Source organism: Castor canadensis, chromosome 16, assembly GCF_047511655.1.
Source record: "Castor canadensis chromosome 16, mCasCan1.hap1v2, whole genome shotgun sequence".
In the NCBI taxonomy this organism is placed as follows: domain Eukaryota; kingdom Metazoa; phylum Chordata; class Mammalia; order Rodentia; family Castoridae; genus Castor; species Castor canadensis.
In genome coordinates, this window is record NC_133401.1 from 1,238,803 (window position 1) to 1,524,492 (window position 285,690).

At 50.7% G+C, this 285,690-nt stretch overlaps 3 protein-coding genes and 1 long non-coding RNA gene across 8 annotated transcripts in view; 2 read left to right on the forward strand and 2 right to left on the reverse strand.

Annotated features, from left to right (window-relative positions):
* Positions 1-13,960: 13,960 nt before the first annotated feature.
* Chst8 (carbohydrate sulfotransferase 8) lies at positions 13,961-133,027 on the reverse strand. Of its 3 annotated transcripts, none has more exons than XM_020181472.2 (4): positions 132,647-133,027; positions 82,423-82,617; positions 16,006-16,043; positions 13,961-15,511 (listed from the first exon to the last, which is right to left on the reverse strand). In XM_020181472.2, the coding sequence occupies exons 2-4, from the start codon at positions 82,550-82,552 to the stop codon at positions 14,417-14,419; spliced, it is 1,263 nt and encodes a 420-aa protein (XP_020037061.1). In that variant the 5' UTR covers positions 82,553-82,617; positions 132,647-133,027; the 3' UTR covers positions 13,961-14,416. The 3 variants fall into 3 exon arrangements, with proteins under 3 accessions (XP_020037061.1, XP_073913373.1, XP_073913374.1); XM_074057272.1 differs by lacking the exon at positions 132,647-133,027 and adding an exon at positions 86,640-87,348; XM_074057273.1 differs by lacking the exons at positions 82,423-82,617; positions 132,647-133,027 and adding an exon at positions 18,035-21,981.
* Positions 133,028-133,271: 244 nt separating this feature from the next.
* Positions 133,272-146,633, forward strand: LOC141418026 (uncharacterized). 2 transcript variants are annotated; one of them, XR_012442663.1, is made up of 4 exons: positions 133,272-134,177; positions 135,786-135,959; positions 136,928-137,134; positions 146,310-146,633. It is a non-coding gene; the product is annotated as an uncharacterized lncRNA (long non-coding RNA). The 2 variants fall into 2 exon arrangements; XR_012442662.1 differs by having other exon boundaries at positions 133,272-135,959; positions 146,310-146,631.
* Positions 146,634-212,352: 65,719 nt separating this feature from the next.
* Positions 212,353-285,690, forward strand: part of Pepd (peptidase D) — a 124,849-nt gene continuing 51,511 nt past the window's right edge. The window contains exons 1-10 of one of the 2 annotated variants that reach the window (XM_074056974.1): positions 212,353-212,451; positions 220,336-220,519; positions 222,118-222,245; positions 230,175-230,238; positions 236,277-236,324; positions 237,283-237,344; positions 259,834-259,878; positions 272,708-272,783; positions 273,808-273,854; positions 280,476-280,548. In XM_074056974.1, the coding sequence (XP_073913075.1) occupies positions 212,435-212,451; positions 220,336-220,519; positions 222,118-222,245; positions 230,175-230,238; positions 236,277-236,324; positions 237,283-237,344; positions 259,834-259,878; positions 272,708-272,783; positions 273,808-273,854; positions 280,476-280,533 (729 nt within the window). In that variant the 5' untranslated portion in view covers positions 212,353-212,434 and the 3' untranslated portion in view covers positions 280,534-280,548. Of the gene's footprint in view, positions 212,452-220,335; positions 220,520-222,117; positions 222,246-230,174; positions 230,239-236,276; positions 236,325-237,282; positions 237,345-259,833; positions 259,879-272,707; positions 272,784-273,807; positions 273,855-280,475; positions 280,549-285,690 lie in introns of those variants that run through there. The other variant, XM_020181468.2, reaches the window with a different exon arrangement.
* On the reverse strand, positions 247,080-249,354 carry LOC141417817 (uncharacterized). The gene is made up of 2 exons (XM_074056975.1): positions 247,956-249,354; positions 247,080-247,206 (listed from the first exon to the last, which is right to left on the reverse strand). The coding sequence occupies exons 1-2, from the start codon at positions 249,352-249,354 to the stop codon at positions 247,202-247,204; spliced, it is 1,404 nt and encodes a 467-aa protein (XP_073913076.1). The 3' UTR covers positions 247,080-247,201.

Here is a 285,690-nt window from a genome sequence, read left to right on the forward strand (position 1 = left end):
CAGGCACTGTAAGCCTCTGGCAGAGTCTGGAAGATCACCCAAGGTAGTCCAAAATCTGAGGCATCCCAGTACATTTCAAAACAGTATCAACCCACCAATCTTTACTGCCCTGCTTTCATGTAGTAGAGCCCGTCCCCTGTTAGAAATAAGTTTTGCATCTGGTTTGCGATCAACAAGGAAGGATTTGGGTAGGAATTAGGGAGAATCGAAGACTTCTTATTTTTGCTTTATTACAGAAGGAATGCATAAGACTACAAATAAGTTGTAAAAAATTGAAACGTCGATTCTTTTAGTAATTAGAACTAATTACAAATTAATCCCCCCACACCCTGGCAATCTCATTTTCCTCTTCCTAGGGAACCCCGGGTTGGCACGTGTGAGAGGTTAAATTATTGATTCCGGTTTCTTGTCCCTGGAGACATCTACACCCTTGCCGTGCCTTTATGGCCGGCAGAAAGAACTCCTGAGAGCAGGCTTCAAATAATGACCCCAACCGAAGTGAGCTCCTGCCACTGGGCTGAGCTGTCCCTGCAGCCTCTGCTGCCACCGGTAGAAAATGCTGCAGGCCCTGATGCCCAAGCCCCGGAATAAGATGGTTGGTGGGTGGGATGGGGCTGAGAAGCCACCTGCACACCCTTTGTGGATGATACTGAAATGTTGTGTTTGTCACACAGCAAGCGCTGACAATGAATCGTTCTCTGTGTGTATGTGGACGCACACAGATTCCACTGGGACGTTGTACATGCTATTCCATGATTTATAACTATATAATACTGTAACATATAGTCATAATATTTTATAAAGGTTATAATATCACAATATATTATGATGATTAATGTTATACAAGTATTTTCACAAAACAATATTTTTGGTGCTTACTGGGGTTTGAACTCAGGACCTTGTGGTTTCTAGGCAGATGCTACCACTTGAACCACACCTCCAGCCCCATACTATATGTATTTATTATTTTATTTTTGCCGTACTGGGGTTTGAACTCACCTTGAGTGCTCCACCAGCCCTTTTTTGTGATGGTTTTTTTCGAGATAGGGACTTGTGAACTATTTGTCCGGGCTGGCTTTGAACCTTGATCCTCCTGATCTCTGCCTCCTGAGTAGCTGGGATTACAGGTGTGAGCCCCAGCCTCCTGACTCAGACTACAGTCTTGATACTGGATGGGTGATCCTGAGTTTGTGTCCTGGAGCAGTCGATGAATGACCACACTGGACCAGGAGTGGGGGTAAAGCAGGAAGGCAGAGCTCCCGCACGGGGTGGGGTGCTTGGGACGCTCGGGTGCAGCACAGCTGGAGTCTAGGAGTGCCACAGGGCTCTGCCTGGCTTGGGGCCAGCTGTTACACCTTGACACTTCCCACATTTGTGACTGGCTGGCGTCTAGTCACCTTGCCACTGAACCTGGCCGCTTGCCGCCCCCATCCTTATTGAACTGAACATTCTGAGAAGGTCTGGTCAGCTCGTCCTGGCCGTGGGGCCCACCGCCCATCTTGGTGAGAGGCCTGCTGTGTCCCACACCCCTTCAGATGTCTGCTCCTAAAATCTCTCCCTCATCCAAAGTGGAGTCACCTCTGTCATTGCTCCCTTTACAGTCCCACCCCATCTTGCCTTGATCCCAACCTGGCCTCCGCACAGAGTCCCCACCTCAGCCACCCCTCAGCTGTGCAGGCTGGAGACTGGCTCCAGCCCATGGCCAGCTGGTCCAGGGCCCTCGCCTCCATCTGGTTGATCTGCCTGCCCTCATGGCTTCCAGCCTCATCCCTACCGTCTACCTCCCTCTTTCCTTTGACCCCTTCTTGCTCCCTGCCAGTCCCTAGTTCAATAACACTGTCCCAAATTGGGTGGGGCCGCAGGCCACCCACCTCCCTAGCCTGACGTCTGTCTTCCTTCATGCTCTTCTGAGCAGGGCACAAACCTCAGGGGAACACAGGAGGTTTGCGGCGTCCAGCACCCTGCGTCCCATGCATTCGCGGGATCCACTTCTTCAGATCTAGTCACCCCTTGGTGTCTGTCTTTAGGGGATTGGTTCAAGGACCCCCCGGAGTACCAAAATTCACAGAGGCTCAAGTCACTTGTATAAAATGGACCAGTATTTACATATCTCCTGTACACATCCTCCTGTATACATTAAATAATCTCTAGATTAGTCCTAATACACAATGCAATGTGTCGTGTGCAGAGTTGCCACACTGTATTGTTTAGGGGATCATGACAAGAAAAAAAGTCTATCCATGTTCAATACGGATGCAATTTTTATAAATATTTTTGATCCACCGTTGGCTGAATCTCTCTCTCTTTCTCCCCGCCCTCTTTTCCCCTCCTCTTCCTCCCCCCACTCCTCCTCCTCTGTCTCTCTTCCCCTCCTTCTCCCCTGGAAATACTGGGGTTTGAACTCAGGACCTCACACTTGCTAGACAGGCGCTCTACCACCTGAGCCACTCTGCCAGCCCTTTTTGCTTTTGGTTATTTTTCAAGGAAGGTCTTGCATTTGCCCAGGTCAGCGTGGACCATGAGCCTCCTACCTTCGATGGTGACAGACACAGGACACTACACCCGGCTTTTTGAGATGGGTTCCAACTAACTTTTTGCCCAGGCTGGCCGGGAACCATGAGCCTCCCAATTCCCACCTTCTGAGTAGCTGGGATTATAATGTGATCCAATATTCCTAGCAGGAACCAGGGTCTCTAATCCCCTGAGTTCTGCGGATGGGAAGGTAGGTGGGGGTGATGGTGAGCAGGACACTGCTTTGCTCCCAGATGACACAGTGTGCCACTCCCCCCGTTGCTTCTGTAACAAACTACTGCAGACTTGGTGAATTAAAACCCCACGATCTTATAATTCAAGACGTCAGAAGTCCGAAGTGGATCTCACTGGGCTAAAATTAGGTGGGGCTGAATTCCTTCTAGAAGCTCTGAAGGGAATCCATTTTCTTGCCTTTCCAGTTTTTATTTATTTATTTATTTTGAACCCAGAGCCTCACACTTGCTAGGCAGGTGCTCTACCACTTGAACCACTCTCCTCCCAGCTCTCTGGCCTCCTGGCCAAGCCATTAGGCGCTGCCATGAGTTTCTGTATGTTCTGCCCTTTGGCCACTTCTCTTTCCCACAGGGCGGATGACCACCACCACTATCAGGAGGATTTGATCACCGAAGGTGCTCTCAGGACAACTGCAGGAAGGACAGACACCATCTGTATTTTACCAGCGTCTACACTAACCCCACCCCTGCATGAACCAAGCTCTGGTTTTTCCCGGTTTTTTGCCAGCTACTTATATCCTGCCATCCAGCCGAGTCGAGGGAGCGCCTTGAGGCAACGGTGATGGGTAACAAGGAGTCCTGGCTCACAGCTCATTCCTGGTACTCCAGCCTTACCACGGACGGACACCGCAAGGTGCCCTGACCTTTGGACTCTGTAGGTCTGTGGGGTCCAGGTCACAATGGGTAGTCAGGGCTGTTTTTGCTTAGAATCTCGTGTGCCAAAGTTGCTATTCAAAAGTGTTTATAATTTTCCACACTGAACGGCCTGTGACAAAACTGGAAGTCTGTGCTAGGCTTGCCCAAACACTTGTGATGTCTTCTTATTTATTTTTTATTTACGGCACTGGGGTTTGAACTCAGGGCCTCGTGCTTGCTAGGCAGGCGCTCTACCACCTGTGTCACTCTACCAACCAACCCTTTTTTGTGTGCATTGATTATTACCTTTTTTTTTTTTTTTTGTGGTCCTGGGGCTTGAACTCAGGGCCTACACCTTGAGCCACTCCACCAGCCCTTTTTTTTTGGTGATGGAGTTTTTCAAGATAGGGTTACTGGAACTATTTGCCTGGACTGGCTTCGAACCTCCATCCTCATGATCTCTGCCTCCTGAGTAGCTGGGATTACAGGGGTTAGCCACGGGGCTCATGAAGTCTTTTCCCAATGCTGACACCTCTAACAGCATAAGTCTAAGGTCTACACTGTACTGGCCAGTCCTTGCCTACCCATTCTGATCGGCAGGTGGTCACTGATACAGCAGGTTAATGAACTGTTTTGCAGAATGGCCAGCCAATCCAGGTCTTTTTACACCATAACTGGACAGAGGGCCGTCAAGGCTGTTGTCCCTTCCAACAGAATGCAAACTGATCTCTGGTAGGGACAGACAAACACCATGCTTGGAGGTCTTGACACGAAACTGTTCTTTTGAGCCCTTCACTGAGTTGGCAGTAGCTCCCTGCCGTTCTCCAGGTCTGTCTGGTTTGTTCAGGGGTCAAACTCGTCAATCCATGAAGATGTAGCAAGGATAAGCAGTCATGTCTTACTTCTTCTGAGACAGGGTCTCCCTATGCAGCCCAGGCTGGCCTTAAACTTGAGCTCCTCCTGCCTCAGCCTCCCCAGTGCTGGGGTTACAGGTGTGAAGCATCACACCCAACTACAATAATATGTCTTATTTACTATCTTGGAAGGGGTCAAAGGGGAGTTCCAGTCTTCTCCTTTGCCTGGCCTACTAAAAATATTATCCTTCAGGTCCGGGAGTCAATGCAGGGTCACAGCCACCACTGGTGTCTGTCCCATCACACATTTCAGCACTGGGGAGTGACCTTGGTGAATGCATGGCTCTAGAAGGCAGACCTGTCCCTCTATGCTCCTCTCTAATGGACAGCCACTGTGACACAGCGGGTCTCACGGCAGCTGTGACAACTCAGATCTGGCCTGACAGTCCCAGCTTTGTTTGGGTGTCCCTTTCTTTCTTTCTTTCTTTCTTCTTTCTCTTTCTTTCTTTATTTCCTTCCTTCCTTCCTTCCTTTCTTTCTTTTCTCTCTCTGTCCCTTCCTTCCTTCCTTCCTTTCTTTTCTGTTACTAGAGCTTGAACTCAGGGCCTACACCTTGAGCCACTCCACCAGCCCTTTTTTGTGAAGGTTTTTTTTTGAGATAGGGTCTCTGGAACTATCTACCCTGGGCTGGCTTCGAACCACGATCCTCCCGATCTCTGCCTCCTGAGTAGCTGGGATTACAGATGTGAGCACCAGCACCCGGCTTGGGTGCTGCTTTCCCTGGGGAATCCTCGGGAGAAGGGTGAACAGCGTGGTTACTACGCACACTTGCTTTGGTGTTGCAGGAATCCTGGGGCCTGAACTTTCTCTCAGTCACTGGGTTCCACTGTGACAACTGGCCCAAGTCTAGGATCTGGACAAGAGGTCCTGTGTTTTTATCTTTAATTGGGATGACTGCTCTTCTTGATTTTTTTTTTTTGGTCAGTCCTGGAGTTTGAACTTGGCCTCACACTTTCTAGGCAGACACTCTACTACTTGAGCCTCTGCTTTGTGATGGGTTTTTTCAAGGTAGGGTTTTGTGAACTATTTGCCCAGGCTGGCTTTGAACCATGATCCTCCTGATCTCTGCCTCTGGAGTCACCAACGACGTCCAGCCCGTTCTTGATTTCTTTTGATTGTGCAGATTAAGTAGGGCAGTCATAAACTGCCCATCTCTTTTGTACCTGGGAATACCTTGCTCTTTTTTTTGTTTGTTTGTTTGAACTCAGGGCCTCACACTTGATAGGCAATGGCTCAACCACGTGAGTCACACCCCTAGTCCTTTTCCTTTTAGTTTGTTTTTCAGATAGGGTCTCACACTCTATGTTCACCCAAGTCGATTTTGATTTGTGATTCTCCAACCTCTGCTTCCAGAGTGGCTGGGATTACAGGCCTGAGCCACCATGCTTGGCTCCAAGACCTTGTTCTAAGAACCATCACCATACATCTCTGTAGGCCAGGTCACCTTGGCTGACCCTGACCCTTATTACAGTAATGGTATCTACCACCCTCTTGCGGGTTACATGTCACCTCTGGACTTGTATTGTTTTGGGGTTTCTCCTTCCCTCATTTCTCTAGCGATCCAAGCCCCATGACAGCGTCTCCACCAGCAGCCCTGGCCTCCACCTGACCGCGGAGTGATTGGCAGTGATGCACGCTCCCGGTTGCTTTGCTTAGTGGCGAGTCTGCTGGGCCCCTGGCACACCACAGTGGACTCTGGTTTACTTCTGGGCCACTTTGTAGACCCTGTAATTGCCTGGCCGCCATCTAACCCCAGGCTTCCAGCACTTGCCCTCGAGATTGGTTGTGGACCATTCTTCTTCCATGCTTCTGGGGCCCATCCCAGCACCGTCTCTGCATCGCCGCTGGGGCCCCTGCCGGACATCGAATCCGTGTCCCCAGGAAGGGCTTCCCATGTGGCTCTCCAACAAATTCCACCCTACGCCCCTCCCCGATGCCACCATGGGCCAGGCACCTCCAGAATCCAGTCCCCATGGCTCTCCTGGCTCCTGCCATACGTGGAGGGAATCTGTCAGCCTCGCTGTGGTCCTGGACGCTGGGCTGTCGTTCCAGGCCGCGAGGACGTGAACACTCTCCCCGGGAGTGCAATGCTTGGCTCAGTGCCTGACACAAGTGACCCCTCTCTGTGTCAGATGGATGCATGTGGCTGGCCTCTGTTGTGGACCAAACATTTGTGACCCCCACGCACTGCTATATGCTGAAATCCTAGCTCCCGAGATGACAGTACAGCCGGTGGGGACTTTGGGAGGGTTAGGTCGCAAGGGTGGAGCCCATCTGAGTAGAATTAAATGACCTCATAAAAGAAGAAGTTCTCTCACTCCTCACCCCTGAGGACACAGCTATGAGCTGGCTCCATATGAACCAGGAAAGGGGCCGTCACCAGACACCCAATCTGCCAGCACCTTGAACTTGGACTCCAGATCTTTAAGAAATAATTTGCTCCTTAAGCCACTTAGTCTATGGCATTTTTGTCATAGCAGATGGACGGGTGTTATGGCGGGCAACCTCCCAGGCTCATTTTTAATCCTTTTGTTTTGGCAGCACTGGGGTTTGAACTCAGGGCCTCACGCTTGCTAAGCTGGCGCTCTACCGCTTGAGCCACTCTGCCAGCCCCGTGTTTGATCCTGTCCAGATGTGGACTCGCCATCACATTTCTCGCCTTGTCAAGGTTCTTCCATGACATTGGTTTGGGCACAGAATCCACCCTCCTGATCCTGCCTGCCCTCGCGAGCTCCTCCCTCTGTCCCTGCAGGTGCTGTGTCAGCATCCAGGTGAGCAGGCTGACCTGCTGCCCGGGACCCAGGCCCATCCAGCGCACACACGGCCTGGTTCCTCACACCCAGAGCTACGACCTCACACATCTTGTCAGTTTTGGGTACCCAGTTTGGGTCCAGGGGCTCAGCCACTGCACTCTGCAGGTCAGGGTCCTCAGCCCCACCTGAACCTCACTGGCTCCTCGCTGACACCCTCAGGCCAGCAGCCTGGTCACAATTCATGGGAAGCCGACCTCTGAAAAATGATGGTGAGCCCTTGTCATTGTGTCATTAATTCTCTTGTGACCGAGGCCTTCCCCCCCCCCGCCCCCCGGGGTGGGCTCTGGGCCAGGGTGACTGATTGTACCTGTTCAGCCTCTTGAGGACTCTGGCCAGTGGCAGGCGTCACCTGGGAAATGTTGCATGGAGATTAATGACCCCTGAGCTGTGACTCTAGGTGCTCAAGACCCAAAAGCAGCCTGGACCTCCTCCCAGGACCTCAGGGTCCCTCAGATCTCCCTCCACCAGGCACCACATGATGCCTTCCAGGACTAGAGCTCCACGCGGCCCAGGATCTCCCAGAAATGGTTGTCTTAGTTTCATGCCTGAAACCTCAAACACAAATAATTTTCAATTTGCCTGGGAGTTTCAATCGCACAACCCGATGTTAAATAATAGATTAGACGCCTCCGGGAGAGAAACAGGGTTTAAGACGAAATAAATAAAAGGCAAAGTAAAATTCAGCACACGGAACGAAGAATAAGCTTCCAGCTTCCCCTTCCTGGTCCCCATTGGCCGGCTGGTACCTTCCCGCCAGGGCGAGACGGCAGGTCTCTGGGGCTGAGCAGATGCCACCCACACACCTCTCTGTACAACAGGCTCTGGTGTCAGCAGCCCTGGGCCTGGCTCCAGCTGGTGCTGGCTGGATTTTCTCACCTTGAAGGACACCCCAAAAAGAGGCTGGACTTGTAGTCTTGGCAACCGTCACCTGTCCAGGCAGACAGCTTGGCCAGATGCTGGGGCAGACATACAGAATGTCCCAGACGGGGAGTTACAAACTGGCCCAGGTGACGGGCACAGAGGCAGGTGGGCAGCAGGCTGGATCCCACAGATCTAATGGAGCCGAGGGTGGACATGATGTAGGCTGAGGTGGCTCTGGGTGATCCCAAAGGAGAATAAAGAGGGTGTGCCACTGGGAGCTGGTGGCTATGCCTGTAATCCCAGCCACTCAGGAGGCAGAGGTCAGGAGGATCATGGTTCAAAGCCAGCACAGGCAAATAGTTCTTGTGACCCTATCTTGAAAAAAAAGTTCACAAAAAGGGCTGGTGGAGAGGCTCAAGGTGTAGGCCCTGAGTTCAAATCCCATACCAGAGAAAAAAGAAAAGGGTGTATTTACAGAAGGTGACCTATCCACCATGCACGGGACTGAGGTCATCTCTGCCCACCCTGGCCACAGTCTGCCCCACGCCACAAGAGACAGTGCCATGTGCACATCACAGATTTCCACGGTCCTCCACTCCTTCTCTCTGCCCCTCAGCCCTCCTGGCCCTCCCTGTCTGGACCATTCATTTTGGGCTATGGTCCTCTGTCCCCTTTCCTCCTCTGTCTCACACTCCTAAGAGGAGCCCAGTTTGACCTTGGCCATGCTACACGTGAGCAGTGGATGGGTGCACCGTGGGGACCCTGGACACCCATCATAACACAACCCCAGGGGTGCTCAGAAACCTCCCTGTTTCTTTCCCTTGCTCCAGGGATCACTTTTTTTTTTTTCTTTCTTTCTTTGGAGGGACTGGGGTTTGAACTCAGGGCTTCGCACTTGCAAAGCAGGTGCTCTACACTTAACCCACACCTTCAGTCCATTTTGCTCTGGTTACTTTGCAGATGGGGGTCTCATGAATTATTTTCCCTGTCTCATACTTTGACCCTCCCAATCTCAAGTAGCTAGGATTACAGGCTTTGATCACTGAATTTAGAAGAACTGTCGCAGACATTCCCCTCCCCCGACTGGAGCATCAAAGAGAAGCAAGCAAACCAATGAGTAAGAACCTGAGCACCAGGCCAAACTGCGGGGCTGGGAATTCGGGATCTGTACCCTAATAGCTCTGTGGCCTTGTGCAAATCGCTTAACCTCTCTGTGTCTCAATTTCCTATCTCCAAAAAAAAAAAAAAAAGAGAGGATATAATTGTGCTGTCTCCTGTACAGTGTGGTAACGAGCTCGCATACGTGTGCAGTGCTTGCAGTGGTACGGGGTGGGGAGCCAGTAAATACCAGAGTTATTTCTGATGGCTTCAGGAACCAAGACAGTGGCTCGTGTGCAGATGACAGTGCTGGAGAGGTAGAGAGAGCGCCAGTTGGGCACGTTGGAACACATCTGTGATTCCAGTGCTTGGGAGGCAGAAGCAGGATTGAGAATTCGAGGCCAGCCTGGGTTACATGAGAGACCTTAACTCAAAAAACATAACAACAAGCTGGGAGCCTGTGGTTCACGCCTGTAATCCTAGCTACTCAGGAGGCAGAGATCAGGAGGATCACAGTTCAGAGCCAGCACTGGGCAAATAGTTTGCAAGACCCTATCTTGAAAAAACCCATCACAAAAAAGAGCTGGTGGAGTGGTTTGAGGCGTAGGCCTAAGTTCAAGCCCCAGTACTGCACACACACACACACACACACACACACACACACACACACACACACACACACACGAAAACAGGTGGGGAGGGTAGGGAGGGGGAGAAAAGGACGACCCTGGATTCAAGGTTCCCCTAGAAGGCAGGGTGAAAGGAGGAATGTGGTTGGCGCTGGGTTGAGCTCGGGAGCCTGGGAGGATTGAGGCTGCAGGTGTAGTGAGCCGCCCAGGAGTGACAGGGCAGTCGAGGTGCCCTTAGGCCTGCTGATGGAGCCGTGGGGTGGGCAGCTGGCTGGGGGCTAGAGACGGGGTGGAGGTCCACGCTGAGGAGTCCAGCTTGGCAGGGAGGGCGCTGGTGGAGCAGCACCCGTTGGGTGCAGGCGCTGGGCGCTGAAGACATCTGGTGGGCCGTTTCTGGGGATGGCGGAGTGCAGGGGGCTCCAGAGTGAAAGGAGGTGGAGGATGGAGGCAGCGGGATTTGCTGGGCAGGCAGAACAGAAAAAGGACAAGCACTAGGACAGGAACAGGGGACAGAGGCCTTTTTGTTTTTAAGATGGGGCAATTCCAGTTTGCTTCTGTTGATGGGAGAAGGCTGGGTGGTGTCTTTCAGAAGACAAAGGGATTGGGGTTCAGTGTGTACGGGGTGTGGGGGTGAGAGAGAGAGAGAGAGAGACAGAGAGAGAGACAGACAGACAGAGAGAGCTCTGACGGGTGCAGGGAGAAGGGATGAAGAAAACCAGGACCCACAGCAGAAAGTGCCGACATTTGGCAGGGGACAGCAAGGGGCTTCTGATCCTTCTTGTTTATATCAATGCAGTAAGGGTGACATCCTCAGTTATGTGCGTGTCTGTGTGTCCGTGTATCTGTCTCTGGGTGTTTGTAAGGACGCGTGCGTGACGTCCCTGACCCAGGCCCAAGTGAAGGCTGGGTGGTTGTTGGGGAGGTTGGTGTTGGGACAGGTGGGTCCCCTGGAGGCTGGTGGATTTTCCAGGAACCTCTGGGGTCTGCCCAGAGCCACTAGAGAGGACGGGCCACGTGTCCCATGGTGGTTGTTGCTGGCTCCTTCAGGCCTGGGGACCCTTGACCTGGAGCAGGACACAGTCTGAGTGTTGCTGCCACCTGGTGGCCCAGCCAGGGATAACAAGGCCGCTGCTCAGGAGCAAGGACGTAGCCCCACCTGGTGGTCAAGGGTGGTCCTTGCACCTGTTAGGACCACACACCCGCTGAAGCTGGCGCGATGGCCGCGAGTGAAATCCCAGCTCCAGCTCCTGAGAGGGCACAGCTCTGGTCAAGCCCTGTGGGCCTCAGTCTCCTCATCTGCAGATTAGAGCCAGGCAGGCAAGGACAGGGCCGCTGGAGAGGTGAATTAGGCAATGCCCCTCCATGTCACTCATGGTGGCACGCCAGCTGACATGGCAGGACCACCCAAGCCCCTAGAAGCGCACGGAGGTGCTCCACTTCTGACCTCTGCCCCTGTCCCCCCGATCTAGGTTTTAAGACTCATGGCCTACTCCCCACCCCTCTCTTCCTGAAGCCTCCAGGGGTCAGGAGAATCTGTTCTGGAGTGGCCTCTGCCAGCCCAGCTCCCTGGTGTCCCTCTGCTGCCACCGCCCAGCAAAGGACTCCTGTGCAAAGGGTCCTTTCAGGCAGAGGGAAGAGTCAGGAAGCAACAGCACCTCCTGGAGCGGGGCAGGTGCATCAGAGGTCCAGCAGCACAGCCTAGGCTCTGTGCCCTCCCCATGCCAGGGGGCTCCCCAGGGCACCTGCCCATTCCTCATCCAGGAGTCACGGTACCCACCAGTGCGGGTCCTCAGAGGTGGGTCCGTGTTATTTCACCCCCAACCGGTCCACCTCCAGCTCTGCCTCTGACCCAGTCCTGGGCCCTGTGGGCCAACACTGAGCCTCCTGTGCCCAGCTCTGCCCCACACGTGCAGCAGGAATGGGAGACGTTCCCTTGGTCCCTTGGAGAGGCATGGTGAGGGGCAGGGAGGGAGAGGGGAGGCAGCATCAAGCCTCAGGGCCACGGGCTCTCCATGTGCTCCTGTCTCCAAAGAGATAGCTCAGCCCTGGAGATAAAACTGGCAAATGGGCCCTGCTTGAGAGAGGGGGGAGGGAGCTGGGGACCAGGAGCTATTCTTAACTTTTTGGCCTCATTATGGCCTGCACCTCTGGGAGGCACCTATGGCCCCCTTCTAGACAATACCCGCAGCATAGGGAGCAAACTGGATGAGGGCCAAGCAGGGACGTGTACACATCAAGACAGTCACAGAGAGGAGGGGAGATTGTCCAGACACACAGACAGGTCCGTATAGGTACACACACCCCTCACCCAGACACGGATACCCATGGAGACAGCTGCACATGTACACACATGCACAGGGCTTGTTTGTTTTTTTTTTTTTAGTAATGGGGTTTGAACTCAGGGCTTACACTTTGAGCCACTCCACCAGCCCTGTTTTGTGATGGTTTTTTTTGAGATAGGGTCTCCAGAACTATTTGCCCTGGCTGGCTTCAAACTGAGATCCTCCTGGTTTCTGCCTCCTGAGTAGCTGGGATTGCAGGCGTGAGCCACTGGTGCCTGCCTTGTGGGTTGCTGTTGAGCCCTCCCTCCCAAAGTCCTATGAGGTCAGTGCTGGACCTGGATCTGGTGTCACCTTGGTGAATTCCAGGTGGAGCTTCAGGGCTGGGCCTCTGGCCTTCAGTTGGAGGATATGCTAGGGCCATCAGGTGGTGATTGCTGTCATTATCTCCTGTCATTGCTGTGTCTTCTGTCACACCACCCAGAAAGAAAGCCCCTGTGAAGGATGAGTAGGTCTGCCCAGCAATGGCACAGTGAAAATGTCTTATCCTGCCTCGAATGAACACACACACACACACACACACACACACACACACACACACACATTGTGGGGGTGGCCCAGGGCAATTCTGATTGTTTCTGAGCAGAAGCCTGGGGTAAAGCTGCCCTGCAGGCTGCTCTAGCTAGGCCTCCAGGTGTCCCTTTGCTAAGCAGATGACATGTGACACTGCCTCAGGCTCACCGAATGCAGGAACACTTTTTCTGCCTCATGAATTTCATCTCGTTCTGTGAGTGCCGAAGCTGAGGGGTGGCTATTTCTGGGTCATGGTCAGCCAGGTCCATGCACACAGGCCTCCTTGCACACAGGCCTGAACTTGACCCAGCTGTGGGTCAGCTTCCCTGGCTTTCTGAGCTTCTGGGCCTCTGTCTTCCTAGCTTCCAGGAGTCCCCTGAGGCCCTCAGGACCTGACTGCTCTCTGCTCCTCTGTCTCAGGCCACTTCCAGCTTGACCCAGAGGGGAGACCTTACTGCTGCTCAGGCATCCCAGATGGAGGCCTGAGGGGGTAGGCTTCAGCCTCAGCTCTTTGTCCTACCTGCACAAGGCTCCAGAGCCCACTGTGGAGGCAGAAAGGGGGACAGAGTGACTCAGGCCAGCATGAGTCTGGCTGAATTCCAGCAGCGCCTCCCCCAGGGGACCTGGCTTCTGTGTCATCTCCTAGGGGTCCAGCAGCATCTCCCCAGCTAGGGGCAACAGAAAGAGAGCAGTCTCCTGGGAGGACCCACAGAGAGACTCAGGGGGACAGGCAGAGGCTCCTGGCAGAGTCAGCTGACAGACAAGCACAGGACACCCGACTCGCCGCCCCCATCACTTCCTTCCCGTTCCAAACAGAACCCAATACAGCCACAGTCGCACCCACACTCTAACCTCCAACAAACACCTCCTCCAAGACCATCCCAGCATCACCCTGGCTTTTGACACTTTCAGAATCATTGCTGGCGTGCAACTGGATTCTTCTGGAGGAGACGTTTCCTTTATGACTATTTCCCCTTCCTGGGTAGTCCTTGCTGCCCTGAGGTGCTTTTGCCAGATGAATGGAGCCACATCGGGGACAAAGGTCTGCAGATGACAGCTGTAGGCCCTGCTTAGACCAGAGCTCCAGGAAACCAGGGACAACATCACTCTCTAGCAGGATAGCCGTGTCCGTGAGACTTGTGTGCAGGACACCATGGACTCGCAGTGACAGTTTCAGTTAGCAGCTTGTGCCGACAGCCACTGCTCTAGAGTCCTCGGAGAGCCCTCTGCAAGATATGCATCGAGAAGGGACTCCAATGCGCCCCTGCCCTGGGCTTCCCTGTAGCAGGACCTGCAGGTGCCTGGCTCACTGTCCTGGGAGACAGAAAGAACTGGAGAAAAGATGGGGGAAGGTCCCTGTGTTCCCACAGCAGCACAAAGGGGACACTGATGCTCTGAAAACCATGTGCTTTATTTGGAATCTCCCCCGGGGGTCATAGAAAAGCTGCAAACCATGAGGTTTGGTACAAGGCCATGATTAAGGGACCATACATCATCCCTAAGTGCTGGGGCCCTCTCCTCTGGGCCTCAGACTTCCCTGGTCATCTTAGCTCTTGACTGAGCTCCTGGGGCATCCAGTCACAACCTTAGCGTCTCCCTCAGCTGGGGAGTGAGGACATGGATATGGGACAAGAGCCAGGTCCCCATCCAAGGTCTGGGGCCTCTGTCTCCCACCTAGGACCTGGACAGCTGATAACCCAGGCCTCAAGGATCCTCTGAGCCCTCCGAGCCTCCGAGCCCTGTGGCTCTGGATCCAACTCAGCTCTCGGCTGTGCAGGGTGGGAGGCCCCGCGCATGCGCGCAGGTGAGCGCGCAGGGACCCCCCCCCACGACAGCTGGCCACGCCCCTCAGTGCAGGTCCGCGAAGGGCCTGGAGTAGTTGAACATCAGGTAGTCCATGTAATAGAAGTCGTAGGCGCGCTGGCGCTGCAGGGCAGAGAGCTGGGCGAAGTACCGGTGCGTGATCCGCGCGGTGGTGCGCGCCTCCTGCGAGTGCCTGTCCTTGAAGCGCGGGAAGGTCAGGTTCCGCGGCGCGTGGATGAGGCGCAGGAAGAAGTTCGCATCAACCTCCATGCTCTCAAACTTGCCCACGAAGTCATAGTCGATGAGGCAGGGGCTGCACAGCCGGCTCACGTGATCCCAGTGGATGTCCATTCCCACGGGCCGGTGCACGTCCAGCAGGTACTGGACGAACTCAGGGAACCGCACGCCAGAGCCCGTCCGCAGCGCCTCCCGCGAGGCGTTGGCCCGGTACCGGGCTAGGATGGCTTTGCCAAAGACAGGGTGATAGTAGCTATTGGGGTGCTCGAACTTGTCGCGGAAAGCAGAGACCAGCCTCTCGAAGGGCTCGCGGACGAAGAGCATCTTGGTGTAGGTGCTGAGGCGGTGCAGGATGCCCTGGCGATCGAAGGTGTCCAGACGCCTGAGGGCACTGCCATAGTGGACCGTGTTGTGCTGGATGTCCGCGGTGGATGAGGCCAGCCCGGCTAGCACCATCAGCACCCGCTTCCAGTTGGAGCAGCCCGCCTTGGGCACCTCGCAGTAGAGGACACGGTGGCGGTCCTCCACGAAGATGCGGGACACGTGGCGGGGCGTGATGGCCCTGCGGCTGCTGCTCGCCCGGTACTTGGCACAGGCCTCCCGCATCACCCGCTTGCGCTCCTGCTGGCTGCGGTGTAGACTGACCCAGTGACTGTCCAGAGCGCGGGGACCCGGCCTGAGAAAGGTCTCAGATGAGCCATTGGTCCCGATGGCCACCGCAGCTGGCATCTTTTTGATAAGCAGCCTCCGGCGGCGCTGCCGGAGTCTCTTTGGGTGGGGTCGAGGCTGGTCAGGCACCTGCAGGTGGAGGCTCCTGGGGACCCGGGTGGACAAGTCTCGGGTGACCCTGTCGGATGATGGTACTTTTAAGTCGCCATCCTGGGAAGTGCCTGGTTGGAGGTCCTGGGACAAAAAGAGAGATAGTTACCAGGGTGGACAGGACACTGGGCACAGAAGGTCTGGCAGGTGTTTCTTCCCTCTCTCTGGCTTGGGCTTTTCCTCTGACTGACGGAGAGAGACAGGCCGATCTTGCAGGAGTGACCTTCCTGTTGGAGTCTTTGTCCAGCATTCTGGACCACAAATATGGGTCTGAGGTGCAGGTGTCATTCCTACCACGAGATGGTGCACTATTCACAGGAAACCCTGCCTGGCCAGGGTGGGCAGAAGAAGCTGGTGGCTGTGACCATCAGCACAGCCCAAAGGAGTCATCTAACAGGGAAGGGAAACTCATGGATCCAAAGACCTGGGCTTTGTTCCCAAGGCCCCTGGAAAGGAGCAAGCACGTTTTTCTTTCTAAGAATAGATTCCCCGCCAAGCTGCAAATCTTCTTCCCCCCTTCCCCTCCCCTCCAGCCCGCCCAGCTGTGTGCTGGGATTTAGCTGACTCTCTGAACTTACAGTGTGAGGCTGCTGTGCTCTGATGTTGAGTTTCATTCCTGAAAAGCAAACAGAGGACAGTATTAGCAGGAGAAGTGCCACCTGGCTCCCAGGGACCTGCTCAGACTTAGTCTCCCAGGTGGGAGGGAGCATGGGGTGAGCTTTGGGAAAAGGCAGTTTGGGGAGAGGGCAGAAGGGGGGGATCTGGTTCAGTGTTGGAGCCCTTCCATCTCCTACACACATGGAGCAAAGGTGTTTCTCTCTACCTGGCCTCCCAATAGACACCTGCCCAGGTGTACCCACACACCTGCACAGTGGTACAGCCAGGGCTCCCACAGACCATCCTCTGCCTCACCTCACCCTGCCATTTAAGTCACAAGGAAAAGGTCTTTCAGAGAGCTCTCCATCCCTTCTCCTGGTTCCAGTTCCTGTGGATGCTCTGCACTTGGAATGTGACTCATGGCGCCCAGCATGGCTGAGGACAGAGCACTGCTTCCCTCATACTCCGGGAAGTTCTCTGGCCTGGGCCTTCTCTTTGTAACTTTGGCCTTTTCAGCTGTGTCTGGCATTCTGGCAGGGGGTCCTGGCCATATCTGGCTACACTGGTTCCCCCCCACCCCACCCCCCGGCCCCCACCTGGCTGAGCAGAACTCAGGCATAGAGAAACTGCCCAGGAAGCACTTCCTGGTGACTTGGGGGAAGATGGAGAAGATTCACTCACTGGGCCAAGCTCCAGAATGTCCCCTTTGACCATCAAAGTGTCCTTTCCCTATGACTGGGTTGGGGTCACCCAAGACAAGAAGCTCTTGTGAGGTGAACTGTCAGCCAGGGGAGAGAATTCTACTTCATACTCTGATCTGTTTTGGGGGAAGTTCTGGGAAGGACAGATTTCAGTCTGGAGGAGCCCACTCAGCAGTCTAGGCTTCCTCTCTGGAGCTCCACCTGGGCTGTTTCTGCTCCTCGGTCATATGGTGGACATTTGTGCTTTGAGGTCTTGTAGGAAGCCACAGTCCCAGACAAAAGCAGCCACCCCTAAACAAGCAGCAGGCCAGAACTTTGAGCCAGCACAGTGGGCACTGCCCCAGCGACACCTGACAGGGTCCTGACCACTGCTGGGGACAGGAAGGGGATGGTTCTGATGGGCCAGCACTTCCCCTGTTGTCTCTGTACTGGGAAGAGAGATGCCCAGTGACTGATGCCCACTAGTGTACTGGTGGAGGGACACTCAGGTCCTCCCTGACCTGGAGACTCTGTGAATTTTCCCATGGGGGTCAAGATTTGCAGAATCAGCCAGTGCCGGGGCCTTGACCACCTGCTGGCCAGTCTAAGGCCATGCCCACACATCTTCATTTATTAGCAAGTGATAAGGGTGGACAAAGGTCACCTCCGGGCTGGAAAGCCCACATTCCCTGAGATTTCTGGAACTTTCAAGTCCTAAGAGAGGCAGAAACAAAGGCAGAACATGGGGACCCAGTTCTTTCTTTTGCTGACCTTCTGGGACAAAGAGAAAGGTGTCCACCTTCTTGGGCAGTGTGTGTGTGTGTGTGCGTGTGTATGTCCGCTTACATGTGGCAAAGCTATGATAAAGTCTTCTAGTCTCTTCCATGGAGACGGAGGGGGAGCTCCCTGTGGAACTGGGGTGAGCAGCAGGTGCCTGATCTTAGAATGAAGCTCTCACCAGTGTCCTCAGCCCTGGAGAACCTGTGTCCCTCCTCCCCATCCACTCCCTTTCCTCTTCCCATCCCATGTTCTCTGCCTCATCTCCAGTGTGAGCCTCCAGAGCTCATTTCTCTCTGGCGGGTGGGGCCTCTCTCCTGCAGCCAACAATGACAGATCTCACCAGAAAGGACCCACTGCAGCCGCTCCGTCTTTTTCTATACCACCGGGTTTCCTTAATTATTTTCTTCTGGTGATGGCAGGTGGCTTTGCTAAATCACCTCTCCATCTCAGAGTCTCAGAGATGGGAATTTACTCTGCTTGTCACTCCTGTCAACTTGTCAAGGTGTGATGGTGTTTATTTATATTCCTTTTTCTGGAGCAAATGACTCACGCTAGTTGTGACCAGGAGTGGGGTTGAGGAGCCTCTTCCAAAGGCCAGCCAGTGAAGTTGGAGAAGGATGTGCTCATTAGGGTTGTGGCCCCTGTTCCCTTTCATCTGTGCAGAGTGGACAGGAGGTGCTGTCTTCTACATGTCCAGGCTCTGAGCTTGAGGGAGCTGGCCCACTTTGAGGCTGGCTAGGCTGAAGCCCTTGGCACAGGCTGGAAGGTAACTTCTCCTTGAGTCTGGGTGAGGCTTCTTATGTCTTGGCCACATTTACTCACAGGGCCAATCTGGCTGCAATTGCCCCCCGTGAAAAGAAAAAGTGCCATTGGACAGTAGCAGGTAATAAGCCCATGAGTGTGCCTTAAGCTGTATGTTCCCAACCCTTAAACTCGGGGTAGCTCACTGGTAAAGATGAACCCTATTCCCACACTGCCCTGGGTAAGCCAACGCCAGGAAGCCTGGGCTGAACCTGGGGTGTGTGCCCCAGCCGGCTACACTTCAGCACCACGGACAGCTCTGCAGAGAGCCCAGGCAAGGGCTGCTAGGGGCTGCACCCCTGAGAACTGGTACTGGTGCCATGGGATACTTCAAAAGTGTGTGTGTGTGTGTGTGTTGGGGGTGGGGTCTTTGGTCTTAATGCAACTACCCTACACCCTCCCAGGTAAATAGATGATCTAGATAAGAATAGTGACCTTGCTGAGCACCTCCCCCGTCTCCCACCCCACCTGGGCACAGGATTTCTCCAGATCTCAGCTGGGTTTCCTGCCCACTGCTCTCAATATAGCATTAAAAATCTGTAAGGAAGCTATGTCCCCGTGTGCAGCAAAGAAATAAACAACCGCTTTCTCCTCTGGACAGATGACATCGTCGAGTGGCTGAAAAACATGCAGGACGAGAAGAGTGAGCATCGGCGAGAATAAACAAGGCATGAGTTATGGGGACTGCCGAATGCGTTCCACACACTGAACTCTTCATTGGTGGAAATTTTTCTTCTTGATGCTGGGCTGAGCAGCTTCCTAGTTACCTGCTAAGGGGAGGTGAAGGCTGACAGGGATGTGACGACAGGCCAGTCTTCTTCTGCCAGGCTGGGGATGGAACCCAGAGCCTCATGCATGCTAGGCAAGTGCTCTACCAGAGACCCACACTCCTATCTCTCAGGCCTGGCTTTTTTCTTTTTTTGCAGTACTGGGTCTTACACTTGCTAGACAAGTGCTCTGCCTCCTGAGCTCCATTCCCAGCCCTGTTTCTTTTGTTGTGGTTGAGTTAGGATCTTGCTATATAGCCCAGGCTATCCTCTTGCATCTCCAGAATGCTGAGACTACAGGTGTGCATCACTACACCCAGCTTGGGGCCAGTTTCTTGACAACCAGGTTGTGCAGTTGGGTCTGGGGACATCGCTGGAGAGGGGGATTCACCAGCATGGGGGCTGTGGTGGAAGGGCTCATAGGAAGTCCTGCTGGGTACCACACCACAGCTCCACTCCTGATGCCCTGGGCCCACTAGGGGTGACAGTTGGGATCCAGCCTTCTGCTCAGGTTACGTAACACCAATGGGTGGATAGAAAAAGCACACAAGTGCCTAGAAAGAGCTGGAAGTACCTTCAGTGCCTGTGACCTTCCCCAGCCCCAGGTGGATCACACTTGAGGGTAGCAGCTGCTTGGGCTTCTACAATCCCAGCTCCCAGCCCTGGTAGGCTGTGTTGAGAGGGTCTTGCTATTCTGGACCCTGTGGCCCAAAGAGACAACACCATCGTGAAGGAGGCAAACCCACAGAGGGACAGGCTTGTGAAAACTGTGGGGGCCAGGGGAGGCCAAGGGTGGGCATTAGTGTCCAGATCCTGCTGTGTGGAATCTGACTCATGGTCCTTGGGTCCTCTCCTCCCCTCATCAACCTGTTTCCCTGGTCACTTTTCTGTGTCCTGGATCTTCTGGCGGCCAAGCCTGTGTAGCAAGCTGCCCCTGCCTCCATTCAAACTGTTGGTTCACGTGTCCACTGGGTTGCCCAACAGATTCGGGCACTCCCAGGGCTCAGAGATGCCCTCCTTGGCTCAGGCTGGCCCAGTGTTGGGGAGACACTGGAGCAAAGCCCCAGATGTAGCTTGGTTCCCTGCATGTGCACCACCCTGAGCCTCAGCCCTGGTCCCACCCAGATTCCCAGCAGGCATGGGGGTGAGCTGGAACACTGGGGCAGTGCTCCCATTTCTACTTCCAAAGGAGAAGTCTCCTTCACCTGACATATGCTCCAGGAAGGCCTCTGGGATGTGAGGTGGCCCTGAATGACAGCACATGAGGCCTGGGGCAGGGGTGCTGGCAGCAGAAAAGGCGGCCAGGTGGGCGCAATGCCCACTGGGCTCAAGGAGAAAGCTGAAGTGAGCTGCTGGGCCCCATTCCACAGGAAATATAGACGCTTCTGAATGAGGGGGTGTATTCCTTCAGATTCTGCCAAAAAAAAAAACCCAAAAACCAGACCTGAGAGGATCTGATGGAGAGAGAAAAGGGGGGGAAAGGGAGAGGGGAAGGGAGAGAGTTTAAGAAGTTGGCAGACTGGAATCTGCAGGCTGGAGATCCAGGGAAGAAGCTGATACTGTAGGTCAAGTTCAAAGGCAGTTTGGAGGCAGAATTTCTTCTTGTTCTGAGAACCTTAATCTTTTCTCTTAAGGCCTTCGACTGTTTGGGTGAGGGTTATCTGCTATTCTTATTGTCTGATTTAAATGTTAATCACATCTTTAAAAACTGCCTTTACAACAACATCCAGACTGGCGTTTGATCAAAACACTGGGTCCCTCCTACAGCCGAAATTGGATTGGATTGGATTCCTGTGACTTCTGTTAACAAGATAGCACAAATTGATACAAAATAACAAAAAAGTATTCTGTCACATTCTAGCGTAAAGTCTGGAAGTCTGAAGGGAAGGTGTTGACAGGGCCACACTCGCTCCAAGCCTCTGAGAGAGGAGTCTTTCTGCCTCTCCTGCTCTGGCATCCCCAGGAGGTCCCTGCCTGTGTCAACCTATGACCAATTTCTGCCTGTGCCTTTACCTGACTGCGTCTTTACCTAACTGCTCCTCTCTTCTCTTTCCACAAGCACACCAGGCACACCAAAATAGTTTCTTGATGTTCTCTTCCCAGCCAAGTTACAGATGCAAACACCCTGCAAGGTCATCGTTGTAGATACTGGGGGAGACGCTGGGACTTTGGCATTACTGGGTGGGCACAGTTCAGCCCAGGAGAGGCGGTGGTGTGGCCTCAGACTGTAGAGTTCTGAAGGCAAGGCAGTAACAGCCTGGAGGAGGGGAAGACACAGATGTCTTGCTGGATCAGTGTGAAGGTTTGTGATAGTGCTAAAAGTCCTCAGAGAGATGCAGACTGGAGCCGAGGGATCCATCTACCTCTCCTTGACCTTGGACGTCCTGCTGCCTGCTCTTGAGGTGGTGAGTCCACCATGGACCCTCCTTCTCTGACTCTGGCTCTTCCCTCACAGCTCTGGGCCCTGCCATTTTGAGGTCTGCACTGACCCCAGGGGCCTGTGACTACCTCAGGTGTACTGTTACCTTCACCTGGGCAGATTGCTTATGTATGCAAATTAGATGCAAAACCGAAGAGCGACACACTGAGCAATTAGAGAGCAGCCTGAACTCCAGGCTCTGAATTTCGATGGAAGAAGTCCCACTAAAGAGCCTGAAATGTTCACTTGTGTGAAGGAAAAGTCAGCTTATTAAATCCTCCGCTAGGATTTAATAATCCAGCCTGGAGACTGATCTCTCACGGTCATGCCTGCCTGGGCACAGGTGTCTTGGCAAATGGTGTTCCGGCATGCCAGACACAAATGTTGGCTGCTCCTGGGCCCTGAAGATGGCTGTGGGGAAGGTGAGATTCAGGCCAGACATGTCCAGCTAATGAGGTCTGCCCTGAGCCTTGAGCCTTGAGCCTTGGCCTTTGCTCTGACTCTAACCAAATTCAGTCATGGTGGTCTTTCTTAGTCCCTTAATTCTTTTTTTTTTTTTTTTTTTTTTGCAGTACTGGGGCTTGAACTCATGGCCTTCACCTTGAGCCACTCCACCAGCCCTATTTTTGTGATGGGTTTTTTGAGATAGGATCTCAGGAACTATTTGCTAGGGCTGGCTTTGAACCTCAAACCTCCTGATCTCTGCCTCCTGAGTAGCTGGGATTACAGGCGTGAGCCCCCAGTGCTTGGCAACCCTTAACTCTTGCTGTAACTACACACCCAAGACTGGGTAATACAATCAAAACCAGAAGTTTATTTGGTTTACAGTTTTAGAGGCTGGGAAGCCTGAGAACACGGTGCTAGCATTTGGTGAGGGCTGCTCTGCTGTGTCAAAACATGGTGGCAGGCGACACATACAAAAGGGCAAGGGCTTGCAAAGTCAGGTCTTGTGTTTTATTTGGGAGGGAGTATGGAGAACCAACTGTGGACCTGGTGCATGACAGGTAAGTGCTCCACCACTGAGCTACAGGCCCCGATCCACCCTTCCTCTCCCTATAAATACACTAATCCCATCAAGGGGCCTCCCTCCTGCATCATCTAACCCAAATCACCTCCAAATACCATTGTGAATTTTGGGATTAAGTTTCTAACACAAGCTTTTGGGGAAACATTGAAACCACAGCAGGAACACACAGTGACCCTCCCACAGCAAGGCTTTCTCCCTACCTTCTTTTTTTTTTTGGTGGGACTGGGGTTTGAACTCAGGGTCTCAAACTTCCAAGGCAGGTACTCAACCACTGGAGCCACTCCCCAGCCCAGATTCTTCTCCCTTTATCTGGAGAGTCCATTGTGAGTCATGGCTTTAATGAACAAAAAGGAGGGAGAGGGACAGGGGAGACGGAGAGGGAGAAGGAGGGAGAGAGGAAGAAACTCTCCAGGGGGAACTCGGAATCATTACTGAACCTCTCTGATTTTGTCTCATCTGTAAAACAGGCTAGAAATACTCGCTCCGCAAGCCCACAAATGTGCAAATGACACGAGGCCCATGGTTGGGCCAGCTAGAAGCTGCCAGTTCCCGGTGTTCTGCCCACCTGGCTCCCTTCCCAGCAGCTGAGTTTCCCTGAGCCCAGCTCCTGGGACAGGTCAGGCAGCGAAGCAGGACTCTTCCTGTCTCAGGATGACGGCTCTGGCCTCGACTTGTTTTGTTTAGCAATTCCATTCCCTCGCTTCTGTGATTAGGATCCTCGGTTCAACCTGGTAGTTCCCTGCCAGCTCAGCCTTGGCTGTGAATTCCCTTGGAGCTGTCAAAGAGCCGAGCCATCAGAGCTGCCTGTCAGTCAACCAGCCAGTCGATGAACCACTCTGCAAACCCAACAGCTGTCCTCCCAGCCCCACACCCACCCACCTGCCCATCATTTGATGGGGGGAGGGGAGTCCTGAGTATGGCCCCCTCCAGGAGCCCCACCTGACTACAGGGAGGGTCCTTAATTCCTGCTTCGAGCCTGTGCATGACCCACTGTGTTCGGGGTGTGTGTGTGTGGCACCAGCACGCAGGTAACACGTGTGGTACTATGACTTGCATGTGTGTGTGTTCCTGTCCTCGGGTGGTCTCTGAGTGACCAGGGCACCTGGCTTAAGGCAGGTGGTGCCTTTTCTGCCCTTATGTATGTTTCGACACCCATGGGTCCAGAAGGACAAGCTGGAGCTAGTGAGGGCACTGCAGGTGAGCAGGAACTCGCTTCACCACCTCATCCAGCAACACCTAATTGGTGCTCTGTCTCTGCCTCCCATGCAGTGCATGGGTAGCACCCGGAGTCAGCTGGCCCACCACCCTGGAACCCACCATAGTGGAACAGTCACGCCACCTGTCTACTCACTGGACAGCACGCAGCACTGCAGCACTGGTGAGTGTCTGGGCCATGGCCCCTACCCCCATGAAGCTTAGAGTCTGGTCAGAAGTGAGACCCTGACCAGCAATTCCAAGTGTGCCTGCAGTACAGCCATGCCAGCCAGCCCAGGGCATCCCGAAGGTGGTGACGATAATTGGCACCTAAGGGAAATGAAGGAGGGCACTCCCGGAGAGCTGGTGACCTTGCACAGTGAGATCATGGCTCACAGGGTGAAGGGATGGGAGCAGAGATGGAAGGGTGTCAGGAAAAGACAAGGCCATGGAGACTGGAAGTGTCCAGAGAGCAGGGGGCCCCATGGTCCTGGCAGAGGCATTGGATCACATATCCCAAGGTCCAGAGGCGGCCGAGGAGGATGCGAGCTGTGCAGTTATTTCGAACTTCAGGGCCATTGTGGGATGAAGAGACGATGGCAGAGCAGCAAGAAGAGACCAGCAATGTTACTATCATGCAGGCAGGAGACCCCGGGGCCGACAGAAAGTTGGAGACATGAGGGTAGTTTAAGGCCATCGGCACAGTGGTAAGCTGGCAAATTTTCTACAACAGCCTCCCTAGGCGGCAGCGTGAGGACGAATCCAACCTGCATATGGGGGTGGCTGATTCCCAGGTATAAATGTAAAGGTCCCCACCAGGGGTGGCCTCCAAATTGCTGCTATGAACGTGGAGTTGAGCTCACCTTGACACTAGCTGGACCCAGAGGTGGCAGGAAGTTGAGGAAGGAAGATTGTGGCTTCTTTTCTTCCTCCTGTCCTTCTTTCCTTCCCTTCCTTCCTTCTTTCTTTCTTTCTTTTTGGTGCAGGAGTTTAAACTCAGGGTCTACACCTTGAGTCACTCCACCAGCCCCATTTTTGTGTGTGTGATTGGTTTTCCAAGATAGGGTCTCTTGAACTATTTGCCCAGGCTGGCTTTGAACTGCGATCCTCCTGATCTCTGCCTCCTGAGTAGCTGGGATTGCAGGCGTGAGCCACCAGTGCCTGGCTACGGTTGTGGTTTCTGGCTTGAGCAGGGACTGGACGCCAGTGCCACCCACAGATTCAGTTGAGTTTGGCATACATATGGGTCCCCCAGGGCAGAAATCCAGAGGACAGCAGGAAGAGCGGAAAGGAGGAGAGATGAGCCAGAGCTGTTGGACGTGTGCACGTGCACAGGAGCACCTTGGCTGCCTGTGGCTCTTCAGGGACCAGGGAGGGCTTGAGACCAGCACTTCCTAGAGGGACAGCAAGGTAAGAAAGCAGGACCCAGGCATCAGGTCTGAGTTCTGCCTTTCCTTGGGGAACCACAGCCTCTCAGCTCTGTGCCCAGGGGGTAAAACGTGACGGATATAATGATTCTTCCAGTTTGGGAGGGACATGGGACCTGGGACCGCTCTCCAACCAGCTCTTCAGGAAAGAGCCTATTTTGGTGGAAATAATGAGGAATTCTTGCCACAGGCTTACCAGGAAATAAACACAAATGAGTCACGCTGCAGCCTGGGGCTGAGGGGGCCCCATGCCTGACACTCCAGCGACAGATGCGAGCATTGTGTCTCTCACTAGACCAGAGTCAGGCCACCGGAGGCAGCCAGTGGGGCAACCTCGTTACCGCGTGGCCTGACCGAAAGACAATTATCTGTCCAGCTACAGCCTCAGGATGCGTTGTTCCGGCCACGGCGTCAATTACTAAGCTGGCCTGTGGCTGTCAGACCTGTCACAGCTGTTGCCTGTGATACTCAGAAGAGCCACAGAAGTAAATCCGTCTTAGCAGATGCTTCTTTGAAGTGGCCCCCTTGGGACAGAATGGCCTGCACAGAGAGAGAGGCCAAGCTCCAGGCGAGACTGAAAAGAGGTCCACAGCTCAGAGACAGATACTCTGCTCCTTGGCAGTGCCCCCCACCCCAGGGGAGCCGGGCACTGGTGGCCAATGCTGTCTATTGCTGAAACCCAGAGGGATCCCTGAGTCTGGGTGGGCACCAGCCCCTGCCCCCTAGTCCTAGCTCAAGAACTGTGGGTGGACAGTCACACCTCCCTGTCACCAGTGTCCTCTCCTGCATTCGAAGAACACTGGTGGGGGGGGCCTGCATTCCGCAGGCCATGCTGGTATTTTCTGAGCAGAACGGAGTCTCTGGCAACCAAAGATTGCAAAGGGAAGGCTAGAAGCTGCCTGGAACACTCTGGGGGCTGAGAGAGGGCAGGGACAGTCCAGCTGTTCTCTTCCAAGGGTACGAATTGCTTCCAAGGGCAGAGTTGTGTCCAGCCAAGGCCTGAAGCAAGAATAGATCAGGAGACCTTAGGGTCAGAATCTGGCAGGCTTCCCTGAGGGAGAGACCTCAAACCCAAAGCCGTGCACTGGTGGCTCACGCCTGTAATCCTAGCTACTTAGGAGGCAGAGATCAGGAGGTTCGAGGTTTGGAACCAGCCCAGGCAAATAGTTTGCAAGACCCTATCTCGAAAAACCCTTTCCAAAAAAGGACTGGTGGAGTGGCTCAAGGTGTAGGCCCTGAGTTCAAACCCCAGTACCCAGAGTGGGGAAAAAAACCCTCAAAGGCAAACATCAACCATGGTCTTGCCCGTGGATCACTATGGGCACAGCACTTCCCTTGGCCTCCTGATTGGCCACCCCTCGCTCTGCCCAAGCCCAGCTTCCTGTAAACAGCTGGTAGCAACAAACCCAGCTTGGCCAAGTGGGCTGAGCACAGGCTGGAAACCCCGGGGAGCACAGACAGCCGCCCTCCCAATGGGGCTGGGATCCACACCCACATCACACCTCACACCACACCTGGCCCAGGAGAGGGGACCCATCCCGAGGCCCTGACCACAAGGCGCTGAGAGCGAGGAGGGCCAAGACTACAGGTTTGTAGGTGATTCCCGAGGTGCTTCAGAAACACCCTAACCCGAGAGGCCCAAAGGAGGCAGAAAAGTGGATTAAGATTGAAGTCTTGATACGGTGAGGAATGGTGGGGCCTGAGCTTAGGATGGGAGGAGCAGCAGGGAGGGCAGATCTTGTAGAATGACCAAGCAGGAGGAAGAGGAACAAGGCAGAAACGGCATGGAGAAACAGTGTCTGTTAGTCAGTTCTGCACACCTTGGCTTAGGCCCTACCACCTACAATTCCTCATTAGCTCTGAGAACACTGAGTAGAGCTAGACACTGGAATTGTCACCCTTGTCTGGAATTTCACACTTGTCATGGATACTTAGAATTTGCCATTCAGCCAAGACTCTCCCTCCTCCAGTCTTCTCCCCTCTCCAGGATTTTGGGGTTGCTTCTTCCATCTGGGAGATGGACAGTTTGCAGGGAGCTTAGTGTCAGTGTTTGCTTGGGGTGGGGAGTAGGGGGCTGCTGGGCCCCAGGAAGACATCCCCCAATATTTCTTCCAAGGTGTGTGTGGCAGGTCTTTTCTTAACCTCTGCATACACTTAGCCTACAAAGCCTTGGAAATTCGACTCTGTAATAGAATACACTCCTGGGTAATGGCTGCTTCTAGGGTGGCAGGGGGTCACCATGAAAGAGATGTTTCTAGGAAGCTGTTTTCCTGCTTCCTTTGAAATTCAAAGGAATTTCAGAGCGGCTGCTCTGAGGGGGAAGGAGGCTGATCACAAGGCTCAAAGCTGGCCCCTCTGGCTGCCTGCATTTCCAGAGGAATAAAGACCCCAGCGCAGGTCACCGAGCGGGTGTGCTGTGGTCTTTGGCCTTCCATGCCTGTGTGCAGCAGAGGTGCTGCCCACACAGGGGCGGGTGGGGCCCTCCCTTCTAGAATGAATGATTGCAGAGTCAGGTGTCTTCTGTAGGATTAAATGTCATTCTTTCTAATGACTTGATTTATGTCCAGAGGTTTACAGCTCCAAACAAAATACTGGGATGACGGCAATAAATCATGTCCGGGATGCTTACAGTGGCGACCGGCATGTTTTCGGTTTGTTTGGGAGTTGATTACAGAACGGTGGGTTGCTGGGGAATAGCATGTGTTGGGGGCAGGGAGAGCATAAGACTCAGGTGACATCGGGTGGCTGGCGGGGAGCTTCCATGGGGCAGCAGAAGGCTTTGCATGCCTGAGGTTTCTGTGAGCATCTGTGACTGGAGATGGCAGGATTTTGGAGAGGTCAGAAATCCCCAGGAAGACACTGTGCTATGCTGAGGGCAGCGTGTGGATTACTAAGAACGTCCTTTCCAGCTCCCAGCCCCACACCCTGCTGCATCACCAAGAGGGAGGCACAGAAGAATAAGCACAGGCAGCAGACAGGTGGCCCCCGGGCTGGCATCTTTCTCAGATAATCGGCAGAAAGTTCTCCTTGGAAACCAGGACCCTGCCCTGCAGAGCAAGAGCTCAGAGGGACTGAAACCAACTTCAAGGTTCACCTCCGTGACAGATTTGGAGAGAGGCCAGTTGGTTCTGGCCAGCACTCTGCAAGTGTGAATCTCCTGGGAGGTAAAACCAATTCTGTGTCTGGCATTAAAACAGGGAAAGAGGATGGGAGGAGGAGGGACAGGGGTCAAGTTTCAGGCCAAGGTCTACTCATCCCAGCAGAACCCAGCTGCCATTAGAGCAATGTGTCCCTGGCAAGCCCCGCAGCCTAGAAGGCAGACACTGAGACGGTGCGCCCATAAGGAGGTCATGGTCCAATGGCGCACAGGAGCGCTAGGCACTGGGGGATTGGGAAGTCACGACCAGGTGTGTGTGTCCCAGCCCTGGCTCAGGGTGACTTTAACTGGGAATCACGTATGGTGCACAGGGGTCCGTCATGTCAGATGTGATGGAGTGAAGCATGCAAGTGACGCTTTAATGGAGGTGGGGATGCCAGGGGCTGGTGCATATAGAAGAGTGGGTGTGATGGATGGTGCATGGTCCACTCACGGGTGATGTGTGGGTCGGAGTGATGGTAGGTAGATGACACGTAGACGGATGATGGAGGGATGGCGATGGATGGTGCATGGTATTTGAAGTCTTGAGGCAGGATTAAAGATGGAGGCCTCACAAAGACTGGGTCTGGACAGGTGGATAGCAGGAAGGCAGAGAGAACCTAGACCAAGGATGTGGAAAGAAGACAGTCACGGGCAGGTTCCAGCCCAGTCCCACTGGCTGAAGGTGCAACCCATGGTTGTGCAGAGTGAAGGAAGCTCGGATCCCCTGACCTTTGGCCTCTCTGATGCTTGGAGAGGCAGCAGTGACAATGACAGCTCCAAATCAAAGGAAAGCCAGGGTCCCCACCAAGCCCCATGAGTCCTTAGCATATGTCTCTGGCTGCTGGAAAGGCCTTTGCTTCCTTCTCCACCAAATGCCAGAAGTAACCTCCAATGTCAGCAGACAAAGCTTCTATCCATCTTGGATTAAAACGGCAAAAAAAAAAAAGAGTGCTGTTTGTTTTATAAAGTCTGGCAAATTTTGATAATGAAACCTTTGGAAGGTGGAATTTGGAAACCTTTGTAATTCCAGGCAGATAAGGAATAATGGTAACGTAATTCAAGTTCAAAAGCAAAAATAACCTTTTATCACTTAATTTAACAGTGTTGCTGGTGAAATATGTTAGGGGAATGTAAAATGCTACTTAAATAAAATATGCTGTCTCGACTGGCACAGACCTTAATTGCCACAATCAGAGTCTAAACGCACTTCCTTGCCAATCCTGACAGACGTGGCTAATGACAGGTTCCGTAATGAGCAGCAGTGGTGGCAGGGGTCAGCCTTGACTTCTGCCAACTCCCCCGGGGACAGTCCAGACCCGACAGCTGTCTGGGCTCAGCGGCGCTCATCAACACTGTCGCCTTGTGAAGTATGAATTGGCTCAGGTATTAATATTAATCGGCCAACACATTAATATTAACCAGCTAATGTATACTTCCCATGACAAGAAGAGATAAAGGAGTCTTATGTGGCGGATCAGGGAACACGGAATACGTAAGTGGATTTTCTTGGGACGCGTGGCATAAAGAGTTCTAAGCCTCTTAGGCGTGTCGTGGCCACAGAGAATGAAGCTGGGAGTCCTCCTGGGGCACAATAAGCAGGAAATTCCCCACAGGAGTGTACTCTTCTCAGCGATGGGGCTGTTTCACCCCCCACACCCCCATCCCAGAAGGCACGAAGGTCGGTGGCACTGTGTTTGACTCGGGCGGCCCCCATGGAAAACCTCACCCCAAACTCTAAGGGGGCAGGGATAGCGGGGTAGATTTTATAGCCCCTGTTTGGCAGAAGGGCACTGAGTCTCAGACAGGTTCACACAGCTTGATCAAGACCACACCTGACTCCATGTTTTATTTTATTTTGGCAGCACTGGGGTTTGGGCAGGCACTTGAGCCACTGTGCCAGTCCTTTTGTGTGATTTTTTTTTTTTCTTTTTGAGATATGGTCTAGTGAACTATTTGCCTGGGGCTGGCTTCTAACTGTGATCCTCCTGATCTCTGCCTCCCCAGTAGCTAGTATTACAGGCTTGAGTCACCGGGTTCCTGGTTCATGCCTTGGTTCTAACCACTAGCCGACACTGCCTGTCAGTGCCTGGCCAGGCTGAGGGAGAGCAGAGGTCAAGGGCAGGAGGCTTTCCGCTAGTACCCCAGTGTCATATAGTCAGGACGGGCACAGGGTCTTGGCCTTGGACAGTCCACACTGGGGGCTTCAGGGGAGGCCAGCCTGCTTGGCAAGGCTGAGTGTGGAGGCGGGGGAGTTACCTCCATGAGTGCTGGCTTGCAGACTACCTCCACAGGCAAACGCGCATCTGAGCACAATTAACGTTTTAAGCTCTAATTATTTTACTTGGGTGTTGAAGTCTGAGGATCCTTCAATTTCAGTTTAATTGAAGAAAAATGGTCACCAGTTATTGAACAGCAGGAGGGTGGCTCTACGCTTCCCCAACACGGAGCAGAGCTTAGTCAGCTGCACAGATGGGCCCCGCTGCAGCAACTCGGTGGCTGGGACCAGCGAGGGTATGGTGGGTGCAGCTGCATGGGGAAGGCTTGGGCACCCTGCCCTGCAGTCCCTGGCATCGGCTGAGAAGCCTTTCTGGCCAAGTTAATTACTTGCCTTTTTGTCTTTTCAATGTTGTTGCATTGTCTACAACAGCATCTGTTTCAAGACAACAGAGTGTGCAAGGAAATGGGCTTCTTACCGAAGAGAGCTGGGACTTCCCTGTCACTTCCCCTTGCAGTTGATAATAATCTGAGCTTATAATGAAAACCTTAAGTCCTCCTCGGCTGGGAGGCAGGGCAACCACGGATGCTGAGGGCACAGGCTCTGCTCTGGAGGAGGGCCCTGTCTGAGGGGCCCACCACTGCCTCTCCCCCTGCCCTGACCCCTGGGACTCCTGGGAGAACCCTGAGGCTTTGGTGCTCACACTTTGGAAAACTAAAAAGAGTGTTTGATTTTGCTTTTACCTATTTTCCCCTATCGGCACTCTATTAAGAGAATCAAGTCTGAGCCAGTGGCTCACGCCTGTAATCCTAGCTACTCAGGAGGCAGAGATCAGGAGGATCACAGCTCGAAGCCAGCCCAGGCAAACAGCTCTCCAAGATCCTATCTCAAAAAAACCTTTCACAAAAAAAGGCTCAAGGTGTAGGTCCTGAGTTCAAACCCCAGTCCCACAAAGAAAGAAAAAAGACAAAAGACAGAGAGAATCAAGTCTAGACCCCTGGTAGGAAGGGGCCCCAGGGGTCTGGCTGGTGTAAGGTGTTACTGTCTTCCCTAGCAGCCTTGGCAGATGACCTGGCCAGCAGTCTGAGGGTGCGTGGGCAGATGGAGGTGGCCCAGGACACATGGCTCCTCCTGGGGTTTAGCCTGGGGTCACCATGGAGGAGAATGAGCAAGAAATCACTGCTATCTGCCCCCAGGGCAGGCCTCTGCTGGTGACTGGAGCTCCTAAAGCAAGGCAAGTAGTGGTGAGCTCTGCAAACACTGCACTCAGTGAGGACGCTCCCTACATGAGTGGCAGGTCCTGCCTGAGAGCACTTCCTCCCTAGCCAGGCCTTTGGTGACCCCATAACCCCATGCCCCCACCACCTTCCAGACCTCCTTGCCTCTCCTCCTTTGTGTGGGTTCTTGCCTTCTCAGAGTCCTCTCAGGCCTAAGCCCTCTGACCTGTCTTTGGGCATTTTGGTCCCCCTCAGTCATCACAACTTCCTGTCTCATCTTTCCAGAGGACCTCAGGTTCTCAGAACTTAGGACATGCACTTTAGGAGCAGGAGCCATTCAGAGATCCAGATCTCCCACCCGACGCTGACTTCCTTCCACAGCCTCCAGACGGTGCCAGTGAAACAACCTCAAGGCCTAAAAGACTTCCTTGGAATTGTTTTTGCCATGAAACATTTCATGCATGCAAACGAAGATATGTCACGTGCAATAGTTACGCTATGAAGAGTGGAAACAGCTGGGGAGCAGTTCAGTGGTACAGCATTTACCCAGCATGCATGAGGCTAGGTTCCATCCCCAGCACCACAAATATAATAACAATGATACAACCAGGCACCAGTCTCACACCTGTAATCCTAGCTTCTTGGGAGGCTGAGATCAGGAGGATCATGGTTAGAGGCCAGCAAGTAGTTTGCAAGACTCCATCTTCCACTAAGCACAGCAAAATGGACTGGAGGTGTGGCTCAAGTGGTAGAGCACCTGCTTTGCAAGAGGAAAGCCCTGAGTTCAAACCCCAGTCCCACCACAAAAAAGAACCAAGCCTGTGTCTCTCTAAGACACTGTCTTCTGGGCCTGCCAGGGGTAACCACTACCCAGAATTCTGTGGCTATCATGCCTTCCTTTGTTAGCTTTTTTATTTATTTTTTTGCTTTTGTGGTACTAGGGCTTGAACTCAGGGGCTTGAACTCAGGGCCTATGCCTTGAGTCACTCCACCAGTTCCCGCCCCCCCACCCCCACCCCCACCCTCGCTTTCTTTTTAAATGAGTTTTTTTTTCTTTTATTATTCATATGTGCATACAAGGCTTAAACGAGTTTTTTTCAAGATAGGGTTTTGGGAACTATTTTCCCAGGCTGGCTTTGAACTGCGATCCTCCTGATCTCTGCTTCCTGAGTAGCTAGGATTACAGGTCCTGATCTCTGCTTCCTGAGTAGCTAGGATTACAGGTGTGAGCCACAGGCACCTGGCTCTTAGCTTATATTTTTCTCCTATATTTATACTTCTAAGCAACTTACTGTTTCCTTTTCAAACATGGCAACTTAAAATTGGTTGCTGTAGAGATATTTACACCACAGAAGTTGGCAAAGGCTCAAAACAAAGACTTTCTTTTCTCCCCATTACCCCACTTCCACCTCCTGCTTGTGAATGGTGGCAGGTCACCTCCAGAGTAACAGTCACCTTCCAGGAGAAAGGGCAGCTGCCAGTGGCAGTCAGTCCGTCCACACTCCCAGCAGTGAGGGACGGACACAGTCAACTGCTGAAGTTGTGTGCGGGCACCTACAGCTTCTACTACAATACGGTATAGCAAGGTCTGCGCCGGAACCAACCCCTCAAATCTGCGTCATCATTTTTTATTCTCTGGCTCATATTATTTACCAACCATCCCCTGGAGTCAAACGCATGCTTTCCAGAGCTCTTCCCAACCTGAAGTTATTTATGAGTTGACACTCATGGAGGAAAAGCAATTTCCTCCAAATGCCTGATGTCATGGTCTGTAGGTCTGCCCCTCAATTACTATTGCCCTGAATTAAAAAAGGAGAATTAATATTGCTTGACAGGATCGCACCCAAAGAAAATGCCTAGAACACCTTACGGAAGAAATAACAAAACGTATCAGTTACTTGGCCACTCTGTTGTTTCCTGGGGGTCTTTTGCTAGTGACACTGGAGTGAAGTCAGGTCCGGGCCCCTGGGCCATGGAGCCCACCTGCTAGCTAACTTCTGGATGCATGGCTGCATGGGTCCTCACATCTCCCGTCTGAACTCCACCAGGGTTGACGCTGCTTGGGTTCAGGTGTCAACAAACTGGAAAAATGCCTGTCAATAGGTGAATGAATAAGTGAACGATGACCCATTCTTATAATCGAATAAGATTGACCGTAAAAATGAGCAAATCGCCAACACACAAACCTTATGCTAAACGAAATAAGCCACAGGTAAAAGGCTACTTTCTGAAGAATGTCACTTTTATAAACCTCTAGCACAGGTGACGGAATAAGACCTCCCCCGGGTGGGGGCGGGGAGGGAATGGGGTGAGCAGGCGTTGGGTGGGGGTGCGGGTGTTCTGCAGTGCTGTTTATCCCCATCTGGGCGCTGGTATACATTTGTCAAAACTCAGTTACAAGGCATGTGTTTTCTTGTTTATAAATTATACCTCAATTAAATTGACAGAAAATTGTGGGAACATATTTTATAACTCTAAAGTGCCATCTTTTTTTTTTTTTAAATGCTATTCTAGGTTTTCAGAGTTCTTGCTTGTGTCTCAGAAATGAAATGGCAGCATTTTGGAAGGAAAAGGCTTTTAAAAACTGAAAAAGAAACAGATCCAGTGACGCCAGCAACAGTTAATTTTCAGTGATCCTTGAATATATAATTTGGAAAATCTGCCTTTCCCCCACCTCATGTAAGTCTAGGGAAGTCCTTGTCCCAAGTGGGTGACTGGACAGAGTGGGGTGCACCGGGAAGGGGAGGTAAAGGGTTCTGTGGCCCAGCTCACAGTTGAGCCTCCCTCCAGAAGTCACTCTTGGCTACAAAGCCACCTCACCCAAGGTCACACCTGTCTCCCCGGGACTGCCCGCACCCAGTGACTGCTTGACTTGGAGCACACAGACCCAGTCCCCCTGCCACCTCTCCATCCCTGTGCACACTTCCCACCCATCCTCAGCCTCAGTGGTGCAAGAGGACAGGTGCCAAGAGGGACAGTTAAAGTTGAATCACCTGCCACCCAGCCAGCAAGGAGGACCCCAGAACAGGAAGTAGATGGAGCACAGCCAGCCTTGGCACACAGCAATCACTAAATAAAGCAATCACCGAAACGCTCAGCAGTGGCGATCGGGGCTGGCACGCCATGGAAGCCCATGCTCCGGGTGGTCTGAAGGCTGAGGAATATGGGCAGATGGTGACTTGAGGACAATGGGTTGGCTGACAACCACCTATCTGGCAGCCTGTAAAGAGGCTCTTGTCTCCACAGCAAGAGATCCAGGACTGAATGACAAGAGTAGCCCACTTCAGAAGGGGGAGTCTCTCTTCCTTCCTTCCTTCCCTTCTTCTTTCTCTCTCTTTTCTTTCTCTCCCTCCCTCCCTCCCTCCCTCCCTTTCTTACTTTTTCTTTCTTTCTCCTCCCTTCCTTCCCTCCCTCTCCTCCCTCTTTCCTTCCCTTTCCTCTCTCCCTTCCTTTTCATTCCTCTCTCTCCTGCCTCCCTTCCTTCCTTCCTTCCCTTCTCCTTATTTCCTTCCTCCCCTCCCTCTTTCCTTCCTTTTCATCCCTCTCGTCCCTTCCCTTCTTCTTCCTCTTTTTTTTTTTTTGGTAGTATTGGAATTTGAAACCCAGGCCTCAAACTTCCTAGGCAGGCACTCTACCTCTTGAGCCTTGCCCCTAGCCGTTTTTGCTTTAGTTGTTTTTCAGGTGGGTCTTACTTTTTGCTCCAGCTGGCCTGGGACAGTGATTTTCCTACACATGCCTCCTGCGCAGCTGGGATCACAGGCCCACACCATCAGCTTCTTTGTTGAGATGGGGTCTTGCTAACTTTTTGCCTGGGCTGGTCTGGAGCTGTGATCCTCGTAGCTGGGATTATAGATGTGCCCCACCATGTCTGGCCAAAGATGAATTCTTAACAGTGTCTGGCATGTATCGAGAGGGATGGTACTTGACAAATGGGATGGGGACATCTGGATTGACACACATGCAAGTCTAGAGTTCTCAGATTGCCCTGAATCCTCTGGGCTGCAGAAGCACTCCCTTCCCCCACAATACACCCTTTAATTGAAGACATGGCACAGGTGCAAGACAGCACACACCTCAGGATTCACCCCCACCTCCTCTCCACTACACCAGTAGCTACCATTAAATCGCGGCTTGTGGAAGAGCACTGGATTTACTAAGGAAACAAGGGAGCAGTGCCCTGAGAGGGAAGAACCCAGAACACAGGCAGTGCAGGAGCTGCACCTGAAGGTCCAGGTAGGGGAGCAGAACACCATGTTGGATGCAGAGCCTTCTCCTGGGTTGCAGGATTTGACCATGTGGCAAGGACCCCAGAGGATAACGCAGATGTGTTGCTGGGATAGTCGTTAGGAAAACAACAACCCACGCTGAATGGAACAGAAATGATGGATTGGTGTGGCAGAGAGTGGAGGAAGAGCGAGAGGTCCCCAAAGGTGACTATGCCACAGTGGACACTATGTACTATGAAAGGCTGGAACCCTGTCACTGACTCTGCTTTGTGGGGTGCCTCATGTACCCTGTTTTGTAAAGCAACACAGAAGGCTCTGGTGAGAGGGGCATCTCGTCCAAGAGAAGTCCAGTGATGCCTTTCCCCTGGTACATGTCAAAAACGCCATTACAGCCCCGGTTAATGGAGGAACACGACTTCCCTGAGGGAAAGAGAGATGAGCAGACAACATGTACAAAAAGAGGGACGAGGTCCCCAAGAGGTGGAGTGCCAGGGCAGCACAGCACACGCACTTAGCCACACTTCCCCAGTCCTCAGAGTGACCTGATGGCTGTACCTTGGGGAAAGAGAAACACTCCAGCATTTCCAGAGTTTGCTCCAAGTTGACATTTATACCTGAGGACCTGGAGCCTGGGAACCCCTGGAAGAGTGAGGAAATATGGTGGAAGGAAATAAATGGCCAAGTCTGGCCAGGGTCACAGACTCCCACCCGGTACTCATTTCTCCCGTCCCTGGATATTTGTGATGATTGGCAGAACCCTCATGCCCTTGACCTGTGAGATAAAAGCTATCATAGTAGGAAGTGCCCAGTGAAGTCTTTGAAAGCGACCCTTTCCCTTGAACCCGAATATTAAATCTCTTGGGGGCCTGGGAGAGATTTGTTCCCCTTTAAGGGACACAAGACTAGTCACAATCTTCAAACCCCCATGTAATTCACTCATCTAGTCCTTACAAAGTAAGTCCCAGGAGAGCACCACAAACTCTATAAAGATGTGGTCATAACTGCACCCATGGTGTCATGTGTGGTATTTTGCTAGGCGAGATTTACCTGGCCTTGGGTACATGGTGTGTGACCACTGGTGAGACAAATAGGTTCTTTCCCATTCCTGCCCCAAAGGAGGATCAGGTAGACATTTATGTACTCCTCCAGAGTTATTTTAACTCTCCTGTCCCCTGCCACAATATGGTCCCAAGAACCTTCTTGCACATACATGTCTGCTTCAGAATCTGGTTTCCTAATATGTGACAAATGGAATGAGATATATGTTTTCCATTCACATTCATTCAGAGGCCAGCCCGGTTCAGGCAGAACTGAGGTTACAAACGAGTTGGTCACGTAAGGTCATGACTGACAGAGGATGGCAAGATCTTCACGGGGTCTAGGTTGGAACGAGAAGCAGAGCAACTGACAGGTGACCGAAAGCAGGCAGAAATCTGACATCACAGATGCCTCTGACCTTGTGGTCACAGTTCAGTCAACTGGAAGAAGGGCCGTGGATTTCAGAACCATGGACAGCTTTCCACATTATTTATGTCCAGGTTCCAGTCTCAGGTCCTGTTCGCTGGGCTGGGAGAGCCCCAGAAATGCCATGTGTGAAGTCGGCCGACACCCTGGATAACCCATGGAGGTCTAGGCCGTGTGATTTGCTGACAGGACCGCCACTGGCCTGAGCACCATGGACAGTCCCTCTGTTTAGAAGCCAAGACGTGTATATGCCATCCTACAACCCAGTTCTGGGAGCAGAAGATATTCTACTGCTAGAGAGGTTCAGTGTCTAGTAAGGGAGGCAGGTGGGTGAACATATAATGGCTTTAAGGGTTGAGGAAGAGAGAGAAGAAGAAGAAGAAGAAGAAGAAGAAGAAGAAGAAGAAGAAGAAGAAGAAGAAGAAATAAGGGAGAAGGAAGGAAGCAATGGAGAAGAAGGAAGAGGAGGAGGAAGAGAGGAGGAAGAACAGGCAGAGGAGGAGGAGGAGAAGGAGGAGGAGGTATTCTACAAACAGATACCTGTGGCCTTAAGAAAAGCTCCTGGGGTCACTGGAGAGGCCCCTTACCCTTAGGGACCGGGAATTCCCACTGAGGAACCCCTCAGCTCCCAATTTGAGTTGCTCTACTCAAGCACTGCAGGCTTCCAGCATGGTTCCAGCACAGGTTCATGTTCACATCTAATGCCAGGACAAGGTATATGCACCTATTACAAGCTGAAAAATTTTTTTCTAAGTCATTTTTAAACAAAGACTTTTGTTTCTTTGTGGTGCTAGGGATGGAACCCAGGGCCTCATGCATGCTAGGCAAGTGCTCTAGAAATATTTTCTTTTAAAAGGTAACACCCAAAGCCTCATTGGGAAAATGACAGTAATCCTGTCCTTCTCCTGTCTGGGTTGCCCTCCTCAACCACAGCAGTCTGGAGGATCACAGGCCTCAGTGTGGCTCACTTGGTTCTCCATGGCGCTCTTATTTGTCACTAAGACCTCATCAGATCCTTTGGCCACTCTCTTTTGTGTTTTGTTTTTTGGCGGTACTGGGGTTTAAAATCAAGGCCTTGTGCCTAGCAGTTGCTCTGCCACTTGAGCCCCTGACCACTTCTTTTTTGAGAGATGTCCAGAGAGTAGGTGTCACGGAAGGGAGACCTCATTTTCAACTCTTAGAAGAGATCAAAGGTGTTTTTGTAAACTTTGGTGGACTCTTGGACATGATGTTTAGATGGGGTGAGTTGTGAATCCAGAAGCAGATACACAGTGACACACCCGGGCATGCACAAATGTGAGTTCCACTTGACTCTCTCGCTGCGATTTGAAGCAAAAAGTAAATGAATGAGTTAACGTCTAATTGTTTACTAACTCCACGCACACAGAGTAAAACACCGTGCAGTGTGAGATGCTGTACTGCAAACACCTAAGGACATGTGCCCCTGGAGGTCAAGGACACCTAAGGACATGTGCCCCTGGAGGTCAAGGACACCTAAGGACATGTGCCACTGGAGGTCAAGGACATCTAAGGACACGTGCCCCTGGAGGTCAAGGACACCTAAGGACACGTGCCCCTGGAGGTCAAGGACACCTAAGGACACGTGCCCCTGGAGGACAAGGACACCTAAGGACATGTGCCCCTGGAGGTCAAGGACACCTAAGGACATGTGCCCCTGGAGGTCAAGGACACCTAAGGACATGTGCCCCTGGAGGTCAAGGACACCTAAGGACATGTGCCCTGGAGGTCAAGGACATCTAAGGACATGTGCCCCTGGAGGTCAAGGACACCTAAGGACATGTGCCCCTGGAGGTCAAGGACACCTAAGGACATGTGCCCCTGGAGGTCAAGGACACCTAAGGACATGTGCCCCTGGAGGTCAAGGACACCTCAGCCAAGATGGAAGGGAAGCGGGGAGAGATGGTCTCCTGCTTTCCCTGACTGCTGGGGAATGGGTGAAGCTGGCGGGGGCGGGGGGGATTCACCTTTCTCTCTTTATCACTCCTTCTTGTAGGAGTAGGAAGAGTCAGCTCGGGGTGGTAACAGTCACGGTTGGGAGTAGGAATGGGGGGAGATTAGTGATTGGAACTGGTAGCTAAATTGAGACTAGATCTCCAGGATTGTGCATTCTCCTTGCTCTCTCTCTCTCTCTCTCTCCAGATGGAACTGAGTGAGACGTCAAGGTGAACCCTATAACTTCCCAAGGACAGTGAGATGGGGGAAATGCTGCCTGATCTCTACAGACACAGCCCATACCAGGGAGCCCTGCTAGAAGACAGAGGAGACAGAGATCTCACAGCCTTAATTAATCCTGGCAATTTCTTCACCTCCCACGATCTCCCCTCTAGCCTGGAAACAGTCTGTGCACTTGTTAAAAAAAAAAAAAGAAAAACTTGTGCTCTGTCTCTGCAGATGTCAGAAAAGAACTAATATTTATGATAGAATACTAAATAGCACAAGGGATCCTTCCTGGCTTTCTGCTTCATTTAGAGTCAATTACTCTTTGCTTCTGAGAGGACTCAAGCTTTGAAGCAATATGGGAATGCCTTTAATTAATCCTGATCTACCTATGGCTATCTGGTTGGTGGCATTTTGCCAAAAGCCCAGGGACAGAGGCACTCTGAATGACTGCAGATTCGTGAGTCCTCCTGCTTCTGCAATGGTGCCATCTTCCCAGTGAATGACTCAGGGAAGGGCAGGGATCGAATGCTGCAAAAACTTTCCAGGCAAACATTTTTGGGGGACTTTTAACTTGGCCAATCTACGACCTTATGCGCTCACACAAGTTGATGGTGAACAGGATATGTGGGGAAATCAAAGAATCCCTCCAATCAACCCTGGAAGTTTTGAGCAGTCAGCAGTCAGAGATGTGATATATTTATCTGGCAGAACATTCTAGTTGCATGTCAGAGCCTCATCAAGAATGGGGAAAGGGTAATTGGATTTAAATGTCAAGATGTTCCCAGTGTACGGTGGAAGGCACATATCTATTTTCTCAGCTACGTTTTTTTTCTTGGTCTTATGATAATGAACACAGAAGCTTGTTGCCGAAGAGAAAGGAGAAAATTCTCCAGGATTTATGGATGCTGAGTCACAGCCCATCAAATGCAGAGGGTGCGCAACAAAGGGTCAGGGGAGGAATGAGAAACCCTCAGCCCAGCAAAGGGACAAGGGCCAGGAGAGCTCTAGGAAAGAGTTTGCTGGAATTCCCATCCTGGGAAGAAGGCCACACTTCAGAGGACAGTGTGACAGTTCCTGGGAACAGTTCCCTGCTGGCAGATCTGTCTTGTGGCCTTTTTCTGGATTTTGGAAAAGCTGAGTAGGATCTAACAGCTAGGGAAGTGAGCTGTCTGTCCCCTCCTTTGTCTCAGTTCTAATCCTGGTCACCAGGGTAGCCAATGCATTTGGGACAGCTCCAAATGCATGACCCAATAGCCTTGCACCTGGTTGTAGAGTGACAATGACATACCACAATTCCTTCACGTATGTTAGGGACAGGGCTGTGGGCTGAATCCTACAAGGTCATAGACTCCTAGCTTCCACAGTAGGGGGCCGGGGTGGCGGCCAGGGCGTCTGCTGGTGCTATACAGTTTTTTCAAAAAGAGGATGGGAATCTGTACAGGTCACTTCCCAGCTGCCCCAAGGACATGAGATCCCCCTCAGTGCCCCATATCCTCAAAGCTGCTCGCACACATCCTTCTGCCAAGTGAGCAACACCTTAGTTGCCCTGGAAGGTACAGAGCTACGGATCCAGACTGAGCTAAGCTGATACCCAGTGTGCCTTAGAGGAATGTCCTCTCTGTAAAGCGAGGTCACCGTGTCATAGGGAGGGCAGTGCTGGACTAAGGAAACAGGGAGGTACAAATCACATGGAGGGAAGCCCGCTATTAGTGCAGAACTTCCAGGAGACTTTCCAAGTACCCACAGGAAGTACCCCCCTCCATTCTGATGGGAAGGCTCTGAGGAATTGTAAGAAGCGCTCAAGTTGCTTTTGCTGAGCAGCACTGACCCCTTACTTGGGCCCACAAATTAACTAAAGGCAAGAGAAGCTTGGCATCCCTGCCTCCATTTTGTATCTGCCATTCTCTTTACAGTCACTTTGCAAACACCTTGGATTCCAGAAAGGACAGAACTGATAACATCTTTAGGACAAGGAACCAGAGCCACCTGGAGCTGCCACCCTCCCAGTGAGCACAATTCACATCCCAAGCCAGATTAATCCTGTCAAACAGGAACCAGATTACTCCCTCCAGGTGATAACTTCCCAGAACTGGACCAGACCACCAGACCACCTTCCTGACCAACCAGACCTCACCTGTGACTGGGACTGTTTAACTGTGCATCCCTGTCCCCAGTTCTTTGTCACTTAAACCTATAGCTCATGTCTGTACCCTGAAGATGGCTGAAGATGGCTGAGTGCTCGCTCTGCCTCTTCCCGCGGCACGTCCCGAGCTGTGTAATAACCTCCTTTCTCTGCTTCACCGTGTCTCTTGATTTGGTGTGGAGGGGCAGGTGGCATATGGAATCTCAGGAGTTTGGTCCTGGGGCCCAAAACTGTGGTTTCAGGATCTTGATGGGTGTCCATGGTTGACTGTGGTTACATAAGACCCTCTACCACTCTTCATTGTTCACAGGTGATGAGGAGAGTTGGGGCTCTTGGGAATTGGGGTGAAGTGGGAGCCAGACAGAACTTCAGGTGGGCCTCAGGTCCAGCGTGACCGCTTCCCAACTGGTTCTCCACTGCTGACCCGAGAAACACACCTTGACTTTGAAGCCCTCTCCAGTCTATCTCCAGCCCCTCATTTGCCCCTGGCCTCCTGCCCAAGTCTCAGGTCAGTGAGCACAAGTGACAGGGACAAGAATGAGGACAAATTGTTCATCCTGGTGGCAGATTTGGGGGGAAGGCAGGTTCCCCAACCTCAGTGGACCATGGGCCTAGGTAGGGCTGCAGCGGATACCTCCAACCGTGTGGTCTCTGAGGACAGAGGGGCTGTCCAAGGCAAATGAAGCAAGAGGCTGCTGGGGCTGGACTCCAGTGCTCCCCCTGGTGTCTGTCGCGGTCACCTCAGACTCTTGGCTTTGTTGGGCTGAGAACAAGGATGGCCTCTCAGCAGGGAGCAGTCCTCTCCCGAGGTGGTGGGATGGCAGCACCTTGGCAAACCAGCACCTTAATTAGAGGTGCGTGGAAGAGGTCGGCCGCCCCACTTACAGGTGTGAGCCACCCCTAACAGAAAGCAGGAATCTGCGTTCATAACTGCTGTGAGATTGGGGAGAGAGAGAGAGAGAGACAGAGAGAGACAGAGAAAGAGAGAGCAGGAGAAAGAGCGAGAGAGAGCGCGTGTGTATATGTGTGTGTGAGATAGAGACAGAGGGAGAGAAAAAGAGAGGAGAGAGTGAGAATGACAGACACACATAGAGAGCATGTGTGAAAGAGAGAGACAGGGAGTGTGTGAGAGACAGAGAGAGGAAGAGAGAGTGAGAATGAGAGTGAGAGAGGGAGAATGTATGAGAGAGACAGAGGGATACAAAGAGAGACAGAGAGAGAGAGAGACAGAGAGAGAGAGAGAGAGAGAGAGAGGGGTTGGAGGTCAGGAGCCCCTCCCTTGTGCTGACTGCAGGTAGGCACCCTCCCTCTGCCCCCTACTCTCCTGCTGCAGTGGGGAGTGGGGGTGCATTTGACACCAGTCCCCCTCAGTCTGCAAGCTCTCTCCTCCAGCTCGATTGCTTCCTCTGCCTGTGAGGTGTTTTAAGCCAGTCTCCGTGCCCCTTCCTCCCCACTGTGAGTGAGGCAGAGCCTCTGTGGGAGGAGGGCTGTGAGCTGGGGGGATATGGGGGGAGTTGTAGCTCTCCCACCTCTCCCCAGCCAGGTTGTTTGCAGGGATGGTTCTTGGCTCTGCTGGAGACTGGGATTTTCTGGCAGAAAGCTAGGCCTGGCACTGCTGCCTGCCAGCAAGCACGTGTCTTTAAAAGGATGCCTGTCCTCCCCGGGCCGGGGACATCCCTGCCTGACATCTGCTGTGCTCTCTGGGTTTACACAGCCACAGAGTGAAGGACCCTCAGACAGAGACCCTGCTTGACCTCTGCTCGGATTGATGCTGGGGGCAGAGGATGTTTCAGGGACCGAGGCATGGATGCCAACAGGACCTCACCCCCACTCCCCTTGCAGGTCGTCACCCACTCCACCACCCCCTACACCAGGGGGGAGCTTGAGGTGAGTCGGAGCTGGGTTGGGGGTGCTGGCCACAGGGGGTGGGAAGACTCTGGGAACGGGACCGTGAATCCCCACCTCCAGACCCAGCTGCGGGTGTCTGGCCTAGGCACTCATCAAGTACTCTCCCATCTTCTCCGGTCTCCCCGCCGCACCCAAGCCCCTGGAGTTGGGGTTACACGCATGGGCCTGGCTGCCACCATCCCCTTCCTTTCATCTCCAACTCCCTGAGGGATAACAGCCCTGTCATGCCTTGAGGGTCCCTGCCCAGGCTTCTCACAGAGAAAGGAACCTGGCCTTGGGAGTCTGTAAGACCAGCCTCCCCAGGTTCACAGATCTCTCCCTCTTGAGGGCCGCAGGTGTGCACAGGCAGCGCTCCCAGACGCTAGGTATGGTGACACACACAGGACGTACCTGTTCTTTTGGATCTGAAGCTAGAACCAGAAATAACTGATCACCATCGTGTGCAGACAGGATTTAGGATGGCATACAAGAAACCAGTGCATGAATTTAATTGGGACTGAAAGAAGAAAGAAAAACAAGTAAGGAGACAAGAAAACAGGTCTGGGAGTAAGTTGAAAGCTGTCTTTCACAACCATGTGTTCACTTGGTGCTGTGGTTTGGATGTGTCCCCAAAATGCCCATGTGTCCCCAAAACACCCAGGTGTCCCCAAAACGCCCATGTGTTAGAGGTTTAGTTTCCAGCCTGTGGTGCTGTTGGGAGATGGTGGAACCTTTAAGATGTGGGGTCTTGCCAGGCATCCATGGTTTATACCTGTAATCCTAGCTACTCAGGAGGCAGAGACCAGCAGGATTGAGATCAGGAGGTTCGAAACCAGCCCAGGCAAATAGTTCACGAGACCCTATCTTGAAAAAAACCCATCACAAAAAAAGGGCTGGTGGAGTGGCTCAAGGTGAAGGCCCTGAGTTCAAGCCCCAGTACTGCAAAAAAACAAAAACAAGACCAAAACAAACCTCTGGACAAGAAGGCTCAGGGGAGTTTTAGTTGAAAACACTCACGTGTTCAGAACCCTTACAAACCTCACCCTATGGGTATCCTTTCTAAGAGACTCTATTTGTCAGTCTAGCACTTTCCTGACCTTTTAAAAAAAAAAACATCTTGAAGCTGAGGGATGCTATGAATCTTTCCATTCATAGCCAGTTGGTCAGCGGTGTGAGTGGCCTGGGGACCTCACTTGTGGCTGGTGTCTGAAGTAAGGTCAGTCTTACGCTGGGCTCTGTGGCGTCTGATGCTAACTCCAGGCGGTCGGTGTCAGAACTGAGTGGCGGTTCAGCCCAGCCGGGGGTGGCACGGAACGCAGACTCATGCATTACACATGAACTTGTCACGAGCCGATGTAGAACAATGATACCCGGAGTGAGGACAGAGAAGAGGATCTTCTCTGGAAGATTGCTACGGACAAACGCACTTGACCTCATCCTTAAAGTAAGGGCCGTGGTGAGCCACACGGAGCTGGCTTTGAGACCGTCAAAAGAGGCAGCAGCACCGTGGAGCCCAGTGGAACTCTGAACTGAACTCACAGGCCATGGTCCTCCAGCCGTGGCAGCCCTGGCTGGGTGAAGAGGAGATGCAGGTGTGGATTAAAGGGGGCGTGTGGTGGAGAGCGCTCCTGCACCCTAGGCTTTGTCACTGGCACAGGCTCTCCTGTGTCCCCGAGGCTGTGGGCAGCTGCAGGTGCAAGCAGGATCTTAGACATCTCGCACCCCCTTCTCAAAGCAAACTGGAGAATCTAGACACCCGCACAGGGCCTGGAGGTCCTTGCGAAGAACTTGAACCTTGTCTCCAGCCCTGGCTGACACTTATGTAGACACTACAAGAGCAAGTCCAGTGAAGCCGTGTACACCAGACCCCAAAGGGCAGCAGTGGAGCACCTAGAGGGAAAAGATCAGGTCTTCCTGACAGCATGGTGAGCACAGCCTCTGTGCTATCTCGTTTAATCCCCCCAGTGTCCTCTCTGAAGTGGGTTCTATTGCAAAGGTTTCCAATTTATGGGACTGGCAGAGTGGCTCAAGTGGTAGAGCGCCTGCTTAGCAAGCGTGAAGACCTGAGTTCAAACCCCAGACCAAAAAAAAAAAAAGTCCCCAATTTACAAAGTTTTGACTTAGGATTTTCCAACTCTATGATGGACAGAAAGTAATATGGCACACAGGAGCAAGAAGAGAGTCATAGAAGAGGTGACTTTGATCACAGTAGGTTACATGCTAATAAAATAGATATGCTAATGAAAAAGAGAAAGGCAATACGCATTCCTCAGATTTTCAATTCTGACGTTTTTCCAAGGCAGGGGTATGCAGTGTTGTTGTGTTGTGTTGAGGCAGGCTGAAATCAGGGAAAGCTCGGGACTCAGGAACCCACGCATTGATTATTGGATGGAAGTCGCCTGGTTCCTCCCTTCCCCTAAGTTTTAAAAGCACCTGGAGAAAACAAGCTCTCGCCCCCACCTCCAGATTCCAGCTGGGCCCGCCATGCTCCCTTTGTCTTTCCCTTCCTAACTTTTAATTAACTCCATTTACACTCACGTGTCCTGCCATGGATTCCTCCCATGGGTCACAAAGAATTTGGAAGTCTTCTGATCACAGTGTGACTCCTGGACAGTCATACGGTCTCAAGGGAAAACAAGTGACACTCTACAGTGTGACTCAGCTATGATGTCACGAGGTCATGTTTGTTTCTTTTTTTTTTTTTGGCAGTACTGGGGTTTGAACTCAGGAAGTCACACTTGCCCAGCAGACGCTCTACCACTTGGGCCACTCTGCCAGCCCTTTTCACTTGGGTTATTTTTGAGATAGCGTCTCTATGTTGGGCCAGCCTGGACTGAGATCCTCCTATTTATGCTTCCCATATAGCTGGGATGGCAGGTATATACCACCATGCCCAGTCACTGGCTGAGATGGGGTCTCCCAAACTTTTTGTCCAGGCTGGCCTATGATCCTCCTGAGCTCCATCTCCTGAGTGGCTAAGATTATAGGCTTGAGCCACTGCACCCAGCCATTAAATGTATTTTTGACTTAAGGTATTTTCAACTTGTGACGGGTTTCTTTCAATACACCCTTACCTTACAAAAGGGAAACTAGTTTCAGTGAAGTCAAATTCCTCCCAAATCGTCTCCCTGCTTCATCCTTGCCACACCCCAGCTGTTTCTCCACCTAGGGCCAGAGAGACCCTTTTATACTGGACACCAGAACAATTTCATCCTCCTGTAAGAGAACCTCCATCGCATCCCAGTAAGAGGCTGCCTCCAAGATGGTGCCCAGTGATCCCCACTGCCTGGTAGCCTACCCTCGTAATTCCCTCCCCATGAGAGTGGCCTGGACCAGAGACCAGCTTCTAATAACCAGAACACAGCTGAAGTGATGGGATGCCGCTGTGACTTCTGTCCTATTTCCTTCTCTCACTTGTTCACTCAAAGAAGCCATGTTGAGGGCGTCTGTCCTATGGACAGGGCTCCTGGCAAGGAGCTAAGGGAGCTCTCTGGCCAACATTCCCCTGACTGAGCGTGGAACCAGATCCTTTCTCCATCATCAAGCCTGCAGATGAGACTGGAGCCCCAGACTCACCTTGATCACAGCCTGTTCCCCTCTGGGCTTCCACTCAGTTTCTTTTCTTGAGTGGAGCTTCTGAGATGCTCAAATTGCAGGACATTCTGGTCCCAACTGAGAGAGAGCCCATCTACCTGCTGGTCCACTCCTGCTAGAGGCCAGCTGGGCAGCTCCCCACACCATGTCTTGGTCAGGAGTCACCCCTCCCACAGGACTCACGTGTGGTCCACAGAGGGTGGGGCCGTGGGACCGTGTGCTCACTTCTGTCCCAAGGCAAGCTTGTCTTACATTTCCCTTGCTCCCTCCCTTCTTCCCTTCCTCTCTGTCTATCTATCCATCTATCTATCTGTCATCTGTCTCCCCAGGTCCTGTTGCCCTGGGAGCTTTAAGGGAGGGTCAGCCCTCTCTTTTCCCTCCCCTGCTCTCTCTCTCCTGAGTGCGCACGGTTCCCCTCTTAGTGAGCTGGAGGAGGCAGGTGCATGTCTGGGTGTCAGTGACTGCCTCAGGGACATGATCAAAGCAAGTCTAAGTTTCAGAGGTGCACTATGAGCTCTTTCCCGGGGCTGCAGGAGGCTTGCAGGGCATGGTTAAGTGGAGTTCTGCCAGATAGATGTGGCCCTTCTTTCTTGCGTGGACCAGGTGGCACTGTGTCTCTACACTATCTTCCTTCGATCTGGTAGCAACTCTGAGAGACATACACTGTTGAATGGGAGGCACTGCCTTAGTCTGTTTTCTGTTGACATGAGTGTGGGGGTGCATGCCTGTAATCCCAGCTACTTGGGAGGCATAGGCAGGAGAATCATGAGTTCAAGACCAACTGGGGCAAAGTTATCGAGACTCTATCTCAGAAACAAAATACAGTCAAAAGGCTGGGGTATGGTTCAAGTGGTAGCGTGTTTGCCTAGCATGTGTGAGGCCCTGGGTTCAAACTCTGGCATAACACACACACACACACACACACACAAAGAGCTGAGTGCTCATAAAGAGAAGAGGTTTATTTAGCTCATAGTTTGGGACGATCTAGAGTTTGGTACTGCCATCTCATAAAGGTACCCTGTCACAAGGTGAGGAAAGACTACGTGGCAAGATCGGAAGGCAGCGAGCGTGTGGTGGGTCAGATTCTCTTTCATAACAACCTGCTCTCTAGGGAACTGATGGGTCCCACAGAGGACTACCTCAATCCCTCCCAAGGGCATCTCCAATGACCTAGGACTTCCACTAGGCCCCGCCTCTCAAAGTTCCCATCACCTTCCGACATCTACACTGAGGACCGAGTTCCCATCACCTTCCGACATCTACACTGAGGACCGAGTTCCCATCACCTTCCGACATCTACACTGAGGACCGAGTTTCCATCACCTTCCGACATCTACACTGAGGACCGAGTTCCCAGCACCTAAGCATTTGGGAGATGCACTCAAGTCACCTTCAAACTACCTGCCATGGAAGCCACCTAAAAGCAGCATGTGCCAGCAGCCAAGGACCCAGAGAGAACTTGAACCAGGTGGGGCGGTGAGCATCACCCAGTACTTGTCCAAGACACCACTGGCTTGGACTGAATTTACCCTCAAGAGTTGCTAAGCAGTCTAGGAGGAAGGCTGGGGTCTAGAACTAGACAATTATAATCTACATTGGGAAAAAGAACACCCCACCTGCTATGCCAGAATGTCGCGGGCCGCCGCAGGTGTGGCTGAGAGCCTGCCACGGGGCTAAGTGGGTTCCACTCACAACGACCCCATAGCCTGTCTCCAGCCCTCGGCTGGGTGGGAGGCAGTTGGCCGTGGCCTGTTCCCCGGCTCCAGATGGTGCAACCTGGCCGGGTTCAGGTGTCAGCATATCCGTGGGGTCCAGGAAAAGGGTCGTCAGGAAGGAAGCGCCCGGGTTTATGCCAGCAGCACGCAGAGACTGGAAGGCAGCCACCAGCCTGCTTCTCACCAGGGGACACATCCATTTGGCACCTGGTCACGGTGATTACCGCTGAACTTTAAAACCTAACGCAGCAAAACCGCAAATATTTAACGTGTGCCTCTCCTCCCCGGGGGTCCCGGAGGAAATGGGAGCAATGGCCGGAATCACAACATGAGCTCCTGAGTCTGTTCACAGAGTGAATTAAAGAAGCCAGCCGTGAGAGGCCCAGGCCCCCAGCAAGCAGCGGGGCTTGGCCTCCAGAGCTGTGTGGCTGCAGGGACCTCCAGGCTCCCCTGTGGCCACACTGAGACTGGGGTACACACATGGGCACGGACACTCGTGTGTAACAAGCTCACGTCCACAGGCTGGGAGCACGCAGCCCTGCACACAGACACGAGCTGCAAACTACTCCCCGCTGCTGGCCCAGCTCCTAGGTTAGCACAGGTCATGGTCCTGTCTGTCTGTCTGTCCCAAACCCTGCAGATGAGGACAGCCAAGGCACCAAGTTTTTCCCCCTGTTAGGAACACAGGTCAGTGGTTAGAAGAAAGGATGACAGTGGAAACGCTGACTGCAGGATACGTCTGGCTCCCAGGGGACCCGGGGGACACACGTCTTTGGCACAGAAAGGCCCTGGGAGGGGGAGAGGCTGGCTCGGGATCCACCACAAGGAGCTCATTTGAATAGCAGATGAGTTTCAGGCATGGAGGAGGGTGGGTGGAGGAACAGAAGTACAGGAGCTGAGAGGGACCCATCAGTCACATCATAGCAATCGGGGATCTCAGCAGGCAGAGTGGCAGTATGGAGCTGACCCCAGTGGCCTTCTCACCCTTCTGTTCTCTGCCCTGACCCTAGCAGACTCCTCTGGGTGGCAGTCAGTTTGGATAGGTACACCAAACTGCCTTTGCCAGGGCTGGGGCCAGGCTGTCACCACGAGGCAGCATGTCTGATGGCTCTCTCTGCTCTGGGAGATGGACCCAGTGCCATCCTGCTTCCCACAGAAGAGAACTCCAGGGTCCGTGCCCTGTTCCAGCCCCAGGCTGGATGCCTTGAGTTTAAATGGCAGGTGCCAGATCCAAGCTTATCCAGGCCCTCAGTTCTGGTGGGCAGATGGCTGGCTCTACCCCTGCTCTGCCATAGCCAGACCAGGCCTCGAAGCACAGCCGTGTCCTGCAGTCTGACCCCTCGGTTCATGAAGGCCTCAGGACAGAGCAGGGTCAACTCGGTTCTCAGCTGACCGCCCTCCCAAGAAGAATGAAGAGATTGTTTTACTGCCAGTCACAGTGACCTCCATGGTCCATCCTGGCACTTCTCACTGGGCCAGAGCAGGGAGGACCCACCTCCAGGCAAGAACCCTGAGTGGCCCTCAGTGTCCTCAGTGGGCAAATTTAGCTCAGCCCTGAAGGTCAGCTGCCTACACTTTCTGACTAGGCCATGATCCAGGACCCTCTGACCAGAGCCTCCCCAAAGTATCTTTCACAACCAGACAAGGGGACCCAAGGGGACGAGGAATGCCAGGACCAGAGATGAAGCTGAACACCCCAGCCTGTCCTTCCAGCCCACCTCAGCCCCCATCCCCGCTCGTCACACCTCTGAGCTGAGGCCCCCACAGTCCAAGTGTTGGGAAGACTAGGGGAGGCCCATGGAAGGGGTGGGACAGCCGAGAGAGAAGTAACACCTCCCATCTGTGTGGCATGTGGAACAGGTGAAGGTGACAGGGTCACACATAGGGCACACCAAGGAGAAAAGCCAGGGCTGTTACCACACAGGCCCAGCAGGGACCCTGGGCCACGCCAGGGACTGAGAGATTGCGGCTATTGTTTTGTTTTTGTTTGTTTGAGGCAAGGTCTCACTATGCAGCCCAGGCTGGCCTGATGAATTCCATCCTTCTGCCTCAGCCTCCCAAGTGCTGGGATTACAGGCTTGAGCCACCACACCTGGCTTTTATTTTATTTTTAAAGACAGGGTCTTATTATGTGGCCTTAAACTCATGATCTTCCTGCCTCTGCTTCCTGAGTGCCGGAATTACAGGCATGCACCACCTTGCCCAGCTGATCGTAAGTTTTCAATTTTTACCCTTTGCAAATGGCATTATAAGAATATCAGGTTTGAGGGATTAGGACTTTAGGTTCAGCTTGGGAGGAGCCATGACAACAACGGGTGGGGCCAGCTCAGGTACTGGGTGACCCTGAGGATGTGTGTGTGTCGGAGGATGGTGGGGGGTGTTAGCCTGGAGCCAAAGATCAGAGTTAAGTAAGGACACGAAGACTTGGCTGTGCTGCACCATCGTACAGCCACACAGCTCCCGAGCCCCACCAGAGTGTCACATCCTGCGTGCACCCCCGTCCTGCCAACACGCACGTGTGCACGCACAGCTGAGCCAGTCTCCTGGGCAGCCAGCAACCTTCCGCTCCCCCATCAACCCCTGATTCCTTTCGCCAGGGGTTTACATGCCAGCGGCTGCTCTGCACCCTGGCCCCTAGCTGGGGTGTGCCCAAGGAGACAGCTACAGAGAGGAGGGGCTCCCCAGACCCACTGCCCTTGCCCCCCATAAGCAGGCCTCTGTGTGCCCCTGGCTCAGGAGCCCTGTGGCTGCATTCGCCACACCTGGCCACCTGCAGCAGGCTCTCCCCACTGACTCTTTCCTGCCCTGGGGGCTGCAAGGGTGGGGAGAAAAGAAGGGGAGACAGGGGCAGAGGGCAGAGGGCAGAGGGCAGGGCCCAGGAGAGGCTGGATGGACCGGGCCTTTGCCCCCCTCCAGAACCTCCATGGCAGACAGGCCTGCTGCTGTGTGCAGTGGGGGAGGGGCGTCCTCCAGGCTGCAGACGCACACTTTAAGGGGTTTTCAATTATTCATGGGAACTCGGAAAAGCTGCCTGTCTGCCGAGAGTGGCCTGTAGCACACCTTGCAGGAAGATGGCTTGCAGTCCCTCTGCTGTGTACCATGGGGGCCACTGGAGAAGTCAAGACCCCACCCCGCCCACACCCCGTCTCTGAGCCCATGGGTGGGGGTGGGGACATGCAGCTCTCTGCTCTCTTTGCACCTTCTCCTCCTGAGAGCCCTCGCAGAATTAGGGCACAGGGAGGTGTCAAGGCCCCATTGCTAAGCATAGCCACTGCCTGGGACGGGGTCTATCAGAAGACACGTGGCCAACAGTGCAGGAGATGGGATGGTCCTGGCCAGGAGTCCAGGAAAGGGCTGCATGTCTGGGGCCAGCCAGCAAAGCCTAGTCAAGAGGGATGAGACCCGAGACCAGGCTCAACCAAAGCCTGAGGCCAAACAGCTGCCCACGCCACAGTGGCGAGGCTGAGGGCACCCGGGAGCCAGGCCCAGGCTGCCTGAGACAGGAGCCCTCACCCTCGGGAGGAAGGTAGCTGCCTACTGCTCTTTTCCCCTAGCCTCCCCACCCCCATCCACCCCAGTGCTTGTTTTTTCTCAGGAAGCCCACCCTCCCCACTCTCAGGCCTCGTGTTCTGAACTGAGTGACACCCCACACACCAGGAGGGACATGTGCACCAGTCTAACCCCAAGTCACAGGACTCAGCTCAAGGATGGTTAAGTGACAAACGCTGGGCGATAATGCAAGGAGATGCCTGGGGAGAGGCAGAGTTTGGCGACACTGAGACAGTGCCTGAATACAGCCCTACCTGATGCTGTCATTTGCAATGAAAAATTCCTGTCCAATACAGGATCCTTCTCCCTCTGCCTGCCCTCCTCCCTTGGGGACCTGCTTTTTCCAGCAGAAAAAGGGACAACAGAAGAAGGCAGGGCTCCTGCCACCCTACTTTCAGGCATGAGCCAAGGGGTGGGGGAGTAACAGTGAGGTGACCCAGGGCAGGGAAGCCTGCAGGGCAATCCAGTCTCCTGGAACCAGAGGACTCAAGAGTTGCCCAAGGGAGCTGCAGTCTCTGGCTTGTACATCGGATGCTGAACACAGGCCCAGTGCACACCTTCATGTGGGCACACACGTGTACACTTGCAGGCAGTGCCATCCTGAGAAGCACACGCAGGGGTACTGAGAATACGCACAGACGTGCACACAGACACCCACACGTGCAGTCCCGTGCACTCTTAAACCAATACTCTGATGTGTCCCCCTTGCACATGGGCTCACAGGCCAAGCACTCAGCTCGCAGGCGCAACACAGATCTAGTCACACTCACAGACACTGAGTCCCGCACTCCATGCTGATCACGCGCCACCAGGCCAGCGCCTGGGGCTCAGCAGGGGCGGGGGCTGGGAGCCTCCACCGGTGCCTTTTTATTTCCAGCAGGCCTCAGGGCAGAGCCGCGGTGATCTTCGGCAGGGTGAACACCAGGTGAAAAGTGATTTGCTGTCACTCAGCGTTTGATGGATGCAGACCCCTTGCTCTTGGCAAAGGACTGACATGTAATTGAGCCACTCGGTGTATTCAGATCAGCAGCTGCCACGGCTGAGCCCAAGAACATAGAAGCAGGGAGGGAGGGCCCTGCTAGGCTAGCAGTTATGCTTGGGGTGGGCAGAACCTCAACTCCAGGCACGTCCCCTTTGGGTTGGTGTCACCAGTCATGAATGCCTGGGCCCAGGTGAAGAGGAGAAGGGCGATACCAGGGAACGGGAAGTAAGACAGGCAGGGGTGGAGGGAAACCAGAAGGCAAGACCACAGGGGTGCTGGGCACGAGAGCCAAAGAAATGTCAGCTCTGGGGATGCTGTTAAGCTCTCCCTGCCCCTGACCGGACTAGGGACTACAGCTTCCATCTCCCAATCAACCTCGGCCGATCCTCCCCTCCTCACTCCTTTCCTTCTTACACAGTTGTCTGCATAGCCATTGTCCATCTGTCCATCCATCCATCCAAACATCCATCCATCCTTCCATCCTTCCAGTCACCCATCCATCTACCTATCTGCCCACTCACCCACACATCCATCCACATGTCTGTCCATCCATCTATCCATCCTCCCATCTACTAGTCCATCATCCACCCACCCACAGCGCATCCTCCTTCCTTCTTCCCTCCCTCCGTTCCATCCACCAATCCATTCCTCCATCCACCCACCTGCCGTTCACCATCTGGCACGTGCTAGGCCCTGTACCAATTGAGGTGAAAGTGGCTGGGAGTGGACAGAGACAGGAAGAGACCTGAGCCCTGTTCAGGGAAATGCCCAACGTCAGGGGACAGAGAAGGATGGCCTAGAATATTGTGAGCTGGCTCAGGGTACCGCTCTGCTGGTGTCAAGGTAAACACTTGCTGTTAGACTGGGATTCTAGCCCCAGCCCCAGAAAGGATCCCCAGGGGCTGCCAGCTCTCGTGGGGCCGTCACCTCCCACAGTTTCTTTTGTGCATATGTGGACTTTGGGTTTCCTGTTTGCACAGACCAGAAGTGAACGGCCTTGAACCTGATGGTGGTTACAGGTGAAGGGAGACGGTGTCTCTGATCAGACCAAGTGGCTGCCAGGACGTGAAGGGTCAAAGCACATTACTCCCTGATCCAGGGTGGGCCAGTGCCAGCGGCCACCAGTGATCTCACCGGTGGTCACGGTGGTCCTGCCTGATGGGAAGGCCTCTTAGCTCCTACCCCAGCTCCTAAGCTGGGCTGACCACTACAGCAGGGAGGGAGCTGAGGGGTGACATGTGGGCAGTGGAGCAAGGGCCTGCCCCCCAGATGCCCCAACACTGCGCACCTTAGCCTACCCTTCTCCTTCCTCCTGTGTCCTCCTGACTGCAGTGGGGAGGGCACCCTGCTCATCAGTGTGCCTTGCTAAGGTCTCTGTGGAGGACACCAAGCATGGCAGAGGAGTTCTGGCTGTGAACAGAGGCCAACAGACAGTGTGTGTGGTGGTTGGGATGCGTGTACACATGGGTGTGTACACGTGGGGTGTATATGTGTGTGTACACGTGTATATGTGTGTGGTTTAGCATTGTGCACTGTGTATAGGAATGGCACGCACGAGTGTGCATTTGTGCGTTTGTTAAAGTGTGCATCAGGTTATGTTCATGTGTGATATGATGTGTGGTGTATATACGTGTGTGTGGTGTGTACAAGCATGATGTGTGCTGTGCATGTGTACTTGTGTATACTGTACGTATGTGTGATATGAATGTGTGTATGTATGCATGCATGACCATCAGGCCCAGACAGTCCCTCTGGTCTCTCCCCAAGGTGCCCAGCAACCTGCCGCGTGCCTCTGCCTCCTCTGACAGGCAGGTGTATTCTTTAGTGGGGAGGCCTGGCTGTGAGTTTTGGGACTCAGAGGGTGACGCTGAGCTACAAGGGAGCGAGTCACTCACAACATCAGGACTACCATGAAACAAGCGGCCTTGGAGCTGTCCATTGTTGGGGGTGGAGTGTGGAGCTGGAGCATCTCCTCTGTGGCACTGGGTGTGCGACCACAGTGGTGGGACTGTCCCAAGACAGACCAGCTAACCTCCCTGCCCGGCCAGAGCTGCTCCCAGGGACTATCACACATCAGAGTGTCACGTGACTCTGGAGCAGAAAGTCCAGGCTTCTGTGAACATGCAGGTCTTACTGCCTGTGTGTCCTTATCTTTGGAAACTCACCGGATGTTGCTCTAGGTCCCTGTCCTGCTGAAGGGAGGCTCACCCACTCGTGGCCATTTCCCCCTGCAGGGTCCTGTGAGGCCTGGATAGTCTGGAGGCATCTGGGGGGCCCTTTGGCTTTGGTCCCCTTTGGTCACTGCAGGCAGGTGGAAAGTTCAACCTTGAGGCCACCGTCCAGTCTCCCCAAGTGTCCCCTACAGTCTCTCAGCGTTCTGCCACCCGCTACCCAGGCAGGGAACACCCTTGCTTGTGGAGCCTGTTACAGAGGCCCTGTCCTTTCAGCTGTGAGCATTATACCTGCCTCACCTCCTCCCAATCTCCTGTCTCTTATCCCAGAACATTCTTTAGGCTGCTTGGGCCCTCCTAAAACAAAGCCTAAAGTGAGAATGGACCCTCAGATACAAAGCCTGCTTCCCTAAGGACACCGAGAGGCCTTAAAAGGAAAAATTCACCCAGGACTCAGCCCAAATGACTTCTGACATGGGTTACTTTGCCTTGGCGGGGCACCCACTTCCTGCTGTCCTACGTGGTCCCTTACAGACAGGAGGCCAGTGGGACAGGACCCAGTGGCACCCCCAGGCTTCCCCTTTTGCGTGGGGACATGCTCTGAGCTGCTCTGATCCTGTCTCCCTAGAATCAGGGCTCCCCCACCGACCCACGCCCAGTCGACAGAAGGTATTTATTCCTTTATATCAAAGGAAGTGTAAACGTTTTTTTAAAAAACATTTTAACAGCTTCAGCAACAGTTTGGAAAACACATTTTCTTTTGGAGGTGGCAGGCAGCACCCGCCTTCCTGGTCTCTGACTGTGGGGAGTCACACCTATGACATCACTGGTGGAGGGGGGGAGAAAAGGCTGAGTGGTCCCAGGCCTGAGAACCTGAGGCTAGCGAGCAATTAATAGAGTGAATGAGTGAACGGACAACTACCTAATGTCCAGGGCTTGCATCTTGCAAGAGGGAGCAAGAGGGAGCCTGCTGGGACCGAGTCAAAGGGCAGGTGCACATGCCCCGCTCACAACCTCTGCCTCTCACCATGAGCCCCCCAGGTGACTGCAGCCTCTCTGTCCCCACTGGATCTCACAGAGCAGCAGCCAGCCTGGGTGGAGCTGCTTCAGCGCCTTCCTCTGCAGGCTGTGACCTTTACCTCTTCTTGGGGAGAAGCCAGGAGGCTTCTGGGTAAACACAGTGCACTGAACACATACATTTATCTCAGCTTCCTTCCCAGATCACAGTATAATGACAGAAAGGGCCCATGGTAACCAACGGCATGGAAGGACAGCAGCAACGACAGATTCTCACACATATTTGGAAGACAGAAAGTGGATGGAGGGTGGTAACAGATTGCACAGGGCAAAGGGGTCATGCCAGCCAAGCTGGCAGGGTAGAGGAACTGGAAGAATGATTTGCCCCACAGAATCCAGACAGGCACAGGCTTGGAAGTGGCAGGGCAGGCAGATGGCACAGAGGAAAGGTGGCTTCTTGAAAATCAGCTAGCAACCAGGCAACTCTCCCCACACCACCCCAGCAGGAGATGGGAGGTTTACCTCATGTGGACCTGCAGAGGACCTGAAGATCACAGGTTGGGAGGAACGGGGACACTGAAATAAGAGGACTGATTGGCAGCCATCAGGTGGTAAGGTCAGCGCCCCAGGCCCCTTCCCCATTCGGCACACATTGGGGAAGGGGGGAGGGGGGAATGTTTTCCCAGCCTCTCTGATATGGGCTCAGTTGTGTTCCCCCAAATTCCCGTGTTAAAGCACTAACCCCCCGTAGCTTAGAATGTGATTGCATTGAAGACAGGTCTTCAAAGAGGTGATTAAAGTCATTAGGGTGGCCCTAGACCAATATGTCTGATGTCCCTATAAGAAGAGGAGGGTAAGACAGACACAAGGAAAGACGATGTGAAGACACAGGGAGGAGATGGCACCTGCAAGCCAAGGAGAGAGGCCTCAGAGGAAACTAGTCCAGTCAATTCCTTGATCTTGAACGTCTATGCTCCAGGGCTATGAGAAAATAAATTTCTGTTGTTCAAGCCACTCACTTGATGACACTTTGTTATGTCATCTGTAGCAGACTAATACTATCCTTTAGAACTCTTTAGCAAGATGATTGACTTCTCACAAAACACCCTGAGTTAAAGCCCTGCCTCCCTACTTCACAGTATGGGTCACCAGGCATCTGAGGACAGCCTCCAACACGAGAGATCAAAAGGTGCGAATAGAAAAAGGTGACCTCAGAGGAAACAGAGACAATTTATGGAACGGTAAAAATACTGGAAGCAGCAGAAGCACACGTGATTAAGGAGCTGTTTAAACCCATGGAGCTGAGCACAATGACATGCTTTGAATCCTAGCATTTGGGAGGCTGAGATAGATTATAAGTTCGAGGTCAGCTTGGACTACATAGATGCTGTCTCAAAAGAAAACAAACCCCCTGTACAACAAATATATCCTAATAAAAATAAATCAATAAGAGAACAAAAACTACCAAAAAAACCCCCAAACCATAAAACCCAATGGTACGTTTTTCCAATGACCACCGTAAAGCTGCCAGAAGGGGTGATCACAGGGTGTGTAAATTGATGTAGGAAGAGGGCTCACCTGTAGTGAAAACTGCCAACAGGATGTACAGTGTAATTATGCTGATGCAAATGACCTGCACCTAACAAGGGGCTGCAGAGGACCTTTCAAATGCTTGCATGTGTGTGTGTGTGTCTGTGTGCTGACAATATCTCCTAAATAAGCCCACACATGTGCCAGGTGAAAAAGCTTTATGGACTTCCTGACCTCTGAGCTCGCCCAGGTGCCTCTGCACCCACAGAGTTACTCCTGGTTGTCCTAGAGGGTCAGGAACTCACATAAATGCCTGAAGAAGTTAGAATGAAGACCAGGCACACAGAAGGTGCCCAAGAACTACTTACCGGATGAATCCATGGAAGAGAGAAAGATGGATTGATGAGTGAACCAGAAGAAGATGGATGGATGGATAGATGGATGGATGGATGGGTGGGTGGGTGGGTAGATGGATGAATTAGTTAATCGAAGGATGATGAATGGATATTTAAATGAGTGATGAATGGATGGGTGGGTGGATGGATGGATGGATGGGTGGGTGGGTGGGTAGATGGATGAATTAGTTAATTAAAGGATGATGAATGGATATTTAAATGAGTGATGAATGGATGGATGGGTGGGTGGGTGGATGGATGGGTGGGTGGGTGGGTGGGTAGATGGATGAATTAGTTAATTGAAGGATGATGAATGGATATTTAAATGAGTGATGAATGGATGGATGGGTGGGTGGATGGATGGATGGATGGATGGATGGGTGGGTGGGTGGGTGGATGGGTGGATGGGTGGGTGGGTGGATGGATGGATGGGTGGGTGGGTGGGTGGATGGATGGATGGGTGGGTGGGTGGGTGGATGGATGGGTGGATGGATGGATGGATGGGTGGGTGGATGGATGGATGGATGGGTGGGTGGATGGAGGATGGATGGATGGATGGACGATGGATGGATGGATGGATGGATGGGTGGGTGGATGGATGGATGGATGGATGGGTGGGTGGATGGAGGATGGATGGATGGATGGACGATGGATGGATGGATGGATGGGTGGGTGGATGGATGGATGGGTGGGTGGATGGATGGAGGATGGATGGATGGACGATAGATGGATGGGTGGATGGATGGATGGATGGGTGGGTGGGTGGATGGAGGATGGATGGATGGATGGACGATGGATGGATGGGTGGATGGATGGATGGACGATGGATGGATGGGTGGATGGATGGGTGGAGGATGGATGGGTGGGTGGATGGATGGATGGGTGGGTGGGTGGATGGAGGATGGATGGATGGGTGGGTGGATGGATGGATGGATGGGTGGATGGATGGATGGATGGATGGGTGGATGGATGGATGGATGGATGGATGGGTGGGTGGATGGAGGATGGATGGATGGATGGACATAGATGGATGGGTGGATGGAAAGAGGATGGAGGGATGAATGGATGACGGGCAGGGTGGCTGATGGATAGGTGGATGAGTGGATGGTTGGATGAATGAGTAGGCGATGATAGATGGGTGGTGACACATGACCATATGATCATGCAGGCAGCTAGATGACAACCACAGCCAGCTAAACCAGCAGGGAGGTAAAGGTGACCCTGAGTGCTGAGTTGTCTGCCTGCCAAAGATATGCACACCACCATGGGGCCTGTCACCTTCTGCCTGAGCAGACACTCCTGCCCAAAAAAGAAGTTTAACCTGTTGAGTTGCCAAGGCAACCAGAAGCACGCTGGGATTCAGAGCTGACAGTCCCAGAGAAGTCTTGTCTTGTATTTGCTAAATCACGGTCCATCGCTCTCCCTGGAGGCCTGACCCTATCATCTCAGAGGCTGGCCCTCGAGTCAGTGCTTTTCTCCCTAATCCCATCTTCCAAGAAAACCTGCTGAGCCCTGCCAAAACCCATGCTACCCACACATGGGACCCAGCTCCAGCAGGGCTGAGATGATGCAAGGGACGGCAGGACAAGGCAGGTGATGCCATAGCTGGAGTGTGCATTGGGAGTTGAGGCCACCTCACAACACATGGCCTTGACCAGACAGTAGGCCCAGGTGAGTGGGGAAGCAGAGGACGAAAATGACTTGTTCACAGGCAGGGCCAAGGTTCGTTATTGTCCAGAGAAGGCGACAGCTCAGAAGGCAACAGAGTAACATGAACAGAGCAGGACAAGTCATCGAGAAAGGAATGGAAGATAGGGAGATGTGACAGTGGCCTCAGTGCTTCGGTTGGGTGACCGGAGGAAGGGGCAGGCTGAACCCATCAGTCTGGGCTAGAGGGGGGCTGCTGTGTTTGGAGAGATTGCCCGGTGGTCAGTAGGCTGCACTGTCCTCTTGTGGGGAAGGGTCACCTGGGGCCTGAGCCTCTGAATGGCTGTGCCAAGCCAGGGTCCAAGGTCAGAGGACCTTGGCCTCTGACCAAGTGTGGAACCCTGGACCTTGGCAAATCACTGCAGAGTGAGATGGGGAAGAAGGGCCTGGGGTGGGGCAAAGGGACAGCCATGCCCAGCCATCTACTTTCCCAGAGCACACAGTCTGACCTGGGAAAAGGAAAGAGACTTCCATCAGAGGCTAGAAGCCACCAAGCCCAGACTTGGTCATTTAATGGCAAAGGGAAACAATGGCCACATGTCAGCTTTGCTGGAGCGCTGAAGTCTCCTAAAACCAGTGTTTCTCAAATTCCAGAGTGAATCCAAAGCGCCAGGAAACTACTAAATCGCAGATTCTAGGTCTGGCACAGTGACACACAACTGTAATCCCAGCACTTGGGAAGCTGAGGCAGGTGGATCTTGAGTTTGAGACTGGCTTGGGCTAAATAGTGAGACCCTGTCTCAAAAATAAATACATAAATAAAACTAAAAATAAAATGGAGATTCTAAAACTTCAATAGATCTGGGGTCAGGCCTGAGAGTGTAGTTTTAGGAAATTCAAGTGTCGCCAATCTTACTGGTCTACGCAGCACGCTTTAAGCAGTGATTCTAAATGGAAATGCTCCCCGTTGGAAATGCAGACCTCTGGGTCCCACCCCATGTGCTGTCAGGATTTGTACGTGAACAGGCTGTCCGGGGACTTTGGGGTTCTGTTAAAGTCTGAGAACCCCTATTCTGAGGCAATGGCTTTCAGACCCCCTTGTCCACAGGAGGAACCTGGTACTTTGAAAATTTTTAAAGCCCAAGTCCCTCTTCTGGACTTGACCTTGGGTAGGGGCTGGACGCTGGGGTTTTCAACACCTCTGCAGGTGATTCTAACAAGGACCTTGAGCCTCCGCACATTAGACAGACACTCCGTTCTACTCAGTGTCTCCTTCCTGCTGTGGGATCCAGGCTGCTCCTCCCCTGCCCAGCTCACTCCTCAGCCAAGCTCTGCTGAGGATTCTGCAGCTCAGAGAACACAGGTTCAAAATGCCCCTCTCAGCCTCTCAGCGATACACCTCAGAATGCTCAGGTTTTTCCTGCTAGCTGCATGCTCGCAGGAGGGTTGAAGACCCCAGAGGAAGTCAGATACTGGAGGCTCATGCCTGCAATCCTAGCTACTTTGGAGGCTGAGATCAGAAGGATCGTGGTTCAAAGCCAACCAGCACAAATAGTCACACAAGATTCCGTCTCCAAAAACAACCAGAGCAAAATGACCTGGAAGTGTGACTCAAGCAGTAGAACACCTGCTTTGCAAGTGTCTGCTTTTTGCAAGTGTGAAGCCTTGAGTTCAAATTCAAGTCACACACACACACACACACACACAACCACCAAAGAGAAGCAGGAGGTGGGCAGCCGCTTGGCCACCATGACTGCTTGGGCCACAGTGGCACTGGTGGGAACACCTCCTGCTAAGGAAGGCAGCCATACCTCCACTGTCACCCAGCATGCCAGGGCAGGTCCCCAGCCATGGTGTCCTGCCACAGAAGCCAATCCTCATTCTTCCACTAGGAGGTCACAGAGATCAGAAGACGTGCATCTCTCTGGAGTGGGAAGAAGCAGCAGTGGAGCCCACCTGCACCACAGTCCTTCAACGAGGGCAGCGAGACCCTTGTGTGGACCAAGAATGGAGGGTCTGTGCAGGATAGCCGGGCTCACTTGTGGCAGGTAGACAGCATGCGTGCTCAGTGCCGGACTCAGGGTCTCAGGGCCACGTAGTTTGGCCGGTCTCCACCCCATCATTTAAGAAGGAGCCACAGAACTGAGCCATGGTTTTGTAGCATGCTCTTGTAAGTAGAGAGACAGATAGAGGGTAGAGAGACACATACAGATAAGGCAGAGGGTGACCAGGGCAGGTGCCGAGTGGGGTCCTGGCGGCCTAGCTCAGAGTAGGGGTCGTCAGCCTCTCCAGCTCACTTTGGCTCAGGGCTTCCCTCTCTCAGGATACAGTGTTTCCACCCTCAGGCTCCTGTGAGCCACTGAGCTGCTGTGCTGAGGGCCTAAACGTAGGACCTTGGAGCGATGCTACCTTGGCTTCTGGAGATATTGGGGAGGGCCTCAGATGGCCTACCTGCAAGTCACCATCCCAGCTGCTCTCATGCAAAGGTCTCCAGACAAACAACCTTCCTTAACGAGGGACTAGACACAGTGCCTGCTGCTTTCAGCTCCCCACCTGCCTATGGAACTACTCACACGAGCCGATGACATCCTTCTCCCCCCTCCCCATAGGACTCATAACTGCTGTCCATCTTTTCCGTTCAGTGTTGGCCATCCCATATCCCTGGGGAGGAGCTCCTTCAGCATCAGGAGAAGAGGAGCCACTGAAAATACATGTGGGGCTTCCCGTGGTTAGCTTTACTTTAAAATAAATACTCTTATTATCCTCCCTAACCGTGCGAAGACCTTAGAATTCGTAACTGCATCCTCAAACCCTTGCAGAATGAGCAGTGATTATTTCTTCAAGTAAATACTTGTCTACGTTCGTCTATGTGCCTACGATCTACTTCCCGCATCTCATTTCTTCCTGGTTAGATTTTCTTCAGCTCTACCCGATGATCGGATCATTAGTCAGCAAGGTAAAACCAGGCATGAGAGTGAGGGAGGGCTGTGATCATAGTCACAGTGGACATGCTGTAATCGGAGACTGTCCCAGGCAAGGCCACCCATGGGCAGAGGTGCTGGTGTTCCACGGCTCTGTTTCCAGAGAGGGTGTGCTTCCAGGCGTGCGCCATGGCCAAACAGGAGACTGCATCTCTCTCTCTCTGTCTCTCTCTGTCTCTCTCTCTCTCCTCTCTCTCTGTCTCTCTCTCTATCTTTCTGTCTCTGTCTTCATCTCTCTCTCTCCTCTCTCTCTGTCTCTCTCTCTATCTTTCTGTCTCTGTCTTCATCTCTCTCTCTCTCTCTCTCCTCTCTCTCTCTCTCCTGGCACTGGAGTTTGAACTCACGCCCTCAAGCTTGCTAGCAAGCCCTCTAGCACTCTCTGGATAACTCTGCCTGAGCTGACCTTGGAAAGCAATCCTTTCTCTGCCTCCAGAGTAGCTGGAATTACAGACATGCACTATTGTGTCAAGCAGGAGACTGTATCTTCTGCCTGTGCAGACTTCAAGACCCAAATTCTTTCCAAAAAATGAAATGACAGAACGGCAGAAAGAGAAAAAAGCCCATCAAAACCAACCACTAAAGAACTCTGGAGCTAGGTGTGGTGCACACACTTGTAATCTCAGTATTTGGGAGACTGAGGCAGGAGGATCTTGAGTTGGAGGACAACCTGGATTACATAGTGAAAATCAAAAAAGAAATGTGGAGAAAATATACAACATATTAAGAAGGGGGTATTCCAGAAAATCTACTGAACCCGAGGGAGAACAGGGTAGCCTGGGGCTGCCTAGCACCCCTGCCCAGTTCCCTGCCAATGTGGGACAGATATGAAGATGATCAGAAAATCCCATGGCTGGATGCACTGCTGAAACTAGTGATTGCAAAGCCTCTGGGAGCCCAAGGTTGTGACACAGATGTGAGGGAGACAATAGAACAGCAAATCCGACAGAAACTTGATGGGGAGAGCCAGGAAACGAGATAAGTAAGTGGATTATTGCTACCACAGTTCTCAGAGGGAAATTTATAGCTGTCATGTCTACACTGAAAAGAAGGGTCTTTTCTGGCCATACTGGGGATTGAATTCAGGGCCTCGTGTTTGCTAGGCAAGTCATCTACCACTTGAGCCATACCTGTCCTTTTGCATTTGGTTTGTTTTTCAGATAGGGTCTTATGCTTTTGCCCAGGTCAGCCTTCAACTGTGATCTTCCTACCTCCACCTCCTGAGTAGCTGGGACTACAGGTGTGAACCACCACGCTGGACCCCAAAAGGTGGATCTTAAATCAATAGCCTAACCTTCCACCTTGAAAACTAGAAAAGCACTAGGAGAATCCAAAGCAAAGAAGGGAAAATAAATAAACACTAGAACAGAAATGGATGAAACAGGAAACGATCGTGTATGGGCCTTATGTATCAATGGTTGAGAGTGCTGTGAACATCTTTGTGCTCACAAACAAGATGACTGCAATGGAATGAATGAAGTTCTGGAAAGAAATGTATTTCTGAAACTGGTGAAAGAAGAAACAGAAAATCTGAATAGACTTACAGAAAAGAAATAGAATTAGTAATTTAAGTCCCAGAAGGCTTCACCGGTGAATTCTACTAAATGCTTAAAGAACAGTAATGCAGACTGGGTGCTGGTGGCTCATGGTTGAAATCTTAACTACTTGGGAGGCTGAGATCAGAGAGGTTCATGGCTCCAGGGCAAAAAAGTTCACAAGACCCCATTTCAATCCATAACTGGGCTCGATGGCATGTACCTGTCATCCCAATCTGGAACCAGATTGGGAGGATCATGGTTCCAGGCCAACCTGACCCCATTTCAATGGAGAAAAGCTGGGTGTGGTTGTACGTGCCTGCCATCCCAGAGATGATGGGAAACTTAAAACAGGAAGATGGCAGTCCAGGCCAATGTGGGCAAAAAGAAGACCCTATTTCCAAAATAACCACAGCAAAAAAGGCTGGCAGAGTGGCTCAAGGTATAGAGTGTCTGCTTAGCAAGCTCAAAATCCTGAGTTCAAACCCCAGTACTGCCAGGAGGAGGAGGAAGAGGAGAGGGGGTGGGGGAGTGGGAGGAGGAGAAGGAAAGGGAGGAGGAGGAGGAGGAGGAGGAGGAGGAGGAGGAGGAGGAGGAGGAGGAGAAGAAGAAGAAGAAGAAGAAGAAGAAGAAGAAGAAGAAGAAGAAGAAGAAGAAGAAGAAAGTGTCACCACAGCCAGTCAGAGACATCACAAGAAAACGATTATTCCTTAAAAACCAACATCACAATCCTAGCAAACTGAAATTAGCAACATAAAAAAATGACTATACACCATGACAAAGGGTGATTAATACCAAGAATTCAAAGTTGTTGTATTGCTATAATATATCAAATTAACAGAATAAAGGGTAAAACCATGTAATCATCACAACAGATGTATAACAAGCATTTAAAAATCTTTCCCAACAATCTGGGAATGGAAGACAATGTCCTCAAAACTCATGAATGTTGCCTACAAAAATCCTATAGTTCTCTTTATACTTACCAGTGAGAGATTGGATGCTTGTCCCCTAAGATGGGGAACAAAGCAAGGATGTCCACTCTTACTATCTCTATTTCAAATTGTGCTTGAGTCTCTAGCCAGCTAAATAAGGCAAAAAAAGTAAATAAAAGCCATTGATATTGGAAATGGAGAAGTAAAACTTTATTTGCAGATGACATGGGCATTACATAGAAAATCCTAGGGCATTCACAAAAAGAATTATTAGAATTAACCAGCAACTAGTAAGGTACAAGATCAGTATATGAAAATCAATTATATTTCTTTCTTTTTTGTGGTACTGGGGTTTGAACCCAGGGCCTTTACCTTGAGCCCCTCCACCAGCCCTTTTTTCTGATTTATTTATTTTTGTTTTTTTTAAGATAGGGTCTCATGAATTCTTTGCCTGGGCTGGGTTCAAACTGAGATCCTGCTGATCTCTGCCTCCTGAGTAGCTGGGACTACAGGTGTGAGCCACCAGTGCTTGGCTTCTTTTTTGTTGTTGTTGTTGTTTGTTTGTTTGTTTGTTTGATACTGGGTCTCACCAAGTAGTCCAGACTGGCCTCAAATGTGTGATCCTCCTACCATGCCCAGCTGTATTTCTATATGCTAGCAATAAAAAAATCCAGCAATGAAATAAAGAAAACAATTCTGTTCACTATGGTATCAAAAGAAAAACATACTTGGGAATAAATTTAACAAAAGAAGAATGTGAATTGGATACTGAAAGCTAGAAGATACTGCTAAGAGGAATTTAAAAAAAATCTAAAGAGAAGACATACCATGTTCATGGATTGGAAGACTCCATATTGTTAACGGGGCAATTCTCCCCATATTCATGACCGATTCTAGTGCAAAACATAGCAGACTTCTTGTTGGCAGAAATTGACAAGCCAATCTTATAATTCACATGGAACAGCAAGGGTCCAGAACACCCAAAGCAATCCTGAAAAAAGATGGACAGCACTGGAGGTCTTAGACATCCTGGCTTCATGACTTATTATAAATCGATAGTAATTAAGACACTGTACTGTTGGCATTAGGGTACATAAATCAGTGGAACAGAACAGACACTGCAGAAACAAACGCTCCCATTTAGGGCCAATTTATTTTCAATCAACAGGCCAAGGTGGTTCAATGAGGGAAGAGATAGTCTTCAGCAAATGGTGCTGAGATGATCAGGCATCTCCATAAAAAAGATGAATTCTTGGGGCTGGTGAAGCAGCTCAAGTGGTAGAGCACCTGCCTAGCGAGCCTAGGAAGTGGTGGCTCTGAGTTCGAACCCCAGTACTGCCCCAAAAAGAAAAAAAAAATGATGAAGTCAGATCATTTCTTCACACAACACACAAAAAGTAACTTAAAGTGGATCACGGACATAAAAGTTGAGAAAAATCTGTAAGACTTTCAGAAGAAAATAAGAGAAAATCTTTGACATTAAGTTAAGATTTCTTAGCTACAACACCAAACACATGGTGCCTAAAAGAAAAGAAAACTTGATGACTTACATTCTTTAAACTTAAAAACTTTTGTACTTCAAAAAATGCTAAGGAGATGAAAGGTCGAGTCACAGATGGGAGGAATTACTTGCAAACCCTAATAGTGTTTGTGATAGAAAGTAAAGAATTACAACTCAATAAAAAGGCAAACAGCCCATGTGTTAAATGGGTGAAAGATTGAAGAGATATTTCACTCAAGAAGAATGGCTAATAAGCTCAAGAAAATATGCTTAATATAATTAGTCATTACAGAAATGCAAATTAAAACTGAAATGAGACACTACTTCACAGAGTAGAATGGCTATAATTTAAAAGACAGACAATAACAAGTGTTGAAGACAACAGGTGAACACATTGGAACCCTTGTTGGTTGAGCGTGGGAGCAAGAAATGATACATTTTAGCCAACAGTGTGGCAAGGTCTTTTAAAGTTAACACAGATTTATTATACAATGTGGCAATTCTGCTCCAAAGTATCTATCCAAGCGAAATGAAAACATACATTCACACAACGCCATCACCATCTGGGTGAAGGGTGAGCGGATAAACCAGACTTCGGCGTAATGGAATGACGACGGGATGTGATGACATGAGTCACAGTGTCGCGAGTCTCAAGAAGACTGCTAAAGTGAAAGAAGCCAGATGCAGAAGATCACGGGCAAGTAGAGCCACACAAAATGTTCAGAGCAGCCAACTTATAAAGACAGGATAGAGATTTGTGGGTGCCCGGGCTAGGGGTGCAAATGAGGCACATCTGTAAATGAGCACAAGGGGTTCGGGGGATGGAAATGTCCTAAAATTGAATTGTGGACATAGTTGCCCAGCACTTTAAATTCACTGAAAGTCACCGAAGTGAGCACGTAGACAGGTGGACTTTATGGAATGTCAGGAATACAGTCAGCTCTCTGTGTCCATGAGTTCTGTATTCTGAGCCAACCAACCGTGGATTGAAAATATTCAGGAAAAAAATATTTGTGTCTGCAGTGAAAATCTACACTTTTTTCTTTGCCATTACCCTCTCAGCAATTCAGTATGAATGACTACCTGCACACCGTTTGCCTTGTAGCAGGCAGTGTAGTATGAGGAACCCTAAAAGTCATATGGAAATCACATCATTTTTGTAAGCGACTTGAAACATTCTGAGGCACGTGTGTCCTGGAACCAATCCAAAGGCATGCGTACCTTCATTCAAAGCTGTTTGGTTTTGTTTGTTTGTTTTAAACAAAATAAGTCCAAGATGGAGGGTAGAACACTTGCCTAGCTTGTACACAGCCGTAGGTTCCATCCCTGCATGCATACACACAGACACACACACAGCACACACAGGCACATGTGTGTGTGCATAGACACAGGCACATTCCTCCCTCCAGCTCCTGAGTATCTGGGATTACAGGTGTGTACCACCACACCTGGCAGAGACACACACATGCTCACCCACAAACAGGTGCACAAACAGGCAGGCACACACAGACACACAAGTGCACACACACACAAACAGGCACACACGCACACAAGCAAGCTCCGCCTGCTCCCTTGCTGGACGGCCACTCTACCAGTATTTGCTTTCACGTGATTCTCCCATCTTCTGCCTGAGCCTCTGAGCCTGGGCTCGCTCCCTAAGGAAGGCTGTCTCTCCCTGTGTGAAGCAAATGGGACCCCAGAGCTCTTATGCTGGAGGGAGGACCCAGCCTGGCTTCCTGGCCTGATGATCAAGGGTACCCACCCCTCCTGGCACTGAACCTGCCCCCTCTCGGCCCTCTCTCCAGTGGGCAGGAATGGACAGGTGGGAGCTGCTATGATTTGAACATTGATGGCATTTGGTGTGTGTTTGTGGGGCTTTGGGGGGTTATTAAGGGTCGATGAGATCATGAGGGTGGGGCTCCGTGGCAGGACTGGTGACTTTAAAAGAAAAGGCGATGTGAGTGGACTCCAGCTCCGCCTCACCAGGGCATGCCCCACTGTGCTCTGATGAGGCAAGATGGCCTCACCAGATGCCGGCACCATTCTCTTGGACTTCCCAGCCTCCAGAACCATGGGAAAGGAACTTCTTTTCCTTATAAATGACCTGGCCTTGGACATTTGTTACCCCAGAAGAAAACGGGCAAAGACAGGAGCCCTGTGTGCTGTGCCAATGGCTCTTCCCCGATCTTCCTCTGACCAGGGGAGGTTTTCAGCAGCCTCAGCCTCAAACCATAACTCACTAGTCACTAAGTGGAAGCAGTGGCCAAAGCTGATCCCCACCCTGGGGACAAATGTTGTAACACCAGTGTCAGTAAAGACAGGGTAGCACCAGGAACTAATTCTGTCCTCACAAACTCCATCAGAACAGGGACTTTTCAGTAAATAGCTCTTAAAAAACAAGGCCAGGTGTGGTGGTTCACACCTGTAATTCCAAATAGTCAGGAGTTGGAGGTAGGAGGATTTCGGTCCAAGGCCAACTCAGGCAAAAGCTGGAGACCCTATCTGAGAATCAAATTGAAAACAACAAAAAGACTAGGGGTGTAGTTCAAGCAACAGAGTGCTTGTCTAGCAGTGTGAGGCCCTGAGTTAGATCCCCAGTACCCCAAGAAAAAAAAAAGACTGTAAGTGGAGAAATCCCCCCAATAGTAAGGTCCCCTGCCCCCCTTGCCTGCAGTCTTTCTGCTCCGGTTGCCTGTCCCCACATTGCCTGGGGGAGGGACGAGGGTCCACACGAGTCTGCTCGATGAGCAGCTTTGATTTAAGCCAGGAAAATCCATTAATTACCGCCGCTCCTTCTGACTGGGTTCTGGGGAGGAACAAATTCCAACAGTGATCACTCAACCTGAGACATTATGAATGGAATTTCATTATTTGCTCTGTCCGGGGTGCGGGCAGGGGTTACGATTACCATTTTTGCTGAGTTCCTCTTGAAATGACAATTTTTCACTCTCTTCTGTGGCTGACAACAGATACAGACAACAGACCCTGTGGTCCCCAAGTCACCTGCCCCTACCTGGGCCACAAGATGCCCTCACACACACTCACACACAGGATCAGAAAGATCAGAAGAGGCCTCCGTGCCTGGCAGGCGCCCCTCCAACACAGTGTGTCTTAGAATGGGCTGTCCCCAGCCCTGAGTGGCTATCAGTGTCACCAATAAGACGTCACAGATTTTCAGGATCTGAAGACCCAGATTCAAGTACAAACACTGTCACTTTCTGGCTGTGTGACTTTGGGCAAGTGACTTTGGCTCTCTGTGCTTGTTTCCCCGTCTGTAGAATGGAGGTTGGTGGCAGGAGGTTCCAGTGTGAGAATTTTTTGTAAAGTACTTAAAGTGTGGTGCCGAGTATACAGGAGGTGCTCAGCACCCAGTCCCTCATCATTGCTCACACCACATCCCCAGGTGCTAGCTTCCTGAAGGCTAAGAGGACTCTGGTTCCCTCACAATCCAGGTAACATAACCTGACGAGGAGGCAGAAGGGAAGAATCTACCCAGGACCCCTTATTGGGCCAGGCCTGGCCCTTCGGCAGGGGACCCTTGATGGGGGTGATTGCCACAGTGTCCTAGGTTGGGCACAGGGAAGCCAGGTCGGAGGTCCTTTTCACTTAATTCCATCCACCCCACAGCCCTAGTCTGCAGCCCCATCTTGGAAGGTTCTTCCTTTGTTACGGCAGCAGAGCCTACTTGGGGGTAGTCACTTTGGGTAAGTGAAGGAAGGCTTGCATGACGTCCACTCCTTGAATAGCCAGTCATCCTCAGGTCCCCCAGGGCTCTGGCTGACCTGAACAGGGAACAGGTGTCCATCAGAGCTCCTGGCTCTGGTAGGGCCAATGTTGGCAGCAGGCACCTGGAGAGGACTTGATGACCCTCCTGGAGCTGGATGGGAGTCCTGGGGACTGGTAAGAATGAACAGGGTGCCCTGTACACCAGAGAGATGACTTCCCCCCACTTCCATCCTCCCAGGAGCACAGGAGGAGCAGGTGTGGAATCCAGGGAGCCAGAAGGACCGACTCAGCAGGAGCGAGGTCTGGGCTTGGCAGCCAGCAGGAGGCACCACCACAAACCGTCACCTGCCTCTGAAGAGCTTTCTGAGCAAGAGCTGTGGCTTAGAGCTCAACAGACCCACAGAAATATATGTCCCAGAGTCTTGGCTCTTTTGAAAAACACAAAATCAAAAATAGAAGGGAAACCAGGTACCAGTGCTCATGCCTATAATCCCAGCTACTTGGGAAGTTGAGATTGGGAGGACCGGGGTTCGAGGCCAGTCCAGGCAAATAGTTCTAGAGACCCCATCCTCAAAATAATGAGAGCAAAATGGACTGGAAGTGTGGCTCAAGTGCTAGAGCACCTGCTTTGCAAGTGAGAAGCCCTGAGTTCAAACCCCAGTGCCACCAAAAGAAAAAAAAATTAGAAGGGAGGGTGTGACCACCTTGGTCCCGCAAAGAGGGGGGTGGGGGATTTGAGCAGCAGGGAGGCCCTGCACATGGGGCCAGCGTGGGCTCCTTTCTCATGGGTTCCCGTGTCCTGTGGTCCCTCCCTCCCTACCACTCTGACCCAACTCCCACCCTGGTCCCATTGACCCCTTATTCCTTTCTGTCACCCATCTCACTCCTCTGAAGCAGGTCCGTAACCCCAAGGACGAAGATCAAATGCACTCGCCCCAAACTATGGGGTGGTGTCTCCCTCCAGGACCTGACGTTCTGTTCCCAGGGCTGGACACATTCAACACACAACCAAAATGCAGTGAGAGCTTAGATCATCCTGCCCAGTACAACCACTGACCTGGGGACTGGACCCTCTGCCCTTGGGGACAATAGCAGAGCTGGGTGAGGCACACAGGCAGGGTCAGCACTCTCTATCGGTGGTCTTCAAGCCTTCAAGGAGGGCTGAAAACTGCCTCAACCAAGCCTCAGGACAAGATGACAGGCAGCCCCCCACTTCCCTCCCCCCAGGTGCCCCTCGGCCTCTCCATCAGGAGCCAGCCGTGCTGCAGGAGCTCCTGAGTGGCAGCTGATGGGGGCAACAGAACTGAGGTAAGCTCAGCTATTTCCTCATATAAATAAAATTTTAAAATGAGAGAATCTTCCACCGGGCTCCACGATGATTTGAGTTAAAACAGCAGAGCTGCAAATCCTGGAAAATCGGCTTTATAATGAAAACATCAGCGGGTACGTAATGGTGAGCTCCCGGCTTAAATGGGATCTTTCTAGACGCTTCCTGCAAATATTGTGAGAAGGAAGAGACATGTGCTGACCCCAGGGACACACGGATGGAGGGGGGGTGGGGCGGAGACAGCATTGGCCTCCAGCCCTTCCCCCTCCTCCAGCCCCGGCCATCCAGGGCAGTCCTGTTGTCATGACTACCACCCTGACCCTTTCCAGGTTTTCAATAACCAAGACCCACCCAGGGGCCATGGAAAAGGATGACACTCACTACTGAGGCAAAAGTCCATCCTTGGAGCCATCAAGAAGGTTGGCATAAACAGATACACAAGAACAAGCGTGATCACACACAAATGAGTGTGGAACTTCTCTATGGAACTCGGGAAGGAGGGAAAGGAAGAGAGAATGACAGAGTGACATCGTAAAGCATCGCCTCTGTGCAGGTGGAGGACATAAGGATGTGTACTGAAAGCTGGGGTGGGAGGGAAGGGGGAAGGGAGAGCAATGGAAGGGGTTGAAGGGACCAAGGTAAAGTATATCCTATACCCACAGTGGGGATGCATCGAGAAACCCCTTGAACATCAACTTAAATATTAATAATGAAAGACAGGACTGTGAAATAGGAACAGGGTGGGGTTCTTGTGGAAGGGTGAGTGGAGGAGAGGAAGGTGAGGGAACACGGTGGATGGGCTTCATATGCTAATACAAAACAGAACAAAGAAACCTCGTGCAGTTGCTTTAAGTGGGGAGAGACGGTGGGGGCCATCTAACCAATGTACAAAATAAGCCTACTTGGAACTGTCACAATGAATCCCCCTGTACAATGAATACATCCTAATAAAAAAATAATGGAAAGAAAAAGAAGGTTGGCATGGATCAGGAGCCCTCCCAGCCCCCCAACCTTCCCTGCACTGGCAGTGGGTGTTTGGTTCTCACTTTCTGTGTCCTAAGGGCTCTTCCCCTTGATGCTGAGACTCCAGCCATGTCAAGGCTGACTGATGACAGGGAAGGAAGAGGCCACACCTCAGATCCTCATGTCCCTTTGGGATCAGAGCCTCCCTTGTCCTCCCTCACTCCTGTCTGAGTGGGAGGCTTGGCTCTGATGCCAAGTGACCCTCATAAAGGCCCCGGGTCAGTGAGTGAGAACAAAGGCAGGAGATATGGGGCACAGGCAGGGAGACAGGAAGTTCAGCCAGCTTCGAGCCCTCACTGGGCTCCACGCTGGGCCTTGGCACAGTAATGGCGCTCCACACACAGATCCTGACCTCTGCGTCCTCCCGGGACCAGTTCCTCTGATTCATTCTGGCCAGACAGAGAGGGAAAGAGGCCACCCCACACCTGAGACCCGCTCTGGACCCACCCAGCTGTGACTCATGTCTCAGGTGAACAGAGCCTGATTCATTCTCCCACCACCACCACCACCACCACGACGAGGATCCTCTGGGGAACAATGACTATTTGGTGGAGACACAACCCAAAACCAGGGCCAGCTGGGGACAGGGAAGGCATGGAAACCCCCAGCCCTGCTCAGCCCATGCCCAGACCCAAACACAATGGGAGACCCAGTTTTCCAACTGGGCTGTAATTTCAGAAGGTGTCCTTATTGTGGGCTTCACTGACCAAAACAACCAAGGAGCCTTGGGGCCTGGGACCAGGTAGCTGGGCTGGTGTCAAAATCTGCTGGGCATGGGCAAGAAATGTCCTCTGAGGAAATTATAGAATAACATCTTAAAAAAAAAACACACACACAGAGATCTTGACATTAACCAGTAGCAACAGGCAACGACAGACGGGGGTGAGCACGGGCTTGGGAAACCTGCCTTGGCCACTTCAGAACAGGGGTAAATAATGACTCAACTTGAGTGGAGGTCCATGCCTCACAGGGGAAGGGGGGTGCCACAGTGCCAGGCACCCAAAAGGCAACAACCATGACCACGTGTCATGAACGCCGAGGCTTAATTACATTGTCTCATTCTACGATTTATAGGATATTTATCCTATACATGTGTGCCTCCCAGCACCACTTTTGGCCATAAATTCATTAGATCCACACAATGGTCCTGTCTTCTATTTTTAACGCCTTACTGTAAAACATAAGTCTCCCTCTTACAGGATACAATTGCCCTGATTTTCTGTTCGGTTCCTCTTTCTAATTTTCTCTGCCCCTAGGAACCTTTAGCATAACAATTCTGGGACCATTTTCTATTAATATCAATTTTCAGATTACAGCAATATGATGTCTGTTTCCTAATTTAATTAGGTGATTTCTGTTATGAGTTCCTACATGCTCGTTATTTTTCATTTAGCATTTTTTAAGGCACCAAAGGAAAGCGTGGCTGTGGCTCTACCGAGCCCCAGAGAGTTCTCTATAGGGGGAAGTGAATGTCCTTCCAGCTGCAAGAGGGCAGAGGGACCCAGGAAATCAGGGCCATGGTGGGGGTGGGGTGGAGGGCAGTAAATGCCTAGGAGAACTGCCCAGGCTCAGGGGAGAAAGTGGGGGTACAGATTAACTCCAACTGCCGGAGATAGGGATCACAGCGGACACCCCCAAGGACAGGGCCTCCCAGCAAGTGAGGGTCCTCAGGACCCCATCACACGCACGCAGGCACGGCAGAATCCAGTGATAGCTCCAAAGCCCGCACCACCAGGACCCATGAAACCCACTGGGCCTCCAGTGTCCAGACTTGAAGGCTTGCCAACCCTGCCTCCTTCTGGGACTTCCACGTGAGAGGGAGGGTTCCACATCTGCCTCTCCATCAGCTTGACCTATCCATACCTGCAGGGGCGCCCTTCACACTACAGTCTAAATTAACACTGACCCTAGTGTGAGTGGTGCCTCTGCCTTGTGCAAAAGGCCACCTGTGTCCCTTCACCGTGTCTGCTCCCATGTGCACACCTCTAATCACGCATATATAGTCACCAGCTTCCGTCCCTCAGTGTCACGGTGAGGGCTGGAAACAACCCCACTAGCTGCTCAGTGTCGTGCCTGGAAAGAGCCCTTCTACAGGCTCCCCACCCACAGCCCAGACTGTGAGAGCCCTGGATTATGTGACAAGGAGGGGACACCACAAGACAGTTATAACCCAGTGGACAGCTTTCCCCAGAGTGGACGCGTGTCTGCTGTGAGCCCAGAAAGGCGAGGCGAGGTTCCACCAGGTGGCCCGGGGAGCTCTGAGCGGCTTCGGCAAGAGTCTGCAGACGCTGCAGGTGTATTGTTTGAAAACATGGGGTTCAGAGAGTCCCAGCCCTGCTGATTTTGCCAGCTACTTAACACGATGGATCACCGCAATTACATGTCACTTCTGATAGTCACAGTCACAACAAGGATGTATCAGCCTCACAAGGTTTGTAGGAAATATACGTGATGTTGCACCACACCGTTAGGAAACCGTTCCAGGGAGCAGACTCGGGGGGGTTCTGCCTGGGGAAAAGCAGCCGGCTCCACGGAAACTGGCTGCCCAGCCCTGGGAGGGGCCCGGGCTCAGACACTCAGCATCTAGAGCTCAGGGCTCCGGACAAGAGCAATCATTGCACTTCCCTGTGCTCTGTCCCCAGCCTGGGTGAGCCGTCCAGAGCCTCTCAGCTGTCACCCCTGTAGCTTGGAGCTGTGGTCTCAGGGCACCAAGGGGATGCCCTTAGACAAAGACAGTCACTGTAGCCACCAGAAACACCTGAGATTGCCGGTTTGGCCCTCCGCACTGTACAGGCAGGGCTGTGTGGTCCTGGTAATGTAGAACCCAGACGGAGAGAGAGCCACACTGTCCCAGCAACACAGCTCTGCCTCTAGGTGGCCAGGCAGACCTACTGGTACCAGGACTTTTGTTAATTTCTTGCTGTGAGCTATGGGCAAGGATGCCCCCACAGTGTGTGCCCCCAAGAGAAACCCCTGGCTTCACAGCCTCCCCCAAGCCTACATGGGGGTTTCCACTGGAGGCCAGCACCACTTGCCCACTAGAGAGGTCACAGACAGCCCACAGCACCCCTCCAGGAAGCCCTCCTGGCTCTCCGGCTCTCACCTCCTGACACAGGATTGGCAGCTGGCCTTGTCCTCTGAGTGCCCCCTTTGGTGAGTTTTATCTACTTGCCAGAACCCCCAAGGCAGGGCTGCATCTCCCCTCCACGGTGCCCAGATTGGAGCCCTCTAGGCAAAGGTTTGGGCAGGCTCCTTCCTTGATTCCACACATTGTGAACCCCTGAGAGCAGAGTCCACCCAGTCCGCCCTTCCCTGCACCCCTCACCCACACCGAGTGGCTGGATTTTGGGGTCTCTGCACACACAGGTCTGTTCCCCTGGCTGGCAGGCCCAGCAACCCCTATGTGGAGGCTCTGTCACAGTACAGAGCCAGCAGTATTGGCAGAAGCCTGATTCTCAATTCAGCCGACAGGGAGCACAGGTGGCATCCAGGGCAACTCCCGTTTCTGGGCTTGGAAATATGGAACGGTCACAAATCTCCAGAAACACGTGCTCCCCTCCCAGGGTGTGAGAGCTAAGAGGACACCTGGTGGGGATAGGGGCTTCCTCTCTTCCACAGGACACTCCACACACCCTGATATGCATCTCAGATGCCATAAGTCTCAAATGGGGCACACAGCTTCCTGCACCTCCTCCACCCACCATCTGTGCCCCGGTCTTCCACCGGCCAAAGCCAGGAACTCCAGAGTCCTAAGTGGAAGCCACTGTCCTCCTCGTCCTCCTCAGCCTCCCACCCACCAACTCTGCACCTGGCCCTCTTGGTGGCCCTGAAGCCACTCCTCTCCCATCTCCACCAGCTCTAGGTCTTGTTGTCTTTTCTGCATCACTCAACTCCCCCACCCCCACCCAGCTGGTCCGCTTGGGTTTGTGGTGTTCTTCTCCCTGCTCCCTGTCCACAGGTGCAGGGCATGTGGCCACTTGAAGGGACTTTCTGGTGCCCCACACCCCGCCCCAGAATTCCCTGCATGCCCAATGCCTGAGGCAAAGGCTGGCTCCTTCCTCATGAACTCAGGGCTCCCCGGATGTGGGGCCGGGTTGTATCTTCAGCCACGGGTCACGTTCCAGCTTCTAAGTCACCTCGAACTCCCCGTGTGCTATGCTCTCTCCTGCCTCCAAAGCTATCCACAGGCCCAGACCATGGCGATGCCAGGTACCTCGAGGGCTGGGGAGGCAGAATGGTGTCTTGGTGACTGCCAGCTGCTTAAAGGCACCAATGGCTCACACCTGTAATCCTAGCTACTTGGGAAGCTGAGATCAAGAGATCACAGTTCAAGGCCAGCTCAGGCAAATTGTTTGCAAGACCCCATCTCCAAAATAACCAGAGCAAAATGGCCTGGAAGTGTGGCTCAAGTGGTAGAGCGCCTGCTTTGTAAGTGCAAAGCCCTGAGTTCAAACCCCAGTCCATTTCATCAAAAACAAAGTAACCTCCCAGATCTGAAGCCCAGAAGCTGTGTGGCCTTAGACATGGTTTTTAACCTCTCTGATCTCAGTAATCTCATCTGTCAGACGGCATAACAGACTTTAAAGTATTAAATGAGTATGAAATACAGGTAAAGAGCCTGTCAGAGAGATTCACTGGCATTAGTGCTGTTGATGCTTTGTGTCCGACCCAGTGAGCTCAGCTGTCAGTAAATCCTGGATTGCCGGAATCAGATGCATTAAAACCCTAAAAGTGCCAAGCATAAACCTGGCACACGGTGAATTATTATTATTCTAGAGCGTTCTTGTGCCCTGCAAGGGCTGCCCCAGGGCAGGGTACAGACTGAGAAGTCATGGGGGTTGGGCATTTGTAGGATGGGTCACTGAGGAGGGACCCTTGCTGTCTACCAGTCCAGTCACCCCAGCACCTCCCCCCGCACACAACAATGTGACTTGGAAAAGAGCAAGTGACCCTGAAACATGGGGTGGCCCCACTTGAAGGAACCCATTCTGCAAAAGCCACACATTAAAGAAAGAGCTGTTTAAGCCACACATTAAAGAAAGAGCTGTATATAGCTTGTGCCACAGAATCCATACCATAAAGGTTGTATTGTTTATGTAGCAATCAACCAACCAAGCCACACTCTCTTTGGAATCATGGGTCACTAACGACCACTGGCCTGGCCCCATTAAAGCAAAAGCCATACCACTTAAAAGAATGCAGATGAATGATAAAGTGAGATCAAGGCCATGGGTCACCCCTGAGGGACAGGCAGATCTAGGCTTGGTCATTCAGGTCTCACTGGCCAAATAAGAGAACCAGTAGACTAGAATTCCTGATGGAACAGCACAGAAACATCTGTGAACATTTACCCTCCTCCCCCAAAAAGGAAAAGAAAAACAAACAAACCACAGAACCTACACATTTGCAAGATTTGCCTAATTTATACAGAATGCAAAGAAGAAATGGACCCAATCAATAAACTCCCAAGCATGGGAAATTTTGTAGGAACCATGACCTGGTTTCCTTAAATAATAACAAGAGAAAAACAAAGGCCATAGGAACTGACAGATGAAAAGAGACTTAAAAGACTCATCAGCCAACTGCTGTGTGTGGCTTCTATGAATGCTTGATGAAGCAAACTGGAAAAAAGATATTTATATTGGTGAGAAATCTGAGCACTGACTAGGTACTCGTGAGTTTCTGGAACCTGTTGGTTTAGTAGTAATGTTAGGAAAAAAAAAAAAGAGTTGAACTGAGAAATACATTGAAATATTTATGATGACTTGATTTGATATCTGGTGTAGACTTCAAAATCAGACTGAAGGAGGGGCGTAGATAGAACCTGCCTGGCCAGGTTGAGGATGCCGGGTGACAGGTACACAGGAATCACCATACTGAGCCAACCTCCTTCTACTACTCTAATCTAATTCTCTGTGCCACAGAGGAAGGCAGCTCACACAATTCTGTTTGTCCGTCTCTACCTCCTGTAGCCACCCAAATCAATGAGCTAGAGTTTGTCACCCTCCAGTTCTGGCTTGTCTTCCATTCTTTCACTAGGAGAAAGGGGGATTTTTGTAGTAAGCAGGGTCAGGAGGTGAGCTTCCAACCAGGAGTGGTCACCCACGCCTGTAATCCCAGCTACCCAGGAGGTGGAGATAGAAGGATCGCAGTCTGAGGCTGGCTTGGGCAAAAGTGAGAGAACCTATCTGCAAAACAAACTAAAAGCAAAAAGGGCTGGGGGTTGTGGCTCAAGTCATAAGTGCTCCTGCCCAGCAAGCACGAGGCCCTGAGTTCAAATCCTACTACCACCAATAAAAGGAAGTGAGTTTAGCGGGTGCAGAAGCCAGGCCTCAGGGCCTGCCAAATTGGAGACTGGAGAAATAGCTGTAATTGGTAGGTAGAATTCTCTGCTCCACAAGAAAATCTTACAACACAGGTCGGTTAATGGATAGATGTCTGTTTCAAAAGGGTTGATTTAAAATATAGCAAAAATATTTTTTAACATCTCCTGTCTTACAAAAGGCGGCAACTCTGTGCAATTCCATCTGATGGTTGAGCCCCGTAAGGTGGCTCCTGAGAAGTTTAGGGTACTGCTGCTGGCAGCACAGGAGTGATCTGACCAAGGCCAGACTCGAGGGACCACGAGCAACAAAGATCTCCCAGGTCTTGTCAAGCTGGAGTTTGTTCCTGGATTTTAACTTGGCCACCCTCCTCCTCCCACCTTTGCAATTGGACAAACACAGGGCTCAGAGATCTTGCTGTTCCCAGGAAAGCGTATGGCACCGTGTGGAATTTCCCCTGTATATCGGGGGCCCCCTAGTGACCTTGGTCACTGCAGGTGGTAAGGTACACAGCCCACTGCGTCTCCCTTGGACAGAACTCACAGGGAGAAAGGCTGGTCGGGGATCCCAGAGGCCACCCAGCCACGCAAGGGGGTACATGCACTTTGTAAGCAGTGGTTTCCACAGATAAATGTAATCAAGGTTTATATGCTCAGAGAAGCCAACGGGATAGATTGTTTCACTTGAAGGATCAGAAGAAAATTGTAACTAATGTTGTGGAAAATTACTTTGATATTGCTTTCTGGGTACGAAATCACAATTAGGCTGTGTGAGAAGAGGACAGAGAGAGAATAAATGAATAGTAACAAATCAACGCAAACAGCTTGTGTCGGGAGCACTTTGCCGAGAGCAAGTTACGTAAGCATTGCTTAAAGTTTTATGACTGTGTTCGGCGTGACTTACGAACGACGTCAAGATTGCCTGTCGTTCAGCGTGTGGTGAGGGTGGTCCACCTGCAGGTACCAACAGAAGTACACGGCTCAAGACCCAAGTGTGGTCCCCCCACCTAGCTCTGCCGGCAGCAGGGGATGCGTGTCCCCGCCTCGTGTCACCCTGCACACCCCCTGCCAGCCTGAGGCGTAAGCAGCTCTCCCCCAGGGCACTCTGGCCTGGAACAGCCCAACTGCAATCCTCATACCTTGTGCGCTTAGGTGGCTGTGCAGGACAACACTGGTTGGCACAAGGGACAGGAATCTGCTGCCTGTAAAACCAAGTGTCCTGCTTGGCCAGCTGGACATGTGTTGGGGCTACCAAAGGACAATGTCACACAAGAATGTGCCACCTGTCCCAGGAGTGGGCTACCAATGTGCCCATGTCCCCTGTCTCAGGTGGACACCACGGATACACTCATGCCTTCACCTCCTGGCTGGTCCCACACAACAAAGACACCATCACACCAGGACTGCAGCAAGGATGTCCGCACCTTCTGTACAAGCAGTGTCTGGACGCCCTGTTCCCAGATTTGCTTACACAACCAGAGCCCAATTCTGTTGGCCTGTCCTGTGGGGCCCCGCTGCGATGATTCAGTATCACCTGCTATTCTAGGGCTCCTGAGAGCTTACAAAGTCCCCAGAGGAGCCAGCTCTGTCACGCGCACTTGCTTCCTCAGAAGCCAGAGAGCAGCCAGACCCACTTTTGACAGCCACCAGGTGTAGGAGTCAATCCAGGCATGCGTCAGCACCGTGGCTGGCCTACCTGCCACCACAGCTGCCTCTTCCTCTCTGTGATGAAAGGTGCAACTCAGCAGCCTCCCCCACTCCCCTGTAGGGCCTGTGGCAGCCGCTGCCAGGCCCAGGTAGGCTCTGGCCTCTGTGTGCCCATAGCCTTCAGTCTGTGTCCAGAGCCACACATCATGGGTTGCCACCCGGGTCTGTGGACAGGGTTGGGGGCGGGGGCGGTGTGTGCCATTCTGCTTTGAGCGCCTGAGCCAGGGAGAGCTGGAGGTGGGGCTGGGGAGGAAGCCACACCGGCTCCTGTCCAAAAGCAGGTGCCCCCCTAATCTGTGCAACCCCATTCTGTGTTGCAGGCAGGGGTGGCATAGAAAGCCTGAGCCCCTGAGTCACTGTTCTTTCACCCTGTCCCTGTTCGTAGACCTGAGCCAACAGTATGTGTACCTGTATGTGTCCATGGGAAGGGACAGTGGGATGAGTGTACATGTGTGTCCTAGAACATGTGGACTGTGGAGAGGGGGGGTCTTCATGGTCAGTCTTCCTCTACCAGAAGCCATTGTTGAGACACGACAGTGCTTAGCTCAGGCCTGGAAACCCAGCTTTCCCCTTACTCCGACGCACAGTAAGACCCTGACCTTGACCTTGTGCCAGTGACCTCCAACCCTGCCACGTCCAGCAGCAGGGACCTTGCAGACTCCCCTCCACATCCTGTTTGTCCCGAAATGCTAATGCCACCTTCCTGCTCTCACCCACCTGTCTCCACCCGCCTCCCACCTGTTCCAACAGACCTGGGCACCTCGGGAAGGGTGTGCTCCTCTCCCTCACCATAGGCCACAAGGCACAGGAGGCATCGGGGTGGGTCCTGACCTCACAAGGTGCCCTGGTCATTTCTGTTCAAGCCACAGTGCAGATTCAAGGGTGTCCATGGCCAAGCAGGGAAACTGAGTCTCACTTGAGCGTCCAAGAATATGGTGTTCACCCTCTGATGTCCCAGACAATTCGGAGGAGGCCCCAGTGGGTGGTAGAATTTCACAGAAGGCAGCAACTGGCCAAGCAGATGGGCAGCCTCTCCATCATCCCCAAGAGGGGCCGCCCCATGGCTATGGAGGCCAGAACTTCTCTGCCTGTTGAGTGGCTCATCCCCCTGGCCCAGCACATCTGGCCAGCCGTGAGGTCTGGGCCTCGGGTGGGAAAGCGGGGGGGGGGGGCTCACCTGGCACCTGCTGGGGGGCCAGCTCCGTGGGGTCCTGCAGGCTGATAAAGAGGAGGAGGCCTGCAGCTCCGAAGAGCAGAATGGATGAGAACATGCAGGCCAGCCGCATCGTTCCAGGTCGTGGGGTCATCCGGGGTGACCTCTCGGGTGTGGGAGGTCCTCATTGTCCACACCCGGCATCCATCAGGCCGAGGGCTACAGGACAAAGAGAGAAAAAGAATTCCGTCTGAGCTCCATGGAATCAGGGTGGGTGGAGGCCACCGTCACCACACCACCCAAGTGAAGTCCTGGGATCCCATGCTCACCCCAAGCTTACGGAGGCATGTTCCTTCTATCTTTTGAAACCCAGGGGACTGCAGGAAGTCCTGTTGCCACCTGTGGCTTCCCACTAGGGTCTCCAGTAGCTATACTCCCAAAAGAACCATGGCGAGAGGACAAAAGTGGCTGTGGTCCAGAGGAGCCTCGAGATGCAAACACCCCACCACACTGCACTGTGCGGCTCCAGAGCCTCCAAATAAGCGTGTGTGCCCCCTGTGGGGGGAGCCAAGGAATGTGGGTCCTTGCCCCTGGTGACTGGCCCAGTGGGCAAATTTGCCCCTGCCCTGGCCCCTGGCCCCGCAATGCTGGGCACCAGGGTCTCCATGGAACCTGAGGCTTTGGGAAGGAGAGGCTGCTTAAGTACAAAAGGATGTCCCCATACCAGGCACAGCTGTCCTAGCTGGCAGACTGACAGATGGGCTGGCAGGACCCAGGTCCCGAGGACAGTCCCAACAGCAGGGGCTGAGCTCTAGGCAGACCTCGGTTGTCCCAGCTCTAGCCTGAGGCCCTGGCGCTGAGTGAGGCAGCCATTCTACCAATGTTCATATCCGGAGCCCCGAGGCCCAGGGGCCAGGTGTCACCATCCCACTGGCCCCACTTGCTCTTCTGCCCCTGTGGACTCAGAACATGCTCAGTGACTTGCCCGTCTCTCTGGCTCTACCAGAAGGGCAGAAGAAATGCCCAACAGTCCAGGTACCAACCAGTGACCCCTCACCCCAACTGGGTCAGCTGTGCATCAAGATGGGTACCCTAAGACCACCTTTGATGGGACGGGTGTGGGCAGAGGGAGACAGTACTGAGGACTCCCAGAGACTTCCCTTGGCCAGAGCCACAACCATCCAAGGAGCCTGCAGGGAACTTGCCCGTCCTGGCACGGGGCAGTTCCTGAGGGAAACTGAGGCTGCCTGGGTCACTCCAAGCAACCTCCAAAAGCAAGGTTAGGTGGCTGAGCTGGCCCCAGACTGGCTGCGCTGCTTGCCCCGGACCTTCCCTTGGCCAGGCAGAAACACGGGGGAAGTACTGTTCTGTGTCCAGCCTGCGCAGCGTGAGGCAGAAAGGGACAGAAAACCCTCCCCGAGAAAAACTTCCCAAGAACTAGACTGCTTCTCAGAAAAGCTCAGGGACCGAGCAGCATAAGCTGCAGGTTTGGGGTTTCTCCCCTCTGCAGTGTCTGTAATTATTTTTTCACTCAGTTAACTTTAATTAACCTGCCTCAGGCCTCTACGCGCCTGGCACTGGGCTCCCTGGACTGTGCTGAGCAGGTGGTTCCCGCGACCTCCGGCTTTCATTTTGGGAGGCAGAAACTGAGCAGGGCTTTTTTTTGTCTCTGGAGCTGGGTCAGGGATTTCAGGCACATCCTGACTTCAGTGCAATAACCCTGCTCTATAAAAGGACTGCTGGTCCCTGCCATCAGCTGGTGCCACTTCTACCCTACTCGCAGTGGGCAAAAATTGGACAACCACATGTGCCCAAAGGTGCAGACCTAGGAGCCCCTCATTTGGACCTAAGGCCTCCCTTCCTGTGGCTGCCCTGGGTGGGACTGTCCCTGGAGTCTGATATATTGTCCTGAAAAGACACCAGTAGATAGCATAGGTTCAGATCCCACTGAAAGACGGGCCACTCTCAACACTCCTCCTAGCGTCCCCCGATGTCCTTCCCTCGGGCACTGCAAGCAGAATTTGGGGGACAACAGTGCCAGCCTCTAGCTGCTGGAGACGTGAGTGACTAAGGGGGGTTGGAGCTATTCTCTTCCACATGCACTGTCCCCACAGCAGCTGGCTTAGCCCCGTGGGATGTCCAGGCAGCTCTGGAAAGGAGCTGGAAGGACAGAAATGACACACTGACTCATAGACAGGGAGCAGGGGAGGAAGTTCACGTTTCTGCACGCACTTTGTCGGTGAACTTGAGCTGGAACAGTGACGCCTATACGTGTACAGGCCTGAGCAAATGTGGTGGGTTTCTCTACACGCAGATGGGCGCACACACACACCCACACACCCGCACCACACCCCCGGTGGTCACTGGGAAGTCCTCAGCCGGCCGTGGTGCTGATCCACTTCTTACAACCACAGCGGCCTCCTGAGGCACCAGGGATGTCAATTTGGTCACGGGTGCGTGACCTCTGACATCAAGACATTTTGTAGGGTCCGTGTTATGGCTTGAGTATGAAATGTTCCCACAGACTCGTGTATGGGAATTTGGTCCCCAGCTGGTGGTGCTATTTTAGGATGTTCTGGAAAATTTAGGAGATGGGACCTAGCTGGAGGAAGGAAGTCACTTGGAGCAGGTAGGTGGTGGTATTTTATCCCTGCCCCCCACCCCGCTTCCTGTCCGCCATGAGAAGAGAAGAACGGTCTTCTGAACCATTCGCTCCCACTGCCATGATGTTTTGCCCAGGTGACCACGGACTAAACCCTCTGAAAGCAGGAGCTGCAATAAATCTTTCCTTCTGTAAGTGACTTCTGTCAGGCACTGTCACGGCAGCAAGAAAGCTGACTGATACACAGGGAGAGAGGATGAAGAGAAGGGGCAAGCTATGCCCAGCACGTAAAGCTGGCTGGTGACACGCTAATAGCATGTCACCAGCGTCAGCCCAAAGGCTCCACTTGATAAACAAAGGGAACGCAGGCACACATGTGCTCGCCATCTTGTTTGTTTAGTACTGGTACTGCAGACGTGGCTCCAGAAAGCGATCGGTCCCCTCTCCTCCTCAATCTGTCACACTGTCACCATTCGAGCCACTACAGACTTCCTCTGTCAACAACTAAAGGGGTCCTGCAGCCTTGGCCTGACATAGCTTTCAGAAGCTGAATCCACCACACAGAGCCAGGCTCTGTTCACCCACACGTCTCAGATTCCGGAAAAGGATGGCACCCCTCTCCCAGTCTGGGGGGGAGAATGCAGAGCCCACTCTGAACTTCCACGGTCATTTCCACGACCCTCCGCAGAGCACAAGCCCAAGAAGCTGGTGTTAGAGCCAGGTGTGGCTTCCCCATTCAGCCCCTAAGCCCCTGACCCCAGCCTGAATTCTAGGACCCCCTTCTCCCTGTTTGCGCTCACTGGGGACCACATGGCCAGCTCGCACCCCACTCCATGCACAGGGGAATCAAAAGTAACGCCCCTCTGCTCCTGGGTAACTGGCGTGCGTGCAGTTGGTGAGGTCTGTGATGCCCCAGGACGGGGGCAAAAATTCTCCCCCAAGGATGGGGGTGGACAGGAGGCTCCCGACAGACCCGAGATGTGCAAGGCAGAGAGCATGCGCCTGTGAACCCTCATTGTTCCCTTGGGGGCCCTTTTCTCTAAAGTCACATGTATTTTCAAGACAACAGGAAACGCTGGTCCAAAGGCGATTTGTCTCCATCTCCTTTGTGTCCAGCTGTCGCCCAGGGACTGAACACTACAGCCTGCCGCAGACAGAGGCCTGGCTGCCCCGGGGCCCCATAAACACATCCGCTGGCCTCCGCGCCCACCTGGGACTGTCACACCACACACCACCTCATGCTTGGCCCCAGTGACAAGTCCATCTCCCTTCACCCTCCTGCATTCTTTTCTAAGACCGACAGACAATAAGAAAATTCAAATTACTAGAAAAGGGAGAGGCATGAGGCAAGAAAACACACAGCCCTGTTGAGTTTCCAGACATCCCCGCTCACCTCAAAATTCCTATCGTTCAAGTGGTCTCTTTATGAGGCCCAATGGCGTCACCAATTTCTACTTTAAGAAAAAAGAAAGAAGGAAAGAAATCCAATTAATCGTGTAAAACACCTCCTGGGACATAGGACAGGGCCAGAGATTCCTCTGATTTCCTTATTTATTTGATTTAAAAAAATTTGTCTCTTTGGGGACATTGACTTCAGGGCACAAGCAAGGACTTGGGAATTCAGCCAAAACACACGCACCTCCAGAGACGATGGCCAGACACACGGATGGCTCCAAGGACACGCTTGGCGGCGGCTGCTCCAGGGCCTAGACGCTGGTCCCAGTCACCCAGAGGACCCGTCCGGCTGTGGGAACCTGGCCCCGCGCCCACTCCAGGCAGCCTGGGTGCGCCCACGTGGTCAACTGGCCTCAGGCCCGGGAAAGTTCTGTCCGTCTGTCTCCTCCTCACACGGGCAGGAGGAAACAATGACGTCCCTCCCGGCTGAGGGCTCCAGGAGAAGCTGTGCATCGGGAGAGAGGCTGCTATGGCAACTTGAGGAGAATGGAGCCAGGCAGTGCCGTCACCTTGAATCCGGCACCGCGCCTTCTGCTGCTGCGGCAGGGGGACCAGGCACCCGGCTGTTGTCCCCATCCGCCATAGCCAGGTGCTGGTGGTGGCTGACCCCCCAGCTTCCCTCCTCAGCCCTGTGGCCTCTGGAACTCATCTTGCTCCTTGCCGAGCGGAGCACACAGCCTGGTCCCTCGAGAGCACCACCTCCATCTGCTTTGTCAGAGTAGTTCTTCCGTGTGCGGCTCCGGCTTACTTTCTGAGATGGGCTCTTCTTGATTTCAGCTCATTAAAATCCTGCAGCTAATTAAAGCCGCTCAAACGGCGGCAGCGGTGGTGCAAACTCTGGGATGCATTCTCTAGCTTTTATGCGTAGACGCAAAGTTGCAGTGCTCTGTGGGGATGACAAATGGCCTTGGTGCTCTGACTCTGAGCAGGGCTGCAGACTCCATGGCTCCCGCCCACTGCCCACTGGGCCTGAGGGATGCTGGCTGGGTCCTGGAATCCCCCAGGGCCTGGCTGCACTGAGGCCATTCATCTGTCATCTGCTCCCCTCTCAAAGGGGCTGGGTTCCTTCCAGTCCCTCAGTGCTCTTGCAGAGCAGAGAAATGGACTCCCAGGGTGGTAGCCAAGGTGTCAGTCAAGTTCAAATGCTCCCAAAGCCCACTAGGAAAACAAAGCCCAATCTCCCACCATTGCATATAGACAGAAGGGCTACCCAAAGGTCAAAGGATGCCTGCAGACACACAGTGAGAGGGTGCTGAGGGTTGGCCAAAGGGCCACAGGCCACAGTCCACGGAGACAGGACACCAAGAGCACCATCCCTGCACCAGGCCCCTTATGTGCTCAGGGCATTTTATACTAACAGGGCAAAGCGGAGGACAGTAATTCTGCAGGTAGAGAAAGTAGAGTCCAGGATGCCCCCTAGGCTCCCAAAGAACCTGAACCCATGAGCCTCCGCACCAGCCCTTCCCCACCCATGGGCGGCGTTCACCTCTGGGCTTGGACAGAGGCTTGGGTGCTGCATCTGAGCCTCTCCCCCCCCACACCTCTTATGCCTGGCACAAGGAAGGTAATGAATCGCCCCTGTGCAGGTGGAATGAGCACCAGTTAATAGAGGGAAGTGCTGGAGCCATGGGGAGAGAGGCAGTCCATGAACTTGGAATTTTAAAAAGGTTATTTGTGTTTCAGGAAGCTGTGGGTTTGTTTTGATCAGGTTTGGGTTGGAATCAGTCCAAGGAAGAGGCCAGAAGTGAGGACACTGGCCCCAAGGTACACTCCGCACCAGGACGTCACTTTTCAATGCTCACGTTAATGTGAGGGACCGAGGATATGGGGCTTGCACACTGATGCACTTTCAAAGATAAATGTGGATTATCTCTCCCCGTGGGTGTAGTAACACGCACCATATGTCCACAAGCAAACACGCGGGTCAAGCAGATACCAGAAAATGATCTCCCAACCTTTCAAATACAGGAAACCCTAACCAAAGTCATACGCTGAGACAAGCCAGTCGCAAAAGGACCGATACTGTGTGGTCACACCTGTACGAGAAGCAGAGATGACAAATTCATAGAGACAGCAAGGAGAATAGATGTCACCAGGCCTGGGACGAGGGACCAGGAGTTATTATTTAACGGTTAAAGAGTTTTGGTATGGAAAGGTGCAAAAATTCTGAAGACGGACGGTGGTGATGATTGCACAATAATGGGAATGTCACTGGACTGCATGCTTAAGAATGGTTAAAGTGACACATTTCTTTTGTATCACAGTAAAAAAATCAATAAAAGCAGCCTGAACAAAGCAGTGGGTATCACAGAGTGGACACCAGACACAGATTCTGAGCCTGGCCTCTCATCCGACCAGCTGTGGGACCCTCAGAACTCGATTTTCCTCATCTGGGAATCAGTCCTCCTCCAAAACACCCACTGGAGATGAGTCCTAGCCTCCTGGTGGCCCCAGTGTCTTGGAACACAGAAAGACATCTTGTGAATTTCATTTGCAGGAAATCACCTTCAGGCAGAGCAGGTGACTCTGATTCATTCATGAATCTGAATGGCTGCCACACTGTGGCCTCAGGAAGACGGTGGGGGGGTGTCCCAGAGCTCTACATCGCTCCCCCCCAAAAAAGTGCCATTCCAGAGACAGCCGGATCCCTACCAAAGATCCTGCCAAGTTTTTTTTTCCTTCATGATACCTCCGCACTTGTTTCAGGGTTCAAAGCTGCCTTCTCAGGTTCTTTCTGATCTGCAAAGCCATGCCTCCCTCCTGAGGTGGTGGCCTTGAACTCTCAATCCTCCTGCCTCAGCCTCCTGAGTGCTGAGATTACAGGCGTGCACCACCACGCCTGGCCCGGGAGAAGTCACTTTAAGACAGAAATCTAAACAGGAATAATGACGGAGATCCTACCGCTATCCACAGCTCTTTTTTGATTTGCAAATCGTCGATTTTTGAAGACTTTTAAAGGGTAACATGGGGACTACTGTGGTGATGGAAATGTTCTCTGTCTCGCATGTATCAATGTCAATATCCTGTTTGTGACATTGTAATGGAGGACAATACACTTTTGCACACTATTACTATCAGGGCAAACAGTATAAAGACTACACAGGATTTCTATACATTGTTTCTTACAACTGTTTGTGAATGTATCATTATCTCACAATAAAACGTTTTTAAAAGTCAAAAAATTAAAAACTAGCCAGGTGCCGGTGGCTCGTGCCTGTAATCCTAGCTACTCAGGAGGCAGAGATCAGGTTCAATGCCAGCCTGGACAAATAGTTCATGAGAACCTATCTCAAAAATACCCAACATAAAAAAGGGCCGGTGGAGTGGCTCAAGTGACAGAGCACCTGCCTAGCAAGCATGAAGCCCTGAGTTCAAATCCCAGTACCACCCAAAAGAAAGAAAGAAAGAAAGAAAAATGTAAATGTTACTGGTCTTTTAGCTCATGCATCCCAGAATCAAATTCTAAAGTTGCTCACGTAAATAGCAAATCCATTTTTGTGGATCAGTGCTACCCGCTGTTGTGTAAGACACATTTCGAAGTTAAGGAACTACGCCTTCAATGGAAAAATTTGATGTGTTAGCAACTACTGACTGATCTTTGTGCATTTTTCAATTGCAAATTGCACTTTAAGAATGCAAACAATTATTAACATTGATTTGGACTAAAACAATATTGAATTTCAATATATTTCCAGCTCTTTTATGAATCGCCCTGTGGATACGTGGCGATTATGATGGAGCAGTGTTTGCAAGCTCAATTTCTTCTCAGTGAGGAATCCTTGAAAAGGGTGGATGTGATCCGTGCATAATAAGCTGCACAGGGACACACACTAGCTGCAGCACACACTTGCAGAGCGACTTCCCTCACTGGGCTGTTTCTAACCCGTCTTTCAGAGCACAGGTTATGGACACCTGCTCAGGCTAGAACAGGATTTTCAGTTCTTGGAGGAAGGAAGAAAAAGTGTGTAAGAACAGGTATTCATCGTGCTTCCGACGCTACAGAAACACCACATGTAATTTTGCTCAACACCTTTTCGGTTTTGTTTTTTTTTGCAGCCTGGGGTTTGAACTGCAGGCCTATGCCTTGACCCACTCCACCAGCCCTTTTTGTGATGGGTTTCTTCAAGACAGGGTATCTCGAACTATCTTCCCAGGCTGGCTTCCAACCGAGATCCTCCTGATCTCTGCTTCCTGAACAGCTTGGATTACAGCGAGCCACTGGCACCTGGCTCGCTCAACACCTTCTTAAAGTGAAAAGCACTCTGCTTACTTGTAACAGGCTTGGATCCCTGAAGGGGCAGACTGAGATGGAGTTTGGGGGTGTGAGATTTTTACTAACGGCCTCTGTCTGTGAAAGGGGGGAAGCCAAAGTGAGTAGGAAAAGTTCTGGAGTGGAAACAGCCTGTCAGAGCATCCTGTAGCTGGTGCAAACATCTGGGAACATTCAGTGCCCTCCATAGCTGGACGTGGGCAGCCCAGAGAAGGGCATGGCCTGGGCTGAGCCAATTCGCTGCAGCTCTTGATGAAGCTGACAGCCAAGTCTGGCTGCTGACCATCTGTCCTGTGGGTGGTCAGCAAGTCCACCTCTCTGTTTCACAGTTGACAAAATTAAGACCCAGGGAGACTAAACACACCAAGGTTGCACAGTAAATAAGAGCCACCTCAGATCTGTCTCACTCAAATCCTGTCTGTCTCCAGCTCAGCCATTGCTTTTCCCAAACAAAAGCTTAGATCAGACTGTCCTGACCTTCAGCTGCTGAGACATGAAGGTTTGGAAGTCTCCAGAGGCGTATGCAGAAAGTCTGACTTTGTAAGCAAATGCACTTCCCTCACCTCCTCCACTGACATCCAGCAACACGCACGCACGCACGCACGCACCCCTCAGCAATTATCTCATTGCCAATGGAAGGTGGGGACACGGGTTATTCAGGTTAAGAGTTCCCCTGACAGTACAGCCTGGAGACCATCGTCCCTCGGTAGAGCCACAGATCTTGCCAGGAGCAGCTGAGGACGCGCACTGCCGGCCTCCTTTTACTTCTGGAAAGCACGTTTTCCAGCTGCTCCAACAACCACAGCCACAGCAGGCAAAATTATAGGGGGGGAAAAATTGCATATTTACTGCTCAAAATTGAAAGTTGGGGAATAATACATACAGCAAGGAGTGTGTGAGTAAACCCAGAGTGCCCTCGCCCCTGGCAGGGCTCAGCTGCCTCCAAGCTGTCTCGGCGATCCTGAAACTCTGGAGGAGGAGGCAAGAGCAAGGAGGCTTGGCTTCCTTCCAGGGAATCCCTCTCCCTGAGGCTGGCACAAGGAGTCCCCAGAGGACTTGCCTCTGTGTGCTCAGCTGCCAGCGTGCCTGGCAGAGAGTAGAGACCTCGTAAGAGGGGAGAAGGGGAAGAGACGCTCCCACACCAGAGCCTGCAGGTCCTTTCAGCTGAGGGAATGAGGATCTAGCAGGTATATTCTGTGACCTACCCATGGCTGTCCCCTGTGGAAGCAGGCTGGCCTCTCTAAGCTGGTTCCAAGGACGACTACCACATTTTTGGCCTCCATCAGTCTAAAATAATTTTCCCTGGAGCTCACCTCTGAACAGGCTCCAAGAACAATCAAGTCTCTTGGTCCTCTCCTGGTCGCTCTGTGGACAAACAGGTCTTTCTCAGGCCACCAAGAAATGTCAGCTTTAGAGAACCAGAAGTTCTAATGCATGGTTGTGCGTGAGACAGGAGCCCAGCTCCTCCTTCCATCTGACATCCTCCGTTCCAAAGAGGACATCCTCTGCCCCGCTGACCCGTCCACGTCTTCTTCGTTCCCACTAGGATTTTGGAAAGCCAGAAATCAGTGCCACCCCCCCCCCAACTCTTCCTCCCTACTCTCCACATCCAGCTGCAGACCTGGCCTCCTGAACACGTCCAGCTCTTCCTGTCCATTGGTGCTGTGCTGGTTCAGCACCTGTGGCCTGGACAGCTCCCTGGCTCCTCACAGATCGGGCAGGACATTTGTGGTGGCTCCTTGCACGAAACCATCTGAGGCAGCTTTGCTGCCTGCTTATCCTGAACAGCACACAGAGGTTCCGGTTTCTCTCTCTCTGAATCCAAGGCCTCTTTGCTCAAGGACACAGGCAGAAAAGTGCTAATGCTCCCTGGTGTGGGGCTCATGGCCTCTGTTGGCCGGATGGGTTAAGCCGAGGATTTAGGCAATCCTCAGTTGATGGGGAGCGTCCACAAGGCCCAAAATTGCTCCCTTGTACCAACCTGCCAGCTGTGGGGTTGTTTGAGCCACTTCTTGGTTTTTGGTTTTTTTGCGGTACTGGGGCTTGAACTCAGGGCCTACACCTTGAGCCACTCTGCCAGCCTTTTTTTGTGATGGGTAGGATCTTTCAGACTATTTGCCCAGGGATGGCTTCGAACTATAATCCTCCTGATCTCTGCCTCCTGAGTAGCTAGGATTACAGGTATACCCAATGGTACTCAGTTTTGAGCTAATTTCTTACATGGCTGCTGAACAAGGGAGGAAGACAGGTAGATGTAAGCATTTTTATTAAGGGACCAGTGACTGATCTTTCATGAGCACCTGATTCGAAGGAGTTCATGTTCTTTTATGGTGAAAATCATTTTCAAATCAGACATCCAATGACCCTTGGCAGCAGATCCAGGCCTTGGACCTGACAATCTGGAAACCTGGATTTCTAACTTGAAATTTTCTGATTCTTAAATTGGCAATTCATGCATATATATATATATATATATATTTTTTTTTTTTTTTTTAATCTACTTGAGGGTCTGGAGGTGGAGCTCCATGTGTTTAGCACATACAAGGCCCTGGGTCCCATCCCCAGCACCAAAAGAAAAAGGAAAATAAACCTACTTGAACTAGGTTTATTTGAACTAATCAAAACTCATGTCCAAGCTGGATTTGCCCTGGGGGCCATCTGATGCCACCCTTGCCATGTCTGTGGAAAGTCACGTGACCCTGGGTAGAAATGATGGCCAACTGGTTCAAAGAATCTTGTGCAAAATTAGCTGAGCAGACGAAAGGGCTGCTGTGGCTCTGTTGGTCAGGTGGTTCCCACAGCTCTGGAACCTGACGGTGCTCGGTTGGAAACATGGGCCTCCAGCACAGGACGTCCAGCCACTGTGGTAGGACAGCTCAGGCACACAGCAGCTCCCATGCCAGCTCAGCTCTGCCCGCTCTCTCTCAGTGCAATGCATTGAGAATGCCCCCATTCATATGCTGAAGTCTTAACCCCCTCACACCTCAGAATGTCACTTTATTTGGAAATACTCATTGCAGAATAATAAACTAAGATGAGGTCATTCTAGCCAGGCACGCCTGTAATCCCAGCTACTTGGGAGGCAGAGGTCAGGAGGATTGTGGCAGTTTGAAGTCAGCCCCAGGCAAATAGTTCTCAAGACCCTATCTCAAAAATACCTAACATAAAACAGGGCTGGTGAAGTGGTGAAATGGTAGAGCACCTGCCTAGCAAATGTGAGGCCCTGAGTTCAAACCCCAGTACTGTCAAAAAAAAAAAAAAAGGTACAGTCATTAGGAGAGAAAGCTCCTAGCCCTATCAGCCCTTTAAAAGGGAAACTCTAGACACAGATGCAGAGTAGGCAACCAAGGAATCCTTCCTCTTTGGGGAGCATCAACCCGTCTGGGGCTCCACCCTGTGTCTGTGTACTAGGCATATGCTGAGTGCACACGCGCTTGTATCAGACTCCCCTGTCTGCGGCCACGAGCGGGGAGCAGTCCGGCCAAAGCCAGGCCACACCTGCTCCTGGCTGCTGGGAGAATGGCAGCCCCCGCCCAGCTCAGTTACTTCCTCCCATCCCTGGGCTGCCCGGGGTCAGCCGCCTTCCTGAACGAGGACAGCGGACAGCGAGGAGGCTCTTTACCAGGCCCTGAGGGAGGGCGGTAGGAGGATGGCCTGGGGTGGGGGCAGCTGAGGAGTGGCAGCTCAGCAGGGCCATCTGCCATCTGTGCCTCCGCTCCACTCTCCTGTCCTCCCCGCCTCAGGGAGCATCACTCCTGAGACCCCTGGGGATCGGAAGCTAATTTTCCACGATCATTAGTGACGGGACAACCTCAGGTTCTGCCTTTAATTAAAGTCAAACGCAGGGCTGAGGAGAAACACTGCATACAGACTCCTCTTCTCACTTGTAAAAGCCATATGCAAATAATTAAGCAAGGCACGGAAGCTATAATTAAAAATTTCACAAACCCCCTCATTAGCTGAGCAGTCTGCACCGAGGAGCGGGACCGGTCCCCTCCCCCATGCTGGTGGCAGTTCCTGCAGATGGTTAATTGGGGCTGGGGAGGGCGGAGCAGCGGGCCACGCCTAGGTGACAGTGCACCTGGCAGGACTCCTGGTCTCCTGAGCCAGCAACAATGGCCACCCGTCTCCATCCAAGAAGTAGCTTAGCCAGGGATGGGGTTCCCAGGAGAAAGTCAATTCATCCCTTCACCCTAGGGCAAGGACATGCCACCACACAGGCACTGGCTCCAAATCTCACACCTCCTCTGGGAAGGCCCAGTCCTGATCTGTGCCCAGCTTGGACACAGGGACAGAAGTGGACGCAGGTCTTAGGTAGAGACTAGAGACCCCGCCAGCTGGACCCTGTGGAGCCCCTCACCCGGTGTGCCCAGGAAGGAGGTACCCTCCTCATTCAGACCCCTTGTCTCCTCCAGATCTGCGAGTCCTGAGACCTTCCAGCCCCTTCCACGAAGGCAGACGTCCCCAGGCCTGGTGGTCACTGTGCAGATGACCCACCTCAACACTAGGATATTCACACACCCAAAAGCACTCCCCAGCTGTGGTCAGTGTCTTCAGAACCAGGGAGAGGGACAGGAAAATGTGTCTGACCTTGCTGATCCAAATGAGGCCTGGTCCCCTCTCCCATCCTTCCGAGGATCCCTGGCTCATGTCCTCAGCGTCCACAGACGTCTGTTTCACCCGGTGTCAGGAATCGATCCTGCCAGGCAAGTCACCACAGGCGCCATTGCCACTGCTCATTGACATTTTCCAAATGAATATTCACTGGTCCCAATCACAGCCACTTGTTTTCTGTCTGATCTGATCAATGATGGTCCTCAGAAGGAATCGTGCTTGCCAGAGGCACTGACCAACATCTGGGAAGCTGCCGCTCGGTCACAGCAGAGACTCATTGCTCCAGCTGGAAGCGATTGCAACAAGTCCTGAAAGCGAATCTTGCAGGGCCGAGGGGAGGCTCAGGGCTGAGTCGTCCTGTCCTGCTGGGGCGCCTCCTGACTGTGTGACATCTTCATCCCATCTTCATCCGGACCCCAGCCCTCTTCAGTCCAGGCCTCGTCCTCCTGGTGGCTCAGAAATCATCATTTCATCTCTGCCACACGGAGGAGACTCAGGCCACTGTGCTACGGCTAATGGTGCACCCCATCTCTCATCACCCCAACCCACAGAGACATGAAGTCAAGGCTCCCTTTGTTTCTCTTGCCCTTCACGTACAGGAGCCACGCTGCTGGTCAGAGCCCTGCCACCATGTCTTCCTGGGGCGCTGCTGGGAGAGCATCTGCCTAAGAACCAGCACTTCTAGCCACGTGAGAACAAGCATCATCAACCCCCAAATCCGAAGTGATCCAGAATCCGAAATCCCTTTAATGCCACTAGTGGAAAATTCTACACCATGAACCTTCGCTTTGTCCAAAAAGTTAATTAAAAAAACTACATAATATTACTTTCAGGGTATAAAGTATATAAGAAACAAATGAATGTTGTGTTCAGATTTGGGTGCTATTTCCAAGACCTCTCTCTTTACATACCTGTACATATATATACGTAAATATTCCAAAATCTGGGAAATTCAGAAATCTGAAACACTTCCGGTCGAAGCATTTTACATGGGGGTACTGCATTCGTCGCACGCAAAATGAAATGGACGGGGAAGAGGACCATCCCTGCTTACACACACCATGCTTAAATTACACTTTCTGATCTTCTGATATGTTCTTTTGTGGTGCTGGGAACTGAACCCAGGGCCTCAGATATGCTAGGCTACATCCCCAGAACCTCGCCCTGATTTTTTATTAAATTAAAATGAAGCAAAAATCATGACAAAACATTTTAGATATACAATTCATATTATATACACAAAATATATTCTATATATTTCCAGAGAGATGTATTATACATAATACATAAAATATTATGTATAATACATAAAGAATAATCAAGCCGTGCATGGTGGCACATGTCTGTAATCCCAACTACCTGGGAGGCAGAGGCAGGAGGAGCACAAGTTCAAAGCCAGCCTGGGCAAAGTTAATGAGGCCCTGTCTCAAAAAGACTGGGGCATGGCTTAAGTGGTAGAGCATTTCTCTAGTACAAAAAAAAAAAAAAATCCATGCATTCATCACCCAGCTTAAAGAATAAAAGAATGACCAATTTTTGGGGTCCCCTTTCCCCCCTTCCTCTTCCTCCCCTTTCTTCCCTGCACATGTGACCCACCCAGACAGTAAATATTTAATAAGTATCTACTTCACGAGACTATTCTAGGCACTTGTGACCCATCAAGGAACAAAGATTCTGTCTTACAGAATTGTATTCCAACCAAGATGGGCATGCAATGCGATGAACAATCAATAACTCACCCACGGCGTTAGAAGGTGATCAATAGTTTGGCGGAAAGAAAAGCAGAGCAAGGTGAGGAGGGTGGAGAGTGTTTGAGGATAGTAGCTGGCCTCGGAACCGAAGCGTTACGTATGAGCACCTTCACTGGGAAGACGCCATACGAACGATGTAGACACACAGGGGATCGCTTGTGCAAAGGCCCTGGGGCAGGGATATGCCTGATACCTACTACGCCTGGAGAGAAGTGAACAAAAAGAAAAGGGAAAGGAGACCTGGTCAGAGAGGTTGCAGGAGGCCAGTCACGTGGGTCTTGCCAGGACTTTGAGTTGGAGTGAATGAGACAGGAGCGGAGGAAGAACGAGCTCTGACTTGGATTTTCGCAGGACCCTCTGGCCACGCAGGTAGACGAGGGCAGAATCGGAGGCAGGAGCAAGGCCCTCTTGGCAGGCCAGGTGAGACATCTCAGCCCCACACAGACACCTGTGTCCACACCCTCACGGGAGGGCTGGTGCTTTCAGAAGACAGCTTCACTTTGAAACTGAGAATGACAAATGGCCACTGTGGTGCTGTGACATCAATGTGTGTCTTGGGTGTCCTGCCGGCTGTGAGTTCTTCTGGATTCTTTTTTTTTTTTTGCGATACTGGGGCTTAAACTCAGGCCCTTCACCGTGAGCCGCTCCACCAACCCTATTTTTGTGAAGGGTTTTTCGAGATAGGATCTCACAAACTATTTGCCCAGGCTGGCTTCGAACTGTGATCCTCCTGATCTCTGCCTCCCGAGTAGCTAGGATTACAGGCGTGAGCCACTGGCGCCTGGCTTTTCTGGATTCTGAACCTGAAGAAAACCTGTCAGTGGCTCTTGTCACACTTGGTCCTCCCTACTCATCTTCATGTTAGATGCTCAGGCACCCTTCCTGCACCGTGTGTGTAGCAACATGGAGGTAGACTGGGAGGATGGTCCTGGAGCAGCCAGGCTGCTTGAGCCCAAACTCTGGCTCCCCCACAGACCAGCTGTGCCACCCTCAGCAAGTTACTTGACCTCTCTGTGTCTCGGTGTTCTCATCCACCAACGAGGCTGGCTGTTGTTGGGATGACTTGCCCGATCATGCCAGCAACAACTTGGGGAAAGATGAACCCAGCTCCCGAGTGCCTCTCTCCTGGGCAATTCCTCATCCTGAGCTGGCATGGCCGGAACGCCTGCAAGGAATGCACGCTTCCCGTGGGCTGACCAGATGTCTCGTGACAAACGTGCATTTCTGGAAAGGGCTTCCGGGAAGCCAGCCCTCCAGCACCTTGCCAAGAAGAAAGAGTGAGTGCCCCAGCCTTGGCAGTGGTGCTTCTGCAGCCAGCGCTGGCCGGGGCTGCCTCTGCTGGCGTGTGCCCTGCCAACCAGTGGGGCTGCTATTTATTTGCATGTTCTGTGTTTGCAAAGCTATTCATCTATGTCTGCAGAGTTTGCCAAGCACCATGCAGAAGGATGGATCTGGAAGGTTCCGTGCAGGGTGGTCTTTCCCCCTGAGGATCAAACTTATGGTGAAACTCACCCTGCACCTTTGTGAATCTCAGCTCAGATCAGAAAAGCTGGCGTGTGCAATCTGAATTCAGTACCGTTAAACTTCACAGGCTCAGAGAGACAGCACAGCACGCAAGGTACTGGGTTGGCGGTGCTTGGTTGATTTCGTGTGTGTGTGTGCGTACGTGTGTGTGCTTTTGTCGTTTGGGGATTTTTTTTTCCTTTTCTTTTTCCATAATTAATTATTTTGCTCACAAAGTTGAACTTTTCTACAAAAAAAATTGGCAAAAAGCTAGAAGCTGATGCTTGGCAGAAAATGATAGCGTATATTTTGAAAACATTTGTAGGGCTTTCTCCTGTGTTCGTGCACAGACGCAGACAAACGCACACACGCGCACACCCTTGTCTGGAAGTCAGCGTGGCTGGGACGCCCATTGTGGAAATCTGTTATTTTTCAGTTCAGCTCATTTACTTCGAAGAAACTCGACTCCAGTTTGGAGACATAAACAATTCTACTGGTAGTCCCAAGGGTTAAGAAAACAAGTTGCTTTTTAAACAGATACTATTATTTTTTTTATTACTGCTGGCACTGGGGTTTTGAACTCATGCTGCTAGATACGAGCTCTCCCACCTGAGCTATTCCCCCAGTATTTCTTGCTTTAGTTACTTTTCATGTAGAGTCTCGAGCTTTTGCCCAAGCTGGCCTCAGACCGAGGTCTTCTTACCTACAGCCTCCTGTATAGCTAGGATGACAGACACAAGCCACCATTGCCCAGGCTGGCCTTGAATCACTATCCTCCCAATCGCTGCTTCCAAAGTAGCTGGGATTACAGGCGTGAAACACCATGCCTGGCCTTTAAAAATTTTTTTAATTGATACATAGTAACTGTACACACTTATGGGGCAGAGTGTGAGGTCAGTACATGTTACAATGTGTAATGATCTGATCAGGGCAATTGACATAGCCATCACCTCAGATATCTAGCATTTCTTTGTGTTGGGAACATTCAAAATCCTCTCTACTAGCTATTTTGAAACATGTAATGAATTGCTGTGAATTACAGTCACCCTATCAGTTGCACTATGGGACGGAAGAAGCTACTCCTCTTACCCGCCTGCACTCCACGTTTTCTTAACGATCATTAACACATAGCTGGGTACCTGTGCGTCGCTTCCCTTCCCCTCCACTCATCCTAACTAATAGCCAAATAATAGATTTGGCCTTTTGCAAAACTCAAAGGCTGCCATCCATACTAAGCCGCTAGTGTGGCACCTCGCAAAAAATAACAAAGTGCGTGTGTGAGAGGAGAGTGTGTGTGCAGTACTAGGATTTGAACTCAGGGCCTTGCGCTTGCTAGGCAGGCACTTTATCACTTGAGCCACTCCAGTCCTTTTTTGCTTGTGTTAATTTTCAGGTAGAATCTCAAGCTTTTGCTTGGGGGCTGGCCTTGGACTGGGATCCTCCTACCATAGCCTCCCAAATACCTGGGATCACAGGCATATGCCACCTTGGCCTCAAACCACAATCCTGATGTCTGCTGCCCAAGCAGCTGGAATTACAGATGTGTGACACCATGCCTCGCCACAAATCCATCCTTGATAGAAGCCTCTCCCATTATCTTCACCTACCCCACAAAGGATAAAGAAAACAAAAGCAAGAGTCCTGGCACTCGTGTGTGGCCTGCAAATGTGGCCGGCAGCAGGACAGGAGGTAACAGGTCAAGCATCCATCCACATCCAGCTCCAAGAAGCAGGAACATGTCTACACCTGTGGGTTCCCAGGCCTGCAGTCACGGACACAGTGTATAGCGCCTGTGGCCGATGGAGGGCCCCATGCTGGATACCCCCAGAAGTCCTGGTTGCAGTGTTAGGACCAAGTTCAACTTTGGGAAAGGTCACCACTGAAGTCAGAGCACAAACAAGCGTCCGGAGCCTCCCAGTTTTGTTTTTATAAAGCTCTGCTGTTGTAAATGCCAAAACCACACTTCCTCAAGGCACACCTGCACCTTCAAACAGGACACATATTCATGACATGCAATTGGGACATCATGATAAGTGGCAGCCTAAACACACCGTGTCTAACACGAGTGTCACAGAGCAAAACTGGAAATCCCCAAGTCTCTTTCATTCAATACTCTGCAGAGCCTTGTGTGCCCAGAAAAGGATGAAAACCTTTCCTTTCTGTGGTCTGATTATAAAAATGTCATTTTATAGTTTGATTTCCTCCAACAAAACTCCTCCAGTTACTATGTCTTTGTTAAGCTCACAAGTCCCCCCGCCCCCTTCCCAGAGGTTCTGATACATCTGTCGCAGGTCCCCTGATCTGTTCTTTTTCTCCTCCATCTCCCTGGAGAATCACTGCACTGCACGACCACCTCCGGGGAAAATGTTTCTCTCCCCCACCGAGCCTCCACACCACACCTCACCTCACTTCAGGCATCTATGGACCAAGCCCCAACACCCAACATGGCGGAGACTATGGATTCTCCCAGCCAAAGGATGAAGAAGATGAGGGCCTTCCTGAAAGGAAGGCAGGGTTTCAGGCAGCACAGACGGGTAAACCGAGGGTCCCCAGGCTAAGCCTTCCTGCCTACAATAGCAGAAGGCACAGAGTCCCAGAGAAGAAGGGACCTCATGAGCACCCTTTCTTCTCTAATAAAAAACTAAGCATCAGATTCACGCATGGGGTTACACCCACCCTCATTCTTCCCCAGAGACCCCCTTGTTTTAGGGTGACATACAGTGACACTAACACTAGCCAACACCTCGCCCCCAACAAGGGCATAAATCACGACGTTTTCGGCTCTCTGTGGCACTGATTTTCCTGAGAGTGAGGGCAGACGGTTGCAATACAGTATCACTTTCTTTGTGCATTACCTGACCTCAAATGAGTCTTGCATTATTTCTTGCACACTTGTCAAATTAAGGTAAGATATTCCTGTTGACCTGTAAACCTAAAAAGAAAAATAAATGCATCTGAGCCATTTTCCAGCCAGCATTCAAACGAGCTGGGGCCCTTGGATGCCAACTAAGACTAGGTAATTACAAAAGAGGGGCATTGTCTGTGCTGTGGGTAAGGATTTAATTTTACTTTTGATGCATTCACTCCATGGAAGGAAAGAAAATAAGCTGGTTACGAGGCATCTTGATGAAGATGACTTGGCACCATTTGTTCTCTAATTTACCAAAACGGGAAGGAGCTTTGGGAGGGTGCTTGGCACTAGGGGCCTTCCAGAAGGAAAGAACACTTCTCACAAGGTGCAGAAAAAAGGAGGCGCTGGCAGGAACCAAAATAGAGTCAAGGTGGCTGTTCACTGCGATGTTACCAAACAGAGCCAGCGCAGCCGTGGGCAGGCTGTGCGGGTGTGGATTGGCTCTGGACGCAGGCAGGGGAGGAATTTCCATTCTGGGGCTGCACCAGGCTTTTCTCCCATGTGGTCTCTCCCACACACACACACACCCTGCCCTTCCTGCAGCCAGGCCCAGACCCAGGGAAAGGGCCCCGGATGATGGCCACGTGGGGCTGGCCACTGTCCACAACCTCCCAGCACCTCCATCTCCAACTCCCACCAACTCAGAGTGGGTGCTGACTGCACCCACCTGGGCTAGACTCGGTGTGTCCCAAGCCAGGTGCACTCACGGGTACACACCCTGCACACACCTGAGACCACGGAGGACCTGGCTCGCCAAGCTGACTTGGTATCCCCAGGGTCCCTTTCAGAAAAATACTGCTTAACAACCAACTTCTAATTAAGTCTGACTTAAACCTTCGCTAAGATAACTAAAGGACTCCCCCAGGGTCACGCCTGCTGCCCGTGCAGAACCCTAGGCCTCCATCTCTGTCTTGATAGCTCAGATGTCCCTGTCCTTCCTCCCTTCAACCTCCACCAGTGCTCTCACCCCTCACACCCACGCTCCAGCCCCTCCAGCCTCCTGCTTCACCCCTCTCTTGTTTTAGAGCCTTCTACTCTTCTAACCCTGTCCCTCTTCCGTCCTGGATCTCTGGGATTTTCTAACCCTGTTCCCTCTTCCTTCTTGGATCACTGAGATCTTCTAATTCTGTCCCCACTTCCTTCTCATCCCCTGGAGGCACGTGGCAGAATCCTCCTGGAGAGGTTGGGAGGGGACAATGGAGTCCTCATCTGATGGTGACTGTTTCTCTGCCACAACCATTTGCAGGCGCACACACCCCTGCGCGCGCACACACAGCCTGGTGTGGAGGAGGGGCTCACTCTCCCTGTGGGTGCTCCTGACTTTGTGTTAGGTGGGGTGACAGGTGCTCGGGTTCAGTCACGTATGGAGATGGCTCCAGCCACGTGACTAACATGGCTAACGTGGCCATGCACTAATGGGTCTTCCTGTCCTGCAGTTACCTCAATGTCAGCTGTGAGCCACCTGCTCACACGTGATGCTCAGGAAAGCTGTTGAGGCATGGTGGTCCTGACCCCATCCAGAAGACCAGAGGCCTGCCTTTTTAGCCTCCAGTGAGGGGATCCCACAGGCCTCTTCCCAGACCTGAGGACCTGAGGATGTCACCCATGTGCTACAGTCTGACAACATCTGTGGCCTCCCTGGGTTGGCAGGCCACTCAGCTCCTCAGTAACTTTCCCAGATGCTCACTGAGTGACAACTATGTACAAGATCAGTTCCCCCCAAACTTGCATGGGTGCCAGGAGCAGAGAGGTTCAAGCAGTAGAACACCTGCCTAGCAAGGGTTCAAACCCCAAGACCGCCAAAACCAAACAAAAAAACCTGTTCAGCAGCCACACTCCTCCCAGGCACAGAGGGAGCAGGCCTCACAGGCCAGGTTCCTGGACTCTGCAGACCCAGCCTCACCCTGGTCCGGCTGGAAGAGATGGCAGGACAGTGTCCAAGAAAAGTAATCACTTTTTTTTGTTTTGTCAGTTTTGCAGGCTCTCGATTCTTTCAACATGACAGTTCTGATTAAATGTCTAGTGCACTTCCATCTGCCCTTTCCCCCTACTTCCATACTCCTTTGTGCTTTAAGATCAATGAAACCAAACCGGGGCCAAATCTGTCAGCCACGCGTTGGTGTAAATAAAGTTTTATTGGAACACAGCCATGGCCTGTGGTTCCCACGTCATCTATGGCTGCTTTCATGTTATGATGGCAGAGCTGAGGAGGTTCAGTGGAAACCTTTGACCCAAAGCCTGACAGTATTTACTGCCTGGCCCTTTAATGAAACACCTGCTAACATTTGACCTAACGATGCATAAAATTTACCTATAAATCATCTATCAAATAACCTTTTGGGATGTCCAATAAACTGTGGGTAAACCATTCAAGACAGTCATTCAAAAAGTAAATAAACATAGAAGCTCACATCTGTAATCCCAGATACTAGGGAGGCTGAGATCAGGAAGGTCGTGGTTTTGAGGCCAGCCCAGTCAAACAGTTCTCACGAGCCCTATCTCCAAAATAACCAGAGAAAAAAAGGACTGGAGATGTGGCTCAAGTGGTAGAGCGCCTGCTTTGTGTGAAGTCCTAAGTTCAAACCCCAGTCCCACAAAAGAAAAAATAATAAATAAAATAGAAATACATAAAATAAATAAATAAGTAAAAACGGAAATGCCAGAAGCTCGGAGTAAGCGCTATAGATTCCCAGTTCCAAATCGATACCCATCTTCCTGGGATAAAACTCCAAACAATAGGAAGAAAGAGAAGGTTTCTTTGAAAGTCACCCGGGTCGCCCTCCATACTGGGCCCATTGGTGGACTTCCTTCCTGACATCTGTGTAAGCAGAGGATGGGCAGCTTTGGCTTCCGGGTGACCATGGGTTTTAGCCACAAGCAGTGTATGTGACACGTTGTTCTACCGTTTGCTTTTTTGACTTAACATCAGCTTTTGGACATCTTTTGTAGGTGTGACACAAACACAACTACCTGTGCATGGTACTTGTCCAGAATGTTCCAAGTGTTGCAAAGAAAGTCTGATGTCCACAGACATATGGATCAGCATGACCAGCTCTCTCTGTTCCCAGGAAAGAGGGTCCACCACCCGCCGGTCACTTCACTGGACCTCCCAGTGGACAGACTGCAGGCCCCAGCCACACTCCCCACCCATCCTGCCACTTAATCCACACCATAAGCCCCAGGAGCCTCTGCTTGCCCCTCAGCATCTCCTCCAGAGCCCCAAGATCCAAACACCCCGTTCAAAGAAGCGATTTGAATATAAATGGCTGTCTCAGAAGCTTCACTTTTAAAAAAGGAAGATGGAGCTGGCCCTGCAAATAAACAGATCGAGAAGCTGAGCTTCTGCAGTGACTTAAACAGGCATTCAGAGTTGGCACCCGCTGGGAACAGCAGTGCCTGGAGCTTGGCTCAGTGGCAGCCCTCCCTCCCCCTCCACCTCCTCCTCCTCTACCTCTTCCTCCTTTCACTCCCTCCTCCCTCCCTCTCTCCCTCCTCCTTCTTCCCTCCTTCCCTCCCTTTCTCTCCCCCCCTTCTGCCTTTCTCCCCTCTATCTTCTCTCCCTCCATCTCCTTCCTTCCCTCCCCCTCCATTTCCTCTTCCTACCTTTCTTCCCTCCCTCCCTCTGTCCCCCTCCATTTCTTCCTCCTCCATCTCCTCCCCCTACCTTCCCTTGCTCCTCCTCCATCTCTGCCTCCTCCTCTTACTCCCTCCCTCCTTGCCCCCATCTCCTCCACCTCCTTTCCCTCCTTCCTGCCTCTTCCTCCCCTCCCAACTTCGCCCTCCATCTCCTCTTCTGCTCCCTCCCTTCCTTCCTCCTCCTTTATCTCCTCCTCCCTTCCTTCTTTCCCTCCCTCCCTCCCTTCCCTCCTTCCTTCCTCCCCCTCCCTCCTTCTCTAGCTCCTCCCCCCTTCTCCCTCCATCTCCTCCTTTTCTACTCCCTCCCTTCCTCCCTCACTCTCCCTCTTCCCTCCTTCCTTCCTCCCCTTCCTTCCTCCTCTTCCCTCCCTCCCTCCCTTCCCTCCTTCCTTCCTCCCCCTCCCTCCCTCTCTAGCTCCTCCCCCCTCTCCCTCCATCTCCTCCTCCTCCCCTCCCTCCCATACCTTCAGCTCATCCAGTGCTCCCCACACCCTCCCTGGGCACCTACTATGTATGGCTCAGTCCCTGTGCAGTCCCGGGAGCCCAGGCCAGCTCCCGCAGAGTTCCCAGTGATGCAGACAGTCCCCAAGCAAAAGACCAGGCCAGCCACCCTAGGCTGGTGCAAGGTGAGCCTGAAGGAGGGGTGGGGACAGGGGAAAGCGGTACACCCAGGCACAGGGCCACTGGGAAGGATGTAACCAAGACAGTGAGAAAGGCCGCCCTGGCCACACAGACGTGGAGCACAGACTTTCTGGAGGCAATGCCTCTTTCCCCGCTCTCTGCCACTCAGGGCAGGAGACTCTGCCACTGGGCCAGGGCCTGTGAGGCTGTGGGCCCTTCCTCCCAACGGCCCAGTGGTGTGACTGTCCATTGGGGAAGACAGGGGGGTTCCAGGGGGTGCTGAGCTCTGCTCATGGAGGGGACCTCATGAGGGCACCGGCATGGACGACCTGGGTGAAAATCCTGCCAGGCCGCCGGGCAGCTGGATGACCGCATGCATGGGGCCCAACCTCAGGGTCTCCTCATCATCTCTTCTCAGGGGTCTGCTAGGTAAGATGGTGACCCCTGCACCCAGTCCTGCCCCGAGCCCTGACAGCCACACCTGCCACCAGGTCAGCAGAACAAGTCCCCATGCTCCCTGGTGCTGAGATGGAGGTACAGTGGGACCCTCAATCGCAGTTTTACTTATCCGTGGCCAATCAGCCTGAAAGTATTAAGTAGACCATTCCACAAGCACACAAGTGATTTCTGTGATGATGTACGGTTACCCTGCTCTAGTTTATCAATAGTTATTGTTAATCTGCTGTGCCTAATTTATAAATTAAGCCTTATCAAAAGCACAAGTGTACAGGAATAAATACCATATACACAGGCTTTGGTAGATCTGCAGTTGCAGGTGTTCCCAAGCCACCAAAGGCAGACACACAGCAGGGCTGCTACACATACAAATGGACAGACAGCTGTCACCTCAAGCAAGTGGGGAATTGGGGCTGAGAGAGAAAGGGTAGTCATGTTGGTTGGAAAAGAATTTCATGCTGGAAAAAGAAAGGAGAGGGTTGGTGGCATGGCTCAAGTGCTACAGCACCTGCCTGGCAAGCATGAAGCCCTGAGTTCAAATCCCAGTATCACTACATAAATAAGAAAGGGGCTTCTGGACTAAGAATAGAGACAAGCACCACTTGTTTAATTCCTTTTCTCAAATTTCCACGGAGAGGATGGAAGAAATATAAAAATGGGAGGGAGAAGTGGGGCCTACATCTACAGAGGAGAGCTGGTACTAGCTTTCTGTTGCTGTAACAAAACACCTAAGACAGTCAACTTAGGAAGACGAAAGGTTTATTTTGGCTCACAGTTTCAGAGGTTTCAGTCCATGATCACTTATGGTACAGAACGTCAGGAGTGTGTGGTAGGAGAGACCTGCTCACCTCAACACAGCCAGGAAGCAAGAAGAGCAACAAGAGTGGCTGGGGCTCCATATCCCCTCGAAAGAAATGCTATCCCCCACAATGACCCAACTTCCTCCATCTTGGCTTCACCTCTTAAAGATTTCACTCTCTCACTATTGCCAAGTCTTTAACTCATAGGCCTTTATCAAAACTACAGCAGAAAGTCAGGAAGCAACAGCAAGTCAGGCACAGTGAGGAGTCCCTGGGAGCCACGGTGCAGAAGGTACACGGGTTCTGGGCAGCCACCAGTTGTCAGAAAGCCCAAGGGGACAGCACAGGCCAAGCCCGGGGAGTGACCCATCACAGACAGGCATAGACACATCTTAGCACAGCTTCAAAATCTCCAAAGGCAAGGACTGGGGCAGAAGAAGGAGATCTGACAAATCCCTGGCCATCAAGGTTCTAACACATTTTAGATGAACAAATTATGCAACCAAAATTAAGTGAAGAGCCGGGCGTGGTGGCCTGGGTCTATAATCCCAGCACTGCAGAGGTGGAGGCAGAAGGATGACAATTTCAAGGCCATCTATGCCACACGGCAAGACCTTGTTTCGATAGTGAATATTCACTACTTTTTTTGTGTTTAGCAAGCAGAATACAATTTCCTTAATCACTCACAGATTATGTAGAAAAGAAATCTCAGTAGCAATTGTTATCGATCCATAATGCAGAGAAAACAGAATCTAACAAAAACGAGCGACATGACAGACGCTGGCTACAGCACCGCTTTGTTTCGGTTTTTTGTTCATTTGTTTTTGGCAGTGCTGGGGTTTGAACTCACAGCTTCACGCTTGAGCCACTCCACCAGCTCCAACAGCTCCAACAGCACTGTGCTTAATGGAAGAAAGTAGAAGAATGTCTCAACAAATTATTAAATGAATGTTCAGCTAATAAATCAAAACTCTGCAATCCTAGGCAGTCGTGAAAAAGATTCACCTGTTGACCTAATACGGAGTTCTGGGAAAAGAGAGTGGGGTACTGGTTTAAAAAAAAGGAAGAAATTGAGGGGATAATGGGTGAGAATATTCCAGAATTGAAGAAACCCATAATTCCTTTATGCTGAAAATGTACCCAAAGCACAAAGATACCCATGATGGTATATCTACTGAAAACTGTGGAGTGCCAAAAACCAAACTGAAAGACTTAAAGTTTACCAGGAAGGAAAATGGATGTCACAGTCCCCTCTCCAGCAGGGGACATGCTTCAAGACCCCCAGTGATGTCTTGAAACTGGCAATGCTATACTAGACCCTCTATATACTTACTTTTGTCCTACAAGCACATACTTAGGGTGAAGTTTAATTTATGTTAGGCACAAAAAGCGATTAACAATAGTAACTAGCTGGGGGGAGGAGGATAAAGGAGATTGGGGGAGGGGCGAACCCAAGTATGGTAGATTTGATACATTGTAAGAACTTTTGCAAATGTCACAATGTACCCCTGTTGAATATAACAATAAAACGAAAGTGGGAACAAACTCAACAATAGTAACCAGCAACAAAACAGAGCAATTGTAAAATATACTGTACCAACTGTCAGCACTGCCACTTTGGTGCTTCAAGGTCATTACTGAGACAAATAAGGGTGACTCTGACACAGCACTGTGATACCACAGTAGTCAACGTGATAATGGAGACGGGTCCTAAGGAGCTAGCAGGAGGGTAGCACCACACAGGTGGTTCCTGTCTCACTCAGGACAGAGCAAAATTCTGAGATTTCATCCTGCTACTCAGAAACCGTGAGGTTTTAAAACTTAAGAATTTTTACCTCTGTAATTTTCTATTTTATATTTTTGAACCACACTTAATTAAAGGTGACTGAAGGCACAAAAAGGGGAATCATAGATAAGGACAGACTAAGATATCGACCCGTTAAGACTGATGTTGGACATTTAAAGCATCTAGAGAGGCCCCGGGGACAATTTTAAAGTGCTACACTGAATCCTATTCAGTTACTCAAAAATGAGAGGAAAATAGCCAGACATCAGTGACTCACGCCTATAATCCTAGTTATTACAGAGTTCAGAAGGATCCAGGTTCAAAGCCAGCCTGGGCAAATAGTTCATGAGACCCTATCTTGAGAATACCCAGCACAAAAAAAAAAAAAAGCTGGAGTGGCTCAAGCGGTAGAGCACCTGCTTTGCAAGCAAGAAGCCCTGAGTTCAAACCTCTGCAGCCACCTCCCCCAAAAAAAGCAACACAGATGGGCTAGGGGTGCAACCCTAGCACCTGCCTAGCATGAGTAGCCCTGGGTTCCATATCTAGCACTGATAGAAAGAAAGAAAAGTAACACAGAAAGGTTGGATATGAGCAGATGGAAAGTGGAAGACCAGGAAAGAACACTATCATCACATAAAACTGAATTAAAGAACTGGATGTGGTGGTGTATCCCTGTAATCCCAGCTACTCAAGAGGCAGAGATGGGGAAGCCTGAGGCAACTAAGACAAAAAGTTAGACCCCCATTTCGACAAATAATTCCAGGTGTGGTCGTGAGCACCTGTAATCCCAGCTACGCAGGAAGTGTAGGTAGGAGGATCGTGATCCTCGGGAAAAATGCAAGAACCCCTCCAAAAAAATAACTAAAGGCAAACCTGGTGGTGTAACTTAAGTGGTACAGTGCTTGCCTCGCAAGCATAAGGCCCTGAGTTCAAACCCCACTGCCACCACCACCACCAGCAACAAATTGAACTCAAATCAAAGGTATTAACAGGAGTAACATGATATATGATCTGATATAAAAAGTAACAACCAAAGAAAAAGGTGGAACAATTAGCAACTTGTAGGCATCTAACAACAAAGCCTCAAAATCCGTAAGACAGGAAAACACCCAAACTCAGACTCAATCCCTCCTATATGTTCGCAATAGAGACCGCTTCTGTGACCGCTCCCCCCAAAAGGTGTGGGCATCTCTCCCCAAAGAAAGAATTTGTTCTACGGCTGAAACCAACAACCAACCGGGGGTCTTCTACACCAATTCAGTTCTGACACTGTTTGCCCAGAAACAGCAGGAGACGCCACCAGGTGAGGGCTTAGTCACCACTGCGGGTGAAAACCACAGGCCCCAGCCTGTTACACCAATGAGAAACGGAGGCTCCCACAATCCTCTCTTTGGGTTTACTTAACTCACAGACTCAGGGAAACCCTTACTAACACTTATTGGTTTATTATAAAAGATATTACAAAGATACAGACAAAACGATGCAAGGGGCCAGTCGTGTGGGAAGGGTGCACAGCTTCCTCACCCTCTCTGGGCACAACACCCTCCAGAACCCATGCAGCTACCTGAGTCCTGTCCATTCCTCACACAGGTGTGATTGAAGCTGGGATGGCCTCGCAGAAGGAAGTGTCACAGGACAAAAGAGTGTGACCTGATGCTAACAGACCGGGTGGGAACCCAGCAAGGCTCAGACTCTCTGGGCAGCAGTCCTCCCTCCAGGACACGGGACCCCTCAGAACCGGGGTCTTCTGGACAACAGTCAAGACAAGGGGAAGATTAGAGTATTTCACCTGCCTTGTGGGGAGAGAAATTCTTGTTTCCATGGCTTGCTTTGGGGGGAGTTAAGAGCCAGGAACTGTGGATGGAAACCAAGATAAAATATCATACACAACTTATAAGGGAAATAACAAACCCACCATAAGACTGGCACAAGGAGACTCCCTGTGTAGCCATCTTACACACGCAAAAATGCCATTTATTTTTTCTTTTACAAAATCGGAGAACAGGAGGGCAGAACAGGTCCTGCCTGGGGTTGGCACCAGTGGGAGGGGGAGGATATAAGGAAAGGGTGAAGGAGGGTGAATCTGGTGGAATATTATGCACTCATGTATGAAAATGGAAAAATGAGACCTGTTGAAACTGTTCCAGGAATGGGGATAAAGGAGAATGGTGGAGGGGAGAAGTCAACTGTGATATATTGTAAGAACTTCTGTAAATGTCACAATGTGCCCTCTCCTAGCACAACAATAAAAATAGTAAAAAAAAAATGTTGAAGGGGGGAGCGGAGGGAGGTGGTCCAAATAATGTATATGCATGTAAGTAAATGTAAAAATGATAAAATAAAATTAAAGAAATGAAAAGCACAGCTTCACACTGATTTTCTTTTTGGCAGTACTGGGGTTTGAACTCATCAACACTGATTTTGTGCATGCTGTATGTGCCTGTGGGTTGGGGTTAGACAACACGCAGCACATGTAAACCACGTGCACATGGTCCAGAGACATCTACATAAACCTACGGCCCGCACATCCGGAAGACTCGGTGACCGCAAACCGCGTCAGGCTACGGCGGATCACAAAGGACCAACGCGGTACCCAGCGCATTCTCTGCCCACAGGCCTCAAAGTCACGGACAAAAAAATCCACGTTTCATTCATCAGCTCTGAAACCTGAGTGCTTCTATAATTGCTCAGACGCTAGAGTTTAAGTAGCGATGATTTTTTTTCCTTTTTAGTGGCACATAAAATTGTGGTGTGAGTTACAGTGACAGCATTTTAGATGTCATGAAAGTATGGTAGTTTTAAAAAAAATATGGGATGTGTTGCTAGCTAGCTCAAAATTAATAAAAGAAAAAACCAAAATGCTCGAAAGTACTTGCTTGAATACCTCTCTTGTATGAAAGAGGAAGTAAAACTCCCAATTTTAGACTATGAAAAATCATAACGACACTGATGCCTGTCAGAGCTTATGGAAGGGACCAGAACTGGACTCAGAGGAAACTGTCTGCTTGTGTTTCATTTGTCAAGAAAAAACCGGTAAACTTCACCTTAACTGCAGTTAGCCAGGCTCAGAAAGCCAAAGCCACATGTTCTCCCTCATTTGTGGAATATAGACCCAAATGCAAGCACAGTGATGTCGTGAAAACCAGGTCACGCTGAGGGGAGGTCACACACGCAAGAGGCAGGGTAAAAGAAGGAAGTCAGAGAAGGTGAACGTGGTTGATGTACTTCCTAAACAAGAATGAATACAGAAATTTTAAACCTGTTGAAATCACCATAAGAAGGGGATAAGGTAGAAAGGAGAAAAACAGAGATGAGCCAGTTCACGTTATCATACATATATACCTGGAACTGTCACAAGGAAACCCCCTGTGTAGCTATCTAAAACAAACAAAAATGTCATCTTTAAAAAAAAAAAACAAAAATAAAACAGAGAACAGGTCCTGTCTGGGGGTTGGCTCCAGCGTGGGGGAGAGGATATAAGGAAAGGGTGAGGAGGTGAATATGGTGGAATATTATGCACTCATGTATGAAAATGGAAAAATGAGATCTGTTGAAACTATTCCAGGAATGGGGGGGGAGGGATAAAGGAGAGTGATGGAGGGGGGAATTCAACTATGACATATTGTAAGAACTTTTGTAAATACCACAATGTACCCCCAGTACACTAATTTACAAAAGAAAAAGACAAAATGACAATAAATGACCTGGACATTCCACTTTAAAAATGTGAAAATAAAAAGAAAAGGGTAAGAAAATAAGTCTTGACCAGAACTAAAGCAAATCAGAAGGAGTGCTGGTTTTTAAGAGTTCAACAGTGTGATGAATAAATCAATTCAGGAGCTGTTTTTTAGAAACATCCAATAAAATTGACAAGTCTCTCAAGACTACTCAAGAAAAGAAAGAGGGAGGGCTGCTGGAGTGGCTCAAATGGCAGAGCGCCTGCCTACCAAGTGAGGCCCTGAGTTCAAACCCCAGTACCACCAAAAAAAAAAAAAGCAAGAAAGGGAAAAAACATTAATTAGAAAGAGATATTCACAGAGATGCAAAAAAAGTTCAAATATAAGGATGCAACACAGAATTGTAGGCTGGGTAAGGTTTTAACAAATGCATGACAGTCTAAGGAAGCAAGAATGATACCGAAGGACTTAAGAAGTAGGAATCTGAGTGGGGAGTGTGGAAAGATCGTCCCCGAACCCAAAGGCGTGTTCCGCAGACAGTCCCAACCCTGCACAGAAGAGAGATTTTCTATGCTGTTTAAAATGCTCTGGAGGATAAAGGAAGAGGGGAACTTCCTAATTAATTTTATGAGTAACACATAACCCTGGTGCTAAAACCCGTCAAGATGAAAGAAAAACTAAAATAACAGACTAATCTTGCTTGTCAGTATAGATGCAAAAAACAACAACAACAAAAAAAGTCTAAATAAAAGATCATGGTGCACCCCTCATTGTCACCAGCCCCCAGCTCCAAATGCACAGAAGTGCTGGATGAAGAACAGAATAATTAAATACAGAGCTGAGGTACAAGGAGAAAAAAAGGAACCCTTAGGATTTCATTTTGGAGGAGAAGACGGAGGAGGAGGAGAAGGAAGAAGGAGGAGGAGGAGATGGAGGATGAAGAGGAGGAGGAAAAGGAGGAGAAGAAGTAAGAGAAGAAGGAAAAAGAGAGGAGAAGGAGGAAGAAGAGGAGGAGGAGGAGACGGAGGAAGGAGGAGGAATGCAACCAGCTGTTTGCTGCTGTCCCAAGAGCTCTGAATGCTAAATGACCAGGGCCCTTGGTGCCCACAAGGGAAAAGCCATGCAGCCTGGGTCACTGTAAGACCAGGTGCTGGAACTGCTGTCTTGTAAAAGCTGGGTTCTTGAGGGGCTCCCACCTCAGTCAAGGGGAAACCCAGAAAACGCACCTGGACCTGAGGGAAACACAAAAATAATCGTAAGGGAGGGGGACGAGAAGGCTCAGGAAGAAAGGGGCCCGCCCCATGGCTGTGGCGTCCAAATTTACACCTACCCATGTGGGGCTGAAAGCCCCACGTCCAGAAATAACAGGAAAAACGGGTCCCCAGCTCAAGGGCCATGGCAGCTTCCCACAGAAACAATTTCTGCCGTGTTCTGCCAACCCAGGAAACACAGGGATACCATTGTTTTCAAATCCCCAATCTTAAATTAGTTTGGATAATTTTTCTTTCCCTAGAATATCAAGAACTATCATCCATCCAAAGAACGAGCTCGTCAAGAAGGAAAATCAGCTGTGAATGAGCAGAAAGACAGAAGCTGAGCTGGGGCAAAGCCTGATTTACGTCCATTTATTTGTTGCTGACACTAACGCTTGTGTTTTCAGTTATGAAGTGACTCAGGGAGAAAGCAGTAAGGGAAGAACAGGAAAGTACGAAAGCAAGCCAGGAGAGCTCCATGGAATCCTAAAATGGAAGCTGCGGTGGCTGCAATTCAAAACACATTGCTAGAGGGTGAGGAAGGACTAATGGGCAAGCGAATCCCAAAGCCCCCAGAATGCTCACGCAGGACGAGTGACACTGACCCTGCGAGGAGGAGCGTGGACTGAGAAGGTCCGAGATGGCACAAGGGACTGGAAGCGAGTCAGGGTCTTGCAGGTAATTTACAGAAACGACCTTCAGGCCAAGGCCAGTGACCTTCCCTGGCACACTAAGAGCTCAGACTTACATGGAGGTGACACCAAGCTCACATTTATTAACTCACTGAATTCTCACAATAAGCAAGACTGGAAATAGGATTAAATACCATTATCCCCAACACTCAGATGAGTACACGGGGGCAGAGAGCTTTATCCCCTAGTTTTTAAGGGCTGAGGGAGCAGTGAACTAAAAGTACGGGATTGGGACCACTGTGCGAGGCTCCCTTTCACACCCTGGCCGGCGTTTCAAAGGCTAAATTAGAACAGGAGAAAGAGATTACTATGGAGAACTGTACATACATCTCAGTGAAGATGAGAACAGTGGCTCATGCCTGTAATCCTAGGTACTCAGGAGGTGGAGATTGGGAGGATCATGGTTCAAGGCCAGCTTAGACAATAAGTTTGAGAGACCCCATCTCAATCAATAGCTGGGCACAGCAGACCCAGCTACATGGGGAAACACAAAAAAAGGAGGACTGCGGACCAGGCTGGTCTGAGCATAAAAAGAGACCCCATCTCAAAAATAACCAATGCAAAAAGGATGGCTTAAGTGGTAGAGCACCTGCTTAGAAAGCGTGAGACCTTCAAAAGATAAAAGAAAGAAAAAAATAATCAAGAGGCCCTGAATTCAAGCCCCAGTACCATAAAAAAGGACAGAGATAGAGAGAGATAGAGAAAGATGAGAGCGAGCGGGGCAGGTCGGGGGAAGGGTCGCAGAAACAATTAGAGAGAAAGACATTATCCACAAAGGTTTGGGAGTCAGAAAAAAGTGGAAGAGGTGCTCGAAGGGTAAAAAGAAAATAGCTATCATCCGAGAATTCTATACCCAGCTCAACTACTAACATTAAACTAATATTTAAGTGAACAAGCGTTCAGAGAGTTTCGCGGGCCTTGCCTGAAAGAACTCTGGGGGTTATGTGAGGAGCCAGAAGCGTGATGCAGAAAGGAAGGGATTACAGTCAGCAAAGGTGAGCCAAGACGGCCACGGCAAGATGCAAACCAAACGATGCCGGTGATCACGACCTTTGTAAGTTGTGGACTTTTGACATTAGACAGCAAAAGATGCGAAGTGAGAGTATCTCACTAAAAATATTCTAGTGTTATTTGTCTCCAGGTGCCTGGGGCTCACGCCTGTAATCCCAGCTACTCAAGAGGCAGAAATCAGGAGGATCACAGTTCAAAGCCAGCCCTGACAAATAGTTCGAAAGGCCCTATCTCAAAAAAACCCATCACAAAAAAGGCTGGCAGAGTGGCTCAAGTGGTAGAGTGCCAGCCTGACAAGTGTAAGGCCCTGAGTTCAAATCCCAGTGTTGCCAAAAAAAAAAAAAGAAAAGAAAGATATAGTAGATAGGTAAAACACCACAATTAACAATTAATTGTTAAAACACAATTAACAAGAGTTAAGGAACGTAATAGACACAGCTATACAGAGAGAATTCTACATCGAACAATTAAAGGTTACGTATTATTTCAAACACATCACAACAAAAATGCCCACATCCTAACCAGGACACAGAGCAGTTCTCCACTACAATTAAATGATCAATACCAGGCAAGCCGCAATCTCTGACTACAATGTAACAAAGTTGGACATTGATTTTTTTAAAAAGCAGAACAAAAAAAAAATGCCCTTGCAATGTTTCAGACTCTAAATAATTCATGGGTCCACGAATCACAAGGAAATTCTAAGACTTATGGCTATCGAACAAGAAATATAATAAAAGAATTATGCACACCAACAAATTAAGATTTAATTCAGAAATGCATTTCAGGACGGCTGGATATTAAGATGTCTGTTAATATGATTTATTGCATCAATAGATCAAAAGGGAGACCGTGTTTACTTCCGTGGACAGCGCAAACACATGGGGGAGGGGAAGTTCCTAATTGTTTATAAACATTGGTAAGAAAAGGTACTTTTGCTAAGTTTTAAAAATCTCATCCTAAAAACAGCATCATGGTAAGTGGTGAGATACTAAGGTCAGGAAAACCCACTGGTGTCTGACCTTGTTCTGAGCGCACCTGTCAGTGTCATTGCGAACAAAATTCAAGAGAAAGCCGACATAAAAAGCAGGAAGGAAGCCGGGCACCAAGGCTCACACGTGTAATCCCAGCTACTCGGGAGGCAGAGATCAGGAGGATCGAGATTCGAGGCCAGCCCGGGAAATAGCTCATGAGACCCGATCTTTAACACAAACAATAAAAGGAAACAATGGCTAAGTTTGACCTCACCAAAATTAAAAACTCATGTGCTGCAAACGATACCAGCAAGCTCACAGACTGAGGCAAAATATTTCATATCATATGTGTGCCAAGCTACTTGTATTCAGAATACGTTAAAAAAAACCCTCAGAAATGGCTTGTCTATTTATTTAATATTTATGTATTTATTTTGAGGTACTGGGGTTTGAACTCAGGGCCTACACCTTGAGATGTTTTGTGATGGGTTTTTTTGAGATAGGGTCTCGTGAACTATTTGCCCAGGGCTGGCTTCAAACCTCGATCCTCCTGATCTCTGCCTCCTGAGTGGCTGGGATTACAGGTGTGAGCCACCGGTCCCAGCCTTCACGTCATTCTTTGACCATCCTCTCCTCCCCACACCTTACCATGCTTGGCATTTTTAAATTATCATTCTCTGACACTTACTAAAGCTTTTCTAGAACCCCGGCTCTCCAGAGGCCGGGACCCCGTGGCTTTCTTTCCTGACATGTCTGCTCTTGGTGCCTAGAATGGCATCTAGCATACAGGCATTTCTCAGTCAGTACCTGTTGAGCGATCAGATGGGACCAGAAGATTCAATATGGCGACAGGGAATAAATACAGTCACGAGGCCCGTGATCTGTGACGTTATTCTAACTTCATCCGTGGATGAAACACAGCCCCAACGAAATGCTTCATTGCAGATTACTGGAAACTTGACCTCTTATTTCCAAAAGGCTCCTAAAAGCATTAAAATGTGATGTCACACAAGAATCGGGAGTAAAGCCCTGCACTCCCAGACGTTTGAAATGTGTTCAAACACTACAATAATTAAAACAGTAGGTTCAGATGACTCTAGAAGCAGGCTGAGTAAAGTGTAAGAATTTAGCAAATGATAATGTTAGCATTTAAAGACCATCAAGTGGCCGGGTGTATCAGCACATCCCTATAATCCCAGCATTTGGGAGACTGAGGCAGGAGGACTGTGACCTCCAAACCAGCCTAGGCTACATAGTAAAAACCTGTTTCCAAAACCAATTTTAAAATAAAATAAGCAGGCCAGGCAGCATAGCCCATGTCTGTAATCGAAGCTACTCAGGAAGCAGAGATCAGGAGGATCACAGTTCTAGACCATCCCTATGCAAAAAATTACCAGTACCCCATCTCAGTGAATAAGTCAGGTGTGGTGGTGCACACCTGTCATCCCAGCTATGCGGGAGGCTTAGATATGAGGATGCCAGCCAAGTCTGAGACCAGGCTGGAGCAAAAACCACAAGATCCTACCTAAAAAATAACAAAAGCAAAAAGGGCTGGGGCCATGCCTCAAGTGGCTGAGCAAGGTTCTCAGTCCAAATTCCAGTAGTGCTAGTAAATAAATTTTAAAGATTGTTCAGGCGCCAATGGCTCACACTTGTAATCCCAGCTACTTGGGAGGCAGAGATCGGGAGGATCAAGGTTCGAGGCCAGCGTGGGCAAAAAGTTCGAGAGGCCCCCCCCATCTCAAAAGTAACCAGAACAAAACAGAATGGAGGTGTGGCTCAAGGAGTAGAACGCCTGCTTTGCAAGTTCGAAGCCCAGAACAGGACTGCTGAGTCTGTTACAAGCCTTTTAAATGACGTGCATTGTATTACTCTAATGCAAAGAAAAGTGATGTCACCAAAGCAACCACCCCTCTTTAACCTCTCAAATCAACAGTTTAAAAAAAAACAAACCAAACATTCCCAAGATTGGGGTGATGATGAAAAGACAGGCAGGCCGGTGCCCCCAGGGGAAGGTATTAAATGTCTCTGCCCGCTCCGAGACGACCCTCTGCATCTAGGAATTTATCCCGAGGTGACACAAAGGTACGCCAGCAAGAACGTCCACTTCAACATTCTTTAAAATTGAAAAACGAACAAAAATGAAAACCACCAAAACGTCCAGCAGGGGACTGGTGCTATAAATTATGATAAACTCACGAGGAGAGACTCAGTGTGGACGTCAAAGGTGACTGGGAACAGATCCGTCACCAGGGAGAGGTACGTGAAGTGATTAAGCAGGTTATGGGCGTAAAAATGATCGTATTTTTATAAAGTGAATGTGACTTATGCCTTTATAAATAGAGTGACAGTAGGGACCCTCTCGCTGTCACAGAGTGTAAGAACACGTGCTCCCGAAGGAAGGACAGCCCGGGATCTAAGACTTCCGTTTTCTTCCTTTTGTTCTTACAAAGGAATTTATTTCCACAGGGAATTTCTAAGACCTGTGAAGGTGGAGGCAGGGAGACAGACGGAGGTGAGGCCCCTCCGGCGAGGCTGGGGACTTCAGCAGGCTCCTCTGTGACCCTCTGATCTGGAGCCCCAGAAGGAATGGTTCAACTGGAGGACCAGCCTGGCAGGACCCAGGGACACTGCGGGCAGGCCCTGCCACCTGCCCATGCTCCTGAAGTCCCAGAGGTGAGGACTGAGACTCCCTTCCTAGCAGATGGGGACAGAGACAGAGGCTGAGCCAGTAGTACTGGACTCGGTATTGCAGTACTGAGCCCAGTAGCTGTGCAGTGGTGGCCTGGGGTGTTGGCAGGCATGGTGGCTTTTCACAGCTCTGGCCAGGCACTGGGCACCAGTCCCTCACCTCCACCTCCAGGAGGGGAATCATCTCCCTTGCCAAAGAAGCTCTGAGTTCCAAACTCCTCGAGCCCAGCGCCAAATGTACGGTGAATTGATCTTCAGACTCCAGTGAGGGAGAAGTTCTCCTCAGACCCCCCCAAAGATCCCAGTCCCATACAAAAGCCCACCTGCTCTTGGATTTTTGACCACCTGACCACCATAGATCCCTCTGTCCCTTCCCACAGTGACAGCTGAGCTGAGTCCCACTGCCAACTGCTCCCACCCCCTTGCCCTGAGGCCTGGCCTCTGGACCTCCCAGTTCCTGGACTGCCCGATGCCGCTTCTCCCCACGTCCCCCTTCTCCCCGAGCCTCAGCTATGGAAACCAGCACTGACACCCTCTCCGTCCCGTCCCCAGCTCCTGTCCTGCTGTCCCTTTAGGCCACGACGTTTCTTTTGCAGAAAGTCCCTCCTACTCTGCCCTCACCCAGGGCCAGGGTGCCTGGCCCCCTGTGAGCCTCAGTGTGGCAGCTCAGGCCCAGGGGAGCCCTGTGGCCCTGCCTAGGGGGACCTGGACTGAGGCCCCAGCACCCCAGTCAGTGTCTCTCCCCCAAAATTAGGACAAAGAGGAAACCTCAGAGCTGGTGACGGGGACTTGCCTGGCAGCCGACGGTTTGTAAGGACAGATGCCTCCAGGAGCTCGGGATCATGGCCGAGGTTCCGGGGAACCCTGAGGTGGACACGGCACACAGTTGACTGGGTTGGGCTCTGGGGAGCGGCCCCTGCATGGAAACAGGAGTGGGCGGAAGGGGAAGTGGCTCCAGCACCTTACAACTAGTCCCACAGGGCGCTGAGGGGCTGGGAGGCACCTTTGGAGGTGTCCCAAACAGGCAGGAGGACTAGGACTTTCTGCCCTCACATTAGCCAGCCATTGCATACAGGACGTGGTGTGACCTTGGGCGGGAAGTGCCCTAAAGCCCAGGGCAGTTCTTAATGCCCCCCACACACCTGGAGCATCAGTGGCAGATATTCCCAGAAGCCCCCACAGGGCCTTGGCCTAAAGAAAATCTGGGCAGAACTGCACCAGGTCCACCGCCCAGAGGTCAGCGCAGAAGCTCTTACAGGAACAGTGCCAGGTCCAGGCACAATGACCGGTAAGAAGGGCCCCAGTAGAAGGGGGACAGAGGTGGCTGCACAGGCAAGGCCATATAAGAAGGGCTAGAGAGCAGTGTGCAGAAATTCAGTCACATCCTCAGCATTTATTTGAAACAGAACATTAATTCTGGCTGTCATTAGAGTCCGTTTCAATTCTGTAATAACATAAAAAGTTAAGAGTCTGATTTATTCATACAAATCTTATTAGCATCCAATTTCCACATAATGTAACATATTCCTTAAAAAGCTGACAATCCTGGAGAAATTAAAAACATGAGAAAAAAAAAAAAAAAGACATGCAAAAGCTTTTGCTACCATGGAGCCAAAGGCAATGGAGGGGGAGACCAGGGTAGTTCTGGAGCACCTGTCTCGCAAGTGAGAAGCCCTGAGTTAAAAGCCCAGTACCACCCAAAAAAAAAAACCAAACCAAAACAAAACATAGCTGGGTACCAGTGGCTCACGTCTATAATCCCAGCTACTCAGGAGGCAGCGCTCAGGAGGATTGCGGTTCGAAGCCAGCCCAGGCAAATAGTTCACAAGACCCTAGCTCAAAAATATCTAATACAAAACAGGGCTGGTGGAGTGGCTCAAGTGGTAGAGCACCTGCCTAGCAAGTGTAAGACCCTGAGTTCAAGTCCTACTACCGACAAAAAAGAAAAAAAGGCAGACATGGAGAGGTGAGTTGAGTCTACCTCTCATCACAGAGCTACCCGAAGGAGCTTAGGGGCTCCCATTGCACCCCAGACTGTGCCCGTCGCCACCTCCATGGCCCCCAGGTTGCCCTTGGGTCCCCAGACAGCTGCTAGCATGCCCTCAGCAAATTCAAGCCGGGATGGCCCTTAACGCCTTTTAATCACCGTCTGCGGTGTTTGACTGTCACGCTGTAATTTACCCTACTCCTACTCAGGTTTTAATTGTACGTTAATCCTACGCCACTCCCCTGCTAGAATTTGTAAGAGCAGCAGTTTGGACCATTTTGTTTATTCCTCAACTTAAAACAGCTGATGAATGTACTTTTCCCTTTCCAGGATTGCCTGCTGGGGGCTAGGGGCTGGAGAGAGGCTCCTGTTACCTGCAAGCCGCCTTTAAACGTCACAGTTGACTGTTTCAAAGTGGACATCAATTTCAGAAGAGCGGTCAGTGGCCACACACGATCTTCGGTCCCCTGGCACGTGCCCTAAGCACCTGTCTGCGGGTGATGGGTCAGGGGCGCTCACCTGAGGATGGAGGGGGAACCTGAGAAATCCACCAGCTCCTGAGGTTCCAAGGTCACTTAGAAGAACCAGGAAGGAGAAGTATAAATTACAAAGCCCTGGATGGCTGCCAGGGCCCCAGCAAGCCACGTTTAGCACAGCGCTCTCCCAGCAGAAGGACGGAGCCTTACCCCTTCCCGGGGAATCGGAGGAGAATGTGTTACCAGAACACGATTGAAATATCACCAGTTGGCTTTTCATGACAACTCAGCAATAGATTGCAATTGCGTGTGTGTGTGTGTGTGTGGCAGAGAGGGAAACCCATACAGTAGTTATGAAATCCAGATGAAGCCCTATGCTAACGAGCGAGGAGCTATCATAACACAGATTTCAAAAACGCCTTGACATTTGCCCATGATCAAATCCCCCCAGCGAAAACCCACGAGGCTGATGGCGGGTCTACACCTCCCCGCCCGCCTCCTGCAACCCGCCTCATGGAAGCCGGGTGAATTAAAGCCAACGCCAGCATCAAGGCTACTGTTCTCTTTGTGCAGAACCTTAGCAGTGGCTTTCCATGGTGAAAGACAGGAGTCTGGTGACTTTTGTTTTCCCATGTGCAAAACAACGCTTTCGAGATTTCCTTATGTTGACGAGGCTCTGACTGTGGATTTGGGCAGAGATTGAGAGAGAGAGAGAGAGAGAGAGAGAGAGAGATGCAGCTGGCATCCATCACACAACATCCCCCAGCTCAAAGATTTCTTTTTTGTGTGTGTGTTCATACTGGTGCTCAAGGGCCTGCACCTTGGGGCACTCCATCAGCCCTATTTTGTGATGGTTTTTTTGAGATAGGGTCTCTAGAACTATTTGCCCGGGCTGGCCTTGAATTACAATCCTCCTGATCTCAGTCTCCCAAGTAGCCAGGATTACAGGCGTGAGCTACCGGTGCCCAAAAACAAAGTGGTCTTAACTGCAGCTAATGCCCCACAGGGCACCGTCTATGTCTTGGTGGCTTTCAGAGACAAAGACTTCCGATACACAGACGAGGCCACCAAGTGACAGGACATGAAATACGGTGCAGGACCAGGGCTGAGGTCCCTGGATTGTTTATGTGTGCATAGCTGGGGCGATTTAGGTGGTTTTTGATAAACACTTCACATTCCACCCCCTGCGAGAGCAGAGCACTTGTCAAGTGTGCATCTTTACGAGCTGTCCGCCTATAAAACTTGCACGAAAGGTCCGTGCTTACTGTTGCTCCGGCAGTAAATTGGCGCGATGCACAGGTCGTCAGCATCAAATTAGCATCGACCTGGAAAAACGTTACTGAATGATCCCTCAAATCTGCCAAGTCTTCAAATCAATTTTGCAAAATGCAGCGGGTTTTTTTTCTTTTAACTTTGATAAACCTTTCATATTAGTTATCACAGAAGAGCATAAACTTCTTTAATCTGTCTTCCCACCAAAAAAAAAAAAAAGGTGTTGTTTTCCCAAACTGTTTTTAGCTCTTCCATCTTTGCACAGCCACCTACGCATCACATAAACAATGCCCGTGTCGTGGATTCGTTTGTCACCAGACGTATTTTAAAAGTGACAGGTATTTGGCTCACACTGCCCATGCCCTGGGGTCTGAGAGCTTGGTAAAGGATTTCTATACGTCTTGATCTTGACCTTGGAGACAGAAGGTCCCAAGTTCAACTCTTCCAGGAGGCCTTCCAGAGCCTAGCAGTGATCCTGATCACTGCTTCACACCAGCATGGCTGGCCAGCTGTCTAGGATGGACCTCACACCATGAGTCCACAAGGTGTGATCTCCCCCATCTCTGAGGGTCTGCCCAGCCTCCCTCCTACAGATGCCCCCATCCTAGAGTCTCTTGCTCTCCCCTCAGCAACCTCAGGTATTTCAGCCACTGGTTGTGCACAGATCTGCCTTCTTCCCCAGGAAGGAGGCAACTGCTGGGTCTCGAACCCACACAAAGACCAGAACCTCCATCTGAACCCTGCCTCTCAGGCGGCAGCTGGCTTTGGAGAGAGGAGGTCATTTAGAGAGACAGGACCCTGGCACAAGATACCAACCAGGGATGGGAAACCTGGCTTCCAGAGCCTCCCCAGGTCAGCTTATTGGCAAATTCCAATTGAGTCAGCTGGGGTGGGAGAGGCCCAGGAAGGCAATGGGCAGCCCTCACCCCATGGGCCTTGATTAGTGGGTTTCCAGTGGACCCACTAGTGTGAGGGCCAGACTAGGCACAGAGACACAGCAGGGGACACTACCGGCATGTGGCCTCAAGGCTCATGGCACCTGTGTGGGGAAAGAAAGGTGAGCCCTGAGGATCAAGAGGTGTCTGGTGATTCCAGGGCAGGTTGGTGGTCCCCCAGCATCATTCAGAAAAACACCTCCTACTCCATCCCATGCCTGCCAGCAAGAGGAACCGTAATAGCTGGCAGAGTAGCTCAAGTGGTAGAACACCTGCCTGGCAAGTGTGAGGCCCTGAGTTCAAACCCCAGGACCACCATTAAAAAAAAATTAAGGATCCCAGATTTGAGACAGAAGTGACTTTTCAGACTTGTTGAGTAATGTTTCCAGTTTCAAAATGTCACTGGCAAAAAACAGTAACAATAACCTGTGTTAATCACCTGAGAAATAAAACTTCAAACCACAGTGTGATAGCTTTACATATTCCTAAAATGGCTACAGTGAAAAAGACCAACCACACAAAGTGTTGGAAAGGATGTAGAACCAGCTGGATTCACACATAAGTGGTGAGGAACAGGATAAATAGGCCCAGCCACTTTAGAAACCTGGGGAGCATACACCCCACATCCCAATAATTCCCTTCTAAGTCTACACTGCTCATAAATGTGTTCAGATGTCCAAGAAACACACAAGAATATCTATTGAGCAATATATGTAGTAACTAAGAACTCTAAATAACACAAATGTCAATCAACAGGAGAATGGGTGAATAAATTCGGATATATCCATAGAATGGAATTGTATCAGTCAGTTCACGTCACAGCAACAAAATACCTGAGACACATTAGCTTATAAAGCAAAAAGGTTGACTTAGCTCATGGTTCTGGAGGTTCCAGTCCAAAATCAGGTGGCCCCATTGCTTTAGGTCTCTGGCAAGTGTACTGGATGCCTCTGGCAGGAAAGACATGTTGGGAAAAGCCACTCCCGTCACAAGCGGGAAGCATTGAGACCCAGAGACCAGTGGCGTCCCATAAGCCCTCTTAGGGTACACTCCCAATGACCTAAGAGCCTCCCATAAGGCCCCACCTCTTGCCTCCCAATAGCACCACCCTGAGGACCAAGCCTTTCACACAGGAACCTTTGGGGGCTGTTCATCCAAATGACAGCAGGAGTCCAACGGGGTTACCAGAATGACAAACAATAATGACCCCCAACAACGAGGATGAACGTCACAGACACGATGCTGACTCCTCACGAGCACATGTCCACCATAAGTCCCCACCTATCACGTGTGACCAGCAACCATGCTTTTATCAGGAAGGACAGCAGTCACCATTGCAGGTGACTGGCACATGTCACAGGAGGACTGTGGAGTGTCTGTCATATTCTGATTGTGCCTCCCGTGCTAGGAAGTCAGGCACACACCATTTGCAGGCAGTCACTGCTTTGTACCCTTAGGAACTGCTCACTTTTCTGCATGCATACTCTTCTTAGAATAAAAAGCTTTAAAAATGTGGCAAATAGGCTGAGATGGGGAGGGTTGCAGTTCCAGGGCAGCCCAGAAAAATGGTTCACAAGGCCCCATTTCCAAAATAACCAGAGCAAAACGGACTGGAGGTGTGGCAGAGCGCCTGCTTTGCAAGTGTGAAGCCCTGAGTTCAAACCCCAGTCCCACCAAAAAAAAAATGGTGAATGCATCACTGTAGGGAAAAGGAATTGTTGGGAAATGACTCAGAGAAAAAAAAAAGAACTTTAGGGGACCCTGACCAGGGTCCTGCAGTATAGACCCCTGACCGAAAATGCTTGTGGCACCCAAGATGGAAGGAGACCAAACCTCAGCTGGAGACCAAACACAGGGGCTAAAAATAACACAATATAATATAATATAATAACAGCAGCTGGCATTTGTTGCAAACTGACAATCTCGTATGCATAATTCCCATTTTACAGGTGAAGAAACTGAGTCTGTAGCCCACACAAGGCTCAAGTGGTAAAGGTGGGATTTGAACCTAGGCAGTCTGACTGTGAAGCAGCTTCAGTGGCAGCCCAGAGGCAGCTGCGTGGAAGGGAGGGAGGGTGCAGGTGGTTGCCATAATTCATGGAGGAGGGAATTAATGGAGAAGAGTTAAGTAAGAAGCCGAGATTGTGTGTTTGCAAGGATGAATGGTCATGAAACTAAATTTGCAAATGAAGCCAAACCTCATGAGGCCCAAAATCTAAGCAGGAAACGGCCGGCAAGATGGACCCAAGCAGGTGAAATGCAACCTTCAGTCCACGCTAAGGCAGTAACATCCATGCTAAATGGCCTTCTGGAGAAAAGGGCGTGGAAGGGACCAGGGAGAGGTGGCCAGTGAGGGTAGGCAGCCTCAGGACCAGTGGCAGGCTCAGCCTCCAGTATGATCACAGGGACAGGGACTCCCTGCCCTGAACCAGCCTCTGCCCAGGGAATTCAAAGACCTGAGAAGGCTGAGGGGACTGTCACAGGGAAGTAACACTCAAACAGGACCCAGACGTGTACGGGGGGGGGGGGGGGGGGGGAGGAAGGGAGGGGCTTTCCTGGACAGAGAGCCATACACAGGTGAGTGAGGGTATCCAGAGGAACCCAGAGCACCGGCCTCAGCCAGCATCACTCACAGGTTCACCCAGTGTAGACAGCGCCCAGTCTGAGCACTGGCTCAGCCAATTTAATTCAAATGGCTCTAAATAACGTACTGGCTTGAGCAGTGTAGACAGACTGAGCTAACCACGAAGGGAGGTAAGGGAGGGTGGGCCGGTGTAGACAGCAACTGCTTTGTGCATTGGCTCCACCAGTGTAGACAGACTATCTCACATATTGGTTTTAAGCAGTGTAGACAGTCTGCCTTGTTCACTGGGCTCGATCACCCAAACTCTGAGAGACAGAACCTGCTGGGCCAGGCCGAGGTCTGCAGGGAAGCCAGAGGCAGAGCAGTGTTTAGTCACAGAAGACCCACTGAGGCCAGTTTGAGAGTCTGAACCTTGGGCTCCGGTGCTCACGCCTTAGACTCAAACAACCAGGGCAGACAGGCCACATGTGCCAAGCACTGGCTCCATCAGCCAGGTAGTCAGACTGCTTCATCACTGGTTCAGTCAGTGTAGACAGACTGCCTGCCTTGTGCATTGGTGTAGCCAGTGTAGAAAAGACCATCTGCGCCATGCACTGGTTCAGCCAGTGTAGACAATGCCTGTGCCGTGCACTGGGTTCAGCCAGTGTAGACAGTGCCTGTGCCGTGCACTGGGTTCAACTAGGGCAGAAGGCTGAAGAGCTTAGCTTTCTCTGCCTGCAACCATTGCACCCCTCTCAGCCCTGCTCCCCACAGCTGAACACACACAGACACATACACTGCGGGCTCGCTCGGCTTCTTCAGGGCGAGGTGTGGGCTGTGCACACAGAAGGACCGTGGTCAGTATTTGCTGGGTACACTGCCCCAGGCACTACAGGAGGCACAGCCCTGCACCCCAAGACTGGAGGGAGGGTCTCACTGCTTACAGGCTGGGCAGATGAGTGTTGTCCAGATAGATGAGTCAGCCCCCCAAAACAGGCAGCCTCAAAGTCAGGGATGACTTGTCTGCCAAACATGAGTCAGTGCATGCCCAGGACTGCTGGCAGAGGGGGCTCCTCTGTGTCCCCTCCCCACCAACGAACATCTTGGCATGCCTGGTGGTCCAAGGACAGCAGGCAGAACAGAAGTGAGGGGCAGGCCAGCCAGGAAGGCCAGAGGGCCCCCTCCCGCTCCAGGTCAAGAGCCCAGGAGCCTGGAGACATCAGACCTAGGCAGGCCAGAGGGACCAAGCATCCTCTCCTCATCTCATCTCTCCCTTTCCCAGGTCTGGCCCAGCCAGGGAACAGCTGGCTCAGGCCCAGGTAGAGTGAGGACAAGGTGACAATGACCTGGGCTGTTGCCTGCAGCTCGGCAGCCGCTCGGCTCAGGGCCTGCAGCCAGCAGCGTGGGCACAACGGGAAGCAGGGTGACTCATAAGCCTGCTTCCCCCTCCCCAGCTCTGGAAGACAGAGCCTGGGGGACCCGGCTGATATCTGCTGCAGGGAAGCCAGGGCCTGAGTGGAGCTGCAGGCAGCCACAGGAAACGCACTGACATCAGAGTCAGAGAACGGTGTGAGCTCTGAGCATTGGGCAGAGCCCCTCAAAGAGGGTAAAACAGGCACAGCCTGGCTCCCACAGGCAGGAAAAGAAGAGAGGGCTGAGGACAGGAACAGGCACAAGACAGCCCTTCTGGGGTAGCTGCCAAGATAGATCAGTTGTGTGAAGGTGAAGGACCTACAAGGGGACCAGGAAGCCCAGGCTGGGACCAACAGGGATGCAGGATCAACCCCAGAGGACAGTGGAGTGACAAGCGTGCAGGGGAACGAGGACCCAGGGCAGAGCAGCCTGGAGGAGCCTTGGTACTCCCCTGGGGAAGGCCAGTCCCTGGTGAGTCTGGACCAACCTGGAGGTGGGAGTGAGGAGAAGGAAAGGACCAAGGTTCTGGCCTCCAGCAGCTTGTCCCCGAACATAGTCTGTCACTTACTAAGTCCCTGACACACAGTAGTGTTGCATGATGAACACAAAGAGAAAGGCGATGGAGGCCCTGGGGCTTGGATGCCGGTGGTGGGATGCAGAGGCAAGCAGGTGGTACAACCTGACTGCCCAGTCCCCAAATGACAGAACCTACCACAGTGAACAGTTCAGCACCCCAGGGACCCTGCCACAGGGAACCACTAATGTCCCTCGGTGACATGCCAGCTTCCTCACCATCTCCCCTCCCGCACCTAAAGCAGTACCCGTTCCCATGGGATTTGCGTTCATCCCCATCTTCAGGACAGCGGTCACCTTTCTCCAGGATCTATCCAGCACCATCCTTCTGGACTTCCTACTCCACATCAGTTTGTAGACTAAAGTCCCAAATCCCAGTGCACCTGACGATGGTGGACCTGCGTGGCCCGTCCCCTCCTTCCCTCTGCCTGCCACAGGCTCTTGCAGGGCCCGTACTATCTTCCCCCCCATCTCTCCCACTCCTCCTGCTCATACCTGCAACTTCAGACAGTAGAGCCCCCTCAGTCCTCCCATGCCACCAGTCTAGGTGACATCATCTCATCGTAGGCCACATGACAACCAGACATTGCCTTTATCTCTCTCTCAAGCCTAGAATCACACATGGGTACCTTATTGTTTTTTTAAGGTCCTCGGCACAGAATGAACTCGTGAGTGATGTACGAATGATGGAAAACTCTGTCCCGCCAACTACAAACCCTACAAGGTCAAGGACCCTTCTTCTGCACACCTTGTGTCACCAGGGCCTGGCATGGTGACAGACACCCAATGCATACTCAATAAACACTCCCTGATGGCAGATGACAAGGCTGGCTCCGGGAGTGTGGCGTGGAGAGTCATTTGACTCCAGGTGACAGTGTTGACAATTCCAATTTAGTTCAAATAAATGTCACTCACCAGAGCCAGCTCTGGTCATGATTTGGCAGGAAAAGGGAACCATGTGCTTAGTCACCAGTCCCAAGAACTGCCAGCTCCTCAGAAATGTATGGCCTTCCAGGTGGGTAGGAATGTAAGTCCCAGCCTGCATACAGACATACACTTTGTGACTTCTCAGGTAGGACCAGACCTGCTTCTTAGTGTCAACCCACCAGGACACAGCCTTCCCCAGTGACTGCCCTGTGAATTTCTGGCATCTCAGAAACAAAGCCCACAGTACACGCCAAGCAGCCAGATCACAGATGACAGGTAGTTTTGTACAGGGTAAAAGTCACAATTTTTTTTTCCACGACCAATTTGTAAGTTTCATCTTCTGCCACAGTGATTTACTGACCGGAGGTCACACATCCTTTGGCTGATAAGAAATGAGCCTATGTCTGCAGCAGCCTCTGCCACCTGAGCTAACACAACTGTCTCCAGGTTGTCCAAGCCATGAGTCTCCTCGGCCTTTTCCAGGGAGGGAGGGGACACAGCTGCTGTGAAGTCACATAACTTCTGAAGGTGACTCCAAAGACCCCACCAAGGAGCCCACTGTCACCATCCTATCTGTCACTAAGCAGGCTGCCCACCACCATCAAATGACACCAGGCTCTAGGACACTGACACTGCTTATCCACCCACACCCAATTCTCCATTTGTCATTTACTTACTTATTTTATTTTATTTTTGACTGTTCCCACAACAGGGTCACCTTGACCTCGGGCCGATACTATCAATCCTTTATAACTCATTATCTTCTGATTAGCCGAAAGGCTGGTCACTTGTTTCCCTGTGTGGACTGACTCTAATCGCCACATTTGCTCATTAAGGGGCTGACCTAATCCTCTGTCCACTTTCCAGCCCATCCATCGGTCCCTCATGCTCCACATCTGTCCCATCTAGGTGTCATGCACAGCTTGGGATCGTCCAAGCTGGAAGCAGCACGTGAGGCTAAGACGGGGGTCTCAGACTCCAGGTCAGGCAGGAGGCAGGAGGCGGGCAGCACTGCAGCCTCAGGCAGGATCACCCCACCAGATGCATCAACACGGAATAAAAGCTGTAAGCACCCACTCCTCTTCCATCAGCAAAACCACAAAAAGCCTATGCTGGCAGGAACTCAGAGTCAAGTGCAGAGAGGCAGCCTGGGTGATGCTTCCGATCAGAAATACCTGCCTTTTTTTTCCCCCCTTAGAAGTGAATGAACACAAATTCTGAGATAAGCCTGCCAGCCAGGCACACTTACCCAACAACCATATGGCTAAAAAAGTAGTTACCGAACTTTGCAGACTTACTAGCTTATATAAACAAAGATCTGAATAAATGTTTAAAAAATGAAATTCCCTTGATACCCTGTAATCAGTAAATGTTCATTACGGAAACACAGCAAAGATGCATGAAATTTCCCAAGTGATACTCCAGCTAAAGATGAAAAGGCATCTCAAATGGCAGGCTGAGCCGCAAAGTGACCTCCTCCTGTCACAGCTCCCTCCCCCCCAACCCTGAGGTCAGATAAGCCAGCTCTCCTCTCCTGGCCAGAGCCAGAGAAAAGTAGATCTCATTTTTACATTCTCAGGCAATTTATAAATGACCCCACCCCCATTGATTGATGCTTCTCTAAAAATAATTAAACTTTGACCTTACTTTAAGAAAGACTCACCTTTTTAATTTGAGGTCTTTTTAAAAGATCAGTACCTGAGAAATATAATTCACTCTTGCAGAATCTGATTCTGGACATAACATAAGTAAGTTTGTGTCATTTGTGTGTCCCAGGTGTCTGGGCCAGGTGATGGGTGGGGACAAACGCCGAGGTTTTTTGTGTTCAAATACTGCTCAGTCTCTTCAGGGTCTGATTGTTATCTGTCACTTCACAGAGACAAATCACCTGAAGCCACCGTCTGGCCTCATGTGGTGCACTGTCTTGATTTAAAAAGGATCTCCTACAGGGACCACTGTCACAAGCCTATCTAAGGGTCAAGATGAACTCAGAGGCCAGGAGCCAGTCGCTGACGCCTATAATCCTAGCTATTCAGGACATAGAGATCAGGAGGATCGCGGTTCAAAGCCAGCTCTGGCAAAAAGCAAGACCCTATCTCAAAAACAACAACAGCAAAAATGAACTCAGAATTGAGCCCAAAGGAAGTGGGCTTGGTGATACAGCTTGTGAGCATCCGGAGAGATGGGAAAGGTGTTAATCTGTCAATTATCCCTTTGTCCCCTTTCTCCCCCCATCCACTCCTGAGCTGTGTCCTTGCACTCATTCCCTTCTCCCACGTGCTCTGCTGTCAGATCCGCATCAAGCGGATACAGAGAAGCCCAAGGCTGTTCCCCTTCACGGAGCCAATCAAATTCGGGGTCCGGCTGAGAGGCGATTCAGAGACGTAGGGTTCAGTGTGACACCGAAAATGACGACGGGACAGAGAGCCCCAGGATGGGACCCTTCTCCTCTAGAACAGACAGCCCAGGACGCTGAGCTGGGGGTAGGGAAAGGCGCGCCAGCTCCGGAGTTGTGAGGCCTGGGGACAAGATGTATGACTAAAGTTACGGTCGCTGGAGTCCCGCACAAGAAAGGGAGTGGGGTCACTTCATGTCCAAGCGCCACCCCTGGCACTGCCAAAACCCGGAGCGCACCTTCGCCTGGTCCGACCCGCCTGCAGCGAGGCCAGGGCTGGGGTGCAGAGAAGCAGCTGGAGTTGCAGCCGCCACCAGAGCCGGCTGGGTCCCGCGGCAAAGCCGATCCTTCCACTGTTCACCCGAGTCGCCCGAGGCTCTGACTCCCGCACTCGGGGACCCGCGCACGCACAAACCTTCACACGATCACTGACGCACACACACTCTCCGGGAGCGCAGAACAGGCCGGTGCCCGGGAGAGTGGCGAGGTGGGGATGCGCGCGCCCGAGTGCTGGCGCACCTTTAGGGCCGCTTGGTAGGAAGCCAAGGCCGACACTAACTTCGGCCTTGGCCGCCACCACTGTCTTCCCCCATCCCCCGGGGTCCCCGCTCCGAGCGCACGGGGAAGCCCGGCGCCCCATGCGCTCCAGCTCGGCGCCCGACGCTGCCGTCCCGCGCCCCGCACCCAGGGCTGGGGAGGAGGAGCGAAGGGTCCGCAGGGACCCGGCGAGCTCGAGGGCTGTCAGTTCACCGACGAGTGCGGCGGCGAGTGAAATCCAAAGTAATTAAAGTTCCCGCTAGTGGGGCCGCTCCCTAAAGTGCAGCTAGACCCGTGCCCCGCACGCCCCCACCCGCACCCGCGCCTCGAGACTCCAACCCATGTCGAGTAGCGGGGTCCGCGGTCAGTGCGGTCCCAGGCCGGTCCAGGGCTGCTCCGGGTGTCCCTTCCGGCCATCAGGCTGCGCAGGGCGCGAATGAGGGTGCGGTAGGGGCGCGGCCACCTACCTGGCGCGGCCAGCGCGCTCCAAGGCCAAGGGCTCCTCCAGTCCGGGCGCGGTCCTCGGTAGCGGGCGAATCCTCCGCTCGCGGCGCCCAGGCGACAGGGACGACCTCCGCCCCAGCTCAGGCCCGGAGTCTTCCCTCGCTCGGTGCGGAACCCGGTGCCACCGGCCGGTGGACGAGCGGTTTGGAGAGGGAGAGGGCGCGGTGGCGCGTTCCTCCGGGGCCCCCAGCCTAGGTCCGTACCCCACTGCCTCCGCCACCGCCACCGCTGCCTCCAGCCGCCGCCTTGTCCGGTCTCCTCCCCGCAGTGCCACCCGAGCCGGCTCACGCGCAACGAACGCTCCCAACGAAGTGCGAGCGAAGCCTCCGGCGAGGCTGGAAATAGCGCCGCGCCCGCCCGGCGCCCCGCCCCCGGCCCGGGCCCCGCCCCGCGGTGGTGGCGGCGCCGGCGGTGGCCGGGCCGGGAGGGGGGATCTCTTGCGCGATCGCTTGGCCCTCCCGGGAGCTCACGGCCGCCGCGCCCACGCGCGCTCTGCGGCTCCCGCGGCCACGCTGGCGGCGCGCTCCGAAGGAGCCGCGGCTGGGCGCGGTCCGGCGGCCACGGGGGGTGGGGCGGGATTGGCGGGGACTGCGCTGGTCTCCCGGATCCCCGAGCGCTGGACTCTTGGCTGCTGCTTGGCTCCACTCCGCAGCCAGAGGGAGTGCCCGAGTGGTGCCACTGAGCACCACACAACGACCTCCGAAAAGAACAAGGAGCCACCGGGAAGACCTTGGCGGCGGCTGTCAGAGTCCGGTACTCAGGACCCACCTCTGCGGTGCACAGGGATTGAGGAAGGATTGATACCCAGGAAGATTTGGGCAGGTCCCTGGACCAGTCTCAAGTGGAATTCAGTAAGGCCTTGCCACTTGTCTGCACCCATCCTCAAATTCCTGGAGCTCAAGATTCTGCTGAAAGTGCCAGTGACCCATGTTCTCCCTTGAAGGCTTCATCCTGGAAGTCCCTGTCCCTTCGCCAGCCTGAGAGCCGAGCCAACCAACTTTTGCCCATATACACAAGCAGGATACCAGAGTGGGTGTGTAACCGCCCCACAGCTCGAGGGCAGAGCTGGGACAGAGGAAGCAGGGCAGAGCTGTGGATTCCTGTTCTGAGAAGAGGCAGCCCCAACCTGCAGGGGACAAGCAGGTGTGGAAAAGGGCAGATCAGTCTCTAGCAGAAACTATATGAACTGTAAATCAGTCACCTCTGGATCTTGAAGGGAAATGAAGAATTTTCACAAACCTCCAGAGAAGCTGTTGCTGAAACAGGATGAAGATTGCTCTCCCTCCTCTCTGATGGTTGACCTGACTTCAGCCAGTTGACCCAGATGAGAGAGGAAGCTGGGGACCAAAATGAACCTGTGGCCCTTGAGTGACCAGCTAGGGGTGAGGGCAGGACTGGCAGGGAACAGACCACTCCTGTGGACAACTCAGGAGCTCTTAGCACCAGGGCTCTTGGCAGGCCTGGGTGACTTTTCAGCATCCTTAACGCCCCCAGGTAAGCTCAGAGCATCTAGGGACAGATTAGGACAGACAAGATAACTGAACCACACAACATTATCATGGTCTTCCTTTCATCCTTGCACCAGCAAAGTAGGCGATACTGTTCCCACTTTACAGATGGGGAAACTGAGGCACAAGATGCCACCAAGTTGTTGGAGTCTGCACATCTGGAGGGTGACAAAGCCAGGATTGGCCTTGGTGTGCTGGTTCCCAAGTGGAATAGGTTCGATGCTTGTGCTTCCTTTTCAGACCTGAGCTCAGACTTTCCCTGATCAGGGCAGTGCTGTGTGGCCTCACCCTGTCCTTCTACCTGCACTAGTGACAGGGAGTGGCACACATGCAACTGAAATCACCCTGCTCCACCTCAGTCAAGTGCAGACTGAATGAGCTGAAGGCAAGGGACACGGGCTCGAGTGTGAGTGAGAACAAGGCAGGGAACCCTTATCCATCCCAGGTCCAGAAGCTGTCAGAACAGAGCAGGCGGGGCAAGATAGAAACCGAGAAGGGAGTGGAGTGAACTGAAGGCTACTTGCCTCCTGACCAGCCCAAAATGCACTGACCCTCACCCTGTCCCTGTGGCCCCCTGACCCCTCTGTCCCAAGCCCCTCTCACCATCCAGGGTCCTGACCACAGCTTGGCTGGACAAGTACCAAAGAGCTCCTTGACCTCTGCCGCCTGGTGGTCAGGAGAAGCTTGCGCGGGCACAGCACACTGGCCGGTGGCGAGGGAATGGGAGTTTTCATTCCCAGAGCCCAGCCTCAAAGCGGGGAGTCAGAACAAGTCACAGGCTTTACCTGCACAGGACAAGTCCACAAGGCGCTTAGTCAGGCCATCTCAGCTGCCCTGCACATCTGTGTGCACGATCCTCCTGAGAGGGTGGGTTTTATTTGCATCTGATATTCAGGCCGACACCGCCAGGAATCAACAAAGCTGTATTTTGACATTCTCCACATTTCCAGTTGTTCACCCAGACTTCCTTCTTGCTTTGAGAGGCCCTCGGGGGAAATCCCTGCAGGGGACCTGGGGCCACGCAAGGAGTTTTACTCCAGAGATTTGCCAAGGGCTGTGTGCCCTTTTCTGAAAGTCAAGCTCAGCCTCTGCCGTGAGGGAGGCAGAGGAACACTGCAAATCCCCGCACGAAACCCTGTGTGCAGGTTTTGATATGTCTGTCTCCATGAAAGATTAGTGGCAAACTTGTGTCTTTGCATTGCAACTAAGGTAAAAAAGACACTTTGATTGGATGACCCATGAGTTCACACCTCCCTCCCTGCCAGAGCACTGATGGGAGGTTCAGAAGCCAGTCTGTGCACCGAGTTGCCAAAGGGGAGGGAGCGTGGCCAATCCCTCCCTCCATGGTTTCTGGACGTCCACCACCTCCCACCTCCCATCCAGTGGAGATTCCAGGCACCTTGGAACCCAGGGCTGAAGGGAGCACAACTGAGAAGCCAAAATGCTTCCCGCTGTGTTTGGGAGGTCATTGGCAAGACTGAGTCTTGAGTCTTTCGTTCTGTTGCCCCACGAGGAAAGTCAGAGCTCTGATCTCCAGAGGGGAGCAGGAGCTATGTGCGGTGTGGGATCCAGAACCCTCTTTCCACCTCGCTAGATCCCACGGGAGAAGGAAGACAGAAGAGAGATGAAGCAGGAGATCCGTTCCGGCCTTCTGGCCCTTCAGACCGTTTCCTGTTCACCGCCTGCAGAGTGATGGCGTTGCTTCTGGTCTTGACTTTCTCGGGTTCTTGTCCAGGATTGGTTGAAGAATGACAAGCCAGGACAACCGGTGAGTGACAAGTGAGAAAGAACTATATTGAAGTAAAGAAAGACCTACACGGTGGGACTCAGCTTGAGCTGACCACACAACTGTGTGGTCTAGGAGTTTTTGTCCTTGCTTTGGGGGCAGACTTTGCAAGCCCCTGGAAACAGCTTTCTGATAGGTGGACTTTTGGGTGGGTCCCAGAAATAGCTTTGTGGTAGGTGGATTTTGGGGGGGTCCTGGAAACAGCTTTCTGATAGGTGGACTTTTGGGTGGACCCTGGGGACAGCTTTCTGACAGGCGGGCCCTTTTCCACTCCTTATCCCAAGCCCAGCCTCACGTCCTCGGGTTGTCTGTGCTGTCTCTGTTCTGCCTGGCATCTGTTCCCTGCTGACTTTAACCACTCCCAAGTGCCCCCCCAATCCTAACTGCTTGAGATCAAGCTAGCTCCGTACCGTGTGAAAGCATTTTAGACAGTAAAGTGTTGTGGCTGGCCTGCCCTGAGCCACCCCCCAGACCGGCCACGTCAGGCCATGGCTTGGTTCTGCCTTGAGAACATGGCCCTGTAATGTCCTCTGAAGTATGGGGACATTCAGGATTCCCAAAGTCAGGTCAATGGGCAGATAGGCCAGTGACATTGCTGATCAAAGTGTGTCGAGGTGAGAGACTCTGCCGGGAACATGGCACCTGTACTGCAGTGCAAGTGTGGGACACATGGCCTTTTGCCTTCACAGCCTCGTCCTTCAGCTTCCCCAGTTGGAGCACACCCTTCCCGGCCTGAGTTGTGACTCCATGATTCCTTTCCTAAAAATTCCTTGGCTCGGAAGGAAGCCAACATCGTTTCAGCCTCAGGGACGGAACGAATGTTCCTTCAGCTTCCGCTTCTCCACTCCCCTTGACCTCTCCTCTTCGCTGTCACCTCCTCCCATTTTCAAGGAGTTAGACGATTGCTTTGTTTGCTTCTCTGTTGAGTTGTCTGCATTTCCTCATGTCAGCTGGCCTGTGTGAGTCCCGCGTGAGCAGTGGTGCCAGGGGTTCCAGACGCTCCCACACCCCATCTCCCTGTTCCAGTTTCTGAAACTCCACCACTCCTGTAGAGGGGACTTACTGACTCCAGAGCCCAAAAAAGAACCACACCAAGCCCAAGTCTAGCCCATTCCTGCAAACTGGACTCAGAACCAGCTGGCTTCTTTCAAGTTCAGGTTCGTTCCAATGTTTATTAATTTTTCTTTAAAAATCACCAGTGGATTATCTGCGGCTAGTCACATTAGTTCCCAAGAATCCTGAAGACAGTTCATTGTCCAGCAGCTTGGCGGGGTTTCATTCCTTCTCCAGGTTTGACCATCGTAGGGAGAAGTGACAGCCAGTCTGGTACTCAATCTGAGTAGTAGAGAATTTTCTTTTAATGTCGGGGCAAAGACATTAAAATTCTAGAGTATTTATATGTCACCATTCAACATCCATGTCGTGTGAGCTGGGCTCGAATTTACTTTTTCATTGTCAGTCAATGACAGTGGGTACGGGCTGGCAGAGGCTCTCTCCCCTCCCTTGTCCAGGAATGGTTTTGACGTCTCTCACCATTGGAGTATTTTGGTATCTATCTGCACCCAGACAGGAGTGAGTTCATTATAAACAGCTCTCTGTTCACTAGAATTGGCATGGTTGCCTCTCTTTTTTGGCTATATGTTGTTAGTCATTAGCTGAGGTGACTATTACAATGAGGAAATTACTGTTTAACATAAATAAATGGCACTTCTGTTTAAGTGCTCCCTAATTTGGATTGCTGGTGAATTCTCTAGGACTCCTGGCTTAGCTTACACTAGGTTTGATTGCACCTGCTTGTGGCATCTCAGAGCCATTTCTCAGTTCCATCTGGCTCTCTGTGGGGTCTCAGAGGGGGAGTGGGGCCTCTGAGAGTGGGATTCCCTCCCCAGTATCATCAGCCCAGAGCTGGGTGTGGTGGCACACGCCTGTAATCCCAGCACTTGGGAAGCTGAGGCAGGAGGATCTTGAGCTCCAGGACAGCCTGGGCTACATAGCAAAACCTTGTCTCAAAAACACCACCAACTAAAGTCCTCTCCCACCTTACTGCCCTTTTCATCAGGTGACAGAAAGGGAGCGGGGGGACTTAAGTATCTTTTGAGTTCCTGAGATAGCTAAAAACATTTTTTTTCAGTGCAAAATTGAATGCTGTTCTAAATTTAATGCTTCGTATTAAGAATCAGGTTTGGAGATTTTGAAAAGAAAGGATTGCTTTGAACCAAACAAAAAATATTTCCACTGGAAAACTCCAGAAACATTTGTCAGATGCCAGCAGGGGTATGCCATTGGGTAAGGATGTCTAAACTGAGACTTCCCTACCTGGGGAGGTTTGGGATGGAACAGGCTTAGAAAAGTGACCTCAAGATAGAAGACACTGCCGGGCACAGTGGCTCACACCTGTAATTCCAGCTACTTGGGAGGTTGATATCCGGGGAATCCCAGTTCGAGGCCTGCCAGGGCAAACAGTGCGTGAGACCCCATCTCTAAAATAACCAAAAGAAAATAGACTGGAGGTGAGGCTCAAGAAGTAGAGTGCCTATTTTGCAAGCACAAAGCCCTGAGTTCAAACTCCAGTCCTACAAAAAAAAAAAAAAAAGAGGACACAGGTGTGGCAGGGTCAAGGCCAGAGTGAAAGGACCTTGAACCTCAGGTCTACGCCCTCAGAGCTGGGAAGCTAAGGCATCATGGAGCTAGGCGACGATGACTGCACGCCCAAGGACAGACGCTGAAATTCTCCCAAATGCAGTCGGTTGGGTTTTCTCAAACCTTTTTAGCACAGGCAAGTTGTGCCATAAACCGTGTGGGCGGCCACAGCCGAGATGGAAAAACAGCGGCAGGTACTGCCCGGCAGGCACCACGTGGCCCTAGCAAGTGGTATTTTCACACTGCGCTCGAGCCCACACAACACCTGGTGTGAATCGCTCTACCATGACTGAGGACAAAGACTGGTGGCTGATGCGGCACAGAGACAAGACCAGGAGGCCTGTCCCCCAGGCCGAGTGCCGCTGGGCCACATGCACATGCAGCAGACAGCAACGCCTGTCCAGTGTCCAGCACCCAGGCGGGGCCCCTCACTGCGGCCTTGCCTCCTTTCTCCTGTGGGAAGACCCCTCAACAGGAAAGGTCCAATTCACCCCAATCCTGCAGCTTCCCTGTGGAGAAACTAGAAAAGCCAAAGGGGGTTCGCCTCTTCAGATGCACCAAGTTGTCCACACTGCAAGCAGGTGCAAGGTGTCTCATGCCCAGCAAGGGGCTGAGAGCCAGCCAGGCCCCCCCGCCAAGGGCCCTCCCAGCTTTGCTAAGTCACCCCCAGTCTGCAAAGATGCCAAGGAGCTTTGGAAGTGGGTGTAGGACCAGCAGAAGTATCCCCCAGTTCCTGAGTAAAGGGCTCCCCTGGGACACCCTGAAAAATGAAAGTTTGGCATTGAAAACAGAAGGCCTCTGGGGGGGTTTGTTTTTGCAGTACTGGGGTTTGAACTCAGGGCCTACACCTTGACTCACTCCACCAGCCCTTTTTTGCAATGGGTTTTTTTTCGAGATAGGGTCTCTGAGAACTATTTGCCTAGGGCAGGCTTCAAACCATGATCCTCCTGATTTCTGCCTCCTGAGTAGCTGGGATTACAGGCGGGAGCCACTGGGCACCCAGCAACGGAAGGCATTTGGGGCAGAAATGGAGGCAGACAAACAACTCTCACTTGGCTGCTGAGTTGTCCTGGAGCTCAGGAAACTTGCGGGGCCCTGGAGTTCAGAGCGCGCTGCCCAGTGGCGTCCCATCTGTTGCCATGGAAACAGAGAGAAACGCAGTCCTGTTGGCTTTCTCACTGGAAAGACATCTTGCTGTCAGTAGTGTTTAAAGTTAGCTTTAGCAAAGGAAGACAGCCCCCATTTCCTCCTTTGACATCATGCAAAGGGCCCTGTGGCCTGGAGGCAGTCATAGTCCCCAGCATGGAGCCTGTCATCCCTGTCATCATGTCCCCCAGTCCTGTCCTCAGATGGAGCCTCCTGTGTGCTTGAGCTCAGCAGTGATGTCTTGTGCTCAAAGGAATCCACCTTTCACACTCTGTCCCATGATTCAGTGGGGCAGGACATGTGCCCCCCCAGCCTGGTGACAAGTGTGCTGAGGTGACGTCCAGGCCTAACCACAGCGGGAGACAGGCTGTGTAAGGGGAAGACCCCTTTACAGGTGCTGAGTCACCTGTCCTGGGCACAGGCCGCCTTACCAAACAGTTTGTGGAGAAACTTCTAGAGGCAGGATGACAAATACAGCTCATCCTCAGTGAAGAAGACAGACTGACGGCAGACAGACTTCCAACTAGAAGGCAAGGCAGACCATGGTGGAGTCATGGCTGAGTTGTGTGCCCCGGGGACCAGGGAGCGGAGGTGGCACTTGGCCTGCCTTGTCTTCACTCATGACAAGACTCAGAGTCACAAAGAACCAGGAAGATGAGTAATTCAATATGTATTTTGTGCAACACGAAGAATATTCTGACAACGACAGATAAAGGACTCTCACTTCTATGCTCAGAAAAAAAAAAAAGAATCTACAATTAGAAGGTGAGATTGCTGAATTCTGGAAAACAAGCCTAGCATTTAGGGAAGATGATGTCTGGGGGAAACCACTCATCAACCCAGGCCTTTTGAGGGAACAAAAAGGTGTAGACAAGGGAAGACAGCATTGCATTTGCATAGACTAAACAGATTTCTTACTGAAAGCCATTGAAAGTATTAAGCTAATATTATTCCAAAAACCCTAAGTCGGCAGTGCTGGATGAGGACAGATGCCTGGGACGGTGAGGCTATAGAACCCAGCTTGGCATCTGTCTTGGGGTACATTCCCCCAGAGCAGCTCAGAGACAAGGGCCCGGGTCCGGGGGCTCCCAGGAAATACAGGGCAGGCCAGCCAGCTTTGGAGGGAGCAGGGAAAGCCTGGGAGAGAAGAGAGACGGGTGCCCTTGAAGTTGCAACTGCTTCCTGAGATTGACCTTGGTGCAGGGAAGTGGGAAGGGCCTGGTATCATTTTAAATAGCACATGACACTCTACACGAACTACTGCTGGTGCATTTTTTTCTCTTTTAGCTTGCTTTTAATAAGACATCCTTAGTGACAGTGAAGTGTCAATATGGAAAGTTTTTTCTGGAGTATTTTTTTGCTGGGAAAGTACCAGAGTTTGAACTCAGGACACTTGCTACCACTTGAGCCACACCCCCAGCCCTTTTTGCTGCAGGTGTTTTTTTTTCAAATACGATCTCAAATTTATGCCCAGGCAGGCCTGGACTTTGCTCCTCCTAGGTATGCTTTTCACCTAGCTGGCATGACAGGTGAGTGCCACCACACCCAGCTTTTATTGATCGAAGTGGGTCTCTCGAACTTCCTGCAGGGGCTGGCCTCCAACCATGCTCCTCTCAATCTCCACCTCCTCGTAGCTAGGATTACAGGTGTGAGCCACCGTGCCTGGCTAGCCCTGCACTATTTCTGAGAAGATCGCAGAGCTGAATGTGCCACTAATAAAAAGAGACACCAAGCAAATAGCAAGACTGAAAACTGGTGGCAAATACTCACAACAAAACTCAAATGTTAAAATATTAGCAGGTAGGGACGCACCACTATTAGTTCAAACCTGTACAGGATTGGCACATGTGAAGAAGGAAGTAAAGAGAAGAAACGGGGTTTATCATCGCTGAGGACAGGGGCAACACAAAAGAGGCAGTAGGTCTCTGGAAAATGCAAAGACCCAGCTCAGAAAAGTAGCTGAGACACAGTGGCTTTTGACATCTCTAGGGTTTGAACTCAGGGTCTCACGCTTGCAAGGCAGGTGCTCTACCACTTGAGCCACTGCACCAGCCCTTTCCTGTGAAGGGTTTTTTTGAGATAGGGTCTCTGAACTATTTGCCTGGGCTGGCTTGGAACCATCATCCCCCTGATCTCTGCCTCCTGAGCAGCTAGGATGACAGGCTTAAGCCACCGGCACCCTGCTAACAAGGGGTTTTGCTCCATTCCATAGTGCTACTTACAGAGGGGATCCAGTGACAAGATCTAAAGGGGTGGAATGTTCTAGCTTCTGGACTGTTGAAACTGACCAGCCAGGTCCTTCCTCCAGGGCAGGGGAAGAAACTGCTAAATGAGGAATCAAAATTCAATAAACCAGGAGCCACAGAGAAGGAAACAGAAGATCAGGTAGCAGTGGAGCCAGAAATCACAGAAACACGCTGGTATTTTTTTTTTTTAACATTGCAGAAAAATAGCAAAAGAGGGAGCGTGGTGAAGTTACAAAAGTGATCTTGAACTCGATCTCTTTCAATAAGTTCAGAAAAATTAATTTTACCTTCACAAAAACGAGAAACAGGAAAAGGGTCAAAGTTATCTCTCATACAAAGTGACTTTAAGAAAAGGAGAATAAAGAGACAAATAATATCTCCACAGACAATTAAAAGCATGCCAGAAAGACACACCTACAAAACAGAAAGCTGTAATCTACTGTCCCCAACAAGCACAAAGAAATTTAAAAAATGATAGAAGATATGAACAATGACTTGAATCATAAACAGAAAACTTCAGAAATGAAATGACAAATTCAGGAAGAAATAGGTTTGAAAGAAAAAAATTTTCAGAAATTAAACTAGGAAGGATAGAAGAATGAAAGCCAGGCACCAGTGGCTCATGCCTGTAGTCCTAGCTTCTTGGGAGGCTGAGATCAGGAGGATCACAGTTCAAGATCAGCCCAGGACAAATAATTCTCAAGACCCCCCCATCTCCAAATTAACTAGAGCAAAATGGACTGGAGGTGTGGCACAAGTGGTTGAGCACCTGCTTTATACGTATAAAGTCTCAAGTTCAAACCCCAGTTCCATCAAATAAAAAAGAAAAAAGAATGAGTAAACAAAGGTAATGCCTTAGAATAATTAGAAGATGGGAAGAAATGAACATGACTAAAATATTAAAGAGAAAAAGACGAATCTTCAAGTTTGAGGCTAGGTCAAAAGGATTCCACATGCAGAGGCTAGAATTCCCTGAAGGAAAAGAAACCAAAGCACAAGAGAGAAAAAATACTAAAAGCTACAGTTCAAGAAAACCTTCCAGAAATAATATTTGAAAAGTTGGAAACTGCATAGTGCCCAAGAATACTGACCCAGAATGACCAACACCAAGGCGCAATTTCAGTAAGATGATAGCACGGTAAAGAAAGAGACGTACTCAGGAGGCAGAGATCAGGAGGATTGCAGTTCGAAGCCAGCCTGGGCAAATAGATCCATGAGACCCTATCTCAAAAAAAAAAAAAAACTATCACAAAAAAGGGCTGGTGGTGTGGTTCAAGGTGAAGGCCACACCAAAAAAAAAAAAAAAGGAGGGAGGGAGAGAGAGAGAGAGAGAGAGTAAGCAAAAATAGCCCATGATTCATGAGGGATTGAAAATTGGGTTATCATCAATTTTGTGGCTGCAACATTGTATCAGAAACAAATAGAGTAACAACTTAAGAAATTCAAGAGAATAAAACATGAGCAAGGATCTTATCCAGGGAAACTGACTTGCATGAGTCCTTCTTGGGGAATTTGCTAGAGGGTGAACTTCCGAGAGCCAAAATGACTGGAGAGACATCAACATAGGTGGTGACCATTAAACAGATAGTTGTAGAATTAAGAGTAAATGAGAGCCAGGCGCCAGTGGCTCACACCTATAATCCTAGCTACTCAGGAAGCAGAGATCAGGAGGATTGAGGTTTGAAGCCAGCCTGGGAAAATAGTTTGAGAGACCCTATCTCAAAAAAAGGGTTGGTGAAGTGCCTCAAGTGGCGGAGCATCTGCCTAGCAAACGTGAGGCCCTGAGTTCAAACCACAGTGCTGCCAAAAGAAGATGACCTGCTGCAAATATGATTTGAAATATTTTAAAAATGAGGAAAGCATAAGGAAAAAGATTTAACTGTTTTCCACAATGATGTCGTTCACATCTGTGCTGAGATACTGTGTGTAATACGAGGTAAAGGAAATGAGAGATTTTCTAATTCTGTCATCTCTGTCCTTGAGAACCAGGATTCTTGGGTACAAAAAGGAATTCAAGTATAAGAAAGAATTTAAGTAGACACTCTCAATGATTTTGAATTGAAATTGGAAGGATCAGTGTCTATTCATGAGACCTTTTAAATTTTATTGAAAAATTAATTGAATTTAGCTCTTAGAACAGTTTAAAGTTCACAATAAAATAAAGTAAAAAATACAGAGAGTTCCTACATGCCCCCCTTCCTGGGCACACAGCCCCCCCCACACTCCACATCTCCCATGAACCAACTGAAGGACGGATATGAACCAAAGTCCACTTGCAGGCTCACACCTGTGTTGTGTGTTCTATGAACTCGACAAACACGTAATGATGCCCACCGGCCATTTGGGTGTTGATCAGAACACTTCCACTGCCCTGAACCCCCTGCCCACCTCCTACAACCACTCATCTACTTTCTTCCCATAGCTTTGCCTTGTCCAGAAGGTTCTATAGTGGAAGTCATGCAGTCTGTAGCCTTTTCAGATTGGCTCCATTCGCCTAGCAATACACATTTCAGTCTCTTCCAAGTCTTTTTGTGGCTGATAGCTCTTTCTTTTGATGTCTTTGTATATTCTGCACAACACTGTTACCAGATATGTCATTTACAGTGTTTTCTCACAATCCGTGGCTTGTCTTCTCGTTTTCTTGACATTTTATTTTTTTAAAAAAGATACATCTTTTTAAAAGATGGATGGGTAGATGAATGGATGGATGGATAGATAGACAGACGGGTAGGTGGTGGATAGATGGATGGGCAGGCAGATGGATGGGTAGATAGATGGGTGATAGAGAGACAGACAGGCAGATAGATAGATAGATGGATGATGGGTGCATGGGTGGGTCAATAGATGGATAGATAGATGGGTTAGTGGGTAGATAGATAGATAATGGATGGATGGGTGGGTGAGTGAATGTATAGATAGATAGATAGATAGATAGATAGATTCCTTACTACTAGAAACCAGGACTTTTTACAGAAATGGCTGGTTGCAGTTTGGCACAGGAAAATTATAAGATGACTAGTGGAGATTAAAAGATCAAGTTCAAAGGACAGGAGAACCATCTACAAGAGGCTCCCACTGGCCAAATACAGAACCATTTGCGCATCAATGAAGATGATAGTCATGATGGTTTGTGACCCATTGAACATACTTAAAGCTTTAATTCTTTTTTTTTTTTTTTGGCAGTACTGGGGCTTGAACTCCTTGAGCCATTCCACCAGCCCTATTTTTTGTAAAAGGGTTTTTGAGATAGGGTCTTGTGAACTATTTGCCTGGGCTGGTTTCAAACTGAGATCCTTCTGATCTCTGCTTCCTGAATAGCTGGGATTACAGGCATGTGCCACCAGCGCCCGGCTAAACCTTTAATTCTTAAAAAATGGTCAAAAACTGATGAGTAAGGGGCTGAGGATGTAGCTCAGGGGTCAAGTGTTTGCTTAGCATGCATGAGACCCCAGCACCCCAAAAGAACAAACCAACACAAAACAAAAAACTGGTTAGTACAGGGAAAGAAGCAAGCCTTTATCCTTTAACTCGGGAACTATACCACTGTGTAGCCAAATAGTAGTGGGGTAGAGACGTCTCTTTAGAGACTACTCCTCGACTAACGTGTGAAAAGGCAATGACAGAATTCAAACGCTACCATTTTGAACTCCCCTGTGAATGAACAGAGAGCGGCATGAAGCAGCAGCAGCTGTTCAGGTCGCACCAAGAGAAGCAAGTAAATACCACCTACACTACAGCCCCGCTGTGAAGGAACGCAAGCGTCTATGGCCTGACAGAAGGACGGACCCCAGACTGACCTGACCTCTGAGTCCATCTACCCACTGACAGGAAGGAAGGAGGAACAAAAACACCTTGAGCTGCACCAAGCTTGTCATAGCAGAACTCAGACAGCGGAAGCCTGCGGTCAGAAGGCTCAGGCTTTTCCACAGATAAATGAAAAGGAAAAGAGAGAGATGGGGGAGGAGGGACCTGTAGATTAAAAGAGGCTCAAAAGACTGATCAGATTTTTTTAAATGACAAAATTGCATCCTGTGCCTAGGAAGGCACACACAGGTGATAAAACTATCAAGGCAGACAGGGGACCATACCTGTATCAGTCAGGTGAGGGTCCCTTTTGCAGGAAGGGGTCTGTTGAGGTCGGGAGGAGACACACAAAGGCTTCAGGGAATGCTGGGAAAATTCCATTTCTGACGTAAGTGATGTAACTCACGTTATATGTATGTTTCGCTTATTTTTTGTCTATTTTATTTAATAATAAAAATATATTTCTTAAAATCCCCCCCTCCCCCAAAATCCACAGGTCAGCTCTTATCTGCACACGCCCAGAGGACACTCGGGCCACTGAGTTATCCTCAGAAGGACCTGCTGAGCCCTCAGAAGTCCAGACATGCATTTGTCAAGTTCACGGCTGAACTCCTGGCTGTGCCTGGGGGGACCAAGTGCCCGGTAATGGTTGTTGAATGAATGTACACAGGGGCTAGACTCAGAAGGTTCCTGCACCCTGTAACATATAAGAGCTAGTCACATAAAGATTGGTACCACCACCACAAAGACCTGGCTTCCCTCTGTTTCTGAGTCAGTCATATTTGCATATCCAAGGTCACTTCCTGGCCCCTTTTGTCACCAAATTCAGCTGGACCAGGTGACAGAACTGCTGCAGAAGCTTCTTAGTGGCCACTGTCCATCTGTGAAGGATGCCTTGAAGCCTCCATAGGAGACCAGAGAGGACCTCGTTGGGCCAGGAGAGGGGCTGGACCACCTGTCACATTCATTTTGAACCAGAGTTTACAGATGCTTCAAAGAATCCTTCTCCATGGTGTCCACGCAAAGGAGTGGTGGCATCTGTGGACTCTTGTCCTAGGGATAGTTTCCTCCACAAAGCACCAGGGAAAGGTGGTGAAGGCTAGCTGCTACCTTTTCCTCCCCTAGCCAACCCCCAACTCCAGTGGATTCCAGGTGCACTCTCAAACAAACACAAGGCACCGCCTTCATCCTCAGAGATGCAAATTCAGAGCCTGCTTGAAAAGCAGACTTTGATAAGATGATTCAGGGGAAATCCAGCTCTACAAAAAAAAAAAAATTGCTGAGGATTCATTGCTTCCTGTAGAATTAATTTCATGCTGGTTTATGACCATTTAGCAGACGGGATAACTGAGGCCCAGAGGTTCGGTCATCCCAGCTGGAGAGGATTAAGGGTCCTTGACTGTAGGCCCTCTGTTTCTACCCAACAAAAATTTCCTGGGGCAGGGTGGTCTCACTCTTGACCTAGAACTCCCCAGCTTGACTTTGGACCCGAGGAGCTAGAGGTAGATGGGACAGGACACAAGTATCTCTTTCTTGGCATTTGTTAGCTAGTTCACTTCCAAGGCCACAGATGCTGCCCTTCCCTGCACACATGCCATCTGTCCCCCATTCCCAAAGGACAAGTTTTAAAAATACCAGAGGCTCCGACTACCTCTGGCCCAGCTCATCCAGAGAGTCACTCTCGGTTTGTATTATTCCATGTGCTGTTCTGTAACAAAATACCTGAGTCTGGGTACTTCAGAAAGAAAGTTAACAATGTAGAAGCTGAAAGCCCAGATTCATTCAGGTTCAGGAAGTCTGTGACTTCCCCTCAACTCCATGGCCCTACTGTGTGTCAGACACAGCGTGAGCGAGACATGTCGGGAGCTGCCGTCACAGAACGACATGAAAACGTCTGTGTGTTTAGCTTGGGGACGGGAGTGGGGAGGAGGGGAGAGGTGGGAGCGGGGCATAGAGGCTTCCTACGCAAGAAAAAGGAAGAAAGAGAGAGAAAGAAAAGGATTAAATTACATTTCTCTCAGGTAGCCCTCTCCTCCACCAGTTTAAGTACAGTAAACCCATTTTAAGAGAATCCCACAGGAAATATAAACTTTATTTCATTGTACCAAATAATCCCCTGTAATGGAAAACCAGTAATGAGGGTGCCAACAGCAGGTGCAAAAAGGCCACTTTACATCAATAGAACATTCGATTCTAATTAATCTCTTCCCAGCCAACATGATTGCGTCTTCATGGGGACCCCCCCAGACTCGCCCCACCCCCACCTCCCCCTTCCCTTTGACAGCCCGGCCTACCCCTGCGGTGCTAGAATTTGTCTGGAAACAAAGGGGGAACAGGGCTGATATGATCTCTGGCACTGCGGCTTGCTTCCAGTCTCTTTATTTCCCTCACAAAGTTATTACTGACATCCAAGGCCCCAAGAGCCTCAGAGGCTCTCCCTCCGTATGGAAATAGCTTCTTGCTTTGTTATTTATTTTTTAACTCTTCTCTTTCCTCCTCTGCCCCCAGGGTTTAGTTTTTTTTTTTTTTTTTTCTTTTTTCTGAAGACATCACAGGGTCACAACTCTTTGCCATCCCCACCGCTCACCACTTTCACAGCATAAGAAAGAATTAGGAGCTGGGTGAATACCCATGCCCTGTGCCTGCTGTATGTCTTGTCCTCCCAGGTGGGGGCCATAAATCACGCATGGGTGACAGCCAGTTTAAAAGCGATCCCCTTGAAGCCACAAGAAAATGCACAGACTTCATAAACTCCTAATATTGCCGCATCTGATGTATTTCTTTCATTGCTTTCTCCCCGCAATGTTTAACTGCAGACGTCCTTAGCATTGAGCAAAGTTGTACCGCCCTAATGTTCAGAGCGGCAGTGTTAATTAAAATGCTCCTTCCCAGCAAATGCAAGCTCGCAGAAAGCAAGCCGGAACCAACTTCACGCCAACTGAGAACAAGCCCCGTCCACAGCCAGGGTCTGTCATCAAAAGAGGAAGTTGCAACTTTGCAGCTCTCTTGTGAGCAGAGCTCACAACCTCCAAATCAGAATGAGCAGTCAGCTGGGGTGAGTGGTCTCCCAGCTTATTTGGGGTCTGGGGTCTGCCTTGGAAAACTTGGCTCCTTTTATTGCCAGTGAGAGAAAGAGGTGGGTTTCTGCGTTGGCCAGGTGAAGCCATGATCACCACCAGGTGAGGCTGCCAGGAATAGCATCCCATGTCGGAGGAGCAGACCAGTCCAGTCCATCCAGCAACCATCACCCACCTTTCACCATCCACCAAATGAAATCCCCAGGCCAGAATCCAACACAGGGCTTGCACACATGACTGTCTTCTACCCACCATCATTCTTGGACTTTGATGTTCCAGAAGCCAAGGTCACTGGCTTTGTTTTCACCCTTCTGAGGACAAGGACAATCAGGGGCAGCCAGGCCCAGCAGTGAGGAGCAGAACCAGTGTGGCCATGGGATGAGGTCTAGGTGGCTCTTTACCACTAGGGACTGGGCTCCTTGGGAGGGTTTATAGCCAGAGGGACAGAGGGCTCCATGCTGAGGCTTGTCACTCTGGGTGCTGATTTCCATTGAGGACTTGGAGATGCTCCTGTTTCTGTGGCAAACCCTGGTGCCCAAATTCCATGGAACCCCCGGCAGCCCCTGTCCACCTGCTCCCAACTCAGCCCCAGCAGGGCTGTCTCTTCCTGCCTGTCTGCTCCTTCTCGTGGCCCCTGCTGGGAGCAGTCTGTGCTCCTTGCTGCCCTGGTCCCTGAGCTGGCTTCTTCCAGATGGAGGCTCAGACACTGGCTGCCTCTTGCTCTTCTGCTGTCGTGACGAGTGGATACAGAGGTATACAAGGGGTCTTAATAGACACCTGGCGGTGCAGTGGGGGTGGGGGTGGGGGTGGGAGGTACTTACTTGCTGGTGCATGGTGGGTGTGAGTCACTGTCCCCAGGCCCCAACCTCACACCACACCCCTTAGCTCCAGCCATCCCTGTTAACTCGGTGTATGAGCACCGTGGTCCCAGATCCGTGTGAGGCCAAGCCAGCCAAAGAAGTCACATAACAGAGCAAGACAGGGGGCCCATGACCACAGAGGACAACACTGAGTGACCACCAGTGAATGTGACCCTGAGGGCTGAGGTCATGGCCCCGTGACACGGAAAGCTTGAGTTTTTATGTTTCATGAACAACCAATGGCAAAAACAGAACCCGTAAGACTCCAGTCCTGCTCAGGAGTGTAGAGAAGAGTGTAGACAGCTCCTTAAAGGGTGAGGCAGGAAGGAGCTGAGGCTAAGACCCACCTAGCATCAGGGAAGGCCTGATGGCAGGCAGGAAGCAGCGGCCCACCTCACTGTCACCCTTCCAGGAGGAGGCATGAGCCTTCATCAGGGGGCTCACACCGTGGGCCTCTGTGGTCTAGGACCTCATGATAATCTCCACAGAATACCTGGTGTCCTCCGTCATACCCACACACAGCTCCCATCCTCACCACGCTCACTTGGTGATTCGTAAGGACATCACTGGCCTCCCTGTCTGTGTCCACCTGCCACCACTGCCTGCGCTGAGCTGGTACAGTACAACTGGCCACACCCATTGCCACCACCAACAGTCGATCACCTGCCACATCCAATGTGCCATTCTCCTTCTGCATTTGAAGACCAGCTTCTCCTTTCTTTACACCTTGCCCTGGACGAGTGACCTGTCTTCCTGAAAACATCTGTTCATGATTTTCCATGGGGGGATCTTCCGTGTCACTCACCACCATCCCTCCAAGCCCCTCTCATGTCTGCCATCGTCAGTATAATTGTGAGTGTCTCAGCCTGTGCAATAAGTCAAGAAAAAAGATAGATATGATGATGGAAAAAGAAAAGGAAGTAATTAGTTGAAGATGATATGATTTCATAAAAAACGAACAAATGAAAAACCATCTGCAGATCAAGAACAAAAGTAGAACTGACATCCCAAGTTTATATAGAAACGGTAACTGGTTGAGTGTAGTGGTGGAGGGTGTGAACTAGCCCACTCTCCATAGCAACAAAAGTATAAAATATCCAGGGATGGACCAAAAGAAATTTGCAGCACCTGAATGAAAAACACTATGAAACTGTACTGTGGGATATAAAATAAGAGCTTAATAAATGAAGAGACATGTTACAGCATTGGAAGATTTGGTGACAAAAATATCCCCAAATCTATAAATGTAACTCCAATAAAGATCCCAGCAGGATTTAAGAAGAAGAACTGGATGAAATTCAGTTGGGAGATCTCCAAATGACCAAGATGAACTAAGATTTTTTTTTAAAAAAAGAAAAATGAAGGTAGACTTCATTTGCTGAATATGAAAACTGGAATATAGCCAGCTGTAATTCCAGCTACTCAGGAAGCAGAGGCCAGGAGGATTGAGGTTCGAAGCCAGCCTGGCCAAATAGGTCATGAGCCCCTATCTCAAAAAAACACAACACCAAAAAGGGCTGGTGGAGTGGCTCAAGTGGTAGAGCACCTGCCTAGCAAGTGTGAGGTCTTGAGTTCAAACCCCACAACCACTCAAAAAAAAAAAATCTGGAATATAAAGAGGTGCTCATTGGAGATAAAAATAGACACCATAATAGAGCAGAAAAGAAATCCTTTCATATGTAGACATGGGGATTAGTGAGTAAGAATGAAGGTTTGCCAAGCAATCTCCAGGTGCCAGTTCTAAGTTGAATAACTTGTCAGGGTCACACACTGTGACATCATAAGGCTAGAAGACAGTACAAGAAGTGCAGTCAATGGCGTGTCATTGGTACAGCTGGAGGAAGTGGGGTTAGATTTCTCACCTCACCCCAGGCACAAAGTTGAACTCCAGATACGGGGACTATTTCAGTGTAAAAGGAATCAAGCTCGGTGCCATGGCACACTACTTAAATCCCGGCTACCCAGGAGTCTGAAGCAAGAGAAGATGCTTTATTTTTTTTATTTTTATTTTTGGTGAGACTGGAGTTTGAATTCAGGGCTTTGCACTTACAAGGCAGGCAGGCACTCTCGAAGCAGGTGTTCTACCATTTGAGCCACACCTCCGGTCCATTTGCTCTAGTTACTTTGGAGATGGGGGTCTCACAAACTATTTGACTGGGCTGGCTTTGAACTTGGATTCTCCCAATCTCAGCCTCCCAAGTAGCTAGGATTATAGGCGTGAGCCACCTCGCCCTGCAAGACTCTGTTTTAAAAAATGAAAAGGGCTGAGGATGTAGCTCAGTGGTAGAGCACTTTCCTAGCATGTGCAAGACCCTGGGTTCCATCCTCAGTGCTGAAAAACATAAGTCACGAGTATTAGAATTACACAGTGGCATTCTTAGCAATAGCCAAAAGTTTTAGCCATTCATCAACAGATGGGATCCATACATACAAGTGAGTATTATTCAGCCATGAAAAAGGGATACAGTTCTGATGCATGCTTCTGCATGAATCTTGAAAGCATTATGAAAGAAGCCAGACCCAAGAGGCCAGATGTCCTATGGTCCCCAAGGTGTGCAGCCTCCTTGAGAAGTAAAAACCAGAAAGACACACAGCCAACCAGTGGTTGCCAGGGGCAGGGCAGGGAGGAGATTGCCTAAGGCCTGTAGGCTTTTCCTTCTGGGGATCATGAAAATGTCTTGGAACTCAAAAAAGGATGGGAGGAATTCTAAATTCCAACAAATTGTATACTTCATTATTTATTTATCCATTAGCATTCTGATTGGCTGTGCTTGCAATGTTCTGATTGGTTGTGCCCTAGTCCTCATACTGGTGCATCCTGCTTTTTCTTCTGTCTACCCTTTAAAGTCACAGGGAGGTCATAACGGAGGTTTCCAGAGGTCCTTCCTTCTGTCACATTCCCTCTCTCTGAAGATATAACCCAACTGCCCTTAGGGAAAAGGGGTGATGACCACTCTTTGGCTGCTTCAAGCTAGAAAGGGGTGTTGATAGGGAGGACAGGCATCAGAGCATTCTCACTGAGGCCTATTTAAGGGTTCCTGGTAGATAGAGGCCTTTATTTGAGGCTCCCATTTTTATCTTAAACTTAAGAGATGAAGTTTAGTTGGCAGGAAACTTAGTTGCCAGGTTGCCAGGGCCAGAACCAAAAGATATTCAGATATTTTTTTACTAAAAGAGAAAGTAGTGAAAACCATCCTTTAAATTACACACACACACACACACACACACACACACACACACACACACATATACACACATAAATATGGATAAAACCAATAAGATTTCTAAGAAGCATCATAAAAACATTAAGGAAATGTGTAAAAGCTACTGAAGACACCTGCCATTTATAGAAACGGTACGGTAGATTGATAGCTACTGGTTTGTAATCCTCGCTTTGCTCTGGGCCTTAGAGGATATGTCTCTGGTGAGGGAGCTGTGTAAGGTCTTTAGGATGAATTTTAATGGTGTGGTCTCAATTACTCTGTCTGTTTTACCAGAGTGGCCCACACTTCCGATTCTCCGTCTGTCTCCATTAAGGGTAGACATAATAACTGCCCTGGTGCCGTGAGATCAGTAGTGTGCATACAAGCCAAAATGTCTCTCCCCAGTTGGGGTGGGGGTGGGGGTGGGCTCTCTGGCATGATTAGGAAGGCACATATGAAAAGGAAACCATTCCAGTTACAACTGAGAGGCTGAGAGAAGTATTTGTTAAGAGGCTTTTCTGATACACACTTTCAGGGTAGAGGAGGCCAGGGTTCCAGAGGACTGAATAACTAGCTCCCTTATTAAGGAGGAAATTGATGGGTGCTTCCTCCACATTTAAAATTACCTGGGTGCTAGTGACTCACACTGTAATCCTAGCAGAGAGGATCTTGGTTCAAAGCCAGCCCAGGCATATAGTGCAAGAGAGCCTATCTCAAAATATCCCATCACAAAAAAGGGCTGGTGGAGTGGCTCAAGGTGAAGGCCCTGAGTTCAAACCCCAGTTCTGTTTTGCAGATGTCAGTACAAAGACTAGGAGCTAAAACACCTCGCCCCCTCAATCCTGTTGTTGAGTCATTTGGTAGGGGTCCAGCCCCAGAGACCTTTGTCACTGGGGACAGTCAGAGCTCCAGTGGGTCGGCCCTATAAATGAGATAGGGCTTTGGGGGATCTTTATCATTGGGAATATCCTTTCCACTTGCATTTATAGCAGGCTCCGCTGGATTCTCTCTTGGGGGTGTGGGGAGCGTCCATTACAGTAGCCTCCACCAGAGCAGCCACTAGGGCTGCCATCTTGGTCTGTTTTGTTTTGTTTTTTTCTCAGAAGCTCGTTTCTCATTCCAGTTATAAAATATTTTTGTAACCATTTTTAAAAGACTGTCTAAGGTATTTTCAGGAAATTCTTTTGAGGTTTCTTTCAGGTATCCAGAGCAGACTGGGGTCTGAACTCACCTCTCAGTACTAATTGTCCCTCAGGAGTCACGGGTCCTACTAGTCTGCTTGGTCAAAGCTCTTCTCAACCTTTTTAAAAAGGCGAAGGGACTTTCCTCAGGACCTCGTGTGGCCAGCCCCAAGGGGGAGTAATTTAGGGACATAGCACGTCTTCCTCAGTAGTTTCAGAGAGCAGAGAAGAAACAAATGTTTGAGAAATAACTACTTCTAGAGACATCTTCCATGAGTTTGATTGTGAATGCTCACAGAAGGATGCAAACTGCAGGCGACAAGAACACTTAGAACAGTCACTGCTTGAAGTTTTAAATCTTTGGTAATTGACAGCAGTTAATTGCATTAATTTGTACCTCTCCTTATTACAATTGGGAACCCCTGTACACAAACCTGTAGCTGTCTTCCACCATTCACTGTTGTAATTTGGAGGCCCTCAGCTTGCTATAGCTGTTGTTTTCTTTAGGGTCTGAGGGTAAAAGGAATCCCAGGGACGCACTCCAGGGGAGTACATGTTGCAGATGGTCACCCATCTGGAAGATAAGACCAGGAAACCAGGAGACATCCTCCCACGTGTGTTCCTCTCTCCCCGGGTCTGGAGCCTAGTGGAGGTTGGAAAAAAATATCCTTTATCCCCCCCCAGCACCTGGCCTCCAAACTTGTTGTTACGGAAATGTGGGTGACCACATTACCTCCATCGCTGGGGGGGTCAACGATACAGGATTAGCCATCCTTACCTGTGTGGACTCCCCCACACCAGCCAGCCTTGTGTGGGATCCCTTAAGTGGACTCATGGGTGTCAAATGAGTTAGCACCCACACAGGATATAGGAGCAAAGACTCAAAATGGTGGTCCCCATCTCTCAGTCTTCTACTCAAGAGCTGGGGGGATAGACATGGTCAAAGATAACGGGTCTGGGTGGCTGAGATGGCTGATTAAACAGGGAGGGGGTCATCCTCCCAAATCACACCCACTCCCCCCACATCCCACCCAAGTCACAGAGACAACAGTGTGCTTTAGAACTTCCTCTTCATTACTCTCTACCCATCAAGGATTCTTGAGCTCGTCAGTGTCTCAAAGAGGAAAGCAGAATCAGGCAGTCTCCCTGCCCCTGTAACTTTAGCCTCTAAAAGGAGATGGGAGGGGCAGCTGTTCTGGCTCTCCTTGTTCCCATGTCTGAGTCTGGCCCTTTAAATATTTATTAAGATAATACAATTTCCCTGTTTCCTCATCTATCTCTCCTGCCTCACAGGGATTTGAACTCAGGGCCTCACGCTTGCTAGGCAGGCACTCACCCACTTGAACCACTCCACCAGCCCTGTTTTGTGCTGGGTAATTTTGAGATCGGGTCTTGTGGACTATTTGCCCGGGGATGGCTTTGAACCGAGGTCCTCCGGATCTCTGTCTCCTCCGTAGCTAGGATTACTGGTGTGAGCCACTGGCCTGGGCCAGTCCTTCTGCGACCAATGGTATCAATATGCATATTCGATTGTAATGTGACCCACTTCTTGGGATTTATCAAAGGAAATCATCCAACAAGTTAAAAACAATACACGAATTCAAGACGTCCATTGCAGCGCTGTTTATAGACAGACCTTTGTTCACACAGCTAAGATGTCAATAAATGATACTGATAAGGAAAAAAGCAAATTGCAGAGTGAATTTGATGTGCTGCATTCTTGTGGCTATCTGTGCACAGCGAGTCACTAACCACTGTCCCAGCAGTAAGGAGGAGGTGGGGTAGGAAGACCCAAGGGCTGCACATCAGCCTCAGCAGGCACACCACTGATCTCAGCTCCCTCACTCTGATTACTGTATTTTATTTGTAAATGGTTCCAAACTTCGTGGGGGAGACAGTATTGTTTATTGCACACCTGAAAGCCAAAACCCCTCATCTCCTCCTTCCCTCACAATAGGCCTGATTTGATGAACCGTTAAGCCCATCATTTAAGAAGCAAAACCCTGGCTACTCTTTTCTTTCCTCCAGGGCAGGAAGGGCTTAATATGCACCCTTCCCGACAGATTTGCATTCCGTCTCCCTAATGCAAAAAGCAAGGGAAAACAGATCAAAGAGTTTGGAGGCTCTGTTAGGCAGGCTGATCATTCAAGTTCTGCTACCACAGGTATGTAAGTTTTATTATAAATACAGGAGAAAAAAAAAAAAAGAAAAAGGATGTGCCAAGGACAAAATGTGGGAGGGAGCAGGAGAGTCAAGCAAAGTGTTCACAGTAACTTTCTGAGGATGAGAGCAGAAGTATTTACTGTTCTCCCCAATGGTAGGATTTTTCTATAGCTTTCTCTTGACATAGAAAAAATTACGTACAACCCGGATTTTTGTCTGCCTTTCAGTGGTGTCTCTGCAGTGCAATATCGTCTCTAGACCTAGGTCCTCAGTGTGACAGTGAGGGTCCCGAGCTGCCAGCCTGCTCCCAACCCCCAGCCCCACCTCCATCCTGGCCCAAGGTTAACCAGTAAGTCCCCTGGTCAGGAATTTGGAGTCAGGCTAAGTCAGCCCTCCCCTTAGCTAAACTAGCATTAACGGTGCTGGTGCAGTCAGTGATCAGAAGACTTCCAAATTCTTTGTGTCCCACATGGAAGAATCCACGGCAGGACACGTGGGTGTGAAGGGAGTTTATTAAAAGTTAGGGAGGGAAACACAAAGGGAGCATGGCGGGCCCAGCTGGAATCTGGAGGAGGAGAGAGCTGCTTTTCTTTTAAAACCTATGCTAACCCATGGGAAGGGAGAACCTGGTGATTTCCATCCAATAATCAATGCGTGGGTGATTCCTGGGCCAGAGCCTGGTCAATCTGAGATGTAATATTGAGTTTCTATGAGTCCTGAACTTTCCCTAATTTTAGTGAGCCTCACTAGTACATTAAGCCGTGAGGAAAGGTAGGGAGGTAGCCAATGTCGCAATGAGGGTCCAGGCTCTGAGAATGGATCGTCTGGAAGCCCAGTGGATTTCTGTCTATGAGTTCTGCAAACTAAAAAAGTAAATGTTTCTGAGATGGCTGCAGTGGTGTGCTCCTGTGTTCCCAGAACTGGGGAAACTGAGATGGGAAGATCACTTGAGTCCCCAAGTTCATGGCCAACCTGGACAACGTGGTGAGACCCCATGAGATGGTTAGTCTTGATTGGCAACTTGACTGGATTTCCAGAGGCCTAGCAGAGTAGGAAAGCACTCCAGGTGTGTCTGTGAGGCGTTTCCAGAGGGAGACCTGCAGCAGTCTCTCTCTCTCTCTCTCTCTCTCCACCCCCCATCCCTCTCTCTCTTTCTCCCCACTTCCTGGCTGCCATGAGCTCCTCCAAGGCCCTTCCACCATTATGCTCTGCCTCACCAGATGACCTCAGACTGCAACTGAGGCAGGCTAGAACTAGGGAAAGTTCAGGACTCATAAATACATTTATTTATTTATTTATTTATATGGCTTAATATTGCATGTGTGTGTAAGTTGCCCAGGTGCCCAGGGATGGCTCAGACCACCCTCACCTGGCCCGGGAACCTCCCAAGCCAGCCCGTCCCCACTCACTGATTACTGGATGGGAATGGTTCTCCCTTCCCATAGGTTAGTGTAAGTTTTAAAAGCACCTGGAGACGCGCGCTCTCTCTACTTTCCGGCTTCCACCTGCATTTGCCCTCCCTAACTTCTAATAAACTCCAGTTACATCCACGTGTCCTGCAATGGATTCTTTCAAGTGGGACACAAAGAATTTGGAAGTCTTCTGATCACAGACTCCACTGCCACCACCAAAACTGAAACTGAGTTAGGCACCGGTGGCTCACACCTGTAATCCTAGCTACTTAGGAGGCAGAGATCAAGAGGATCACAGTTCAAAGCCAGCCCAGGCAAATAGTTCTGCAAGACCCTATCTCAAAAAAAAACCCATCACACAGAAGAGGGGGGCGGGGAGCTGGTGGAGTGGCTCAAGGTGTAGGCTCTGAGTTCAAACCCCAGTACCATAGAGGGAAAAAACCAAAAATTCTTCTGAAACTGTGAGTCGAAATAAATCTTTCCTCTCTTTAAGTTGACTCTCTTAGTTATTTGGTCACAGCAATGAAAAGTCTAATACATTCCATCTCAAACAAACAAGCAAAAACCAAACCCATTATGGTTGGATGAAATGATTACAAGCATATGAACAGGTATGAACTTTGGTACCAGAAGTGAGGTTATAAATAAATAGACCTCCTCTGAAAGACAGAAACAGAACAGGAGTGGGGAAGTCAGGAATAAGGGTTTCCCATCCAACAATGGGCTATATATCAGAGAAGCAATCCTTGAGAGGACCACTCACTCTCTTATTCTCTGGACAAGAAGAAATGGTACCTGCTTTGAACTGGCAAATAAGTGGAGTGCAGGTTTGTTCTAGAAGGTTCTTAACATGTCTTCTCTTCTAAGTGGAACTCATGAAGTGTATCGGGGAAGATTTCACTAGGACTCAGCTGGCACCATGGAACCCAGACTCAGAGGAAGTGAGGTACCCGTTCCCCCTCAGCAGGCAATGAGCTCTGTGCACAAGTAGGGGTGGCAGGGGATGGGTGGGTTTGAGGCACTTTGTTGGGAGAGAAGTCCTCTGATCTCAGATGGACAGGCAACAGGGGACATCCTACTGACACTGAATCACTGATCCTGAGCTCATGTGTGGGCAAAGTCGATGATTGAGGACACTGGACCAGGAGTGGGGGTAAAGCAGGAAGGCAGAGCTCCCGCACGGCGGGGCTTGGGACGCTCGGGGGCAGCACAGCTGGAGTCTAGGAGTGCCACAGGGCTCTGCCTGGCTTGGGGCCAGCTGTTACACCTTGACACTTCCCACATTTGTGACTGGCTGGCGTCTAGTCACCTTGCCACTGAACCTGGCCGCTTGAACTGAGAAGGTCTGGTCAGCCGTGGGGTCCACCACCCACATCTCGCAGCTGCCGTCTGCTATCTTGTAAGAGGCCTGTTATTTCTCAAAGTAAAACCTCTCCCTCATCCAAAATGGAGTCACCTCTGTCATTGCTTCTGCTCATTCCATTAGCTTGGAACCTCTGAAGTCTGGCATCTCAACACTGGCTGCCTTTCTGGTCTTAGGCTCCAGGGTGACTGTCACATCCTTCAAAATGAGTGTCCCAGCCACCACACATGGTGGTCCACACCTATAATCCCAGCCCTGGGGAGGCTGAGGTAGGAGGATAAAAAATTTGAGCCCTCCCTGGGCCACATAGCAAGACCCCATTTCAAAACAACAAAACAAAACAAGACAATGAGTTCCCCTTTTAAGTTGAAGTTAGGTTCAGTGATGCATTGTTACTTGAGACTCACAAAGTCTTCAATTTTTTAATTAACTTATTTTTTTACTTAAGAGGTAATAACTGAACATAAAAATTTCAAGTAGGTCAAAGGATGCTGTATAAAAAGTGAGTTCTACTAGTCAGAAGAAAGCAGTATGCAGTCTTTCTCAATCCTTATACAACTGCCCACAGCCAGGCCACAGAACCCCATGTATGCATTTCTTAAAAACAAATATGAGCTTATTATAACACTGCTAGGCCCTTTTTTTCTTTTTACTTAATAATATCTTGGTGATCATCTTGTGTACTAATTTATTTTCAATTTAAGAACCACATAAATAAATAAATGGTGCTGTGATAATTAACTATTTATGAAAACATATTAAATAGATTTCCTTCCCTATATGCTGTACCAAAATAAATTCCAAGTAGTGGATTAAAGATTTAATTATAGCAAAGAGAGACCTCTGGACTCTTTTTTCTTTTTTCTACTAAGAGAAGTGTCTTAGGGCTGGTAAAGTGGTTCAAGTGGTAGAGCGCCTGCCTAAGCAAGCATGAGCCCTCAGTTCAAACCCTAATACCACTAGACAGAGAGAGAGAGAGAGAGAGAGAGAGAGAGAGAGAGAGAAGAAAGAAAGAAAGAAAGAAAGAAAGAAAGAGGAAAAAAAAAAGAAGGTACATTTCCCAGGACACAGCCTTGAAGCTCTGACAGCAGGTGATCTACAAATGAAAGAGTTGCAGGTCTGACCAGGCACCACTGACTCACACCTGTAATCTTAGCTACTCAGGAGGCAGAGATCAGGAGGATCATGGTTCAAAGCCAGCCTGGACAAATAGTTCACCAGACCCTATCTTGAAAAAACACATCACAAAAAAGGGCTGATGGAGTGGTTCAAGGTGTAGGCCCTGAGTTCAAGCCCCAGTATGGTTAAAAAAAAAAAAGAGTTGCAGGTCCATACAGAATCCAGGGCACAGGTACCTGGCATAGCACAGGCACCCTGAGAGGGACTAGAACGGTAGGCACATTGTCCACTTCAGAGGGAGCTCTCCAGAATCCATGAGCTAAGAAAGGAAGGCCTGTGGGGGGGTCAGACCCATGAGAACTTATAACTCTGAGTTGGTAAGACAAAATACCAAGAGGATGCAGGCTCAGCAAACCCCTCCCCACTACAGTTACCCAGTCCCAGGGCCCAGAGGCATCCTAGGCTGAGTTCCTGGATGCAGACTGACTTGGAGCAGAATTATCCTGATGGCTCTCAGGAGAGACCTCATAAGGAGGTAAGGAGGGCAAGAGTAGGCAGAGCCAGTCCCCCAGGGAACTGTGGAGCTGGGATTCACCTTCAGAGCTGCCCCCAAATCAAGATAATAGGCAGCCTTTGAACTCCCTCATCAGGCAGTCATTGGATAAGGGGCATGCAGGGATAATCCCAGCATCCCCTGGGGTAGCTATGCCAACCTGGGAAAAGGGGCTCTCTACCCTGGGGCCTGGTTCCACAGAGTTGTGCTGTAGGAGGGGGAGGGAGGTGACTTGACAGGGTGGTGGTCTGCAGGCCTGAGCACAGTGGACTTCAGTGGCTGACTGTACCTGCCTGGGCTGGGTGGCCATAGGCTCTGTTCCCCTTTCCAGAAAGGATCCACACAGGGCAGAAGGGCAGGGCCCATAGCAAGCCACGAACCTTCTTCAGTTCTTGTGTCAGAATAGCAGAGAGTGCCACCCAGGAGGGACAGGGCCTGGCAGGGCCTGAGGACAGGGAGGTCCCTATCTGGAGGTCTACAGGACTCCATGCCCATCTGTCACCTCAACTACTGTCACTTTGTTTTTGTGGTTCTGGGGCTTGAACTCAGCCACTCCGCCATCCCTTTTTTGTGATTTTTTTTTTTTTTTTTGAGATAGGGTCTCACAAACTATTTGCCCGGACTAGCTTCAAGCCACAATCCTCCTGATCTCTGCTTCCTGAGTAGCTAGGATCACAGGCGAGAGCCACCGTTGTCCAGCTATTGTCACTTTAAAAGAAATCGTCCAGAGCAGGAAAACGGCAGAAGCGTGTGAGCAGGTGGGGTACATGGAGCTGGCTGGAGGTACGGGATTGCACCTCACCCCCACTTTGCAAATGGCAAAATGAAAGCTACAGCCTAGGGGTGTCCTGGGAGCCAGGAAATAACACCTCCGTAAGCCATTCGGGCCTTTGCAGGACGGAGTACAGCAGCTCAGGGAGGGGCATGGCTGCCCACACAGCCCAGGACCCAGAAAGAGTGACACAGAGCCAGCCAAGGGACAGGCCAGGCAGGGAAGGTGACTCTGTGCTGTGGCTATTCCCCCACTCTGCCCAGCACTGGACCAGAGCTGGATCTCAAGAGGACTTGGCTTTGGGTCTGGTTGCCAGGATACAGCACGGCCATGCCTGAGCATCCCTGAAAAGCGTTTCCCTGTAACACCCCCAACTGGAGCTGGAGCGGAAGGGCCAAGCCTCATTATGGACTGAGCAGACGGTTCTTAGCAAATTATCCTTAGCAAGCTCAGCCGCCTGGGATCCGGGGAGGGTCCAGATATCTAGTACTGGGGGTGGGAGGGCTTTGCACATCTCCCCACCCCACCGCAGGGGATCAGAGGCAGCTGGGCTCCCTGCTGGGGAGGTCCTTATCCTGGCCAAATGCCCCTCTGCCCAGCACCCCTCCGAACTTGTAGGGTGCAGGCTTTGGGAGTAACATGTGGATTATACCCCAAACCAGGAGAAAAACTAACAGCTCAGGGCGAAGCTCTGTTTTGCACTGGGATTGATCCTGGTCCTGCAGTGACCAGGCTGACACTTGCTGGCCAAGGTGAGAGTTTCCTGACTGGCAGACACTAATGGTTTCAATGAAGACAGAATGTTTCTTAGGATGGCTGTCGCCTCCGCTCCCCACCCTGCTTTTTGGGAGTGGCTACTCATGCCTGGCGTGTTGAGCACAGGCACAATGGGGTTCCACGGAGAACTTCAGAGTGAGAGGTGGGCAGCTCAGGATTGCATCCTTCAGCCAGCCCAGGGCACTGTCCTGCTTCTGGGTGGGAGGACAGCAGGGACGCCATACCAGCCCTGTGGCCCTGGTTTCTGGCACTGGCTGAACACCTGATTGACTCCAGGAAAACCTCCAAGATGTGGATGACATTCCAGCCTTAGTCACCACAAGAAGCAACTGAAATCAGGTATTTTCTTGAAAGGAGTTACTGTGTAATGTAAATATCATTGTGTAGTCGCCACCAGCCTCCCACAATGGCTGCCTGCATGCTTTGTGAAACGCTGCTTGACCTTACAAGGTCCTTGAGGTCAAACAAAGAGCTGTTTATCGCCAGATCTCAAACTACTCGCTTAAGTATGAATATTGCCCCAAAGAATTTTCTTATTCTCCCAGCTTCAAAATCCCCTCTACCCCCTTTACAAACTAGCCGATCGCGAAGCGTATAAACCCAAACCCGTCCATCAGAGTGAGGGGCAGACTTGCGTTAGAGATCAAAGTTGAGAGGTCCTTCCGCCCTGTGTGCTTGCACCTCCTGCAGAAGTAAACTTTACCTTGCCCATCAACTTTCGAGCATGTGTCTGGTTTGTGATTGTGGCAAGTGCTCCCGATATTTCTGTCACGCCAGGCACCCCAATCACAAGGCCGATTTTCGGAAAGAAGTCTGCCTAATGTTTCCAGTGTCCTTGGGGCTTCATTCAGGAACGAGGACAGGTGGAAAGTTTGTCTCTGGCTGGGCAGGAGTGTCAGTCAGTGATCCTGAGACGAGGGCCAAACGATGAACCACATGGAGGTGGACTGCAAGCTGGACAACAGACCTAGCAGGTCCAAAAGAGGAGTCCATGCTGTCTAGGATGCTTGGCTTTTGTCACTTTTAACTGTCCTGGACACTGCACTCTGGAGTGCAATGGGAAAGGCCACATGTCTACTCTTGGGCTGGGGTGCTGGGAGCAATGGCTATTGTGAATAGCTTGTGGGCAGTGCTTGATCCAAAATGTTCCCTTCATTGCCAAGGTGGGGTTTGTCTGTGTCATAGAGGCTGGACATCACTGTGGCACTTCCACTCACTCCTCTTTTCACCCACTGCCTTTGGGGACACAGCTAAAAAGATGACCTAACTCTGAGTCATATGGGCGAGCAGCACAAAGTCAAGGTATTGTCAGAGGCTTCATCCCTCACCTGAAGGCTGCCCTGACCACAGGGAGCCCTGTCTGCTCCACCCTCAAGACCCGTGAAATCTGAGGCTCCATCCGCCTCCTGGCCATTGGACATCAAGACAGCACCTCTGTGGAGCGTCTGTGCAAATGATGGCCCCACAATGAAGGATCGAGCCCCAGATGCCCACTGAGGCTGGAGAATATGCTGGGGCCGGCAGGGAGAAAAATGCAAACATGTCACTCCCCTTGAGCTCTGAGTAATGCGGCAGAGACAGGAAATGTTTGTGCTAACCAGGGTCCTTGGGCCACCATGGGAAGGGGACCCTCCTTGGAGGCTGTAACGGATCCAGTTCTATGGATGTCAGCTGTTCTGAGTGAGGTACAATGGCTGACACTTAAAAACGTCTGACCGTGGGCTCCTGCCAAGAGAGTTCATGGGCTCTTTGGAGTTCAAGCCGTCCATCAGCGCACTGCTCACCCTTCCTACGGTTCTGCTCAGATGCATGGTGGCCAGATGCACGGCACAGCGTCCCACCCTGACGTGTAGAGTGTGTGCGTGGCCAGCTATCAGGAAAGAGCTTTGTGGTCATCGCGTTCATGGCTGGGTGACGGTCACGGTGCATTCCAGAAGAGTGCGGGTTTAAGTGACATTTTTTTCCCCTCCATTACACATTGTTCTTTTAGAAGATGGAGTCTGGTGAAGGATCCTGCTGTTTGTTCCGGCTGTGCTGGCCCGTGTGTGTGTGTGTGTGTGTGTGTGTGTGTGTGTGTGTGTGTGAGAGAGAGAGAGAGAGAGAGAGAGAGAGAGAGAGAGAGAGCGCACTGGGCACTCCTGGGAGCATCAGCATCTGGGATGGAGGCAGGAGTCAGGGGACCTAGCCAGCAGGTGGGATGCAGGTCTGATGTGGAGGAAAGGGGTGGCTGACAAGCAGCCTTCTGCAAAGGTTGATGACACTCTCTCCTTTCTTAGCTGACTTGGAGAGACTGGGGAAGGTGTGACAATTGTCACACAGGCGTGATGCAGTGCAGAGGGCAGGAATCCAGCTGAGGCAGCAGCTGGGTCAGAAGTGCCCCTGTGACAGGCTCAGATTCTTGGGACCTCATTGCATGTGAAATATACTCAGATCCCAAGAGGCTTGGGTTAAATTTGTGAGGTTTTAGTATTGCTTTGTCTGATTTTTTTTTTTTTTTGTGGGACTGGGTTTTGAATTCAGGGCTTTGTGTTTGCCAAGCAGGTGCTCTACCACTTGAGCCACACCTCCAGTCCATTTTGCTCTGGTTATTTTGGAGATGGGGGGTCTCCTGAACTATTTACCTGGGCTGGCTTCAAACCGTGATTCTCCTGATCTCTGCCTCCCACGTAGCTAGGATTACAGATGTGAACCACCAGTGCCCGGCTTGTTGTCTAATTTTTATCAAAGCAATACATATGCATGGTTCAAAAAGTCAAATATTGCCCAAAGACTTATCATGAGGACCGTGGTCTTCCCCACACCCAATCCTGCTCCAAGCAGCACTTTTTTGACTCCCGTTGGTCAGGTGGACTGAGCCTTCTAAGTTTCTCATTTCTCGGCCTGCTGAGCGGTTTGAGCAGGAGACATGTTGGTCTGGGGCCACCCTCCCAGGACTAGCCTGGTCACACCAGGAGAGCCCCTGATGTCCCAGCCTGGATTGTGAGGTGTGGTGTGCGTGTGTACTGTGACCCGTGTTTGCCTGGGTGTCGTGTTGTTTGGATGGACTGGGTGTGTTTACAGCTGTGACAGGTATTTGTGGGTGGGGTGGGGTGGGGTGTGTGTAGGGGTATGGTCTGTGATGGGGACACCTCACCTCTGGTAAGTGCAGGAGGTCTGGCAGTCCTCACTGTTCCCAGGCCTCTGCTGTGTCGCGAGCCCCTGACCAGCACCCCGACTGCACGGCCGAGGAGAGGACTGGCTACACTCTACTCCCTGCTGTACCAACTCTGCTGCTTATTTACAATTTTTGGTTACATCTACATAACATTTACTAGTCTACCCTTTAAAATTTATGATTAGCATAAATTAATTGTACACAGGGGTTTCATTGTGACATTTACAACGGGCACATCACGTCCTTCTTTTTACTGGCAGTAGCTGGGCTTTGAACATGCAGCCTTGCTCTAGCTAGGCAGGTGGTCTACCACGTGAGCTGCACCGCCAGTCTTCTTTTTTTTACCCTTTTAAAGTGTGTAATTCCCTACTATTTCCACAAATTCTCACTATCCCAAACAGAAAGTCTATACGGCTACACTCTTTTTGCACTTTTATGCTTCTATACTCCATAGTTCTGTTTTTAAATTTAGTTTTCTTTTTATTATCATATTGTCATTGTACTGGGAGTGCCTTGTGACGTTTCAGACGTTCTTACATCATAGTTGAACTCACCCCTCCATCGTTCTCCTTTATCCTCTCCCCCACTTCTGGAATAGTTTCCATTTTCGTACATGACTGCACAACATTCCACCATATTCTACACTCGATGCCTGTTAAGCAATGTCTGTGACCCCACACTCTTCTGCCTCCAGTTCCTGGGAACCTCTAGTCCACTTTCTGTCTCAAGAATCTGCCTGTTCTTGATATTTCTGAAGTGGAATCAAATATTTTCACTTTTGATGAGCTTTCCAGGCTCGTCCGTTCTGCCTCGTGTATCAGGGTTGCAGTGCGTTAAATAAATGACCCCTTGCATCCTGTCGTCTATGCACACGTTTTGTTCACTCGCTCGTCTGTCCGCAGACGATGGGTTGTCTTTACGCTTTCAGTGAGCATGGATAATCTGCTACGAGCACTGGTAGACAAATACCTGTTTTCCCCTATTTCCAAATACTCCTGCATGGACTGGCAGGACCCTGTGGTAATTCTGTGTTCAGCTTGTCTCTTTCCCACAGAGCTCTCACATTTTTATCTTCTGTTTTGTGTCCCGCTCCAATGTACTAGGGTTTCAACTCCTCTGCATTCACTGATATTTGTTATCTGCCACTAAAAACACTGTAGCCATCCTAGTGGGTGAGAGGTGGTACCTCTCATTATGGTTTTAATTTGCATTTTCTTTGGGTTTTTTTTTGGCTGTACTGGGACTTGAACACTTGCCAGTCAGGTGCTCTGCTATGTGAACCACCCCACCAGCCCTGATTTGCATTTTCCTAATGAGGGATGACACTGACTATATTTTCCTGTGTTTATGGGTCACTTATATATCTGCTCTAGAGAAATGTCTGTACAAATCCTTTGCCCATTGGTTTTTTGGTTTGGTTTTGTGTTGCTTAGGGTTTGAACTCAGGGCCTTGTGCTTGCTAGGCAGCACTCTACCACTTGAGCCCTATCCCCAGCCCTTGGTCCATTTTTAAAGTACACTTTGTTGTTGATTTGTAGGAATTCTTTACATATTCTGGACATGTATTCGTGGTCAGATGTATGATTTACAAAGTATTTATTTCTATTCTGTGTGTTATGTCACTCACTTCATAATGTCTACATGCTCAAGAGTTTTTAAATTTGCCGGGTGATGGTGGCTCACACCTGTAATCCCAGCTACTCAGGAGGCAGAGATCAGGAGGCTCGAACTTCAAAGCCAAACCGGCAAATAGTTTGCAAGACCCTATCTCAAAAAAACCTTCACAAAAGTAGGACTGGTGGACTGGTTCATGTGGTAGAGCGCCTGCCTAGCAAGTGTGAGGACTTGAGTTCAAATTCCAGTGCCACCAAGAAACAAGTCTTTAAATTTGATGGGGTGTAATTTGTTTCTTTCATTGCCTGTGTGTTTGGTCTCATACTTAAGAAGTGATTTTGAATCCAAGGTCATGAAGAGTTTTGTTGATGGTTTTTTCCAAGAGTTTTATGTTTTTTGCCCTTTGTTTTTTTTACGGCGGTACTGGGGTCTGAACTCAGGGTTTGCACCTTGAGCTACTCCACCATCCCTTTTGTGTGATTTGCTTTTTCAAGATAGGGTCTCCAGAACTATTTTGCCAAGACTGGTTTCGAACCACGATCCTCCTGATCTCTGCCTTTTGAGTAGCTGGGATTACAGACGTGAGTTGCAGTCACCCGGCCTATTTTCTTCTTTTTGATGCTACTGCAAATAGAATTTTTTCTTAATTTCCTTTTGAATTGTTCATGACAAGTGTACAGAAACTTAACTTTTTCATGTCAATTTTATACACTACGACTTAATAAATTCCTTTATTCTAATAATTTTGGTAGTTTTTTTAGGTTTTGTACATCTAAGATCATGTCATTTGTGGGCAGAGATGTTACTTCGTGCTTTCCAATTTTTATGGCATTTATTTCTTTTTCTTGTGCAATTGCTCTGGCTATAAATTCTAACGCTGTTGAACAGGAGTTCAATACATGGAGGAAAGCAGGAATTCTTGTTTTGATGCTGGTCTTAGGGAGAAAGCTTTTTGTCTTTCACCTTTGAGTATGATGTTCGCTATCAGCTATCCATATATGGACTCTATCTACTTTGTTGAGTGTTTTTATCATGAAGGGGTGTTGTCTTTTTCAAATGATTTTTTTCTACATCAGTGGAGATGACTGTGAGTTTCTCCTTTTACCGTTGTTCTGTTAATGTGGTGTGTAAGATTGATGGATGTCTTCCATGCTAACCCATCCTTCCATTCTAAGCCCCACTGGCCATGACACAGAATCTTTTTCCTGTGGTGTTGAGTTCAGTGTGCTGGTGTTTTCTTGAGAATGTTTGCATCTGTATGCGGAAGGAATTTTGTCTACAGTTTTCTTGCAGTGCCTTCATCTGCCTTTGGAATTGGAGTGATGCTAGCTTTGTAGGAAGAGTTAGGAAGTGTTCTTTTCAATGTGTTTTGTGAGAGTTAGAGAAATATTGCTGTCAATTCTTTAAGCGCCTGCTAGAATTCACCAGTGAAGACACGAGTTTTCATGGTTCGGAGGTTTCTGAATAGTTATTCAAACTTCTTACTAGTTATGGACCAGTTGAGATTTTTGACATCTTTTTGAGTCTCTCTCTGGTAGATTGTGTGCTTCTGGGAATTTGACCAGTTCATCTAGGCTTCCCAACTTATTGGCATACGACCATTGTCTTAGGCAACTTCTCTACTATAACAAACATGTCAAAGACATAAATAACAAGCATTTGTTTCTCATAGGTTCAGAGATTGGAAAGGCCAAGGTCAGGGCACCCGCGCTGTGGGCCTCTGGTCAGTCTTCTCGCTGTCCTCGCATGGCAGAGGGGTGACGAAACTCTCTGGTCTCTTTGTAAAGGGCACTAACCTCACTCCTGAGGGCTCCATCCTCATGACATCACCACCTCCCAAAGGCTCTCCTTCCTAATTCCATCAGAATAAGAGGCTCTCGACCGATGTCCTGGGAGACATCATGTTTGTGACATTCCCTGTAATCCTTTTTATTTTTGTAAAATCTGTGGTCATGTGCTTACTCTCAGTTCTTAGTAGCTAAATCTTCTCTTTTGTTCTTAGTTTAGATGAAGTTTTGTAAATCCTTTCTAAGGCAGCTTTTGATTTTGCTGGTTTTCTGTCTTCTGGTCTCTATTTATCTCCCTTCTGACTGTTCTTATTTTGTGGTTTTCCTTGCTTTGGATTTATTCTGTTCTTTTTCTATTTTTTTTTTCTTTTTTCTGCTGTGCTGGGGCTTGAATTCGGGGCCTTTACCTTGAGCCACTCCACCAGCCCTTTTTTTATGATGGGTTTTTTTGAGATAGGGTCTTGAGAGCTACTTGCCCAGGCTGGCTTCAAACCACAATCCTCCTGATCTCTGCCTCCTGAGTAGCTGGGATTACAGGTGTGAGCAACTGATATCCAGCTCTTTTCTAGTTCTTAAGGTGTACAAGTGAGCTATTTGATTGGAAATCTGCCTTCTTTTCTTTTTTCTTCTTTTCTTTTCTTCTGTGGAGCGAGGCTTGCACATGCTAGACAAGTGCTCCCCCAGTTGAATTTTGTCCTCAGCCCTTTTTTTTTTTTTTTTTTGGTGGGACTGGGATTTGAACTTAGAGCTTTGAAAAACAGCTATTCTGTCACTTGAGTCACACCTCCATCTCCTTATTTTGTTTTTTGAGACAGGGTCTCTGTGGATCCTTTCCCTGGACTGGCCTCAAACTCCTGCTTCTCCTGTGTCTGCCTCCCAAGTAGCTGGGATTACAGGTGTGTACCACCATACCCAACTTAGATCTTCTTTTTCAACATCCACGTTTGCTTGTATAAATTTTCCTACTCTTGCTGCATCCCACGAGGTCAGGTATATGGTGGTTTTGGTTTCACTAGTCTGACAGTCTTTCTTAATTCCCCTTTGAGCCATTGGTTGTAAAGTGTCCTTACTCTTCACGTGTTTTCACATTTTACAGGTTGTTTTCTGTCATTGACTTCTAGTTTCATTCCGTTATAACTAGAAAAATTATTTTGTCTAATTTCAATCTTTTGAAATTTTTCAAGACTTGTTTTGTGTCCTTAACATAGGGTTGATTCTGAGAGCTATCTCCATTCAATGCTGTCATGTTTGCTTCACATGTTTGGGGCTCTATTTTTAGGTGCATATATGTTTTTAAATGTTATATTTCTTACATTGAACTATCTATCATCTATGTATCTATGTATTATCTATGTATGCATGTGTCTGTCTGTCTGTCATCTATGTACCTACATATCATCTATGTATCTATCGCTCTCTATTTATCTGTTTATCTATCTACCTGTTAGCCTATCAGTCATCTGTTTATCTAACTCTCATACATTCTTCTATAGCTATCATCTACCTTTCTGTCTGTCATCTATCTATCTTACCTGTAGCCCTTACTTGTCTCTTGTAATCTTTTTTGAACTAAAGCCTACTTTATCTGACAATAAAAGTCATCATAGCTCTTTTTTGGTTACTGCTTACACAGAATATGTTTTTCTACCCTTAGACTTTCACCTTCTTTGTGTCCTTGTATCAAAAGTCTCTTGCAGACAGGATATAAGTGGATCTTACTGTTTTTCTTAATTCGATCTGCAGATTTTTGTCTTTTAGTAAGAGGGTTTAATCCATTTCTGTTTAATGTGATTACTGCTAAAGAAGGATTTACTTCTGCTATTTAGCTATTTATTTTCTGTGTGTTTTATGCTTTTTGCTCAATTCCCACACTTCTGCTTTTTTTTCTCTTTTTTTTGAATTTAGATGAATTTTGTAGTGTACCATTTTGGTCCCCAAATACTTGCTTCAGACAGCTCTTGCCAGTTCAGTAATTGGGTGGAGAGACAGACACCTGTGGCTTCCTACTCTGTCATTTTCGGTGACATTGTGACATCACCCAGCTTCCCTGTTTAGAATCCTCATAAACCCCCACGCCCAGCCCCAGCTTCCAGAACCCAGCCTATCTACTACTACCTGAGATCCCGTGACCAAAGGGCTTATGTCCCCAGGTTCTTCTCAGGTCCCCCTCTGAAGCACCAAAGAGTTCTTTCTCTGCTCTACTTAGTGAGACTTCATTCCTCCCTCTAGTGCTGCCTTCCAAAACTCACTGTAAATTCCTGTTGCTGTTATCCCCTTCTCTGCCTTTGACCTTCTTGCTTTGTACCTGTTTTAGTTGCTTCCTTTTCATGGTGGGAACATGGGACAAGAGGGATGTCTGGGATCAAGCCACCGGTCTTAACAGCAACACCAGGCTTTACTATTGTCCCCACACGTTGTTCTGGCAAAAGGCAGCCCTGTTCCCATGGACCGCCATTTTGTTCCTCTGTGTACTAAGCATTCAGGGTCAGTAGAAGTCGGTGGGGCCAGAAGCGTGCAAGGATTTTGCCCACCAGTGTGGCCAACTCACAGCAAGAGGGTCTGTCCTTGACTGTACTTATGGGAAACCGAGTCACGGTGGGATATCTGGAACTCCCAGGCATGTCACAGGAGGGGACAGAGCCCAGTCCTAAAGAACTGTGCAACAGCCACCACTGCAGCTGTGTTCTGAGTTCAGTTCACCTCAACCAAACGCTGTGATAACAGGCACCTGGAGATGGCATGGAACCCAAGCCACCTGGGGCCAGGAGGAATGAGCCAGCCTCTCCTCAATCAAATTGCAAATAGGTATCAATAACTCTTCCAGACAAGGGAAGGCATTTCTTCCTGTTCTTTGGTGTTCAATATTGAGTTTCAACCCAGCTATGATCACAGCTGCTGTCAAAGGACCTACAGGAAAATCCGTTTTTATTGAAGCCGAAAAGGTCATTTTCCTGGACGTCTCCATGGTGAAAATAATAAATACAGCACATTCACACCCTGTGGCATTTAGGCTCTCCAGCTGGAATGACCCTTGGGGAAAGGCATCTGAGATTGTAATTACGTCTCTCATCCTTCTAGATCACACTTTCTGCACAAGAGATTGGCTGGTTCCCTCCCTGGGTCACTAAGTAGATGGGTGGTCAGAGAGTTGGTCCCCCCAGCAGGTGGCACCTGGCTTTGCCTGGATGAACTCAGTGCACCATCTGGCTCAGAAGAATGGGCCCCCCATTGGTCTCAAGTGTGGCCCCACAGTTATGTGGTTTCTGCTGTTCAGAACGTGCCCTGTTGTCGACCTGAGTTTGCAGAAGGACAGGTCTCTCCCCACTGCCATTACAAATCCCACCTGCAGGCAGGGACCCCTGCCAGGAAAGCGTGACTAGCTCACAGCTCATCAGCACTGCCAGCTTCTGCTCTCTGAGAGCCCCCTCCCTTCCCGGGGCAGCTGAGCAGTCCTAGGGCAGGCGTCCCAAGGGCAAGCACGCCTCGCCAGGATTGACGGATGGTGGACTGAGAGCAAGTTCAGGGAGGGGAGATGGAGAATGCAGAGGAAGAGGCTGAAAGGGCAGGAAGAGGACGTCCCGAGGAGACAGGATAGGAAAGAACCTGAGGCCAGAGTGGCAGTTACATCTTTGTACTCATTCCTCATTAACCTCAGATAGTCCATCATTTCATCAGATAACTTTTTTTTTCCCTGGTGGGACTGGGGTTTGAACTCAGTGCTTCGAGCTTGCAAAGCAGGTGCTGTACTGCTGGAGTCACACCTCCTGTCCATTTTGCTCTGGTTGTTTTTGGAGATGAGCTCTAGTGAACTATCTGCCCGGGCTAACCTCAAACCTCAGTCCTCCCAGTCTCAGCCTCCCAAGTAGCTAGAGTTATCAGCAGGAGCTACTGGTGTCCAGCTCTCAACCCACTCTTGTATCTAGCCCACCTTGGCAAGGGAGAAGGTCCACGAAGGAGTTTCTCAACACCATGAGGTACCTGGGCTGGAGGAAGCTTTCAGTCTGCCCCCACCCCCGGGCTTCTTCTTGAGGCAGTCAAGCCTGTGCCCACAGCCCTGTGGCTGGGCCTCTGGACACCCTGAGACACAGTGGGTACTGACCCTACTCCCGCTCATGGCTTGCATCCACAGCCGACCTCAACCTGGACAGGAGGTGATATTCCAGCATTTTCTTTAAGGCTTTCCCTGACACCATGTTCCCTCACGCTACTTCTCCTGTGGTCTCAGCTGCTCAGCACCTAGCAGAAACTCCTTGAAGATTCTTGAAGATTCTAAAATGTGCAAAATGTGTTTGGTGCTTCAGTTTCAGTACAAACTCCATTTTTTTTCTTTTTTTTTTGGTGGTGCTAGGGTTTGAACTCAGGATTTAGTGCTGGCTAGGCAGGTGCTGTGCTGCTTGAACTGCATCTCCAGCCCTTTTTGCTCCGATTACTTTTGAGATAGGGTCTTGCTTTTGGCCCAGGCCGTACTGGACCTCGATCTTCCTATTTTACACTTCTGCCATAGCTGAGATGAGAGGCATGCACCACAGCACCCAGCTATTTATTGAGATGGGGTCACACAAACATTTTTGCACAGGCTGGCCTTAAACAGGGAACCTACCAATTTGGGCAGTTTTCTTTCAGAGAGGAACTCTGAGGTCTGTTCCTTTCCAAAGCATCTCCATTTACACATCTGACGCCTGGTAAGTGACTATGTTAGTTATTGCCAAGGAATCTGGTGAATGCTGGGTGCCCTTGGCTCACACCTGTAATCCCAGCTACTCAGGAGGCAGAGATCAGGAGGATTGCGGTTCGAAGCCTGCCAAGGGCAAATATTTCCTGCAATCCTATCTTGAAAAGGCCAACAAAAAAAGGGCTAGGAGTGTGTCAAGTGGTAGAGCACCTGCCTAGCAAGTGTGAGGCTCTGAGTTCAAATCCCAGTGCTGCCAAAACAACAACAACAAAAAAAATGCACTGGATGCATGTTTGTCAGGATACCTGTGTGTCATGGAGGTGTAAACAACCCCCTCTTGCTGCCTATTGTATAAAATATGGTACATAAAATTATGTACAGCGTGCAACAGTTGATAATGAAAATAAATGATGATGTTAGTGGCTTATCTCTGCTGATTTTTTTTTTGAGATTAAGTCTTGCTATCTTGGCCAGGATGGGCTCTTAGCTCAAGTGATCTTTGCCTCAGCATCCAAAGTAGCTGGGGCTATAAGTATGTGCTACCATACTCGGCTATTTACAATACTATACCTTTTTTTAATCATTGTTTTAGAGTGTGCTCCTTCTACTTATTAAAAACAGTCTGCATGCCAGCAGCAGTTGGCACATCTTTTGGGTGACCGCATCAAAGTGGCCACCATCTAGGTCCATGGGTTTGCACCACAAAGTCACCTCATGTTGCATTTCCCACATGTTGCAATCTTTAAGCAACTTGTGACTGTATACAGTATACACACACGTGCTCAGGCACATGAGTGACCGTAGAGGGAATAATTTATCCCTTATTTTGTAACCTTTACAATGATACCCAACAAAGCTTAGGATTCTCCCTTGGGATCCAATGTCAGGCTCTTCTTCCCCTGGGGACCTCTGAATCCCAGAAGGCAGTCTTACAGCCAGAGCTCCACCCACCCATACGTGCCTTTTCCAAAAACTCAAAATAAGGGCTTTCTTCCTCTCCCCAACCCCCAGAGGACAATTGCAGAGCTAATTCTGCAAACTGGACTCTGTGGCCTGGGCTTTGAGAAAAAAGAAACCCCGTGCATTTTGTAGCATCTCACCGTCAAGGTCGGTCCTGCATCTCTGGCTAGTGATGGGGGCAACCTCGAGGCCTCTGCCAGCTCTGGCTAGAGGGGCTGGAGAGGAGAAGAGTCAGCACTGAGGACTCAGGCGACCTTAGCCTACCACGGTGTCAAGTGTGGTCCCCCACTTACTGGCCCTGTACCTTTTCCAGGCTTCTGCACCATGGCCGTGCCCCAGCTGCTCTGGCAGCAGCCTGTGGGGTCCACTCAAATACCAAGCCCCTCTGCCGACCCCAGCCCCAGTCTCTTCCTCCTCTCAATCTGGGGGAGGGAAGAGGAAGCAGAGCTCCCCAGCCTCTTGCCAGCTCCAGAAGGCTCTGTAATGATCCTGTGACTGCAGGCCTGCCACCATTAAGGAAACGGGTCTCAGAGCTGACAGTGAGTTCTTGTCCCACGGTGGCGAGGTGCAACAAGCCCTGGGGCGTGCCTGGTGCCCACTGGGCACTCTTTGGAGCCATCGGCACAGCCTGTTCCCTAGTGGTGCTGACACTGGCAGATCTTGGAGGGTGGGGGAGGTCAGGAGCCATTTCCCCCCATGTGACTGTGGGCTAGAAGATGGCTATTTCTGGATCGGGAACATGGGTCACCTTACACACTGGTACGGGCACCAGTGTACCCATCTGTGTGCATACACCCTCACCCAGATCTGCACAGCTGCACACTCACGTGTACGTGCTCATGTGCAGTGTGCACCTGCACATATGCACATGCAAAAAGCCACAAGCATTTGGGCACGAGGCCACCCCTGAGCGTGGGTGGCGCCCCTTCCCCTGGCTCTGGTGGGGCCAGGAGGCTGCCGCGCTTTGTCACAGGTCCCCTCTCCCCCACCCTTTTCAGGAGCTAGCTACTGCAATTCAGTTTCCCATTTTTTTTTCCCTTCACCAAGGAGCCCTCAGAAACCTGAGTTACCCAAGGGCACGAGCTGTGTGCATAGCTGTTCCGGACTCATTTTCAAATCTCCAGCCGTGGTGTCAGACTGCGTTGATTCCGAGTGTCAGACTTTATTGAAAAAACAAAACAAAGAAAAAAAATGTCTGGTCTGGCCGTGGATCCACACGCAGGTGTGCACACACACACACACACACCCATCCCTACATACCCACGGGTTCCTAAATGCGTACATGAGTACACATTCACCCCAGCGTGCACACTCACACGTGAGCTACACATGCATGGACTCTTGTTACACGGGCATGAGCACGCACGTACACAGATGTACGCAGACACGGACAGTTGTGCACACACAAAGTATGCACAAGCATGCATGTACAGAGGTGTACACACATGTAAACCCCGGCCCCTAAGCAAGCATGCAATGTGTGCAGCGGGTGTTGCTGCAACTCTGCAGCTGGCTGGGAAACCCTAGCCCGTGTTCTTCTGCACCCCTCTCCCACAAAGAGGCCTTTGGGTGGACGGACTGGAGACACTCAAGCTTGGTTGGCTTCCAAGAGAAAGGCAGAAGAAACACTTGACCTTCGAGATGTTTTCCCAGCTGGCCCTGTCTCCTTTCCAGGCTGTCCTCCCCACCCTCTGAGCTCGAGCAGCCTCGGGACCACGCTAACCCCCAGCTCTGAGCTGCAGAGACGGCCTCAGCAGGGAGCTGAGACACTGCTGTCTGACACTCCACCTCATCCCAACTGCACTCCAGGCACCCACAGTTTCTCCTGGGGACAGTGGGGACCTTTGACAGTCACCTGTCTGGCCCACCAAGCACAATCCTACTGGGAACTCCTATGTGTTCTTCAAGGATGGCTTGGATGGCCTCCCCAACCCAGGCACCACTGGAGCCCTTGCTCTGTTATCCCTGAGCTGGGCACCCACACCTCCATTCCTGTCATTGTCACGCTGTCATTTAGTGAGGCTTGGTTTGCTCTGCCTTGACTTGAGTATGTCTTCTTGGTCTTATTATGCCAGGAGTCAGGTTGACAGCAAGTCCTGGGTAAATAAGTTAGCAGAAGGAGGAACTGAGCACACGCCGAGGGGGCTACACTGAAGTCAGTTCTGTTCTGTTTGGAGACGAGGACCCAGGCCAGCTGGAGAAGCCTCCCTCTCCACTGTAATGTTTTTGAGCTCAGCTGTGTCCCCAGAGACAAAGATCTGCAGAGAGAACTCAGCAAGGGGAAATGCCGCCTCCCAACCCCATTAATCAGAAAGTGCTTGCCTGCTCCAGGAAGCGCTACTTTCTAAGTAAAAGGGAAAATCGAATCAGCTGTTCTGTATTCAAATCTGTATGGATTTCAGATAATTGAATCAAAACTTTATATTGTCATCCAGCTGTGGCTCAGATGAGATTTCTAGTTGAGCGGGGCACAGTGACAGGAGGAGAAATATGCCCATGGTGGCAGTTGCGACAGGAGGATGGAGCATCACCGAGTCCGTTCCCATTAGCTGAACCTGTGCCCAGTGGGATGGCAAACTGCTGGCGACACTGGCTGTTTACCATTTATTCTCCCATGAGCCTTTGGGACAGCAAATCCTTCAGAAAGACCAACTCATTCCAAGCCGAGGCTTCTGCCTTTTAAAGACATCTTGGATATTTTAGGTCTAAGTTTCCACATTTATCATTGAAGCAACTATTAGCTCAGAATGCCCTGCTCCCTAGAACAATGTGGTCAGACAGCAGGAGCACCTCTGAAGTTATAAATAACTTCCTTTCTCCCGCTTCTTTGCGGTGCTATATAAATCTTTAGGTGTGCAGATTTCATCATTACTAACGCTCTTTAAAATGTAATGCAACTTTTCTCATTAAAAAAAATAGCCAGCCAATCAAAATAAGCACCTGGCAGACCCTCCGTGGTAGAACGGCACTATTTGCATTGCAGAACAACTGTAATTTTATTCATGGGTTGGCATAGCCTCTGCCCATCAGTAATTAAACACAGAACAGCTGTCATTCTACAGCGTCCTAGAGAGACAGGATGGAATAATGAGCTGCTATCGGTGGGCTGGGCGGTAGGGGTCTGGCATGACTGGGGACTGGCACACAGAAGGGGCTGGTGTGGGCTGGGGTGGCTTGAGGGAGGGACTGCCAGGTCTGGGCACAGAGCTGTCCCTGTCTCCCCCACATCCAACTCTTCCCTTGATTTTGCAGAATGAAGGACAGACAGCTCAGGGAGAGACGGGGAGGGGTGGGAGGAGTGGCATCTATCTGTACACATTTCCTAGAAGCCATGTGGGACCTAGTGGAGGAGGGCTTGAGAGGGTGGGGACACTTCCAGCTTCTGCCTTGCATCTTTTTGTGCTGTTTGAAATATGTTAACAAGCAAGCAGACCTTTATCCTCTGTAATTCACAGAGTTTCTTTTTTTGCTTTCAGTTCTGGGGCTTGAACTCAGGACCTCGAGCATGCTAGGCAGGTGCTCTACCACTGAGCTGCACCCACCCAGCCCTTAGCACAGCTAAGTTGTGTGTGTGTGTGTGTGTGTGTGTGTGGTACTGAGGTTTGAACTCAGGGCCTACACCTTGAGCCACTCCACAAGTGATGCATTTTTTTTCTTTTTTTTTTTTTGAAATAGGGTCTCGTGAAGAAAACTGAGGGCAGGAGAGGGGCAGTAGTTTGGGGCAGTTACTAGCTAGAGACCAGTACGTCCAGAGGTCTGGGTCTGGACTCCCACCATGGAACCTTGAGCAGACACATTGCTTTGGGCCTCAGTGTCCCCCTCCAAACCCGGAAAAGGTCCTTTAGGGCTGTCAACACCAAGGTCCCAGGAGCAGAGTCTTCTCTTCCTGGAATCCTTTAAGGGTTGACCTATTTGCTTCCTGTGAAGCCCAGAAAAAGAGGCAGCTCTGACTGCTGTCCTTCTGTCCCTCTAGCAGCCCCTACCAGGACTCGCCTTGTACTTCTTCACGCCCCAGTCTGCAGACCAGCTTCTCAGCACAGCGCTCAGACACTCTCTCTCCTTCCCTTCCTTCTTCCCGCCCTCTTCCTTTCTGGCATTTCCAGGTTATCTGCACCAACTCGCAGCCAGCAGCAGGGGACAACGACAATGCCTTTCAGAGTCAAGGAGCCCACATCAGGTAAGACCTTAGGGCTCTGCATTCCTGAAGCCCCCACCTCTTACAGGCCAGCCCCTAGAGGACCCCTCCACCCTGGTGCAGGCCTCCTTCCGGTTGGAGGCCAAGGCAGGGCTGTGACCTTCTTCCAGGGATGTTTCTTGGCTTGTGGGGGCCCTTGGGTATCTTGTCTTGCATGAAACCTGGTCATCCAGGCTAGAGACAGGAGACATGAGGGCTCCTCAGCGGGGTGACATTGGAGGGGCCGGCTCCATGACGCTGGAGTACAAAAGAAAGCTTCTAAGTGTAGATGGCAGGTACTAACTGTGGCGTCCAGATCGGGCAGACCCATGTCCTATATCAGAGTGACAATGAGGGGTAACATAGTACCACGTGGGTGCTACACCCTGACCTAGTGCACAGATGGAGGGGAGGAAGGCCGGGGCCTGGCTGGGTTTGGCCCTGTGGAGGCCGGCGTGAGGGCGTCCTGGAGGAGAAGTCTGCAGGCATTGCTGGGGGACGGAGGGGGTGCCCACTGCCAGGCTGTGCCCTCTAGAAACCAAAGGAGAAGCATGCACCCAGACCCAGAGGCGAGGACGCCCACCCCACACACACGGAGGCCAGGGCCACTCTAAGGCTTTCCTGGGTCCAGTGTCCTCCCTGGACTGAGAGGACTTTGTGTCCTGTGGTCTGCCATCCCCGGCACCTTCTTGCCTGGGCCTGTGAGGGTGGCTGGAATTTCAGAGTCATCTGTGGGACACAAGTCTGAAGACGAAGAAGGCTTGAATTCAGGGAACCTGCGCTGGGACTTCTGAAAGTGGGGCAGAGCCGATGGGCCGCGGGATTGGAGCAATGGATACTGGATACGACCTACTGCCTGCCAGGCTGGGGACCCTGAGGACCGGAGAAGGTAGGGACTCTGCAGCAGGGGTCTCCAGGCTCCCAAGGAATGCTGAGTCTTCACCACTCTGCTATCAACAGAAAAGCAAGCACTTTGCATGCTTTTGTACATGTGCGAGGGTGTGCACGCATAACAGACGAGAGTGTGCATGTGTGAAAGTGTTCATATGTGAGAGCATGTGTGTGCACATGTGTGTGCACTTGACTTGGGTGTGCATGTGAGTGTGTACACGTTTGAGTGTGCGTGTGCACATGTGAGTATCTGTGTACACGTAACATTTATGTGTGCATTTTTGAGCGTGCATGTGTGCACAGTGTACATGTCACAGCATGCACGTACACCACGTGAGTGTGCATGCGTGTGTGTGATGGTGTTCACGTGTGAATGAGAGCATATATGAGAGTGTCCTGTGTGCACATGTGTGCATGTGTACCAGCTTGTGAGTCTCCACACAGGGCCCTGGGATCCCAACAGCCAAGTGCTCAGTCCAGTCCCAGTGTTCCTGTTCCTTTCAGGCCTTTTCAAGCAGTGGAAGCATCAGATAAGCCACAGGGATGAATGCCCTCCCACCAGGTGGACAGTGGAGACTGTCCCTCGAGACCCTCGCTGCTGAGACCAAGATGGCTTGAAACCACCTGAGAGAACAGACTCCCACCCCTGTGAGCAGCTTTCACAGATGCAGCGTCTGGCCAAAGGCTGTCCAGGGAGAGAAGAGGTGCTAGCCCGGGTTTACATCTGGCCTACGGTGTCTGCTGGTGCTGAAGGCTGATGGGCACAGGGACCAGACACTGCTGGGCTCCAAATGTAGCCTCAGAGGCTCTTGTAAGCTGATGGGAATAACTGAGGCTCAGGAAAGGGCAGGGAGATTGCTGGAGAGGAGGGAGGAGTAGGGGCCAAATCAGACACCTCCCATCTGGGACCAGAGCCCGGGTGACTCAGTATCTCTGATGTATTGTCAGATGCAAACATGGTGGGGGTGTGACCACAGGCCTCCCTGCCCCCTCTCCCCTCCCACTGGCCTTTCCTTTCAACCTGGGCTCCTAAGGAGGATCGATGCAGAATTGACTTGGACACAGTAAGGGCCCTGGCTGAGCACGATCGATTGCATTAGGCACACTCAGGAGGGGCCCTGACAGAGAAGGGAAGGGGGCACTGCCAGCCAGGGGGAAAAGTGTCTCTGCCACTCATGAACATAGGACAGGGTCTCCTCCTGGACTGCAATCTGTCCTCATGGTCTCCTCTGGGGAAACCGAGGCTTGCATGTTATATCAACAGTCACTCTGGGTCACAGTGACAAATGACCAGCTCAAACAGGTTCAGGCCAAAACTGGGATGTGTTGGGCCACATAGCCAAAAGTTCCAAGAGTGAAGTGAACACCAGCTCATCAGGACCCTGTCTTTTCCTCAGTTATCTGCCTGGCTCCTCTCCATATTGGCTCCATTCTCCAGCTCCATGCAGGGGCAAGATGGCAGCCAGTGTTTGCCTCACCCTCCCAGCAGTCAATCCAGTGGAAAGACCACCTGCCATTTCATTGGCTTGATTTGGGTCACTAGCCTTGAGCCAATCACCAGGGCCGGTGAATGCAGTGCTTTGTTGGCCCACCCCAGACAGCCCGCTGTTGTAGAGGCAGGACGACGAAGAGTGGGGATGGTGGGTAGCCAGAGAGAAAGGCCTGAACAGAGGCAAGCGACTTTATGCTGAGCGACAAGGTACAGAGCCCAACACAAATGCCAGAGCTGAGCCAGGGTCTGTGCAGGCTCCTGAGCCCCCACCCCTTCCCACTGCCCTACAGTGTGCTTAGGGTCACTGGGCTGGCCTACCTGTCTCTAAGGCGTCCCAGAAAAAGCCCCACCGTGCCTCTGGCCTTGGGGACCCATATCAGTCAACACCACCTCTGCTTGAGATCTGGGGGGGGTACAGGGTGCCGGAGGCCGATGGGTTATTCCAGCGTAGGTCCTTCAAGCTGGGGCCCCAGGGCGCCCAGTGAAATTGTCACTAGTTATATAACTTAGCATATGGGACATAATTATTTTTTAAAATATACCCATAAAATTGTCTCTGATTATTTTAGTCACAATACAAATAGCCTCAATTAGAGCAGAAATAGGGCACGAGTTTATGACTCCCATGAATCTGAGAGTAACCTCAGCACTGAGACAGAAAAGCCTGCAGCTTCCTGCTGGCTTGAATGCCATGAATCCTGCGACAAAATGGCCCCAGATCCAGCATGGAGGCAGCAGCCAGGTGGACAGAGAAGGGAATTTCCCCAGGTTCTTTATGCAAGGCCTGGATCCCAACAGCTGTCCCTGTTGCAACTCATTTTTCTGTCCCTCTGTAGTGGGATGAGTGACCCAGAAGAACCCCGCAAGAGACTGGGCTTTCTCATCTCCTCTTGAGCCTTCCGCTATGACCTGGTCCACCCAATCGTCCCATCAGCCAGGCCTCCAGCTTCCCTTTATAAGACAGCAGAGAAATGCCGTCCCTGTTGGAGAGTCTGAGTTACAAATGGAGAAACTGAGGCATTGAAGGTAAGCATGGAGCGAGGCATTGGTGGCTCACACCTGTAATCCTAGCTACTCAGGAGGCAGAGATCAGGAGGATTGCTGTTGGAAGCCAGCCCAGGAAAATAGTTTGCGAGACCCTATCTCAAAAAATACTCAGCACAAAAAAGAGATGTTGGAGTGCCTCAAGTGGTACAGGACCTGCCTTGCAAGTGCAGTTCAAACACCAGTACAGCCACAGAGAGAGAGAGAGAGAGAGAGAGAGAGAGAGAGAGAGAGAGAGAGAGAAATGGTGGACCAGAGGGGATTCACAGCTCTACAGCCATCCAACTCAGGAGGCTGGGGGAGAGGGGCAGGAGATGTGAAGCAGCCACTCTGTGATCAAGAGGTCACAGGTCCAGTTTGTGAGCTGGGCTCAGCCCTCAAATCTCACAATGTTCTAAAGTTTATGCCTCTCCCGTCCTCTGAATTCATATTTTGAACCTAATTCCACATGTGATATTAGGCAATGGGACCTTGGGGGGTGAATCAGATGAGTTCCCTTAATAGAGAGGGGACTTCAGAGAGCTGCCTTGCCACTCCCCCCCATGTGGAGGAGCCACCCACGAACTAGATAATGCACCTTCCACAGGCGAGGAATCTTCCAGTGCCTTTGCAGTGATGTGCCAGCCTCCAGAACCACGCAAAATACATTTCAGTGGTTTATAAGCCATCCAGTTTAAAGTATTTTGTTACAGCAGCCTGAATGGACTAAGACAGGCCCCTTCCCTGCAACTACTGCCCTTCTCTGTTCTCTGCAGCTGCTGAATACAGCTGCAGGACACCCCCCCCCATCTGCCCCTGCAGCCTCAGAACTCACTGCTGGAGACCCCACCTGTCCTGGGCCGCCATCTTGGAAACAGTGCCAAAACCAGAGCACCTCAGAGTTGGCATAGCATAGAGGCCACACGCTTCTGGTGGCCTTACGGGGAGCACTGGCTTCCATGTTCTTCCAGGGCTAGGACAGGGCAGGAGTCCACTTGGAGAGAAAGCCATTTCCCGAATCTCAGACACACATGGTGTACAATGCATGGTGACACCCCTGGACCCAGAAACACCTGATCTTGCTGGTAAACTTCAGCCTTTTCCTTCAAACCCCAATGAAAATGGGTTTGGAGTTTACACATTCGGAATGATGATAAAATCACAGATAAATGGAGAAGCACTGGATTTTTTTTTTTTTTTTGCAGTATTGGGGCTTGAACTTAAGACTTATACCTTGAGTCACTCTACCAGACCTTTTTTTAATGGGTGTTTTCGAGATAGGATCTCACAAACTATATATCCGGGCTGGCTTTGAACCACCATCCTCCTGATCTCTGCCTCCTGAGTAGCTAGGATTACAGGTGTGAGCCATGGCGCCTGGCTGAGCACTGGAATCTTACCATAGTGAGTCTGGGACAGTACCATGTCTTTGTAATGGGACATGTCTTTTCGTCCTTTTTAATTTATGGTTTTCTTCATATGGGTCTTGCATGTTTCATATTAATTTTATATGGTTTATAGTTTGCTTGATGTTTGAGCAAGGTCTTTCTTCATTACATTTTCGAGTCAGCTCCTTGCTGGCACGTGGGAAGCTAAGACTCTTCTTTCCATCAGACCATTTCCCAGACTTTCTTTGTCGCCTTGATTGTTTAGCAATTAATTCTCTTGGATTTTCTAGGTAAATATAAACATATTGTCTGCCAAGAATGATAATATTGTGCCTTCCTCTCCAATCTTTGCACCGCCTTGCTTTTTATTTATTTCAGTCTTACTGCATTGGCTCCGTGTTGATGACTTACGGATAGAGGGGTCACCTCCAGCTTCCTGGGTGGGGAGCCCAGAAATGGACCCCAAGAGCTCTGTGCTCACTTGCTACTTGCAGCTGTTTCCAAGGCTGGGAGCTGCCATCTTTTGCACATTTGAGATTCCAAATGCATTCCACTCCCCAGGATGGGTGTCCTTCCCTAGGGGGCCTCGGGCCAGGTGCCAATTCAGGCACATGCTGGCAGGGGAGGCATCAATTCGTGCTAAATGCTTCCTGGTGCTGGGACCTCCAAGAGAGACTCCCCCACTCCCCCGTGCCCAGTTCTCCTTGTGCCCTTTCCAGAGGACAGCAACCCCTGGTGCTGCAGGGCTGGCCACAAGGATGATCCCACTTCCAGACTTCAGATCCTAACAAGGTAGCCAGGTTCAGAAAGCTGATGGCCCCATGTTCTCTCATGTGTGGAATACAGACCCAATACAATTCCAGCAATGTCATGAAAAACAGGTCATATGCAAGGGACGTCACACATGAGAGAGGGAGGGTCAAAGAAGGAAGCTAAGGAGGTGAATGTGGTTGATGTACTTTCTATACAAGAATGAATATAGAATTTTTAAACCTGTTAAAATCACCCTAAGAAGAGGACTGAGGTAGAAAGGAGAAAAATAGAGGGGATGAACCAATTCAGGTTCTAATATATATACATGGAAATGTCACAAGCAAACTCCCTGTGTAGCTATCTTGAACAAACAAAAATGTCTTCATTTCAAAAACAGAGAACAGGAAGGTAAAACAGGTCCTGTTTGGGGTTGGCACCAGTGGGAGGGGGAGGATATAAGGAAAGGGTGTGGGAGGTGAATATGGTGGAATATTATGCACTCATGAATGAAAATGGAAAAATGAGACCTGATGAAACTGTTCCAGGAATGGGGGAAGAGAGGATAAAGGAGAATGGTGGAGGGGTGAATTCAACAATGATACATTGTAAGAACTTTGGTAAATGTCACAATGTTCCCTCAACAATAATTTGATAATAAAAAGAGAGAGAGAGAGAGAGAAAAAAAAAGATCCTAAGAAGGACTGGCGGGAACTGTGGTCCACCTCCCAGTGATGTCATCCAATCCTCCATTCTTCATCATTTACCCAGCATGCGTTGCCATCTTTAATTTGAAGGGCGAGTTTGATGGGAGGGCAGACAGTGTGGGAAGCCAAGTGGTACAGACCCACAGCAGAGGGTCCTGGATCCCTAGTCCAGGGAGGGCAGAGCAGGGCGTGCTTGCAAAACCCCCTTCTCATCCCAGCCAGACAGCAGCGCACACCAGCAGCCCAGAGGGAAAACATGGCCCTTGCAGCTTGAAGGGTTAGTGGGGAGGTGAGGTGCTGGAGTCTCTCAATTATCGCCCTGGACCTTAAATCACTCATAATCTGCCTGAGATAAATCACAGCTGGGTAATTCTTATGTAGCCGGAGAGAAGTTTTAAAATAGCAATCAAAGAATTTCCTGGTTAATTCAAACCCATCCTACTTTTGGGCTATGGAATTGACCAGGTGGAAAGATAGGTGACTACATGCGAAATGGGGACGCCTGAGCTAAGTGTTCCCTTTCAGAACCCCCAAATTAATGATCGCCCATCAATGTAAATCACATTGCAGGGGCGTCCGAGTTCCCAGATATCAAATGCAAGCTCCCTGGCCTGCCCGCCAGCCATGACTTCCTCTGCGGGACCAGGACAGGGGTCCTGTCCAGTTGGGCCACTGGATGACAGACTTACAAGCCAAAGGCTAAGCCCGACTCCTGCTTGTCCTCCACCAAGTGGTCACCTGGCTCCAACCACCTGTCCAAAGGACCTTTCTCTCCCTTGAGGGACAGAAGAACAGAGTGTTCACAACCAAACCAGCAAAAAAGCTTACCTCAGAGAGAGAGAGAGAGAGAGAGATGCCAGCAGAGAAGGCAGCAGGGCTAGGAATGGGTCCGGGGACTGTGGTAGACGGTGCTCAGGAGGTCTTTCAGAAAGGGGACACTGGAGGTAAGAGCCACAGGAGTGAGCATGGACAAGGCTGGAAGGCCAGGTCCAAGCAATGGTGGAGGGCTCAGGGGAGCTGGAAGAAAGCCAAAGGACTGACAGCAGGGTATGAGGAGAAAGCCACAAGCTCAGAGAGGGCGACAAATTGGAAGTCCTAACAGGTTAGGTGACCCCCGAAAACCACCCCCTGCTTTTTACAGACACAGCCCCTGGGGAGGTGGGTCTCTGTGTTGTCAGTAAAAGTCCTGGATGTGTATCCAGAGGCACAGAGCAGCCGGCTACCTCTGGAGCCAGGGTACTTCTGGGATTTTCAAGGCTTAGTACAAAACACAAATTCAGGGGGCCCAAAGGAAGAAATGTCCTCCTGCCTTTCACAGTCCAGGGTGCCTGGATTTGCTGTTAAAGACACCAGGCACTCGTGAGTGAATCAGGCCCCACCCAGCACCTTAGTGCCTGGAAAGCAGGCCTGTCCCGGGGCTCCCAGTGTCTGTGCTCAGGACACAGGGGGAGGGCAAGGATATATCTTGTCCTGAGCCCCTCTCTGCCCCTCTGCTTTCTGGCCACCACGAGGCGAGCAGCTCTGGTCCTCTGTGCCAGCTCCGCCATGATGCTGTGCCTCCCCACTCACAGGCCCACAGCAGTAGAGCCAGGTAACCGTGGACAGAACCTCTGAAACCATGAGCCAAAATAAATCCTACCTCCTGTACATCACTCCTCTCAGTGACAAAAAGAAAAAACAAAACAAAACCATGGCCTAACACAGTCCCCTTGGACTTTACTTACAAGACACGAGTTCAAAGACAAGAATCATTAAGAATTTCAAAGTAGCTGGGCGCCAGTGACTCATGCTGTAATCCTAGCTGCCGGGGAGGCAGAGATCGGGGGGATCACAGTTCCAGGTTAACCTGGACAAATAGTTCATGAGACTCTATCCTGAAAATACCCCACACAAAAAAGGGCCAGTGGAGTGGCTCAAGTGATAGAGGGCCTGCCTAACACGTGCGAGGCCCCGAGTTCAAACCCCAGAACCACCACCACCAAAAAAAAAAAAAAAAAAAAAAGAATTTTATCAAACTTCAAGTGCAGTGTCCGTTCTGTACCGGTTTATCACCCATAAATGTTAGCCTGTCCCTGGCCCCCTCCAGGCTAGTTTTGCACACTTTTAAAGATATGCAGCCAAGTTTGAACTCCCCTGATAGATGTCTGCTTTTACTGTAAGGGCTGGGGAAGCCAACCAGGATTGCAGAGTGACTTGATGTAGAAGTATAAAACGTAATTGGGTTCCCTCCAGACTCAGGGAGTGGGGCAGCCACACAGGAAGTAGCAGGGAGACAAACAGTAAGAGGAACCAGGGTGACCTGGAGCCCCTGAGCTGGTGGCCCTTGGAGTCCATCGAGCCATGGAATTTGAACTGGCAAGGTGGGAAGGAGAGGGAGGGAGAGGTGGGCACTGACGTCTGGGGTGCAAGGGGCAGGGGCAGTGTCTCTGCTAAAGAGGGTAAGGTTGGGGCAAAGACAGCTGGGGTGGAGAGTGGAATGTCTCGGGGTATTTTGACTTCTTTTCTAGAAAACCCAATTTTCCATTTGGAGGACACATGGTGGGGCCTAACGTTTGGCTTCTTTAGTTTTTAAAACCCAAGCTGGCTGGGTGTCAGTGGCTCACGCCTGTAATCCCAGCTACTCAGGAGGCAGACAGAGATCAGGAGGATTGCGGTTCAAAGCCAGCCTGGGGAAATAGTTCGTGAGACCCTATCTCAAAAAAAAAAACTCATCACAGAAAAGGGCTGGTGGAGTGGATCAAGTAGTAGACACCTAGCAGGTGTGAGGCCCTGAATTCAAACCCTAGTACCACTTAAAAAACCTAGCAAACAAACAAACAACAACAACAAAAACCCCACCAAAACCGGAACCTTTGCTGAAAATAATGGTGTCCATCATTAGGAAGAAATTGAAGTAGCAGCCAGAGACTCATCTCTTGAGGTTGTCCCAAAGACATGAGGACAGGTGCCTGGGAAGGAGGGGAACACATCTGTGGGGACAGAGAGGTGGCCCTGATGGAAAGCTACAGGTTTTTATGAATCCCTGATCATCAAGATGGCTTCTGATTGCACAGCGAGTTCTGTGATGCTGAGAACTGAAGTGTGACGCCTGTGATCCCAGCACTTGGGAGCCCGAGGAGGAAGACGGTGAGTTCTAGGCTAACCTGTCTCAGAAAAACAAAAGAAGAAAAAGACTCAAATGTAACATGCCATCCCTGGTCTTGTTTCCCAGGGACCAGAGCTGTGGCTCAGAACCGACATGGACCTGAACACTTTTGGGCCACCATCTTGGGTTGCTTCTTGTCCTTTCTGGAAGATGAGAGAGGATGGTGGTACCAGAGTCCTGACCAACAGGTGCAGTGGTCAGAGTCCCCCCACATCCGGCTCAGCTGTGTGCCAGCGTGCGCCGTTGGGGGAGTCGTGGACTCCTTTGCGTCTGGACCAGTGTGAGATGGTTTCCACAGAGTGGTTCAGACATATTCAGCTGTCAGGAACTTTCCAGCTGAAGCCAAGCTACTCCCGGGGACAGATCACGACAGGGGTCCTGGGACCAGTTCACGCCGGCTTCCTCCAGCGGACACTTTTCCACAGGGCTCCCTCTCCCCCAGTTTGGCTACCACATCGTCAGGTCTCCCTGACGTCACCCCTACAGCTTCATCTCTGCCTCTCTTCCTGGAGGACCCACGAATGCAAGTGACCAGGTGTCATCCTTGGGGATCTGTGACCAGGAGGAAATGAGGTACTGTGAACGAGAGTGCTGGGACCACTGCTGGGCAGAGGGACACCCTGTCTAGGGCTGCAGGGTGCACCTGCCCCGAAATCCAATGTCTAGGAGCTCCCAAGGAAAGACATCAGTGTTCCGGAAGAGGTCACAGAGTCCCTGCGTCTTGCCTCGGCTCCCCTGCGGAGGGAGCCCTGTGCCACCAACCCACAGGCCTCGGGGCTTCCCTGGACTGGAAGGGCCAGTCAGGGGCATTTGGTTTGTTGGTGCTAATGGGTTTTGGTTCTACGGTAGGTGACTCTGCCCAGGTTCAGCCACCAGCTGCCTGTATGACCTTAGGAGAGACAAGCATGGCAGCGCCTGCCTGTAATCCCAGCACTCCATCCCAGCCCTGGGGTATGCCTAGACAGCTTGATTGGCTCAGTGCTGGGCACATGGCCCAGGCTAGCTCAGGACTATGGCGGACAATGTGCTCTCTTTTCTCTGGAATCCCAGGCTGATGTGAAGAAGTTACTTCAGAAATGGCACGTGGCTGTTTTGGCTGCTTTAGGAAGCCAGACTGCCTGAGAACAAAGCCAATAACACAAGAAAGTGGAGCCAAAAGAGGGAAGATGGAGTCCTGAAGGTACACCATGTGGACCCCTGGATCCAGCCATACCTGAAGGAAGACGCCCTTTGGACTTAGTTATACAGGTCAATAAATTCCTCTTCTTTCACTCAACAAATAATATTTGAGCACTCGGTAATGCCCGGGAATCCATCAGACACTGTGAAAACCACGTGAATGAAAACAGACACAGTTGAGTCTTCCAGGAGCTTACAGATTGAGCAAGGGAGCGTTTTCCCAGGGCCGAATCCTAACGGGAGTTTGTCAACTGAATCTTTGTGAGGGATGTGAAGACCACACCCGATGGGGTGCCTGTGAGTGAAACGCAGAGGCGATCTCACGTACACATGTCATCTATTGATCCTTGTCAGAAACCGGGAGACGTGGTTTGGTTAAAAAAAAAAAGCTTTGTGCAGCAGCAGGCAATGTGTCTTCCTGGCAGTTGCAGTTGAAACCAGGGCAGCAGGGCTGGGAGAACCTGGGAAGCCACTTCTGAGTGACAAGTATCCCAGCTGTGATCTCAACGGAAGCTACTTGGGAGGTGATTTTCAAATGTTTAGGTTCATAGCAATAAAGATAACACGAACACATGAACAGGCATTTGGAGAGCAGAAAGAATATCTCTTATGCTCTCACAACCCTGCTACAACCATTGCTACAAGTGTCACCTTGAGGCCAGGCGTGGTGGTGCACATCTGTAATCCCAGCACTAGGGAGGCGAGGCAGGAGGTTTGAGAGTTCAAGCTAGCCCGGGTTACATAGTGAGACCCTATGCCAAAAATGTATATTTGCCTGGTGCCACCGGTTCACGTCTGCAATCCCAGCTACTCAGGAGGCAGAGATCAGGAGGATCACAGTTCAAAGCCAGCTGGGGCAGATAGTTCAGGAGACCCTATCTCGAAAACACTCTGCACAAAAGAAGGGCTGGTGGAATGTCTCAAGGTTTAGCCCTGAGTTCAAACCCCAGCACTGCAAATATAAATAAATAAATAAGCCATGCATCTCTAAAGACAGTCTCTTTATTCTATTCTGTTCTGTTCCATTCTAGTCTAGTACTGGGATTTGAACTCAGGGCTTCATGCTTGCTAGGTGGGTGCACTTGAACCACTCTTCCAGCCCCTTTCGCTGTGCTTATTTTGGAGATAGGGTCTCACATTTTGCCCAGGTCAGCCTGGACAACAATCCTCTTACTTCATACTTCTTGCCATTGTTGGGATGACGAGTGGGCACCCCCATGCCCAGCTATTGGTTGGGGTAGGGTTTTATGAACGTTTTGCCCAGGCTGATGTCAAATCTCGATCCTCCTGATCTCAGCCTCTCAAGTAGCTGGGATTACAGACATGAGCCACTGCACCTGGCTGTCCAGTGAGTCTTTGATGGGGTCAATGAGCTCATTATTCCATTCTTGGCTCACTAAGAGCTTTGGCTCAGACTGAGGACAGAGTAGAGAAACTAAAGCCAGACCAGCTAAAGTGGAGTCCTGTCCGACTCATTCAAGAACTGTGTTACCTTGGGCAAGTTACCCAGCCTCTCTGAACCAGTTTCTTATAATGGTACCTATTCCATGGTGTGCTGAGATTGAATGAGACGCAGATGACCGACTATTGGTCCCTTCCTCACCCTCCCGCCTTACCACTGCCCGCGTACAGCCACAGACTGTCCTGGCTGGACCTGTGTCCTGAATCTTCCAGATGACAGAACATAGATGGCAGTCCGGCCCCGGACCATCAGTGGTGTATGGATAGTGGACGTCACTTTCGCACAGCAGGGCACACAGCGTGGGGTGGGGAAGGACACGCGTGTACACGCTGCACTCCTGGGGTGGGTCAGGTCTGGGATGGGTCTGGGATGGATGCAAGTGTCTCGAGAACGAGTCTCTCGCTTCTTCCTGGGTCCTCTCCTGATGTCACACACCACACTGCATTTGCAAGTGCCTGGTCACTGTGTGTCACCATGACCTGCAGGACCCCCCCCCCATGCATGAAGAAGTGACTTGTGTATATTCTCAGTAGCGTTGTAACCATCTGGGAGGTCCAGGGGCTCCCCAAGTCTCTGGCATATCCACCCCCAGGCACTGCCCCTCCTGTACGTGTGGCTTCCGGCTGGGAGATGTGGACATGCAGTTCCCACTGCTGGCCTGCAGGAGGTGCTGTGGCTCACGCGCAGAGCCCCAGAGCTGCACCTGCAAGAGCAGATAGGACAGAGGCCTTGCTGCCCAGAGGACCCGTTTGCCAGAGATCTCCCACAGGAGTCAAGGGCCGAGCCAGGCTTTGAACCCAGGTCTCCTGACCCCAAGCTGACTGCTCATCTTTGGGTTAGACTCCGGACCAAGTCCAGGCGGGTGTGTCTGGCAGATGTGGGGGTCTTAGGTTCTCCATCCCACAACCTCAGACCTTCTCTCCCCTGCAAGCATCTGGTCTTCCTGCCACCACGAACAACAGGAAAAAATGTGGTTTCTGCCATGAGCCTGGTGTGGTGGGTTGAAGGACGATCCCCTAAACATATGTCCATTTGGAGCTGGACACGCCTGTAATCCCAGTACTGGAGAAACTGAGGCAAGGAAGATAGTGAGTTTGAGGTCAGCCTGGGCTGCATAGCAAGACCCTGTCTCAAAAATCCAAAAACAGGGCTGGCGGAGTGGCTCAAGTTGTAGAGCACCTGCCTAGCAAGCGTGAGGCCCTGAGTTCAAACCCAACTAGAACCCCCCCCCCAAGAAAAAGTGAGCTCAGGAGTGTTGTCTGGAATAAACAGTAAATTTGGGGACAGCTTGGACAGAGATGGGGACTGGACATCCCAAGGACATGGCCTCAAGCTAACAAAACCATGCCAGGATTTGTGTGTGTATGTGGGGGGGGGGACTGGGTTTTGAACTCAGGGCTTAGTGCCTGCTCTACCACTTGAGCCACACCTAAAGTCCATTTTTCTCTGGTTATTTTGGAGATGGGGTCTGCAGAACTATTTGCCCAGGCTGGCCTCAAATCGTGATCCTCTTGATCTCAACCTCCCAAGTAGCTGGGATTACAGATGTGAACACCAGTGCCTAGCTAGGATATATTCAAGTCTCTTTAGTGTGTTGGGTAGGGACAGGTCCTACAGGCCCAGGCAGAGGCTCTGAGGAGGCTGAGTGTGCTTTGGAAGAGTGTCTGCCCTACAATAAGGAGTCAGGGACCTCGAAGCAGAGTGGAGGGAGGGGACATGAAGACGCAGTGAGAACATGGAGGAAGGCGTTACAGTTTGAAGGTGGTTTGTGGCCCTGGACTCGTGAATCCAACTACTGAGTTTAGAGATGGGACCTTGGGAAATTGGTTAGATTGTACTACGTCATGATCGAATCCTGGTGGCTTTGTAAGGAGAGACCAAGAGATCCCATAGACACAGATACACCCATGCTCCTACCTACCACGATATGGGGCGGTCAGGCGTCTGCACCACACCCTATGGACTGCCAGACTTCTCAACTGTGAGCTAAATAGACCTCTTTTCTTTATAAAGTATCCTGCTTCAGGTGTTTGGTTTTAGTAAGGAAAAGATGGCTAGTCCAGGGGGACACTCAAGCAGACAGAGATGGGGTGGGCAGGAAGGAGAAAAAGACTCAAGCAGACAGAGATGGGGTGGGCAGGAAGGAGAAAAAGACTCAAGTAGACAGGAGGGTGGCAGGGAGGTGAGTGGCCGGGGAAGGAAGCCAGCTGCAGAGCCCGGTATGTGGAGAAGACAGAACAAGTAAAGACAGGGCTGGAGTCAGGTCACGTGATGATGCTGAGGCCGAAATCCCGGAAGTCCTGTTTGGTTGGAGTTGGGACGGGATCCAGGCACCAATTGTTGGAAGCTCTCTGGGTGGGGCTGAGGCTCTGGATGCAGCCTGGGGAGTGGAGGGCAAGGTCAGGTTTTGGGGTTTTGTTTTTAATTGGTAGGGTCAATGGGCAGAAGCCAGAAAGTCTTGCTGAAGGTTCTAGTGATAGCTCAGGGTGGAAGAAGAGGACACCTAGGTCTGGGACATTTGTATTTGCTAGCTGATGGGATGCACCTGCAAAGGTGAGGTGACACCCAGATTTCTGGTGTGGACAGGTGGCTGAGTGTCACTGAGTGGTGGTGAGTGTCACGGAGAAAATGTAAGTACTTCAAACTGTTAGAACTATCTTTACGATATTGGGGTGTCACAGAGAGATGACACAACTCAGAAGTCAATACGCAAGGAAAAATTTACTTCTGCAGAAGGGTGCACACACACACCGGGTCGGAAGTCCACTCGGGTTTTATCTCTAAGGCGATGCTGCCCCTACCCTGGATTGGGCAGGTTTGGGGTTGACAGTCTGCATGGTTGGCTTATTGGAAAGGGGACATCGGAGGGGGCTTTGAAGGACAAAGAAGTTTAAAAGCTCAGGAAAGCAGTAACTGTTTTAGGTTATTAGCTCCAGAAAAAGGGCATCTAAGCAGAATTTTGTCTAGCTGAGGATAACAACCCTTTGTTCCTAATAGAAACTTTATCGGGTTAAGCAGAGTCCATGAAGCCAGGGTTAGGAGAAACGAGTTGTAAGACAATTATTACTGATTAAATTCTTTGACAGAAAAGACCCAACCTAAGCTGATTTTTTATAAAACTTTGCCTGGTGACACCTGAGGGGGCACTGGCAATATGGAAATGAAGCAAGGAAGTATCTGGCCTGGAGAGTCAGCTGCTGGAGCCACCTGCATTTGAACAGAGCTCAGAAAGTGTAGGATCTGTGGCAAAGCCCCAGGCTCCCAGATAGTTTAGGGGTGGACCCTGTCTCAGCAATTGAAGGACTGACCAAAGGGGCAGGAGGGAAGTTAGGATAAGAGGAAAATGTGAGGGCTAAGGGAGAGAGAAAATCAAGAAGGAGGAAGTCCGTCAGAATGTCAGTCATCAAGAAAAAACTACAAAACTGGTTGGAATGTGGGGACTGGGGGAGTACCTCATACCCTGCTGTTAAATTAGTGTAGCCATCATGGAAATCAGTATGGAGGGTCCTCAAGAATCTAAAACCAGGGCTGATGGAGTGGTTCAAGCGGGAAAGCGCCTGCCTAGCAAAGATGTAGCCATGAGTTCAAACCCCAGTGTCACACACACACACACACACACAAATCTAGAAATAGAATTACCATATTGTCCTGCTATGCCACGCCTGGGCGTATGTCTGAAGGAATGTGAGTACATTAGAGTGGATGATGGAGACATTTGCACACCCATGTTTGAGCACTGTTCACAATAGCCATAAAAAAAGAATGGCATTATTTCATTTGCAGAAAATGCATGGAACTGGAGATCATCACGTTAAGCAAAATAACCCAGACTCAAAGACAAATGTCACGTGCTTTTTTCCCTCATAGGTTCATTCTGGACCTAAAATATTGGCATGGATGTAAAAGGAGACTGTTTCAAAGAGGGGGAACCAGTGAAAGGGGGGGTGTGGGCAAACAGGGGTGAATATTATAGAAGTACTTTTTATGAAAATGTGGGAATAAGAACGAGTAATGGGGGCTGAATTTGATCGAAGCATATAATATGCATGAATGGACAGTTTACCATGAAAACCATTTGCACAATTAACATACCCTTATTTAAAAAAATAAAGCCAGGCATAGTGATTCGTACCTATAATCCCAGCTGCTTAGAAGACGGAGCCAAAAGGATTTCAAATTCAAGGAAGGCCAGCCTGGGCAACTAAGCAAGAATAGATAAAATTCTCGAAAGCCTAGATAAAATGAAATAAATTTAAAAAGAAAAAAAGAAGGGGGGAGTGACCCCAGCACCCCCAAGATGCTCAGAGGCCAAGTAGGCAAGGGTTGGAAGGTGGCCGGTGGATTCCTCCTGGGCCACCTGGGGAAGGTAGCCATGGCCAGGAGGGAGAGGCCCCAGCGGGGTGTCAGTGTCCAGCTGCCTTTCTGAAGGGGAACTGAAGAGTTTAGATTTCCTTCTTCTTTGCTGCCTGAGAAAGAAAAATGCAAACTGTTTCCCTTACTCCCTGTCCTTCATGGCAGCCAGATTAATCATGGCAAGTTGTCATAATTAAGACCCAAACCCAAAACACACGTTGTAAGTATACAGCTCTGTGCGTTCTTACAAACTTTACAAATACCCTGTGAGCGTCACTGTCACCACTGCCCAAGTCTCTCTCTCCGTCCCTCTTTTGCAGCTACTAGTCACCAAGGGTGCCCTTGGTTCTGACTTCCAGGCTGTAGTTGTTGTTCCTTCTGTGCTTTTTATTGTTGCTCTTAGTTAGTTAGGGTTTTTCCCCTTCAGATAGGGTCTCGTACTTTTGCCCCTGGTGACCTGGGACAGAGGTCATCCTACCTCTGCCTCCTGAGTAGCTAGGATTACAGGCATGAGCCAGCAGCACCCGGCTAGGGCTCTGTTTTAAGATTGCAAATGAATGGTTTTTTTCTCTTAGTTTCCTGAGTCAGACATTGAACTTGTGGAGGCTCTGATGGGATTTGGGTGAGTGGTATAGGGACAAAGAGAATGAGGGGACAGGGAGCCTGGGCGGCCCTCAGGAGGCAGGAGCAGGCACAGGCTCAGTGTGGAGCAGGTCAAAAAGTTGGTCAGAGCTGGTGCTGGTGGCTCACACCTGTAATCCTAGCTACCCAGGAGGCTGAGATCAGGAGGATCATGGTTCCAAGCCAGTCCAGACAAATCGTTTGTGAGACCCTATCTCAAAAAAAAAAGACCCATTACAAAACAGGGCTGGTGGAGTGGCTCAAGTGGTAGAGCACCTGCCTAGCAAGCATGAGGCCCTGAGTTCAAACCCCAGTGCCTCCAAAAATAAATAAATAAGAACGTGAGCAGAGAGAGGAGGCCCTGCTGGGGGAGTCTACTCTACCGTCCCCATCCCCCATAGGACCTTATTTTGCCTACTCTGCCTGACTGTCCCCAGCAACAGTGCTGGGGGGTGGGGGGCACAGACTCAAAGCCTTCTCTGTCTTCACTTCTGGAAGAGTCAACCTTGGAATTTTCCCAAATCCCCATGTTCTGCCTCCTTTCCTGGGAGTTTTGATCTGGGCTGAGGCTCAGGCGCTTGCAGTTTTTATCGACTTTCCTGGAAGGCAGGACAGAGGAGACTGGACCTCTGTAGTAGAGGTCCCTGGGATCATAGGAGGTCTCCAAGAACCCGACTGCCCATCAAAGACCGGCCACCATGCAAACACGTCAGGCAGGTCACTTGGCTGTGAACAATTAAAATGAATTCAGACAAATAGATGATGGAAAGGACCTGGCTGGCAGGTGTCCCCAGCTCTAGAAGATTCCAGCTTGGGCTGAGCCCCTGATGTGGGATACTTCTACGGGGGCAGGCTTTGCTCAGCTGCCCTGGCCCCCGGCTGTGACTCTGTCACAAATGCCGTCAGTCTCTTCCAGCTGAGTGGAAGGAGAAAGTGACACCCTCAGCCTCCTCTGGAAGGGGCCGTACTGGACACATTGACAACCCAAGAAGGACATCAGACACCTTCCTCATCTTCTTCCCAGTGACCCAAGATCTGTCACCAGCACCAGAGCCCCAGAAACAAGCCACCCAAGTGGGATGGCGGAAGGCTGGCAAGTGACCTTAGCCTCTTCTCTGCCCTGCCTTCTCATGGTCCACTGAATGTCAGAGCCCAGGTGTTAGACTTTGGACGTAGCAAAGGTTGAGGGCAAGGTCAAGAGCAACCCCTCCTACCAGCAGCATGGCCCTCTCCAGCCAGTGTGGACAAGGTCTCCTCTTTCAGTGGCCACTGTCAGCACACCCTAGTGCCGTGGCAGTTCTCACTGAGGTTGCTTTGAGGTCACTGGGGGGGTATTTTTCCCGTGCTCTCCCCAAGGGGCTGTCAGGAAGTGGGATGATACATTTGGGGTGCCAGTGAGTCCCCGGCACATCCTTGGAGGGTCTCTGAAGGGGGGGGCAGTACCAGAAGAGCTTCTGCTCCCCCTCCCCCGGCCGGCTGGCCAGGCCCCTTGCTTCCTCCCCTCCCTGGGGCTCAGGTGCTGCACAGCAAATCTTTGAATCCATGGAAACCACAAGGAGGTTCCCAGCTAGGAAGGAGGAGCGGACCTAGCCTTGTCTTGCAAATCCTGGGGAGGGAGAGGAAGGCTATCTCCTTCCTGAATGAATAAAAGCCTAACTACCATTTTCTCTCTCACTGGCGGCCACCCCACCAGAGGCCTGACTCCCCAAGAGGAGCTAGCAGGCTCTTGTTGGGTCAAGGGTCGAGGTAGGGGAGGCATGGACACAGGGCTTGGGAGACAGGGTCAGGGGTGGGGGTGGGGTGGTGGAGGTGGGGTTCAGAGGTCAGGATTAGGGGCAGGAGGTTGGGGTCAAAGTGGAGAGAGAGTTTGGGAGGTAGGGCCAGAAGAGGGGAAGGCAGGGGTGGGGATGGGTTGGATAACCAAGGTCTGAACGTCCATCAGACAAGGTAGTTTCCTTCCTCATGGGCCCTGGAGACCCCCGTGTACCCCTGTGGATTACAGCAAACCCTTTTCCTTCAACACTCGACCCAGCCCCTGCCCCTGGACCTGGGACTGGGGTGCCAGGAGCTAGGGAAGGACACTGCCATGAGCTGTGTCCAGGGGCAACTTCCAGAGGTTCTGAGACCCACAGGATTCAAACAGACTCCCCCTGTTTGTACAGGGAGCCCCTCAAGCTGAGGATTTCTGAGATAGAGATTTTTAAAGTTTTATTTATTTTTATTTACACAAATACATGAATACATTCTCCTTTGAGACAAAAAATTGGCCGGGCACAGTGGCTCATGCCTGTAATCCCAGTACACTCAGGAGGCACAGGCAGGAAGATCATGAGTTCCAGGCTAGCCTGGGTTACATAGTGAGACTCTGTGTGAAAAAGAAAAAATCAGACCACTCAGTGCAGTCATAGTCCGTGCAAATTCCCTCGTAGTACCTCTGCCCCCTTCCAGACTTTTGAAGTGTCTGTGGAAGATGTACGCAGTGGTGGCTGGAGTGCAGTGGAGGCAGGGCCAGCACAGCGGCTCCTCCTGTCACAAGGCCCGCACACTGGTGATGAGACCCTTCCTTCCTGACACCTGCAGGTCTAGGACAGTCCTCTGAACTATGTGCACAGAAGGTGCGCGCTCATCAACAAAGCACTCCCGCGGTCACCGGTTTTTCACTACCACGAACAGTGCAGCAGCCATGAGCTGTCAGGTTTTTGTCTCCTCCTTCTCCAGATAATGACGATTGCACTTGCAAGGTCAAGGCTTGGCTTTCTTCTCTTGTTTTCCTTCGTTTTTGTTGTTGTTGTTTGAATCGGGGACTCACTATGTAGTCCAGGCTGGCCTTGAACCCGCCATCTTCTGCCTCCACCTCCGGAACTGCTGGAATGACAGACCTGTACCACCATATCTGGCATCTTTTGGTTTCCAAGGTAGCGGTTCCCACAGCCTGACTGCATTCAGTCTGTGAGCGTCCACCTGGTGCCAGTTTTGGGGTGGGAGTAATGACCTCCTAGGTACCCCAGATCCCTGACCAGGCCAGTGAGCCTTCCTACCTGGGCTGTGGGGAGGGAGAGGAGTGGGCAAAGGAGGGGGCTTCCAGGGCTTTCGGCTGTGAAAGGGCCTCCCTAGGGAAAGGGAACGAGGAGTAGCAAGCTGGGAATCCTTGCCCAAAGCCCATGTGTCATCCCTGGAGAGGAAGCCCATAGTAGTGTGCAAAAAAAACCTCACGGTACCTGAGTTTCTCTGGGTGACCTCCCAGACAAGGGGACCCCAAGCCTGGCTACAAACCACAGACAGCAGAGGCTAGGGCCCAAAGGTACTCCAGATCACCAGTGAGTGTTGGTTAAAAGTCCAGACGTCTGGGCCACACCTAAGTCCCCCATGTCAGGATCCCTGACCCAACCACATGCACCAAAAGAGCCTGGAGCTGTCCCTCTGCTGTGTGGCCCCTCCCCGGAAAAGTTAGATACCATTAGAAAGGACCCCAGTCTTCACATCGTGTCATGGTTTAAAGGTGACATGTCTCTCACAGGCTTGTTTGTTGAACACTGGTGGCACTATTTCTGAAAGTTCTGGAAACTTTAGGAGGTAGAGCCTGGTTGGAGAAAGTAGGTCGTGACTTTGAAGGTTATTCCCAGTCCCCAGCCCCTTTCCTTACCCTTTGCTTCCTGTCCATCATGGGAGGAAGAGCTCCACCACACACTCTGACCGCCATGATGTTCTGCCCAAGCTAAGAGAGCCCACCCACCATGGCCCGAGCCTAGAGACCATAGCCAAAATAAATACTTCCTTCCTCAAGTTGTTTCCAGATTTGGTCACCGCGAGGTAAAACTGGCCAGCGTACATAGCAAGTGTCCCCTGGTGACAGAAAGGACAAAGTATGGTATTGGGGCAAGAGCCAAAATGGAAAAATAGTTTTGTCTGCAGTTCAAGGAATACCCACAAAGGTTCTGCAAACTCGCTCGGCCACCTTTGCTGCTTCGGCACCGTAAGCAGAGAGAGGTGGCCTCCTATGGAGACTTTAGGGTCCTTGTCCGCCCAGGTCCCTGGGAAAAAAGACTTGGACTGGCCATTGCCAATGACGGTGTGCCAGGCCTCTGGGCAGCTGGGCAGTCACGAGGACAGCCTGGTCAAGCCCGGGACAAGCTGACAGCTGGGCCTGCAGGCAGATTCAGGCTCTGGGCGCATAAATGAGCAGCCTTTGGGGAGGAGCTGCTGTGCTGGCCCTGCCTCCACTGCACTCCAGCCACCACTGTCAACAGAGTTCCAGTCCATCTGCCCCCAGCCCTGAATGTAGAGAATGACATGGATCCTTCAGATCTGGAAATAAAATAGCGATTTTCCCAACAGCTCTTTGACTCAAATGTCTAGAAAGGACAGAGAAGGAATTGCGAAGCCTGTCTGTCCATCACGTGACCAGTGAACTTGACATCAGATTGTGAGTCTGTGCTACATTCGAACTAGGGCAGCTTCTTAGGTATCTAATTTTTTTGTTTTTTGGTCGTACTGGGGCTCAAACTCAGGGCCTACATCTTGAGTCACTCCACCAGCCCTTTTTTGTGATGGTTTTTTTTCAGGATGGGGCCTCTAGAACTACGATACTCCTGAGTAGCTAGGATTACAGGTGTGAGCCACTGGCATCTGGCTGTAACTTCTTTATATAGGAAAAATGATAGCAAATTTTATCAGGAAAGAAATTTAGTAAAACAGGATAAAAGTGAGGGAGAAATGGGGGGGGAGGGAGAAACATTTCCTGCTCCCCATGCAGAATTGGGGAATAAAGACTCCTTGGGTATCCATTAATCTTTTTGAGAGATCTTTATTTAATAGCTACTGTTTGTCTACTCAGAAGCCTCTAGACATCATCAATAGCTATAGCAAGGTAGCAGGATATAAAATCAACATAGAAAAATCATTAGCATTTCTATACACTAACAATGAACAAACGGAAAAAGAATGTATGAAAACAATTCCATTTACAATAGCCTCAAACAAAATCAAATACCTAGGTGTAAACCTAACAAAAGATGTGAAAGACCTCTACAAGGAAAACTATACACTTCTGAAGAAAGAGATTGAGGAAGACTATAGAAAGTGGAGAGATCTCCCATGCTCATGGATTGGTAGAATCAACATAGTAAAAATGTCGATACTCCCTAAAGTAATCTACATGTTTAATGCAATTCCCATCAAAATCCCAATGACATTCATTAAAGAGATTGAAAAATCTACCGTGAAATTTATATGGAAACACGAGAGGCCACGAATAGCCAAGGCAATACTCAGTCAAAAGAACAATGCTGGAGGTATCACAATACCTGACTTCAAACTATATTACAAAGCAATAACGATAAAAACAGCATGGTACTGGCACAAAAACAGACATGAAGACCAGTGGAACAGAACAGAGGACCCAGATATGAAACCACACAACTATAAGCAACTTATCTTTGACAAAGGAGCTAAAAATATACGATGGAGAAATAGCAGCCTCTTCAACAAAAACTGCTGGGAAAACTGGTTAGCAGTCTGCAAAAAACTGAAACTAGATCCATGTATATCACCCTATACCAAGATTAACTCAAAATGGATCAAGGATCTTAATATCAGACCCCAAACTCTAAAGTTGATACAAGAAAGAGTAGGAAATACTCTGGAGTTAGTAGGTATAGGTAAGAACTTTCTCAATGAAACCCCAGCAGCACAGCAACTAAGAGATAGCATAGATAAATGGGACCTCATAAAACTAAAAAGCTTCTGTTCATCAAAAGAAATGGTCTCTAAACTGAAGAGAACACCCACAGGGTGGGAGAAAATATTTGCCAACTACACATCAGACAAAGGACTGATAACCAGAATATATAGGGAACTTAAAAAACGAAATTCTCCCAAAACTAATGAACCAATAAAGAAATGGGCAAGTGAACTAAACAGAACTTTCTCAAAAGAAGAAATTCAAATGGCCAGAAAACACATGAAAAAATGCTCACCATCCCTAGCAATAAAGGAAATGCAAATTAAAACCACACTAAGATTCCACCTCACCCCTGTTAGAATAGCCATCATCAGCAACACCACCAACAACAGGTGTTGGCGAGGATGTGGGGAAAAAGGAACCCTCTTACACTGTTGGTGGCAATGTAGACTAGTACAACCACTCTGGAAAAAAATTTGGAGGCTACTTAAAAAGCTAGACATCGACCTACCATTTGATCCAGCAATACCACTCTTGGGGATATACCCAAAAGACTGTGACACAGGTTACTCCAGAGGCACCTGCACACCCATGTTTATTGCGGCACTATTCACAATAGCCAAGTTATGGAAATAGCCAAGATGCCCCACCACTGACAAATGGATTAAGAAAATGTGGTATCTATACACAATGGAATTTTATGCAGCCATGAAGAAGAACGAAATGTTATCATTCGCTGGTAAATGGATGGAATTGGAGAACATCATTCTGAGTGAGGTTAGCCTGGCCCAAAAAACCAAAAATCATATGTTCTCCCTCATATGTGGACATTAGATCAAGGGCAAACACAACAAGGGGATTGGACTTTGAGCACATGATAAAAGCGAGAGCACACAAGGGAGGGGTGAGGATAGGTAAGACACCTAAAAAATTAGCTAGCATTTGTTGCCCTTAACGCAGAGAAACTAAAGCAGATACCTTAAAGCAACTGAGGCCAATAGGAAAAGGGGACCAGGAACTAGAGAAAAGGTTAGATCAAAAAGAATTAACCTAGAAGGTAACACCCACGCACAGGAAATCAATGTGAGTCAATGCCCTGCATAGCTATCCTTATCTCAACCAGCAAAAACCCCTTGTTCCTTCCTATTATTGCTTATACTCTCTCTACAACAAAATTAGAAATAAGGGCAAAATAGCTTCTGCTGGGTATTGGGGGGGGAGCGGGAGGGGGCGGAGTGGGTGGTAAGGGAGGGGGTGGGGGCAGGGGGGAGAAATGAACCAAGCCTTGTATGCACATATGAATAATAAAAGAAAAATGAAAAAAAAATAGCTACTGTTTGGAGGTGGCATGGCCCTTCAGCTTGGACTGTCACGGGCAGGCATCTCAGCTGCAGGACCTGTGTCTTCAGTGGGAGAGGATGTTTTCCTTTGGGGACAGGAGACTTCGTCCTCTCTCCTTGGCTCCTCACTAGGGCTGAGTCTTTCTGACCAAGGCTGATTGGCACCTCAAAGTGACCCACCCAGGCCACCTGCATCAGATGCTGTGCTCAGTGCATCCCATGGCCAACCCTGCATTGCCCCTGGTGAGTTCCCGGGATGGCTCACAGACTGTAGTGCACACACACAGCCCACACACACACACACACACACACACACATACACACACGCACCACATACACCACACACACAGCCCCCCCCCACACACACACACCACACAACATACACCACATACACACCACACACACCACACACACACATACACCACACACCACACACACACCACACACACACCACACACACACCACACACACACACACACCACACACACACACACCACACACACACACCACACACGCACCACACACCACACACACACGCACCACACACACACACCACACACACACACCACACACACACGCACCACACACACACACCACACACACACACGCACCACACACACACGCACCACACACACACACCACACACACACACGCACCACACACACACACACACCACACACACACGCACCACACACACACACCACACACACACACGCACCACACACGCACCACACACGCACCACACACGCACCACACACACACGCACCACACACGCACCACACACACGCACCACACACGCACCACACACGCACCACACACGCACCACACACACACGCACCACACACGCACCACACACACACGCACCACACACGCACCACACACACACACCACACACGTACCACACCACACACACGCACCACACACGCACCACACACACCACACATACACAGCCCCCCCCACACACACACACCACACACACACCACACACACACACCACACACCACACACACCACACACACACACCACACACACACCACACACACACCACACACACCACACACACACACCACACACACACCACACACACACCACACACACACCACACACACACCACACACACACACACACACACACACACACACCACACACACACACACACACACACACACACACGGTTTCATTGACATATCATTTAGATTTTTTTTGGCAGGACTGGGTTTAGACTCAGGGCTTTGAGCTTGCGAGGCAGGTGCTATACTGCTTGAGCCATGCTCAGTCCTATCACTCAGATTTAATTGACTCCAGTCCTTTCTGTTTCCAGAGGTCCTCAGTCCTCTTCAAAGACCCTTTTAGGTATTCCTGGGCGTCCCCACAGGGATCCTTACAGAAGCTCACAGAGCCTTTCTGAACTTCAAGTCTGCCACCCAGGAAGCCCCACCGGGACCTTTCTGCACCACCGCTGCTCAGCCTCCTGTACCACTGCAGACCTGGGGGGCTGCCCCCCCAGTCCTCCTAGCACAGTTCAACCACAGGGTGCCCACGCACGATCAGGAGCCCATCGGTCTTCTCTGCACTCACGCTGTGCTCCAGGCCACAGTGAGTTGACGGTCACCTTTCTACCCAGAGCCCCACAGCAAGCAGTGCTGCAAGGATCCAGCCCTTCTCAGAACCTGCAGAATCTGCCCCAGCCACCTCTCTGGGGCGATATCCCCACGGTTCTCTCTTCTGCTCCAGGTCACATGATTGTGGCACAACAAGCTAACCATACCATAGCATGGCTACAAAACAGCCGCTGGCGTAGCTCAGGAGCCTGGAGCTGGCTTTGGTGGTCTCTGCTGGACGTACACAGAGCTCTACAGTCCACAGTCGGGTCGACTGGAGCTGGTAATGTGAGCTGGCTTCTTTGTCTGTGTGTTTCTTGTCAGGCTGCAAACCCTGGGTGTCACAGCCTCTGGCAGTCTAGCTCACCAGGTGGCACTGGATATTTTCCCATGGTGACCATGGCAGGACTGCCAAGAGCGGGTGAACACCTTCCATGGCCTCTGTTTTTGCTAATGTTCTCTTATTCAAAGTAAATCACCTGGATGGGTGGCCCAGAATCAGAGATGGTGACACAGAGTCCATCTCAGGGTGAAAGGGGCTGGAGTATCACAATCCAGGGCACAGACATGCAAGGATCGAATTTGAGGTCAGCATTGCAATCTATTACCCAACCTGAACTCTTATAAACCTCCTGGCAGACCCCCTTCCCAACATGCAAATCCACGCCTCCAAGTAGAGCCCAGTGTGGGGGAAGCCCCAGGCTGGGGTAAAGACCCTCGGTGGGCAGAACTTTCCCCTCATTCCTGTGTTCCTGTAGCATCTCTATGTTTGGCTGGGCTGCCTATGTGAGTAGGTGGGGCTGTAGACCCATCCATTTGGGTCAAGGTTGCTCTGTAGATAGGCAGGAATTGAGTGACCTTGAGCTGCCCCCACTTCTCATACAACCATTGAGTAACCACAAACTCTTAATGAACCTCTGAGCAGGAACCATTATTTCCATTTTTCCAACGAGAAACAGAGGCTTAGAGAGGTTGGGTAAAATCCTCAATGTCACACAGCAAGTAAGTAGCAAAACCAGGAATTGGACCAGGTTCCTCCATTCACACTCCTCACCACTGGGTCCATGCTCTCCGACAACAATAAGTGTCCTAACTGTGTCATGTCAAACCGTCCCCTGAGGACCCTTGGTGTTCAAAGGACCCCATGTTTCCACCACCACATTGGGAAAGGGAGGACCAGAGATGTCTGCCTGACCAGTCTCCAGCCTGGCCTGCTGACTTTCTCCTGGTACAGTTTCAAATGGGGCATTTCGTGGTTTTGGAATATCCATCTATCAGTGACCACGGAACGCTGAAGTGAAAATAGCTGCATTCTGGGCTTTCTGGCCGCAATATTGAGGATGAGATTGTGGAAGAAAATTTCTCCAGGTTTTCTTTGGGTGGGGGGTGTTGCTATCCCACACCGATCCATTATCGAATGGGGCTTGGTACGTAACTACCAGCATCTTAAACTCTTCTTCTTCGGAGAGTGGGAAATTAGTGAGGAACTGTATTACCTTCCACCCCATTTCCAGCAGGCCAGAAGGATCAAGACAGCCATGACCTGTGCTCTGCAACTGGCTGCACTGCCTACCAAGAACTTTGGCCAGGGAGGGAGTGAAGCCAGGATGCTATGTCAGTCCAAGGTTATGTCTGCTTCCGAGGTGGTGGTGACACCAGCCAGTCACATAGTACCAAAAAGACAAGCAAGACTCCCTTATTGGAGCCAAAGGGAGCTGACCAGAGGTCAGTGCTGCTGGCTTGAACAAAAGGAGTGTTATTGATTTCCTGGAGTGGGCTAAAGTTGAGTAATTGTCTCATTGGCACGGTTTCTTCTTCTTGTGTAAACATCCTGGCCTTGTATTTGGTGGACAATGAGTGGTGGACAAGGAGTATAACTGCAGAGTTACAGCCCATGTCATCATCTTGTGTAAACATCCTGGCCTCATGATATAACGGAAGGACTTTCAGCGCTTGAGCTGCTGAGAAAACACAAGCATGGGCTAGAAGAGACACACATCCTCTCCGACGTGCGAGGGGCCAAGTTAGTCCTGTACAAAACCTGTACGGTAGGAACAAGTTAGTCTTGGACAAAACAAAACTTCTCCAGTGATCAACATGTCTACATGAGAGTCTGACCCAAAGGTTGAAATTAGTGAGTTTTAAGTCAACTAAGAGCAAGTGATGCTAGAGAGCTTAATTAGGGTCTTCTTCAGTAACAATCCCCCCTTGTCTTTATCTTGAACCCCGCTAGTTGTAGCTTGGTCTAGTCATACAGAGGTCCTAGTCTGTAAATGTTCTGGACTTGTGGCCTAATCTGTTGTTTTGTGACAAAGCTGTCAGAAGCATGGTTTAGGGCCCAGATTTTACTTGCCTTTTGTCCCCTTGTGGTGGCCCCTCCCTGTCTCAGTGGCAAGGGTGTCGGCAGCAATGTCAGCTGCCATGTTTTCTAGGGTGTGGCCTAGTGGCATGCTTGGCCTCCGGTCTTGCTGGCTCCGGCCTGTTTTGATGGCCTCTGATGTATCCTTTTCTCCTTGAGGGAGCTGGGCTGAGACCACTTGCTACCAAAAAACAAAACACAACAAAAAAACCCTGATGGGTGTGTGGTCTTGGGATGGGAAGAGAGAGTTAGTCAGGTAGACAGGGGACTCAGCAGTCAACAGAGGGACATGAAAGGGTGTGGGAGAGGCCAGAGGAGAGACAAGGAAGGCAGAGGAAGAGTGTGGGGAGAGGAGGAGGTGAGCACCGATTCCAGAAAGAGAGGGCGGAGACACAGGTGACCCCCACTTCTTCCTTTTCCCTCTTCCTTCTTCCTCTTTCTCTTCTTCTTCCTCCTCCTCCTCCTCCTTCTTCTATAAGGTCATTCTAAGTGGCTCAGTTAGCCTTGAATTTGTAATCCTCCTGCCTCAGGGATTACAGGTTTGTGGCACCGTGTCTGGCTCATAGGTGACCCACTGTCAATGGTAGCACAGATAGAAGGACAGATGTCTGCCAGACACACAATCCATGGGTACTTTTCTAAAGGGTGAAAAGCAACCTTCTTAAAACATCACCCTACAGGGCACCAGTAGCTCAGGCCTGTAATCCTAGCTACTCAGGAGGCAGATATCAGGAGGACTGCAGTTCAAAGTCAGCCCTGGGCAAATAGTTCGTGAGACCCTATCTCAAAAATACCTAACACACGCGCGTGCACGCACACACGCACACACAAAAGGGGCTGGTGGAGTGACTCAAGGTGTGGGCCTTGAGTTCAAGCCCCAGTATTTCAAAAAAGAAAAAAAAAGTCACCCTGATGGGAGTCCCCAAAAGGGACAGTTGTAAATGCCAGTGGAGACCTATTGTCCCTTTAGAGACATTCAGTGGCTTGGAACCGTGCAAAGGGACTTTCCATCCCCCTCAGGGGGTTTCCCTACAGGACACGAGTTGCAGAACCAAATTCCCCCGTTCTGGGACTCAGCACACAAACTTTTGAAACTAGAAATTTCATCAATTTTTGTCAAGATCTTGAAATGGGGTGATAAAGTTACACCAGTGAATGGCCCAGCACAGCATGGGAGACATAAGAGGTTGGAGGCAATGAAAGGAGCCGCCAGCCACCCTGCACCGGCACAGCTCGCAGAAATAAAGTAATTATCACCTGTGCAACCTGGCCGCCCACTCCGTGCGTGTGGAAGAAAACAATTTCAGAACTTTATTTCTATATTGAATGTTGATAATTGGATGTATTTATACGTCTCGCTGGAAGAAAGCAGCTTGTGATTTCGACATGAGAAAATGGTCTTCCAAACAGTGAAAAACAATATATTCCCCATTTTCACACACACAAAAAAGAGCTTGTTTCCTTCAATGATTTGAACGTGCTGCTGGAATGATTTGCCATTCTGAAGCCACCGTTCCATTTCTCATCTGGAATTGCCTCATAGAGCCTGGCGAAGCACACAGCGGGGACCATTTCATCTGAGGTGGTGACGGGGGCTTCCCAGGAAAGGCCCCTTGGCTACCGTCCACCTCTTTTCTGTAGGAAGATGGATGTCCAGGTGGGCTGGGTGGAGGAGGGAGAGGAAGAGGAGCAGGATTGATATGGGGCTCCTCTGGGAGGGCTGATGGTCATGGTTGGAGTGTGGCCCTGAAGGACACTGCAGGCCTTAGGACTGGGAGAGCTGTGGCTGTCACAGCCACTGACGCTGCAGAGGTTGAGGGCTAGGACCTGTCAGTACTGTGATGAAAAGACAGCTACCTGGCCATGTCATGTTCGTCCCCTACATGTCACACACCCTCTGCACATCCCTCCTGTGCTTTCTCTGCAGTTGATTTGATGCTGGTTTTCTTTTCTTTTTCTTTCATGTTTATTAGGCTATATTCACTGGGCAGGGGATTCATTGTACCAATTCGGAATAGTCTTACATTGTGCACTGGTTAGATTGGCCCTACCATCAACCCCTCTGCAGCCCCCTCCCCGCCCCACTTAAAGCAATTGCAAGAGCTTTCATTGTTCTACTTCATAGATGAAGTCCATCTGCCAAATTCCCTCACCTTCATCTCCTTCATTCTCCCTCCCCTTCCCATAAGCACCCCCTCACTGTACCTATTTTATAGTCCTGTCTTTCATTATTCATTCCAAAGGCAGTGTTCAAAGGGGTTTCTTGATGTATCCCAGCTGTGAATATACTTTACCTTGGTCCATCTAACGTCCTCTATTACTCTCCCTTACACCTTCTCTCTCACCCCCCCCCATTATTCAACAGCTTTCAGTACATATTGTTGTGTCCTCTACCTGCACAGATGTAATGCATTTCATTGCTTTTTGTTTATTTGTTTTTCAGCACTGGGTTTTGAACTCAGAGCCTCAAGCTTGCTATGTAGGCGCCCTTACTGCTTGAGCCACTCCACCAGCCCTAATGCACTTTGGTATTGTTGACTCTGTCATTCTCTTTTCCTTTCCCTCCTCTCCTGAGTGCCATAGAGTAATTCCACTATTAGAAACATGTCTCTATATAATGTGTGTGATCATGCTTGGTTTTGTGTATGTTTATCTTTGGACCTATCTTCCACATGTGAGAGAAAACATGGTGGCCTTTGTCTTTCTCAGCCTGGTTCACTACACTTAACATGATGTCCTTCAATTGCATCCATTGCCCTTCAAGCTACATGGTGTCATTCTTACTTATGGCTGGGTAAAACTCCATTGTATGTGATATCTATCTATCTATCTATCTATATATCACACACGTACATATATCTGTATATCACATTTTCTTGATCCACTCATCAGCTGTAAGGCATCAGGGTTGTTTCCATAGCTTGGCTTTTGTGAACAGTGATGCTGGTTTTCCGAGCCCAGTGCTCCATTCTCTCCTGGCTCTTCTCAGTCCCCAGCTCCAACCCTCCTCAGCTCCTGCCCAAGAGCTGGGCTTGGATCCCGCACCTTCCTGTCTGAGCCCCTTTGCTACCCACCAGCCAAACAGCGGCACAGAGCCTGCTCTTCGGCCCTCCCAGATGGTGGGCTCCTTGAGGGCAATACAAAGTCTCCACTTTCTGTTCTGCCCCAAGACCTAAGATCAGCCATGCAGGGTCGGACCCCTATCCCTGATGGCGTGCTCAGTCACAGGGTGCCACCATGGGCCACAGCTCGGCAGCCTGGGATCAGAGCCAGCATCCAGACTGCTCCAGTGTGGTCTCACAGAGCTTCTGGCAGACCAGTGCCCTTGACATGCAACAGAAGAGGGATGGGCCCAAATTATAGCTCTTCAAGGGGACAGCCCCACATGGCTGGCAAAGATGGTTCATGAGTCAGAGTGGGGCTGGGCTGCCATCTCCAGCCAGCCACTGGCTAGTAGGGTCTGTGGCACTGCAAGGGAGTGGTGCCTAGATGAAGGGTGGGTGGGCCCTGGCCACCTGCCAATACAGTGTCACAGGGACAAAGGAGTCTGCCCAGGAAGGAGCTCCTTTTGCAGGTGTCTGGTTGGGGCAGGCTTTTGGAGAGTAAAGATGGTCTACCTACTGGACTAGCGGCAGCACAGACACTTCCTAGCCACCTGTAAACCGTTGCAAGGGCAGACTGTTTCACCAGTGGCGGTGACCTCCAACGCCAGGCCGCGCTGTATGAGGTACGAGCTTTCTCTGCCTGGCGTTCTTCCTCGGTTGATTTACGCACTTGCGCTTCGACTCTCTAAAATCAATCTTTCCCCAATTGCCTCCTGGCTCCCAGCAGCATCCGGGTCTGCCCTGCATGAGTAACTACGCAATCTTCTCCCACACCGTAAGCAATCGGCTTTTCCCGGATCCCCTGCCAGAGCCTCTGATGGGTAGGAGCAGGGGGAGGGGGCGGCCTCTCCGGAGCCTCTGATGGGGAAGGGGGAGGGGAGGGAGGCATGGTGGAGCCTCTGATGGAGAGTAGTGGAGGAGCTGGCAGGCTTGCTGGAACCGCTTATGGGCGGGAGTGGGGGAGGGGTAGCCCTCCTGGAGCCTGTGGTGGGAGGGGCAGGGGTGCCAGGCATAGGGCACTATTGGCAGGAAGGGTCCTGCGTAGAAGGCCACTATCCAGATGGGTCTGATTGGGCAGAAGTGGCCAGCAGTGCCTCCCTATTACCGCTCAGGACAAGGGTGCTCTCCCCCTTCTCCCCGTTATTTTGTAAATACTTCTTTTACATATTAGTAACCATTCAGAGCTGGCAGTGGGCTTCATTTTGGCATATTGTACGTCAAAAGAAATGTTGGCGCTGTGATTAGCTGGGGGCAGGTTTTCCTTCCACAATAGCTTTCTGCTTATCCTTTTCTTCTTCTTCTTCCTTTATTTTTTGTAGCGAAAGTAATAGTAAAGTTTATTAGGAAAGGAATTTACTATAACAGGATAAAAATGGGGAGAAATAGGGGAAAAAGAAGAAACATGTCCTGCTCCCCATGCAGGAGATGGGCGTGAAGACCCCTCTGCTCATCCTTTGTTATTTTTAAAAAGTGCCCTTTGGGCTAGTGCAGTGGCTCAAGTGGTAGAGCGCCTGCCTAGCTAGCATGAAGCCCCGAGTTCAAACCTCCCGAACCACCAAAACCAAAACAACAAAAAAACTGCCCTTCATCAGGAATTAAGTCTTTCTCAGACACTACATAATGTGTGTGTGTGTGTGTGTGTGTGTGTGGTCCACGTCCCCAAGGACACCTGGAGCTATGTGAGCTCAGGCATGTCCCTTACCTCTCCTGGCCTCAGTTTTCTCATTTGTAAAATGGTATCAAGGGTCGTCCCTACCTCACAGCGTTTCTGAGACTTCAACCACACAAGTGGCCCAAACCTGTTGGCAGTGGGGAGGGAGAACATCTGTCCTCTGATGCCCTTCCCCCACAGGACTGTATACCAACACCAAAGCTCTCCTCTGCCCTCTCCACTGTTCACTTCTCCTCAACCCTCCTCCCGGCCATCCCCTCCTCCAGGCTCTTCATTCTGTATTCCAGGGAGCTTGGAAAAGATCCTACCAGACCCATATTCAAGACCCTACATGGCCTGGCTGAGCATGCACCTCTCTCACAAAGCTCCGGCTCCTGGACCCTGAAGGTTTCAGTTCCTGTCACTGCCCCAGCCTTTTCTCAAGACCCTCTCTTTCCCCAACCTGGGCCGGAGTCCCCTCCCCACCCCTATGTGTTCTTTGTCCCAGAGTCAAGGTGTCCACTGCCTCAGGATCCTCCTTTCCCACGGTGGAAAGGTATCGGATGCTGCTCGGGTCCAGCCTCGTGCATCTGCAGCTAGAGCTCCGTGCACTAATCTTTCCGACCCTATTCAGAGCTCCGCCTCTCGGAGTGGACAGAAGACCAGCGCCGGAGGGGGCGGGACAGGCGGCCCTGGCCCCGCCCCTCACACCCGGCCACGCCCCCTGAACCTTGCCTCGTACACGGCCTGGGCTCCGCCCTGGCCCCGCCCACTGCGGCCGGCCCCGCCCCCAGGTCCTGCCTCAAACGTGCTCTGGGCCCCGCCTCCTACGGCCGGCCCCGCCCCCTAGAACCTTCCTCGAACGCGCCCTAGGCTCCGCCCCGGCCCCGCCCCCTAGAACCTTCCTCGAACGCGCCCTAGGCCCCGCCCCCCAGCCCCGGCCCCGCCCCCGGCCCCGGCCCCGCCCCTCCACATTGGGACCTAGCAGAGTTCAGCTGACGCCTGACTTCACGTGACGCTCGTGCCGAGTGAACATGGCGTCCGCCGCACGGTGAGTTCTGCTCCTCTCCCTCGCTCCTGCCCGCGGGCGCGAAGAGGGGACCTCGGTGTTCTGGGCTGGACAGTGGGTGACGGACCCCCGGAATGCGGCCGGCCTCGCTACTTCTGCCCACGCGCCCAGCGTCTGAGCGCCACGCGCCCAGCGTCTGAGCGCGGGGCGGGGGGGTGAGCTGCACGCTCGCTCCGAGCCAGGGCCAGCGCTGGTGCCCCGCAGCTCCCCTCCACTGTCCCCGCTGTCCACAGGCCCTGGGGGGCTGCGACCCCAGCCGTGCTCTCTGCCACGCCCCTCAGATGGGGAGGGGGCGTGGCCCGAGCGCTTCCCGGAGGGGACAGTTTCAGGCGGGCGTGGCATCCATCCTTTTCCCAGGTTGGGCTTGCTCTTTATAGCCCTTCTTTCCCACCTGATAAACTGTTGGGTGCGTTTATTTGTGCTTGTCTCCTCCCCATGTAGAATGCAAGGGCAGGACCTTTCTCTGGTTCACACTGAGCCTTGCACACAGTAGGTACCCCATAATTCTGCAGGATGAAAGGTTGAGTGATCCTGGTGGGAGGAAGTGTGGGAAGATGGGCGCACCCAAGGGTTGGGAAGAGTGTCCCAGATGAGGGATCGTCTGAACAAAGGTTGAGAGATAAAGACAGTTCAGAGTATTCTGGGGACAGGAAAGAGTGGGGTGCATCACTGGGCAAGAGGGTGTGGTGCCACAGATAGCCTCTCCAGACTTTGTCCTGCGGGACTGGAAGGCCTAGAACTGGAGATCTTCCTGCCTGAACCTCCCAAGTGCTGGAATTATAGATGTGCACCACCACACCGGGTTGGGATTTGCCCCTAGGCTGTGAGTTCAGTGGGAGAGGCGTCAACCTGGTGGTACAGGATGCTAGGAAAAGTAGGGGTAGGGAAGGGCAGCTCCCCAGATACCAGGGTGGGAACCGAGATCAGAATGGGGAAACTAGTGGACAAATGCACCTCTCCTTTTGGGAAGTGGGGAGAATGGCAAAGAAGTGAATCCTCCTAGCCGGGTGCCAGTGACTCACGTGTGTAATCCTAGGTACTCAGGAAGCAGAGATCAGGAGAATCGTGATTCAAAGCCAGACCAGACAAATTGTTCTCGAGACCCTATCTTGAAAGAACCCATCACAAAAAAGGGCTGATGGAGAGGCTCAGGGTGTGAGCCTCAGTTCAAACCCCAGTACCGCAAAAAAAAAAAAAAAGAGTGTTCAGTTGGCTCCCAAGGTTGGGAGAGTTTCCAGTGTACAAATCAAACAGTGGGAACCTGTTGTGTTCCAGAAATAGCACCAGTGCTCTTAGGTGCTCATAGGCCACTGGGACAGATGGAGGGACACAAGACTCTGTGTCTGTCTGTCTCTGTTTTTGGTATGTGTCAAAGGAGAGGCTGGGACTCTGAGATCGGGAGAGTGAGATGACTAGGTAGATGACCCTTGTGTTAGACCTTAAGCGATGAGACACACTTCAGGTAGACAGCTGTGCAGACAAAGTCCCAGTTGGGTGTGAAGGAGCTTAGGATGAGAGATTTGAACCAGCCTGCAACTGTATAAGGAGCAGAGTGAGCACTTAAAGGGGTAGGCTGATGTCTCTCTGTCTGGGGTGGCCACGTGGTCCCAGGGAGTTCCAGGGGCTGCCTTTGGGTTCAGGGCTCCATCCTGGCCTAAGCCCTGCTCCTCTCCTGTAGAGGAGCCAGGTTGATGGTTGGAACTGGTAGCAGAGCTGATTCTGTGACCCTCACACAGGATGCGTGAGGGGGAAACAGTAATCTTTGCTGGGAGAGGTACACTATGGGAAGGGAGACCTGACGGGTTTGAGGAGCTTCCACAGCTGGTCGGAGCCTCCTTGGGAAGAGCCACTCCACCGTGGTGTGGGGCTTCCCTCGGGCACTTAGAGTTCAATGGCTTTCTTAAAGGGAGGAGCCCGCTGCACACACTGGAGATCAGAGTGTCAGTTATGAGCCACCAAGACATAGCCACAGGCTCCTGGAGAGGTGGCTTTGGTTGCCTACAGAGTCCTACTAGAGTCTGTGGCAGGGGAGGCCCTAGAGAGTCCCAGGTGGTTGGGATGTATCCCCATACGAGTTGGGGAGCCATGGAGACCTTCAGAAGCATCTCAGTGGGCACTTAACAGTGCTCCTGTGGGGAGTGTGTCAGGGTTGTTCCTGCTGTGTCCTGCCAGCCTGGGCAGGGACTTCCGGTTTGAGACAGAGGGTCCCCCAGCTCCCAGGGGTCTGCTCTGAGGTCACCCTCACCCTCCATTGATCCCCCCCACCGAGGGGGCCCTCATCCCTGTTATTGGTGAGAGATACGCTGCCTCCACAGACAGGTTGAAACCTCTCTGCTCCAGGCCCACTCACCTGGAATGGGCCTGGAATGTGCTTGTCTGCTTGTGTGTTTATAAGATTGTTCACACACTCTTAGTCCCAGCACAGGTGGCTCCTCCCAGAAGCATTTTCTGACTTCCCAGTGTAGGTTTCCTGCTCTGAACTCCAGAGAACCCCAGTTCTCCCTGTGGCTGGGATATTTTTCCTACTGGAACCAATTCAGCTTGTACCCCCACGGCTAGTCTGGGGCCACTCTGTGATTGGTGCTTGTTGAAATATGCCACATGAATGAACAGGACATTTGCTCTAAGTCTTGGTTTTCTGGGAGACACTCAGTGACTGAGGAAGGAGGGCAGAACTCCAAGGAAGGTGAAGCGCTGTCTCTCATTGCCTGCCTGAGTGGCTCCCAGGAAGCTGCAGGGAGCAGCAGGCGAGCTGCCCTGGGTGTGACCTGTTGGGCCTTGGAGGGAAAGTGTCTGGAGGAGTCACAGACTTGGTCAAAAGTCCGTTCTGCTCTGATGTGAACCCTGTGCTCCTGAACAAAGACCTCGTGATGGCCCTGGGGGTTGGGGGTGGGGTGAGCCAGATGGTCCCTGACCGTCCCTTTGCCCTCCCTGGCTCTTCTCCAGGCTCAGTCCTGAGTCCACACAGCCCTCCTCTCTTATTCTTGTGTGTGTTCGCCTTTCCCCATTCTCCTAAGAAGAGAGGGAGATGGGGTGGGGGTTGCTGGCCAGGTTCCTTGAGGCCCTCGGTAGCCAGAGTGACCTGCCTGGCTAAGTTTGACCTGAGCATCTGTTGGATGCCTGGTCCTGTGCTGGAGGTTAGGGTGGGGAGAGAAGCAGACCTCCTGCTGGGAGCTTGTAAGTGTGGCCCTATCCAGAAGTGGCTCTGCATTGTGATACAAAGGCCTTGTCCTGGTCTGTGCCAGGGAGCCCATAGACATCTGTGAGACCTGTGCACCTGTCTAGTACGTTTTGTGTTGCTATAACAAAATACCCCGAGACCGTCCAGCTGTTGTTGACTGACTACAGTGGGTGAGGGTCTCATGCTGAGTCATCAGCATGGTGGATGGTGTCTCATGGTGGTAACACATTTGAGAGTGACAAGCAGCTTGTGTGGAAGAGAGGGGTCACACAGCAAGAGAGCCAGCTGAGAAAGTTGAACTCGCTTAATAACCTACTTGTGTTAGTAACCCTTCCAGTCCTGTGAGACCCTGGGGACAAGCACTAACCCCTTCCAAGGGTCGGGTCCCCAGTAAGTGAGCTAACCACCTCCCCTTAGACCCAACTTGTTAAAGACCCACCTCTTCAGTACCATTGCATTGGGGACCAAGACCATATCCAAACTTTGGTAGAACGCTTCTTGGCTTTTTTTTTTTTTTGGCAGTTCTGGGAATGGAACCAATGACTTTGTACATGCTAGGCAAGCACTGTACTTCTGAACTCCACCCCGGCCGAGCTTGCATAATGTTTTTTATTATATTTATTTATTTTTTGATATATTTCAATAACATTTATTACCACTATCAATTATTTTTTAAAGTTACGGTATTTTTATTAAGAGAAAACATTTTTCAAATGTTGTATTGTGAACGAGTAATTTACATTTTGATAAAATAACAACATTCACTTCAAGTGTTCAGTTTTCGAAGTGCCCCTGAGAAGATGTTCTTTTGTTCAGAATCATAGTCTTTGAATACTTATTATTACTTACTTTTTATTGTTGTACTGGGTAGGGATACATTGTGACACAAAAGTTCTTACAATGTATCAAATATATCATAGTTGAATTCACCCCCTCCATCATTTTCCTTTGTCTCCCCGCCCCCATTCCTGGAATAGTTTCAACAGGTCTCATTTTTGCACTGACATACACCACATAACATTTTAAACTCCAATTATATGGAAATACAGTTTTCAAAATGTTAAACTTGTGATATGGTCACATATATATATATATATTTTTTGGCAGTACTAGGATATGAACCGAGGACTTTACACTTGCCAGGCAAGTGCTGTACCACTAGAGCCATACCTCTAATCTTTTTTTCCTCAGGTTACTTTGGAGATAGGGTCTTGGTTTTTGCCAAGGCCACCCTGGACCACAGTTGCTCCTATTTTACACTTCCCAACATTACTGGAATGACAGATATGCACCACCACGCCCAGCTTTTTTTCTGTTGAGATGGAGTCTTACAAACTTTTTTTGCCTGAGCCAGTCTTAAACTGTGATCCTCCTGGTGTCAGCCTGTCAAGTAGCTAGAATACAGGCATGAGCCATTGGCACCCAGCTACAAATGCTTCTCTATGAACACATTAAATAACAAAAGCTAGCAGCAAGTCTAATAGCCACCTTAATTTTGAAGTCGTAGAGAACAAAGGTGATATTTTAAGTCACTATATCAGCAATACTGTGAAGTGAAAATCCCTGTGATTTCTGTGGGTGAAGGATTCACAGGGATTGCTAGTACTGAGTGGTTAGTTGCTTACATTCATAATTGAAAAAATATAAGTCTGAATTGAAAGTTAAAGAAAATTGAGGTGTAATTTTCTCCCACATGGTGCATGAAATTTCTAAATTCTGTGTGTGAATCCCTCCAGGTCTTTGGGCCTTAGATCAGAACTCCACAGGTGACGACTGAGAAGAAAGGAGAGGTGGGCACCGATACACAGGTATAGGACGGGGATGGGATACAGGAGAGTGACATCACAGTCTCCCTGGGGGCTGGCACCATTCTTGGTCACTCTGTGCTGCCTGCTGGGCCTTGGTGGTTTTGGGGGTGGAGGGCCTTTTCTGTGGGTCTTTTTGAGGCTCTGTTGTTTCACCAGCCTCTGCTCCTTCTTCCGGTGTGTCATCAGTGCCCGTGGCTGCTTACAGTAGCCTGTTCCTTTTTGCCCTGGGACTCAGGGATAGTGATAGGGCTTTGCTTTTTAATTTCTGAGGACTGATTAGCAAAAGCCCATCAGAAAACAGTTGGAAATGTTTTATTCATACTGCTTTTGCTGAATTTGCAGGTAGAAATCACTCTTGGATCTGGGCCTGGCAGTCTCTCTACGGGTTTGGCTTATGCTGAGAGAAATCAAAGGGCTTGTCTCTATAACCCTTGATTTTGGGAGTGTCCTGTAATAATTAGTGTCTGCAGTATGTTACCCTGCCTGGTGGCTCAAGCTGAGCTGTCCTTCTCAGGCCCAGAGCCCAGGACAGGGTGGACTGTGTTCTGACTGAGCCCTGTGGAGGAGTAAGTGCAGTCATCAGGATGGAGACGATTGGTTCCAGGTCCCTGCTGGTGTACCAAAATCTGCAGATGCTGAAGTTGCTTATATAAAGTGGCTAGTGGAACCCAATCTGGGTGCCTTAGGAATTTAGAAGTCTCAGAAGGTTCTGGACAAGAGTCCCTGCCCTTCTGAGAGTCTTCCAGGTGGGAGGCAGGTATGATAAGCACCTGGTGTGCCTGAGGAGGGAGGTGATGGTGGGAGGTAAGACGGCCCAGGCTGAGGGTTGGGTGACTTTGGATGAGGTCATCTGTATCAGAGGCTCAGTGTCTTTGCCTCTATGCCGATGGGGACCATGCCCTCCTTGGGCTTTACCTAATGGGTGGAAAGGGCAGGGAGTCCCCTGGGCTTGTGTGCTGGAGGCTGCATTTTCACTTCTGCTGGCAGGGCCAGCTTGAAGCCAGTCATGTTCACAGCTGTCATCAAGATCCCTCCACCCTTGAGCACTGTGGCTGAGCATGGCAGACAAGCAGCTCTGGCTTAGGGGAAGCCTGGCACTTGGGTCCACCCAGCCACCTGCCCACCCTCCCAGGAGGAAGGAAGGTCACATGCCAGGGAGGGAGAGTGAGGCTGTAGCCTGTGGGCGTGTGGGTGTGTTTCTGATTCACCACCTTTCCTGTCCAGGCTGCCCAAGGGTCTGCCTCCTGCCCCACCCAGCTGATTTGGCACCTTCTGAGCGGCACAGCTGGGAGTGTGGCCCCAAGTGTCAGTTGTGACAGTTGTATACTCAGCAGATATTTATTGAGTGCTTGCTGTGTGTCAGGCAGGGTGCAGGCACAGGGTGTCTACCAACCACAACGTATCTAGGCCTGTTTCATGGAGTACATGTTGTAGTCAGTGACCTATCTGAAGTTAGGAATTCCTGCAAGGGTGACAACAGCAAGTGTCAACTCGCTGCAGGGTCAGTGTGCAGAGCTGAGGGCAGATGGAGAGGATTTGAAAGAGGCAGAGGGAAGGAAGCTGCTCAAAACCCCAGGTAGGGCTATCATGTGGCCTAGGGTGGTCTGGGTGGAGCTGTGGCCCTGTGAGGAGGGACTGCCACAGGCCATTTAGTTTCATGGACTGTGGGGAATTGAATTGGGAGCAGGGTTTCTATTCTGCCCTCTTAGTTCAGACCACCGAGCCAGAGGTGGGGCATAGGCTGATGGAGTGGGGTGGCAGTGGGGATCTGCAGGACCAGTGCCAAGTGGGGTTGGGCAAGAGGAGAGAGTTCAAAGAGAGAAGCCAGGGCAGCCATCCTTAGAAGGTGGCATTGGGGCCAGGATGCTTGGGAGGTGTCACCTGCTTGTGTGTCCATGGTGTGAGGGCGGGGTCCTCTGAAGGTCCCGCATGAGGTGCCCAGAGGCCTCTCACAGCTGCAGTGTGGCAAGGGGAAGTTTCACTGTGGTCCCCAGGCTCAGCCCTCTATGCTTGCTCCATGCCACCTGCTGTCCCCTTCCAGGGTGCCTTCAGGAACTTCCTCGGGCACATGCCACCCTTGCCTGGCCCCCTCCACCTGGCCAGTCCCTCAGGCTTGGGGACTACCTGTCTTCCTCCCCTTCGTTCACCCTCTAGAAAGGGGACAACCTGTAGAGGGGACAGTGCCGCAGGCATTGGTGTGGAGGTGGGGCAGGCCACAGACTAGTAGAGGAGAAGCCTCAGGTGGATTCAGACGCAGATGGGGAGTCTGGAGAGTGTGACCTGGATGTGACCAGGAACTCAGCAGGGCATGAGGATCTTGGGGAGGATGCACCTGGCTTCCCCCACACCTGGTGAGGCTTTCCTCAGCCTCAGCCTTGCCATCCTGTTCCCAGGGCCATCTTGCGTGGTCCCTCCTCAGTCACTCAGCTCTAGGTGCCCTCTCTGTGTGTACATTGGGGTGTGTGTACTGTTGGGGTGAGGACAACCAACCCAGGCTGTGAGGCCGGCCAAGTGTAGGGAAAGGGGACAGAATGCAGGGTGCATGGTGGCAGGCCTGTGTTGCCTGGGTCAGATCTTGCATTTCCTGCCCCACAGAAGCTCCAAGCAGATGGCAAGCCCCCAGTACAGGACAGTAGAATGGGATCTCTAAGCCCTGTAGGCTTTTCCTCCTGGTTCTCAGCTGTCCTCCCGCTGTCCATCATCCCCACGGTGGGCCAGGCACTTAGGGACAACAGAGCAGGGTGTGGATGACAAGTTTGTGTGGCCTTTGGGCAGCCAGTCTGGCTGGCTTGTCATGTGCTTATGGGAGTCCCCAGCAGGCCTAGACCACCGTTGGTGGAGGTGCTAACAGGCCTGCTTGCGCTCTTGTCTTCACAGCCCTTCCTTTTCTCTTGGGAACGAGACCCTGAAGGTGCCCCTGGAGCTCTTTGCCCTGAACAGGCAGCGCCTGTGTGAGCGTCTGCGGAAGAACAAGGCAGTGCAGGCCGGCTCAGTTGTGCTGCTGCAGGGTGGTGAGGAGACACAGCGCTACTGCACAGACACCTCCATCATCTTCCGCCAGGTGAGCCTGCAACCGCCTCCTGTTGGCTTCCTGTTGGCCTGGCTGCCTCCAGTGCCAGGGACAGGTTGGGCAGGGCTGTCTCTTGGGGACCCTGGAGAGGCCCTCTGGGGGCAGTGTGGGGCTAGGGAGCCCCCACTGGGGAGTCATCACCTTCTCAGCCTTGGCGGTAGGCAGAGTCAGATGACATTCCTGGAGGAGTGAGCACGCAAGACTTCATGGAGGAGGTGAGCCTTCATTTGGGGTGAACCTGGAAGGCCAGGGTGAGGTTGGACAGGCAGGAGGTGGTATGCACAGGAGTGGGCAAGCTAGGGGTGGGCTGGGCCACTGACCAGATGTCTGTAGGGAGGACAGTGGGAGGAGATGTGGGACTAGTCTGTTCATCTGAGCAGGAGTCAGAGGCCCTGGCCTTCTTCGCAGCTGGGTCAGTGCTCACCCCTGTAGCCCTCGCTGGGCCTCATTTCCTCTCCTTGGAAGTTGTCCAGGTGCTCCTTGAGGTTCTAGAACCCTGTGGTGTGCAGCTAAATGTGGTGGCCTTGCCTCATAATTACCAGCTGCTCTCAGTTTCCAGAAACAAGGACCATTGCCCAGGAAGCCAGTGAGGCCCACAGCTGGGCTCGCTCCTGTTGATCCTAGCCTCAAACTCACTTTTCAGGCCCAGAGGGGAAAGGACTTGCCACAGGCACAGCTGGCTTAGAACCCTGTTTTCTGACTCCATGTCTAGTGCCCTTTTCTCCCTGCTGCCTGACCACAGTGGGAACTCTAGAACCTGCCAGGGGCAGACAGAGCCTAGGGGCCATGGCCCTTAGAGGAGACAGAGGAATGGGGAGGGGGACCTAGTGTGCAGAAGAGGTGGCAAGGTCTGGCCTCCCCAGCTGGTCCCTGTCCGCCCCAGCAGGGCACAGATGGGCCATGATCCTCTCCCAGGAACAATCCCAAAGGGTCTCGGATAGGCAGCCCCCTCCTACCCGAAGGGCCCCCCCTTCTGTCCACCCCATCATTCTGCAGCCTGTGGTCCCTGGCTTCTAGCAACACTGAGAAGTTTTTCTGACTGGTTTGGAAGCATTTTGAGGTTTATATATCTGTGGTTTAAAAACCGATTTTCAGACTGGTGTTATTTCGGGTTGAGCTCAGCAGAGCTCCTCCTCCACTTCATACCTTGTGACGCATTTTAGCTTTGAGCTTACGACTGAACACTCATGTCATCAGCTGCCCCCAGGAGTGGGAGGGAGAGTAAGAAGCAGTGAGTGGGGACTCTATTTGGGTGTGACATCCGGCTTGGTATCTGAATCCATGTGGAGCTTGGTGGTGTTGGCTTTGGAGTTTGAGGGCGCCCTGTGTGGGCTTGGAGGGTGTGGCTGGGGAAGTGTGCACAGATGCACAAATCCTGCTGAGGCAGGGAGAGAAGCCTCTGCTGCCCCTGCCAAGCCAAGCCACAGCGGGGCAAGGTGGACAGCCTGCAGCTAGGGGACTCTGGGGCAGAGAGGAGGAGGGTCAGACGCTACCTGGAAAGAAGGTGTTGCTTCTCTGCTCACCTCTCTCCTGTGCCTCTTGTTTCTGTCCTGGTCACTGGGTAACGAGTCTCCTTATTCCTACCACAGGAGTCCTTCTTTCACTGGGCATTTGGTGTCATCGAGTCTGGCTGCTATGGTGCCATTGCTGTTGATGACGGGAAGTCCACCTTGTTTATTCCCAGGCTTCCTGCCAGCTATGCCACCTGGATGGGAAAGTAAGGAGCAGACCCTGTTTTGTTGCTGTGGCTGTTGCCCACAGGCCAACTGGGGGCGGTGGGTGGGGGTGTCTGGGAGGGACAGAATAGCAGGTGTTGGCCCCAGTGGAACATCCCTTCTGCACAGCCTGGCCAAGGGTGGTCTGCATGTGTCCTTTGGTAGGGGATCAGGTAGGTTTGGTGGGGGTCAGGGAGAACAGTGTGGGGCCCTCTGTAAGCTCATCACCCATGTGCAGGGCATTACTTGATGCCTGCCTCTGGCCACAGATGAGTCTGTCCTCGGTCAGCCCCTATGTGAGACAGAGTGGAGCTGTGTCCTGTGACATTGTGAGCTCAGAGGCTGGGCCTTCCCATCTTTGTGGTACCTGCCAGTTCTAGAGCCCTCCGGGAGCCGTTCCTGCTCATTCATAGCACGGATCAGAAGCTGTGCTTCACCAGGGATGTTTGAGGTGATCAGAGGACCCCCACCTTTCAGCCTGTCAATTTCTGCCCCGAGAGTGGTTATTCTGGGCTAATGTGTAAATTACAGCCTTCCCTGCCTCTAGCCCCTGACACTCATTACCAGGTAGGCTGGTGAGTCTGTGACTGGTGTGAGTGACAGGGCACCTGACTGCTCTGGGGACTGGGCTCTTTGCAGAGGGTGAGGGACCTTCATGGCTGGCCCAAACTTCCTGTTATGCCCCTCCCCCTTCCGTGCCCTTCAGTGCAGACTCCACAAGTTCTGATGTGAGCCACAGTGGGTGGCTCTTCTGCTGTTTTGAGTGAGGGGTCCAGGCCCAGAAATTGGCACCAGTGCTGCTCTGGGACCACCTGGCAGGATCCAGCTGAAGAGAGGCAGGTTCTGCTTCCCTTGGAGGGAGGGTGGGACATGGACGTCCATCTGGCTGGCCTTTGCAGGAGGGTTGGGCTGTCATAGAGAGGCCCTCACCTCAGTACTTTTCAATCTGCCATCACTTATTGTCCACCTGTATTCATTTGTGGTTGAATCCTAATGACTGTCCTGTTAGAAAGAGGAAATGGGCTTGATGTGGTGGTGGAGCCTGTGCTGGCCCCGCAGCCTGGTCTTGCTGGGCTGCCATCAGAAGCTAAGCTATGGCCAGTTCTCATGGCCTCCATGTGAAGGTCATGGGGCTGGTGAGGGGGGCAGGGCACTGTTCGGTGTGACACTGACATGAGGTGGTGTGATGATGCCAAGGGGGAGATTGTAATGTCCAAAAATGGCCACCACAGCGAGTTTGGAGATTTGCTGTCAAGAGGTGGAATGTGTTTCCACTCCTGCTTGACCCTGGTCAGTACCTCCTGACTGCCTTAATAATGCACAGATGGTGCTGTGGGACTTCTGAAGCCAAGGAAGTGCTCTGTGACTTCCATCTGGTTCTCCTGCGGGGTGCTCAGCTCAGAGCACAGCTGCCACACGATACGTTTATGAGGAAGCCCAGACCGAGTCACGTAGAGAGACCCCAGCTGATACCCAGCGCCAGCCACAAGCACAGTGAGCCTCCAGGTGAGGACAAGCCTCCCTTCGAGTCTTCCACTGAGGTCCAAGGTGTCATGGAGCAGAGAGCTTAGCCATACTCTGGGCTCTGAGTTCCTGACCTTGAGAGCCCATGAACGTGGTAAATGGCTTTTTACTTCACTCAGTGTCAGGATAGCTTTTTTTTTGAACAGTACTGGAGTTTGAACTCAGGATTTCATGCTTGCCTGGCAGCACTGTATCACTGTAGCCACTCCATCAGCCCTTTTTTGTGAAGGGTTTTTTGAGATAGGGTCTTTCAGAACTATTTGCCCAGGCTGGCTTCAAAAACCGTGATCCTTTCAATCTCTGCCTCCCAAGTAGCTAGGATTACAGGCGTGAGCCACCAGTCCATCGGTGTCAGGCTAGTTTGTTACCCAGCTCTACTCCGTTAGTCAGCTTTTTGTTGTCATGACAGAATATCTGAGAGAAACAATTTAAAGGGAGGAAAGGTTTATTTTCGCTCATGGTTTCGGAGGTTGCAGTCCATGGTTGGCTGGCTCCCTTGCTGTGGAACTGACTTGGGTGACACAGAGCATCATGACAGCAGGAGTGTGTGGCATAGGAGACTGCTTACCTCATGGTGGCCAGGAAGCAGAGACAGAAAGAGCAAGGGTCCCGAAGTATCCTTTGGGTACATGTCCCCCAGCTTTTAATAGCCCTTTCAGTTATGAACTCATCAGTGGATTAATCCATTGATCCGATCCCCTCTTAGGCCCCATCTTTGAACATTGCTGCATCGGAGACCAAGCCTTTCATGTACAAGTCTTTGGGGACACCTCATGTGCAAACTGTATCACCTGGTAACTGCAACAACCTTGACAAAGTTTAGATCTGACCTCATAAGATCCTTCCAGAATCCTTTCTCCAAAGAGGTGGGCACACGAGCCGAGTTGTGGCCTCAGCCCTTCCTCTGGGCTCACAGCTTGCCAAGATGTCCCACTGCTCTGAAAGCCAGGTCAGCAGTTGGAGCACATGCCTCTGTCTGTGCGCTGTGGGGACAGTGGTGGAGGAAGATGGCTTCAGGGAGGGTGTGATTGGGATTTCAGAAGGGCCCTGCCTGGAGTTTCTTATATACTCAAAAAAATATACATTTTGAGGTGGGGTAGTACTGGGGTTGGGTTTGAACTCAGGAAGTTAGGCTTACTAGGCAGGTACACCACCACTTTAGCCATTCCTCCAGCCCCTGCCTGGGGTTTCTGTCTGGAGAGGTGATGGAGCTCTGAGTGCATCTTGGCTCTGCTGTCTATGTTTTCTTACAACGACCTGGCTCTGGCAAGAAGTGGGAGGGTCCCTGTCCAAGAGTTGAAAAGGGACATCCTCTGGGACTTTGGGAGAAGGGGCCTGGTCCAGTGGCTAAACCTGAGCGAATCTCTCAGGTCTCCCCACACCCCCATTGGAAGAGCCAAATGGCACTTGACTTGAGAGTTTAAAACCCAGGACCGGATTGGTCAGGGGACAGCTGTTAGCAAGTTGGTTTTTTTTTCTGGAGAGTACTCTTCAATAATACAGGAAGAATAGGCTGCACCTTGGCCGCAGCTGGGTTCCAGAGAGGCTATTAAAAGTGCTCCTTTAGTCTGGTCCTGCCTTGCTGAGCCAGCTCATTGTCTAGTGCAGACATACAGCTTGGGATGACCTTGAGGGTGTAAGTGATTATGCAGGATTGGTCTCCCTGGTGGGAAGACTGTGCACACTGGCAGGCCAGACCTGGCAGCCTCCGTCAAGGTGGGATTCTGGCCCCACAGTGGAGAGAGATCCTTATTTCCTGCTGCCTGGGCTCGTTGCTGTAGACACCTCAGCTTTCCCTTCCTGTGCTCTGGGGTAACCTCTCTGAGTCTGTCTATCCCAAGTCTGTGGGAGAAAAGACTGGTTGTAATGGGGTGTTGCTAGACAAAGGGGTGGGCTGTCTGGGCTGGAGCTGGGGAGTGGCTAGGTCTGATGTGCTTCCAGACACTCTGGTAATCAATAGGACATCAGGAGCCAGGCAGATGGGATTACCTGGCCTTTGCAATCAAAACCCACCAGACTGAACATTTGACCTTCAGCTCCACAGCTTCCTTCTCAGTCTATCTGATGGCTTTTGAAAATCCATCTGGTAGATACTACAGTCCAGTCACCTGGGGAAACAGCTCCCCTGACTGCCATTTCCTGCTGTCAGGGTTGTGGGAACAGGGAGTGGGGTAGAAGGGTGGGGGTTCTGGGCCCCAGGCTTTTTTTGGAGCAGGGGGGGTGGTCATGTCTGATTCATTTTATGAGTGAAGCGAGCAAAGGCTTGTCTTTTTGATGTGTAAGAATCCCCATCACCTGTCAGAACCAGGTCCAGATGATGGCAGCTTTGACTGTGGGGTGGCCAGGGTCTTCAGAGAAGGCAGGAAATTGCCTCTGTAAGCCAACAACCTGGACAACTTTGGGTTCATGGAAGGGGAGCAGTTTTGGGTCAAGGTGTGGGACCCTCACAGAACCTCTCCAGTTTAGCCCAGTTCCTTTCCTGCCCTACTGGGCTAAATCATGCAAAAAAGACCAAGAGGCTGGCCTGGGTTTGCAGGGAGGTGGTGCTTGCTCCCTTTCCACCTGCCCGGCCAGCACCTATCTGAGTCTCAGGATGCCCAGGAGGAGAGATCAGAGTGAGCTCTTCCAGGGCTGGGGGCGTGAGGCTGCGCTCAGCAGCTTTTGGTATGGGAACTGTTCTGGAGGGGCATGGGGGTGTGCACATGTGTGTGTGCATGGGTGTTTGTGGAAGGTGGTGTGATGTGTGTGGCCTATGTAGTGTGTTTGGTGTGGAGAGTGTGTCTGTGGTTTTGCAAGGCCCTGCCCTCTGTGCACACACCTTGAGTCACAAGGACCGAGGCTTCCTGAATCTCTCTGGCCTCATCCTGGCCCCTTCTATTACCAGGGGCACAGGGGCTTTCTTTGAGGGGCACAGATTTTCCTGAGAGGAGGCTGATGGGGTTCCTTTAGCTCTTCCTGGGCAGCCTGCACCAGATGTTCCCCTACTCCAGTCAGGTCTTTAGAGGTTGTGCTGACCCCCACGGGCCTCTCGATTTAGCTCTCCTTTGCGGCCGTTCTCCCTCTGCCCGGCCTCTCTGAGCTGGGGCTGAGGGTACACTGCCACTGTGTCACCTGCACAGGAGAGGTCTCCAGGATCAGGCAGGATGTGCCCGAGCTGCTCTTCAGAGAGCTGCTTTTCTCTTTGACAACCTAATGACGTCTTGTAACGGCTTCCGACTTGACTCAGGAGTAAGGGCCGTGGGTCCCACCACTGGCCGAATGAAAGGCAGAGCCATTGTTTAGAGCTGAAGGCAGGCTTGGGGGCTGGAAATTGATGGTGACTGCTGTAATTTGGCCCTATTACTTATTCATTAACCATATGCAGGTGGTCAGCTAGACGCCAAGGCCTGCTCTTTGAAATTTCATTTTCTAGAAAGCCTCATTGTGGCTGCAGTGTATGGCATTGATTTAACGTCTCCTCCCACCCGAGTCCTTGCTCAGAGTCTTGGTGCTCGCTGCCCGTGAGGAGGCATTGGCTCTGCCTTGGGGCTCATGGAACCCAGGCTGTGGAAGAGCAGCCTCCCTGGGACAGGGCCCCCAAATGCAGGCCCCTCTGAAGGGTGGGAATCCCATCAAGTGAGGGGACTTCTCTCTCCTGCCACTGCTGTCCCTTGCACTTGAAGGGGTGTGTTGAGGGTGGGGTCAGCTTCCTTTTTGACGCATCTCTCTTGGTCTGGTTCTTTCTATTTGGATCTCCTGTATGATGGGGCCTGGCATGATCTGTACTTTCTGGACCCCAGGTCCCAGATGGAGTGGGGTGCGGACCCTCTAAGTGACCGTCCCCTGCTCTGGCCTACCTGGCCCTCGGTGGGATCAGAGCTACCCAGTGACATCTCCAGCCAGGTCTCGTGTGGACATGTCACTCCTTTTTCCATCAAACCAGTCAAATTATGGCTGCTAAGCCTTTAGTGGCTTCTTTCATCTGACAGCCAGGCATTCAGATCCCTTCAGGTGACATTTCAATGATTTTTCTATAATTAACCCCCAAGTTATGAAAAAATAACTAATATTCAAACTTAATTATCTTTGCTCTTTAAAAAAAGAAAACGGGAAAAAAAAAAAAATAGAGCTGTTACAGGGACTCGAGGTAGAGGGCCTGCCTAGCAAGCATGAAGCCTTGAGTTCAAACCCCAGTGTGCCAAAAAAATAAAAATTAAAAAAAGGAGGAAACAGTTTCAGACAAGGTGCTTGTGGCTCTCCCTTGAGGTCTGTCAGTGAGGAGGTGCCTTTTGACACTGGAGGCCCAGGTTGCCCTGCCTCTGAACTGTGTCGTCCGCCTCATTGAGGAGGGCAAGGGCTGCCTGGCCCAAGGCATTTAGTGGGGTGGAGCCGTGTCTACTTTTCCCTGATGTTAGGGCTGTAGCAGCAGGCTCTCCCAGGACTGGCTGGCCCTTGCCTTGCCTTGGCTTCTGTGGCAGTAGAGTGACTTATGGCCACCAGGTGAGTGAATAGGTAAACACACAGCCTAGGGGACAGCCACAGGTCCCAGCTCCCCTGTGATCACCTTCGCTCTGCTGTCACCTCCTCTGGTTCCATGTTGTTAAGCCCAGAGACCTCCTCAGGCCTCTGGTCTCCTGAGTGTCTGAGGCCTGGGGTGGGAGGGTAGGAAGGGAGAGAGGATGTTTCCTGGCAGTTCCCCCAAGAAGGAAGTATTTTTTGGTGACCTGGGAGGTTTTGAGCCCCTCCAGGAGTGGAGGGGAGAAGATCGGGTGTTCATACTGCTGCTCCTCTGTAAGGAGCCAGGAGGCTGGCCTTGAAATTGGAGCCTTTGTGCTTCCTGAACCTGTTAGGAGTTTGCTTTCCACGCCTGTCACAACTGGAGGTGATCAAGTGACTGGGGCTGGAGGTGGGCTGGGGACTTGCTGAGTATGCTGGTGCCTGTCATGAAGTTTGTGTGGGGGGCAGTCAGTGGCTGTGGTGAAGACGTCCAGAAGCACAGTTGACCAATGGCCTTGCTGCTTGCTTTCTGTCTCATTCACCCTCAGCACTGAGTGGGCCTTACTGCTCAGGAGTGAGGGGTCTGTGAGCTCCCCTGCCCGCTGCACTGCCTTGCAGGATCCTGGAGAGGTGGCAGTCCCTGTCTGCTGCTCGAGGCCCTGTTAATGGAAGTGTCAGACCTTGGCCATTTAACATTTGAGTCCTGTCTCAGACATGGAAGTTGATGTGACTGAATTGTGCAAATCTAATTAACGGCAAGGCGTTGATGCCCAGTGATCGCTTCAGAGAAGAGGCAGAGGGCGTTCTGCGCTGCAGTGAGCAGCGGATGTCTGTGAGACCAGAGCTCCCCTGCCCGATGTGGGTTTCCTACCTGGCTCAGCTCTCTGTGGGTAGCTGTGAGCTCTCTGCTGGCCCTGGTCCTGTGGCCCAGACCTCTGCCAGTCAGCTTGGGATGTTTGTTTGGGTAAAGAGAGGAGTGGGGGAGGCAGAGACAGCTGTGGGATTCTGGTCCTGGGTAGTGCTGCTAACCATTCATGTCACAGAGGCTGAAGGTGGCACTTAGGGTGTAAAGCTCTCTCCCTCCTGCTTATCTGAGGCTCCCTGGTCCAACCCCCTCCCCCCGGCTACACACCCAAAGGCCCAGGAGGCAGAACCTGAAACCCATCTGCTGTGTTTTGTCCCAGGCCTCTGTTGGATGTCACATCTGCTGGGAGACCACAGCAGTCTGTGGGGGGTGGGGGGAGAGGTGGAGTGAGGATGGGGTCACTCCCCATGTGACCAGGTGTGTAGGATGCTACAGCGTGCGTCACTATACTTGGCTGGTGATGCAGTTAAGTGTTCCTCTGTCTGAGAGCTGTGTCACCGACAGTGACACTGACTCATCTGTCGACCGGCAACAGTGTTGGGGGTGGTGGCCTGCTGGACTGAAAGGGGGTGAAGCCTCACGAGGTGGGCCAAGGTCGCACAACCTCTGCCTTATCTCTGCTGCATCTCCTCCTGGGTCAATTTTTCCAGGTTGATGAGTAAGCTTGAATGTTTCTCATCACTTGAGTGATCCTGATGTTGGCATCTTTAAAATGCTAACTTGTTAACTCTCCTCAAAAGAGACTCCCTCACAGCACAGATGAGTTTGTGCCCAGAAGGTGGGGCATGCTGACTGACTGCCCGTGGGCTCTCTGCTGTGGGGAGCTATGGTGGAAGCAAGGGGCATTGTTTGGGCACTGAGTAGTGGACGTCAGCCGGGCCTGGAGGCCAATGTGCTTCCACCACTCCGTGGCCAATGCCCTTTGTCCCCAGGTTTGTGCTTGGCAGACCCGCTTGGTGTCTGGTGCCAGGCTGGTGGGTGGGTGCTGGGCTCAGTGGGCAGGGAGATGGCTGTGCTGAGCTGTTGTCACACCCTTACCCTGGCATTCCTTGTGTTTTCCTTTGAGGATCCATTCTAAGGAATACTTCAAGGAGAAATATGCCGTGGATGATGTCGTGTACACGGATGAGGTAAGCAGTGGCCACCTCCTCTTGTAGCAGTCCTGGGTGTCTGGGAACTCTTCTGCTCTGGACTTCTCTCCTCCCACTGCCACAGCCTGGGGACACGATCTGGCTGCCAGTCCCCTGCAGTGCCCCCAGTTAGAAAGAGCGGGCCGGGAGCATACGCCTCAGACCTCCTTCTTGACTGGGGCAGCATCTCTGATTTGAGTGGCGGCATCTGGCACCTTGAGTGTGGCCACCAAGATGTACCAGGGGAGGACATCTCTGAGAGGTGGCCTCCCTACAGCAGGGACAGGTCTCTCTGTCATCCTGGGCTTGGCCTGGGCCTCCATGTGTCGAGAGGCCTCTCAGAGGCCCTGGCCAGACTTCTGTCCATTGACAGAAGAGCCCGGGACTGGGAACGGCTGGTGGGGTGGGCTGGAGTTGGGTTTCCTGACTTGAATCCGCTTCCCAGCCTGATTGTTCAGCAGGTGTCGTGTGGTCTGGATATGTGTCTGTCCTGGGGGCTTTGAATCTGTCCTAAATCCAGGCAGACCAAAGGGGCTTCCTCTGACTTCCACTGAGGCTGAGGTGAGAGCTGAGGGTTCCTGGGGTCTAATGAGCAAATGACCAAGTCCCGCTGCCTGGCACACAGCAGGCCTCTCTGCTGTCACAGTGTCCATGTGCTGTGCTGGACAGAATGTGAAACACACACAAGTCAGCATCTATTACTGGAGGTCAACCTGACCTGGTAGGATCAGCTGGATAGGGCCCTGTGGCCACATTTCTCCAGACAGCTTGAGTATGCACATACCAAGAGCTGAGGCTGTGTTGTGGAAGTGGCTAGGGGATCTGGTCAGTTGGACCAAGTAGCGACCACTTGCCCTGGGCAGGACACAGCCACTGTCAGGGTTATAACGCCAGATGGGAAGCAGGTTCCAGGGTTCCTGGTCAGATTCATGGTGCTGTGAGGAGTCAGTCTGTTTCTGCTCAGCCTCAGGCCTGGCCCAGCCTGCTTGAGGGTGGACAGCTCACCTTAAGCCCACGCAAGCTGGCTTCTGCACAATCCTGTACAAAGGCAGGCACAGTCTGCCTCCAGTTCTGCAAGCCTAGAACACATTCCCTGTCCATATCCCCACTCCCTCCCCAAGTCTTCATGGCCTTGCATCAGCTCCCTGAGTCCCAAATCAGCTCTGGTCTACACTGGGCCTCCTCTGAGCTCTCAGGACACTGTGACATTGTAGGCACTGGTTGGGCTCTGATCTGCACCCTGTACTTGGTTGTTTCGGGTCTGCCTAGAAGGCCTAGTGCTTTTCCCCAGCCATTCCTTTCGTAATCTCCCTGCCCAGTCCCAAGGATGTACAGGGCGTCAGGTGATTGAGAAGCAGGTCTGTAGCCAGCAGCATGGGGTGTGGTCCAGCACAGGACGTAACACACTGGGCAGGGTCACTGAAGCACAGTAGTGCCTGGTCTGGGCTCCCCAGGACTGGCTCAGTGAAGGAGAAGCACTCATAGCCGCAGTCCACGGGGGTCTTGACTGCAGTACCTTCTGCCCAGTTGGACCATGGAGAGAGGGCCAGCTGGTAATGGATGCTTATGTCGTGTGGTTTCAAAACCAACCTTTTGAGGGTGACTCATAGCATGTATGAGCCTGTTGCACACAAGTGGCCTGTCGTGTTGGTGCACAGGATCTAAAATAAAATAGGCTGGACAGTTGTTTGTACACTCCTAATGAGGTCATTTGCTACTTTATATTTCTAAGCACTAGAGAGGGAGGGACCTCATCATCTTTAATTCTAATTTTGTTCCTGATCCTTTGGCAGGTGTGTCTCCATAAAGTGCAGCTTATGCCCTTTGGGACCTTGGCCCTTCCAGTGTCCCCAGTATAAAAACTGGAGGAAGCTGCCAGGATGGCCCCTATCTCAGGGACCTGGGATGGGCTCCAGCCACATCGGCCCTCCACTACTGAGTCAGAACCACATCTGGGCTGCAGCCTCCCAGTTTGCCATTTTTGTCTTTGTATCTCAGAGAAATTCAACTCCATTTATGCTGTGATTTCTAGGGAGGGGAAGGAGAACTGGTCTCCCAATGCAGGACAGTACAGGAAAGTTAAGTGTCAGAACAGGGAAGTTCTTAATGATAGTCACGCAACTGGCTCTTTCTTAATCTTTATTATAAGGCAGGGTTTTAGATGAAGGCTTCAGTGGTGTTCTGAGGACAGTTTCTTTAGGGTTCTGCAGCACTGTCTTCATTATTGTCATTGTTGGTCAGTTTTGTTGATCACTGTGGTCACTGCTCTTACTGGAAGCAAGTGCTCACGTTAATAGCAGAGCATGTGCTTCCCTCTGGGTTCACACCTGCAGGTCCCCGTAACAGTGATGGCTTGCATGGGATCTTCTCATCTCTCCTGCTCTGTCTTCTGGTGAGCCACAGCTGCAACCCCATTTGCAGCTGGGTAAGCTGAGGTTGAAATGCAAAGGGCCTTTTCTGGGCTCCCACAGCTGGGAGTGTCAGCATTGGAGTGACCCCAGGACCTGCAGACTCCAGAGGCCTTGCCTTCCAGCCTTTCACCTTCCCTGTTGGAAATAAGTGGCTGCTATAGGACGTTTCTGTGGAGGTGACCCAGGCTCCCACACACCTTTGATTTTCTACCAAAAGATAGGGGCTGCTGGGCTGAGCAGCCCTGGGCTAGGAGTTGTTTCCCGGGTTGTCGGAGGTACTGAGACCTGTTTCATTATGGAAGGTGACAGAAGGCCCCTTAGGCAGGTAAAAGGGATCCTAAGCCAGTTCTGTAGGGCTCAGCCCTATCTAACTTGGCTGTCATCACAAATCACAGACACAAGCAGCTTGTCCCCCCTGAAAAAGGACATCCCCCCCCATACACAAACAGCTGGTCACTTGATTTTGAATATAAAATGCAGGTGTCTGAGACAGCAAGCCTGGCCCTCCCAGCAGAGGAGGAGCATGTGTTTAAATATTGAGAAGTAGCTCCCCTGGGAAGGGACACCCAGGAGACCCTTGGGAGGGACTTGGTGGCATTGCCGCCTGGGTCCAGTGCAGAAGCCAGTGGACTGAGGGTGTGTTTTGTTTACTTGCTCTCCTTTTTGGTGCCTGCCAGATATTTGACGGCACTGGGGTCAGACAGGATGGTTGTGAGAAGAACAATCCCAGCAGCCCAGAGGTGGATGCCACCTGCCTCTCATTACCATGGAGAGGCATCAGGGGGTGGTGGGGTCTGTGGTGGGACTGGAAGGAAGGGGCCCCACTCTTCAGGATTGTGGCCTGGGTCAATGCCCCGATTGCCCAAAAGCAGCTGTCATCCATAGTCTTCATGATGCATCCATTTTGGAACAAATTCAGCATTATAAGAGCATGGCAGGCTATTAGTGTGCTCTGATGTTTCAAAAGACCATGTGAACGATGGTTTATTTTGCAGAGCTCCAGTGCTCTCAGGGCAAAGCCCAGCCCTCTGGAGCCACACAGGCTTTCTCAGCAGTGCTGGCGGAAGAGTGTCTCATCCCTTTGTGAAGAAGGCCAGTTGGGGCCTGGCTAGCAGAGTGTGCGGGAGCCCGTGGGAAGCCTCTGGTTGTCCCCAGGGCAGGATCTGGACCCCAGCGCTCTGACGAATTGTGTGGGTGCCCCTGTACCATTGCCTGGGAGATGGGTGCTGGCTGTGGCATGGAGCAAAGCAGGGCATTGAACAGCACTGGCTGGGGAGAGCTTATGGAGCGCTCACGGGTCCCTAGTGGCAGCAAGGCCCTGGGTTGACAGCACCATGCTGTTATGTGTGCTTGGAGCCAGGGACCCACAGCCATGTCTTTTTCCCTTAATTTTTGAGGGTGTGCTAATTGGTCTCCATGGGGAAGACGGACAGGGCTGCCAGGCTGGAGAAGGTTTTGCAGCTGCAGGGGTAGCTGGGGTCCACTCAAGCCTCTGTGATCAGTAAACAGTGTTGCCCCACCAGGATTCACAGACGCACTGCCTGCTTTCTGTGTCGGGCCTCGATCTGTCTGAGCATCAGACAATGCACCCAGGGCCACTTTCTCCTCCATTATGCCTAACTGGCACGTCCGAGGGCAGTTGGGGACATTAGTTATCCTGCTCCCTCTCCCAAGGACAACAGCAGATACAATCCCCAAGTGCCTTCTCGCTCTCTGAGTCGGATGCTGTAATTGACAGGATGGTTGTGTGCTGACAAATGTGGACCCTTCCTGTCAAGGAAACAGCACACCCAGGGCCTGACACAGGCAGCTTTGCTTCCTTCACAGAGGAGCTGAGCGGAGGACAGAAGCAGCTAGGCCTTCCTTCCACTTGTGCAGCACAGGCTGAGGGGCTCAGGCAGCTGAGTGAAAGGGGGAGGATCCAGGGAGCCTCATGCACGGTGGGTGGGTGGGTAGTTATTGTCTATCTGGAGTCACTTGGCTGTGGACATCAACCTCGACAGACTATATGGCTTTTGACTGAGCAGTTCACCTGAGTCGTTTGATTTTTTGCTTTAAAGGAAATAAACTTTTTTTTTTCTTTTTTGAGACAGGGTCTCATGGCTCAGGCTGGCTTAGAACCTACCCTGTAGCCCAGCCAGGCCTCAAACTTGTGATCCTTCCAGCCTTGGCCTCCCAAGTGCTGGGATTACAGATATGCACCATCACACCCAGCTAGGAAATAAACTTTTTAAGGAATAGAATTTTAAGGAGATCAAGCCTTATATACTAGGATGTTCATCATAGCCTTATTGATAATAGCTAATCACTGGAAACAACAAGTGCACACTAGAGGAAAGGATAAATAAATTATGCACACCCAGCCATAGGCTCAGATCTGGACCTTGCTTGCCTTTAACTCTGAGCTTGAGCAGGGTCTCTGTCGCACAAGCGTTTCTCATCTGCAGAATCCGGACATTCGCGGCCCCATCTTTATGGGTGATTAAATGAGATGACGTGTGTAAGATGACGGGTGCAAGCTGTAATCAAAGAGTTATTGAGCATCTACCGTCCCCAGTGGTAGTAACTGCTAAAAATTGTGTGTTTGAAGAATATTTAATGACAGGAAATAAGTGAAGTGTATAATTTCATATGGTCCAAATGTCATTACAGATCTCTGTTTTCATGTGAGAGCTAAAAAGTCTCTGGGGATGGGATTGCAGGTGCATTTTATCTTTACATAATTCTCAGTGTATCCCAGCTTTTCTCTGGGAGCATCCTGTATTAAAAAGGGTGTGTGTATATATACATATGTCAAAACTTATCAAAGCGTCCACTTTAAATATGTGCAGTAGATGACATGGGTGACAGGTCAGCCAGTCTGTTAAATCAGCATGTCCTCCTTGTTCTCCCTTTGATGAGGGTGTAAAAGAGGGGCTCAGATCCAGCAGGACATGGAGGAGACAACATATAAGGCAAGGCAGACTGAAGGTGGGGTTGGGAGAGGACAAAATTGCTCCCGGCTGGGTGGCCAGGACCCTGAGAGTGCAGGTGGCACAGGTAATGTGTGATGGGTCCTTTGCCAGGGGTGGATGGCTGCCGAGGATGGTAGAGGAGGGCGGGTCTGCAGAGGTAACGGCCTGAGCAGGGGCATGGAGAAGTGAGCTTGGTAATGATCACTTAAGGTGCTAGGGGAGGAGCTGGAGGGCTGGACAGTGGGGTATGGGGTGGAGTTGGGTAAAGCCAACTTCTCTGCCTCTGAGATGAGTGTGGGTCAGGGAGGGAGGCTGGTAGGCCCTGTGCCTAATGGGATGGGTCTTTCTGGAGGGGCTGGGCAGGTGGGCAGAGGTGCTGGCATAGAGAGTGGGCAGGTCTGGCTGTTCGGAGCCAGGGATCCACGAGATGCCTGGTGGGGAGTCTGCCAGCTTTAGGATTAAGGCCCTCTCCAGCACTTAATAGCTGGGTGGCTTTCAGACTTCCTTCTGCTTCTCTAAGCCCTGGTGTCCTCACGAGCAGGATAGGGATAATGGGACCACCTGTTTTAAGGGCCAGCTTCACAAACGTGCGCTGTCGTTAAGTAATGGTGGCATGTCATCTCCATCGAACTTCATGACTACTCTAAAACGGGTTTTCTTTCTGGACTTTCAGATTGCCAGTGTCCTGACATCACGGAGTCCCTCTGTCCTTCTCACCTTGGTAAGTGTCTAGTGTCCAGGAGCTGGGCAGTGTTTAGCATTGAGGGGTTTCTGGAAAGCTGTAGGGGAGGAGTAAGAAACCAAGAGGAATGGTCATAGGTATTAAGTAATGACACCCACTCAGTCCAAATGGCTGATCGTTCCCAAGACCCTGTCCTTGAGTCTCCCTGGGATGTGGCTGTGTCCTGGCCACAGTGGGAAAGGCACCACATGCATTCAGGGTTAAAACCCAGCTGGAGGTGTAGACATGTCCAGCTGAGCTTGTGGGCTTTAGAGATGTAGAAGGTTAGTTTACTCCCACCTCATGTTTCCTTTGTTAATAGAATTTGAAAAACATACCTTCTCCATCTGCCCTCCAGGCAGCCAGGCTATGGGGCATAGGCTGGGGCTGGGTGGGCTTCTGGTGCCCAGGCAGGCTTGGGGATACTTGGGCTATGGGATGTGTCCTATTGGAAGGCATGTCTGTGACCTTGAGAGTTTCACACGAGCCTTTCTTCATCCCAAAGGGACACTTTTCTCCTTTTTTAGCTGGTTTTTACAGGAGTAGTTCTTGGTTACTTTACTTTTTTAGCATCTGATGTTTTTGCTCTGCTCTGCCATTTTGGTGTCTGCTCTGCTCTGATTGTGGTCCGAGGGGGCCTGTGTGTTTTATTTGGGTATGCAGTTAGACATTGGTCAGCCCCAAGTCCTTCAGAAAGCAGTGGCCTCACCTCTCTGGAAGCAGCACTTTTTCTCTGAACCCTTGTTTGGTCTCCACTTCTGCCTGACTTACAATTTAGGAAGAGGAGAGGGACACAGGTGGACTTCACACGGGTCCTGTCTTGAAGGCTTGGACCTACCTGACCGGGGCTTGTCTGTCAGAGAAAGGCAGGAAGGCTGGGGTGGGGCTCTCTGTTCCTACATCCTGAGCTCCTCCTGTCCTCACACCCCTTCTTTCTCTCTCTCCCTTTTCTCTCCAGCGTGGCGTCAACACGGACAGCGGCAGCGTCTGCCGGGAAGCGTCCTTTGAGGGCATCAGCCAGTGAGTCCAGGCACCCCGGGGCCACCTGTCCACTACTACGCTGACTCACCCTCTCTCTAGCACTTTCCCAGTCTGAGCACGAGACGTGACGTACAGGAGGATTCTGAAGATGGAGTTAGATGAGGAAGTGTTTAGAAAAATAGCTGTATTTACTCACCTTTCACTTTCAGGAAGGTGCCCTTCTGCGTCTTGCTGCATGCTGGAAGTGCTGAGGGGCCCTGGCTGTGTAGTGGGCTGGGTACCAGAGGCCAGCTCTGAGCCCTGTAGTCTTTGCTTCTGTTACACTTTTTGCCATTTGTACCCCCTGCTTCCCGCCTTAGTCGTGGCCACTAAGCTGTTCCAGCCAGCTCTCAGCAATGCCCCCATGTGCCCTTTTACCTGTCCCCACTCCCTAGCTTAGCTCTGGGCAGAACCCCAACCCTGCTCGGGGAGCCATTCCCCTTTCTAGGCCTCTCTAGGCAGGAGAGGGTGAGCAGGGCCCTTGTCACTGTCACCCCACGGCCCCCAGAGAGTGCTACCTGCCAGTTACGCATGTCTCCAGACTGGCTGGTGGCTGGTCCTGGGGTCTGTGAGCCTGCCTGGCTGGGCTGCTGTTGCTACAGATGAGCCCTAAAGGGGAGATCCCCACTGTCCCAAGCATGGACAAGTGGTGATTCTGAATCTGGGCCCCCAGTGCCCTCCTGCCACACATTCTTGCGTCCTCTGTCGTCCTTTGGTGAACAGAGGCAGTGACAAGAAAGAGGCTTATAATTATGTATGAGCTGAGCTGCGGGGACCTGCATGTGTGAAGTAGGGTGATTAGAAAGGACTATGAGCTCATGAATATGTACCTCTTCCCCCGTGATAAGAGCTATGGGGCAGGGGAGCGGGTATTGGATTTGATTCTTTTCATCATACAAATCTCCACATCCTCCCCGGAGGTTGCCTGAAGCAGCTGGTGGTGATTGACCCAGCCTTGAGATGCTGACTGTGGAGCCACCATCTCTCCCCAGGATGGTCCCAGCCTCCCCATGTCTCCCCATCCTGCCAGGTGCCTGCATCCCAGTGCCCCACTCACCTTTGCGACCAGCACCATGGATGTATCCCAGCATCTCTGTGACTGGGGCTGCCTTGAAGGAAGCCCCTGACTGAGAAGAGACTGCCCTGCTGGCTGCCGCACTGCCTGGCTCTGTGGCCTTGTGTTACCCATGTGTAACGTGGTCCTGCTTGGCTTGTTGTGAGGACTGAAGGAGATCTTGCTTACCTGGGGCCTGCACAGAGCTGGTGCTCAGTAACCAGTTGCCCACAGCAGACTGTGGTCCAGTCCCCTTGCCCTGAGGGCTTCATTTCACATCTGTCCAGCTGGCCAGGTGGGCTCCAGCATGGCTACTGCCCAGACTCCTGCATGGCAGTGAGAGTGGGCTGTGGTGTCTCTGCTGCAGGGGTGCTGAGTTGTCCTGGGACCAGGACAGTGGGTGGTGAGGCAGAACTGCGCTGGCTGCTCTGTGAGGTGTCACCAAGAGAGGCAGGTGAGGCGGTAGGCTGCCCCAGGGCTGTCATCATGTCAGTTGGGTACAGAAGTCCAGGCTACATCCCATCTCACTGGGAGGATTCATTGATATGAACTCTGATCTCCCCCTCTTCTAGACAGACCCCAGCTTCTGTGCCCTGTTGGCTCCAAGTCCCCATAGCCCTTCCCAGAGTCCTGCAAACCCCATGCTCCATCCAGTGGATATTTGAAGACTTCAGAGTGTCAGGGACTGCCTGAATTTTGCACTGTGTCCCTTTGCACTTGGCTATCCTATTGCAACCCATGGTCCAGTCTAGATGGGGCTGTAATGCCCCCAAGCCCCATAATTGGTGGGCTGGGCTGGGAGGCGGCTTTCCTGGTGCGTGCTGTGTGGGTAGTTTCCACATGTGATGGACTGGTAGCTAAGGTCCCCGCCTTGGCTTGTGTGCTCAATGGAAGGCCCTCACACCTGTCTCTGCTTTGGAGTCCCCAGCCTTCTAATGGCACTTTCTCTCCTCTTGGTCCCCTAGCAGCCTTGTCCCCCTGTATCTCACATCTACTGAGTCCCCTTTGTGTAATTCCACCCTCAAGAGTTGCTCTGCTGGGGCAGGAGCCTTCAGTAGATATCCCCTACCCTACAGGCTATGGTAACTGACTTAGGGGCCTGACCTCTACCTGCAGGTGCCCCCAGCTCTCCACTTTAGAGAGTCACGTCTGTGTTCTTGGGCCGTGGGTCGCTCAACTCCCTGCCTCCCACCCACCCGGTGGTCAGTGCCTCAATTCTGCCACCCCCTGGCCTCTATGCCAGGCTGGGGAGAGACCTTGTTCTTCAGGGCCTCTGTGGCTCATGACCACATCCAGCTGCCTGCCGAGCGAGTCTCCAGCTGTTTGCTAGGATAATAATAGCCTGCTTCCTAAGCAAGATGAATCTTGCTGTCGTCCTACTTTCCAGCACTCAACTGCTCTGCTCCCTGTCACCTCTCACTGTCCCATGAGCCTCCTTGTTCCTGGGAGTTTTGCTTTTGACCCCTTTAAACTTCTCTGAAATACCTCCATATTGGGTTTTGGTTGAGCTTCCAGTTTTCCAGAATTTCAGGTTTAGTTTCTCTGTTTGTCCTGATGGACCCTTCTGGCCTCCTTTCTTCTGTGGCCTGTGACGAGGAAGAGGCTAATAGTGTCCTTTCTTGTGCATCCACCCCAGACCCTCTGGGCTCTGGTCCAGCTGAGTAGCTGGCCTGTGATCTTCTCTCCAAGGGTGGCATCTTGGGGTCATCTGCCTTGGGCTCACCCTTGGCCTCAGATCTTTCTCAGCCTCCCAGGATCAGAGCCAGGTCATCTGCAGTCCACAGCGGGCAGTGTGCCAGTGCGCTCAGTGGTGGGGACAGTCTAGGCCAGGAGCAGAAGGCAGAAGGAAGCAGGGACAGGGTGGTTGGTACAGGAGGCCAGAGAGATCTGGGGACGTGGAGTCCCTGGGCTCACTGGGGGGCATGGCTTGATGCGATTGTAGTGGGGCAGAGGGAGCAGGCCATGACAGTCTGCAATGTTTGGGGTCTAGCCCAGGCCACAGCTCTATGCTTGGCTGATTGGAGCAGGGTCAAACCTTTTGGGGAAAGTTTGGAAGACGACCTCACTAAGGGCTCTGGTGGTATATGGGATAAGTGAGTGGGGTTAGGTCTCATTGCCAGGCCCTGTCTAGGGCATGTTGTAGGGGGCTAGACTGTGGGGCAGGGCTGGGAGGAGCTGAGCTGGGGAGGATAGCTCTGCAGGGAAGCTGGCTCATAGGCTGCAGGTACCATGGCTCCTGGAGCACTTGCTTCCTGTGGCTTGGGTACCAGATCAGACGTGACAGATCTTGGTTATCCTCTGGGGAAGTAGATTTTGGGGCAGATTTTCCTGAGACAGGAAGACTGACTATAGGACCATAGGGATAGCAGTGGTCTGTAGGGGCCATATGACCTGAGCTGATGACTGCCCATCCATCGAGTTTCCATCATTTAATGGGGATGTCCCCCTGGCATAAGAGCATTCCACACCCCAGAGGCAGAATCTGTGCCCAGGAGTCCTGGGGGTGTAGGAGGGGGTACAGTCACAGAGGAACTTTTCCTGCCATTGTCCGAGGGGAAATATGGCCCACATTTTACATCAGCTGGTTGTTCAGGACAAGCATATTTCTTTTCTTTTGGCATTCAGTTAAATTGCCTTGCATATTTGAAGACAATTGGTTACAAATTAATTCCATTTAAAATAAGCAGTTAAATATGAAATGCTGGATTTGGGGTGATTCTTAACGTAGTAATATTAATATTCAAAGATAATGAATTTTAAAACCCAAAAGTAGAGGGACATTGTTAAAACTTGACGATTTACAGCAAAATGTCAATTTGTGGTTTGGGGACCTTGATTTCTGATTATTGTGAACTTGCATATCAAGTTAATATTTAGGATTGTGTTTCAAATTATAGTTCATGGAAATCTCCATGAAGGGAGACTGTCCCAAGTCCCCAAGCAGGGCGAGCTGGCTAGAAATTCCTGGTGCAGGGGTCAGGCCCACCCTGGCCATCCTCTCACTGCCTACCCCACGTTCCCAGCCCACCAGGAAGTTAACCCTCTTCTAGAACAACCTCCCATTGCAGGGATTTTGTTAGTTGTTTTGCTTACTTATTGTAGAAAGTTCTATTAGTAGAGGCTAAAGCAAGGAATTTCTGAATTTTATTCCCCGGAGTTAAACCTGTCTGCACATGTTTTGAACTCCTCTGCGTTTCTCTCAGGCGGTTTCTCTGTCTGTCTTTGTGTCTAAGTGTGCATTTATGTGTGTCTGTCTTTGTGTGTCTGTGTGTGTCTGGATGTAGATCTGTGTGTGTGTGTGTGAGCAAAGGCTTGTCTCTGTGTGTGTCCTTATCTGTGTGTCCATGTGCCCATAAGTGTACATGCCTTAGTGTGTCTGTGTCTGTATCTCTGTCTGTGTTTGTGCCTGTGTAGTAGACACCTGTTATCTGTGGCTTTGATTTCTGCAGCTTCAGTTATCCATAGTTAACTGCAGTCCAGAAATACTAAATGGAAAACTCCAGAAATAAACAATTCATGTGTGTGTGTTTTCAGTACTAGAGATTGAACCCAGGGCCTCATCTGTGGTAGGCAAGTACTCTATCACTGAACTCATCTCCTATCCTTTTATTTATTTGTTTATTTGTTCATTTATTGGTGGTACTGGGGTTTGAACGCAGGGCCTCACACTTGATAAGCAGGTACTATACCACTTTTATTTAGAGACAGTCTTGCTATGTAGCACAGGCTGGCCTTAAACTTGCAAGCCTCCTGAGAAGCAGCATTGCAGGTGTGCTCTACCAATCTGGCCAGTTAGTACGTTTTAAATTGCTTGTTGTTCTGAGTAGCATGACGATCAGGCCTGATGTCATCCCACCTGGGAGGAGCCATCCCTCTGTTCAGCGTGTCCGTGCTCTATGTGCTACCCACCCGTTAATCTCGCAGTAGCCATCACTGTCACTGTGTCCCATCACTTGTGTTCAGGTTGCTCTGTTTCATTAATAATTGTCCCCAAACACAAGAGTAGTGGTGATAACCGTTTTATTAGAGTATATTGTTACAGTTGCTCTTTTATTGTTACTGCTGAGCTCCTACTGTGCCTAACTGTGTAAGTTGAACTTTATCAGAGGTATGTGTACACAGGGAAAAACATGGTATTTGTAGCATTCATATGATCCACGGTCGCAGGCGTCCACTGTGGGGTCTAGGAGTGTATCCCTCTGTGGGCACGGAATCATCCATGGCCGTCTGTGTGTGTCTCTGTGTACCTCCTTTTTGTGTGTGGCAATGCTGGGGCTTGAACTCAGGGCTTCGTGTTTGCTAGGTAGGTGCTCTAGCCCTGTGCACCCCTTTTCTGAGCCCATGCCTGCCTGTGCGTGTCCATGTCTGTGTGCTGAGTCCCTGTGCTGCCTCTGTGTGTGCAGAAACATAGGGTGTGAAGTGGAATTTCACTGCACTTTTGGCAGTTGAGTAGATAGCATTGGTTTTCCGAAGGTCAAAGCCACATTGGGTGAGATGGGAGGCGTTGTGGTCCTGAGTTTTGTTGCCTAATGCTCTGCTCCTCCGCTCCTCACTCTGAACCACACTGGCTGCCTGTCTTCTCTTTCTCTAAGGTTTCCCAGATAGACTTTGGTGCTAAAGCATTTAGGTTGTCTTTGAATTAAGTAATCCTGTTTGTGTTCGGAACCTCTAAAGCTTCTGAGATCCGGAATCCTCCTAGTCTTCTGGTGCTCCCTTCTCTCTCTCATCCCAGCACCTTGCTCAGCTGACTCAGCCATGAGCAAGGCTGCTGGCTGCTCTGACATACATGCTATTAACAGGTGTTTTCAAACACCAGTAAGAAAACCATGGAGAGTCCCTGGCTCGGGGAAGACGGGAGCCCACACCCTGCGTGTGCTGCGTGTGCTCCAGACTGCTGTCCTGCCAGGTGATCTCGGAGTCAGAGGGTTGAAGGCTGCTGAGACCTGTCATACATAGCCGGACCATGTGGTTCCCAGCTGTCTCACCCCTCGCTCGAGCCCTGGGTCACACATGGCTCTGGTGTCAGAGACATGTCCTGACCTGATTTCTTTTGTCTTGTGCTTGGAGGGGAGAGGAGTGATCACCTTTTCAGTGTTGTTCATCTTATCATACAACAGCTTTTGGCTTTGTAGGGCTTTTCCTCTTGCTTTATTTTACAGATTTGTGCTCTCTGAAATTTCCTAATCTCTTCAGGGTTTTTTTTTCTCCCCTCTAGCTTCTTGGTAAGGAGAAGGGACATGTTTGGGATGGGTGCTTAGGTGATGAATGTGTAGTGTTCTTTTCTACCACATTCATTACTCACAGCTATCAGTTTTCCTCTGAGCACTGCTTTAGTTGCATTTCTTAGGTTCTAATATTTCCATTTTGATTCTCTAATCTCATTTTGATTTTTGCCTTTCAACAGAAGATACTTAGTTGGCTGTTGCTTCATTTCTAAACAGATTGGGACTTCATTGCTTCCTTTCTGTTACTGATTTCTGGGATTTTAACCTGTTGTGGTCCAGGAGCATTGTCTGTGTCTCAACTCTTACAGACTCGTTGAAACTTCTAGCAGATCCTCATCACGATAAATGGCTTAAGGCGATCACGTGACCCTGCAGGTGTCAGCCGCCGTTCTGTGCTCACTGTTTTCGTACCTTCCACATCTTTCCAGATTTCTCTGTTTGCTCCTTCTGTCACTACAAGAGCTGGGTGACAGACGATCTCAAACTGTGCTTGTCGATGTATCTCTTTCTCCTTTTCGTCCCAAGGAATTTTCATAAATCAGCTTTATTGAAATAAAGATTTATGTAAAATAGAACCATTATGTGCATAACTCAGTGAGTTTAAAAAAGTTTTATTAGGATATAATTTGCATTCCTCATCATTTAGTTCTTTAAAGTGTACGATTAAACGGGGTTTATATGCCCACAGAGTTGTGCAGCCATCTACCATCAATTTTGGGACGTTTTCATCACCCAGACAGACAGTGCAGTCAGGCCCTGTTCCTCCATCCACCTCACCCCCACACATGCTGACTCCCCTCTGTCTCTGAATTTGCCTGCTCTGACACTTGGTATAGACTGAGTCATTTCTTAGGTGGTCCTTTGTGCCTGGCTTCTTTGACTTAGCATGTGTTAAATTCATCTGTTGTAGCACAAATCAGAACTTGCTCATTTTTATGGCAGAAGAATATTCTTTTCTGTGGACATTTGCCACATTTTGTTCATCCAAAGGATGCTTGGTTGCTTTCACCTCTGCTGTCAGGAGTCTAGCTGCTGTGAGCATGAATGTACAAGTGTGTAGTGATGTGTTCCTCTTCCCTGGACTGGAATTGTCGGGTCACCTGGTAACTGTTAGGACCCGGAATCCTATTCCCCCGAGAGACAGAGAGCCAGGCGCGAATGCAATCAACAAAGCAGAGTTTATTGGACTGGCTAGCCAGGGTCGAGCTCCCACACGGACACGCAGGACCGGTTAGGAAAGCAAGACCCTGAGCCTCTTAGGGGGAAATCTTATATAGACTGCAGTGGCGTGCATATTTTTGTTATCAACATTAGACAAGCAGGCAGAGCACATCCTGCACGTACTTCACATCTTGCTCGTACCTCACATCTTGCTCGTATCTCACATCTTGCTCGTATCTCACATCTTGCATTCCTCACATTCTATATGCCCTAACTGAGCCCTGCCTCATTGCTTATCTTATCTACATGGGATGTTTGGTACTGGTTTCTCCAACAAGGGGGTTGGGGCCCGCTGAGACCTCCTATTCCTTTCATTCCCCCCTTTCTTATGGCCTAAATTGAGGAATCATCCTCGAGAGGATGAAGAGCCTGATATTGTTGGCGGAGGACCAGAAGTTGGATAGTATTAATTCGACTTTTGACAAAAGTCATAAGTCGGTTTAGAATCCAGGGTCCTATGGTAACAAGCAGTAGGATGATTATTATTGGCCCTGCCAGTGCAGATAAAAGGGTAGCCAACCATGGGGACTGGTTAAACCAAGACTCGAACCAGCTTTCCCCTGCCTCTTTTTCTCGTTTTCTTTGTTCCAGGCTCTTTCGGAGTTTAGACATGGAGTCACGAACAACTCCGGTATGGTCAGCGTAAAAACAACATTCTTCCCCTAGAGCAACGCATAGTCCCCCTTTTTGGAGGAACAACAAGTCCAGACCTCGTCGGTTTTGAAGTACTACCTCAGACAGGGAAGTGAGGGATTTTTCTAGGTGGCTAATGGAGGTTTCTATTCTCTCTATGTCTTTATCTATGGCTGCGCGCAGTGAAGACATCCCTTTATGTTGAGTAGCCAGGGAGGCTATGCCGGTCCCTGCCCCAGCCACCCCTAGGCTAAGTAGGGTAGCAATGGTTAGTGTAGAAATAGGCTCTCTCTTCTTTCTCTCACCTGTTCCTATATTCCAGTATGAATATAGACTCTCTTCCGAATGATAGAGGATGCGGGGCAGCACAGTCACTATAACACAGAATTCTTTAGAGCTGTTAAACACCTTAGTTGATAGGCACGGGGTGAGTCCAGACCGCGAGCATAGCCACCACCCATTGTCCTTTGGAATTACCCATTTAATAGCATTTTCCCAGGTAGAACTGGCGTTAATAACAGTACATAAGTCCCGTCTGTTCTTTGGCACTTTTCCTAAGCAGGTTCCTTGGCCGCTTACCTGCTGTATGGTCAGACCTCTCTTACGGTCTCCCCAGGAACATTGACTAGGGTTTTCCTCAGATGAGGTATCGTGAGTGGTGTTTAGCCCTATTGCCTCATAGAATGGGGGCCTCACATCATAACATAACCAACAGGAGTTAGTCATGTTAGGGTTGGTGTGGTTTAACGTCAGGAAGGCAGCACCCATTAGCTCCCAGAGGGGGTCTTTAGATGCGGTCATGAGACTGGGCCTCACCAGGGGAGGGCTGGTTTCTGATGGTCTTGGAGTTGTAACATTAGCCCGAGCTACGGTTGAGGGAAGGTGGTGAGTCATGGAAGGTTGGGGAGATGGCTTTACATTGGGCGGCCTAAGTACCTTATTGGGGCCTACTGCTGTGGACGGTGGCCCTATGGGCTCAATTTTTAATCTGACCACTATGGTCGAGCCAGCATGTCCACCATATTTATAAAATACAAGTCCCCATACCTTACCTTGTATCCACCCAGGGGTGTCCTTCTTGCCAGTTTCAGTGAAAGTGACCTTGATTCTATCTAGATCCGTGGGCTGGCATTTATGGGTGGGTATTGGAATTCTGTGCCCCCTTAATATCCCATTTACAAAGGCAAATTTGACTAGGTCTGATTTTGATATCCCCCATTTCCATTCACTATCATTGGATGTGACACATGCCCATGACCTACAGAAGGAGTATTGTATCCCCCCACATTCCTGGTTCTTTTTGTGGCCGGGGCAGGCATAAAACCCATAACGTCGGGCTGACTCCGGGGCAGTAGACTTGTAGGCAGGATTGATGTCTCTGAAGCAGAACTGAAGCTCCGGCCACCAAGTTCCTATGGGGGCAGTGCGAGTAGTCTCGTTGAGGGTGATATGAGTCTCCCCATCGGTGAGTATCCAGGTTTGCTTATAGGGCTGGTGAGGGTTGGTTTCTGCGAGGCTCCCGCTCTGGGCATTGAGCAAGATCAGAGCGATCAGCCACCCCATCCGTGGCTGCTCCTGAAGGCTCTGCATGTTCCCGGGGCCACAAAAGCTTTAGCTTTAATGGGTTGTCTGGGTGCCGCCGTACAGTCCACTCCTTGACCCCTTCTTGTTTTTGATGATTGGCTCGACGCACGTGGGAGTGGTGGATCCAAGGTCCGATGCCATCAACCTTGAGGGCGGTAGGGGTAGTAAACAGTACAACATAAGGTCCTTTCCATCTAGGCTCTAGGGTTTTGGACTGATGCCTTTTAACCCATACCATGTCACCCGGGACTATGCCATGTTCCGGAGCCGGGTCCCTCTTAACAGCGTGGTATGCTTGAATTAAGGGCCAAATCCGTTGTTGCACTTTAGCTAAAGCCTGCAACATGGTCAGGTAATTTGGGGCCAGATCACCTAGTTCTGGGCTTAAGGTCCTCTGAATGATGGGGGGTGGAGCCCCATACAGGATCTCAAAGGGAGTTAGCCCATGGACATAGGGGGAGTTCCGGACTCGGAAGATGGCCAAGGGAAGGAGCGTCACCCAATCACCGCCAGTCTCCAGGGCCAATTTGGCTAAAGTCTCCTTTAGTGTCCTATTCATCCTTTCTACTTGCCCTGAGCTCTGGGGGTTATATTCACAATGTAGCTTCCAATTGGCCCCCATAGTCTGGGCTAGTCCCTGCAGGACCTTACTAACAAAAGCCGGACCGTTATCTGACCCAATTGCCTCGGGCACCCCATATCTGGGTATGATTTCCTCTAGCAAAGCCTTTGCCACTACCTGACTCGTCTCCTTCTTTGTAGGAAAAGCCTCCACCCAGCCTGAAAAGGTATCTATGAATACCAGCAAATATTTGTACCCAAACTTTCCCGGTTTTACCTCAGTAAAATCCACTTCCCAACTTCTTCCCGGAGCCCTCCCCCGTTCCCGAGTACCTGTATGGTGCCCCTCCCTTCGTCCTGGTTTCATGATTGTGCAGCTGGCACAATCTTCCACAATTTGGCGGACTGCTATGGTCTGGTTCGGAAATCGGAGCTGCGCAGATGTCAACAAGTCTAGTAATTTTCTCCGCCCCAAATGGGTGGACTTATGTAAGTTAGCCAACAGGAATCGTCCGAGTTTTTCAGGCAGAATTAACTTGCCTTCCAAGTCGCTTTTCCATCCGTCTTCCCCTTCTCTAAAGGGGGAGTGGGCTCTCATCCAAGTGAAATCCTCTGTGGAGTATTCTGGTCGGGGGGGTAGCGGAGGGAGCTCTGGGACCGGCACGTCTATCGCCGCAACCGTGGAAGGTTGCCCTGTCTCCATGGGAGGACTCACCATTGCTACTCTCTTTGCTTCTTGATCTGCTCTGTTGTTACCGACAGCTTCCGGCGTCTTGGCAGACTGGTGGCCTGGGACATACATCACTGCCACTGCCTTCGGTTTTTCCACTGCCATTAATAGACGCTGGACTTCGGCTAGGTTCTTTAGATGTTTTCCTTCTGCTGTGCGGAATCCTCTTTCGCGATAGATGGCCCCGTGGACATGGATGGTACCGAAAGCATAGCGGCTATCGGTGTAGATATTGACTCGCTTTCCTTTTGCCCTCTCCAGGGCCTCTGCCAAGGCAATTAATTCCGCTTTTTGGGCTGATGTTCCGGGTGGGAGGGCGCTGCTCCATACCGTATTTCCTTCTTGGTCGACTACAGCTGCCCCTGCCCTTCGGGCTCCATCTTGGAAAAAACTGCTTCCATCCGTGTACCAGTTTAATTTGCAGCCGGACAGGGGGGTATCCTTTAGGTCAGCCCGTACCTGTGTAACTTCGGAGAGGAATTCTTTGCAGTTATGGACAGGTGTCTGCAGTTCCGGGTTAGGCAACAAGGTGGCAGGGTTCAGGATTACGGGATCTGTGAATGTGATCCGAGGGGAATCCAACAAGAGCCCCTGGTAGTGGGTGAGCCTGGCATTCGTCATCCATTTCCCAGGGGGTTGTTTAAGGATTCCCTCCACCGGGTGAGGGGCCGTTACCCAGAGGGCCTGTCCAAAGGTTAGTTTATCGGCTTCTCTCACCAGCACGGCAATGGCCGCTATGATGCGGAGGCAGGGGGGCCATCCTGCCGCTACTGCGTCTAATTTCTTGGAAAAGTATGCCACTGGTCTCTTCCAGGGACCTAGCTGTTGGGTCAAGACTCCTTTGGCTACCCCCTTTTTCTCATCTACAAACAGAGTGAATGGTCTTGTAGGATCTGGCAAGGCTAAGGCAGGGGCCTGCAAAAGAGCGTCTTTTAGCTGATCAAAGGCCTGTTGTTCTCTCTCTCCCCCAACTCCAATCTGGAGCTTCTTTGGTGGCCTCATATAGGGGTCTGGCTATTTCCGCAAATCCTGGAATCCAGAGTCTACAGAACCCCGCGGAGCCCAGGAATTCTCTCACCCCCCTAGTGGATGTCGGGGATGGGATAGCCAGAATAGTCTGTTTCATGGCATCAGTCAGCCACCTTGCCCCATCTGCAATCCGATAACCCAAATACGTCACTGACCTTTTACAGATGTGAGTTTTCTTGGCACTTGCCCGATACCCCAGCTCACCTAATTCCGTTAGCAGGTGTTCAGTAGCCTTGATGCACTCTTCTCGGGTTTCTGCCGCTAACAGTAAGTCATCAACATACTGTAATAGAGTGACTCGTGGGTGGCTCCGACGAAAAGGTTCCAGGTCCTGGCTCAGGGCCTCATTAAACAGGGTGGGAGAGTTTTTAAATCCTTGCGGCAGTCTGGTCCAAGTGAGCTGTCCGGATTGGCCCCCATCTTCTTGCCATTCGAAAGCAAATAGCGGCTGACTAATTTCTGACAATGGAATGCTGAAGAAAGCATCTTTCAAATCAAGGGTTGTATACCATACTTGCGAGGGGGGTAGGTGGCTGAGCAAGGTATAGGGATTTGGAACGGTGGGATGAATGTCCTCCGTCCGCTCGTTTACCTTTCGTAGGTCTTGCACAGGCCTATAGTCCCCGCTTCCCGGCTTTCGGACGGGGAGCAGAGGAGTATTCCAGGCAGACTGACAAGGCCGCAGTACTCCTTCCTTTATTAGCCTGTGGATATGAGGGGCTATGCCTCTTCGGGCCTCCTCAGGCATAGGATACTGTTTCACCCGAATGGGGAGAGCAGAAGCCTTCAATTGTATAACTACGGGCGGGAGGTGTTTGGCGAGGCCGGTTCCCGCAGTCTCCGCCCAGGCCGTGGGAAATCTTTTTACCCAATGAGTCATGTCCCCTCCTGGTTCCTGTTGACTCTCAAACAGACGATGCTCGTCAGCCAATGATAGGGACAAGACATGAATCGGGCTCCCTTCTCGATCAGTCACAATTATTCCATCTGGTTCAAAATGGATATGGGCCCCTATTTTGGTGAGTAGGTCCCGTCCGAGCAGGGGAGCGGGGCTCTCAGGGACGACCAAGAAGGAGTGTGTGACCTGGTGTTTTCCTAAGTTCACCTTTCTTTTGGTAGTCCATGTACATAACTGCGTACCGGTGGCCCCCTGAACAACACTTGTTCGTGCCTTGTTCAAAGGTCCATGTGCCTTGTTTAAAACCGAATATTGGGCGCCGGTATCCACCATGAACCCCATCGGCTTCCCCTCCACATGCATTGTTACCCAGGACTCGGGGAGGGGGTCTGAGCCCCGTCTCCTTCAGTCCTCTTCTCCGGCTAGTAGGACTCTGGCCTGCTCTACTGCTCGTTCCCTTTCCCTGTTTTCCCCCGGTCTCCTTCCAAACCCTCTTCTTCCCTTTAACTTAGGACATTCTCTCTTCCAATGCCCCGTTTCCTTACAGTAAAAACAGTGTTCCTTATCCGGGGTCCTGGCGTGGCCCCCTCCTCTGGGTTGGTCCCGGACACCCGCTAGGAAAATACGAGCCATTTCTCTCTGTTGCTTTCGGTTTTCCTTAGCCTGGAACTCCCGGTCCTCCTTTCTCAATTTCTCCTGGGCTTCCCTGTCTTCCTTTCTCTGTCTTTCCTCCCTTTCTTCTGGAGTTTCCCTAGCGGTAAAGACCTTTTCTGCTACCTGTAGCATTTCCCTTATAGTCATCTCCCCTAAGTTTTCCTGTTTATTGAGTTTTCTCCTAATGTCTGGGGCTGCCTGATTAATGAATGAGAGTACCACAGCAGACCGGTGGAGGTCCGCCTCAGGGTCAATCGGGGTGTACTGACGGTATGCCTCATAGAGGCGCTCTAAGAAACCGGCTGGGCTTTCGTTTTCCCCTTGAATGACTGCTTTTACTTTTGCAAAATTGGTGGGCCTTCTAGCGGCCGCTCGGAGACCGGCCATCAGAGTCTGGCGGTAGATCCGAAGACGCTCCCTACCTTCTGTGGTCCCGAAATCCCAATCAGGCCGGCGTAGGGGAAAAGCCTCGTCTATGGCCGGTTGGAGAGTTGTGGGTCTCCCATTATCCCCCAAGACATTCTTCCTCGCTTCGTTGAGGATGCGCTCTCGTTCCTCCGTCGTAAAAAGAGTATTGAGCAGCTGATGACAGTCATCCCAAGTGGGGCGGTGTGTATGCATGATGGACTCCAGGAGATCTATGAGACACTTGGGGTCTTCAGAAAAGGGCGGGTTCTGCGTCCTCCAGTTATATAGATCACTGGAGGAGAAGGGCCAGTACTGAAACTGTTGCCCTCCTCCCGGTCCCCCTTGGCCCACCATCCGGACTGGAAGTGTAGGGACAGTTTCCTCCCCCTGTGTTGATGAGGGGGGCCCGTCTTCCCCCTCCCTTTCCCGGATCCCTCGGGGGCGAAGTCTTCGACCCATTCCTCCTCCTGCTGCCAGTCCTGTTGAGGAGGATGAGGAAATTTCCTCCTCCGGGGCACTGGCTTGGCCAGGGGGAGTCACGTATGGAGGCGGCCGATCTTCCTCTGCCCCTGCGAGGGATGGGTAAAGGGGGGAACTCTCTGGTAAGACCGGAGATGGTGAAGGAGATGCCCTAATTTGAGGACCGGTCAAGGTGGGAAGAGGAAGTTTTTCCTCCTCCTTTATGACCAAGGCGGGCGTAACTGGGGTTTTAGCCCCGGGGGCCGAACTGGAGGGGTGGGTCAGAAAAACTGTTAACCAAGGGGGAGGGTTCCTCACCAGATCCTCCCAAACCAAAATGTAAGGAACTTGGTCTGGATGGCCTCGATTGTCTGGCTGAAAAATGACTGCTTTAACCTTAGTGATCAGGTCTAGGGAGAGGGAACCTTGAATGGGCCACCCGACTCCAAAGGTGGGCCACTCTGCGGAACAAAAGGTGTCGAACTTACCTTTCTTGATGACCAGACCCGCATTTAAGGCCCTTTCTTTAACTTCTGGAAAGTGAGAAAGGATCAGAGACTTTGGGGTTGTTTGTCCCTGTCCCATTGTGGAAGGAGACTCAAACACCAAGAGAGATAGAACAAAAAGGGTAAAGGCAACAATAATTCCACACACACACAACACTCTCCAGCACTCGCTCGGACCGGTCCTTCTCTCACACTGGTGCGCACCCCATTCAACCTCCTCACCGTCCAACTGGGATATCAGGCCGAAAGGCGTCCACTTGACGGGTGGTCGGTCGACTAGCTCAATTAGTTCTTCACCTGGCGCCAGGGTTCCTAAAATGCTCGAGCCCAAATGAGAGGAAAGCCTCTCCCAATAGGACCCTGTGGTCCTCCTTGCGAGATTCCCAGAATGAATCTCCCTGGGGATTGGCCGAATCCCCGCCGCGGCCCAAATGGAACACTCAAGTTCCTCCAAATGAGGGTCTGGGATCCCCTCCCAACGCCTAGGACTTGGGATCGCCCCTGCTTTCTCGCAGGCAGGTTCTGTCTCTCGAGAAAATGAAATCTCGGTGGGACCTCCAAATGTTAGGACCCGGAATCCTATTCCCCCGAGAGACAGAGAGCCAGGCGCGAATGCAATCAACAAAGCAGAGTTTATTGGACTGGCTAGCCAGGGTCGAGCTCCCACACGGACACGCAGGACCGGTTAGGAAAGCAAGACCCTGAGCCTCTTAGGGGGAAATCTTATATAGACTGCAGTGGCGTGCATATTTTTGTTATCAACATTAGACAAGCAGGCAGAGCACATCCTGCACGTACTTCACATCTTGCTCGTACCTCACATCTTGCTCGTATCTCACATCTTGCTCGTATCTCACATCTTGCATTCCTCACATTCTATATGCCCTAACTGAGCCCTGCCTCATTGCTTATCTTATCTACATGGGATGTTTGGTACTGGTTTCTCCAACAAGGGGGTTGGGGCCCGCTGAGACCTCCTATTCCTTTCAGTAACCCTTCCACTTTCCTGGGAGCTGCCAAACTTTTCCAAAGTGGCTGCACTGACTTCCGTTCCCTCCTGCTGCGTTCAAGGGTTCTGGTTTCAGCAACACGATGGTATCTGCTTATTTTAGTATAGCCATCCAAATGGCTACAAAATAATATCACATTGTGGGTTTTAATCTGCATTTTCCTGGTGGCTAATGGTGTTGAACATTTTCTCGTGTTCTTTGGCCATTTATATGTCTTTATTGGAGAAATTTCTGTTCAGATATTTTGCCTATTTCCTAATTGGGTTATTATTATTATTATTTGTGTGTGTGTGGTGGTACTGGGGTTTGAACTCAGCACCTCACGCTTGTAGGCAGGTGCTCTACCACTTAAGCCACACCACAGCTGTAATTGGGTTATTTGTATTGTGGAATTATCAGAGCTCTTTACGTATTCTGGCCATCAGACCTGTACGATTTGAAAACACTTTCTTCTGTTGAATTGTGTTTTTCATTTTCTTGGTAGTGTCCTTGATGCACAAATCATTTTAATTTTGCTAATGTGCAGTTTGGTTGTTTGAGCTTTAGGTGTCAGATCTGAGAAACTATTACCTAGTCCAAGATCATAAAGATTTATGCCCATCTTTCTTGTAAGAGGTTTAAAGTTTTAGTTTTTACATTTAGGTTTTTGTGTGTTGTCCTCCCTCCCTCCCTCCCTCCCTTCCTCCTTCCTTCCTTTCTTCCTTCCTTCCTTTCTCCCTCCCTCCCTCCCTTCCTCTTTCCCTTCCCTTCTCTTCCCTTCCCCTTCTCTTCTCTTCCCTTCCCTTCCCTTCCCTTCATCCCTCCTTCCCTCCTTCCTTCCTTCCCTCCTTTTTTTCCTTTTTCTTTCTTTTGACAGGGTCTCACTGTATAGCCCAGGCTGGCCCTGATCTCAAGATCCTCCTTCCTCAGCCTCCCCAGTGCTGGGATTACAGGCATGTAATGCCATACCCAGCATATTTACATCTCTGATCCAGTTTAAGTTAATTTTTGCAAAAAGTGTTAGGTGGGGTCCAGCTTCATTCTCTCCCATGTGTTGAAATGACTGCGTTTCCACCCACTGGATTATCTCAATAACCCTTGTCAAAAGCCAAGGACAAATATTGTACAGTTCTACTTACATGAGTGAAAAACCAACTATAATCAAATTCCTAGAGACATAAACTAGAACAGAGGTATCAGCAGCTGGGTAGAAGAAGAATGAAGAGCGGGTTGTTGAGTGAAGACAGAGTTTCCATATGGAGGTGATATAATGGTGATGACAGTCAACATTGTGCCCAGGGCCACTGAGCACACACTTAAGAATGGTGAAAAAGCAAAGTTTACCTTGTACACATTTTACCATAGTAAAAAGGTCAAGAACCAATATGTCTGCCCTTATGCCAGTACCAAACCATCGATCTACATTTTAGGAGGTTTTTAAATTGGAAAGTATCTATTCTTATTAAATCTCATTTCTCCTTTTCACTATTGTTTTGGTTGTTCTGGGTCCCTTGAATTTCCATATGAATTTTAGGATCAGTTGTCAGTTTCAATTTGAAAAGCCATTTGAGAAGTGTTGTCATTATAGCAATATTAATTCTTCCAGCCCATAAACTTGGGATGCTTTTCCACTTACGAAGGTCTTCTTTAATTGTTTTTCTTGTGATGCTTTGTAGTTTTCAGTGTATGAGTCTTAGTCTTCTTTCATTAAAATTATTCCTAAATATTTTATTATTCTTTTGATGATGTCAGTGGAATTGTCTTAATTTCATTTCAAATTGTTTATTTTTGCTAGTGTATCTGAGAACAGGAGTACAACTGATGTGTGTGTTGATCATGTAGAAATCATTTACTCTGACGGTTTTTTATGGGCATGTGTGCTTTGCTTAGATTTTTTTTTCACTGTACGGAATCACGTCATCTGCAATTTGTTAGGTTTACTTTTCCAGTCTGGCTGTCTGACTGACCCTGCCACAGCCTCTCAAGCCGAGCCATGTTGAACATAGGTGAAGCAGGCACACTTGCCTTGTTCCTTATCTTAGGGACATCTGTGAGTCTTTCAGTTAAGTCTGACATGATGCTAGCTGTGGAGGTTTTGTAGGTGCTATTGATCAAGGTAAAGAAGTTCCTGGGCTTGGCACTTGGTAATCCCAGTTACTTGGGAGGCAGAGATCAGGGGGCTTATGTTTCAGAGCCAGCCTGGGCAAAGAGTTGGTGAAAGTCCATCTCAACAAAGTAAACCTGGTGCGGTCGTGCAGCCCTGTGGTCCAGCTACTTCTAGATAGGAAGAACATGGTCCCAAAAAAGTGTGAGACCCTATCCGAAAAATAACTAAAGCAAAAAAGGGCTGGGGGTGTAGCTCAAGTGGTAGAGCACCTGCCTAGCAAGCACCAGGCCTGAGTTCAAAACCCAGAACTGCCAAAAGAATAAAAAAGAAGTTCCTTTTTCTTCTCGGTTCGTGTCTTTTATTATGAAAAGGTGTTGATCTTGTTGGATGTGTTTTCTTGCATCTGTTGATACGATCACGTGATTTTTCTCCTATATTCTATTAATACAGTGTTACATTGATTGATTCTCTAATACTGAACCAACCTTGAGTTTCTGGGGAACTCCCACTTGCTCCTGGTGTACATCTGTCTATTTTTCACATGCTCTCCATTGTGTTAGCTTGTATTTTGGTGAACGTTTTTGTCTGCAGTTTCCTTGTAATACCTTTGTGTACTTTTGGTGTCGGTGTAAAGTGACCGCATAAAGTGAGTTTTAAAGTCTTTCTCTTCTGTTTCTCGTAAGAGGTCTTGAAGGATCAGTGTTATCTTTGTTAAACCTTGGGTAGAGCTCTCTAGTGAAGACATTTGGTCTTGGGCTTTGTTTGTGAGAAGCTTTTGATTACTAATTTAGTGTTTTTACTTCCAGTAGGGTTGTCCAGATTTTCTGTTTTTTTGTGGCATTTTGATACTTTGTATCTTTAGGAATTTGTCCATGTCAGATGGGTTTATCAAATTTACTGGCCTGCAGTTATGTATCACTCTTTGAAGTACTTTTTGTTCTGTGAAGTCAGTACACTATGCTCTCTGTCACTCCTGTGAGTTTTGGTCTGTTGTTTTTTCGTTATCAGTCTCAGTGTTTTCACGTTTCTCCGCGATTTCTTCAGGAGAATATGTATTGTTTAGCGTCTATGTATTTTTAAAATTTTCCTGGTTTCCTTTTATTATTGAGTTCTCATTTTATTTCATGGGGGCCAGAGTGCATACTTGGTTTCAGCCCTTTAATCTTTTTTGAGACATCAGTCTGTCCTGTGCATTTGAGGAGATGGTTGGGCGCATGCTCTGGAGATGTCTTAGGTCTAGCTGGTTTGTGGTGTGGTTTTGTTGTAGTCTCTGATAAACAGAAATTCGATTCTTCTATCCTACATGGATGCATCCAGTCAGGAGAAAGGAGTTACAGACGGCCATGGTGGGCCAGGTGGGAGCCAGAAGCAGAAAGAGAGAGAGAGGGAGAGGGGAGGAGAGAAGCGAGAGAGAGAGAGAGAGAGAGAGAGAGAGAGAGAGAGAGAGAGAGAGAGAGAGAGAGCTCTGTTACTGGCACTGACCTATGGGAGGGGCTAAGGGTTTGGTTGGGCGAGGGTGTGATCGACATTCATGTTCCTAATCTGAGGGGCGGATTCACCCCAGGGTTTTGTCTACTATTTACAACACCAAAGGATAGCATTGGGCCAAGACAGGGAGTGTAGCGGGAGATGTGCTGAGAACAGGCCACAGGACTGAGGAGTCCCCCGGCATCTTTTCTGTGTCCTGGCCTCCCTCAGTTTGTGTCTTCTCTTTCCTCACTGGTCTTCTGTGTGGTGGCCCTCTCCATTACTGAAAGTGGATTTTTGAAGTGTACACCGTTTGCTGACTTGTCTTCTCCCTTCAATTCTGATTCATGTGTCGTGGGGACCTGTTGTTAGGTACACGTGTTGGTAGTCGAGATGCAGCTATCTTTATAAAATGTTGTTTTGTTAATGGCAGTGGTGTAGTCTCTGGTCAGATTTCCAAATTCTTTGTGTCCCACACGGAAGAAGCCATGGCAGGACACGTGGGTGTAAGTGGAGTTTATAAAAAGTCAGGGAAGGAAATTGCAAAAGGGGGGAAATGGTGGGATCAGGTGGAAGTGGAAGCAGAGAGCTTGTCTGTCTCTTTTCCAGGTGCTTTTAAAACTTACAGTAACCCATGGGCAGGAAGAACCTGCTGATTCCCAACTAATTAATGAGTGGGGAGGAGCATGGGTGGTCCCTGGGCCAGGTGAGGGTGGTTGGAGCTGTCCCTGAGCTAGGGGGTGAACAACCACACACATTTGCACCTGAAAAGAAGGCTGAGAAAGAGAGGAGTGTTCAATCAGAAACACAATATTAAGTCACATGTGTTCTAAGAGTCCAAACTGTTGGGTCTGAATACCTAAGGCAGATGAGGGGTGTCCTCCCCACCCCCACCAGAGAGCAATAGTGTTCCTGCATCCTGAGGAAATGGAGGCCTGCATTCCTGCATCCTAAAGAAGAGATACAGAGATGTAGATCTGCCACAAGGCTGAAGGGCAGAATGCTCTCAAGATTGTTTCCTTCCCCCAATAAATGTGCTAACCAAACCAGTTCACTTAAGAAAGCCCTTGAAGTGCAAGGCCAATGAGAAAACTCCCAACCCAGAGTTAAAACGTCCGTAAAAACCCCAGCCTTTGCCTGAGCAGGGAGTTCCCGGCTTCCAGGCTCTGCTGCACTGCTCCAGCTGTAGCCTTTCCTTTCTCTCTAATAAATCCTACTTTATATACTGGCTTTGGCTTATCACTCAGCTGCCTCACGAGCCAGTTCTCTGGCCTGTGAAGGCAAGGACCCTCGACACTGGCACGTAACAAAACTTTCCCTAGTTCTAGACTGCCTCACTTTGTCTTAAGGTTTATTTTGTCTGATGTTGGTCAAAAGGAGCTATTCCAATTCCCTTTTGGTTTTCTCATCCTGCCACGTTCAACTTTGTCTTCTAGTCTAAAATGTGTCTCTTTAGAACATGTAAATAGATTATTTTAAAAATCCATTCTGCCAGTCTTCCCCTTTAAATTGGAAACTTTAATCCATTTATATGTAAAGAAATTAGCAATAAGGAAGGACTCTGCCACTTAAAATTAGTTTCTCTGTGTGTTATTTTTCTTCCCCAGTATCTTCATTACTATCGTGTGTCTATGTGTGTTTGTATTGCACCATTGATTCCTTTCTTATTTTCTATATGTTTTGGTGATTTATTTATTTTCTTGGTGATTGCTTTGGGGACTACAGTTAACTCCTTAAACGTACAAAATTCTTGCTGGTGGAGTAGCTCAAGTGGTAGAGCGCCTGCCTAGCAAGCATGAGGCCCTGAGTTCAAACCCCAGTGCCACAAAGATTCACCTTAAGCTTATAAAATTCTGATTTTCGTTATTGTTAACTTAATTTCAGTGGTATATAAAATCATTAACCCAACATATCTCCATTTTCCTTCTTTTGTGTACAGATAGCATCTTTCTACATTTTGTGCTGATCAACACAGATTTATAGTTACTGCACTATGCCATTGTTTGTAAATCAGAAGAAAAAAAGGAATTACAGACAAAAGTACATTTCTGCTGTCTGTATTTAGGTACAAATGGTTATCTCTATTGGTGCTCACTTTTTCTTCGTATGGATTCAGCTTCCTCTGTAGTGTCCATTCATTTAATTCTGTATTTCTTGAATACTAGCAACGAATTCTCTAGGTTTTTGTTTATCTGATATGCTTTGATTCTCTACATTTTTGAAGCATAGTTTTGCTGGAATCCTTGGCTGTCAGTTTTGTTTTTTTTCCTTTCGGCACTTTGCATGTTACCTCACTGTCTTCTGACCTGCATACTTTCTAATGAGAAATCAGCCTTGATCCTATCATGCCAGGATCATACAATAGATTCTTCACAAAGTCAAAGAATTGCAAGTTGAATCATTTAACTGTGGATGCTTCTTGTTAGGTTACTACTCCCAATAAACCCATCATAAAATTGGAAAATCATTGGTTGAACCATCCTAAGCTAGAGACTATCTATATCCTGTTTTTTGCCAGTTTGACTCTGATTTGGCTTCGCGTGGCTCTCTGAGTTTATCCTACTTGGAGTTCTTTGTACTTAGATTGATGTTCAAGTCGGTGAAGTTTTTAGCTATTGTTTTTCCAAATGTTATTTCTGCTCCTTCTTCTCTCTTTTCTTTCTGATTGTCCCATCATGTATTTGCTGGTGTACTAGGCAGAAGAGGCTCTTCTGTCTGTCCCTGTGGGGCTAGGGGGTGGCATTTTATACCCCAAAAGCTTCTGTCCCACTGACTGCACTTGGATTGTGCAGCCCAGGCTGTCAGGCCTGCAGGAAGTGAGCAGCAGGCCTCAGGGAGTCAGTAAGTTAAAAGGCTGGGGCCCTCTCTTGGTCATGGTGTGTTTGTCTCAAATTAAGGTCTTTCTTGGTGGCACATGGTAGACCATTGAACTAATGGGCTTGGTGTCTTTTTTTCCCCCGCTAGGTTCAGCGTCAACAACACCATTCTGCACCCTGAGATCGTTGAGTGGTGAGTATGGCCTGCAGCACCTTGGCTCATGAGGATAGCAGACTCTGCTGCTCCTGTCCACCCCACTCGAAAGCTGTCCTCAGAACTTCCTCCCTCAGCCTCTCCGTTTTGTTTGTTTTAGCAGGGAGGTTGTTTGGTTTTATTCTAAAAGGCGTAAGTCGCTGGAATTCCAATTAAAGTTCCCCCATCATTTCCATTATTTGCAATCTTTTGGAACTACTACCATAAGGAGGCCAGACATAAAGGTCAGCTACAAGGTAGGAAAGTGTAGATTTCAGCATCACACACACACCCATTGCCAGATGGGGCGAACACATTTTCCTCGTGCTGCACAGGTGTCCTGACTGACAGGTGTGGCCCGCCCTGCACATACTTTTGCTGTCCTCTTTCTTTCCTAGGTGGCCCTCAGCTTCAGTGCAGCTGGTTTCTGTGAGGAATCTGCAGGGCGAGCCTTCGCGGGTTGGGCGAGGCCCCCGTGGGCTCTACAAGTGGAAGTGCCAGTGGTTTTCTTCCTAAGCACCGTGTTGCTTGTTGATAGCAGCAATCATTTTGCATTGTGTGTGGCCGCACTGATTGTGAAAGTAGAAGAGGGGCGAGGCAGGGCCTTTGCCACCTCCTCACTCAGCTGAGACTTGCCAATCCCATGTCACTGCGGTGACATTTTCCTAGTGAACGTGAAACTAGGGAATGCTAGGGGCTGTAGTGATGGTTGCCCTCGGTGGATCCTTCGTAGCCACAGTTACCATTGTGCCCTGTGGGTTCTGGGTGAATGGCAGTCAGGTCCCCGTTTCCCAGAACGGGTGGGCTTTCCACATACTACAGTGTGACTCTGTGCTATGTCTGGACTTCTGGGTCTTGAATGCTGTTCTGTCCCGCCTCTCAGGGTCCTTTGGAGGGAAGCTGTCTAGGGGACTCTCAGCCCAGACACATCTGAGTTCCACCCCCAGCCCACATAACCTTGGGTGGCACAAGTCAGGGAACTTCTCTGAGCCTCTGCTGCCTCAGCTGTAAAACATTGATACCTGACGCACAGGGAGGATGTGAAGATGCACCTTTCTCAGTTTCCCAACTGGGTGGATAACACAAGAATTGAATGGCAGCAGGAATCAGACACTGGCACGTCTTCATACTGTCCCCTGTTGACACTCCCTGCTTGCATGGGCCCGTGCTCTTGAGCGCTGGACACGACCTTATTTAAGGAGGTTTGTTTTTTCTTATATTAATGGGGTGTTCTGGTTATCCCCATGCTACAGAAATAGATACTGAGGCACAAGGAATTTACTGACTTGCCCAAGTAATAAAACAGTTGCGCCCAAGCTGCTGGTTCCACGTCTCATGTGGCCCTTGTATCTCAGAAGAGCACCCTGGAGGCCATGGGCTGCCTGAGCACCAGCTCTCTCCCCCTTCATTCCTGGTACCACTAGAAATACTGGGTGCTTGGAGCCCTTGGACTGCATCTTGAGCTAAGGTCACAGTGTAGCAGGGCTGGAGAGCAGGGGCCAGGCAGCTAAGCTCCCTCAGCGCCCACCCACACCCCACACCCCAGCTCCCAGCTAGCAGTTTGACTGGGAGCCAGTGTGGTTGGAAGGCAGTGAGTACAGGGACACTTGCTTTCTCGTTTTTATTTGGGTGTCATTCATTTCCTCTGTGTGACTGTTTTATTGTTTTCCATTCTCTCAAGGAATGCTTTTTTGATTTCCTGTAAATTCTTCTCTAATCGTCCTCTTCCCCACAAACACGAGATTATCACTCATCATTTCTGTCCCTGTGCTGTGTGTCGCAGTTTGAATGCATAGGTCAAAAGTTGAAAGTTAGTAAGTGCAGGCGTCTCACTTCCATATTTTAGACTGTGGTTCTACTGCACCGTTTTACAGACGATGGGATTGATCTGAAAGTATGGCAGGAAATGAAAGGAGACGCCTTCGTGCAGTCTAATAGCTCTGTGCCTTGGCTTCTGGCTAAGTGCCTCTGGGAGCATCACAGAAGAGCGGGTATCTCAGCAATTGCCGTGCACCTTCTTGGGTTTTAAGTGAGATTGTGTTCAATTGAGTCATATGCCTGTTTTAGAGCTGTTAATTACACGGAGTGAAAGTGTCCTGCATGCATTAAAAGCAGCTGGTGGTTAACATCTGTTTCTGCTCCCCTCCTTCTGTGTGCACAGGCGATGTTGTCAGGGCAGAAGTGCCCAGGACCCTACATCCAGGGTAACACATCCCAAATTAGCAAAAGTACATAGATGATGACCTAGCTTCTCCGTGTGTATGTGAACAGTATTCCGGCAGGGTTAGGCAGGTGTTTAACCCTCCATCTAAACACAAAGCCGAATAGAAGGGAGGATTCCCAGTGCCAGAAGGCATGAGCCTCAGTGGAACCAAGTCCTAGGCCAGAGGTCCAACTCCAGGGAGTCCCCACAAGTTAGGTCCAGCCACTCTTCCCAGAAATCAAACAGAAAAGTATTGGAGGAGGCAGGAAAGGAATTCAGTCAATGCTGCCATATTGGGAAGATGGTCAGCTATTCAGTCTATCTTTGGGGTCCCGGCAGGAGCCTTTGATTTAAACACTGGAAGAATTGGGGTGAGGGCAAGAGGTATGTGTAATTAAGTGATCTTGTCAAACTCTAGTTTGACAGGTTTGGTTGGTTATTATCTCAGTGCTGGTTCTACATGGTGACTCTGGGGAAGTCCTTATCACTGGGGACATGAGATGATAACTCCTACAAGTGGGGAGGCAGCCTCAGTTTCTCACTTTTGGGGTAGTTGCTCCGATTTAGGTGATCTCAGTGTGGGGTGATCTGTCTGTGAGGCTCCCGTTGTTTCTGGAATCCATGGTAACTGTAGGTTTGGGACAATGACTGGAGACTTTCTGGTGCCTTTTCTGGGGTCTAGAATAGGACATTGTAAAAACTGACAGTAAAATACCTTAGTTACTCTTTTTTGTTTTGTTGGATTTTGTTTTTTGATACTATATGGCAGAGGCTGGTCTCGAACTCTGTACCTCCTGCTATAGCTTCCCCTGTGCTAGGATTATAGGTGTGTCACCGTACCCAGCTGAATACCTGAGTTACTCTTTGTGCCTTCAGCCTTGAAGGAGGATGAGACAGGTGTCACCGTTTTTTAGACAGGGTCCTTGGGTAACTAACTTGCCTCCACCAGAACCTAGCAGGAATCTGACCCAAAGTAACAGAGACGGGTACAAAAGGAAGTCAGAGATGCCACATTTCACCCTCCTGTTAGTTTGTTGCCCACCTGGCGTCTGTGGGCCCAAGTGAGGGGTTGGTGTGTTTTAGCAGGAGCAGTTTCTGAGCACCTGTTATACCAGGCTGTGGGGCAGGCACAGCCAGGCCTTGGTCCAGGCGTCCATGTCTGCTTTTCCCCCCGAGGTCTCAGGCAGGCTCAGCTTACAGGTGAGTGTGGCTCTGATTTATCTGAGAGGGCTTAGTGAGGACATGTAATTTCAAGCTGCCCTTTCCTTTGCTGTCCCTCCTGTTCTAGGGTTTGTCCTTTGTGTCACTTGAGCTGTTTGGGGGCGGGACTCCTGTGGTATTGAACTCCCACCCACCTGGCTCCCACAAGCCATTCCCTGCACACTCATCTCCAGGAGAGATGACCTCCCTGGCCCTTTAAGTGAATTTTCTTCAGCACGGTGGCACTTTGATACTTAGAGACTGATTTTGGAAATATTTCATCCTGGCTTGCTACTATTTTAATCAGCCAAGCATTCAGGCTTCAGTTAATTGATGTCTTAATCCTGGCTTTAATACCCAGAGGCAGTTTTGTGACCTGTGAATATGTAAGGGAAAATAAAGATTGCCCAAATAAATCTCTTACCTAGTGCAGTTTTGGCCATTCCAGGTCTGCAGCAGGAGACTGTGGGCCTGGGGTGAGGCGGGTGTCCCTGTCCCTCTGCCTCCCCACGTTCATGGCCAGCCCAGTCAGGTAGCACACATGAATCAGGCATGTGTCACCTGTCACCTGTGTTTCCTGTCTGGAAAACTTGAACTGCCTTCTGCCCTAGTTTCTTGTGGGGTGTCCGTGCCGCCCTGCCTGGAGCCATAGCCTCTGCTTCTTCTTGGAGGAGGTGGCCTTGTCCTCTCTTGGGGACACCAATCTTGTGGGTCACATTTCCAACAGCCACCTCACACCTCTAAGACTGGGACTGAGAGAGCCACTGAGAGAGTGTACCTCCTTCAAGGCTGGCAGCTCTACAGAGGCCAGAGGACCCTTCTTCCTTGCCCTGCTTGCTCAGGAGTAGCAGAAGTAGCCTGGTCTCAGGAAGAGAGGATGGAAACCACGAAGCTTACTGGGGAGCCTTAGTACTTCTGCAGTGACCTCCAGAACAATGTCTGAGCTTGTGGCATGGAGAAGACCTGGCCAGGTGGGACAGTCCCTGTCTGTCTGGCATCTGGATGACACCGCAGGCTGAGAGCACACCCAGCCAGGTCTTGGAGGACCACCTTTGTGGGATACTTTGCCTGGGTTCCATTTTATTTTATTTTATTTATTTAATTTTTTATTTTATTTTATTTATTTTATTATTTTATTTTGTGGTGATACAGGATTGGAACTCAGGGCTTCAAGCTTGCTAGGCAGGTGCTCTACTGCTTGAGCCACACCCCCAGCCCTCCCCCACACCCCCAGCCCTCCCCTCTTTGTTATCTCTCTGGTTCTTTTTGAGCAGGGTCTCATCTTTGCCTAGGCCTGTGTAGACTATGATCCTTCTATTTTGTGCCTCCCACAGTAGCTGGAATGGCAGGTGCACACCTACACACCCAGCCATTGGTTGAGATGGGGTCTCACAAACTTTTTGCCTGGGCTGGCCTCAGGCCAGTGATTCCTCCCATCTCAGCCTCCCAAGTAGCTAGGATTACAGGTGTGAGCCACCGGCAGCAAGCTGATTTTTTTTTTTTTTAATTGAGACAAAACTCAAAACCCAGACAGTCCAAGGTGAGCCAGCTGGAGGTCCCATGAGCCACTTTTCCCGCAGTAAGATCAGAAGATTAAACAGGGCTCAGCCTCACGGGCAGAGCGAGCGCCTGGTCTCTGCTTAGGGTAGTGTGCGAGGGCTGTTGACATTCTCCTTAGGAGCCTGGTGCTCAGTGGCTGGGAGGAGAGCCAGGCATGGGCTCAGGGGCTCCAGCCTGGGCTGTCCCCTCTCTCTGTTGCTCAGCAAGGAGATAGCATCATTGTCTGCTGAGTTCCCCAGAGGCTGGTCCTGCACTGCCTGCCCTGAACAGTGTCCCCTGGGCCGTGGTCTCCTTGCTGGAAAGAAGACGTCTTCCAGCTGGAGCGGGTGTCCAGATCACGTTGATGAGTTACAGTTTCTGTGTCTGCTCTGGCCCAGGCATGTCCTGGCACTGTGGAGCCTTGCCCTTCGGGACTACTGAGGCCTTTTTGGAGAAGACTTAAAAGAAATGACAAGTGGGACAGCTCTCTGAGGCTCCTATACCCGGCCCAGGGAGCAGGGTAGTGCAGGGATGGAGGGAGGCCCTCTTCAGCCTTGTGCCTGGGAGCTGGAGCCTGCTTAGCTTGGGAAGAGGCAGGAACAGGTCCCAGGTAGAGGAGGGAGGAGACTGCAGGAGACAGTGGAGAGCTAGGGAGGGTGCTGAGGAGGTGGGCCAGACCTAGAGTGTTTCATCCTGAGGACAGACATCTAGAGGCCCTTAGCTTGGGATCAGGAGAAAGCCCAGGAGGTTTGCAACACTCAGCAGCTGTCAGGGGCAGAGGTAGAGGCCAGAGAGAGTGGAGTCTGGGAAAAGAGAAAGGGAGGGTCTATGAAAGACTGCGCTGGTGGAATGGCAGCCCTTGGCCTTGGGCAAGATGGAGGTATATTGGTGACACCGGGGTGTGTTTTCTGCCCAGCACAGTGAACATTATCTTATACTGGGTTCCAGGCACCTGGGGACCTCCAAGGGTCCCAGCCCAGAGGCCTGTGCCCAGAGTTGGGCATTGGGAGCAGGTGTGGGAGTCAAAATGGAGAGGGGTGGAGGAGAACAAACTGACCCTGTACCCATTTGTGAGTCCCAGGTTCTGGGAGGAGATGGAAGAAGGGCTGGCAGAGTTGTAGGGGCTGCAGGGAGATCAGAGGAAGAGGGAGAAGGGTTTTGCTGCAAGAGAAGTGGGAGATGAGTGAGTGGGGGGTCTGCACTGCAAGAGGAGCTGTTTCCAGGGTCCTGGGGTTGTAGTAGGAGGGGCAGGTGGATGGAGGAGGTGGGCTGGGATCCTGAGCCCTCACGATGTATATGTGTTTATGTGTGTATGCATGTGGGTGGATTGACTGGGGGTGAGGGCATCACTCCCCTTCTGGGGGAGGGAAGGAGAGAGGATGTGTTGGGGAGGGGAAGGCTAGGAGCAGCTTTCACTCATCTGCAGAGGAGCCAGTGTGGGAGGGGTGGAGAAAGTGCAGGAAGTTGAGAGTGGCCTTCTGCAGGCTCCCCCTGAGCTGGGCGCCATCCGGAGGCCGGGTGAGGCAGGTGACTGGGAACTCATGGACCATCTATCCAGCCCTGTGAGTCTGGACTGGCTCAGTATGCATGGGTGGACATGGGGCCTGGGGGTGTGAAGTATTGGCCTGAGGGATCTAAGCCTAGTGGGGGTGGAGGGGGGTAGAAGAAGGAGGGCAGAGAGCCAGAGGTGGGTGTAGCCTGGGCCTGGTTCCACCTGTGCTGTCGCTCTGTTGCTATCACTGTATCTGGGAGAGGCCCACTCCCCATGGAGGTGGCAGTGGGGAGCAAGACACAAGTGGCCACTGGTTTATGTTGTGAATAAATCTGGACCTGAAGAGCCTAAGCTGATCCTCTGCATCTTACCTGTGTCTCTGGACCCATCTTCTCAACAGGAATTAGCATTCTGGTCCCCAGGGGGTCTTGCCACACGCACCCTGCCATGGAACAGAGGCCCCTTTTTATTTTTAATTTTATCTTTAACTTTGTTTATTTTTGTTTTGTTTTGTGGTACTGGGGTTTGAACTGAGGGCCTTGTGCTTGCAAGGCAGGCACAGAGGCCCCTTTATGATGACAGATGGCACTCCGTCAGGCCTGAGTCCACCTCCTTGACAGAGAAAGGACATTCACTTGGGAGTAGTTTCAGTGGGCAGGTGGGTTTGTTCTGCCACCTTAACTAGTTTTTGTCGTCCCTGGAGGGCAGCAGCACGCTGGGCTTGCCTTCCTCCTTCTGTGGTGATGTCCTACCTATTTGGTGATGCACAAATCAGTGGCTGCTCTGTGAAAGTCCTGAGGGCCGGCTGCCTCTGGTGGAGGCCCAGGCGGCCTGAGTCTATGCCACTCAGAGCCCCTGGCCTTCCCTGCCATCCTCCCCTGGCCTCTGCTCTGGGCAGCCTCAACTTAGGGGCTCTCTGGTCAGCTGAACAGGGCGGACAGGGGATGGATGAGGGAGGCCCTCTGGATAGAGGGATGGGAACTGGTCATGCATCCCAGCTTTGCTGATCTTGAAAGTGTCCCCTTTGTGGGAAGGAAAGGTGGTCACAGGAGCAGAGCTGCTGATTAAGTGGGCTGCACCGAGAGCCCTCTCCCTGTTCTCCAGGCCTCCTTCAGAGGAGCGTGGGTCCTGTCATCCCCTCCCACAGTGTCCAGACTCTTCCCCCGGCAGCCTTCTCCCACGTGGATTTCTATGCGTGGTATTTCTCTCTACTGAGCCTCCCAGCTCCATGAGGGAAGGACCTGCTCCTCCTCCTCTTCCCACCCAGCCAGGTGGGAAGGTGCCATGATGGTAGCACCTCACTAAAGTTTAAAAATGTTACTAAGCCAGTCACTGGTGGCTCATACCTGCAATCCTAGCTACTTGGGAGGCTGAGATCGGGAGGATCAAGTTTCAAGCCCAGCCTGGGCAAAAGGGAGAGGCTCCCATCTCAATCAGTAGCTGGATACTGTGGTGAGCACCTGTCATCCCAGCTACAGTAGGAAGCGTTAAACTAGGAGGATCACTGTCCAGACTGACCTGGGCAAAAAGTGAGATCCTACCTCCAAAATAATTGGCCACAGGGCTGGAGTCGTGGCTCAAGTGGAAGAGCACCTGCTTAGCAAGCGAGAGGCCCTGAGTTCAAACCCCAGTGCCACAAAAAAGATAAAACAATCTGTTCTTGAAGCAGTGTGTGCATCTTGTTAGAAAACTTCACTAGCTTTCCTTGATGAGAACTGCTAAGACCAGAGCAAGGAGCAATCTCAGGGTAGTTTAGATTTGCACTTCCCTGGTGGCTAAGGCTGAGGAACGTTTTTTCCTGTATTTATTGGCCATTTGTACCTGATCTTTTCAGAACTTCCTGTTCCGTTCATTTACCCACTTATAAATTGGATTATTTATTCTTTTGGTGTTTAACGTTTTGAGTTCTTTATCCTGGACATTGAGCTCTTGTCACATGAATGACAAAGATTGTTCTCCCATTCTGTAGGTTGTCACTGTTGATGGGAATGTAAATTAGTCTAACCACTATGGAAATCAGCATGGAGGCTCCTCAGAAAAATAACAATAAAAAAACTACCTTATGTTTCAGCTATGCCACTTCTGGTGTATACCCACAGGGACCAAAGGCAGGTACAGCACTGGTACCCGTGTTTATCATGGCATTATTCACAGTAGTCAAGCCATAGGATCAGCCCAGGTAACCATCAGCAGAAGAATGGATAAAGAAAATGTGTTACGTGTGCGCACACACACGTGTGTATAATGGAGTGTTATTCAGCTGTGAAGATGAGCAAAATCGTGTGTGCAGGGAAATGGGTGGAACTGGAGATCATCAGGGAAAGTGGAGTAAGCCAGACTCAGAACGACACATAACCCATGTTTTCTCTCGTGTGGAACCTAGATTTTTAAAGAGATAATGAAAGAGGGGGTGCTCTGTGGGAAGAAAAGGAGGGTCAGCAGTAGGGGTGAACAAGTACAAGAGGGTGGGGGGCTTGAATATGATCAAAGCACATTGTCTGCATATGTGAACATGTCATCATGAAACCTGTTATTTGTATAATTAAATTTTAAAAAGAGACCTCCTAGCCGGGCACTGGTGGCTCATGCCTGTAATCCCAGCTACTCAGGCAGCGATCAGGAGGATCAAGGTTCACAGCCAGCCCAGGCAAATAGTTTGCAAGACTCTTCTGGAAAATACCCAACATAAGAAAGGGCTGGTGAAGTGACTTAAGTGGTAGAGCGCCTTCCTAGCAAGCGTGAGGCCCTGAGTTCAAACCCCAGTACTGCTTTTAAAAAAAACTCCTAGCCAGGCATTGGTGGTTCATGCCTGTAATCCTAGCTACTCAGGAGGCAGAGATCAGGAGGATCATTGTTCGAAGCCAGCCCAGGCAAATAGTCCTTGAGCTCCTATCTCAAAAAAACCCATCTCTCTCTCTCTCTCTCTCTCTCTCTCTCTCTCTCTCTGTCTCTCTCTCTCTCTCTCTATCACACACACACACACACACACACACACACACACAAACTGGTGGAGTGCTCAAGGTGTAGGCCTTGAGTTCAAGCCCCAGTACCGCAAAGAAAAAAACAAAAAACCCCTCCTAGTGCAGAGTCAGTGCAGGGAAGGTAGATTGAATTGAACCACCAATCCTGCCCACACTAGCTGCCCTTGCGCTGCTTTTAATGGTATGGTTGTTTCTGCTTCTTTCATTGGTTCCCTCGGCCATCTTGTCACACACATGGTCCTCCTTCATATCTTACTCTGAACTTCCTGCAGGGTCTTCCTTTCCCTCTGGGTAAGCTGAGGCTTTGGGATTCTCTGCCCTTCCCACGCCTTATGTCCTCATAGCACATGGGCAACCCCGGCCTTCACCTCCTCTCTTCTCGTCAGGATTCTTAATGCTTCCTCTGTGTTTATGTGCTCAGTAAATCTTGTGTGCTTTTTTGAGACATAAAACCAGGTTTTCACTGTAATTGCAGTGGCCGTGGTCTGTGCGGACCTGAGCAATGTACCAGGGTGGCCCCTCAGTCTTGTTGAGCCCCACGCCAGCACCCCAGGGCCTCCCTCAAGGGAAAGGGGCTGGCATCAAGAGCAAATAGATTTTTTTTCCCCCTTATATCGCCATCAGTCATAGAAAAAGACTTCATATTTTAGTTTACTCCCTGTTTGCAGTATTGTTTTCTTTTTCTTTTCTGGTTAGAATAAAGCCTTTGATTATAGCAAAGGCAGCATATGTGCACTGGTGAAAGTCAGGAGATGCAGTCAGAGGCTGGGGAGGGGGTGGAGAGAGGATTTAATGGGAGCAAGGTGCATTGGATAGAAGGAATGACTCCTTAATATTCTGTAGCACACACAGTAGGATAACTACGCTTGACCACAACTGATTACATATTTCAAAACAGCCAGAAGAGAGGGTTTTGAATGTTCCTAACATAAAGACACAAGGACTGTCTGGGGTGGTAGATATGCCAGTTACCCTGAGAGGATCAGTAGACATTGTGTACATGTATCTGTGTGTACACACATAAACTGGAGTTTTATTTTTCTCTTACTGAGAGAAGAAACATTTATCTTCTTCACCACATCACTAAGTTTTAAGCTGCACATTGATTTTATGTGTGGAAGGAATCCATTCCCTTCTTGGGGATGTTCTTCGAGTTCTCATTTCTGCTGCTCGCTTCCTGGGTTTGCTGTCCAGCACAACTTGGGCTTTCTTTTAATTAGACTTTTGGGTCAAGTCCCATTTCCTAAAAATATCCCATTCCATCATCCCTTCCTCTGTATTTCTTTGTTCTCTCTCCCTCTCTCCCTCCCTCCCTCCTGAAGTGTATCCTAAGTGCTTTCTCTGCTCTGAGTCATGAGTGTCTGAAGAGGACTGCTTCCTCTTATATTTGATGAGTACTTTGGTGAGGTATGGACTTCTGTACTTGCACAGAGTGCAAGGAAAAGGGCGTCATGAGGCCTGAGTCTCACTCAGCTCCCCATCTGTAACGTGGTGGGGGCAGGGATGGCTTTCCAAGGTGGATCCCTGGGCTGCTGAGTATCTGAGTTAAGTGGGCAGGGCTCTTGGGAAGAGCATGTGGCAGGGTGAGGAAGAAGGCCCAAGCTGTGATGTGGGTCATCAGCACACGTCAGGTGACGCCCCCCCCCCCCCACCGAGTTCGGAGCTGGTGGCCCAGCAGAACTGTCCCCACTTGAAGCATGGGAGCTGGGGGTTTGTCCCTCCAGCAGTCATGGAGGTCTCTGAGAGAGGCCTGTCTGGCTACCTGCACTCCTGGCAGCTTGGGTGAGTGCTGTGGGCCATCGAGGGTGAGCTGGGCTGTGTAGCCAGTGTCCCCTGCCACTCATGTGACCTATGTGGAGCGGGACCCTGGGCAGTGGCAATGTACAAGGGAGGGAGGCTGTGTTTGTTTCCCAAGGTTCGTGTAGCTTTGTGGGTCAGATGGGAATATTTGGAAATTACTGTCAGCCCCCCGTATGTATGGGTTCAACCGACTACGATGGGAAAAACAAGTTCCAGAAAGTGCCAACAAACAAGGCTTGAATTTGCCATGCCCTGAGAGCCATGCTGAATCCACATGACCAAAGTGACATTGAGCACGTCCTGGTGAGGTCTCCCACCGGTTCCCAGTCCCCAGTCCCTCTCGGGCACGGCCCTTTTGAGCGTTGACAACCTCATACCTGGTTCACATACTTCGTAGGTAGGCCTGTGATAGCTGCATCTGTTCTGAACGTGAGTAACCTCTTGGTTTGTTTGTTTGGGGTGCTGGGATTTGAACTCAGGGCCTTTGCTTGCTAGGCAGGTGCTCCACCACTTGAGCCATGCCCCCGGCCCACAGCCTGCCTTTCCTTGTCATTATTCTCTAAGCAATACAGCATAGAGCCACTTAACGTAGCGGTCCTTTACGTGGTATTAGATACTGTAAGTCACGTCGAGGTGTCTGCGGGAGGAAGTGGGGCATTTACAGGCAGGCGCCACACCATTTTGTACGAGCAGCTTGAACATCTGTGGATTTTGTTTTCCCTGGGGCTCCAGGATCCATTCCCATGGATGCTGAGGGACCACAGTACCTCTTTTGATGGGAATCAAGGCAGTTTACCTATGGTCGTCAGAGGATCTGTCTGGTTTCGTGGTAGGCAGGGGGGAATGAGGCTGTATCTCCATACTTTACTTATGTAACAGACACAGCACTGACCACGGGCCTGCACTGCCCTTAGTGCTTTAAAATTGTAGCTCTTAATTCTCCCGCAGCCCTGTGAGGCAAACATGGTTATCTCCTCCACTTTATAGACCAGAAAACCGAGGCACAGAGCAGAGACCACAGCCCACAGTTGGGTTGCAGGAGGCACAGCAGAGTCCCCTTCATCACTGCCTCTCTCTCGTCTGTCCTGCTCTCCTGCATCTCTCTGTAGACCAGTCGTTTGCACACCTGTACCTGCACTCACAGGCTAGATGCACCTCCTACCATCCAGCCCGTCTCAGGCAAGGGCCTGAGTCACGTGGTGTTCCTAGGCTGCCCCAGGAGTGGATGTAGGGGAATCCAAGAGGTGTCTTTAGTCAACTGGGCAGAGCCCTGGGAGGCAGGTGGTATTAAAAGGATCAAGGGCCAACACTTGGTTGTGTAGCTGTTATCCCCCTTCTGTGGATGTGTCACCAGAAGCTGGGCATCTTCCTACTATCCATTGCCAATTTCTGGTGCTATCAGTGGAAACTGCCTGGTGTCAGGACAGGATGGGCTGCCTCTCCTCCCAGGGTTTTCTTCTGGGTGGCTCAGGGCAGCTCGTCACTCCGAGGGCACTGGGCAGCCACAGGCAGGCCTCGCTTCCAGGCTCTGCAGGTTGTCGGGGGTCTCCCTGGAGGGCTGTGGTTCTTGCAGGCAGTCACTCACTCATTACTTTCTTTTTCTGCTCTCTGCAGCCGAGTGTTCAAGACAGACATGGAGCTGGAGGTTTTGCGCTACACCAATCGGATCTCCAGCGAGGCCCACCGGGAGGTGAGTTGGGTGGCGGCTGTGGTTGGGTGGGCAGTGTTGCTGTGTGTGGAGCTAGAGAATCCCGTGGAGATGTGCCACCGTGGTGAGAGGGAGAGCCACGTGAGAGGTGGGAAGTTTCCCATGGAGGACTCTTCTCTTCTCTGCTGGGCACAGAGCAAAGACAGGAGAGCCTCTGCCGCCACTCATCCTAAGACACCCACCTTCATGAGCAGGTGGGCACTGACACCCAGGAACTTCCCAAAAAGGGGAGTGCAGGTCCCCTTTCTACCATCTTGGCCCCTTTCAGCTTGTTTTAAATAATCTTTTTTCCGATGCCAGGCACCGGTTGCTCATGCCGGTAATCCTGGCTTCTCAGGAGGCAGAGATCAGGAAGATCATGGGTGTAGACCCCAAGTTCAAACCCCAAGTACCACCAAAATAAAACAAAAAATCTTTTATCTGTACTCTGATTCCATCACACTTATTAGCATCATCCACAATCAGAAAACATTTTCACATGGTGGTTTTCCAAACCTCCCACTCACAGAGGAACGAGATCAGATAAGGGAGAGTTCAGTTCAGAAGCCATTCAGGGTGCCTGGGATACCCCAGTGCCTACCCAGAGACTCCCACGGCTTCGTGTTAGGAAACGACAAGGTGAATTCTCTTGTACAAGTTAGTTTTCTCTGTTTTGTGAAAGTTAAGCCAAGAAAACCTTTCGGAGACAGTCATCACAGATTTCTTAGCCTTAGAGGCCCCCAAACATTGGGGTTAGACCTGTGCTGCCCATCGCCCCTGAGCTGTGGCTCGGAGCGTGGGGTTTACCGGCTTCAGAGTGGAAGTGCTCCATGGAGGTTTAAATGAGCTATGTATGGATTTTGGAGGCTGTAAAGGTCCAATTTGTCACAGTTCTACATCACTGTGCACATATCAGCCTCCTCCTTTTTTTTAGAACTTCTTTTGAAAAAAGTGCTCTGCATTATTTATGAGGCTGTGATACTTATCTGCTTAATACAAATGTCTTTGCTTAATATCCATCTTCCAGGTAATGAAAGCTGTAAAAGTGGGAATGAAAGAATATGAGATGGAAAGGTAAGCTGTGTCTCTCTGGGTAAAGATTAAAATGTAAAAAGCAGAAATTTATGTTCCCTGAGCCAGTAGCAGACGAGGCTCCAGAGCGCTGCTCCCAGATCAAGTGGTGGGGATTACAAACCGGCTGTGGGATCCGGGCTTAGATTATTTTTCTTCTGACTGTGGTCACCTCCTTGGCTCTTTCAGAGTGTTTGATGGTAATAGTCTTTGATTACTTTTCAGGGTGCTTTAGTGCCCCATCATTCCATTGGACTTTGTTTCTGCAATTTGCTGGAAACTTTACCAAATAGCTGCTATTGTGACTCTGAAAGCCACTAGTAAAACAGCTTGCCACTTTTATGTGTAAACACTGCCATTATGTCTGCTGTGCTTGGAGGACCGGGTCGAGGGGTGGTTAAGTGGCTCATGAAGCACTTTGCAGAGCAGATCTGGTCTCCAGCTCCAACTAGGCCTGTAGGGAGCCAGCACCCCTGAGCTGCACCTGGGGCTACCTGGCTGTGGTGAGTGTGGCTGGCCAGCTCAGCTTCACCCCATGGGCTGAGCTTGCTGCTGCCCTGACCGAGGCCCAGACTACCTCCTCCCCCCCCATGTCCTACCAGTGGGCATATCACCTTGGGAGGGAACACTGAGCGCTGCTGTTCCCTCTCCACCTGGCCTTCCCTTTCCTATTGGCCTTGTGACAGCTTGATTGATATCTGCCCCACTTTGTAGGCACCAAGTGTACCTCAGGCCACCCTCAAGGTTGCTCCGTGTGACTGGCTCTGGGAGCTGGTTCCATGTCACCATCTGCCATGGTCTGGATGTCATTGTCCCCCAAGGTTCACATGATGGAAACTTGGTCCTCAGTGTGGCAATGTGAGAGGCCAAGGGACTTCTAAGTGGTGAGGCCTAGTGGGATGTCCTTGGGTCACTGGGGGCCCTGCCCTTGGAGGTATTAAGGTGATTGTTATGAAGCCCTGCATAAAGGTGAGTTTCAAGAGAGAATTTTTCTAAAGTGAGCTGGGCCCCTCCCAGCCCTCTGCTTTCCCGCTGGGCAATGGAATCTCTTATTCTTTTGTGTGTCCTCCCGTGATACCCTTCACCATTGGGCTCTCTCCAGAGGCCAGGCCAGTGGGCCTTCTGAGCTTGATCTGTCAGCCTCTTCTTTATAAAGTAGCCCACCTCGGACATTTCATTATAATAACAGAAGAAAAGATTAGTGCACCCTCCTAGCCCTCTGACCTGCCTGCTGTGTCAGCGCAGGGAGCAGGGCTGAGCTTCTGTATTCTGTGACTTGTGGATGGGGTTCTCTTGCATAGTCTAACTCTGAAAACAGTCTGAACAGTGCCTAGTTCTCTCTTCTTATCCCGGCAGCAAGAGGTTAAAATGGCTTTGCCCTGGCTGCTGTGACATCCAGGAAGCATGTAACAAGTGTCCATCATAGTCCCAGCTCTGTGTCACTGAGGAGGATGGGGAAGGGCAGGCAGAGCCGTCCAGCATTTGTCTCTGTGAGACCCACTGCAGTGCTGTCTGGTTGGAAGTCTCAGGACCCCTCAAGGATCTGGGATGGGAAGAGAGCTGTGGGGACTCCTAGGGGGCGGGGCTGGGCAGCAGGTCCCTCAGATTGGCTCTGAATCCTGTTCCCAATCGAGTTGACTCATAGTGACCCACAGCTATGCCTCAAATAAAAATAACCAAGAAATTGGAGCAATAATACAGCTAGTTGCAGTGTGGAGCCGTGCTGTCCACTGCATGTTACAGCCTTGTGCCCTGAGCTGCGGGGTTCAGCTCTGGAGTTGTTCCCAGGAGGGGCCCTGGACCCCAACTCCCCATCACGTCCCCACCACGCCTGGTACAGCTGTGCACAGCACCCCATGGGCACCAAGTTGGAGGTCTTTACCCCTTTTCCAAGTAATGGAGGCTTTCGTTTTCTCTTTAACTGGAAATTTTTAAAAATCTAAAAAAGTAGAAAAGCACAATGAACTCTGAGGTCCCCCATCTGTTTTTGTGCTTAGTTTGTTTTTTTGTTTGATTTTGCTGGAGTGTTTAAACCCGAGATGCTGTCGTTTCACTTGTAAATGTTTCAGGAAGGTGTCTCGGTTAGTGAGGATGTCTTTCTCTTTACATAACCACCCTGCCATTATCACATCTAACCAAATTAAAAATGCAGTCGACTCTCCATATCTCTGCGTTCCGCATCACAGATTCAACCAGCCGTGCCAACCATGTATCAAACATATTTTAGAAATGTAACTGAACATGTGAACACTTTTTTTCTTATCATTATTGTCTAAGCATGCAATGTAGCCACTATTTACATTGTATTATAAGTAGCTAGAAGTGTGTGAGAGGACATGGTGTAGGTTATATGCAAATGCTGCCTCATTTTATATAAGGGATTTTGGTGTCCGTGCAGGTCCTGGAACCAGTCACCAGTGGATGGATACTGAGGGTCAACTGTAATTCCTTAATATATATTATCAATATCTAGTCCATATTGGTCTAAAGTGATCTTTTGGGAGTGGGTGCGTTCAAGCTGGGATTTAAACAAAAGCTCCCCTTTGCCCTTGGCTATTGCTGGAAAGGGAGTCCTCGCCAAGCGGAGCTCTGTCTGCAAGCTGCTCTCCCTCCTCCCCCACCCCACCAGGTCCCCGGGTTGGCCCCACAGCTGCCTCCTCTGTGGAGCAGTGTCATGAAGCCAGAGGCTGAGACCATGTGAGTGGGAGCATGCAGGGAGGCTGGAGGCCAGGAGCCCTTCCAGGGGAGGCTGAGTGGACCCATTCAGTGATGGGCCAGCTGCGCTCACTGTTGTGCTCCTGCCGTGTGCCACACCCATGTGTGACCCATGATGAGATCCAGAGGGGAAGCAGTGTCTGTCTGTGGGCCTCAGCCAGAGGGAGCCATCTGATCTGTGGGTCCCTGATAGCCTAGAGCAGGAGGAAGGGAGGGGATAGGAATGGAGACACCCCAAGGAAAAGTGGAGGCAGAGGTGACAGTGATGAGACCTGAGGTTGTTCCTGAAGGGGACAGGTGGAACAGAGGGTACCCCTCCCAAAGGTGGTGGGGAGATGTCCACGGATGTCTTAATATCCTGGCCCCTGACTGCTGGAGGTGGACTGATCTCTGCTCCAGCTCCCTCCCGTGGGCTTGGCTCTCTGTCACTGCTGGGCTGGTTCTGTGTCAAAGTGTGCGGTCTGTGTCCACAGGAGCCGGGAGGCATCTTCTCAGGAGCTGTGTCTCATCTGTCTGTAGTGTCAGGAAATGTGCGTGGGTTGGTTCAATGGATGGATGGAAGAGAGAAGAAAGGTTCTGAGCTATTTTTCTACCATCCTCTGTGCCAATAGGGACTTCAGAACTCTTCTCTGAACTACTTGGCAATAAAAGTCTTGTAACACAGGTAGTGTCGGTTGCTGGAAGTGGAGGGAGGTGGGCAGGGCGTGGTCCTCTTAACTTAACACAGGCTGCACTGCTGCCCAGGAAAGCTGGGGGTAGCCAGAGAGCTGTGCAGGTCGTGGGCTCATAAAGGTACCATAAGTGAGCTGCTCTATTGCCTATACTGATGGTACCCTGCACATGTGGTGGACAGCCCTAAAACCTGCTGGACCTACTGGAACACGGTGCCCCAGCCCCACAGATTGGGAAAAACGCCAGGGCCTCCCAGAAGGCAGAACCACTGGAGGCAAGACTGGGAAGCCAGAGTCACCACCCGGACAGCTGTGCTCAGACTCAGAGGTTCAGGCCAGAGACTCCATCCTAAGCCTCGTGCACCCCCACCTTTTTTTTTTTAATTCTCTAAGGTTTGCTGTCCAGTCTTGAGGGCACATGAGCAAAGAGTAAGCCAGCCTATGGCACGTTGAAGATGACTCCTTCTCCGTGCGTGCCCGAGCCAGGTTTCAGAGGAAATGCAAATTGCGGTGCAGTAAATTGTGTTAAACCAATAGGACGCTAACGTCTGGGCAAATCTAACAGCATCTGACGGCAGGCCCAATCAGAGGACCTGTTTCACTGCCTCTGTTAGTGTCAGTGGCATAGCCGGCTTGTCGCCGGCTGGCGTGGGCTGGCAGCTGAATCAGTTACCTGCAAACACTCGTTTGGAGCGTGCTCAATTGGCTGTGTGAGCAGGCTCCTGTTCACATTTGCACGAGGAGATTAACAACTCAATGTCTGGAATTATGCTTTCCTTCCCTCCAAGCTGTGGATGGGTCATTTGGGGCCCTTTTATGACAGCTGCAGGGGTGGAGGGAGAGTCATTTAAAAGACAAGTTCTGTGAGGTGTGATGGGGTCAGTGTGACCTCATCCCCTGGCTAGGATTTTCTCTTGACAAACACTTGACCCTGGCTGGAGACCCTCAGCAAGGCCTGGGCTGTTCTGCGCAGATCTGTCACAGGCTGCAGTCAGAACTTGCCTAGCTGTATTCTTTTCTCTTTGCTTTAAAGGTCTTATTGCTTTTTCCTGCCCTTTGGACAAATGGAGTGAGTCATGATTCTGTGTTCACTGTGCCTGTTGAGTCTAGATTTGGGGAGGGGGAACACAGCCAGAGGATCTTTATCTCCCACCACACACACCCCACATCCCTGCACTTAACCATACACACACACACACCACAACCTCCACCCCTACACACCTGTGCACACACACACACCTCTGACAGCTCCCATATACACCCCCACTCCCCACCTCGCCCCATGTGGACAGTCCATCCAGACCTCCAGGTAGTGGATCTTCCAGTTTACTCAGGGAGCATGTTGTAAAACTGCAGCCATAGTTTTGTTAAACTGGCCCGTTTCTTTTTTCTTTTTTCTTTTCTGTCTTTTTTAGGACTAGAGTCTTTAACTTCAGTAAGGGCAGTCAGGAGGGGGAGGCCTGCCTGCAGACTCTGCTCTCCTCTTGAGGTACACAGGGCTGCTGGGCATAGGCAGCTACAGCAGGTGTGCTCTGTGGGCCCCTGAGGGCACCTCTTGCTCTGGGCAGGGCTTCCCTCCTCCCCTGCTGCGTCAGGCTCTGGCTTCTTTGGGGTGGGGATGGGGGAGAAGTGCATTTCCAGCTCCCTCCACTTCTTATCTTGTCTGCTGTCCCTTTAGGCATACTGTCATCTCAGAAGGACCATCTCTTTGTGCCCACGCTGTCCTCCTCCTTCTGGGGCTTGCTCAGGCACTGTCCTGGCTGGGCATGTGGTGAGACCTGGCCCTGTGTCTCCCGCCAGGGTTGGGACCCCTCATGGATCATTCAGAGGATTTAGGTTTCGTTGGTGATGGATGTCACCAAGAATTCCTGATTTTCCTCCTGGGAGGACTTGGATGCACAGTTTTCAGCTAGTTAGGCACAGTCTGACCAAATCTGGTGTCAGCTTGGGCAGCAGTGGGACTTCCCTCTGTTTACCTGTTACCCTCTCCCCACTTCTGCCATGAAGGGTTTACTAGGGTTTTGTTTGGGACCCTTTGGGCAGGTCTGGGTCTAGGCTGCCTCTGAGACCTGGCCCCCATGTAAGAATGGATGTGACGGGTCCTTCTCCACTGGCCTGGTTACTGCCCTTGGCAGTGCCCTTGTCCCCTCCATGGCAGACGCAGCCTCTCTCAAGTGGCCAAGTCAAAGGCTAAGAGCTATGGTGTGGGCTCTTCTAAAAGGTGGCCCACTGAGACTCTGTAAGTGGGTGTGGAAAACCCCTTTGGTCTTGATGGCGTAGGGTGGGTTTCCTGTCAGCACTCGTTTGGCAGCCCACCACAGGAATGGTCAGCTTGGTGCATACCCCAGGAAGGCAGGCCCTGAGTCCTACACGCTGGCTGAACCTCTAGGCATTTGAGCCAAAACCTTTTCTAGGAACCAGGGATGACCTGGGTGAAGGATTTCTCAGAGTTCAGTGCAGCTTAACTGGGCCATCCCATACTGGCAGAGCAGATCCCATGTGCCTACCCACCCCGCTCTGTTGCCAGGAGCTGGTCCTAAAGCCCCACACACCACTCTTGGGGTCTTGCCCGTTTACAGTGTGCTGGGGAGCAGTCATGATGGTTACCACTCAAGAATGACTGCCCCCATGTCAAGCTGAATTCATACATGGGATTGGTTCCCTCTGCCCAGGGGAGAGTGAGCAATGGAACTAGCCAGAATGCTGGACAAAGAACCAGAGAGAAGGGCTTTCTGCAAATAGGCAGCCACTTGGTGAAGGCCTAGTGTAGGCTTTGGGGCCAATGCCAAGGGGGTGACCCTGGAGAACCACTCAAGTAACAGCAGTGCCAGCAGGCGTCTTTATGGATTTGCCTCTTGTGTTTCACCACTAACCTGGTTCTGTCGATTTCAGATAAATATTTATCAGAAGTTTAAGGAAGTCGTGTTTTCTTCCTGGCCTGCTGGAGATTTTATCAGGAAAGGTTGTGAATTTTATCAGCTGCCTTTTTAGCATCTCCCTGTCTGTGTGTGTGTGTGTGTGTGTGTGTGTGTGTGTGTGTGTGTGTGTGTTAAGCAATTAACTTTATTTAGAACAGTTTTAGATCACAGAAAAGTTAAAGAGGAGAGAGTTATGGGTACCCTTGCACCCATTTTCCCATTGTCGTTATAATGGAACATTTGTCACAACACACTCGGTACATTATCATTCATTGTCATGCTTTACTTCAGTTTCCTTAGCTTGTACCCGGCGCCCTATTCCTGTTCCAGGACCCTGTCCTGAGGAGCACACTGGATCTAATGGCCCTGGGTCTTTGAAAGTTAGCTCTGCTCTGAATATCCCTGGGGCTGCAGGTCATTAGGAGGAAGATCATGACTTACCTGTTGAGGTTGACTTGGCCACCTGGCTGAGGTGGGGCTGGTTGGTTTCTCTGCTGTGCAGTGGCTTCTACCTCCCTTTCCACACTGTCCTGTGGAAGAAAGTCATTCTGCACAGCCCACTCCTAAGGAGTGGGGAGTTTCATTCTGTCTCCTTGAGGGGGATGAGCATTATTTGTAAGTGTCTGTACAGGACATTTGTCCCGCACCCATTCATTGATGTGTTTAAGTTTTAGAAACTTCCATCTGTATAGACTCCTGGATGTTTATCTCAGACTTTGGGTTACAACCCGGCCTTATGCTGCTTATTTTGTCGCTCTGATTTTTCTAACTTTGAGTGTTGGGGACTCCTTCATTTGGCTGCCTATCTCTTGATACGCCCCATCCTTTTGCTTTCTGAGCATTTCCTTGGTCCAGCCCCAGAGGTAGCCACTTCTCCAGGGCATACTCGTTGCTGTTATTAGAAACTTGCGTTAGAAACCAAGACTAGGTGCTGGGTACACCTTGGATAAATTTCACGGCCAGCCTTCTTGCTGCAGAGCCAGCCCTGGTATCCTCCCACACTCTACTTTGTCACTGTCTGTTACTATGTAACGAGCTGAGGTGGGGAAACAGTGCAGTGCAGTGTTTGAGTGCAGTCTCTAGAGATGACATCTGGATTTGGGTCCCAGCTCTTCTTCTTAACAGTGTATATAGGACCTTGGGCAAATTAGTAACATTGTGCCTCAGTTTCCTCATCTGAGAAGAGGTTTGCTGACTGTACTTCATAGTATGGTTGAGAGGATTCAGAAAATTAATATATATAACGTATTATAACAAAATGTAAGTATATGTAGTATGTAATTATAATATAAATATAGGGCAAATAGGCTACACTTGATGTCTCTTTACTTTTTTATTTTTTATTTTTGGTGAGGGCTCCATCACTTTAGCCACGCCTTCAGCCGTTTTTTGCTCTGGTTATTTTGAAGATTGGGTCTCACTTCTTGCCTGGGCTCTTCTGGAACCTCGATCCTCCTGACCTCAGCCTCCCAAGTAGCTAGGATTACAGGCGTGAGCCTCCATGCCTGGCTGTTTTTGTTCTTTAGTAGCGTTTTATACGGGCTAAAGTGGGAGATTGGGCTATAAATTTTTTTCCCCCAAGTCTCTTAGCTATATTTCATGACCATATTCTGGAGAGTTCCCCACATTTCAACAATACAGAAAGCATAGGCTTGTCTGTTCCTTGAAGAAGTCCTTTGGTACTTCTTTTCTTTGGTTACTTTTCACATTTTCCTCTGGAGTTATTCTATTCCGATTTTATCACTCCTGAAATCAATACAATGTATATTCCTAGAAAGACCTGAAATGGCCAGTTTCATTCTCTTAAGTTTAAAAATTCCTCCTCTGTATCTGTTTTTCCCTTTCTCTTCTTGTTACAAGTTTGTCCTATGTGTATTGATTAGCATTGCAAGAATTCTCTGTTTCATTGACCTTTTTATAAAACCCATTCTTAAGTTTCTTTCCACCTCTGCTGTTTGTCTAACTCATAGATTTCCAGCTTTCTTATTAACTACTTTCTCCTTCCTTCCTGAACCTTGTTTTGAAATCCATCTTTTGACTTTTGATGATTCTTAGTTCAGTTTTTCTTCTCTAGTAATAAATGGATTTTGGTTAATTTGTTTTTGAGCCCCGCCTAATAAATACCCTAATAAATTTTGATTGATTTGTTTTTGACCCAAGAAATGAACTAGCTCATTCCCGATTGATGTGGTTGCATTTTTCTTGGTTAACTTTTTGTTATTAGTCATTGGTTTTGTCACCATCCGTAGTTAGAAAATGTGACCTTTGTAAACTTTTTTTTTTTTTCATTTCGAGATTTTTCTTTGTGGCCTATTTGGAAGTATTTTTGGGGGGTAGATGATGTAGCCCAAGTGCCTGCCCAGCAAGTTCAAGGCCCCAAGTTCAAACCTCAGAACTGCCCCCCCCAAAATATTTTTGTCAGTATTTTATGGAATACTGGAAAGTATTTAGTTTTCACTTTAAAGTGTGTATTTGGTGCACACTTAATCGGGTTTATTCTTCTGGTCCTCTTTCTCCCTTGTTTTTGTGTGTTCCCCAACCCCTGATGTGAAGGTAAGTTGAGAGCTGACTCAGAATGGCGGGGTCTCCCTGTGTCAGAAGAGCCACCCTCACTGACCATGATAAACTGTCTATTCTCTTGCCTACAGTTTTTTTGGTGCTTTGAGGTTTCTGTTTTTTCTTTATGTCTTTTAAATTTTTTTCTATCTTTGAAAAATTGGGGAAGTTTTCTCTGCTGTGTTTCCTTTGCATCCTACTTTCTTTGTAGAACCACCTTGAAGGAATAAATGGCCCGTTTTTTTTCTGTTGTCTACCTGTGTTGAAAAGTTAATGTCAATTTCTCACTTAAAAAATGAGAAGTTTAGCACAGACTTAGTTTTTATCTTTTTTTCCCTTCCACTTGCCAGTTTTTTTTAATTAAATGATAAAACTTCTCTTTCCCTGAATTACTCTCCACCTTTACACTGCTCAGTAATGATTTTAACTAAATCACTTAGACTTGGCGCTGTCTTACTGAAGCTCACATGGGTCACTCCTTTGTACTGTGTTTTCCTTTTCCTCAGAAGCTAGTTAAGTTTTGACTTGGAACTTTGAGCCCCTCGCTTGTGGGCAAGTTGCCTCCTACACCAATAGTGGCTTAATTGGTCATTGAACCTTTGCTTTCTAAAAGCAGAAGTCTCAGGCAGAGCAGAATTAAACATTCTGAAGACTGTTTAATTTTCTTGCCTGGATGATTCTAGGACTCTTCTTGAGCATGACAGTGGTTCCTGAGGCTCTGTCTTGGTTCCATTCTGGACTTGGACTGTACTTTGAGTCTGAAGCCCGTCCACCTGCCACCCGGTTGGGAGGACCAGGTAAAGGCCAGGTCTTTGATCAGAGGCTCCAGCTGAGCCTTTCTGAACCTCCCAGCTCTTCAGCCAATGGGCAGCATGGTAGGAACGGACGACCCCCGTGATCCAAGCAGCAAGGTTGAGCTCAGTGTGTTGTAACTTAGGTCAGTGAATGGTGGACAGAGAAGCAATTACAATTAACACAGAGACCAGATTGGGGGGCTGACTGTGATGTGTGTGACCAGTCTGGGGAGTCAAGGTCTCCCGACCAGCAAGGCAGGTCTGCCCACAGGCCCCGGACAGTAGCCATGGACTCAACTGGCAGTGTCACTGCTCTGTGTTCCCTGTCTGCCCTCCCACTGCTCACTACCAGGGTAAGCATTTGTCCCTCGGGTCATGCTATCTGGGACCTGTGATGGAACTGTGTTTCGTGTCACCCTGGATGGATTCCACTCCCCAGTTCTCAGTCACAGAAGGAAATACGGAGCCCCCTGGAGTCAGCGCCTGCACACGGGCCTGGGGCTGCCCTGTCAGCCTTTAAGATGACCTAGAATCTGCTGCTTTAATCTGAGCAGTGAGGCCGCCTCCACCTCAGGGCCTTCTTTGAAATTCCTGATCCCACACACTGGAGCTTCTGAGTGCTGCTCCAGGGCTGCCTTCCTTTCTCTTGCTGATGCTTTCAGTGAAATAAAACAGTGTATCCTGAGCCAAGTCTGAGTGACCATAGCCCAGGAACGCAGATTCAGATTACCTCAAGGGACACACTTCACCGCTGAAGCGGTTGCTCGACCTTATGGAATTACAGGAAGAAAGAAAGTTGGCAGGTGAATTTATTTACCAATTCTGTTGGTGGAGCATCAGGTTGACAGGCCACAGGAAAGCAGGGAGACCTTTACTTTAGGTCTCAGAGGTTATCCTAGCACAGTCTTAGCTTCAGGGTGGGTGGTGGCTAGAGGTTCACTAAGCTTATCTGTGAGTCACAAGAATGTTAGGCCAGATGCAGAAGTTAAATTAATTAGCTATTCAAGAGCCTAAGCTAGCCCAGGATAATTTTGGCTCATGGACAGCATTCCCTCTCTCCCGGGTGGATGTTCTAGCCAGCCAAGGTCCAGGCTGTCCTGAGCTGTCCTATGGGGCATGGAAGCCTGGTTGAAAGTGCTCAGGTGTGGAAGGGGGAGGAAGGTTTGGGTTGTTGTACATAGACTGTGCCTGGTGTGCTCCTAAGGACTGAGGGTGGGGTGTGAGGCGCACAGCGTGGGCCAGGCAGTCTGCTTTGTGGTGGCATCTTCTCCGCAGTGGAATAGCTGCCTGGAGTTGGTTTTTGCCGGGTCCACATTAGCTGGCCTTTCTTCCCTCTGGGGCCTCTGTGAAACCCGACTTCTATCCCTGTGGGCCTTTGGAGGCCTCTGTTGGTCAGGACCTTGATTTGGGAGAGAGCAGCAGGGAGAATCCAGGAGGCATTTTCCAGCAAGACAAAGGCCAGAGTTTATAAGCTGATAGCCTTTGGCTTGGCACAGCGCACAGACCACTTCAGTTTGGCCCGTACAATGTTTTGTTTTGTTTTGGTTTGGTTAATTTAAGTCAATGATTAAAAATTAGGAGCTTTTTCCTGGAAAATTGGCCCAGCTAACCTTGGGCTAGAATCCCACAGAGCAGTGACCTGGCAGTGGCTGAGTAGCCTTTGAGTGCACACCACACCCCCAGCCCTCCCTGTCACCCCCTCAGCATGAGGCAGGCTCTTCACAGCACACCCAGGCTGTTGGTTCTTTCCTGGTTGAGAAAGATTTCTCAGTCCAGCATCTCTATCAAAAGAGGGGAAAATGAGAGAGAGAGAGAGAGAGAGAGAGAGTCGAAAGGTCATGTATTTCAAGAAAAATGAAGAGCTATGGCAAAAAAAATTTTCACATTTGCTTTGTGAATACTCAGCTCTGTTCCTGCCGGAGGGCTTTGGGCCTCTGAGCTGGTCTTGTCCCCACCCTCACCTTTCCCCTTTCCTTACTGTTCTTGAAGGAGCCCCGGGTAGATAGGAAGGAGGTGTGGTCCCCATGCCCATCTGTCTGTCCTGGCCATCGGGAAGCGAGTGGCGTCAGGAACGTGTGGTGAGGACTTGCCCTGTAGGAGCACGGTTTTGGAGCAGACAGCCAGCCAGCTGCGATTAAGCTGCAAGGTTTGCTGCCGGTTTTTAGAAAATTCCCATTCAGACCTT

Excerpts from the sequence above, each read along its gene's own strand:
- LOC141417817 (XM_074056975.1), bottom strand. The coding sequence starts at position 249,354 with ATGAGGCCACCAAAGAAGCTCCAGATTGGAGTTGGGGGAGAGAGAGAA.
- Chst8 (XM_020181472.2), bottom strand. The coding sequence starts at position 82,552 with ATGACCCCACGACCTGGAACGATGCGGCTGGCCTGCATGTTCTCATCC. Across the intron at positions 16,044-82,422 it reads GGCCCCCCAGCAGGTGCCAG|GAATGAAACTCAACATCAGA; the intron begins GTGAGCCCCCCC and ends TTTGCTTTTCAG. Across the intron at positions 15,512-16,005 it reads GAGCACAGCAGCCTCACACT|GACCTCCAACCAGGCACTTC; the intron begins GTAAGTTCAGAG and ends TTTTTGTCCCAG.